At 45.9% G+C, this 288,358-nt stretch overlaps 3 protein-coding genes and 1 long non-coding RNA gene across 6 annotated transcripts; 2 read left to right on the top strand and 2 right to left on the bottom strand.

The window, feature by feature from the left end:
• Positions 1-23,977: 23,977 nt before the first annotated feature.
• Positions 23,978-42,898, top strand: GPR55 (G protein-coupled receptor 55). Of its 2 annotated transcripts, XM_069574692.1 has the most exons (3): positions 23,978-24,269; positions 33,245-33,340; positions 37,959-42,898. In XM_069574692.1, exon 3 carries the CDS (start codon positions 37,967-37,969, stop codon positions 39,011-39,013), a length of 1,047 nt encoding a protein of 348 aa, XP_069430793.1. In that variant the 5' UTR covers positions 23,978-24,269; positions 33,245-33,340; positions 37,959-37,966; the 3' UTR covers positions 39,014-42,898. The 2 variants fall into 2 exon arrangements, with proteins under 2 accessions (XP_069430793.1, XP_069430792.1); XM_069574691.1 differs by lacking the exon at positions 33,245-33,340.
• Positions 42,899-71,763: 28,865 nt separating this feature from the next.
• Positions 71,764-86,086, bottom strand: ITM2C (integral membrane protein 2C). The gene is made up of 6 exons (XM_069574693.1): positions 85,743-86,086; positions 77,484-77,624; positions 75,442-75,630; positions 74,356-74,466; positions 73,576-73,726; positions 71,764-73,060 (listed from the first exon to the last, which is right to left on the bottom strand). The coding sequence occupies exons 1-6, from the start codon at positions 85,863-85,865 to the stop codon at positions 72,969-72,971; spliced, it is 807 nt and encodes a 268-aa protein (XP_069430794.1). The 5' UTR covers positions 85,866-86,086; the 3' UTR covers positions 71,764-72,968.
• A 31,568-nt stretch (positions 86,087-117,654) lies between these two features.
• CAB39 (calcium binding protein 39) lies at positions 117,655-212,500 on the bottom strand. Of its 2 annotated transcripts, none has more exons than XM_069578612.1 (9): positions 212,058-212,500; positions 169,925-170,080; positions 146,851-147,015; positions 142,676-142,794; positions 136,362-136,530; positions 128,773-128,832; positions 124,708-124,773; positions 121,091-121,234; positions 117,655-120,244 (listed from the first exon to the last, which is right to left on the bottom strand). In XM_069578612.1, the coding sequence occupies exons 2-9, from the start codon at positions 170,036-170,038 to the stop codon at positions 120,056-120,058; spliced, it is 1,026 nt and encodes a 341-aa protein (XP_069434713.1). In that variant the 5' UTR covers positions 170,039-170,080; positions 212,058-212,500; the 3' UTR covers positions 117,655-120,055. The 2 variants fall into 2 exon arrangements, with proteins under 2 accessions (XP_069434713.1, XP_069434712.1); XM_069578611.1 differs by having other exon boundaries at positions 211,422-212,462.
• Positions 212,501-239,523: 27,023 nt separating this feature from the next.
• On the top strand, positions 239,524-244,219 carry LOC138434259 (uncharacterized). Its single transcript, XR_011254694.1, has 4 exons — positions 239,524-239,565; positions 240,542-240,806; positions 241,825-241,947; positions 242,358-244,219. It is a non-coding gene; the product is annotated as an uncharacterized lncRNA (long non-coding RNA).
• The last annotated feature ends 44,139 nt before the right edge of the window (positions 244,220-288,358 follow it).

Genomic DNA, 288,358 nt, shown 5'->3' with positions numbered 1-288,358 from the left:
AGGACTATTAAAAAACAAAAGTAACAAAATCATCTATAACCACATGATAGGTAACTAAAGGATGCACAAACCAAAAAGATGTAAAATATGATAAAAATATTAAATGTGGTGGGGGGGTGTAAAAATTTAAAGTTGTTAGAATCATTTGAACTTAAGAGATTATCAACTTAAAATAATCATATATATATATATATTTATATTGAAATTAAAAGATATTTGCTCCTTGGAAGAAAAGCAGTGACAAACCTAGACAGTATATTAAAAAGCAGAGACATCACTTTGCCTACAAAGGTCCATATAGTCAAAGCTACGGTTTTTCCAGTAGTCATGTACAGATGTGAGAGCTGGATCATAAAAAAGGCTGAGCACTGAAGAATTGACGTCTTCCAACTGTGGTGCTGGAGAAGACTCTTAAGAGTCCCTTGGGCAAGGAGATCAAATCAGTCAATCCTAAAGGAAATCATTCCTGAATATTCATTGGAAGGATTGATGCTGAAGCTGAAATTCCAATATTTTCACCACCTGATGTGAAGAGCTAGCTTATTGGAAAAGACTCTGATGCTGGGAAAGATTGAGGGTAGGAGGAAAAGGGGGCAACAGAGGATGAGATGGTTGGAAGGCATCACTGACTCAATCGACATGAGTTTGAGCAAACTCTGGGAGATGATGAAGGACAGGGAAGCTTGGAATACTGCAGTCCATGGGGGTTGCAAAGAGGCAGACATGACTGAGTGACTGAACAACACCACAATATATATTGCTATATATATATATATATATATATATATGTTGCTATATATATTCCTCAAGGTAACCACAAACCAAAAATATATACTAGATACACATGTGAAAAAGATAAATGAATCCAAACATAACACTAAAGATAGTCATCAAATCACAATGGAAAAGAGCAAAAGAAGAATGGAACAAAAAAGAACTACAAAAACTCAAAAACAACCAAATGGCAACACACCTATGAATAATTACCTTGTTTTCTTTTTTTTCCCCTTGTTTTCTTAATTTTAATTTTTGGCCATGCTGCATGGCCTGCAGGATCTTAGTTCCCCAACTACCAATTGAACCATACTCTTGGTAGTGAAAGCATGGACTTCTAACCACTGGTTGGCCAGGTAATTTCCTAATAATTACTTTAAATGTAAACTCCCATCAAAAGACACAGAGTGGCTGAGTAGATTTTAAAAGTAAGGTCTATATACTGCCTACAAAAGACACACTTTAGATCTAAAGACACACACAGACTGAAAGTGAGGGAATGGAAAATGGAAACAAAGAGAAAAGCCAGGTAGCAATACTTACATCAGAAACATATACTTTGAAACAAAGACTACAATAAGAGACAAAGAAGGACATTGCAAAATAATAAAGGGATAGATTCAACAAGAAGATACAACACTTGTAAATATACGTGCAATGAACATAGAAGCACTTAAATACATAAAGCAACTATTAACGAACATAAAAGGAGATATTGATAGTAGCACAATAATAGTAAGGAACTTTAACACCCCACTTACATCAAGGATAGATCATGCAGACAGAAAATCAGTAAGGAAGCATTGGTTTTCCCTTAGAAAGGATGGACTTAAAAGATACATATAAAACATTCTCTCCCAGAGCAGGAGAAAAAAACACTCTTTTCAAAGGCACATAAAACATTCTCCAGGATAGATCACATGGAAGTCTCAGTAAATTTAAGAAGATTGTAATCACATCAAGCATCTTTTCCAACCACAATGCTATGAGACTAGACATTAACTATAAGAAAAAGCTGCAGAAAACACAAATACGTGGAGGCTAAACCAATGGGTCACTGAATAAACCAAAGAGGAAATGAAATACATGGAGACAAAAGAAAATTGATACACAATGATTGAAAAACTACAGGACACATCAAAAGCAGTTTTAAGATAGAAGTTTATAGCAAAAAAAAAAAAAGCCGACCTCAGGAAACAAGAAAATTATCAAATAAGCAACCTAAACTTATACCTAAATCAACTAGAGGAAGAACAAAAAAACCCAAAGGAAAGAAATCATAAAGATCAGAATAGAAATAAAGGAAGTAGAGTCGGGAAACATAGAAAAGGAAATCGGGTTCAAATAAATAAATCAGAAATGAGAAAGAAGTTATTACTGACATGCCAGAAATATAAAGGATTATTAGAGAATCAAAGAACTATATGCCAATATAATTGACAGCCTAGAAGAAATGGGCAAATATCTAGTAATGTACAATCTCCTGAGAATGAATCAGAAAGAAATAGAAAATATGAAGAGATCAATTACCAGTAGTGAAATTGAATCAGTTAAAAAAAAAAAAGAAAAAGAAAACTACTAACAATCAAAAGTTCAGGACATGATGGCTTCACATGAATTCTACCAAATATTTACAGTAGATTTAACACCTATCATTCTCAAGCTATCCCCCAAATGAAGAGGCAGGAACATGTCCAAACTCATTCTATGAGGCCAGCATAGAATGACATCAGACAAAGGCCCCCCCAAAAGAAAATGACTGGCCAATATCACTGATGAACATAGTGGCAAAAAAAAAAAAAAATCTCCACAAATCATTAGCAAACCAATTCAACAATACATTAAAAAACCATACACCACAATGGAGGGGGAATTACCCCAGAGATGCAAGGATGGTTCAATATCTACAAATGAGTCAGCATAAAGAATAAAACCTATATGGTCATCTCAAGAGATGCAGAAATAGCTTTTGACAAATTTTGACATTCACTTATGATAAAAACTCTCAACACAGTGGGTATATAGGGACCATACTTCAATAAAATAAAGCCCATATAATATAAACCTACATCTAGCATTATAAACAATGGTGGAAAGCTTAAAGAATTTCCTCTAAGATCAGGAACAAGACAAGGATGCGCACTCTTACAACTTTCATTCAATGTAGTATTGCAAGTCCTAGAAAATAAGGAAATACACATAAAGGAAATACAAGAATTCAAATTGGAAAGGAAAAAGTTAAACTGTCAATGTTTGCAGATGACATTATATATTATCATATACAGAAAATCTTAAAGGTGCCACAAAAAAGCCATCAGAATTAATAAATGAATTGAGTGATGTTGTAAGTTACAGAATTAATATACAGAAATCTGTTGTGTCACTATACATGGACAGCAAACTATCAGAAAGAGAAATTAGGGAAACAGCCCCATTTGTACCTGCATCAAAAAGAATAAAATACCTAGGAATAAATCGACCAAGAAGATAAAAGACCTTTACTTGGAAAGCTGTAAGAACTTAATGAAAGATATTGAAGATGACACAAACAAACGGAAAGATATACCATGCTCACAGATCCAAAGAATTAATATTGTTAAAATGACTGTATCACACAAGGCAATCTAGAGATTCAGCATAATCTCAATTAAAATACCAGCGGCATTTTTTACTGAACTAGGACAAAATATGCTAAAATTTGTATGGAAACAAAAAGAGTCCTTGGGCTGGAGAGCTGGGACACAGAGCCTCCACCTGACAGGACCAGGGACAGGTCTGGTTTCAGGAAGCCCTCACTGGTAGCTGTGTGTAGGCTGTGAGAGACTTGGGGAGATGAGTTGAAGCTGAGCACAGTGGTGCTTAGAAGACAGCGCTGAGGATGTTAAGTCTAGCAACAGACTCAGGGCTAGCTGGAGAGGACAGGGAGTATGGAATGGGTCCTATTCCCCACCCACAGCTGAAAATTCAACCAAACCTCTAATTGCACCTTGCAGCCTCAATGCAATCTTCTATGGCCATGACTATGCCCATGCCCATGCCCATGCCCATGCTCTTTGACTGCTCTTTGACTGTATTCTTGCCCTTCATACTGCGGCATGTGTGGCAGGCTTACATCCAAATACAGCTGACCAAGGCCAACGTTGGTTGCTTCACCACATCTCATGATTTCCGTCTTCACCTCACCTGTATTAAGTTCATTTCCTAGCACTAGCATCAGCACTTTCATTTTTCCATTTTCCATTCACCGTCATAAACTATAAGGATTAACCTCAGTTAAAATCCCATGAACAGCAAAACTAGGGTGATACACAGACCAAGAGAGGCAGATGCACAAACAGCTGTGGGTTGCCAGACAGGTGCTCCAGGCCGTAGCTCTTGTGTTGGACAATTAATCATGAATTAATTTTTTTTCCTGATCAAAGGGAGAAAACAAAACAAAACAAATAGCCAATAGATCTCTTTGGGAGTCTTCCCAGGTGGTGTGGTAGTAAAGAGTCTGTCTGCCAGTTCAGGAGACACAGAGATACAGGTTCAATCCTTTGGGAAGATCCCCTGGAGTAGAAAATGGCAACCTACTCCAGTATTCTTGCCTGGAAAATTCCATGACCAGAGGAGCCTGGTGGGCTACAGTCCATGGGGTCACAAAGAGTCAGACATAACTGAGCACAAACCCATACACAGATCTCTTTGGGTTGAGTGTGTGAAGGGGGTAGAGAGTGTCGATCTGGACTGTGGCCAAGGGCGATGGGGCTCTTGGAAAGTTGAATACGCCAAAGTCAAACATGGGAATGTTGACAATGGCTTAGGTTGACCAAGGTCCAGCATGAACCTATGACAATTCTTATTTACTTTGAGGGGTTCTCTAGAATATGGATGTGCCTAAGATGTTCTGATCTCCAGTTTGGGGCAGTGTGTCAAAGAATCCTAGTAGAGTCCTAAAGAACCACACTGGGCACCCACCTTCCATGGCCCTGGTAGGCCTCAGAGGTCCTCAAGGATTCAGTGGGCAAGTCCTGCTTTCTTCTTTCACCACTGGAGCAGAAACTCAGCCTCGGCAGGAACGCACCTTGCCCTACTGGGACTCCCCACCCAGCAACCACAGCAACCAACTTCTGCCAAAATTCTTGCATGGATTCCCTCCCTCATTACTCCCACTGACCTCACAACATGTCAGCCTAACACATCAGGGCGTGTCACTTCTGTTGAGGACAATTTTTTAAATTCCATATAGTAATAGTTGATTTACAATGTTGTGCTATTTTTCTGCTGTATCGCAAAGTGAATTCAGTTATACACATGCTAATATATACATTTAAAAAATATTATTTTCCATTATGGTTTATCCTAGGAGATTGGATACAATTCTCTGTGCTGTAAAGTGTGTGTGTGTGTATGTGTGCACACGCTCACGTGTGCTCAGTCGTGTTTGACTCTTTGCAAGTCCATGGACTATAACCTGCCAGGCTCCTCTGTCCATTGAATTTTCCAGGCAAGAATACTGGAGTGGGTTGCCATTCCCTCTTCCTGGGTATCTTCCCAACCCAGGGATCGAACCTGCCATTGAACCTGAATCTCTTGTGTCTCCTGCATTGGCAGGCAGGTTCTTTACCACTGTGCCACCTGGGAAGCCCATGCTATATGGTAGGACTTTGTTGTTTATCCATTCTAAATGTAATCCTTTGCATCTATTAACCCCAAGCTCTCAGTTCATCCTTCTCCCTCTTCCCCTCCGTTAGCAACCAGAAGTCTTGAGGACACCTTTTAATGCAACCATCACCCATCTTAGCTTAAAAAAAAAATGAAAAGTTAGTCTTTAAAATCATTTACCACCCAATCTGTACTCAGATTTGCCCAGTTATCTCAAGAGTATCTTTTTACAGCTAGTTTATTAGAATCAGGTCAGGACCCAAATGTGGGCACCCATTGCATGCATTCTCTTTCCTCTTCCTAACTCTTTTTTTTTTTTTCCCACGTCATTGTTTTTCAGAGGAAACTGAGTCACATGTCTGGGAATACATTCTTAATGCTCAGCAAATAAGTGAAACCCTCTTCCCATTACTCACCCTCGAAATCTGCTTCTTACGGAAGGCAGCTGCCTCCTGGGACTCCCTCTCCTTCAGCCTTTTTCTCTCTTCAGTCTTAACCACCCAAGCCTACCTCTCCCTAGGCTGGTCTGCAGGGCTTTGCTCTCCCAGCCACACCATCCTTTCGCACAGATCATCTGAGCCTCCTGATTTCTTTATCCATGAGCAGGGATTGTTATCGCAAAAGACAACCAGAGTCATAGGCCTGCAGGTACACTCTGGTCCCCGTAGAGCTTGCATGGGGGTTGGGGGATGAGGAATGAAGTCCCAGCAGCATGGCGAGAACAACGCAGTGAGAACACCCACTCCTGTCTCACAAGGGGGGTGTGGGGCACCGTGATGTGCGTTCAGATAGCCTGGGATGGGGATGCGTCTGACTTCATCGTGGCATCTGCAGGGCTGAGCGCAGTGCCTGATGTGTGCAGGGTGTCCGGAAGGATCCCTTATCGTGAGCACAGGCAGTGGTCTTGCTTTGTCCTCTTTGGGGCCGGGGTCTGCCTCTGCGGAGCTGTGACAATGAGCTCCATGCCAGTTTGTGACAGGGTTTTCGGTTGTGCTCTTCTCAACTCCTGAAAGAGCGTCTTCAACTCTAGCTGTAGCAGAACATCCCGTGCGACACCAGAGCTGAGTCACTCTCGGGGCTCCCCCCACACGACATTCTCATTTTCACTCTGAGAATTCGCTCTCGTGCTGTTGTCAGTCATCTCACCACAGAACCTTCCCTCGGAACAGGCTCTCCCTCAGAACAGCCACGGTTCCTGGAATCCAAGTCCCCTCCACGAGCCTTCGTCCAAACCTGCGGGGTTTGCCCCAGGATCTGAGCCTCCATGCTGTTGGGGCCGTTCATGTCTCAGTTCATAAATTCACATGTGATGGGGCCAGAGTGTCTTCCTTTCTTTCAGGACTTGATTTCTGTTTTGAGAGCCCCTAGTCTTGGTTAACTCAGGATTCTCCTCCTCTTTCCCCAGGATCTCATGAGGATGGGGGTTCGGCTACAGGGGGTGGGGGCAGGTCAGCACCAGTCCCTAGGGGCTTCTCTGGGCCACGCTGACCGACATCACCCAGGAGCCTTGACCCGACAGGGCTGGGCCATCAGCTCTTGCAGGTGTGCTTACCTGCCCATGTCTCTCCCTAATGGGATTCTCACCTCCCAGGCTCAGGGAATCATTCCACGGCTCCTGGTATAGAACCCCCCAGAGCTGACAGGATGTGGTTTCCACTCTTAGGTGTGCAGAGATCAGACCAGTGATCCCACACCAGGCTGAGCCATGGGGATCTCTGGCAGGGGGTAGGGGGTGGTTAGGCACACTGCCTTGATCTCAGTCTCCAGCCGGGCAGCGGGGATGGCATCACCACCCTCACTTTCTGATCCCTACATCCGGTCTGGGACCCTGTCATGTTCTCCCCTTGCCTGCCTCACTGTGAGAAGGAGAAGTCCTTCTCAGCAACCCGCCAGCATCTTGGGGTGTTGGCAAGGAGCCATTGTAATGAGCACTGGTGAGGACCAGAGGGGAGTGGAAGATGGCAAAGAGCTGGTAGAATGAAGAACGGTGGCCTTGGCTCTGGAGAATCATTCGGAGGGAGCTCAGAGATGAAATGAAGATGAGGGAGGGGTATGACATGGGGAACGGCTTGATGGGGTTCAAGATTTCTTGCCCATTTGCTTGAAGACTGAAGCATCTAGAGGGAAAGGCATGAGGTCACCTGGACTTGCAAGGAGAGGCCACTCAGTCTCCAGAAACCCAGGTTCTTTGGTCCTTGTGAAACTCATGGAAGTTCTAGGCGAAATCAGTCAGTCACACATGGGAGGGGTCAGGTGTGCCCCGATCCAGTGTCCAGTCTTGGGTGATTTCTGTCACTGTCCTGGGAGGTCTCCTTGAAGTCCTTCCTGGGATTCAGAGAGCATAGGGATCCAACTGTGTGAATGATGGGTGAGGGGTGGAAGATGTCTCCACAGAGAGGTTTCTTACCTGACAGTTCTCACTGGTCCTGACTCCAGGGAGAACGGGGGCAGAGCCTGGCTCACGGTGCCCCAGCACACAGCCCCGGGGGGACTCCATGGGTTTTGACCAACCTCAATGGCTGCCTTTGCTGCTCGGGCCCCTCTGGGTCAGGGATGCTCAGAGACAAATATGGGGATCTCTGTTTGCTCTAAGAAATTCCTCAGCCCAAACATCTCCCAGGCACCCAAGCCCTTGAGCCTGCCATGGGAGAGGGGTGATGTGCCTAGCTGGGAGGGACCGCTCTGGAGTGTACCAGCCAGCCAGGCTCTCAGGCTTCTCTCCAAGGGGCGAGGGGGAGCCAGGAGTCTGTCTCATAAGCCCCCAAATGGGGCCTGACACAGGCTGGCTCAGGTTGGAGAGGGGCCTTGCCCCGGGAGAAACACACCCGGTTCCAGCCTAGGTGCTGTCTCTGATGGTCTCCATGTGGACCTCAGTCTCCTCATCTCTACAGTGGGCACAGTTGTGGTGCAGGCCGGGCTCTTTCTCTCTAGAATTCTCCACTTCTAAGTTCCCTCATAGCTCAGTAGGTAAAGAATCTGCCTGCAATGCAGGAGACCCAGGTTCAATTCCTAGGTTGGGAGGATCCTCTGGAGAAGGAAATGGCAACCCACTCCAGTATTCTCGCCTGGAGAATCACATGGACAGAGGAGCGTGGCAGGCTACAGTCCATGGGATCACAAGAGTCGGATACGACTTAGCAACTAAACCACCACCACTACCAAGATCACAAGAACACATCCTAAGGGAAGAGAGGCAGATTCCAGAACCCCAGGGTCGAGCACTTGCCTTGTTCACTGGCAACAGTGAACCCTACTGTTGCTCTGCTGCCCTCAGCCCGCCCCTCCCCCTCCTCCTTCCCTTGCCTCTTCCCCCTTACCAGCTTCCCCCTACCCCTGCCTTCCCCGGGCTCCCACTCTCAGCCCTGGTCTGGCCCTCCTCCTCCTCACCTACCCTGCCCAGCCAGGCTCCCACCCCTCATTAGCAGGCTCCCTCCCCACTTTGGAGCCTCCAAGGCCCAAGCTTCCACCAGCCCCTGGGAAGCTCCAGCCCCTCCACCCTTCTCCCTTGCCGCCTGGCCTCTTCGCCTGGCCTCCCTTTCTGCTCTCTTCTCCTCCTTTGCCATGGACACCCCTTCTGGCCTGTCTCTGGCCTCCAGCCACCCAAGCAGTCTGTTTTCCTGTCCCTACAATTTTCCTACCCAGTCACCGCCTCCCACCGTCTCCCTGCCTTTTGCAAACTGGCCCAGGGGCCTCATGCCCCTGCCGGTGGACTTCCCCGGACCTCTGTAAGCCAGGGGCCTGCCGGGCGCAGGGAGCAGCCCGTGGTGGGAGGCTCCAGGGCAGGCTGGCAGGCCCTCCAGCACTCCTGGAAGCCCCCTCTTCACAGTGAGTTCTCAGCCCCCTGGGGGAGAGAGCTCCAGCTGGAGCAGCATTGGGGTGGGGAGGATGGGGTCCCTTTCTGAGCCTGGAGGCTCCCGGGCTTCGGGCTTTGGAAGGGGGCCTCCCTACATGAGTGCTAAGTTGTGTGTGCTAAGTCACTTCAGTCATGTGCGACTCTTTGCAACTCAATGGACTGTAGCTCACCAGACTCCTCTGTCCATGGGGTTTTCCTGGCAAGAATACTGGAGAGGGTTGCCAAGCCCTTCTCCAGGAGGTTTTCCTGTCCCAGGGATCCAACCTGCGTCTCTTGAGTCTCCTGCATTGGCAGGTGGGTTCTTTACCACTACTGCCACCTGGGAAGCCCATGCACCCTTTCCTAAATTCCCTTCCCGTGGGCTCCTCCTGTTTCCCATTCAGGACAAAAGCAAGGAAAGGCTGGACCGGCCAGAAACGGGGGCACCCATGTTTAAACTGTTCTATCTGCCTAGCTGGGCCAGACAGCTCCAGCTGGGGCAGCCAGAAGGTGGCGGCGTGTCCCTGCCGGGAAGGTGAGTGCTGGACCGCTGACGGAGCAGGGCGGGGTGACCCCCGAGAGCCCAGACACAGAGCGCAGTCTCCCTGCCCCATTCCGAGGGCACAGTGTGGTGTGGTCAGCATCCAGAACTATGCTTTCTTTTGGCCCCTGTACACTTCTCAGTCTTGACAACCACCTTCCTGTGGGATGAGAGCTCTTGCTGTGAAGACAGACTCCCTGATCAGTGACTATTCTCCAGGATTCATGGGCTGGAGGGCTGAGATCTCTGCCTGCTGACGGCCTCAAGCTTGCTAATAGTTATGAAGTGAATGTAGTACCATGAAACTGTAACTCTGAGCTCTGAATTTTAATGCCAAGGCCAAGTGGGGAGATGGGAGTTTGAGGAACCCTCCACAAACCCCTTCCGGAGTAGTTACCCACTTCCTCTCTCGCTCCATCTGCTCCAGGGGTAGGTCCTACCCCCAAGTAGAGTTTCTGCTGAGCCCTGGTCCAGGCCAAACAGCCAGGAAAGAAACTGCTCCTCAGTGCTCTCGCTTCCCAGGCCATTTGTATCCTTGTAGGCATGGCATGGCAGGACACCAGGGATGCCACCCAGATTGAGGATGGAAGGACTGGCTCTTTTCGCGGAGCCCAGCAGGACACTCTGGGCCTGGGTCTGCTGGGGGTGGGGGTGGCAGCCCAGGGAGATGACTGGGGAGCGGGGAGTGGTGGCCTCTCCTTGAACTTCACCTACCCCACAACGTCTTTCCAGTGGATGGGCTGCCTCGTTGCTGCAGCCTGTTTGCCACCTGGTGCGGGAGGAATCATGGCACCGACCCCACAATCAGAACAAGATTCTGCCCTGTGCACTGTGCCCGGGGCCAGGCCATGTTCAGCTTCCACACACACTCCTTCACCTGACCCCTGACCCCCAAGTTCCTCCTGTCCTTTCTCTCTCACACCACACACACACACACACACACACACACACACACACACACACACACAGAGCAGTTCTCCAAATCAGACATGGGGACCTCTTTGTTGACTTCAGACCACTCACTCGTCTGTAATGGGTCCCTCCCTCTTGTGAATGAGTTCAGGGGACACATTTAGCCCCTGTCGTTGCCCAAGACCCACAGAAACCTTTACTTTGGGGATCTTGGGGCCACATGGCCACCTGCTTAGGTGTCCAAGAAGATACCCCTGTGTGTGTCTATGGAGCCAGAGGTCTGAGGCACAGACTGCTGCAACCCTGGGGGCAGGCAGCCAAGAGGATGCAGTCTTCTTGGGGCAGCAGAACCGGACTGCTTTTCTGAACACCACTTCGGACCACCCCCACTCTTTTGGACTGGAAATTTCTCTGGGAAACGTCTGATTCCCATCATTTCCAGGCTCTAAATCACCCCACTCCTGAGGACCCTCCTTTCTCTCCGTGACCTGTGACACCTCCCAGCTCCTCCCAGGTCCTAGCATTTCAGACAGGACCAACCAAGGACAGAGCTTGCAATGTCCAGCCAAGTGAGGAAACCAATGACTCAGTTCCTTGGAACCATGGGAAAGGAGCCCTGTTGCCTAGAAACCCCTAGCCCTCTTTTCGCCAGGGCAAGGGTAAGCAATGGGTTCTGGGAGACTCTGCCCAGCCCCAGGGTGTCGGGGTGTAGGGGGCCGCCCATGTTTGCCCACCCCCCCAACTCTCCTTGGAAGCTTGTTCTCTAGGGGAGTCCTCATTCATGATGCTTCCCACCCCAAGGTGGGAACCGTTTCAAAGCTGACTTTCCTCCTCTAGTGTTCGTTTGTATTCAGTCGCTCAGTCATGTCTGATTCTTTGCGACCCTGTGGGCTGTAGTCCACGAGCCTCCTCTGTCATGGGATTTTCCAGGCAAGACTACTGGAGCGGGTTGCCATTCCCTACTCTGGGGTTATCTTCCCAACCCAGGAATCGAACTCAGGTCTCCCACGTTGGCAGATGGATTGTTTATCACTGAGCCACCAGGGAAGCCACAGAGGGTAGCTGTGAGACTGGTCCAAGCCCTGCCCTTTGTCCTCTGCTTGGAGTTCCTGGAGAGTTTCTCATTGTCCAGAGATGGCAGAAGTCAGACAAAAGAGGATCTGGAAGCTTCATTCACTCTCCTGATTTCAGTGTCCCCAGCAACAGTCAAGCTGCCCTAATTTTTCTTTCAAGTGAGAGTCTATCTATAAAGAGCAAATATTTCTCAAAGCCATATAAAAAGTATTTGTTAAAACCTTTTTCTTTTTTTCTGGCCACAGAGAAACGGCAAAAGACCAGAGTATGCAAGGCTGGCTCAACCATTTTTCAGTCACCTGGTTACAGAAAGAGACCCTTGATTGTACTTCTTACAAATTTTAGGAACAAATGACATAACATTGTCTTTTGTAAAGAAAATCAATTCCATAGGAAGCCCTTGGAAGCCCAAGCTCTCCTCACTTCTCAGTAAATTTTCTCAATTCTTTTTTTTTTTTTGCCACATCACGGCATCTGAGATCTTAATTCTTTGACCAGGAATCAAACCCATGTTCCCTGCAATGGAAGCAGAGAGGCCTAACCACTGGACAGCCAGGGAATTCCCAATCTTCTCTATTCTGTTCAGTAATTTCAACAGCATCTGTGCCACATAGTTTACAGAGTTTGAGAAATTGGCAGTAACTTTCTCCTAGATGGACTTCCCTGGTGGCTCAGACGGTAGAGCATCTGCCTACAACGCGGGAGACCCAGATTCTATCCCTGTGTCAGGAAGATCCCCTGGAGAAGGAAATGGCAACCCACTCCAGTACTCTTACCTGGAAAATCCCATGGACGGAGGAGCCTGGTACGCTACCATCCATGGGGTCGCAAAGAGTCGTACACGACTGAGCTACTTCACTTTCACTTTTCTCCTAGATGAGACTTTGTTACAAGACGTTTTCTGAATGATACAGGCAAATTTATTTTCTTAAAGTTGTATTCTAGCTTATGTATTACTCCGCAGAATTAAAAAAATCTAATATAGTTCTTTCATGTGAGATATAGCATAATAAACTAAACGTTTCACTTTCATAAGCAGTATGTTTTTTCATTTCTCATTTATTGTTCTCCATAGAATTCATTTTTCAGTTGTTTTTATTCAGTTTGGGATTCTTCAAGAAACTTTTGGGTTAATGACTCTCCAAATGCAAACTGTAAGAATATTTTCTTTTTTTTCTTTCCAGTTTTATTGAGATGTAATTGCCACACAGCACTGTTTAAGTTTAAGGTGTAGAGAATACTGATTTTACTGATATCCATCGTGAAATGATTTTCACAATAAGTTCGGTGAACATCCATCATCTCATATGGATACAAAATTAAAGAAAGAGAAAAAATATTTTTCCTTACGATGAAAACTCTTAGGATTTATTGCAAGAATATTTTCAAATTCTTCTCCAGTTGCATCTTGAGGTGGTGGGGAGCTCTGGGGTTTCACCCTGGCCCATGGGCGACCATGAATATGTGTTATAGGAGGCTGATGCTGTGTGTCAGGGTCACTGGCTCAGGCCAAGTTTGCTGGGATCCTGACTCCATTCCCTCTCAAGTCTCGAATGACCTGCTGTCTTGTCTCTCGTTCAGGACTCTGGGTAAGGAAGGCTTGGGAAGCCAGGACTGTGGCCTTGGGGAGGCAGAGGCAGTTGTGAACCAGCTAGGAGGTAATGGAGCTGCGGCCAGTCTGTGCATGGTTCAGGGGTGTGCCTGTCTGAGAGTGTGTAGCTGTGTGAGTGTGTGTGTGCAGTTTTCTGACTTTAGGTCTCCTTACACGTTTGACTTGTCTGATTGCGATTTGTTGTAATTTGACACATACCTGTGTCTTTAGGTGTGAGTGAGTCTGTGTGTGTGTGTGTGTGTGGGAACAGAGGCATGTGTGGGTGTCCTTGGATACGTGTATGTGGGAGTGTTTGTGCCTCAGTGTGTGTATCTTTGGATGAGTTTGTGTGTGAGTGTGTGTGTCTCCAGGTGAGGCCATGTCTCTGGGTGTGTATTTGTGTGTGTGGACATGTCCATACACCTGTGTGCCTCTGGGTATGTGTACCTCTCAGGGTAGGTGTGTATAATTCCGGTTGTGAGCCTGTGAAGGTCTGAGGAAAAATGATTGCACACCGCACAAATAATTTGGACTCTGGGACAGACTAACTGGGCAAAGCCTCCTCTATAGCAAGGTGGTCTGTTACCTCTTTGAGGGTCAGTTAAGAAGGAAAGACTTCCTGATGGAGAAAATAATGAACAGACATGTGGAATCCTGCCGACTTTTGCTGCCTGGGCCTCTCATCCAGACAGGAGGCTGAGCTGGGCTGGGGGTGGCCGCTGGGTCCAGGACCACACACTCTAGTTTCTGAGACCCTGCTGCTTCGTGTAACCTGAAGCCCTTGTCTGATCCATTCCAGACGTTCCTGTGTGCTGGCAGCAAGCATGGCCCGAGGTAACACAGCTCCTTTGTCTGACTGCGGCTCTGGGAGCCTCTTCTTGGAAATGTGGTCACTGTGGTGTTGAAACTGGGGTGCCTGCCAGCCGGGTTTGCGGGAGAGAGGGAAATACCCACCCCACCCCCAGGTGTTTGCTCTGAGGCCCAGCGACTCTGCAGTGCAGAGGCCTGTGTGTGCTCGTGTGTCAGGCTGGATGGTTGCTGTTGCTCAGTCGTTCAGTCATGTACCTTGCGACCTCATGGACTGCAGCGTACCAGGCTTCCCTGTCCTTCACTGTCTCCGAGTTTGCTCAAATTCAGGTCCATTTAGTCGGTGATGCCATCCAACCATCTCGTCCCCTGTCTCCTCCTTCTCCTCCTGCCCTCAGTCTTTCCCAGTGTCAGGGTCTTCTTTTTCAGTGCATCTCAAGAGCCAAAGAGGATCAGAGTGTCCTGGGCACAGTCAGTGGAAACGAGGACCCTGGGCCAAACCCCAGCAGGACAGTGTCCTTCCCTGGGGAGTGGAGTTGGGGAGAGGGCCTATCAGACTGCTGAGAGGCCAGCCCCCAAAACTCCCTCTCTGTCCGGCTGTGGTGCCTCCTCCACTTGAAGCTTAGTGTCCATGAACCCCTGAAGCCCTGGGCCACCAGCACCTGAACAGGGGTTCAAGTGCTGAACAGAGGCTGAACAGTCAGCCACCTGAACCCCCAGGGTGCAAACTAGCGTCACCGGAGGGGAAGCTGCCTCTTACCCAAGAAATAACTCGGACCCCTGAGGATGGGTGTAGGGACAAGGGACCAGGGTGAATCTAAGCATCTTGTTCGCCCACTGGATTTTCCCACTGCTTCCAGCCGTATCTACCTTCCCTGAAATGAAAAGCTCAGAGTGGAGGCTTTCAGTGGAGATTTACGCTGTTTAGAGTCCTTGGTCAGCTCACATTTGATCTCCAGACTTAACCTGCCTGAGGTCCTGGGACAAAAAAAGCCAACAGAGCAAGGGGATTGGGAGTGTGCCTGGGGACCCATAAGAGTTTAATTCGAGTACATTCCATTGCCACTGCCAAGAGAGGGAGAGGGTCAGAGAGGTCCTGGCCCTCATGCAAACTGAAGTTTTGTGATTGTAGAACCAGAGCTGAGTTAGAAACCACCAAGTTCTGTCATGGGAGGGGGGATGAAATCAGTCTTTGGTGTTAAGGGTACAAAGGAGAAGCAGCAGGGCACAGAGGGGTCCCACAAACAGGGTGACTTTGGTGGCCAGTGCCCCAGGCAGGCAACTGAGGGCTCCCCTGGTGGCTCAGACAATAAAAAATCCACCTGCAATGCGGGAAACCTGGGTTCAATCCCTGGGTTGGGAAGACCCCTTGGAGGAGGGCATGGCAATCCACCCCAGTATTCTTGCTGGGAGAATCCCCATGGACAGAGGAGCCGGGGGGGTTACAATCCATGGGGTCGCAAAGAGTCAGACACAAGTGAGGGACTAAACACAGCACACAGCCCCATGGAGGCAATCAAGTTGTTAGCTCCAAAAGGGAGCCTTTACAAGGTGGGCCAGGAAAGCACATGACCCCTGGTGGCAATTTGGGCAGCCGAGGTGGTTGGGGGTGAGAAGGGCCGACCAGAGTCTGGCCCAGCATCTCTGGGGTGGCAGGATGCTGTATGGTGGGTGTAGCTGTGACCTCAGGAATCTAAGTCAGGTTCTTCTGAGGCCAAGCCGGGGTAGGGCAGGGCTGACCCCCCTCCCTGCCCCCTTCCTGCAGGCTTTTATGCCCCAGTACATTATAGCCTGGCATCACCCCTCCTCCTGCTGCCATAGCCGCCCCTACTTAGGCAGCCTTTGCTCTGCCAAAGGGATGCCCAGATGCTGTCCCCTGGAGGCTGGTTTGAGGCATGGGTTATGTACTAGGCACGGGGACAGTTGCTCCTTAATGAGGTGGTCAGTGCCTGGCGACCTGGAAAGGAAGGACCTTGTGGGAAAAGATGCTGAGTCCACTGAGTCCAGCCACCCCCTTCCACTGACGGCTTGGAGGGCCTGGAGGGGCCCTAGAGTAGACACAGAGGAACTTGTTTACCCTCTGTGGACTGATCCCAAGGAAGGGCAGCCACCAGGCGACACAGGCCAGTCCTCCCAGATGGCTGAAAACTGACTGTAGAGCTGGGGGCTTCCTGAAGCACTGGTGGGCCCACCAGACTCCCTGAGCCCAGGAGGTAGCCATCTCATGAAGCTCCAAGTGGCCCAGGTGCCCACTGGCAGGGGCATACAGCTCCTGGGATGGTTTGCAAGATGGCTCACAGGTGGGGAGATGGAAGGTGGAGGAGACTGGGTAGGAAAGTTTTGTGGACAGAGGAGCAGTCTGTTCAGGTGGCTGGAGGTCAGAGAAGGGCCAGAAGTGGGGTTCAGGGCAAAGGAGGAATGAAGGGCAGAGACAGAGGCCAGGAGGCCAGGGAAGAGGGCAGGGGCAGGGGGGCTGGCAGGGCAGGGGAAGCAGGGTGCTCCCAGGGGACCAGTGGAGGTGGCCTTGCAGGCTCCATACCAACGGGGGCGAGGGGGTGCTGCTGCTGGTGAGAGATGGGACCCTGGCTGGGAGGGGTGGGTAAGTAAGAGGAGGGTCAGGCTGATGGCCAAGAGTAGGGGCCTACAGAAGGTATGGATTAGGGGAGCAGGTAAGGGGAAAGAGGGAGGGGAAGGGAACAGACTGGGGGGCAGCAGAGTAACAGTAAATCTGCCTTTTCTTCCTTGCTGCCAGTGAACAAGCTGAGAGTTGGACCCTGGGGTTCTGTCTGCTTCTGTCTCCTTGGACATTAGTGAAAGTGAAAGTCGCTCAGTCTGACTCTTTGTGACCCCATGGACTGTATAGTCCACGGAATTCTCCAGGCCAGGATACCAGAATGGGTAGCTTTTCCCTTCTCCAGGGGATCTTCCCAACCCAGGGATAGAACCCAGGTCTCCCTCACTGCAGGCGGATTCTTTATCAGCTGAGCCATTAGGGAAGCCCAAGAAGACTGGAATGGGTAGCCTATCCCTTCTCCAGCGGATCTACTCGACCCAGGAATCAAACCGGGGTCTCCTGCGTTGCAGGCAGATTCTTTACCAACTGAGCTGACAATAGAATCAGATAATCCTAGAGAGAGAGCTTGTGTGAGCTGTGGCACAACTGTGCCCAGAGTAGAGATGAGGAAGCTGAGACCTTAAAGGAGGCTGTCAGAGGGAATGCTTGTGCTTTTTCTGCAGGAGGCTGGGAAATGACAGGAACAGGGACTCAACTGGGTGAGAAGTCCTGGCCCGGGATGGAGGGTAGAACTAAGCAAGAAATCCAGATGGCAGAAGCATCTGGGCTAGAAGATGAGTGCCTGGAGAGCAACCCCCTCACCTACCCCTACCCCCGTGGAGATGGTCCGTGTAATTAACACCTTCTTGAGTTCAGAACTTTGAGGACGTTGTTTAGTCCAAGGCCTCTGTGCTTTCAGGTGAGGTGAGGTGAAGTTGCTCAGTTGTGTCCGACTCTTTGCGACCCCGTGGACTGTAACCTACTAGGCTTCTCCACCCATGGGATTCTCCAGGCAAGAATACTGGAGTGGATTGCCATTTCCTTCTCCAGGGGATCTTCCCGACCCAGGGATCGAACCTGGGTCTCCCGCGTTGGAGGCTGACGCTTTAACCTCTGAGCCACCAGGGAATCTTATCAATATTCACACCCATGTTCTTTTCATTTAGAAGAGGTGTAGATCCATTATTTTAATGAACACTGAAAACTTTTCCTTCCATAATAGCTTTCCCTTCATATAACACTATAAGAGTTATGTAACAGAGGTTAATGTTCTTTCACAGAAATCTCTTTAAAAATCATATCACACCTACATTAAGGCTTCTGGTCACCTTAGATTATAGAACAAGTACCCATCCAATTTGCGAGTCATTTTCTTCCTTCAATACCAACGTGTAGGGAATGAAGTTTTGTTCTTGTGACATCCTCGAACATTTTTCTATGCTCTAGGGACACTCCTTATAAACAGTAGTGACAGCTTGATGGAGCAGTTTCCCTGAGGTGACAGGTGAGGTGGGCTGAGCTGGGAGGTGAATTTCTCTAAGCTGCAGAAACACCTTGTGGTAATTGGCTGGGTGCAGACTGTGCTGGTTTGAGGATAAGGAGCCTGAGGTTCACGCTTGAGAAGCCAGATTTTGTCTGTGACGTTGGAGGCAGAGGTGTCTGTGGGTGGTGGGGATCCTGGTGAGGGCTGAGGGAGATGTGGGAGAGGCTGGGGTGGGTCTAATCTCGCACCAGGAAGGGGTGCTGGTGCTCCAGGACCACTGCTTTGAGTGGCTCCCTTTGACCCTTGGCGTGTTTTCCGCTGTCCCAGTGGCTCAGGGGTGGGGACCGCTCCGGGCTGGGGAGGCACTGGGCAGTGGAGTAGAGGGCGGACTAGAGGGGGAGGGGAGCTTTCAGGGGCTGAGAGGCTGCCACGTGTGCCTGTGGGGAACGGGGGAGGGGCAGGAGGCGAGAAGAGGTCACACACTGAGAGCAGTACATGGAAATTAAAAGGTGGTTAGAGTCCCAGTGACCGTGGGGCCTCTGCAGTCAGGCAGGCGTGGTTTGCGTTGCACCTCAGCTTCTTAATAACTAGGTCATCTTGGGCAAGGTGTTTAACCTCTCATGTCTCCATTTCTACACCCCTGAAGTGGAGGTGCTCAAGGGCCCTCCCTTAGGGGTTTGTGAAGATATGTCCTGAAGTGGTGCAGGTGTGTGCTGAGTGCCCCGACTGGCAGCTGGGAATCTAGTCTTGACCTTGCTGTACCTCAGTTTCCTCATCTGTAAATGAGGCTAATGATAGTAGATGCCTCACAATTTGCTTGGGGGAATGAACTTATTTTATTTATAAGTGTGTAGGCCACAGTCTTGAGACATGCCCTGTGAATGGCGGAGGGTGCTGTCTTGGCCTTCCTGAGGTCTCCTTGAGGGGTGGGGTGTCCAGGGGTGGAGGCCGCGCCAAGACTGGGGAGTGGCTGAGAAGACATGTGAGGACAGTAAGGAGCAAATGTGCCCCCCACCCCCCACCCCCCGGGCAGCACAGCTAGGGACAAGAGGATCCAGGGGTCAAAGGGCTTTTGCATGAACATAGGGAGGTTGGCTTCACCCTTACAGGGATCTGTCAGGCCCTTGGTGTTGGAGAAGCTTTTTCATCCTCCAACCCAGGATAAAAAAATTTTTTTAATTAAAATTACTTCAAAGATTTCCAGGAAGGAAATGAACATTATTTACTGCAACGGCAGAGGGCTGAAGATGGGCTCATCATTAAGGTGCTGGGAGACAATTCATGGCAACAAAAGGACCTACCATTATATCTCCATTAACAATTTTCATTTTCATGCAGCAAAGATAAAAATGTGTGTCAGTGAGAGAGGGCTGGGAAGGAATGAAGTGAAGGGAAGACACTCACAAAGAGAAGTAGGACAGACATTAAATAACTAAAGCGGGAGATTGTTACACTCCCAATGGACACATGGGTTAAAGGAGGAGTGCACTTTATTCAGCAGGAAAACATGAAGGAAAAAGTATTCCAAAATGATCCACTATTCCCCCAAGTCCTCAAGAAACGTACAGTGTAACTGGGAGCAGGTGTCAGCGAGCCTGGGAGGCTGGAGGTGAGACGCTCCCAGGGACCAGGCAGGAGGAGGGTCTACGGCCCTGTTAGCCAAGACCCAGCAGAAAAGACCAGGAAGCTCCCTCCATGGTCCAGCCCAGGACACCGTCCCTCTAAAAGGCCAGACCGTCCAGGGGCCTTGAAGAATCTGGACAAGAAAGCTAGGGGTGGTAACTTGGAGCCATTTATGTCCAGACTCCCTGGAAGTGCTGGCCCCACTTGCATAACTTGCTGGCCAAAATCATGACAGGAGCTGAAAGGAGAGCCCAGACCCAGATATCTGAGTATCCAGAACTTTCTGCCTTCACCTCACGCTGTACTTCCGGTTACAGCCGGAAGGGGCGTGTGGGAGGGGAGGGGCGAAATCTAAAGGGTTGTTGCCCGCCCCCGCCATATTCTACCAGCTGTGAAGCGCTGTGACCTTGATGCTGTCAGCTACCCTGAGTGCTAGGTTTCAGGGTGGCTGGACACTGTCGGTCTCTACAGGTGCTATTAGGGTTCAGCTGTCTTTGCCAGACGACTAGGGTGCCTGTTGCAAGCAGTCCTCAGGGACTTGGTTCAGGCCTCTGAAAAGGGCCTTGTCTGCACCACAGTGGACTGAGTCAGGCAGGCTAAAGGCACAGATAGAGTTTGGGGACAGATGTGTGGCCGAGCCTGGAGGTGTGGTGTCGAGGGTGTCTCCCTGCCTGCCAACCCTCGGTTTCTCTTGCCCTCACCTCTCCGTTGAGGCTGCCTCTTATTTCTGGGAAACCTTCCATCAGGAAGGGTTCATTCTCCTTGTTGCTGCTTTTCCTTTTTTTCTAAGCAACCTTTGAGGCATACGTAAGGTCCATGGGGTCTGTTGGGGACTCAGTAAATATCAGACAATTGCTGGTGCTCTGACCTCTGCTGTCGTGTCAGCTCCTGAAAACAGTGTCCTGAAGCAAGTCCTACTGTCCGTCTTGACCACCACTGCCTGGTGAGGCGTTTGTTGATGGAATGAATGTCTGATCCCTAATTTACAAAAGTTAGGCAGCGAGCCGAGTTTGCCAAGTGGTTATCTTGCTCACTCACTAAATTGTGTCCAACTGTTTGCAAGCCTGTGAACTGCAGCATGCCAGGCTCCACTGTCCTCTACTAGTTCCCTGAGTTTGCTCAAACTCATGTCCATTGAGTTGGTGATGCAGCATGGTCCAGGCTCCTCTGTCCATGGGATTTCCCAGGCAAGGATACTGGAGTGGGTTGTCATTTCTTTTCCAAAGGGATCTTCCCAACCCAGGGATCAAACCTGTGTCTCCTGAAACTCCTGCATTGCAGGCGGATTCTTTACCATCTGAGCCACTGGGGAAGCAAAGCGGCTATACGGGGAGTGGCTACTGAGCCTGGCTGGCCTGAGGCTCTAGGAATTAGGCTGCCTCTGATGCCAGTGGCCCTTCTATCAGACCTGCAACCACCCCTTTCCCTTCCCGATTCCTTCCTGTTGCTTCTGTTGCCCTCACTGCACCCTGACCCTGTCAACTGAGAGGGTCTGTGCTGTGTCCGGTCCCTGAACTGCCCCAGCCTGCAGTAACTGGTCCTGAGTTGGCTGGGAATGAGAAGAAAAGCTCTGGACTATGTCAGACCGTTCTGTTTTATTGGACAACTTCCTGTATGATGTTTGATTCAGTGTTCCCTGGGGCCCCTAAACTCCCCTGCCCCTGCTGCTGTCTGGCCAGCCCTCCGATTATGCCAAGAAACCCCCGGATCCCCTAGAATGCCAAGCTCCTCCCCGCCTCGAATCTGCACTAAGACTGTTCTCTGTACCTCCAGTATCTTCCTCCCCAGCCTTGTCCTTGCCCCTGTTCCCAGAGCTCCCCTCTCTGGGCAGGGTTGAGAGGCATCCTCTGACCTAGCACTCACAGCCTGCAATGCCCCCACCCCCACCCGGTGGACCACTCTTCTCACCAGGAGGGGATGCTCCATGAGCACAGGAAAGGCTCTGATGCTAAAGGAAGAATAAAGCAGCGTTGGGAGAGGGTGTGGTGAGTCCCCAGTGCTGTGAGCTGCTCTATGGCAAATAGAATGGCTTGTTCCTTGATCTAGGAGTGACTTCCAAGCTCAGAGGCTCCCCAGGAACATGCTGAGGGTGAAGGTTCTAGCTCCATTGCCCTCCTGCTCTGGGCTCCCCAGCAGGCAGGCCAACAGGGACCCACCCAAACTCCCAAGGCCTCTGATTTGTTCCAGGTAGTGAAAGGTAGGGCAGGACTAGAGAGGCTGGCTCTGGGACTCTTAGCAAAACCTTCCAAGCAAAAGTCTTCAGACTTTTGACTTTGACTCCCCAGGGAAGTGGCTGCGGTGAGGGAAGGAGAGGAGCTGGGTAGAGAGGCTGGAGCCATGGGTCAACCCTGGGCAAGTCTCTGCCTGGTCCATCCCTAACAACCCAGCACACTCTGAATCTCTCTGGACCACATGTTCTCCTGCCAGGGCTCCACCATCACTCCCTTGATGAGGACCGTTAGCAAAACTCTTCAAGAAAGGAGGTGGAAGATGACTTGTGTTTGTGTTAAAGGGGAGAAAATAAGGACACATGGATGTTTACATGCTGATGCAGAGACTCTGAAAGAAGCTGCAATCAGGGGTTCCCCCAGGGGAAATGAGTACTGGACTGGGGGACAGGGGTAGGGCACAGACATTTTACTGTCTGTTTACAGATGTATTTGAATCACGTGTATGCATTCAGAATTTAAAATAAAAAGCCATAGCAATAAGACACAGATACTCATTAAAAAAAAAAAAAAGTAGACAGCTAGAACAGGAGATGGATGAGGCTCCCTTTGAGGAGGATCTGTGTGGTGAGTCACTCTCTGCAGGGTCCCCAAGGCTGACCCCTTCTCAGGGCTCCCACGCTCCATGTCCTGGACACCTGCTTGTCTCCGCCTTACCACTTTCCCCCAAGACTCCTGGCCTCCCTCTGCTGCACCCAGGGGCCCTCACCTCTGCTTAGATGGGGCCAGGGACCTGGGGTGGGTTCGCTTGGGGAGGGCCTGTCTTATGCCCTGCCCGGCCAGCTTGGGGTACCATGGCCTGATGCAGTGAATGAACTTGGTTCTACCCATCACACAAGCACCGGTATGATGGGATCGGGGACAGTGAGAGCTTAAGGGGCTGTCATGGTTCTGTCAAGCTCTTCCCTGAATGATGGGGGGGCCTGGGCTGGGGAGGGCCAGGTGATTCACCCACAGTCACACACAAGCTGTTTTGATTACTTGGAGACCACATATGTGGGGGTGAATCACCCAGGCCCATTTTGGAGAGTTTCTATTCCTGGAGGCGTCTGAAAGCCACGGCCTGCCAGGCCTGTAACATCGATCTGTGCCTTGGTCTTTAATGGGATTCCTAGCTCCTCCTGGGCAGGAGGGGAATCTGCCAGGCTGCTTTCAGCCCAGACTTCCCTGCATCTCTGGAATCTGCAGAGGTTCCCTGCTGGGAGCACCCTAGGGCCCAGTGGTGAATCTCAGCTCTTGCTGCCCTGGAGAGACCTCTGCTCCCAGGACTCTTGAGAGCCGTGTCACCCCAGGCTGACCCCAGTCCCCGTGGAAGCTGGGCCCAGAGAAGCCAGGGCTGGGGATAGCCTGGCAGCCGTGCCGTGGCCCTTGAAGGCACGCAGGTGGGGGCTAAGGTGTCCCCCTAGGCTGTCCTTCCCAGCCCCTAAGTCCTAAACATGAAGGCTTCCAACACCACCCTGCTTTCCGTGGGCAGCAGTTCTGAATCCTAAACCCCAGATGCACTGGAAGCCACGAGGGCCCTTTTTCAGAAGCTTGCTGCCCCTGGCGTGACGCCAGGCTCCAAACCTCTACTGTGGGTGACGTGGCCTCTTCCAAATGTTCCTCACACCCCAGCTCAGGCACTGGCTCTTGACTTGAGTTGGAAGCTGAGCAAGTATGCAGACCCTCTGGGAGGGCACAGGAGCCCAGAGCCTCTTCCTGACTGCATGCTCCTACCCCTGCCCAGGCCACATTCTAACCATACTTAGGAGGGAACCCCCCCACCCCCACCCCAGGGAGCCCCTCTCCAGACCGGAGAGGAGAAGCCCCTCTGCCAGATGAGACTGATGCAAAGCAGCTTGATATATATGGTCCCACGCCCTCATTTGACAGATGAGGAAGTTCAGCCCCAGAGGGGAAGTGCCTCTCCCCAGAGTAAGGTGGAGACCATGCTGGGAAATGACATCTCACACCTTGCTCAGCTGCACCGGACTTCCAGGAGGTAACAGCCCCCAGGAGGCTCAGAAAACCCGAGGCACCCAGAGTCCACCCACTGACGCTGGTCTCGGGGACCACGGGGTGACTCTCCTTCGGGGCTTGGGCTCCATCGGCACCTGCCCCGACTTGCCTGGCTGTCTTAGACGTCAGGGACAGAAGCAGACCCCCGGGCAGCCTTCGTGACAGCGGCAGCAGCAGGGGAAGACTGGTCTGTCCCTGATTGCAGGTGACATTTTCTATGAATCCTCAACTTCCTCCCGATTTGACTCAGAGTGGCAGCATGGGCTGGTTGGGGAAACCTCGCTGTAGGCAGCCCAGGAGCCGTCCCCAAGGGAGCTCGACTTGCGTGTCCCCACCTCCCTCCCTTGGGTCGGCTGCCTGCTGCCCCGGAATCAGGGCCGGGAAAGTACCAAGAGGCCAAGATGACAAGCTCTAGGAATCACCCTGCAGCCACTGAGCAAAGTGCTCACGGAAGGCTAGAGCTGCGCTCAGGAGCCCAGGCCAGTCCCTTGCCAGCTGGGTAATTTCCCTGGCCTCAGTGTACCTCTCAGGGGAATGGGAGCAATAAGAGTTTCTTCCTCACAGGGCTCTTGAGAGCAGTAAGTGATGGAAGCGCTTGTCCCATAGCCACCCACCCCGTAAGCATTCAGCAAGCTATGGCCACTGTTATATCTTATAACTAGATTATTCTCCAATCCTCATCAAGTGTCTCTTGGAGGAGCTAGAAGGGAAGTTACAGCATTTCTTATGAGTGGAAGTGAACAGGAGGTGAGGGAATGTCTGTAGGACTGGCCTGGAATAAGCTGTGTGCTCCCGGGGCGGTGAGGCAGGGGTGGAGGTGCGCACAGTGCAGCCCTGGGCTCCACAGAAGGCTTGGTGCTCTTGAATCTGGCCAGTCATCCCAGCTGCACAGGGGACACCTATCACCCTGGAGCTGCTGCAGACCAGGTCATTCACTCGGTCCCTCTTTGATTGAATAAGTCCTTGTTGAGGGTCTGTTTTGCATTATCTTCATGAGGTGGTATAAAGCGCAAAGAATATATGGTCCTTGTCCTGGGGTTGTTGGAGGAAAGCAGGGACTTGGCCCAGTGGCAGGTGGCCCCACCTGGCCATAGCAGGGAAATCACATCAGATGATGCTGGTGGTTTGTGGAAGTGGACTGAAGGAAGGGATGGGGTTTTTAAGACGGGAGGTGAGTCTGAGGGGATCAGACTCTGTTGGGTGGTGCCAGCTGCTGAAAGGAGTCAGAAAGGGGTTTACCAGATGGATAACCCCCTTGATTTACCAGGTCTTCTTGCTGATGATAGGTTTTCCAGGTGGCTCGGTGGTAAAGAATCTGCCTGCCAATGAAGGAGATGCAAGTTAGACCCCTGGGTTGGGACGATCCCCTGGAGAAGTAAACCCACTTCAGTATTCTTGCCTGGGAAATCTCATGGACAGAGGAGCCTGGTGGGCTACAATCTGTGGGGTCCCAAAAGAGTCGGATACAATTTAGAGACAAAACAACAACTTGCTGGTGATGCTTGTGGGGGTGGGGTAAAGGAAGGATGGAGAGGTCCAGAATGTGAGTCCAGCGGAGGCCCCTCACTACCTGTTTTGGCTTGGGGGAGTGCTTTGGTTTCTGTGAGCCTCATTGTCTTCGTCTATAAAATGGGCATAATTATAATAGCATCCCAGGAATGAACGTATTGAGTTCCCTCTGTAGAGCACTTAGCACAGAACTGGCCACATCTCAAATCCCCGAGCTCATGCCTGCACTCCCCCACCCACCCATACTCCACCCTCACCAAGCTTAGTGTGCAGCTATAGCAAAATTCTGGACTCCCGGAGATTCTGTCAGTGTGCTCCCTCCCCTGTGTCCTGTTCTTTCTCAATCATGATCCCCAGAAGCCCAGCTCAGGTGTTAACCGATGAGTTTGCTCATATTGTGGTGTTAGTAGCATATAACTGCATTCAAATAAATGTTTATTTTCTGCCTTCGGGGTTCACCACTGCTTGCCCAGAGAAAACTGGAATTACAGGCGAGGATGCTCCTCCTGCCATGATACCCCTCCAGCTGTGCTGATGCCGCTCTGCCACCAGCTGGCCCTCCCCACTCTCAGTTGGCTCACACCTCCACTCTCTGTGTGGATGAAGGATCTGGCAGCACAAGAGAAGCTTCTTAGCCTGCAAACCACCTAAAGTTGCATATTGCTGGTGTTTTCTGGGAAAGCCAGGACTTTCCAGGAAGGAAGGGTAGCTTGGTCTGAGCCACACAGCTGGGTTTAGATGCTCTTGCTGTGCAGACGTGGATCAGGGCTGCCCCAGGAGGGGTGCTGGGTCCTTGAAGGAGTGGGTAGCCCTGGGTCCTGACAGCTGCAAGAATCACAGCCCAGCGTGGGGTCGAGTTGGCAGTCCGAGAGCCACCACGGGCTCCTGTCCTCAGGGCTGGCTAGTGCTGTGTGGATGAGAAAAGCCAGACAGGCCAGAAAGAGGCCCCACAGCCAGAGAGAAGCAGAAGCAGCGCAGGGGCCTCAGGGCTCCCAGGCCCATCCTCTTTCATGTACAAGATGTTTCCTCTCTTCACCAAACATTAGAAGAACACATATTGCCAGAATATTCTATTTCAGCCTTTTTTTTTTTAAAGCCTTTCATATATGAGGATTTTCTTGATAACATTCCAAATAAACAGATATTCTGCCTTTGCCTGCATATCTCTGGGGACAGAGAGCTCATTGCACGGCCAGTTGGTCTGCTCTCTGACTCCAGTGGAAGATAGATCTGCTTCCTACAGCATCTGAAACTTCCTCTTATGGCCCCATGGAGTCATACAGTGGCGCCTGTCTCGAGCCTTGGAGATGCTGATATAACATCTCCAGAATGATGGAGGCATCTCCAGATGACATCTCTGGAATAGCTATAAGAATATCTATACTTCTACGGATTATGAGCAACGCTAGTCCTTCCTGTATGTCCTCCTGTGCTGGGGCATCCTAGGCTCTCCACATGACGCCCCTGCAGACCGACAGCCTCTGGGGCCTGGGTGCAGTGCAAGGGCCAATTGTCACATGTCCCCCATGTTCCTCTTCTAGAGTGTCTGTGTGTAACTGGGTTCACCTCATTTCTCGCTGTCTTTCCTGTCTGCAAGAATACTTAGAAATGATTTTCCTTTCAGCTGTGACTTCACTGGTGTTTTATCTGTAAATATTTGTTCCTTTCCAATATTTTGGCACTCTGCTTCTGACTCTATCTTTGACACACTACTTAAGAGACTCCTTAACAAGAATGCATGAAAATGCCTATTGTATACTATGATTAATACCATCAGTGCTGCAGCAAATACTTGTGTTTTCTTACTGTCTGTAGGAAAAGGATCTGAAAACTGAAGGGTGAAATTGCCATTGCCTTGGAGTCCTTGGCTGGGCCTAGGAATGGGATGAATTTGATGAAAGATACTTGCTATCTCCATAACAGAGCGTAATCCCTCGATCTATGACTTGGTCCTCACTAAACTGTTAGTTCTACATTATTAATTGAGCTGCTCAGAGCTCTAAACAGCTCTGTCTGCTTGATCAGTGATATTCTAAGAGGGGAGCATTAGGTCCTCTATCTACAATTGTATTTCTCTACTGTTTTGCATTTCTGCTTGTTCCCATCATGTACAGAAGTACATGGAACATAGATTTTATATTTTAATTGTTTATTATAACATTTACCTTGTAGGGTCTCCATATTAAAAAAAATTACACCGTCACATTTCCTTCTTTTCTAGTGGTCTGTGTATCTGATAATCCATAGATGATCTCATCATTTTACTCAGCTTATACCTTTTTTTATGGGTGTTTCTTATCAACACAAGATGATTGGGTTTTAATTATTTTTAATCAGATTCCCCCCTTGACAGGAAGTATTGTAGTTAATATAATTATTAGCCAGTATGGCATCACCTACTCGATGGACATGAGTTCGAGTGAACTCCAGGGGTTGGTGATGGACAGGGAGGCCTGGTGTGTTGCAATTCATGGGGTCGCAGAGTCAGAAAAGACTGAACCACTGAACTGAACTGACTGAACTGATTATGATTTGATTGTAATTGTTACATTTGTCTAAACCTCCATGGGGTTGCCCCTCTGCTCTCTATATTGAGGTGTTGCAGTTTTTTTCTCTTTGTTTCTATAGTGAATTTTCTCTTCCTTTTGTCCCTTTAAAATAGACAAGATAATTTAGCCTAAATAACCACTCTAGAAAATAGTCAAGTTTAAGGACTACATTTATTTCTATTAATAGCTCTCTCAACTTTGGGAGAATTGTGTTAAAAGATCTTCCCTCCTCTTCACCCACTCTCTGGCCCTTGAATGATCATCTGGCAGTTTGAGTCTCTTTCACACGGTTCCTTCCTCCTGAAAGTGAAGTTGCTCAGTCGTGTCCGATCTGCAAACCTGTGGTCTGTGTCCAGGGATTTTCCAGGCAAGAGTACTGGAGTGGGCTGCCATTTCCTTCTTCAGGGCATCTTCCCAACCCAGGGATCAAAACCGGGTCTCCTGCATTGCAGGCGGACGCTTTACCATCTGAGCCACCAGGGAAGTCCTTCCCCTTCTGTTACACACAATTTTGATGATGTGATGACTGACATGCAGACAGAGGAAACCTTGCTTTTATCATGGATTTGTTTCTTGTGGCTATTCTCTGGTCTCTTAAGTGGCACCAGCTTCTCGCCTGTCCAATTCGTTGTCATATTATGCTTTGTTCTCAAGTCTCTCTGATGCTACGTGTTAACATCTTTGACCTGGCAAGATGTGTGCCTCATCAGCTGAGCATCTTTCAGTTCAATGCATTCCTTTCAATTCTGTGTAAACCTCCCTTCCGTCCCCGCTGTGCCTCCAACACACACTCAGATGTTGCTTCTTTGAAGGGAAAGTCAAAAGCTGTTGCTAATTTTCTTTTACCCCAGCATTTAATATATTAAACCATTTAAAAGTTGTTTTCATTTTATTATTAATTAGAAAAATACACACACACACAAAAGAAAAAGAGAGATAAAGATAAAAGATTTAGAAATCACTCACCATTTAACTGTTTGAATGCAACCAGTGTTTGACATATGGAAATTTTTTTTCTAGGTTTTTTCCCTGTGCGTGGGTTTTTTTAATCATATTTGAAATCATTCTGAATGTATAATTCTGTAGTTTGTGGGTTCTTTATTTAACGTAGTCAGCATAAACATAATATAGTCAGGCAAAAATTTTCCATTGAGTAGATTTACCGTAGTGAAATTGAGCTCTTGTTGACATTCAAATGAATGCGTGTATTTTTTGCTATCAGAAAAAGATGCTAAAGTGAACATATTTCCGTACACATTTTTTCCTTTTTTTGCATAATTTACTTAAGGTAAATTTTTAGAATCACTGAATGAAACCCTAAAAAAGATTTCTAGGGCTTGTAATATAAGTTATCAATTTTCCAAATTTGGGTACATATCTGTATGCTCACTAGCATATTGATTATTATTTTATGGAATCCTTGTCAGCATCTCTAGATAATATAAGCAAAAAATTCATTTATTCATAAATTTTATGGGAACCACTTGTGTCTTTTTCTGTTAATCTATTGTGTGTCTTGATATTACTCATCTTTTAACACTCTTCATAGCAAAGGAACATCATTTATCTAACTTATTTGTTGTATTTTCTTTCCTTCAATATATTCTTAGATGTTAAGCTTTTTTAAACAAAAAGAAATTTTCTAATTTTTGTACAGTCAAACCTGTCCTATCTGTTTTCTGATTCTTTTGCTTTTCAATTATTCTAAGTTGCAAAGAGCTTTTCCTTCCTTCCACTGGCTTTTATGAATTGGCCACTAACTAAGTTTTCATGTAGTTTTTCTATGGTTTGATCTCTTGAAGTTTTTTTCACTTATGAATTTGGAATTTCTTTTTCTACTTGGTATGAGATGAGGATTCGAAAGTTAGTTTTTAGCCCTCAAATTCTTCACTGCTAGTCTTAACATCATTTATTGACTAAGCTTTCTATTTGAGTTATTTTTTATTTATTGTTCTTATACTTTTCCCTTTTTATTGATTGATTTTTAAAATTTTTATTGGCGTTTATTTGCTTTACAATGTTGTGTTAGTCTCTGCTGCACAGTGAAATGAAGCAGCTGTATATATATATGTGTGTGTGTGTGTGTGTCTATATGTATATATATATGTGTGTGTGTGTGTGTGTGTACATATATATATATATCCTCTCCCTCTTGGACCTTCCTCCCACCCCACCCTCCCATCCCTCTAGGTCATCACAGAGAACCAAGCTGAGCTCCTTCTGCTATACAGCAGGTTCCCACTAGCTATCTATTTTATACATGGTAGAAGGCAATGGCAACCCACTCCAGTACTCTTGCCTGGAGAGTCCCATGGATGGAGGAGACTGGTAGGCTGCAGTCCATGGGGTCGCGAAGAGTCAGGCATGACTGAGCGACTTCACTTTCACCTTTCACTTTCATGCATTGGAGAAGGAAGTGGCAGCCCACTGCAGTGTTCTTGTCTGAAGAATCCCAGGGACGGGGGAGCCTGGTGGGCTGCTGTCTACAGGGTCGCACAGGGTTGGACACGACTGAAGCGACTTAGCAGCAGCAGCAGCAGTGTATATATGTCAGTCCCAATCTCTCAATTCGTCCCACCTTCCCCCTTCCTCCTCTGTGTTCACATGTCCATTCTTTACATCTGTTTCTCTATTCCTGCCCTGGAAATGAGTTCATTTGTACCATTTTTTCTAGATTCCACATCGATGCGTTAATATACGCCATTCGTTTTTCTCCTGACTTCACTTTGTGTGACAGACTCTAGGTCCATCAGCGTGATGGAGAGGGTGTGGAGAAAAGGGAAACTTCATGCGCTGTTGGTAGGAATGTGAACTGATACAGCCACTGTGGAGAACAGCATGGGGGTGCCTTAAAAAACTAAAGAGTTACCATATGCCCCAGCAACCCCACTACTGGTCATATACCCTAAGACTTAGTCTTTCAGTTGTATCCTATTCTTTGCGACTCCATGGACTGTAACCTAGCAGGCTCTTCTGTCCTTGGGATTTCCCAGACAAGAATATGGGTTGCCATTTCCTTCTTCAGAAGATCTGCCTGACCCAGGGGTCGACCCTGCATACCCTGCATTGGCAGGCAGGTTCTTTACTGCTGAGCCACCAGGGAAGCCCATAGTCTGAGCAAACCAGGATTCAAAAGGACGCTTGCTTTGATTCAGGGGAATACCTCATTTCTTCTTACTGTTTCTGTTGGTTGTCTACTTGGAACTTCCGGTTGTCGGCAAGTGCCCAGTTTCAATAAGAATGCCTCTTTTTGTTTTGTTTTGTTTTTTTTTTTTAAACTATTAAATGCAACTGCTGCTGCTGCTAAGTCGCTTCAGTTGTGTCCGACTCTGTGCGACCCTGTAGACAGCAGCCCACCAGGCTCCCCCGTCCCTGGGATTCTCCAGGCAAGAACACTGGAGTGGGTTGCCACTTCCTTCTCCAATGCATGAAAGTGAAAGGTGAAAGTGAAGTCGCTCAGTCGTGTCTGATTCTTCGCGACCCCATGGACTGCAGCCTACCAGGCTCCTCCGTCCATGGGACTCTCCAGGCAAGAGTACTGGAGTGGGGTGCCATTGCCTTCTCCGATTAAATGCAAAGTTGGCTGTTAATGTGAACAGGTTACTCTTTTATCAGGTGTAAGAAGTATCCTTCTCTTCCTCCATTTAAATGACTTGTGGAAAAACTATCATACAATGCGATGGCTTTTCATTTTTGTCCTAATGATGTAACGCACAGTATTAGCAAATTTCCTAACATTGGAAAAAGGTCTTACATTTCTATGGTGAATATGACTTGGTAAAATGATGAGCTATAATTTTAGTATATTGAGTTCTATTTGGTAATATTTTAACTCAGATATTTGCATCTATATTCATACATGCGTTTGAGCAGTTTTCCTCTTTTGTGCTACATTTGTCAAGTTTTGGTGTTTGGATAAATTAGTTTCATAACAAATTCTTGATTGTCATTATCTTGTGTATCTGAAGAGTATGGGAATTATCTGGTCCTTGAAAGTTAAAATATGTTAGAGCCCCCCACCTTTAGATATATTAAAATCTATTTATTCTTTGATAACATTCTCAGTTTTACTCATGGCTTTTGATCTAATCAATACCACTTGTGTTAATTCTTGTATTAATTGTGGTAAGTTATGTTTTGCCCCTAAATTGTCAACTACCTCATGGTTTTTAAGTGGATTAGTAATACGGTAATTTCTTTTTATTTTTTTCTCTCTCCTCTATTAGTCTTAGAAGACCTTCTCATTTCTAGTTTTGCTTGAATCTTGTTTATCGATCACAATTATTAGAGGTGTTTGTGTTGTTTAATTTACTCTTCAACTCCCTCTCTCTGCCAAAAAATTAAATTGACAGATTTTGGTTATTTTCCTCTTTGCTAATTCTTTTATTTTCACTTTTATCTTTATACAAATTTCCCCTATTTCTCTATTACTTTAGTGTTCTTTTTTTCCCTAAATGCCCATGTTGACTGTTTCAATCATTTATTTAGTTTCCTTTAAAAAAAAAAATTTCAAGCTGTCTGGGCTATGTATTTATCTCTGAGAATAGTTCTGGCTGCATCTTGTGAAATTTTTTTTAAGCAATCAATCCAGAAAGCTCTTGTCATTCTTGATTATGCCCCATGCCTTTTGTTTTGTAATCCTGGCTTTACTTAGTTTTTTAAAAGCCAATTTTGTTTTTTATTTCCTAGGCTTCTGTGTATTGTGGTCAGAGTATATACCCCACAAAATTTCTGCCTTTCTTTTAATGGAAAGCTTTGTTCTTGCTAGACAGGTAATTTATCTTAACAACTCTTTCTCGGATATTTGAGAAAAAAACAGACTGCTTATTTATTTAAAATAAGATCTAAGAGCTATTAATTAAATTATATTCATTACATTATTTATATAATTCTGTATCCTAATTTACATTTTGCCAATTTGATCTGTTCAAATCTATTCCATATTAAAATCTGAAACTGCCATATTTTTGCCAATGGCTCTTGAATTTTAACAGTATTACTTTATGTACTTGTATACAACATCTAGTACATAAAATTACTATATTTGTCTTCACAATTTTTCTTTTATTAACATAAAATAAGCTCTTAATCCTGATTCGTAGTTTTATTCTTAATTCTACAGTGCCAGGTATGAATATTGCCACTTGGACTTTCCTTTTGCTCATATTTGTCTGATATCTCATCGTGGGACTTCTACTTTGAATATTTCTGTCATTAAGTAAGTGTGTCCTTTATAAGCAAGAAAGAATTGCACTTTATTTTGTAATTGAACTGAAAACATTGGTTAATTTTTTAAATTTGAAATCTTCAAAGTTTATTTGGAGAATGTAATTGATTTTATTGATGTAATTTCTATGCTTGGTTACTTTTCCCCATTCTATTTACTCCTTGACTGTTTTGTCTGATTTGTTTCTATCAATTTTAGTGATTTTGAGGATAAGCATGCTGTTTTTAATAGTCAGTTGTTAGGTCAAGGTTTAAAAAACCTTATGCTTTCTGTAACTATCAAAGTTAAAAAAGAAGACAGAACAATTACTTTTAATTTCCCTTTTATGTAATGTTTTCTTTTCCTGTGTCCCAGTACTCTCTGTCATGCTTACCCTCTGCAACCGAAGAACGTCTCCCTTCTTCGTTACTTTATCTGAGGTATTACAGCTTGTCTTTTTTTAAAGACATGGAAGATCTCTTGGGGCTTCCCGGGTGACACTAGTGGTAAAGAACCCGTCTGCCAATGCAGGAGACTCAAGAGATGCTGGTTCGATCCCTGGTTCGGGAAGATCCCCTGGAGGAGGGCATGGCACCGCACTCCAGTACTCTTGCCTGGAGAATCCCATGGACAGAGGAGCTTGGCAGGCTACGTCCACTGGGTGGCTCTGAGTTGGACCCAACTGAAACAACTTAGCATGCACGCAAGATCTCTTTTACTTTTTTTTCTTCTAAATCTGTAACTATATTCATCATAGCTTTGGTCTCGTTCCAGTTTCCTGTTCTGATTCTCTGAACTTGCCCATCTTGATGTTTGCATCTTTTATTGTTGGCATCTCTTGGAGAGCTAAAGTTCTGCCTCTTGGAGGCAGCTTCCCCACTCTGTCCCCCCGGAAGCCATACATACCTAGTTGGCTTTCTCTGATCTTCACACCTGAACAGCCACCCAATTGGGCATGAAGTTCTTGTGCTCAAATTTAACCCCTTGAAACTTTTCTGGTGTAATTTTTTTCAGAGAGGTTTCCAGGAAACTTGGCTTATTTATTCACAAATGTTTTAAGCTTTTATTTTAGTGACATTTAAAGATGTTAAGTCCTGGAGGAGGGCATGGCAACCCACTCCAGTATTCTTGCCTGGAGAATCCCCATGGACAGAGGAGCCTGGCGGGCTATAGTCCATGGGGTCGCAAAGTCAGACACAGCTGAGCGACTAAGCACAAAGATGTAAGTAGGACATCTGAGAGTGACTTTCTTTCCAAAAACTGCATAAAACATGGTTTCTCTAATCCAAGTTCTCATCTCTGTGGTGTAATTCAGCCTACCTCTCAGGCACCAGCTGCTTGTGGTTAACAAAGTTCCTCTCAGGCCCTTCAGGTCTGTTCACAGACCCAATTTGCTTGATCCATGACCTTTCGCCATTCATCTTATTTGCTTCCTAGTATGAAGCTGGGACCAGGGCCCTGGTGACTGACAATCCAACTGGGGTCATGCCCACCTTGGGCTGGTTCTACCCAATGATGGGGCTCTGAGAAGGCACTGGTCCTGGGAGATTCCTGCTGGACATGGAACTTGAACAGGTGACTTGTGCTTCTGGTCTCTTCGATGACCTGGCCCATCATTCTCAGAGCTGCGCTATGGTCTGAAGTTCTACCCAACTCTTCCTTCCCTCTCTCCTTACACAGGTGTCAGACTGCTTTGCAGTCTGAGGGCTCTTCCTGTCCACTCCTATTTTTGTTGTTGTTTAGTCACTAAGTCCTGTTTGACTCTTTTGTGACCCTATGGACTGTGGCCTGCCAGGCTCCTCTGTCCATGGGATTCTCTGGGCAAGAATACTGGAGTCGGTTATCGTTTTCTCCTCCAGGGTATCTTCCTGATCCAGGGATCAAACCCACAGCCTCCTGCATTGACAGATGTGTTCTTTACCAGTGAGCCACCAGGGAAGCCCGTACACTCTTGTCTCTCGCCTTTTATCCTTCACCGGCCTTTCCCTTAATATATCTGTCAAATGTCTAATACTGTCTCAGCATTTGCTTCTTGGCCTCCACCCCTGCACCATCTTACAGTTGATTCAATCAGCTGATTCAGTTGATTTCTGCGGATCCCAGAGCTGGCCAGAACAGGTGCCATCAACAGCCCCAGACAACAGGTCTAGAGTGGGTGGTTGCTAGCCGCCACTACAAGTGGATTGCTTTTTATTTGCAGCCCATCTTTGGGGGGAAAAAATGACTTTTATGTCTTGCTGCAGCCTGGAGGTTTTTTTAATCTTATTCCAATGAAGTTCCTGATCTTTTTAGAAAAAAGATTTTTAAAAAGATGGTTTCCTTGAACTTTCAGAGGGAATTCAGGGGATTAATTTTTCAGATTCTTTGCTCACTCTACCATTAGCTGGAAGTATTTTTTTTTTCAACCTAATTTCTTATTGCCAATCCATGGTGTGCTTTTCTAGCTTCAAAAATTAACATTTGAAAAGCTCACATTTGAAGTTGTTCAGCAATTGAAATGTGACCTTTAGGATTTCCCTGCTGGAGGACACTGATAGCTGACTTGTATCTTTTCCACACGAATAATTGGTACAGTCAATTCAGACAAGTCCTGGCATCTTAGAACCATTTTTTTTCCTCTGTTAGTTTTTCATCAATTTGTTCAATTCAGCCATGTTTTGGGCTTGAATTTGGGTTTATCTTTAAACATCACTAATTTTTTTTTTCTTGGCCACTTTAGTTCTAATCTTTGAATCAGAAGCAATGAGCTGGGTTCACCCATGGAGTCTGCTTGAGCATGACCCAGCCCCAAACGGATGCTCCAAGTTCCTTTCTCTTTAAGCACAAGCTTGTATTTGCTCTTATCTTTGTGGTTCTTGGTTTTTTGTTGTTTCTGATGTTGAAGGTGACTTCTCTTAGCCAAATGAGTCTTCCTCTTTGGTGTTGCAACACTTTCAGTTAGATCCAAATTGGGTTCTTGTCTGTTCTTTTTGTCATTTTTCAAACTTATCTTGTTGCTTCCAAACTATTCTAGCTGTTGTTGTTGTTTTTTTTTTTAGATAAGCTTGTTGGATAGTTTGGGATATTCAGTCAGGAGGGGGCAACCCGCCAGCTTGCAGTTAATTTATTCCAGGCTTCCTAGGGTTGGGGCAGTTAAGTTACACCTGGGACCTACACTGCACAACTCCAGGAGGTGCCATTCACACAGACCACAGGAGTCTGAAGCTTTTAATATGAGTCAGTACCTTTTCTTAGATCTTCCATGACATAAACCTATAAGAAAAGTTAGCACATAGGAAAGTGTTGAATTTCTGAAAAGGCACCAGATAATGTATATTATGTATTTACTATATAGTGCTCAATGGATTATATATATATTTCTGTTTTTGCCAGCAGTTAGAGAGGGTTTGGGAATGATATTCTATACAGGGTCTTAAAAATACTCAACTGCTGCCTTCCCAAGGGCTTGTGATCTCTATCCGTCTGCTGGTATCCAGCGACTATCTGCAGCCACACCTGCAACCTCGGACCTCTTGTTCCTGAAGCCAGCTTTAATTTTCTTTCTGTTCAAAGGCCTTTCTTTGCCTTAGGGAGACCTCAAGCCTTCACTTCACTTCCCGGTGACTCAGTGGTGAAGAATCCGCCTGCAGTGCAGGAGATGGAGGTTCGATCCCTGGGTGGGGAAGATCCCCTGGAGGAGGGCATGGCAACCCACTCCAGTATTCTTGCCTGGAAAATCCCATGGACAGAAGAGCCCAGTGGGCTACAGTCCATGGGGTCACAAAGAACTGGACATGACTTAGAGACTGAGCACACACACGTGCACAAGCCCTCAGTTCACTTCCTTTGGGAATGTTTTTTCTTCCATGTTTTTCCAGTCTCTGTGTGGTTTTCTTCTTGGAGAGCAAGAGGCTCTAGCAGCTTCAGACTTTATCCTCCGAATTTCAAATCCCCAAGAAGAAGCCCCAACACTCTTCCTGGAAACCCAAGCAAGAAGTTCATTACTTTTCACCTGCTCTGGGTCAAATATTCACCCCTGGGCTTATAAATGAACCAATGACAGTGTCCTGGGAATGTGATGGACTGATTGCCACCAGCCCTACAGTTAGGGGTGGGGTCAGCTCTGTCCAACCTTAGGGGTGAGGGTGAGGTGGAGCAGAGGGTCAACATACAAAGAGAAACTGGGTTCTGAAAACAGCATTTGAAGCTGTACAATCTGCAGCTCAAGTCAGCAGTGCCCTAGTTTTCTTGTTTCCAGAAATTCTCTCTTTGATGAAACCAGTTTGGGTCAGGACTTATGGTCTTTCTGATACTTTCAACAGAAAGACTTCTGATAGGAGAAAAGGGAACAGAGAAAGGGTCATGCATATTCTGTTTTTGTAAAAGATAAAGACACATACACACACGTGTGTGTGGTATATATAATATATATATCCATATATATATTCATATATATATATATCACAGTGATTACATCTGGGCAACAGAATTAGAAGGTGATTTTCCTTCCTGTGTTTTCTAATTGTTGTTCGGAGAGCATAGATTGCTGTGTGATAAAGGGGATGTTTTCATGAGTCTTGACAAAGTTGTTTGACTCCATTAGTTCTAGAGAGTAAGAGGAGCTTCATCTCATCTATTGTTGACATTGTAGGAAGGAATATGAGCCAGCAGAACCAGAGCGAGAACTGCTCCTTCGAAGATGTGGACGACCTGATGAAAACCGTGCAGTTGGCTGTCCAAATCCCTACCTTCCTTCTTGGTCTGCTCCTCAATGTGCTCGCCATCCGAGGCTTTAGCTCCTTCCTGAAGAAGAAGTGGCCTTGCTACACTGCCACCTCCATTTACATGATCAACCTGGCAGTCTTTGACCTCCTGCTGGTGCTCTCCCTCCCATTCAAGATGTTCCTGTCCCAAAGGAAGGGCTCATTCCTTCCCTTCTGTACTCTGGTGGAGTGCCTCTACTTCATCAGCATGTATGGGAGCATCTTCACCATCTGCTTCATCAGCATGGACAGATTCTTGGCCATCCGGTACCCAATCCTGGTCAGCCACATCCGGTCCCCCAGGAAGATCTTTGGGATCTGCTGTATCATCTGGGTGCTGGTGTGGGTTGGGAGCACTCCTGTCTATAGCTTCCATGGCAAAGTGGAAAACTACACATGCTTCCATAACATGTCTGATGGCACCTGGAGCGCCAAGGTCTTCTTCCCTTTTGAGGTCTTCGGCTTCCTTCTTCCCATGAGCATCATTGGTTTCTGCTCCTCCAGGAGTATTCACATTCTGGTTGCTCGTCAGGACTACACCCATGACTGGGTCCAGCAGAAGGCCTGCATCTGGACTATTGCGGTCAACCTGGCTGTCTTTGTGGTCTCCTTTCTCCCCGTCCACCTGAGTTTCTTCTTGCAGTTCCTGGTGAGGAATGGCTTCATCGTGGAGTGCAGAACCAAGCAGAATATTAGCTTGTTCCTGCAGTTGTCCATGTGTTTCTCCAATTTCAATTGCTGCCTGGATGTTTTCTGCTACTACTTTGTCATCAAAGAATTCCGCGTGGACATCATGACCCACCGGCCTTCCAGAACCCAGCTAGTCCACCAGGATACCATGAACACCATGGTTAAGGGAAAAAAGTCATGCCTGGAGGAAGGAAACCTTAACCCAAATTCCATAGGGAATATCCCTTCCCAGGGCTCTGATGTGGTGGGCTGACAAGTGGTGCATTTACTGGTGTGCCCTCCCTCTGATGCTTACTTGAATGCCATCTTTGCTCACTGTGGCCCCAAAACCTTTCCTCTGAACTCAGACAACTTGACATAAGCCACTCAGTGTCAGTATCTGGGGAACTCTGAAGAACCCAGGTGAATTCTCAATTTCTCAGTCTCCAAAGCAGGAGGCCTTTGACTATGTGGATCACAACAAACTGTGGTAAATTCTAAAAGAGATGGGAATACCAGACCACCTTATTTGCCTCCTGAGAAACCTGTATGCAGGTCAGGAAGCAACCATTAGAATTGGACATGAAACAACTGGTTCCAAATTGGGAAAGAAGTACATCAAGGCTGTATATTGTCACCCTGCTTGTTTAACTTGTATGCAGAGTACATCCTGTGAAATGCTGGACTGGATGAAGCTCAAACTGAAATCAAGATTTCTAGAAGAAATATCTACAACCTCAGATATACAGATGATACCACCCTAATGGCAGAAAGCAAAAAGGAACTAAAGAGCCTCTTGATGAGGGTGAAAGAGAAGAGTGAAAAACCTGGCCTAAAACTCAACATTTGAAAAACAAAGGTCATGGCATCTGATCCCATCACTTCATGGCAAATAGGTAGGGGAAAAGTGGAAACAGTGACAGATTTTATCTTTTTGGGGTCCAAAATCACTGTAGATGGTGACTACAGTCACAAAATTAAAAGATGCTTGCTTGCTCCTTGGAAGGAAAGCTATGACAAACCTAGACAGCATATTCAAAAGCAGAGACATCACTTTGCCGACAAAGGTTGGTAGAGTTGAAGCTGTGGTTTTTCCAGTAGTCATGCATGAATGTGAGAGTTGGACCATGAAGTAGGCTGAGTGCTGAAGAATTAATGCTTTTGAATTGTGCTACTGGAGAAGCTCTTGAGAGTCCCTTGGACTGCAGGGAGATCAAACCATTCAGTTCTAAAGGAAATCAACCCTGAATATTCATTGGAAGGACTGATGCTGAAGCTCCAATACTTTGGCCACCTGATGCGAAGAGCTGCCTCATTGGAAAAGACCGTGATGCTGGGAAAAATTGAGGGCAGGAGGAGAAGAGGGCGACAGAGGATGAGATGGTTGCATGGTATCACTGACTCAATGGACATGAGTTTGAGCAAACTCTGAGGGTTACTGAAGGACAGGGAAGCCTAGTGTGCTGCAGTCCACGAGGTCACAAACTGTCAGATACGACTCAGCAACTGAACAACAACAAACGCACGAGGCAGAAGAACTGGGACCGTCTGAATAAGGCTGTTTCCCATCTCTCCTCTGTCCTTCTGTTGGCCTAGAAGATTCTGGAAAGGAAGAGAGTTAAGAGAGAGAATCAGGAGAGTTGGGCATGGAGGAAAGATGGAGTGGGAGGGACTGATGAAGCTCCTTTTTAGTTTGGGAATCCCGGGGTGGAGTGGTTGGACTTTCTGGTCTCTTCTGGGGCTCTGTTGACCAATGACCACACAGAGATGCCAGCAGAGGGGGTGACTGGGGAGAGTAAGAATGCACAGAGAACCCCGTTTTCTATGGGCTTTGGAAAGGCCTGAGAGGTCACCCAAACCTTCCTGTCCCCAGGAGAAAGCTGCCGAGGAACTGAGGGGGACTGGCGTGGACCAGGCTGTGTGAAGCTGTGGGCACTGTGTGGAAGCAGCGGGGACAGAGTGAAAAGCTGTTGGTGGCACCTGAGAGCCATGAGGGGACAGCATATACCTGGGAAAGGCAGGCGACAGGCCGAGGGCTGGAAGTGGACAGCCCATTCCTCGTTGCTATCTGAGCACCCGCTGCGTGGAGTTTGAGCACTGGCCCGGGGGGAGGCGAGGCAGTAGCGACAAGCCTGGGAGAGGAAAATTCCCGGACATGACCAGCTTGCTCTCTTGAACAGGCTGGGATGTTGTTGGTTTAGTTTCAGTTTTAGATTTAGTTGGATTAATTTCCTTGAGAATGATGAGAAGGAAGCTGGCTTGATTTGGTACAGCCAGAGAACAGCAAGGTGTTTGACTTGCCCATCAGAGTCCTGGCTAGGCAGCTGGCCACAGTGGCACTGTTCACAGAGCTGTCCCTGTTCTGTGGCTGGGAGGGAGAAGATGGGAGAGCCAGGGACAGGGGTGAAGGACCCATCACAACGAAACAGGGCTCCTAGCAGTTCCTGGTTGGAAACTGTAAATGATTGACTCAGGGTTTGGACTGGGCTTCTCTGACACTCTAGACAAGGTACGGCAGTGACAGCTGAAAGCCTGCCGATGACTCAGCTGCTCTGGGGAGTGAAATGATTATCAGGATAAATTATAGGGTGGTTTGCAAGATGGAGTGAGTGGGATGAAATGTGATGAATGAGACGATGTGCACAGAGGGGAAGTCTTTAGGAGGAAAAGCAGCCACTTTCTACCTGCAGCATAAGAGGGGAGGGGATGGGGGGCATGCAGTGGGGAGAAGAGGGTGATTTAGATAAAACCCTGAGTGGGGAGGAGGCGAGCTTGGGTAATCGCCCAAGTCTTGAAGTGCTGGGGTTCTGCTGGGGTGGGGTGTGGGGTGGGGGTGGGAGCGGCAGGAAGGATGGAGGGCAAGGTGGCTTCCTGCCTGAGAACCCTCAATTTCACCGAGAGCTGTTGACAAGGAGGAGCCTCGCCTTCTCCTGCCTCCCCTGTGGTCAGTGGTCAGGTCCCACTCCGTGGGGCTGGAGGGAAGGGTGAAGAAGAAAGGGTAGAAATGGAGCAGTGATCACGCCCAGGACCAGAGACTTTGCCCCTCAGACAGGGCTTGCATGGGGCGCCAGACAGAGTCAGGGCTCTGTGGACCCCGAGATGAGTACTGCCCAGCTGCCCCAAGCCCCGGACACTGCTCCTCCTGCCTAGGGCTGCACAGTCCCACAGCCATCCTGGACGGAGGCACACCTGTGCCACTCTCAGAAAGACAGACATGCATCAGCAGGACACTCGGCTGGATTCGGTCAGAGGCCGTGGTGGGTGGAGTTATGAGTCGCCCCTCCCCCAGTTTCTCTCTTTGCGCCAGAAGCTGGGAGCCTGCCTGGTGGAGCTGAGTGGACAGTTGATGCCACCATTGCATTCAGGGCCAGACAGGCTTCTAGAGAGGAAAGGGATGAGGGGACCCTGACAACCCATCATCCCCAGTGATGAGGGGACCCTGACAACCCATCATCCCCAGTGATGGAGATGTCTGTAAGCATACAGTCTTGTCTTGTGGGCAGCATGACTCTGCCTGAGCCAGGAGACAGAGGGAGGGAGGGGAGTCTAGACTCAGAAATTGTGCAATTAGCTGTTAGGTGTAGGTCCTTGGGGGGCTGTGATGGTATGGAGTGGATGTGAAAACTGTGGGCCTGTGGGTGAGCCTTGGGGACCCTGCGACTGATCCCAGTACTCTCAGGGGAGGAGATGGACCTGCTCTCTCTCCCCAGGGGGACCCACCCTGGCCTGCGGGGCGGGGCTGGGCACAGGTCCAGTGCTGCAGGCCAGGCTGCTCTGTAGGAGGGTCCACCCTCAGGGCTCAGCCTGGCCCATAATCAGCAGTCAGGCCCAGCTGGCACAGAAGGGGCAAAGGGGCAGGATTAGGATCAGGGTGCTGATGAAGCCACCTGCAGCAAGTAGCATTCAGTGAGTTGGGGACAGCTGTGGAAAAGCCAAAAGTGCCACCACTAAAATCAGTGCAGCCTTAGGGATGTCGTCCGGGCATAGGTGTCACCTTATTTGTACTCCTAATCTGAAAAACTCTGAGATACACTCGGTGTACGGACATGTGTGAAACTGAGACAATTAATTGGAAACAAAAATTTGATTGATCTGATTTTCCAAGTAAATAGATTCCTGTGATGCTGAGTAATAAATAGATTCCTGTGATGCTGAGTAACCTTGTGTTAGGCTATACTTATTGGTTCCAGAAAAGAGCTGGCAGCTCATGGCCCTCGTCAAGTGACCCAGTAATCTTGGTCAAAGGAACTATGAAGGCGCCAGGTCAAAGAAGCCACCTAGACACTGAGCCTGGGACCACAGAGAACTACACTCTGGCCTCACGAGCATAGCTGGGACCTGTCCCAAGTGGCCAGGAGCCAGACCCTGCAGGGTCACAATGCAGCTCCTCACAGTCACGTGGGTATGTCTGGTTCTCTCTGGTGGCAACTGGGCCACACGGACCCCACAGGCTGTGGTGCTGAGTCCACTGCACACTGCTACCGCCATCTAGTCTCACCAACACTGTGACGCTGGAGCCACCTCCAAAGGCTCTGGCTCCTCTGCACACATTGTGCAGCCGAGCACAGGAGACCTGCTGACGTGAGCAGGCTGAAGACACAGGGCCAGTTCTCCAGGAGCCTTCCACCAATGACCCCTCCCTGCTCTGACTGCCCACTGAGTGAGTCCATCTCGCCCAGGTTAGATCTGATTTTTCCTTCATGCCTCATCCCACCTGAGTCCTTCTGACCCATCCAGCACTCCTGGAGAATGTGAACAGCCAGGTGCTGGCCGTTCTCCTGAGCCTCCCAGAATCTTAAGCCCAGCCCAGCTATGGCCTGGGAGCCAAGGGACGACTGGGGACACCCTTGCTCCGTGACAGCTGTTGTGGACTGAATTATGTTACCCACCCTCCCCACCAAATCAGGTTTATTACTTTCTTGGACTCCAAAATCACTGTGGATGGTGACCACAGCTGCAAAGTTAAAGATGCTTGTTCCTTGAAAGGAAAGTTATGACAAACCTAGACAGCATATTCAACAGAGACATCATATTCAGTGGAGACATCACTTTGCCTACAAAGGTCTGTAGCGTCTAAGCTATGCTTTTTCTGTAGTCATATGCAAATGTGAAAGTTGGACCATGAAGAAGGCTGAATTCAAGAATTGATACTTTTGAATTGTAGTGCTGGAGAAGACTCTTGAGTCCCTTGGAGTGCAAGGAGATCAAACCAGTCAATCCTAAAGGAAATCAACCCTGAATATTCATTGGATGGACTGATGCTGAAGCTCCAATACTTTGGCCCTGATGCAAAGAACCAACTCATTAGAAAAGACCCTGATGCTAGGAAGGATCGAAGGCAAAAGGAGAAGGTGGCAGCACAGAATGAGATGGTTAGATAACATCACTGACTCAATGGACATGAACTTGAGCAAACTCTGGGAGATAGTGAAGGACAGGGAGGTCTGGAGTGCTGCAGTCCATGGGGTTGCAAAGAATCTCAAAGAGTCAGATACAACTTAGTGACTCAACTACAGCAACCCTAATCTGTATGTTGAAGCCCTGACCCCCAGTATGATGGTATTTGGGGATGGGACCTTTGGGAGGTACTTAGGTGTAGATAAGGTCCTGAGGGTGGAGCCCTTGTGTTGGGATTAGGGCTCTTATGGGAAGAGACACGAGAATGCTTGCTTCCTCCCCCTCCTTTCACTGAGAAAAGGCTCTTTGAGGACACAGTGAGAAGATGGCCTTCTGCAACACAAGGAGAGAGCCTTCAGCAGACATCAACCCTGCTGCCACCTTGATCTTGGACTTCCAGCTGCCAGAACTGTTGTTAAAGCCACCAGGCCTGTGGTATTCTGCTCTGGCAGCACAAGAAGGCTAAGACAACAGCCATCTTCTTCTGACCCAGAAGCCACCCCACGTCTGGACCACGATGTCCCTTCAGGGGGTAAGGATGGACCCTCCCTTGGAATATCGGCTTGCAAGGAGCTTTTACATGGAGAATGCTAGTCCACAAACTACACTCGCCACTGTATTCCTGTTGAGTCTCTCTCTCTCCGGAGACCCTGTGAAGCCGAGAGTCGTTGTATGAATGCTATGTAGCTGCCGCAGGATACAAATGGCATTTGCAGTGAGATGACAGCCTCGTTACCACAAATAAACAGAGTGCACGGAGGCTTGAAATGGTTGAGACCTGGTGGGCGACTGTAGAGACTAACAGAGGTTAAAAAGCATTCTGTTGAAAGATAAGTGAAGAGAACAGTTGAGAGGCGCAACTGTGTGGGTGTGAGGAGAGTCTGGTGTGCAGAACAGTTAAGAGGTAGCGACAGAGGCGTTCCCACATAGGAACCGTGTGGAGATGGTGGTCATACCCACATCAGAACCCCCTCCATCAACCCAAGAGCGTAGGCTGTGCTCTGGGCTGTCACCTTCCAGGGCGACTATTAGACCCCACTTCTGAGGGGCATAGAGGACTCAAAGGTCTGCAGAAAAGTGCCACAGAAGATCTGGGAAAGGGGGGTTGGGAATAACCCCTGAAACCTCCATCACAGCCACCTCTCGCTTTTTTTCACCTAGAGGCAGCTTCTCCAGTGTTCACAGAATGCAGAGCCGTGAATGGATATTTGATGGAGAGCGTATGGCAGGCAGGTCAAGGTGGGCGCAGGAGCTTGGGGTGGAAGGACCAACAGACGTCTTTTTGCCCTAACACTGGCCTGAGCATCCCATCCCCGCTCCCCCCGCCCCCCACCATAAGCCTGCGAGATGTGTCCTCCACACAAAGGCACTAAGAGAGCCTATAGGGCGCTTGATCGGGAGCTAAACGTGCCCCTCAGGGCTTTGAGGTCTTTGAAACTCAGGGGAGGGGCCCTGAGTTCACCCTGAAGCCTCAGACAGACTTTGTTTTGTGGCCCTCGCAAGCAACCCTGCAGGGAGGCTGGGAATCCGAGGGGCAACTATAGTCACGCAAGAGGGACCTCAGGGTGCGTCTGTGTAATGGATGTCTCTGTGAAGTGTGTTCCCGGCCAGAGAGCCCTCTCTGCAGGCGGCACATTGTGGATGGTGGTGCACAAACACGTGTGTGCATGGCCTTTCATTCAAGGTGTGAGGGCCAGTGGAAGCCACAGAGAAGTCAGGGAAGATGTGCAGTTATCAGCCTTGACCTGGCTAAATGCAGAGGATCCAAGAAGCTGATTGTCGTGGCTGGTGGTGCCTGAATGACCCTGACTTGGGAAACATACAGACGTCCAGTGACCCAGGGACCATCATGTGAGGTCCAGGTCCAACCACAGTTCTAAGGGTGGATGGTGGGGTTTCGTCCTTCCCTGAAGGACAGAGAGGCCTCATGGCCAAGGGTCTGGGATGGTCAAGGAAGCTTCCAAAAGACCTGGCACCAGACAGGTGGGCAGACCACTCCCAAGATGTGCAGGATGTTGTTGGCCCTGGGTTCTGGGAGGGGCCACCTCCAACAGCAGATACAAGCCTCTTGGCTGTGCTTTCCTTCCCATTTTTCTGAGTCCTCAGCACAGACTTCAAGTGGTAGCTGGGTTCGGCTCTCACTGATTGGAATCACGCACATGCAGGTGTAAATGCAAAGCCAGGAGGCCTATGGGGACCTTGTCAGCACGTCCGGGGGCAGGAGACCCAGCAGTACTTGGGGAGGGAAAACTGGCAGGAAAATGCACTCCTGCAAACTAATAAAAGATGGGAGCAAGGTGATCATTCTTGGAGTATTAAGAAAATTTGACTTCAAAGGCTGGGACATTGAAGTCATGTGGATAAAATGGGGATGAAAATTGATGTCACGGAGCTGGAAACTCTTGATATTTCTCTTTTTTTTAAAGACTTTTTTGGATGTGAACCTAATTTTTTAAAGTCTTCATTAAATTGGTGACAATATTGCTTCTGTTTTATGTTTTGGCTTTCTGGCCACGAGGCATGTGGGATCTTAGCTCCTGGGCCAGGGATCGAACCACATCCCCTGCACTGGAAGGTGAAGTCTTAACCACTGGACCACCAAGGAAGATTTCCTCCCTGGGATCTCATGCTGCAAACCCATTTCTAGAAAGAGACTAGTGCCTAACCAGTAGGGCTGCCATAACAAAACACTGAGGGGCTTAAACAACAGAAATTTATTTCTCAGTTCTTGCAGTCTAAGTTCAAGGTCCCGCAGCATGTGGTTTCTGGTGAGGGCCTTCAGGCACCTTTTCACTGTGTTCTCACAAGGTGGCTCAGCTGGTAAAGAATCTGCCTGCAATGCAGGAGTCCCTGGTTCGATCCCTGGGTTGGGAAGATCCCCTGGAGAAGGGAACAGCTACTCTCTCCAGTATTCTGGCCTGGAGAATTCCATGGACTGTGTAGTCCATGGGGTCGCAAAGAGTCAGACACGACTATTAACTTTCACTTTCACAAGGCAGGGAGAGAGGGCAAGAGAGGCAAGCACGTGAGCTCTGGTATCTCTTCTTAAAAGAGACAAGCATGTGAGCTCTGGTATCTCTTCTTATAAAGACACCAATCCTGTCAGATCAGGGTCTCAACTTTACGACCTCATTTTACCTTAATCGCCTCCTAAAAGCCCTATTTCCAAATGCAATCACATTGGGGGTTAAGTCTTTAACACAGAAGTTTTCTTTGCAGAGGAGGGACAGTTCAGTCCCTTGCATACAGATTTACTCTGTGACCTGGAACAAAAGAATCACTGTGCTTCTTTTGTTTCTTCAATGCATACATAAGCTGCTCTGAGCTCAGCAAGCCTTTCTGTAGCTCCAGCTACAGTATTATAGTATATTCTGTGTTACAGTACTGTATATTACAGTATACAATATATTCCAGCTCCATCATCTGGGGCTCGCTCCCTCTCCCAGGACATGCCTAAGCCCTTAGAATGGGGTCCCTTGATGGCTGCCCTATTTACAGGGGCCTCTGAGTCTCAGGTTCTACTAGTCACAGCCACGGTGTCCATGTAACAGGCTCTTCAAACACTCGGGCAAGAAGCTCCTCCCTGCAGCCCCTGAGAACTTAGTGTTAAGTGGTCTTTCTCCTTCAAGCCCGAGGCTCTCTTTGGCCATCCTGACACTCCATGGGGTGGCAGAATCTTGTCCTGGCTGTTCCAAGGAACCAGCCCAGGCCTGCACTCTCCCAGATTTGGGGGCTGGTGCTCTAATCTTGAGCCCAGCCCACACTCCTCTGTACCCCCCAGCCCCTAATCCCGCAGGGCTTTTTTTTTAACTTGACCTTTGGACACAAAACCTGGCTTCCTTTTCAGGTAGAGGTAACAGAAGAGACTTCTCACCAGTGCGCCCTGGTCCTGTAGTCCTGATGGGCAAGTGCCCTTCGCTTCTGCAGTGGAAGCACTTTCAGCTCCGACTCAAGTCCACTATTTCCTGAACAGCCGCTGTGTGTCCACTCCTGTGTGAGACAAAAAGGACAGGACTGGGGGCTCAGAACCCTCTGAGAGCTGTTGAATACATGGGGATCAGAGAACAGGGCGAGTCCTGAACCCATACCACCTGTAGATCTTGTATGTGGCCTGTGGTTTCTAGACTTAAAAATGACAGGCCATGGTGGTCATGGCCTGATGATAAAAGAGGAGCGACATCGGGGCTGGGTCCCCCAAGTGTCTCTACAGAAGCACCCCAACGCAAGCTGACTTAGCTGTGGGCTCACAGAAGGTGTCCTGAAGCCTGTGGTCTGAGTGGCCAAGACCGTGGGGCTCTGGTGGTGCCCACAGATCCCCCCACTGCCACCCACACCTCCTCCCAGCCCCTCTCTCTCCTCTGGAAGACCTGGCTTCCTCCCCGGACTGGAGCCTAAGGGCGTCTTGCAGGTTGGGTTTCCTGAAAAGCTAGCTGCCTCTGAGATGGAGCTTAGCAAGTGGGTGGTTTTTCAAGGAGCCTCCTAAGCAGTGGGGGTGGGTGGGGAAGCCGAGCGGGGATGCAGGTCTGAAGATGCCTCAGCCAGTGCCCACAAGACCCCTTCAGCCCTGAGGTCTGTCCTGAGTTGTCCCAAGTTGGAATGGGACCCATGCCTGCAGACCCCAACTGACCCAGTCTCAGATGTCAGCCTTGGAATTCATGACCTAGCGTAAGAGGCTCCTTGCACCGAGGGCCTAAGAGCTGCTGGGCAGTAGGTCACTGCAGGAGGCCCGGGCTGCTCACCTCCACCCAGAAGTGAGCAGGCCTAATGCTCAAGCCACTCGGCTGGATGTCCAGCTGGGTCTGGGAGGCGTGATTGAAGGATCATGCGTGGCTGGCCCCAGGAAGCAAGTGGATGGGTCTGGGAGAGGTGGGAAATCACAGAGGGCACAGTGAATCACCTTGTTTCAGAAAGGAAAGCAAAATGGGCAGCTGGACAGAGAAAGCCCTCCGGAGCAGAGGTGGTGAGAGACGTTAGTGCTTCAGAGAGACCAGACCAAGGGGCCCTGCCTTGAAATGTCTTTGGGACTCTGTGAGGGCGTGGAGTATGTTCAGGGCAGCTCCCTCATCCTGAGTGGGCCAATGGGGCTGGGGCTGAGTGGTGGGCTTTCTCAGCACACAGCTAATGCCTCTCATTTCCTGATAGCTGGACAGCACAGAGGATGAGCTGAAAAAGCCCTGGTATCCGTCATGTGAGTGATGTCCAATCCCAAGGATCAAGTTCAAACATGTCACCTATTCAGGGCTCCCTCCTCCCTTGATTGGGATACTTGGGGGCTGTTAGGGACTGAATATTTGTGCTCCCCTCTCAATTCATATGCTGAAATCTGCCACCACCCCCGCTCCCCAGTGTGATGGTATTAGGATGTGGGCCTTCCGGAGGTGATTAGGGTCATGAGAGTGGTGCCCTCATGAACGGGATTAATGCCCTTATCAAAGAGACCCCAGAGAGCTCCCTCACTCCTTCAGCTGTGGGAGGACACAGAGAGAAGTCAGCAGTCCAGGACTGGGAACAGGACCTTCACTGAATCCCAGCCGTGCTGGCACCCTGATCCCAGACTTCCAGCCTCAAGAACTGAGAAATACCTTGGTTATTTAAGCTGCCCAATCCATGGCATTATGTTATAGCAGCCTGAAATAAGACAGGACCCAGTGTAGTGATTAGGGAGACAGAAAATGCTGGGATTCCCAGGTGGCACTGCTGCTGCTCAGTCACTTCAGCTTGTCCGACTCTGTGCGACCCCAGAGACGGCAGCCCACCAGGCTCCCCCGTCCCTGGGATTCTCCAGGCAAGAACACTGGAGTGGGTTGCCGTTGCCTTCTCCCTCAGGTGGCATTAGTGGTAAAGAATTCGCCCGCCAGTGCAGAAGATTTAAGAGACTTGGGTTCAATGCCTAGATTGGGAAGATCCCCTGGAGGAGGAAATGGCAACCCACTCCAGTATTCTTGCCTGGAAAATCCCACGGACAGAGGAGCCTTGTAGGCTACAGTCCATGAGGTCACAAAGAGTCAGACACCACCGAGCACACACAACTACTTGAGAAAATTGTTATTTACAAACATTCCCCTTCAGAAAACGAACCATTTGGGAAAATCCTTGTAGTTGAAAATGGTGGAACTGTTCCAAGAGACAAGGTGGCTGTGGCCTGTTGCCTCAGAAAGGGAGGAAGGAGGGAAGGAGACTGTTAGGAAGCAGGAAAGAACCAGAAGGATGGCAGAGGGTGTGTGTGACCTGGACCACCTGTAGTTCATGGTGGACATCTTGCAGCGCCTGGTGGGAGCAAACATCGTAAAACCGGGGAAGGAGGGTTTGGTGGCTGGCGGCCAGAAGCAGCACGGGAAAGAGAGATGCTGAAGGAGGTGAGCCCTGGAGTGTGTGTCTGTCCTGGGGAGAGTTCTGCCCCCTCAGCCCCCTAAGACATTGGGGTTCCAGTCTGGTTTATCCAGGCCTGCAAGGGACAGGGGAACCAGGGTGAACCTAGGGACTGAAGATTGCCTGGTGCCTGTGGGATCAGACCTGGCCACAGCCACCCCAGGTGAGTTGAACACTTGACCCCCTGAGACCACCTCCCTCCTGTGGACTGAGCTGGCTACGGCCCAGCCCTCAGCCCTCGAGGATGAGCTACACTCTATTTGAGCTTCCTGGGACCTTGCAGACAGTCTGTCTGAGAATGGCGAGAGCTCAAGTACTGGGTTTAAAAGGCCAAGGCTGACTCCTGGCTCCTACCGGGACTGCTGTGTGCTCATGGCCACGTTATCCCATTCAGTGCACCGTGCCTTGGCTTTAAATGGAAATAACAGCTCTCGCTACAATGCAGCAACACACAGAAAATGTCTGACATGTGGTAAGGGCTCCATAAATATTAACTCTTTGGATTGTGGTGAGGTTCTTCTTCTTCTTAAAACAAAAAAAGTGGCCAGTTGGTCTCTGAGTGGCCGTGGATCTTAATCAATTTTGTGGCACGGGTTCCTCCTGCAGTCAGGGGAAGCCCATGGACCTTCCCCAGGATCATAGTTTTAAATGCATGAAGCAAAATGCAGAGGATGTCAAAGGAAACCAAATATACTGAGATACCTTGATCAGAATTTAAGAGTAGTTATATAACAATACAAGTGCTTCTTTGCTGAGAACTTGGATAACATCTAGTGACAGGTTCAATAACTTATCGTGATCTTGAATTAGTGATGAGCTGAGCTGAAATGGTATTTTAAAATATCTGCAGTAACCGTAGTGTGATGTGAAAATAATAGCTGTGATTTCTATTGGTGACAAAGTCCCAGGCACCGTCTATACTACTGTGGTGTGATGCCTATAAGCACCAAGGAAGGAAATGCTACTTGCAGTGATTACTGAACATAAGTACATAATGCTTTTCCTGCACCAGTTCATACCTTGCCCTTGGATTCCACTCCTGAGCCCCAGGTTAAGAACTCCTGGTTTAGGCAGAGACAAGGAGTACCTGGAACATATTTTCTTCCTCTGGAGAAAGATCATTTGTGTGCCCTCTTTATTTTAACTTTAGATTTATTTTTTATTGCAATGACATTGGCTTATATGTAAGTGTCGTGTGTACATCATATTTCTACTTCTGTATACCGTGTAGTGTGCTCACCACAAAAAAATGTAGTCTTCATTCATCACCATACATCACCATCCCCTTTACACAATACATACCTCTTCCTCTCTGGAAACCTCTACCCAGTTCGGTGTAGCCTCTTGGTTCTACAAATGTGGGTCACCACAGGTGCCAGCCTCTTCTCTTGGACTGTGAGCTGTCGGGCTTAGCAGAAAAGGACTCACCCCTGCTGGTATCGGTGAGGCTCCCTGGGGCTCTCTGAGAACAAAGACACCCACATCTCAGTCCTCATCTCTGGGATGCAAAGTCAGGCACACCTGTCCTGGTGAGCTAGGGTGATCCAAGGAGCAGTAGCAAGGAAGAGTAGAGAAGCCCTCCAAGTAAATCGCCTTGAGTGGAGGGGGATTTTGGCTGATATGCTGTTCTCATTTCAAAGGCGGAAGGCTGAGGCTAACATGGAAGGAGGCTGATGCTAATTACCATGCCCACTCAGCCGCCCCGCCCCAAGGGCCATGATTTGGGAAGTGATGGCTGAGTGTGGGGAAATAAACTAAGAAGAGACGTAAACTTGCACCTACTCATGAAGGGCACCCATCCTCTGGGGCAGCAGATGGTCCGTGAGAGCAAGCTTCAACAGTGACACCTTGTGACAGCAAGAAGCAATGGTAGCAGTGGGCTCTTGGGACCCTAGTTCTCCTGGTGTAAGGAAACAAAGCTGACCTCCCCTTGGACGCTTAGATTTTTTAATAATTTTGGGGAAACTCTCTTCTTGCCCAGAAGACACACAGAGACCAAAGCCATGAATTGAGGCAATAAAAGAAATGTGAACATATTTGTAATCTGAGTTGATGAAGCAGGTCATACCAGCTCCATTATCATCATATCATAACATATGATAATTTACTATTATTACTCTTCCTCCCATGTGTGGCTGTCATAAGTTCTGCTCTCAGAGGATGAACTTACATAACCTTATCATCACCCCATAAAGCATCTCCAATCACACCAGCAGATCCAGCCTTTGGTGCAGTTGAGAATCCTGTTTCCCAATTCTTCCAGCACCCCCTCCCCAGTACTGCTCCCCACCCCACCACCATCTGCTTTCTTCCCGCTCTTCAGCCTCTGCTCTTGCGAGTTGTTGCTCCTGGTTTAGCTGCTTGGCTATGTGGTTCTTTTTCGGGGGGATATTTACAGTGAAACCAGACAAAGCTGTAACTCAAAGAAGGAATCAAGACAGCAAAAGCATTAGTCACTCAGTAGTGTCTGACTCTTTGCGCCCCTGTGGACTGTAGCCTTCCAGGCTTCTCTGTCCATGGAATTCTTCAGGCAAGAATACTGGAGTGGATTGCCATTCCCTCCTCCAAGGGATCTTCCAAATCCAGGGATGGAACCTTGGTCTCCTGCACTGCAGGCAGATTCTCTACCATCAGTCACCAGGGAAGCCCCAAGAGGGCAAAGGGGAAACACTTTTAGAAACACCCCATGCTTCTGAAATTACACAAACAGCCTGCGTGAGTAAGGTGCTGCAGACTTGCCAGGGCTGTGGAACATCCAGCATCAGCGCACCTGGGGAGGGGTCCTCAGAGGCGAATGGGGGTCCCTGAGCAGAGAATGGGGCTTGAGTGTGTGTTAAGTTGCAGTACATTATAATCCATCTCTACTAGCCCTGTGCTTCCATGGAGCATCCCACACTCAATAGCCCACGTCAGTCACCCATTATAGGAGAAGGGAATCAGAGAGGTGTTCCACGTGAGTCAGACACACAGACTTGTAGGACCCAGGGCTAAGATGGAGGATATTGCATTTTCCTGGAAGACTCCTAAAACTATTGTGGGGACACTGAAGGGAAGAGTCAATTCTGACCCCATGTTGGATCTGTTACTTTAACCTTTGCTTCCTGTTGCTTTTGTTCACTAAAAGCATACTGTTTATGCATAATGGCCTGCCTTGGGGAACCCTGCCCCTCTGCCTGAATATTAAACCAAAGTGCCTTTGTTCAGGATGCTGCTCACCGGTGGAAGGCTACAGGAAGGAAGGCTTGCCATTCTAGGACATATTTGCAAGACTGCTGAGCTTTATATTTGCTTCCTCACTTCCCCTCATCTCTCTTCTGTAAAAGAACCTGGCATCCAGACCCCAGTAAGATGGTTATCTTAAGACATTAGTCTGCCATCTTCTCAGTCATCCAGTTTTCTGAATAAAGCCATGTTCCTTGCCTCAACACCTCATCTCTCGGATTTATTGGCCTGTCATGTGGTGAGCAGAGTGAGCTTGGAGTTGGTGAAGGGGACGCAAGTGTTCCCACTGAATGTGGGATGAAATCTCCTTCTGTTTGGAGATTAAAGTAATGGTGACCCCGTAAAACGGAGGACTTGGGGCTAGAAATAGGTATGAACAGGACTTTGCTTTGGAACGGAACCATTTCACAGATGTGGAAACAGATGTGAACAGAAGTATGAAAGACAGCAGCTCTCTAATTCCCGGTGGGGGGGGGGTGCTCTTTCCATGACACCACTTTGGGTCTCTTCTTGGCCCCCTCCCTTCCCTGAGATCCTCTCGGGGCTCTTCAGACACCCTGAGCCATCACGGCGTGACCAGTCTGCCCCCAAGATGAATGCAGCCTGCCTGCCAGCCTCCCGAAGTCAGCACCTTACAGACAGCAGAGTTCTCTCCTCCTCTGTTCTGCCTCATTTGTTCCCCCATTACTCAGGGCACCAGCCATGGAGCTCTAAATAGAAACAGTCCTGCTTGATTGTCTCTCCCAGTGAGCGCTCTCATCCCCCTCTCTGCCTCGAGGGTTTGGCACAGGCTGGGTGCACAGTGGAGTCGTTAAATGCCTGCTGGCTGACAGCTTCAGCCAATACCATTGTCCCAGCCTGCACTTCAAGTCAGGAGAAAATGGGAGACTTGACTACATCTGGATCCTGGGCCCCATAGCACCTGCTGGAGGTAACAGAGAGTCAGGGTGCCCTCACCATGTCCCTCATCCCCAACCAGGTACAGGGAGCTTCAGCCCACGTGGTAGGAGTGACGACTATGTTGGGGAGACTGGGGTGTCCCACATCACCAACTGCAAAAAAGATCACATTTCTCATAGGTTCAAATAAAATCTCCAGTGTTATAGCAAGAGGCACTTGTGGCTTGAGATAAAATCTCCAGTGACAGTACCACCTAGGGATTCAAAAAGTGCAGAATCTGAGTTAACTGAGACATGAGGGGAGGCCAAGGGCTTTGAAAGCTCCTGGTGGCTCAACCTGGCCCAAGGGATGGTGAAGACACAGACACCCAGAAGGCTATTGAAACACTGAGATGAAAATGATCCACAAAATGTGAAAGTGGAAAGGAGTATTATTTTCAAATGAACGTACTAGTCACCTTTTATGAAATTAAAATATATCTTTAAAAACACACACATGAACTACTCTCTGAGATGTTTAAACAATGAAGCTTCAGCTAGACAGCACCGTCCTGCCCATTGGACAGGATGACCAAAAGTGTTAGCCTGTCAGCACTGTGGATTTCCCAGGACATGCGACAGTTAGTGGGAAAGCTGGCAAAGTCTTGGGCACACCCAGACACTTTGGTCACCTTATGTTCATCAGCCTGGCCTCTTTCTATCTGGGGCATCTGCTTGCTGTATTTTGGCTGATGAACCCACATGGGTTGCTGGTAAAGCTGCATGTCCAGCAGAGACAGGTACATGTTGCTGTCTAACAGCAACAGATTCAAACAACTGGTTGTAAGAGCAAGGCCTGAGGGTGGTAGCAAGAGGGGTGGAGAGGCAATGGTGCTGGAGATCTTGGATATTAGTGAGTGAAGCAACTGAGATCTCTTTGGGCCAGAATGATGAAGAGAGTCTTTGGGCCAGAATGATGAAGCAAGTCTCCTGGGGAGCTGGAGCCCAGCCAAGTCTTGATTGAATGAAGAGGAATCCATCACTATTGGAGAATAAGCAAGGCAGTGTCTTTATTGATGTATGAGGCCTCCAATGTCCATATGTCAATTTTAGGGGGAAACTCAGCTGGGTCCCCTGGCTGTTCCTGAGCCAGTTTCTGTAACCAGAATATGAGGTGTTGATCAGCTAGATGGTCTCATGACCATCTCAGAGGGTGCAGTGGGGTGCTGATTGTCCACCAAAAGCATCCCTCAGAGAGGAACAGGAGCTCTGAAAAGGAAATAAATGTGGCTTAGGTTTGAGTTCCTTGGAAAGCAGAGCAGGAAGCAAAGGCTCTGTTGTTGTTATTGTTGTTGTTCAGTTGCTCAGTCATGTCCAACTCTTTGCGACCCCATGGACTGCAGCATGCCAGACTTCCCTGTCCTTTACAATCTCCCAGAGATGGCTCAAACTCATGTCCATTGAACCAGTGATGCCATCCAACCACCTCATCCTCTGTGGTCCCCTTCTCCTGATGCCCTCAATCTTTCCCAGCATCAGGGTCTTTTCCAGTGAGCCAGCTCTTTGCATCAGGTGGCCAAAGTATTGCAGCTTCAGCTTCAGCATCAGTCCTTCCAATGAATATTCAGGGTTGATTTCCTTTAGGATCGACTGGTTGGATCTCCTGGCAGTCCAAGGGACTCTCAAGAATCTTCTCTAGCACCACAATCCAAAAGCATCTGTTCATGAACAGTATGAAAACATAAAAAGCCTCAGTGAGGCCTGTTTATTAGGGAGCAGGAGAGGGAGAGGGACTATGTCTGGGATGGAGGGGAACCCCTTCTGGAGCGAGTTATGGAGCTGACCACAGCTTAGTAACACAGGCCACTGGGTGCTCAGTCTCCCAGGACCATCCTCCAAAAAGCAGTCCAGTTCTCAGCTCTGTCCTGCAGAGGAGAAGGGAGACCATCTGTCCACAGGCTCCCATCTCTCGTTGGTTCACCTGCAGGGTGTTACTTCCCAGGCTTACCAGCTGCTCAGGGGTGGCTGTGGGGTCTCACACCCTCATGGTCAGGGAAGCCCCAGGCAGGAAGTGTACAGTGCGGACTCGAGACTGGAGGCCACTGGATGGAGCCTGGTCCAAGTCCACACAGAGGTGGTGGCCTCAGCAGCAGCTCAATGACCCAAAGATAAGTGAGAGGGTCCAAAGCGGCACCGAGAGGTGTGGGATCCAGAGGGGCCCAGATAGTGTTCAGTGAGATAAGAGTGACCACCTTCCTCCTCCACACCCTCTGGTCTCTTGCCTCCGCTGAGACCACTGCCGGCCGGCTTTTGTGCAGAGACAAGCAGGGCTGGAGCAGTCTCTGGGTCAAGGATAGGTCAGCTATCTCTAGTGAGAACCAAGGGACAGGCCTTCATGCCCCACCTCCTGAGGAAAAGGCAGGATGAGCTTCTTTCAGTGGAACCCAGAGAGATCTGAAAATGTTGCTCAGTGGTTATTTCTTAATAATTAAGCTTGAAGAGTGCTTCCCTGGGGGCTCATACGGTAAAGAATCTGCCTGTGATGCGGGAGACCTGGGTTCAAGTTGGGAAGATCTCCTGGAGGAGGGCATGGCAACCCACTCCTGTATCCTTGCCTGGAGAATCCCCACGGAACAGAGGTGCCTGGTGGGCTTCAGTCCATGGGATTGCAAAGAGTCAGACACGACTGAGCAACTAAGACACACACACCCAAGCTTGAAGAAGTCATAAACTCCAGGAGCCCAGTCTTGCATGCAGTGGGGTCTGGGTGGTGGGGGGGGTGGGGGGGCAGGGGGGCAGTGTGGGACTCCAGAGTTAAACAGCGAGGTTTGAAATGTTGCCGAAGGACCTGGAGGAGCTGCAAGCATGTGGGAAGCCGAACATCTCAGAAGAACCGGTGTCCGCCCAGCAACAGCTGTGGGCAAAGAAAGCAGAAGGATCTGGTCTCCAGCCCCCATGGGGCAGGACTCTGCTCATCTCACTGTGTCCGCGTCAAGCCCCTGCCCTCCCCTCTCTGCTGGTGCCAGAGGTCACGGAACTCCAGGAGCTGTGTCCTATCCCTTGGCCTTGAGGGAGGGTATGTGTGAGGGTGGTCTTTGGTGGCTGTTTGTGGGGTCTGAGCTCGTCTTCCTGTGCAGGAATGGTCAAGGCTTCTGTCTGATGGGGACCTGGCCAAGGTCAAAATGGCAAGTGAAACAAGTGACATCACGAAACTGAAAACACATGGTCTTGATAACAGAGTTTGTCATTTAATGTGAAGCCAACACATGGGTTCCCTGCTTTGCATGTTTGGCCCCCGTCTCCACGGTACCCTGGACTTCCCCATCACAACACTGAACATACCACCTGACCACTTCCAGTTCACTCTCTCCCACCAGACCTGGGGCCCTGGGAGGGCAAGGTCCGTTTCTTGTTCACCATCCCACGCCCAGGGCCAGCCATGCTGCAGGCTATCAGACGTGCTCTGAATGCCGGTGTTTTTTATCTTGATCTAGATGGCAGGTCTACCCAGGCTGGGGAGGCTGGCTATGCGGTCTGTGAGCTCCCAGAGGGCAAGGCCATGTCCTGCTCATCTCTGTCCCCATTCCCTGGATGGGACCTAGCAGGTCGGGGAGCTCAGAGCTCTTTGTTGAGCGAGTGACTGACATCAGCTCCTCACTCAGCGCCTTTCTGGCTCCATCTCAGCCTTTGGCCCGGGTGAGCCGAATGATGTTCAAAAGGCCTTCTCTTAACAGATTGGAAAACCGGGACAACACCCTCTCCGTGCAGAGGCAGGAGGGGACGTGGTGGGGTTTCCTCTCCCCCCCCTGAGGACAGCGGTGTGCGGTGTTCTAGTCTGTGGATGCCCGCTTGCCCCAAGGAGGGGCAGCCACGTGACTGCCTCACAAAACTGGTAGGAGACGGCCCTCCTGAATCAGCGCAGCGAATTCCCTGGGCTCAGGACTGCCCAAGGGGGCTGCTAAAGCCTGGGACTTGGTGTGCACCCCTGAAATACTGTTCTTCCCAGGGCTTGTCCCAGTTCTGGGAAATGTGAGTTGCGTTAGCAGCAGCAACAGGCAGGAGCACAACGCCAGCTGGAGGGGATCCAACTGGAATTGCTCCTGGTCCCAGGCACTGTCTCTGCTCAGCAAAGCCCAGCCCTGGAGCCCTGGTGACCACAGCCTCCTGGGGAACGATGGCCAGAATGGGGCCGGCAGGCCCTGCTGGGGGCATCTCTGGAGCCAGTGGGGCAGCCTGTGTGGGGCAGCTCCGCTCTGACGGGTTCCCTGAGAGAACAAATGACCTGGGTGGGTCACACTGCAGGCCAAGGAGATGGGTGCAGCCTGGGTCGGAGGCTGGGATGTCCTCCACGATACCCGGGAGGTGGGGACACTCCTGAGACAGAGGGCATCTCACCCCTCCAAGGCCACACTGTAAGGCCCCCAGTCAGCACAGCCCAGGCCTGCCCCCGCCCCCAACTCTGGCCCATGAATAGGGCCTCTCTGAACACCCAGAGAATCAGGTTTTCCCCTCTCTTTTGAAACGGGAAGAAAGGCCTTTGGCTTCTCAGATCGGTTAGAGCTGCCTCATTTCCCATATCACTCAGTGTTTCATCAGATTGCTGCCAACTGCTTCCAACCGCCCAGATCCAGAGAACCCAGCCAGCTGCACCCTTGCTTCCCTCCAGGAACGACACAGCCTGGGCCCCGCAGAATGGGGATCTCGGTTCACTAATGACCTGGCAGGGCTGCCCAGGCAGAGGCTGGGGCAGGGGTTGCAGGGGTGAGGGTTGGGGGGTCTGTCCTCTTCCAAGCCTGGACTCACCACTTCTTTCTCTTCTCCAGCTTCATTCTTTCCGTCCCCACTAACTTTACCGAGAGAAGACTTTGTGGAGGCCCCAGGAGTTCAGTTACAGTTTTACAACCATCAGTTATTCCCAAATAGTAGGAGCCCATGGGGGAGGGGCTTCATGTCGGGAGGGGCTTCATGTCGGAAGGGGTGGGCAAGGTTAGCATCCTTACACAGGAGGGGAGGGATGTGTCCCAATCTGGGGAAATTGATGGAAGAACAACAGCACCCCCCTCCCCAGTGGTGCCTGGAAAAGACCTTCCAGGAGTGAAACCCAGACCCTCAGGAATCTTGCTGCATGCCCAGGAGAAGGGGAGGAAGGCTGGGGGATCTCTGGTGAGGCGCCTAGAGGCCAGAGACCAGAGAGAGGAAACGTCAAAGGCAGACACCAAAAGGCCTAATGGTGGGGAAAGTTTTCCACTGTCTTCTGGATGTTGCGTGTGCTCAGAATTGTCTGATACTCATATTGAATTCTTTTGAGCTCCGGATTGCGCTTATACACTTTTCCAACTATTGTGAGCTCAGTCGAGAGCTTATTTAATCCTACCCATAACCATGTGAGATAAAAATTATTATCTCCCGTTTACAGAGGAGAAAACTGAGACTTGGGGAGATTAAATACCTTGCTCCAGCTCACTGTAGCCAAAGCCAGCCTCAAATAACTTCATCCTCTCCTGTACACGGGTGCTACTTTCTCCGCTTAAGAGATGGAACTTACGGGGACTTCCCTGGTGGTTCAGTGGCTAAGAATCCACCTCCCAGTGAGGGGGACTTGGGTTCAATCTCTGGTCGGGGAACTAAGATACATTCTGCGAGCCCACCGGCTCTGGAATCCATGTGTCACAGCTAGAGAGAAGCCCACGCTTCTCAACGGAAAGATCACGGATGACGCAGCAAAGACCCCATGTGCTGCAGCTAAGACCTGACACACCTAAATAAATAAATGAGTTTTTAAAAAGAGAGAGAGAGAGAGAGAGCTTATATCGCTTCTCGAATCTGGGTTGGGCCCAGAACTTCTTGACCAATAGAACGGAGAGGAGATGAAGTGTTGGGACTGCCAAACCCAGGCATTAAGAAGGCTTAGGGGCTGTGACTTCCTCCCTTTTGGAACCCAACCTCTAAGGTGTGGGGAACCCAGGCCTTCCGGAGGAGAGGCCCACTGGGAACAACATCAAGGCTCTTGGCTGGCGGGCCCAGCTGAACCCTGAAGTGATGTGAAGCTATCTTAGAAATGTATCTTCTTTCCTCCATTAAGACAACTCAGCTATGATATATAGGGTAAAGTCCAGCCATCCCCACTGAGCCCTGCCCAAACTGTAAAATCTTGAGTAAATACCTGCTACCCTAAGCCACAGGTTTTGCAGTGTTTATTATGCAGCAATAGATCACCAAAACAATTGCACAGCTGGTAAGTGGCAGCAATGGGATTCAAATCCAGATCGGGTAGTCCAAGGTAGTCCAAGGGAGACCACTGTCTCCCACGGCTGACCTGCCACCCTGACATGCAGGGCATCATTTGATCTGTCTCCCCAAGATGAGGCTGTGCAAACTTCCTTTTGTGTCCGGGATGCAGGCTGGACACCCTCCATCTCCAGGAACCCTGGAGTGTCCGAGCCTTCCTTCTCTCACAGCTGCTGGAACTCCCAGCCCTGCCTGGAGGATGCAAAGTGCTGGCCTAGGGGTCAGACTCACTGCTCCAGCCTCTTCTCAGCCACTGAATCAGCTGTCTGCCATGCCCACGGGGGCCACTTCTCCCCACATCCCCCTCTGGGTGTAGATGAAGAGTCCACCAGCTGAAAGAAAAAGAAGTCAGAGGCAAGTGAGGTCGCAGAGGGTGTCCTGTGTCTTCCTACACCTCCTCACTGAGGTCAGCTCCCAGGAGAAGACTTGCTACACCCTTTGGGGATCTGAGAAAAGAGGAAAATAGTGTCCCCTAGTCAGATTGCTGTTGTTCAGTCCCTCAGTCGTGTCTGGCTGTTTGTGACCCCATGGACTTCAGTACGCCAGGCTTTCCTGTCTTTCACTATTTTCTGGAGTTTGCTCAAACTCACATCCATTGAGTCAGTGATGCCATCCAACCATCTCATCCCCTGTTGCCCCCTTCTCCTGCCCTCAATCTTTCCCAGCTTCAGGCTCTTTCCCAATGAATCGGCTCTTCGCATCAGGGGGCTGAAGTATTGGAGTCAGATTCTCCAAAATAAAGGACTTGCTAAGGAGGTGGCCCCAAACCAATCCTGCAGCTCTCACCCCTCCCCCACTCCAGAATGCTTCTGGACAGAGCGACTCGAAGGAGAGAATGAATAGCATCCGACATCACTCAGCCTTTTGCTAAGTGAGAAGGGCTTCCCTGAGACTGCCAGGGGACTTGTTTCTGCTGCTGAGATGGGCGATCCTGAGGACCTGGTGAGTGACCAGCACCTGAAGAGTGACCGGCTGTGGCTGGAGCTGCCTGCGTGGAGCACAGAGCAAGCAGAGGAGGCTGTGCAGGAGAACCTGTGCATCGAAAATACACGAATGTCTCAGGAGCTGTTCTGGGTTAATTGAATCCAGCCAGGGGAAACTGGAACTGGTGGAGCATTCAACAGCGCTGAGATGAAGCAGGAGGTGGGAGTTGGGGGGAGGGTGGATCAGAGGTTCCCACAGGTGCCAGAAACTCCATTCAGTGGCCTCTCCTGTCCCTTGTCTCCTCCCAGGCCTGCACTAGCCCCTCTCTCCCATCAGCCGGTAGCCTGATAGAGTGGGGAGGGGGCAGAGAGGAGGGCTGGAAACACAAGGCAGACAGTGGGGAGTGGCTGGAGGGGCTTCCCTGCCTGGACCAGAGGGGCTTCCCCATGGTACAGGTCTCCACAGTGGAGGGGGCAGCTCCAACGTCCATGAACTTCGGAGTCTCCACTATTGTGTGTAACTCCAGGCTATAATTACTGAAATCGGATTTTTGTGGCTAAAATTGACCTGAGGAATTTTCATTATCTTGGATTGACCTGAAAAATGAAGAAACTGACCTTAGATTTCATCCAGGGTTGGGGGAGAAACAACCCCACGGAATGGGTTTGAAAAGGACAAGGGAAGAGAGGATGAAGTGGTTTTCTGACTACCCACCTTGCTCAGTAAGACTGTTCTACAAACAAGGAAGAATTCTGGTGAATTTAGCCAGCAAGGGATTTATTGATAGGCTACTGGGTGGCTTGGAAAATCAGTGGGCTGGAAAGGCAGCTCCAGTGACTGGGTGGTGTCAAAGGGGACCCTGGAGAGGATGCCACTACCTCCCTCTGCCCAGAGGGCACTGGGGGATGCAGTCTTCACTTGTTTCTAGAAATTACCATAGAGGGCAGCCACCGTCTCCCCTGTCAAGGCCTCGTTGGTTGGGAAGATGCCAAGTCCAGGCCCATGGTTCAGGTGCTGGGCCCTGGAGGGAGGGGAACTGAGAAAAAATGTACGAAAAGGGTGAGTCTATTGATTACTCTTCAAACGAAAGTAACAGCTGCATTTACCCCCCCCAAATTATCAAGATGACATTTTCTGCCACCAGGCTCAATGAGAACTTGAAAACTAGACTGCTCTACAAGATAGAGTAGTCGAGAAAAAAATAAAGATGCTTTCTTGCACTCCTGAGTTTGCAGCTATGAGATTCCTACTCACCCCAGAGACGATGCAAGAAATGAACAAAATGAATCTGTGAAAGCTCCTGGCTTATGCTTGAACACAATGGGTCACCCACTCAGTAAGCGTTGGATAAGGATGCTGGTTGAAGTCATGGTCTTCCTTCTCGCCCACTCCTCTCCCCGCTCAACTATCTTGCCACTGCCCAACTAGGGGCGGAGTCTTCACCCCTGAGGGGCCAAACGGGGCATGTGAGCGCTTGGTCTCACAGGTGGGAGGCTCAGGCAGTGTTCTGGGCTACTGGAGCCTGTGCAGCAGATAGCAATGCCAGGAGATCAGCATGGGGGGCGGCAGGATCAGGACCTCGCTGATGCTCTGGACCCACCCTCCTGGGCTGGCATCACTCATCTCTGGAGCCCCCCAAGCCCTGGACTCCAACCTCCCTTCCAGCCCCCAACCCTCTCTCAAAGGACTCAGCCCCAGAGAGCCATAGGTGCCACGTCCTCTGGCCCATGGAGGGCGGACCTCTTGCATTTCTGCCCTGTTGCATTTCTGTCCACCCCCAGCCCCAACCACTCCTCCTCACCATCCTTCCAAGCCCTGATGAATTCCTGGGACGCCTACTCTGGTCACTGTGAGGTCTCTCTTTCCTCTGAGTCCCATACTGCCAGGTCACATGCAAACCAGTGTTTGTAAAGCTAGGAAAGACTTAGTCTTTTCAGAATGACTTAGTCCAAACTCTCCACTTGATTTACTTTTTGGCTACGCTGCGTGGCACGCGGGACTGTTAACCCACCACAACTGTACAACCACACCGGTGATCACTGGCAGAGTCCAGCCCCCCGGACCCACACACCCCAACCCGCCTTCTCCCTGTGGGGGTGCTGCACACAGTGCCTCGGGTGTCTGCTCCACACATGGGTGCTGTGCCTCCCCACAAGGACACGTCCTGTGGGGATGGGCTCTTTCTGCTTCTCAGGTGGGCAGCAGGTGGTGCCCAGAGCCCACCAGGCATCTCCAGGGTGGGCAGAAGCCTGTCTAGCATTTCCTCCCTAAGCATTTATTGATGCTCTGAGGTCTCTTATAAGTAAGACTCTAGCACCAGTGGGTGGTAACTCCTTCAGGCAGAAGGCTGAGAATGGTTTCCATGGAGACCACCCAGGCTCTGGTTTCCATAGCAATGCTTGCAAGAGGTTAGAGCTTCCTACTTATGTCAGCTTAATGTTTCCAACAGCTCTACTGGCCAACCTGGGACTAACGCAGGGTTTCCTTTCTAGGATGGGGACAGATCTCAAGGGCCAGAGAGGAAACAGTTGAAACTGTGCGGTTAACTGACAGTAAGGCCTCCCCTCAGCTAGCAGGCCCTCCTCCTCCAACCCAGCTGCAGGGTATATACATGCCGAGTCATGCACACACTTAAAATATAAAAAGAGCACATCTTCGTGATGTGGAAGGATTAAAGTCTTACAGCTCCCAGCCACCTCTGTTCTCCAGAGGTAACTGGTTGTTACAAGGCTTTGAGAATCTGTTCAGGGGCTTCCCTGGTGGTCCAGCGGTTAAGAATTAACTCTTTCATCACAATGGGTCCACGTCTGATACCTGGTCAGGGAACTAAGATCCAACATGCCGCATAGTATGGCAAAAAAAAAAAAAAAGCGAATCTTTCCAGAAGTAATATGTGCACCTCCACAGAGCTAGTTTTTAGAAAGTTCACAAATGGCATACATATATATATGTATGTATATATATATATATATTTTTTTTTCCTTGCTCTGCCACCTGCTTTATCCTAATTATAGACCTTGGAGAACTTCACACATCAGCACAAATAGATCTACCTGATTCTTTGCAATGATGACAAAATACTGCACTTTTCTTTTCAAAGCTAATTCTTCAATTGGAGATCTTTGGTTTGGTTTTCAGTTTATTGCTATTACAACAATAAATATCCTTGTACATATATTTCTGTATACTTGTTTGAGTATACCCATAGGATAAATTCCCTCGGGTGGAATGGCTGCGTCAAACACATCATTTTAAAATTTGAAATTTTAAAATCTGATTCTTGTCAAGCCAATTTACTGCCACTATTGATGCAAGAAGGCCTATACACACTTGGGAAGAGTGAGTATTATTAAACTTAAAACAAAACCAGAAAACCAATCTCCTAACCACACTATTAGACCAGCAAAACTTTAACATAAAAGCCTGACAAGGACAGTATGAAAAAGGAAAGTTTCAAGTCAGTCTTAATAATAAACATACCTAAAACTTCTAAACAAAATATTTGCATATAGAATCTGATAGCATAGAAACAAGATAATACATCCTGACTAAATCAGTTATTGGGATTCCCAGGTAGTGCAGTGGTAAAGAATCCACCTGCCAATGCAGGAGATGCAAGAGATACAGGTTCGATCCATGGGTTGGAAAGACGCCCTAGAGGAGGAAATGGCAACGCACTCCAGTATTCTTGTCTGGGAGATCCCATGGAGAGAGGAGCCTGGCGGGCTACAGTCAGTCCATGGAGTCACAAAGAGTCAGACACAACTAGTGACCAACACTTTCACTTTTGTCCTTTCTAGTATAAACATTGAAAGAATACTTTTTTTGAGATTAATTAAAGAAGTTGCCTTCTAGTTCTAATTTTTATTTTTAATCAAGGATATATGCTGAATTCTTTTATCAAATTTTTTTCTGCATTTATTCATATGACTACATATTTTCTCTGCTTTAATTTAATAAGATGAGTAGCATTAATAACTGATTTACATGCATGTTCAAATCGTGTCTGACTGTTCGCCACCCTGTGGACTGTAACCTGACAGGCTCCTCTGTCCATGGAATTCTCCAGGCAACAGTACTGGGGTGGGTAGCCATTCCCTTTTCCAGGGGTGGACCTACACGCAAAGTGAATTCCCTTGAAAATCAAGAACAAAATAAGATTTGTAACTATCTCCATGGTAGCAGAGTTTCTAGTCAGTGAGGTAGGATAAGAAAAAGAAATAATAACAGTTTTAATTATTTGAATGGAAGAAACACAATCTACTTATAATCAATACAGTTGCTCATACAGAAAACACAAAAGAATACTTGGGCAACCTCTTAGAATAAGAAAGATGGCTTGGCAAATTTGCTGAATCAATAGTCAAAAATAAGTTACATTTCTGCACACTAGCAACAAATTGATATTGTAATTATTAATTATAGTATCAACTGCATAAGAGATTTAGGAATAACCTAATGAAAGCTGTGCAAGACCTCTACTGGGGAAAGTATGAAATTATATAGGAAAATATTAAAAATCCACATAAGTTTTAAAAATATCATGTTCAACATGATATCATGTTGATATATGTTCAATATCATGTTGAACAGTCAGTATCATGACAATTTCAAGTCTCCCCAAGAGGATCTATAGATTTACTACAAGTCCAATAAAAACCTCAACAGAATGTTTCATACTACTACTACTACTGGTTCACTCAGTCGTGTCCGACTCTTTGTGACCCCGTGGACTGTAGCCTACCAAGCTCCTCTGTCCATGGGATTCTCCAGGCAAGAATGCTGGAGTGGGTTGCCATTTAGAACTTGATAAATCATTGCTAAAATGCATATGAAAATAAAAGGCTAAGCATAGTCATGGCACTGCTGGAGAAAACCGAGGTGGGAGACTTGCACTTGTCAGGTGTGCACACCTTATTTTAAGTGTGTTTATAGTTCAAAGAATAAACCAACAGGACAGACTGGAGAGGCTAGAAACAGACGTTCTACATGTGGAAGCCAGGTCAATGCAGACACACACTGCGGCTCAAGGAGGAAAAGAAAAAGCCCCACCCCAAACAGAGCAAAAGAATATCCCTACCTCATAGCACACCGAGGAATAAATTCCAGGGGATTTTAAAATGTAATATACAAAACTTTAAGAGGAATAGAAGAAAATTTAGGAGAATCTCTCTCCATTCTTTGCATAGGAAGGCTTTCTAAAACAAGGTGTAATAAACCCTAATCATAAAGAAAAGGATGGATGGAATTCCCTGGTGGTCCAGGGGTTAGGACTCTGAGCTTCCCTCACTAGGGCCACAGGTTCAATCCCATGTCATATAACTAAGATCCTGCAAACAGCATGGTGCAGCCAAAAAGAAAGAAAGAGATGGATATATCTGAATACCTGACTACATTAAAATCAATAGGGACTTTTCCGGCAGTTCTGTGATTAAGACTCCGCTCTTCCAATGTAGAGGGCTTGGGTTCATCCCTGGTCAGAGAACTAAGATCCCACGTGCCTTGTAGTATGGCCAAAAAATTGATTTCTGCTCATTGAAGAGGCCACAAAGAAAGTGAGCAGACAAGTCACAAATTTGGGTATTTTCCATACATCAGTGATAAAGCCTCTAAAGATTGTATAAGGTATATAATGAACTTCAAGTCGATAAGAAGCAAATGAAGCATCCAATAGAAAAAGGCCAAAGAACAGAGACATTTTATAAGAAAGGTCTGATACACATGTGAAACTTAACCCAGTGATCAAGGAAACTTTCCTAGTAATCAGGGAAATTAAAATTAAAACCATAATTAATATCATTTTACTCTCAATCCATTAACAAAATATCTCAAGGGTTGTTAACATGAAGTGTTGGCAAGAACTTGGGAGCATCTCTGGTGGCTCAGACAGTAGGTAAAGAATCTGTTGACAACGCAGGATGCTGAGGTTCAATCCCTGGGTCGGGAAGATCCCCTGGAGGAGGGCATGGCAACCCACTCCAGTATGCTTGCCTGGAGAATCTCATGGGCAGAGAAGCCTGGCAGGCTGCTTTCAGTCCATGGGGTTGCAGAAGAGTTGGAAATGATTGAGCAACTAAAAACAACAAACAGCAAGAACCTGGAATGAGAAGGATGCCTGTGAGGTACAGGTGAGAAAGCACGTCAGTCCAACTCCTTATAGGAAACAACCTGGTAGAATTTTTGTGAGCTGAACATTTGCATACTGCATGACCCAAAGATTGCCTTTCTAGGTATATGTAATAGGGAAACCCCTGCAGAGGTGGACAGAAGCCTTATTAAAGAAATACTCATTAACATTTTGTTGTAATAGTTAAAAAAAAAAAAAAAAAAGGCAGAAAGAAGCCAAATAGTCATTGTTAGAACAGGCAATTACATTATACATTTACATAATGGATTGATACACAGCAGTACAAATGAATTAAATGCTATTATCAGTGTCAATATGAATGAATCTTAGATATACAAGGCTGAAGGGAGGAAAACAAATCAGAGAACAATACAAGCACTTTATTACTGCTTTTACAATAGTCAGATCTAAACAAAATTACATTAAGGGCTTTATAGATATGTGGTTATAAAGACTTATAAAGGAAAGCAGCGAAACTCAGGACAAGAGTTAACCTGGATTGGTTAATTAATATAAGCAGACTGGTTAAGTGATGGAAAATTGATATGCTTTTGTGATTGTCCTTGAATCTAAGAAAAGATGTATTAATATGTTTACTATCTCTCACAGGATATAGAGGTGGGGGCCAGAGAGTAGAGGCTGGGATGACAGGAAAGCCTCAGGATATGAGAGCCAACAATTTGTTGCATCCCTGAGCATGAGTGTCTTGCCCCATATCTGGAGGTGGTCAATTTCTCCTCCACTTAAGTCATGCTCTGGAACTTCGGATTCCAGGCTTAAAAGGACTGGCAGCTTATGCTTCCTTGCATTTGGTGCTCAGTTGCCAAGCTATAAGGAAGGCCAGAGTATTGATTGGCAGCTGTTCAGAGCCACACCCTGGAGAGCAGGGGTCATTTTTGATGGTCCAGCCCAGCTTAGCCTCCAGCTGAATGCAAAGAGAAAGGGACCAGCTAGCCCACAAAGACTTAGATCAGTCAGCATGGATCTCAGCCATCCTGCAGAATTCAGTCCTGGGGTGGTTTGTTACTCAGCAGCAAGGGGAGCAGTACACACAAAGAATCCAGTGATTACTGGCAGGCTTCTGCTTCTTGAGTTGACTGTGGGGTCATTGTGTGTCATAACTTGTGTGCTCAGCTGCTCAGTCATGTCCGACTCTGTGATCACATGCAGCCCACCAGGCTCCTCTGTCCTTGCAATTTTCCAAGCAAGAATACAGAACAGGTTGCTATTTCCTACTCCAGGAGATCTTCCCAACCCAGGGATCAAACCCACACCTCTTGAGTCTCCTGCATTCAATCCAAGGCAGGTGGATTCCTTATCACTGTGCCACCTGGGAAGCCTGCTTCAAAACTTACATGCTGGCAATTCACATATAGTAATGTGAACATATGAAACGCTTCAGAATAAAAATATTTTTATTAATAAAAAAACCCCAGACTTACTGCAGATTGTATCTCCCTAGTTTTGATGTGTATTTTCTATGTAACTGTGATTAAACATCTGTTCCTGTTTGAGCAATGATCCATTTGTATTTCTCTGTGAGTTGCCTGCTCATATTCTTTGCTACTTTATCTATTGGGTTGTTCATTTTTCATATCAATTTATAAGAACTTAGCATATTAAGGAAAATAGCCCTCTTATGTCCAATGTTTGTATTAATCAAGTATCTCCCTCAGTTTGCCACTTATAAAACTTGACTTTGTGGTATGTCTTGTTGCGTATAATTTTTAACTTGTCATTAGTCCAAACCTGTATGCAGGTCAGGAAGCAACAGTTAGAACTGTATATGGAACAACAGACTGGTTCCAAATAGGAAAAGGAGTTATGTCAAGGCTATATATTGTCACCCTGCTTATTTAACTCCTATGCAGAGTACATCATGAGAAACGTTGGGTTGGATGAAGCACAAGCTGTAATCAAGATTGCCAGGAGAAATATCAATAACCTCAGATATGCAGATGACACCACCCTTATGGTAGAAAGTGAAGAAGAACTAAAGAGCCTCTTGATGAAAGTGAAAGAGGAGAGTGAAAAAGTTGGCTTAAAACTCAACATTCAGAAAACGAAGATCATGACATCTGGTCCCATCACTTCATAACAAATAGATGGGGAAACAGTGGCTGACTTTATTTTGGGGGGGGCTCCAAAATCACTGCAGATGGAGATTGCAGCCATGAAATTGAAAGACGCTTACTGTTTGGAGGGAAACTTATGACCAACCTAGACAGCATATTAAAAAGCAGAGACATTACTTTGTCAGCAAAGGTCCATCTAGTCAAGGCTATGGTTTTTCCAGTCGGCCTGTATGGATGTGAGAGTTGAACTATAAAGATGGCTGAGCGCAGAATTGATGCTTTTGAACTGTGGTGTTGGAGAAGACTCTTGAGAGTCCCTTGGACAGCAAGGAGATCCAAGCAGTCCATTCTAAAGGAGATCAGTCCTGGGTGTTCATTGGAAGGACTGACGTTAAAGCTGAAACTCCCAATATTTTGGCCACCTGATGCGAAGAGCTGACTCATTTGATAAAACCCTGATGTTGGGAAAGATTGAAGGCAGGGGGAGAAGGGGACGACAGAGGATGAGATGGTTGGATGGCATCACGGACTCAATGGACGAGTTTGGGTAGACTTCGGGAGTTGGTGATGGACAGGGAGGCCTGGCATGCTGCGGTTCAAGGGTCGCAAAGAGTTGGATACGACTGAGCGACTGAACTGAATGGAAGTCCAACTTATAATTCGCAGGTATCATGCTTAAAAAGATGGCCCTCCTCTAAGATGATCTTTTAAATCATCTCAAGTACTTTTATGGCTTTATTTCATGCCTAAAAAGTTTGAATTAATTTTGTACAGGTTAATGTTTTGTCAAGATGACTAGTCAGTTCCAATAAAAAGAACCCAAACATCCTCCACTAACCTAAATTTAAGTCAACAACCTAACTCTTGTATCTTAAGTCAACTTCTGGACTCTCCATGGTGTCTCACTGATCTTTTGCTTCGCTACGCCAAACTCTTAAACTACGTTTCACATCTGTAAACTGTTCTCTTTTCAGGATTTACCTGTGCACTCACCACGTTTACTTTCCCCGAAAGAACTGAATCTGTCAGTTAAATGTCGGCGTTTTAATCATGATTGCATTGCATTTAGACTGGGGACTATAATAGGACATGACACCTATGCAAGATTGACTTTGGAGTTGAGAACAACACGTGTCTGCATTAATTTGAATCTTTTACGTCCTTCACAGGATGGCAGAGCCTGTGAGTGAAGGTTGTGGGCACTCATTCTGTCCACAGGGCAGGACCCGGGTCACACCCCTGGGCTCCACTTGCCACAGCTCCCATCCCCTCCTTTTCTGCAGAATGTGAGCCTGTGACTCACGCCAAACCTCAGTTCAGACCCAAGATGGTTACTAATTGCCCAGAAATTGTGGAGAACACGCCACTGCTCTTGCGCTTAAGGACAAGCAATAATGATGTCATCTTCCGTGTGGAACTGAACGGATGGTTTATAGGCACTTAAAAAGCAGCTTGACCTTGGGCAAGCTGCATAATCTCCAGGCTTTTTCCTCCTCCCTTGCCTGTAATAGGTGAGTCCACCTGCTTCGGGGGGACGTGAGGACTTGAGGGAGGGAAGAAGGGGACATCTACGTACCTTGGCTGAACCACGGAGCAGGGCCAGATGTCAAGGCCCAGGAGGTTCTCCTGTATGTCCACCTGCACCTCCCAAACCCCAGGGACACTCGCCCAGTCTACAGGGTGGAGGCGCACCCCTCACCCACCACCACCATCACCACCACCACCCACCTCTCCCAAGCCAAAATCAGAAGTCAAAGATGTTTATTGTTCTACAGACACTTCTGAAAAGAGATCTAATTGAGAAAATATACAAAGCACTTCAAGAGTTTTTATCTCCAGAGAGCACCAAAGTCTGACTGGAGGTGTCAGAGCCCTCCTCTTCAGGGCTCGGGCTGAGAACGGTTAGCATATCGAACGATCAGTAAAAACATGCAAAAGTGAGAAGGAAAAGGAAAGTAAACGCTGCATTCCCCCAAGCAGAGGGGGCCGGAATTCCAGAGAGGAGGCAGGGTTCCCAAGTACCAGCTGGCTCTCCCTCCCCTCCCCCCCACCCATGGTTTCCTACAAGAGCTCTACCCCAAGACAGCAGGGAGCCCCCCTCTCTTCCAAGGACTGAGCATCCCTGCTCAGTTCTCAGCTGGCAGGGTCACCCCTGGACAGGAGAAGACACCCCCACTCTGTTGCTCTGTGGCTGTGGCCAGTGGGGACCCCGTGTGTGCTTCTGGGGGCCAGTGCCCCCAGCCCTGGCTCTTTCCTTCTTTGGTTCCACCCGGAGATTGATTGTGCTTGACAGACTTATCTGAACCCCCCACCCCAAACTCCAGGCTCCCACAGGTGGGCTGAAGGCACTGACTGGAGTCCTGGGGACAGCCCCAGGACAGCCACCTTCCCTTGTGCTCTGGGCGGGGTGCGGTGGGGGTCCATCCTTGGGCATGTTCCCTCCATCCTCAGTTCAGGTCTGAGAGCCGCAAAGTAGGGGATGCGTGTGGAGCAAGCAAAAGGCCTTTTAGGCCCTTCCCAGCTGTGCAGACGGTCCTGAACCTCACTCCACACCCTCTCCCCTGACCCCAGCCCTTCGCCAGAACCCCCACATGCCTGGTTCCTTCCGTCCTGTCCTTCCCCTTGGGCCACCAGTGCCGCTGTGGGCCAGGGCCCCAGGGACCTGACCTCAAGATGCTGGTCACAGAAACCATCTTGGGGCATCCCCTCCCTCCCCCACACCCGAGAGGTCAGCAGAGGGGGAGGCCTTGAGAGGTCACAGCTCTGGTACAAGGAGGCAGGCAGGGCTGGAGAGAAACGGGGAGAGAGACATCACATCTACGGGGAAGGCGTCCAAAGTACAAGCTAAGCAGGGTAAGGAGGGCCAGAGAGTGGCCGGAAGAGAAGATGAAAGAGGGTGGGGGCGGGGCCTGAAGGGCAGGGCGGGGCCTGGAGGGCGGGGGCGGGGCTTCACACCACCCCGCAGATGACCGTCTCCACCACGAAGGTGTTCTCAAAGTGGCGGATGGCGTTGCAGTTCTTGGCCTCTCGTTTGTTGATCCCTGGGAGAGAACAGAGAAAGTCTAGTGAGGCCTGTGTCCTGGCCTAGAACTGGCTGGGCCACGAAGGCCACCAGCCTCGGAGTCTGAGCAGGGTCTCAGGACCAGGGGCGGGGAGGCCCAGGAAATGACACCCATTTCACCCAGAGGCAGCATAGTAAAAGGGCATGAGCGCAGTAGCCGGAGAAAGACCTCACAGCTCTGCCACCTTCCTGCTGTGTGGTCTCAGGGCTGTTTGTTGACCTCTCTGTGCCCCCTTTCCTCATCTCTAAAAGGGGCAGCAAGAATAAAAGATGACAAGGATGATGATGATGATGATGACTCACACTGCCTTAGGAGGACAGAGAGTGTAAAGCAGTGCCTGGCATGCAGTAAATGCCCAGTTAACATCAGCTGCTGTTACTGCTGCTGCAGTCCCAGCTCTCGGACAGCTGGTCTCCAGCTCCGGGGCCAGGCTCAGCTGGGCTGTGGTTTGGAGCTCAGGGCAGGGGCCAAGGTGGGTGGAGATGGCCACTCACGCCTCCGGGTGGCCCGGCGCCGCAGGCGGTAGGTGTCCTTCCCACTGCACAGGTGGTAGATGAAGGAGCCCAGGGCCTCCTTGTCGCTGACGTGCTCCGTGACCACCATCTCCTCCTGGATGATGTACGTCTGAGGGAGGTAGGTCCCCCTCTGCAGAGGGAGAGTGGCCCAGCACCAGGTCAGTACTCGGGCCCAACCTCAGGGTCCCCAACGGCCCACAGACCTCCCCCCACCGACATCCTTGTGCTCACTCGAGTCCCCTCAGCACCTGAAATGCCCGGCCAACATGCCCACCCCTCCATCCAGAGACCACATGGCTCACCCTTCTGACGTCCCCGGGCACTTCCTGCATCTGCACTGCCAGTGAGTCGTGTGTGTGTGGGCATGTGCGCATGTGAGTGTGGGCATGTGTGTGTGCTCACACACACGAGTCTGCCCCTCCCCACCCTAGGGGAAGTGCTCCTTCGAGGCAGGGCCCTGGCCTCCTCCCTGCACTGCTGTCAACAGGGCAACATGGGGCATGGCCGTGAATGCTAAGGAAGCTGGTCTCAGTTCTTAAGTGAGGGAGACAGAAGTGGGGGGCTGGAAAGGCAGAAAGGAGACACATTGACTCTGTGTGAGGGAGAAGGGAGCTGGAGCCAGAGGGACTGACTAAGGGTGCTGGGACCAGCTGACAGCAACGCCCAGGCCCCCCATCCCTGCTGGCCCCAGAAATCTCCCTTGTCTCATGGTGGCGGGGGGACAAGGGAGGGACAAGACGCTGCCGGGGTCCCGCTCACCTTCACATTCATGAGGAGCTCCCAGAAGTTGCGGGGGGGCAGTACGATGGTGGTGTTGAGCTCGATGACGTAGCACTTGTCCAGGGAGATGTCATGATAAGCGGTGAGACCCTGAGCAGAAAGAAAAGGCCACATCAGTGTCTGCAGGTGAGGGCTTGGCCCCGGTGGGCTGTGCGAGGTGCGAACCCACGTGCTCCCAGTGATGTACCCTGGATTCCTCAATATCTGGGCGGGGCTCCCTTCTCCCGCTCTCCTTTCCTGCTGCTGCTGCTAAGTCACTTCAGTCGTGTCCGACTCTGTGCGACCCCATAGATGGCAGCCCACTAGGCTCCTCCGTCCCTGGGATTCTCCAGGCAAGAACACTGGAGTGGGTTGCCATTTCCTTCTCCAATGCATGAAAGTGAAAAGGGAAAAGGAAGTCGCTCAGTCGTGTCTGACTCTTAGCGACCCCATGGACTGCAGCCCACCAGGCTCCTCCATCCATGGGATTTTCCAGGCAAGAGTACTGGAGTGGGGTGCCATTGCCTTCTCCATCTCCTTTCCTAGGCTGTGTCTATAGTAGATTCCACTTACTAGATGAAAACACTATCAAATGCTTCAGTTGTGACAAGGATTCTTCTCGGGAGGTTACACAGCTGAGCTCTGAGAATCAGGGTAATGCCCCGACGATGATTCTCATCAAACCCGGTAAGTCCGGCCACCCCTGCTGACCTCCGAGACCCTTAGCGAGATGCTCCGCCCCACCCCCGAGTGCTGCATCTTGAGAAGATGTCAACGTGGAAAGAGCTCATTAAAAGGAACACTGGCGTCGCCCATGAGAGCCAGCGTCTGCAGCTGTCTGGTGGCCCAGGAGAAAATCAACCATGACGAGTTCACAGTCAGTGATAACCGCAAGAACTACATGATAAAGGCGGGGTCTCTAAACCCCCGATGGACCTAAAGCATAGACATCTATCTGTGCCACGGTTTGTACTGCACGGGTATGTACTCCAAGTTTGTACAAACCGTGTGGGCGTTCTCCTTTCACGTCTGTTGGTCCTCTGGGTGCCCACCCGCCACCCCCGCCCCGGCCCTGGCCGGCCTCACCCGCTGAAAGTCGTGGATGATGTCTGCGGGGTCGCCGCCCCCGAACTGGGGCACGGGCACGTTGATGCGCTCGTAGTTCTCCTCGAGGTAGATCTTCACGTCCTCCTCCAGCTCCATGCGAGTGTGGGCCTGGGAGGACAGGGAGTCTTCGTAGAGGACGCCGCAGTGGAAGAAGTTGTCTCGGGCCAGCTGAGCAAGGTGGGGAGCGGGGCGAGAGAGAGAGAGACAACCTGGTCACACAAGGCCCTCCGCGAGGCCCCTGCTGCCTGCCCAACCACTCCCGGCTCGGAAGGCCTGAGGAAGCGGGGAGGGCGGGGCTGGGACGCCCATCTCACAGATGCAGAAACTGAGAAACACGGGAGTCAGGGAGGGTGAGCCGGGTGTGCCAGTTCCTAGGAGGATGATTTCGCTGAGGCTCAGCTTCCTCATCTGTAAAACAAAGTGACCCCTTCTGCTCCCCAAGTCCATGAGTCTATGGCGCTGAAAGGGGATGGGCCAGTGGGAGGACAGATACCGGAGAAAGAGCCTGGAGTGGGGTCGGGGTGCCACCCTCCACTGCCACCAGGGGGTGCCCGCCCACCTTCTTGCAGCCTCTGCAAGGGGCCCTGGAGACCTTGGAGGGCCAGGAAAGGGGAGGGACTGAGAGTCAGCCTTGTTATCAGATGCTGGTGGCAACCCCCCGCCTCCTGCCCCTCCCCAAGCTGTGCTCAACCTCACAAAAGCCCCACCACCTCCCCGGACCTGGGCCTCCTGAGAAACCTTGACAAACGCGGTGTCCCCCGTTTGAAGGGCCCGCTTATCATTCCATCACCAAGGGAAGGGAGGTGGCCGGGTGCGACCGAGGCCTCCTGACTGACTGGTGGCCGCAGGGGGGCCCCCTCTGGCTCCTCCAGGTCATGACAGGCAGACGTCCCTTTCTGTTTCAGCTGCGCTCTCCCAGGAGGGTGAATCATCACACATGAATCATACAGTCCCAGGGGTCCCAGGGCGCAGGCGCAAGGCTGCTCTGAGGTTCCCCATGCCCTGAGAACGAGGCATGAGTTGGGGCCGCAACCAGAGGGGAAGTCCAGGACAGCAGCACAGCTGCAACAGGAAAAGGCCCCAGAAAGCGAAAACCAGGAACCAGGGGGAAAGCAGGTTGTGGGGGAGGAGAGGATGCCGAACAAATGGGGAAGTGGGTGGGTGTGCCAGAGCTGAGGTTTCACGGGGAAAGTCACCCAGCCTGCAAGCTCTTTAGTGAATTCCACCCTAGAGAAACTGGGTGACGAGGAAGTCAAAGCCCAGGGCTTGAGGGTGGGAAGGGTCATAAATGACGGGCAATTCCCAGCCTTTTGGTCACTGAGATTCCCCATGTTGTTATGTTTATGGTCATTGAGCAAACTTTCATTGAACTGCCTTCCCTTCCGAGAACTTGGGGGCCCTGCCTCCCTCCCCAGGCCTGGGCAGATGACAAGGCTGCTGTGACCACAGCCAGGTCTCTGGCCCAGCTTTGTGCCCAGATAGCCTGGGCGAGCAGATGACCAGGTGTGATCGTGGGCGGGGGCCACCCTAACAGGGGGCGGAGGTGACTCTGTAAGCCACCCTCCACCTTTCATGGGTTGTAGCTCAGATGACCAGGCATGGAATGGGAATTCCTTGAAGCATGACCTGCAGGGCACAGGGGGCCAGGCTCTGAGGGCCTGCAGAGTTCTAGTTTCTGCTGCACCCTGAGTTTTTTGTGCTGATGCTCTGGGGTCACCATGGGAAGGGGCTGCCAGCCTCACAGCCCAGATGCTAATCCTGGCTGCCCCATCACGGACTGTAGTCCCAGGAGAGCTGTCAGCTTCACATGTGTCCAAAGAGACAGGTAAGGCCACTCCTCCAGACCCCACGTCAGTCAGAGGATGGCACCCCAGTCCTGTCTCCTGAACCAAGACCAGGGAGGAGGAGGAGGCTGCGAAATCTTCTAGGCTTGTGGGGCACTCCTCCCACCTGGGGGGTGGGGGGTTCACTTCCTCCTCTAAAGGCCACTGTTTCGGCCCACCTTCTTCTGCCCACCTTACCTGAGCCAGGAAGAAGTATCTGTAGATGTAGACGGAGGCAAACACCAGGCCCATGAGCAGCACGACCATGCCCATCGACAGGTAGCACACGCCGCCCACGGAGCCCCCCTTCTTGTAGCGGTGGTAGGGGGGCCGCTCCTCCTGTGGATGGCAGTGCAGGGTCAGCCTCGTGGTCCCACGTCCGCTGGGGATCCCTCCCGCACCCCCATTTCCCAAAGTGAGGCCTCACCCTGCTGGCTGGCAAGGAGCCTGGGGGGCAGAGGCAGAGGAGGGCGATGCTTGGGACACACAGAGCATCATCTGGAAGGAAAGGAAGCATCCCCAGGGCCCCAGCTCTTCCCTCTAAAGAGAAACCAAGCCCCACCTGGAAGCCACATAAAATGACCCACAGGGACTCAGCAAGAGTATTTTGAAGCCCCTATGCCATTAGTCCCCTTCATTATACCAGCTATGATCACAGTAGATTCTTTCAAACTGGGGATGGTGGTGGGGGGGAAGCACAGATGTGACCTTGATGACCATGCCTGGCCTCGGAACCTGTGGGAACCAGGGTGCACCGGGCAGGTTGGGAGCCGCTGCATCGGACCAAGGAGGTTTCCAGTAGCTCACTGGTGGGGACAGGGCTCCAGGAGGCCCCCAGGGTCTGGGCACGTGTGCTTGTCCCCTCTGGCCACCTTGGGCGGAGAGCAGCCTGCTGGGCAGCGATGGAATAACTGGGCACTGGTGTGGAGCAGGCTGTCAGGAGCAGAGCCCGCGGGGTGGAGTCTAGAGGCTTCTGGAAGCCAGGGCCCCTCTGCCGGGACGGAAACGTGGCTGTGGTGGCCAGGGCAGGAGATTCCTGGAAACACCCTCTTTGGGGAGCCAGGCCCTGGCTCGGGACAAGTAGTTACAGGGCTGCCAAGAAATAAACCATCCTGACCCAACTCTGGTCCACACCCGTCTGGGCCAGCGGTTGGAGGTGGGTGTGTAACTCAGAAACCCTGCTCTCCCCAGAGCACTGGACTGAGAGTTTAGTGACTCGGGGCTCTTACTCAGCTGTGTGGCCTGGGCCATCGTCATCTTTATCCACCCCTGCCCTAGCTCAGGCCTCATTCACCCTGGAGACCTCGCGAAGGCCCAGGCCTGGCTCTGCCTCCAGGGTCCACCATTCAACCTTGCCTCTATGGTGTTTGGATGCAGCTGGGTGAGGGTAGGGGCCCTGCCCTACCCTCAACCTCGGGGACCTAAGGCAGAGTTGGGGGTGCAGAGGGGAGGCCCAGAGCCCGGACCCTCTCATTAACTGTCTGCTTAGCACTCTGTGGGCTTCCACTCTTCACCCTGCAGCCAAGGCTGGGAGTGTACACACAGTTCAGGTCGAAGTTGCCCAGGACAGGCCCTTACTCTCAGTGCACACAGGGGGCTCAGCCTGGAAGGGGTGGGGTGCAGGCCTGCTATGCTTGAGGCACAGGGGAGGGTGGGACCGGGGCCTCAGGGAGCAGAAGGGCGTCTCCTGTGGGGCTGTGTGAAGCCTCCTGCCTGGGGCTCTCCCCTCTCCCCACTCCTTTCCTGCAGGAAAGCGAAAGTGAAGTCACTCAGTCATGTCCGACTCTTTGCGACCCCATGGATTGTAGCCTACCAGGCTCCTCAGTCCATGGAATTTTCCAGGCAGTACTGGAGTGGGTTGCCATTTCTTTCTCCAGGGGAATTTTCCCAACCCAGGGATGGAACCCGCATTGCAGGCATAGCAAATGCCTGAAAGACGCACCCCCATCTCTAGGCACACGTATCACCAGGCCAGTGACCCCCACCCCACCCCCCTGCCTCCAGCACCTTGGGATGGAGACAGAGGATGGAGAGGTACCCCGGTCCATCCTGCCCCCCACCACAGGCTGGGCTATCTGCAACCTGGGGCCTCTCCCCATCCTGGCCCTGCTGCGGGGTCCCTGTGATCTGAAGCACCTGGTGAGACCACCTGTCTGGCTGGCCTCTCCCCAGCGCCCGGGGCTCCCTGGCAGCACTGACCACGGTCACTAGTGCCTGTGGCCACTGCCCACAGGACAGCTGCCAGCAGTGGGCGGGAGGCTGCAAGGGCTTTCACTCTCCAATGGGCTCCCAGGATCAGTGCAGGACAGGGTAACCGATGGCCGAGCTCGGCCAGTGACTCACAGGCACAAGCCACCCAAGGGACCCACCATCTTAAGTGGGTCCTCAGGAAAGGTGGGTGACCCAAAAGATAGGCCAGGCACCACACCCCCTGCGAATCCTGCCCTGGCGACACAACATCTGTATTCAGTGAGATGGGTGGGGCTGCAGAAGCCAGAGGTGCCCCCAGCAGGGGCCGCGTGCCCGCATAGGGAGCCTCTGACCCTCCGACGGTCCTCCTGTGAAATGTGAACAGACTCGTTCTGACAGGGTTTTGTCGGGATTAAAGGAGACACAGGCCCTGAAAGCCCTTTGTAAAGGATCAAGTGTTAGATAAAAATAGCAGGTCTTTATCAGATAAACCATTCCTTTTTAGGGCCACCACCGCAGCCACCTGTCGAGGCTGCACTGTGGCCATGCTTTGCTCCAGAGAAGCAAAAGCGAGCCTGTGAGAATTGCTTTAAAAAAAAAAAAAACAAAACAGAAAACAACCCAACAACAACAAAAAAGTCAGTGGTTATAAAGCAAGAGCTGAGGGGGCCTGTCCATAACTGAAGTTCAGGAACAAGGTGAGGCCTACCAGTTTTACAGCCGCCTTTCAGCTCCTGGCTGGGGCAGGTGCCTGGGGGAGGGGCTGGGCAGGGCACGGAGGTGGGGAGAGGGGTCACTAAGGATGGCAACGGAGGAGGGGCCCCAGAGCAAAGTGAGGCCAGGCTAGTGTGGCCAAGAAGGACAGTCTCCAGCCGGGACCCCTTGATGCCCCACGCCCATGTCCTCATATGTCTCTGTGGGGGTCCCTGTGAAGGCTTGGGACGCCCCCCCCACCTTTCCCAGATGTGAAGTGGACAGTGGTTTCCGATCCTGCTTCCCACGTGGCACAGTGGTAAAGAACCTGCCTGCCAATGCAGGAGACACAAGAGATGCAGGTTTGATCCCTGGGTCGGAAGATCTCTTGGAGCAGGCGATGGCAACCCACTCCAGCATTCTTGCCTGGAGGATCCCACAGACAGAGGAGCCTGATGGGCTGCAGTCCATGGGGTCACAAAGAGTTAGACATGGCTGAGCACACACACACAGCCTGCCCCTACTAACAGTCCTGAGTGCACACCCATGGCTCACGCCCTGCTCCCCCCTACATGACACCCCTCTGCCCTGGCATTCCGGGGGCCAACTCCCCAGGAGCATCGTGGCTAAGCAGCGGCGATTGGGGAGAGCAGACCCACAGGCCACTAGTGTCCTAGCTTCCAGACAGAGGCACCAGGAGGTAAAGCCCCACAGAGGTGGGCCACCCTCCGAGGCCTGTGGGGAGCCTGGGCCGGAACCTAGGATCCTACCTGCTCAATGCACCCAGGATGTCGGCCGAGGGGGATCCTTCCTGAAGTCGCCACCACCCCCCGCCCCCCAAGCTGCTTCACCTGTCATGCTGGAGCCCCAGGAGAATGCCCGCCCTCATATGGAGCAGTTACCCCCCAGCCAGGCATTTGGGGGTCTTCCAGAAAGCAGGAAAAGACAGTTTCCACGGCAGCCGGGCGTCCCAGGCAACAGGCCTCACTGTGTGCTTGTGTGGAGCATGTGGGCCATGTGTCTGGGACCCAGGAGGGACCCAGGCCTCGGCCGGCCTGTCTCACGGAGCCTGCGGTAGTGTTCACTAAATGATTTGGCAAAGCCAGGCCCTCAAGAGTCTGGGGAACTCAGCCAACTGAAGCATTAACTCAGAAGACTCCTCCCCACCAACCCCCCGCCCCAGGGCTCATGGAGAGAGCTCCCAGTGACTTTCCCTCAGTAACAATGTTCAGAATAGCTGCAAGCAGATGAAACTCCAGTTGCAGGCTGCTCGGAGGAGGGTGGCAGGGGAGCCAGAATTGCACCCACTGCAGGCCCAGGCCTACGGCCGTGGCCAGAGTCCCCACCCTCACCTTCCCAGTACCATTCCTTCTTCCTGAGCATCTTTCTTTCCCAGGCTGCAGACCACAGAGACGAGGCCACCAGTGAGAGAGACACTGTGTGTGTGGGTGAGGTAAACAGAAGCCTCGCAGGGGTAAGGGGGCTGGGCCTCCTCGCAGAGCTGTGCTCAGCAGTGCAGACATCAGCGGGGTGAATGCTGAGGACTAGTCGTGAACCCTCCATCAGTGAAACCCAGGGTGGCCCAGGGACCCACTGCTGCCCCAGGAAGGATGTGGGCCGGAGAACACTCCCCACAGCCCTCTGCTCTGCTCAATTGCTCTCCTGTTCTGCTCCTGACAGGCAAGGGGAGACCCCAGAGAACAAAGGCCGAGGAAGACAGATGCAGAGCTGGCAGGGCATTCCTGGGGTCAACGGTTCACCAGGCGCTGGCTGTGCTCCACTGGTCTCACCAGAAACATTTTTTTTCTTTCTGGTGAGAGAAACTCATCCTCCGTGGCAATTTGCTGACAGCCTGGAAACATGCAAGGACCGACGGGCTGAGGGGAGCCCGAAGAAGAGAGGGAAAGGGAGAGAAAGCAGAAAAAAGCCACCGCGAAACACGCAAGGACCAATGGGCTGAGGGGAGCCCGAAGGAGAGAGGGAAAGGGAGAGAAAGCAGAAAAAAGCCACCGCGGCCCAAGCCCAGACACCAGAGCCCCTCAGCAAAGGCCCTGGGCCTGGGGGTGGGGGGCAGGACCCCCAACCACGGAGGTCCTCTTAGCCCAGCCCATGGGGCCGGTGGGTGGGGAGGGGGCCCTGGGACCCGAGGATGCGGAGCCTTGCTCCACCCTCTGGGCTGGTTAGGGGACCCTCCCCCCACCCCCCCACCACTGCCGGAGACCCAGCTCCCTCCTGCCAAGGACCTGAGGCAGGGAGGTGGAAAGTGAAATCTGATCCCCAGGTATGTGGGCTGGGGGAGGGGGTGACATTAATCAAAGGCCAAAGCCAAGGAGAAAATTACAGCACTGAGATGACTGTATTGACCTCACTTCTCTCCTCTTGGAGGCCCCCAGCCCAATCGTTTGAGTCTGTACATGCCCACACCTGGCTCTGTGCGTGTGCGTGTGTGTAACACATGGGTGAGCAAAGACAGAGGCAGTTGGTGGGGAGAGGAGAACTGGGCTGAGAGGCATAGGGCTGGCCAGAGGGTGCTAAGAGGGGTGCTTCCGGTCCAGCCCACTTTCTGAGCTGGCTTGTGGCCAGCTGCCCATCAGTGCAGGCAACTCATTATCTCAGAGGCAAGCACCACGTGGGGAGGGTGGGCAGCTATCTGGGCCCCCACCCCCATCCCTTCCCAGGGCCCCACGGAGGAGCTTCCTTCCAGCAGCAGGTCTGGGGACAAAATCCTCCTTGTTTCACTTTTCTGCAGAGAAGCAGAGGGAGGCCCACAGTGAGGATGCTGCTACCCCTAGCCTGGCCCCGGGGGCCTGCACTCAGGTTGACATTTTACTGTGACAGCTTAGAGGGTGGCTTCATGGGGGAGAGGCACTCAGGAATGCCTCTGTTCATCAGTTGGTCCTTCCAAGGCTTTAAGTCTTATTTTTGATTCAGTTCAATGACCAGGGATGGTTCCAGGGTCACCCCCAGCCGGAAGAGACCTTCTAATAAGCTTTCCTCTGACAGCCCATGTGGTTCAGACAGTAAAGGATCTGCCTGCAATGCGGGACACCTAGGTTAGATCCCTGGGTGAGGAAGATCCCCTGGAGAAGGGAATGGCAACCTACTCCAGTATTCTTGCCTGGGAAATCCCATGGACAGAGGAGCCTGGCGGGCTAGAGTCCATGGGGTTGCAAAGAATCAGACTGAACGAAGAACACTCACTCTAATAGACTGAGCAACTAACACTTCCACATTCTGACAACCCATCAGCACGGGACCAACCCAAATGCCCTGTTTTGGTGAAGCAGTCTCCGCTCATGCTGTCCTGGGCTACTGTAAATGCTGGGCGCCTCCTGAACTTACTGGTGAGGTGGGGGGTCATGCGGGGGGAGGGGGTGGCCACGGCAGGGGGGCTTGCTCTACATCAGGCACTGGATGTGGGGGCAATGTGCCCACTGGCCGGTTAAGACCACAGGAGGTTCACAGAAGTGAACTCTCTTCCCAAGGCTCCAATTCCATCAGGGGACTGGCAGGGCCAACGTGCAACACCCGAAAGCCTCCCCTGAGCCCTCAGGGCTGAGGAGCTGTGAAAGTTTATTCATAAGCAGATCTGATGTAAAGATGCTGGGATATTAATCCTCCTCCTGGGGCCCAATGGCTCCCCCTTGCCAGTTAAGAGTGAGGGGGACCCTGCCCAACTAACAAGGTTTGCCGGGGGTGGCAAGCACACTCAGCAGGCTTGAGGCCACTGCAAACAGCCCCCAGGGAAGAAGATGTTGATATTTCCATTTCATGCTGGGTGAGGGGGAAGAGAGGACGCTGGACTTGGGAGCCAGAAGCTGGATGTCAGATACTGCCGAGGCGATGCTGGCATCCGCCATCCCTCCCGACACCACGAGCAGGCTGCCACTGGACAATGTGCGGCTCCTGCGAAATCCGGCAGACCTTCTGATGGAGTTTGAATTGCATCCATCCACTGTCTGGCTGATCCTCCCTCCTGCCTGAGTCTTGTAGCTCTGGGCGTCAGGGTAGTTTTCCAGGCCTCAGCTGGGTACCTGGCTCTGGGAGAAGCAGCTGGGAGAAGAAAGGGGTGAGCGTCCTGCACTCTCTGGGGGCAGAGGGGGAGGAAGGAGGTTTAAAGAGCCTCTTGCAAACTTTAAAAGCTGCAGGCCAAGCCTTCAAATAGGAAATGTCCCCTTCCCATCCAAGCATCAGAAGAAGATGGAGCTGCTCTGATCCGGGCTGCAGAGCAAACCCCCCAACCCAGCCTGGGTGTTACTGATGCCGCAGTGACCACGCCAGGGCAGGGGAGCTCGCCAAGGCTCTTCCTGGAATTCAGCACTCAGGGAATCTTCACTTGGGTGTGTGACACCCACCTCTGACCACCCTCTCCTGTGTCCCCTTCTCCCAGGGCACAGGTCATTCTGCAGCACCCGGCTTTCCATACCCCAGCAAGATTTAGCTGGAGCCATCAATTTGGGGAGGGGCCTTGGCGCTGAGGAAGACATCCCAGTAGCCAGCAACTGGACGGGGACGGGCGGCGTAGACACCTTTGCCGGGGCCACTCCAGAGCCAGACTGAACCAAGCTCTCCCTCCCCTCCTCGCCCGCCACGCGTCCGGCCCCTCTGGGCCCTCCCCTGGTCGGACTCCTCGCAGCTCAGACAGTTTTCCACCGGCGGAAATGCCTCCTCTACCCCAGGCCGGAGGGAAAGGGGAGGAGGGGAGCTGGCGGGGGCGGGGTGCACCGAGGTCCGCCCCCACAAAGCGCAGCCTCCGGGATAGAGGGCACCGGGGCACCGCGGGCTGGACGGGGTAGCCCAGAGGTCCAGGGAGGCGGGAGAGGAAGGAAGAGGAGGGCAGGGAGGCCCAGGCGGCCTGGGGTAGGGTGGGATCAGGGCATCCAACCTCGCAACCCCGAATCTCGAATCCCGGACGTGCGGCCAGGAGAGTTCTGGTTTATTTTCATTTCATGTCTCATCACTTTCTGATCCACTAATTCAGGTGCGGACTAACAGCACATCCCTCGCCCCCCGTCACCCCACCCCCAGCAGTCTCCCGTTTGGGACGAAATCCACAGTCCCTCCCCCTTCGTTGGCACAAGACGCCTCATCTCCTTTATTCACCACCAATCACAACCCACCACCCTACTTTGGGGAAAACAATGTTCAACTCTCCTCCCATCCCCCACCTGGGACTCGACCCGCGGCCCCTCCTCCCTGATTGGAACCAGACGCCTATACCCCACCCCCCCACCATTCCTCGAACTTCTTCCGACCAGCCCCCTCCCCTCTTTGGGGACCAGGCGCCTAGGGCCCCCCTCCACTTTTGGAAGAGACCTGGAGCTCTTCCCCACCTGGGACAGCGACCGGATCCCCTCCGATTCTTCAGACTTAACGCTTTCGGCTGCAGCTGAAGGTCGGGACCCAAGCCCCCTCCCCACTTCCGGATGGGAAGATCCATCCCGGACTCCCAGCAACCCCCCACTCCGCTTTAGACCCCGGGGTCCCGATGCACCTCGGGCAGTCGCCGGAGGCGGCCGGGCGAGCTTCGGTTCCCCGCACCCCCGGCCGCCGGAGATCCCCGGCCCTTCTCACCCGAGCCGGCGTCAGCAGGATCTCAGCGGCCGGGGCGGGCGCTGGGGCCGAGGCCGAGGCCGAAGCCTTGGCCTTGTCGCCCTTGATGCCGGCCACCGCCGGCTGGAAGCTTATCTTCACCATGGCTGCGCCGGCCCGAGCGTCCGCCCTGTAGCCTCCGCCCGAGCAAAAGCCACTCGGTGCAGCCTCTCTCAGTGGCACAACCGCTCGGCTCTCCGCAGGCACCGGAAGTTTGGATCTCTTTCGGGTCCTTTTCTCTAACCCCACCCCCAGCCCTCTCCGCCCCCCGCCCGCCGCCACCCCGCCGAGGGAGGGCCTTGGCGCCAGCCGCGCCTGCGCCCCCTTCCCGCGGTCGGGGCTAGCAGTGACCCCTGCCGGGCGCGCTGATCCAACTTGGGAACGTCTGAGGTTCCCGCAACCACTCACTCACTTAGTCCGTCCATCCATCCATCCATCCATCCATGCATCCATCCACGCATTCATCCATTTGTCCAATCAGGCATGGACTCTGTCCCCCTCCGCCGCAGCCTTATCCCTTCCAGCTGCTTCTCCAAGACCAGCATCCTCAGAATACAGTCTTTGTTGAATCCGTGTTTGCCGGGCAAAGGCATCTTCTAGACAAGTTTCCCATCCCCTTTACCCCACTTCCTATCCTCTTCTTCGGAAATGCTGGAGCCCCCGGTGTACCTATTCCCACCGCTCCCTCCTCCCATTTCCTCTTCCAAGGTGTCCTGGGCCCTGCGAGGAGGTGCCAGGTGCCTAACTGTTTGCCTTCGTCCTGCCTCTTGCACCCATCTACATCTCCTTCATTCTCCATCATTCTTTTCCCTTCATCCTTAGTCCCGGCAGAATCTTCCTGACGGCCCCTGGAGTTGAATGCGAAGGACCAGGCGAGTAGAGAAATGAAGACAGCCGCTGTTCTGTAACTCTCTCGGTTACCTGCAGTAAGGGTCCTGTGGGCCATTTCTCAACCACCCAGGGGGATTCTGGCAAGTGTGACGGAAAGATCCGCAGGACAGGGTATCTAGAGGCTCATTCCTCATCTTGGGATGGCTTTGGGATGCTCACCACGCCCTCCTCCGTGACTCCTCCCACTCTCCGGTGGACCCTGCGGAGCAGCCAGAATTGGCCCCAGGGGAAGGTGTCCTGGAATCAACCCCTGCAACCGTTCATTTAGAAACTAAAATTCCAAATGTGAATTTTTACGTGTTTTACCTCTTTCTCCAAATTGAACCGTTGTGCGCTGTTCTTAAAATTGATCTGGTTTATTACAATGTAAAGCACTGGTCGTTTACAGCTTACCATCATAATTAAGCCCTAGAAGGTCAGTGGACCACTGCTGCAAATGCAGTAGTCTCAGAAAAGTGTCTACCACCACCCTCAGAGTTCTATCAGCTCCCCAGAGCTTATCCATTTTATAACTGAAAGTTTGTACCTTTTGACCAACCTCTCCCTATTTCTCCCATCCCCAGCCTGTGGTAACCACCATGCTGTCTTTGGTTCCATGAGCTAAACTGTTTTAGGTTCCACATATAAATAAGATCACAGGTAGTGTTTGTCTTTGTCTGGTTTATTTCACTCATGCATAACATCCTCCAGGGTCATCCATGTTGTCACAAGTGGCAGGATTTTCTTAATTTTTATGGCTGAATAATATTCCATTTTATAGATATACCACATTTCTTTTTATCCATTCATCCATCAGGGGACATTTAGGTTGTATCCATGTCTTGGCTAATGGGACTAATGCTGCAGTGAACATGAGAATGCAGATATCTTTTCAAGATACTGATTTCATTCCCTTTGGCTGCATAACCAGTAGTGGAATTGCCAGAGCACGTGGCAATTCTATTTTTAATTTTTTGAGGCACCTCCATACAGTTTTCCATGATGGCTATACCTGCGAAGTATATTAAGTATATTGAGGAGAGAGTTCTGCTAAAAAAAATCAATAGAAGGATACAAATCTCTAGGAAATCTAATTAATAAATAAGAGAGAAAATATCAAATACATTTCTATATCTTATAGAAAGAAGATGTAACTATAAGTAAGGTGGATATTACAAATTATAATGTCTTTTATATATAATTATATCTAATAAATATAAATATCCTGAAGTGATGATTTTATAGAAAAGTATTGTTTTGGCCAAAATGGAGCCAAGAAGTAGTAGAAAATCTTAATGCCCTAATCAAGGAAACCTGGAAAAAGTTCTCAAACAATTATCTCAAAAATTAGTTCTGAACAGCCAGACCAATTAACTGGATAATAATTCTTTCCAACTAAAGCAACAGTTAATTCCACTGATGCTCTGATGAATTTTAGGCATAGATGATATATTCTGATAGAAAAATCTGACAAATAAAAGAGAAAAACAATTTTAGTTATGAATAGAGATACAAAAATTCAACAGTGATTATAAGAAAAGCGAAGTGCCATCAAGTAGACTCCTAAGAATAAAGACACAGATTTTGTGTTTGAAAATCTATTTGGGGAGAAATGGCTTTGTAAAATAATGCTTAAGAGTAATAGTTATTCAAACTTGAAAAGCAGAGAAAAGCATAAAGAAAATAAAACAAGTATTATGACAAAACCCACAATAACCACTGTTAATGTGCTGTTATTTTCTCTCCAATATTTTTTACTCTGTGTGTGTGTGTGTGTGTTACAAAACTGGAACCACATGTTGTGTCTGTGTTTGTGTTCTCAGCTGACGGTAATTTTGACCCTCAGGGAACACTTAGTAATGTTTGGTGACATTTTCGGTTGTCACAATGAGGAAGAGGAGGGGGCCAGAGTAGGTGATACCGGCCTCTAGTAGGTATAGAGACCAGAGATGCAGCCGAACATGTTTTAATTCACAAGACAAAGAATCAGTCTGTGTAAAATATCGATAGTGCCAAGGTTGAGAAACCCTGATTAATATCCTGTCATTTTTCTTAAGATAATTTCCATATTTTCTCATGGGATAGGCAGAAATCTCCCCCTTCCCTGTCCCTGCAGCCCATGTCTTAGTTTCTGGACCCTGTGAATTTGTTACCTTGAATGGTGAAAGGAACTTTGCAGACGTAATTAAGGTTGCATGCTTGCTAAGTCACTTCAGTCCTGTCTTACTCTTTGTGACCCTGTGGACTGTAGCCTGCCAGTCTCCTCTGTCCATGGGATTCTCCAGGCAAGAATACTGGAGTGGATTGCCTTCTCCAGGGGGTCTTCCCGACCCAGGGATGGAACCTGCGTCTCTTATGTCTCCTGCATTTGCAGACAGGTTCTTTACCACGAGTGCCCCGCTCCCCCCCCCCCCAATTAAGGTTATGAGCCTTAAAATAGGGAGATGATCATGGATTATCTGTGTGAGCCCAAGCTAATCACAGAGGCTCTTAAAAGCAGAGAACTTTCTCTGGCTAGAGTGAGAAGGATGTAGCAGAAGGAGAATGGAGAGAGATTTGAACTCTAACTGGATGTAGTATTGCTGGTTTGAAGATGAGGTGGGAGGGAAGAGAGAAGTTGTTGTCAGGTAGGCAGGTGCTCTTAAATAAAGGAGGGGGCTTCCAGCTGAGAGCAAGAAGATGGAGACCCCCATCCTACATCCACACAGAGTGGGATTCTTCCCACAACCTGAGTGAGCCTGGAAGGACATCCCTGTCCAAAGCCTCAGATGAGGAGTCCAAGCTGGCTGGCGCCTTGCTTTTGACCTTGTGAGACCAGGTGCGGAGAAAACAGTGGAGCCCATCTCTACTGTTGACCTACAGAACTCTGAGCTGAGCAGGCTGCTTTGCACCAAAGCAGCCATATAAAACAAATACGTCTGACTTGATTAAAAACTGTCTCATATTCATGAATCTCTTGGTGTGTAAATCTTTTTTTTAAATGTGTCTTTTTCCTTAAATTTATTTATTTTTAATTGGAGATAATTGCTTTACAATATTGTGTGGGTTTCTGCCAGGTATCAACATGAATCAGCCATAGGTACATGTAGGTCTTAAACCTCCCTCCCACCTCATCCCACCCCTCTAGCTTGTCACGGAGCACTGGATTTGAGCTCCCTGCATCATACAACAAATTTCCACTGGCTGTCTAATTTCACATATGGTAATATATGTGTTTCAATGCTACTCTCTCAATTCATCCCACCCTCCCCGTGTCCGAAAGTCTGTTCTTTATGTCTGTGTCTCAATTGCTGCCCTGCAGATGCGTTCATCAGCATCTGATACTGAACCTATCAGATACGTCCATCAGATATGTTCAACATATAGCTCATCAGTTACTATATGATATTTGTTTTTCTCATTTGTAAGTCTTCAGGCTGTTTTACAAACATTGTCATGGTCCTCTCCAGAAATTTTTATTCCGTTTATCCTCAGTCATGCTTGCTTGTGAGAAACGGCTATACCACCTTTGGTGAAGTCATTTACAATGTGTCCTTTAATTTGATAGGAAAAAACATATACCTCGATATTATAATTTTAAAAATTGAATCATCGTTGTTTTTCAACTAATTTTAGGTGTATAGTAAAGTAATCAAAATAATAGTGATTCAGTTATTTTTTGTGACTATATTCCATTATAGGTTATTATAAGATAGTGAATATATTTTCCTGTGCTATACAGTAAATCTTTGTTGTTTATTTTATATCAAGTAGTTTGTTAATTCCATACTCCTAATTTGTCTGCCCCCCACAATCTTGGTAACCATAAGTGTGTTTTCTATGTCTATGAGTCTGTTTCAGCTTTGCTTATAGATTTGCATATAGTATTTTTTAGATTCAGCACCTGTAAGTGATATCATATAACATTTGTCTTTCTCTGCCTGACTTACTTCATGAAACATATTCTCTAGGTCCGCTCATGTTGCTGTAAGTGCAATATTTCATTCTTTTTAATGACTGAGTATTACAATACCCCATTGCATATATACCACATCTTCTTAAGCCAGTCTTCTGTTGATGGGCACTTGGATTGTTTCCATGTCTTGACTATTATAAATGAGGCTTCTGTGAACACTGGGATACATGTCTCTTTCTGAATTAGAGGTGGTTTTTTTTTTTTTCTTAGATATACATTCAGGAATGGGGCTGCTGGTTCATGTAGTAGCTCTATTCACTATTATAATATTTTTCAGCTTTTTATTCAAGAAATTTCAAGTGCCAGATATTTGCCAATTATGTATTTTTAAAAGAACTCCCTCTTAGATTTATCAATTCTGTTTTTTTCTGTTTTCTAGTTACATTATTTCTGCCTTTTAAAAAAGTAATATCCTTTTTCTCTTCAGATTTGTTCTGTTTTCCTTTTCCTTTTATTTTTAATTGTGAAGATCAAGCACTTATTCTCATGTTTACTCTGTTTCTGTCTACCAATTGGGGGAAATATTACCCATTTCATAGTTAATAATGATTAAGTAATAATATTAGACTTAATTGGAATGTGAAGTCAAGTGGGCCTTAGAAAGCATCACTATGAACAAAGCTAGTGGAGGTGATGGAATTCCAGTTGAGCTATTTCAAATCCTGGAAGATGATGCTGTGAAAGTGCTACACTCAATATGCCAGCAAATTTGGAAAACTCAACAGTGGCCACAAGACTGGAAAAGGTCAGTGTTCATTTCAATCCCAAAGAAAGGCAATGCCAAAGAATGTTCAAACTACTGCACAATTGCACTCATCTCACACGCTAGTAAAGTAATGCTCAAAATTCTCCAAGCCAGGCTTCAGCAATACGTGAACCGTGGACTTCCAGATGTTCAAGCTGGATTTAGAAAAGCCAGGGGAACCAGAGATCAAATTGCCAACATCTGCTGGATCATCTAAAAGGCAAGACAGTTGCAGAAAAACATCTATTTCTGCCTTATTGACTATGCCAAAGCCTTTGACTGGGTCAATCACGATAAACTGTGGAAAATTCTGAAAGAGGTGGGAATACCAGACCACCTGACCTGCCTCTTGAGAAATCTGTATGCAGGTCAGGAAGCAACACTTAGAACTGGACATGGAACAACAGACTAGTTTCAAATAGGAAAGGGAGTACATCAAGGCTGTAAATTGTCCCCCTGCTTATTTAACTTATATGCAGAGTACATCATGAGAAACGCTGGACTGGAAGAAGCACAAGCTGAAATCAAGATTGCCGGGAGAAATATCAATAACCTCAGATATGCAGATGACACCACCCTTATGGCAGAAAGTGAAGAACTGAAGAGCCTCTTGGTGAAAGTGAAAGAGCAGAATGAAAAAGTTGGCTTAAAGCTCAACATTCAGAAAACTAAGATTATGGCATCTGGTCCCATCACTTCATGGCAAATAGATAGGGAAACAGTGGAAACAGTGGCAGACTTTATTTTTGGGGGGCTCCAAAATCACTGCAGATGGTGATTGCAGCCATGAAATTAAAAGACACTTACTCCTTGGAAGGAAAGTTATGACCAATCTAGACAGCATATTCAAAAGCAGACACATTACTTTGCCAACAAATGTCCGTCTAGTCAAAGCTATGGTTTTTCCAGTAGTCATGTATGGATGTGAGAATTGGACTATAAAGAAAGATGAGCACAGAAGAATTGATGCTTTTGAACCATGTGTTGGAGAAGACTCTTGAGAGTCCCTTGGACAGCAAGGAGATCCAACCAGTCCATCCTAAAGGAGATCAGTCATGAGTGTTCATTGGAAGGTCTGACGTTGAAGCTGAAACTCCAATACTTTGGACACCTGATGTGAAGAACTGAATCACTGGAAAAGATGCTGGGAGGGATTGAGGGCAGGAGGAGAAGGGGACGACAGAGAATGAGATGGTTGGATAGCATCACCGACTCAGTGGATATAAGGTTGAGTGAACTCCGGGAGTTGGTGATGGACAGGGAGGCCTGGCGTGCTGCAGTTGCAAAGAGTCAGACACAACTGAGATAATAAACAACACAAATAACTCTGCTGCTGGTTGTTGGGACTGCTTTTCATTTCTTGTTATTATAAACAACGCTGCAGTGAACATCCTCACTGGTCTTCACAAAGGGCATCCAGTTCAAACCCCACCAGCTCTGCCACTTCTGCTGCTTCCTGTCTGTAGCCTCCCCAGTTGATCACAGGGGGACAGGAGGCAGGTTCTATTTAAATCATTTGGAAAAGAGTAGCACTATTTTATCTGAATTTTCAGCATATCACTCAGAAAGATTAAAATATCATCAACAGGTATATACATTTGAAATATATTTTGAATCACATTGTTTTTTACCCCATCAAATTATGCAAGACATAACTAGTAAAATCTTTTTTTATTTAAAGTGGAAATACTTTGTTTTTCTGAGAATGCAGCAAATATTTGCATACTGCGGAAATTTCAGACAGTAAAGTCAGCTGTTTTACTTAGCAAGGGAGGCCATAACAAAGTATCATGAACTGAGTGGTTCAAACAAGGGTAATTTTTTTGTCTCTCAGTTCTGGAGGCCAGAAGTGTGAGACCAACGTGTTACCACGGATGGTTTCTCCTGAGGTCTGGGAGGGGTAGTCTTATCCATGCCTCTCCTCGGGCTCTGCTGATTTACTGGCAATCTTGGGCATTCTTTTGTGTATAAAAGCATCACTCAGTTTCTGCCTTCATTGTTACATGGAGTTTTTTGTATATATGTCTGTGTCCAAATTTTCCCTTTAATAAGGACCCCCATCCTATTGGATTGGGGCTCATACTCATCACTTCATCTTAACTAATTACATCTACAACAGTTCTATTTCCAAATAAGGTCATGTTGTGAGGTGTTGAAGATTAGGACTTTCAACCTATGGATTTGGGGGCACAATCCAACCCACAGCAGCAGTTTTGTCCATAATTCCACTTCCCTAGAGTGACTTCTGTTATCAGTATCCATATGCAATTGGTATATATTCTTCTAGGTTTCCTTTGCATGCATATCTACATTCACAAAAGTTTATTTAGTAAAAAAAAAAAAAAGGGAGGGGATTATATACTTTTCTAATCTTCTTTCACTTAGCAAAATGATCTGAACACCTTTCCACATCATCCAATACAGAATATATTTTAATGAGTGCACAGAATTCTATCTTTTGATGTGCCACGTATGGTCGATTGAAGAATATTTCAAAATTCTGTTCTTCCAGTCAAAGCAGCCATGAAGATACTCATATGCTCTGTGTTTCCTTGCTTCCTGGCTTGCTGTATTCCTAAGATAAATTGCTACAAGTGGGTCTGCTGGTTTAAATGGCCTGTGCTGTCCTGTGCTTAGTCACTCAGTCGTGTCTGACTCTTTGTGACCCCAAGGACTGTAGCCCACCAGGCTCCTCTGTCCAATCCCCTTGCCTGGGGATTCCAGGCAGTATTACTGGAGTGGGTGGCCATGCCCTCCTCTAGGGGACCTTCCCTATCCAGGGATGGAACCTGCATCTCTTAGGTTTCCTGGATTGGCAGGCAGGTAGGCTCTTTGCCACTAGCGCCACCTGGAAAGCCCTTAAATGACCTATTCTTGCAAGATATTTGGACACATATTGATAACCTGCCCTTCAGAAGAGCTGTGACTCTTTACATTCCCTCCATCAAAGCAATTCCTCTATGATACCCCCTTACACTTGAGCAAGGACAACTCTGTTATAGCAGCTGAAGCAAGATCTTGATCATCCTTGGGTCTCTTTTTGTCTCACACCCTGCACTGAATCTACCAGCAAATTCCCTGAGCTGTGCCTCCAAAGTCTAAGCTTCTCTGACCACTTTTCCCACCTCGGTTCATGCCATCATGTCACCTGGTATCTCACCGGATGGTTGCAGGGTCCTCTCCAGCTTCCCCGCCCCCGCGAAGTCTGTTCTCCCTTCAGTTGTCAGAGTGCGCACTTTGAGAAAATGAAATAAACGAAGCCCTGCCTTTGCCCCGAACCCAGATCCTTCATTCCGAATAAGGCCCACAGCCTGCCTAGGGGGATCCAGACTCTAATCTATCAGGCTCTGCCTGTGTCCTTTCCCAGTTTTTTTATTCATGTGTTTGTCATCATAAAAAACAGAGATCTCTTTGTATATTCAGAATATTGGCTCTGTCCATCAGAAGTCACTGGTAGTTTTCCACTTCAACACCTGCCTTTTTTATTGCATTCACAGACTGTTTTGATATAAAAATCCCTCAAATTTTCCACTCTGATTTCTTCCTTGCCTGTATACTTAGACTCCCTTTCTCTTTAAACTTACGTATTCACCAACATTTTCTTCTAGCATTGTTATACATATATAGAACATTGAAATAGTTGGTCATTACTTTTTCTTTTAATGTTCTCAATGATTGGAAGATATTGGCTTTTCAAAACATGTTTTAGAATGAATTTTCTACTTGTCTGCAAAACCCTCTTGAGATTTTTTTTTTCATTGGCTTTGCTCTGATTTGGGGGAAAGTCTACATTCCTATCCAGGAATATGGTTTGTCTCTCCATTTAAGCTTTATGGTCCCTAGGAAAGTTTTGTACCTTTTTTTACATAGATCGTAAAACTGATCCCTAGAAATTCTGGTTTGTAGTTGTTTTTTTTTTAAGATTTTTTTTTTTAATGTGGACCATTTAAAAGTCTTTATTGAATTTGTTCCCTGGAGGAGGAAATGGCAACTCACTCCAGTATTGTCTCCTGGAGAATCCCAGGGACAGAGGAGCCAGGCGGGCTATACAGTCTGTGGGGTCGCAGAGAGTCAGACTTAACGGAAGTGACTGAGCATGCATTGAATTCATCACAATTGCTTCTGTTTTATGTTTCGTTTTTTCTGGCCTTGAGGCATGTGGGATCTTAGCTCCTCCACCAGGGATTGAACCCATATCTCCCGCTTTGGTAGGCGAAGTCTTAACCACTGGACCACCAGGGAAGTCCCTGTAGTTGCTTTTGGGGAGGAAATATATTTGCAGCCAGCCTTCTTCCTGGGGACATCATCCCAGGCCAGGCCCTTCTTCCTGCTGTTGGGGTATCTGAAGGGAAGGAGAGGCACATTTGGAGATGGAAAACTTAAAAGGCAGTGGCCATGCCCAGGGTCTGCCAGCCCACGTAGAGCTTGGCACCTACCCAGCCTGCTTGGGCAGATTCGGTGACGCCTCCTGGTGGCCGCCTGCGGGGCGATGCTTCTGCTAATTTGTAATATCACTTTCAAATCACCCCCCAGGATTTTCCTTCCCTGTTTGAATTTTGAGACACCTCTCATCAAAGAAGGCAAACATTTTCAACATTTTTGACTCAGAGAAGCACAGTGAAAGATGAGCATGAAAAAGTCACTGTAAAGCCAGATTGACTCATAAAGGTAGTAACTATTTTTTTCATTCACTCACCACCTGCTGATGAAAGGTGTCTTATGGGCTGGGCTGTAGAGATTTAGGCATGAACTAAGACAGGCAGGGGCCCTACCATTCACTTGCATCTTATGTTTTAATGAAAAAAGACCAAAAATAAACAAGGAAATAAATGTGGTTATTCCCAAGAGTGTTACATACTTTAAAGAAAATAAAAGTGATATATAAGAATGGAGAGGAAGTCAGGGCAGACTTCTCTGAGGAGGTGTCATGGAAGTGGAAGCTGGATGGGAAGGAATCAGCTGCGGAGGATGGACTTGAGATTAGCCCCTCTGGTCAAATCCAGAGACTGTTTTTTAAAAAAAAAAAAAAAAGAAAAGAAAAGAAATGGAAATTCAATCAGGAAGACAGCGGAATATATGTGTTTTTGTTGCCTTGTCCGTTTTTTCATATTCACATTTTATGATGTGCTTCACCCACAAGGTAAGAGTGAATTTCCTATTTGTCTGCAAACCCCGCCGTTTGTACTTGTTCAGGGAATGTGGATGTTGGCAGCTTTGGTGTGGGAGGTACCTTGCTTTAGACTTTGAGCTGTCTTTCAGACTGTGCTTAAGGATTTTTTCCCCTGAAATTATTGTTGACAATACAAAGAAGAAAGTCTAGGAATTAACAACACATAGTGTTGTGAGCTAAACTGTCACTTCCCCAGTTCCTATGCTTAAGTTCTAACCCGTGTTATCTCAGAATATGTCAGTGGGTGGAGACAAGGCTTTTAAAGAGGTGATTAAGTTAAAATGTGTGTGTGTGCGCACGCGTGCACGCGCTCTGTCCTGTCCTACTCTTAGACCCCTCGACTGTAGCCCCCCAGGCTTCTCTGTCCATGGGATTGTCCAGGCAAGAACACTGGAGTGGGTTGCCATGCCTTTCTCCAGGGGATCTTCCTGACCCAGTGATTAAACCCGTGTCTCATATGCCTCTTGCTTTGGCAGGCATGGATTCTTTACCACTGGTGCCACGTTGGAAGCCCCCTTTTTTAATCTGAGGCCATTAGAGTAGGTCCTAATCCCAAATAGCTGTTATCTTTAAAGAGGAAGCAGTTAGGACACAAGCATGTACAGAAAGAAGATCCAATGCAGACACAGGGAGAGAGCCAAGGAGAAATCAACCCTGCTGACTTGAGCTTGGACTTCTACTTCTAGAATTATGAGAAAATAAATGTCAGTTGTTTAAGCAAGATACTTAAGCTGATAGTTGTTATGGCAGCTGTTGCAAACTGATATACTTAGATGAATGCTATCTTTAGAATGAAACTTAAAAGAATCAAAGTATAATGGTAAATAAATTTTGATGTGTTAGGCTTTGATTTTCACTTGTATCAAAATATTTATTTCACTTGTTATTTCTTCTTTGACATGGGGAATATTGTGAAGGTTATCTTTTAGTTTCCCAATATCTGGAGATTTGAGAGAGCTCTTTATGTAATTGATTTCTAATTTCTCTCTATTGTGTTCCAAGAACATCACCTAACATACTTTTTATAATTTCAACCCTTTTCTTTCAAATCTGTTGAGAATCTCTTCATGGTCCACGACATAGTAGACACTGACAAACATTCCATGTGCACTTGAAAAAAATGTGTATTTTGCAGTTTGGAATTTAAAGTTCTATGTACTCAGTCACTCAGTTGTGTTGACTTTTTGCCACCCCGTGGACTATAACCCACCAGGGTCCTCTGTCCGTGGAATTTTCCAGGTAAGAATACTGGAGTGGGTTGCCCTTTCCTACCCCAGGGGATCTTCCTGACCTAGGGGTTGAACCTGAGTCACCTGTTGGTTTATAATGTTCAAATCTCCTATATCCTCTTTGTTTGTTTTAAAAATTAACTTTGTTTTTTAGAACGGTCTTACAGAAAAATTGCAAATATAGGAGAGAGAGTTCTCATGTGCTTCATACTGGATTTCCCTCCCGTATGGTACTTTTACAGTCGTATGATACTTTTATTACAATTAATGAATCAGCATTGATACATTATTATTCATGATTAAAAAAATAAAACATACTTTATTCAGATTGCTTTAGTCTTTACTTAATGCGCTTTTTTTCTTCCAGGATCTTAGTCAGGATCCAACAGGACATTTAGTCATCACATTTCCTTAGGCTCCTCTTGGCAGTGACAGTCCCTCAGATTTTCCGTGTTTTTGATGATATTTGACAGTCTTGAGATATTTTGTAGAATGTCCCTCTAAAAGAGGATTTGTCTGATGGTTTTCCTCATGATTAGAGAGGTTTCGGGTTTGGGGGAGGAAGATCACAGAGGCAAAGTGCCATTTTCATCACATTATAGCAAAGATATGTATTATCAGTATCACTTACCACTGTTGATGTTGACCTTGATCACCTGGCTGGGGTAATGTCCGTCAGTTACTAGCATCCACTGGGGTTTCCCCAGTGGCTCAGTGGTAAAGAATCCACCTGCAGTGCAGGAGCTGCAGGAGATGCAGGTTCGATCCCTGGGTTGGGAAGATGCCCTGGAGGAGGGCATGAGAACCCACCCCAGTATTCTTGCCTGGAGAATCCCACGGACAGAGGAGCCTGGAGGGCTACAGTCCATGGGGTTGCAAAGAGTCAGACATGACTGAAGCAGCTTAGCACGCATGCAGGCTCCAGGAGATGGTGAAGCACAGGGAAGCCTGGTGTGCTGCAGTTGATGGGGTCACAAAGGATCAGACACGACTGAGCGACTGAACAACAACAGGCATCCTGTAACTGCATCTGGCAACCCCCTCTCGTGGTCTTCTGGGACTCTGCCAAGTGTCCCTGATTTGGAACATCAGGGACACAGGATACTCTGAAAGATTAAAATTCCTCCTCAATATTTTTCTCTGGAAAAATGAAGTGCTCTTCTTATGTTCTCAAGGTTTCTTTCAGCCAAGAGAGCTCTCAGCTCCGTCATCATGAGCTTTTTTTCTCTAGTGGGAAGTAAGCTGGCTTCCGTAACAGTCCATGAGTCTTTTGAATTTTTCTGGAATTTTGGCTTGTGCTCTGTAGGTATCCAGCTCCGCTGATCTTACCATCTGCTTCGGAAAGATTCTCCTATAACATCAAAGGGCAAATTCTCTCTAGATCGGATATTTGGCAAACATTCGTTTTTTTTTTCTTGCTGTAACTCAGGAGGGATTTGAAATCTCTCCTGATGCTATTGCCTCTCCCTTTTTGTGATTTTCTAACTTCAGTGAAACTTTCTCAGTTTGAAGACTTTAAATATGAGGACACTGACTGTTTCATCTTCCTCAGAGAATTGAACGTACATTCTATTTCTTATATAGTGTTTTAAAAATAACCCTTTAGTTGAGTGACATCAAGCAGTTTCTTCAAAAGTCCTTTTGATCTACCTTCTAAGACCTTCTAAGAAGGTCTCCGTTTTCTAGTGCATTCCTTATAACCAATTCCAAACTCCCGCTGTCCATGTTGTCTTTTTCCAAGAATGACACACAATTACTCCTTTGTAATAGCTGGCCACTTTTGAGGCTTGATCTGATTTTCTTCAGAATTTTCTAACATTTCCAACTCTCCTTTTCCCTTCTTTGGCTTCTTGTGAAAGCAGCTTCAGGCATCCCTAAAGATCATTTTCATCTAAATCATCCTTTAGCATATTTGAAGCTGTCCTTTTTTTCCCCTCCTGATGTATTTTGAAGGCTGTTTCAGTTGCAGGTACTTGATATTGGATGTTTTGATGAATCTTCTAAAGAGTGAGTGTTTCTTGTAATGCTAGCCATCAGCTCAACTTGTCTGGATATTTAGTTTCTCTTTGGTATTTCCTTTTCTAAAAGCCTCTGTTTCAAGCCCAAGTAAAGAGCTGGCAGTTTCCAGCTTTTTATTCATGTCCTCCAGTTTCTTTTTTGAGTTAATTTTCTAGAGCAGACTAGATTTATAGCAAAATTGAGTGAAAGGTATGGAGGTTTCCAGGATGGCCCTCTGACTCCACACATGCATCTTGTTGCTGTATAGTCACTAAGTTGTGTCTGACTTTTTGTGATCCCCCCATGGACTGCAGCATGCTATGCTTCTCTGTCCTCCACCATTCACCATCTCCTGGAGTGCATAGCCTTCCCCATGATCCTCATTTCCCATCAGAGCGGTACATTTGTTCCATCTGATAAACCCACACTGACACAGCATTATCACCCCAAGTCCAGAGTTTATGTTGGGATGCCTCTTGGTGTTGTAAGTTCTTTGGGTCTAGAGAATGTATCATAACCTGCAGCCATCATTATAGTATCATACAGAGTACTGTTCCTGCCCTAAAAATCGTGGCCTTGAGAATAGGTGTGTGGTGGTATCATGTTGTTTTAATTTGTGCTTCTCTGATGATATAGGATGTGGGGCATCTTCACGTATGCTTATTTTGAATTTGGATGTCTTCTTTGATGATGTGTCTTTATAGTACTTTGACAGATATATATTTTGGAATTATTTTCTTGCAGTCTGTGGCTTGTCTTTTCATTCTCTTGATACTGTCTTTTACAGAGCAGAAGCTTTTAATAAAGTCCAGCTTATCAATAATTTCTTTCATGGGTTATGCCTTCGATGGAGTATCTAAAAGGTCATCACTATTCCATCATTATACTATATCTGAAAGGTCATCATCTAGGTTTTTCTCTCTATATCTTCTAGAAACTTGAAAATTTTGTATTTTACATTTAAGGCTGTGATCTATTTTGAGTTAATTTTTGCGAAGAGTGAAATATCTGTGTTTGATCTTTCTTTCTTTTTCCCTCTGTCCTTCCCTCCCCACTTCATCCCTCTCTCCTTTCCTTTTGCCTGTGATTGTCTAGTGTTTCAGCACCATTGGTCGAAAAAAACCATCTTTGCTCCAAAAGCATTGCCTGGGTCATCCAGGCCTTGTCTAGCTTGATGAGCAGCTTGATGTTGATAAAGAGTTTGCAGATTGGTTGGGGTTGACTAATTCGGGCTGAACTTGGCTGACAGCTTTGCTGACCTCAGTTGGGTTCCCTCCTGCATCTTAGGGTCAGCTAGAGGTTGACCGATCTGTAGGCCTCTGCCTCGTTCTCTCCTGGGTCTCAGTGTCTGCTGGAGGCTGGCTGATGCTGAGATGGGCTGAGTGGCCCTGCTGATCTTGGCTGCATTTGCTCACGTGTCTCAGGACTGGCTGCGTGTCTGCTGAGGTGTGGGGGGCTTAGCCAGGTGCTCGGTCCTTCAAGGCTGCCATGGCCCAAGAAGCAGCCAAACCTCCTGCCACTGATCTTCCCCCCAGTCCCTAGCCATTGCCTCTCAGGGCTCCTTCCTCATCAAACATCTCAGTGCAGGTAAAGTAGAAAATCATGTCTTCCTTGCTCAGGTTGGCCTGTACCTTCTTGAAGAGCCATGTGTCTTTCATCTGCCTCCGAGATGTCAACTACTCTTTTAACAGCCGTTTATGTCTCTTCCAGAAGTCATCATCCCCAGGAAGATGGTAGATTTCTGAAACCAGGATATGGGGTCGGAGCAGGTGTAGTTACCCATTTCTTCTACTCCTTCCCTTTTTCCTCCCCCTTCTTCACAGCCTTATTGAAGACTATTATCAAATATATACTTGTATATCAAATATATACAAACATATATTTGTACATCAAATACATACAAAAAGTTATGGGCATTTAACGGGGCTTCCCTGGTGGCTCAGTGGCCAAGAACCCACCTGTCAATGCAGGAGATGCACAGAAGACCTGGGTTCAATCCCTGGGTCAGGAAGATCCCCTGGAGGAGGAAATGGCAACCCACTCCAGTATCCTCGCCTGGAGAATCCCAAGGACAGATGAGTCTCCATGGGGTTGCAAAGAGTCGGACACGACTCAGCACATACAACACAAGGACACGGACATTTAATGTATATGATTTGATGAGTTTGGATCCATTTCTTGTTTTCTGTGGCTCATGGCACTTCACCACCCACTGAACAACAGAAAACACATGAAAAAAAAATCCCCAGTCCGGGGGACTCTAGCGAGTGTGGACACTTCCTCCTCAGCAGAACTGGGACCATTTTTTCTGATCAAGCTAGTTTTTGACCACCATGGAGTTCTCGCAGAGGAGTAAATCAGCAGCCCCATCAAAGCTGCATGTGTTGGTGCATCATCACCCCTCCCACACCTTGTCCAAAGCTCACACGTCTTTCATTCTCGCCCAGGAAGAATGGCTGCAGTAAGAGCTCCAGGATCTCAGCCAATGGGACATCTTGCTCTTTGTCATCTCTTGTTTCCATCTCTCAGATGTCACTGGTCCTCCCTGAGGACTTCCCATGATGCCTCCCTTGGGCGGGGCAGCTGCAGTGAAGGGTGGGGATGGGGAAGTGGGCACACAGGACACTGTCCTTGAGTGGCAAAACTGCCTTCTTCACTGGCTTTTGTCTGCTGGTTCCGCCAAATCCTGAGAAACGTGTGTTTCAATGATGGATTGCTGCATGACAAGCTACCCCAAAACATCATGGCTTAAAACAACTCATCGCTCCCCACTGTTCTGTGGGTCCACGGGGCGGCTCTTCCGAGGGGCCAGCCAGTGTTGCTGTGCCTTTGCCACCACCTGGAACACTCACATGCCTGGAGTCTTGGTGCTGGTGGTTGGCTAAGATGCCACAGCTCTCTGTCACGTGGCTTCCCTGCCTCTGTGTGCTCTCTCAGTAGTCCATAGTCTAGGCCAAGGGAGGGAAAGAGAATTCACACCCCTTAAGGACTCGGGCTGGAACTGGCACCGTGTGACTTTTGCTAAATTCAGTTGGCCAAAGCAAGTCACAAGGGCAGTCTGGACCGAAGGAGCCAGAAAACAGCTCTGTCCTGTGTAAGAATACATGGCATGTGATTGGAAGATGGAGGAAATGGTGGTGGCCGTCCTTGGAGGCAGTCTTACTACAGGGGAGTTGCCTATCCCATAATTGTGGATTTAACTATCTCCCACTTAGTTCTGTCAATTTTTGTCACATGTATTTTGAAACTCTGTGATTAGGTATGGACATATTTATGTATTACCAGACCACCTAACCTGCCTCTTGAGAAGCCTATATGCAGGTCAGGAAGCAACAGTTAGAACTGGACATGAAACAACAGACTGGTTCCAAATAGGAAAAGGAGTACATCAAGGCTGTATATTGTCACCCTATTTATTTAACTTATATGCAGAGTACATCATGAGAAACGCTGGACTGGAAGAAACACAGGCTGGAATGAAGATTGCCAGGAGAAATATCAATAACCTCAGATATGCAGATGACACCACCCTTATGGCAGAAAGTGAAGAAGAACTAAAAAGCCTCTTGGTGAAAGTGAAAGAGAAGAGTGAAAAAGTTGGCTTAAAGCTCAACATTCAGAAAACGAAGATCATGGCATCTGGTCCCATCACTTCATGGCATATAGATGGGGAAACAGTGGAAAACAGTGGCTGACTTTATTTTTCTGGGCTCCAAAATCACTGCAGTTGGTGACTGCAGCCATGAAATTAAAAGACGCTTACTCCTTGGAAGGAAAGTTATGACCAACCTGGACAGCATATTCAAAAGCAGAGACATTACTTTGTCAACAAAGGTCCGTCTAGTCAAGGCTATGGTTTTTCCAGTAGTCATGTATAGGTGTGAGAGTGGGACTATAAAGAAAGCTGAGCACAGAAGAATTGTTGCTTTTGAACTGTGGTGTTGGAGAAGACTCTTGAGAGTCCCTTGGACAGCAAGGAGATCCAACCAGTCCAAACTAAAGGAGATCAGTCCTGGGTGTTCATTGGAAGGACTGATGTTGAAGCTGAAACTCCAATACTTTGGCCACCTGCTGTGCAGAACTGACTCATTTGAAAAGACCCTGACGCTGGGAGGGATTGAGGGCAGGAGGAGAAGGGGACGACAGAGGATAAGATGGATGGATGGCATCACTGACTCAATGGATGTAGGTTTGGGTAAACTCCGGGAGTTGGTGATGGACAGGGAGGCCTGGCATGCTGTGCTTCATGGGGTCGCAAAGAGACGGACACGGCTGAGCTACTGAACTGAACTGAACTGAAATTTTATTTATTTATTTATTTTTGGCTGCTCTGAGTCTTATCTAGTTGGGGCAAGTGGGGGCTCCTTTCTAGCTGTGGTGTGTTGACTTGGTGGCTTCTCTTATGTAGCATGGCTTCTAGGCGTGCGGGCTTTGGTCCCGGGGGCTCTCGGGCTTAGTCGCTTTGCGACAAGTGGAATCTTCCTGAATTGGGACTCAAATCCGTGTGCTCCGCATTGGCAGGTGGATTCTCAACCATTGGACTGCCAGGGAAGTCCAAGGTACAGACACATTGTAGGATTGTTAGTCATCTTGATGAATGGACCCATTTATTATTAAGAAATTTCCTTCTTTATCTCTGGTGATACGTCTTGTCTCAAAGTCTGCTTTATTGATGTTCATATAGTTACATCAGCTTTCTTGTAATTAGTGCTTGCATCATTTTTTTTATCCTTTCACTTTCAGCTCATCTGCATCTTTGTATTGAGTGCACCTATTATAAACACCATTTATAAATGACGTTAAGTCTTGCTTTTCCCTGCAGCCTGGAAATTAATTATTAATTTTATGCAGTGTATTAATACATTTAATGTAAGTATTGATATGGTTGAGTTTCAGTCCATTAACTTGCTTTTTGTTTTCTATTTATCCTCTCTGATCTTTGTTCCTGGTTTCTCTTTTTCTGTCTTCTTTTGAATGAATCGGGTGTGTTGTAGTATTCTATTTTATCTCTTTTATTTATTTTATTGCTGTACTTTCTTAATTTTCATATTTTTGAATTATTAGTGGTTGCTTCATAGATTAAGTAAAGCATGTACTCTATACAGTCCATGAAATTCTCCAGGCCAGAATACTGGAGTGGGTAGCCTTTCCCTTCTCCGGGGGGATCTTCCCAACTCAGGGATCAAACCCAGGTCTCCTGCATTGCAGGTGGATTCTTTACCAGCTGAGTCACAAGGCAAGCCCGTGTATTCTTACAGTGTGTGTTTAATTAAGACACACCTATATAACACAAGAAACTCGTAACAGTATAATTAGTCCTCTTTTGTCTTTCACCTGGGTCATACCATGCTTCTATATGTGTTATAAACTGCCGGGGGCCAGCCTGAGGAACTCCGCCCATGGCAAAGGTCATGAGGAAGGAGGCTTGGCATACGCAAAGGCGTGATCAAGCCTCAGGAAACCCCCTGTTCCCGAGCATCTACCCCAAAACCAGAGTCTGTTTTATGCTCTCACCTACACCTCTGACTTTACGGGGGGCTCTCCCCCATAACCGTTTCTCTGAGAAGGAGTAAACGTGCAGCTCCAAGTCAATAAAAGTTCCTGGGCGTGACAAGAGTGTTTCAGCTTACGGACTCCTCTGAAGGTTATCTAGCCCGCCTGTGTAGGTTCGTCCTGCCACATGTGGTTGTTCACAGCCTCCCAACCTGAGAGGCACGAGATGTTTTAGACTTACTAAAGGCAAATTCTTTTGGGGAGTTGGAAATTATTAGTATAGTGGGTTGGTTAGGAATTATATTGATGAAGGGTTTTTCATTTGTTGTGCCAATAATTGCTGCTAATTCCCTGCCCTGGGTGTGAGGTCTTAGGTCAAACCTCTCTGCTGACAGACTAGCTTGTGTGACAGGATTATCCATACTCCTGCCACTACGCACATGATTGTTTACTACCTCTCAACCATAAACAGCACAGAGAGTTTTGGAGTATTTTCAAAGTCTTAATTAGCATAGGGTTTTTCTCATTGTTGAGTCAATGATTGCCGCCAGGCCTCCATATCCTTAGGCACCTGGGAATATATTAATCAATGTATTTGGAATATAGAAAAGGAAATATAGTAGTTTTAAGGTTAGTAATACTAGACTTTTTGAGTTAATGAATTTTCTCTTTTGTAATAGATCACTGTACTTTGTTATAAATCACTGTGTCCTTGCTATGTAAAAATGTAACTTTATCACTATCTTAAGACTAAATAGATCGGTGAAAGGATTTTCATTTGTTGGGCTGATGTTTGCTGCTAAATCTCCATGTTCCCTGCCCTTATAATGAATATAACTAGCATACAGGAGAAATAAGTATTAACCTTTAAGCATACAGGAGAAATAAGTATCAACCTTTAAGATTAATCATGTTAACCTTGGGTTAAATAAATTCCTTTCTTGATTGTAACTCACTACACCCTCACCCTATAGGAATGCAACTTTATTTGGAGGGTGGTGCCTGGTTTAAGAAAAAACACCCTTGGAAAAAATAAGTTTTTTGGTTATCAGAAAGAAAGGAGATCATAAAATGTCAGCAGGTCTCACGGCCAGAAGATGATGTAAAATCCCTAAGACCTTTTTATGTGAAGCACCTGATTTTGATAAAGGTCAGGACTGCTGACCCCCGCGTGACTCTGTATTCATCCCTATGTGTAACAAAAGGTATATAAGCAAACCCAAAAATAAAGAAATCGGATCAGTTTCCGGAAAGGCTGATTCCCCCATGTTGTTTCTTTCTTGCTCCCCATTTTTCTGGCTGAATTCCCATCTGGAGCATGGATGCTATTCCACGTAAACCAAGTTATTCAGCCTCTTTTTCTCCACTATTTTTCCTACTACACTATCCGTTTCTAATCTCTCTATATATCTGTAATTAAATATGTATTTTTCCAAGGACGCCGACTCCGTCCCCACCTTCGAATCATCCACCCGGGGCTGGACCCTGGCAGTAAACCACACAGTATATTATCACTTTTGCTTTAAAACAGTCAACTGCCTTTGAAAGAAATTAGGAAAGGAGCAAATAGTCTTCTATGTTTACCCATGTATTTGCATTTCTGGCATTCTTCATTCCTTCCTATTAGCTCTGTCTTTCCATCTGGTATCATTTCTCTGCAGCCTAATGAACTCTGTTTAGCACAGCGAGTTTGCAGGCTATGAATTCTCTCAGCTGTAATTTTTCTGGAAATATCTTTATTTCACCTTCATTAATTTTTTGTATAATACAAATTATTCATCTTTATTTCAATATTACAGCAATATTTTATCACTTTGTACTAGAAAAAGTACACTATCAATTATTTCTTTATTTCTCAATGGATTTTAGGCAACAGAAAAAAATACAACTTTTATTTGTATTTTAAAGTGTTTCCAAACATTAAAGCAGATGAATAGAACCAAAATATCCTGTCATATGGCTTTTTTGGGTTGTTAAATGTACACTTTTTAAAAATTCAATTATTTTTAGTAGATTTGTAGAACTGAGCAACCATCTTCACAATCTAATGTTAGAACATTTCGATCACTTTAAAATGTGCCTTCATGCCCATTTGCAATTCATTCTTGCTCCCATCCTCACCGTTAAACACTTTCTGATCTTCTTTCTGTCTCATAAATTTGGGGCATGGCATGTAAGTGGAATCATATAAAAGTAGCCTTTTGTCTGGATTCTTTCCATTCACATAATGTTTTTCAGGTCCATCCATGTTGTAGCTTATATCACACTTCTTAACTGCTGAATAGTATTTCCTTGTGAGTCTATTACATTTTGTTTATATATCCTTTGGTCTTCGGACTTTTGGGTTGTTTCTAGGTTTTTATTATTATGAATGATACTTCTATGAACATTCAGGTCTATGGTTTTTTAATTGGGCATATGTTTTTACTTTTCTTGGGAAGATTCTTTGGGGTGAAATTTCTTGGTGATGTGGTAAATTTGTGTGAACTGTTTGCACGGTTTATCTTTCTCCATCCTTTTACTTCCAATCTGTTCATGTCTTTGAACCTAAGGTATGTCTTCTGTAAGTGGAATCTAGCTGGATATTGCTTTTACACCCAGTCAGACAATATCTGCCTTTTGATTGGGATGTTCAGACCATTTACATTTAGTGTAATTACTAATATGTCTGGATTTATATTTGCCATTTGGCTATTTGGTTTCTGTAGGCCTTTCCCCCCTCTGTTCGTCATTATTGCCTTCTTTTGTGCTAAACACATATTTCTAGTATATCCTTTCAATTCTTTTGTTGATTTTTAAATGATCTTTAAAGTTCTTTTCCTCCCACAGCCTTTGCATTAGGCATTACAATATGCATTTTACCACAATTTACTTCAGATTGATACTAATTCAATTCTGGTAAAATACAGAAAATTTGTTCCAATCTAATCTGATTCCATCTCCCTCTCCTCTGTCCTATTATTATCATAGATAACAAACCATTCTATCTATCCACTATTTATCCATATGTATCTATGTTATAAGCACGTTATAGTGTCATACTTATTACTTTATGCAAACTTATGCCTTTTGGAAGTTAAGAGAAGAATTAAGAGAAAAATATGTTTATCTGTTACATAAACCTACATATCTACCCTTTCTGTTTCTCTTTACTTCTTCCATGGATTTAAGGTAACATCTAGACTCATTTCTTTTCCTTCTAGAAGACTTTCTCTGTATGTCTTGTAAGGCAGGACTATTAGCAATAAAGTCTCAGTCTTTATCTGAAAATGTCTTTATATTACTTCATTTTTGAGGAGATATTTTACTGGATACAGAATTCCTGGTTGACAGTTTTTTCTTCAACACTCTGAGTGTATTATTCCACTGACCCTACTTCCATCCTTTCAGATGAGAGAAGTCAGCCACATTATACTATTCCTTGCTTTTACTGATGAGTTGTTTTCCTCTTGTTGTTTTTAAGATTTTCTCTTGGTGGTTTCAACATAATTGAGGCCCTACTATGTGAATCTCTTTGTGTTTATCTTACCTGCTGTTCACTGAGATTCTTGAATGTGTAGAATAATATTGTCATATACACACTCATGTTGACTGTAAGCCCTTTCTCCCACCTGGTGCGGGGGTGTTCAGATTTCTCCTAGAACAGGATGAACTTTGACTAGGCTGCAGTTTTAATTCAACTGTATTCTCTGTGGTTAGCCCAACACGCAGTCTCCTGGCCCACCAAATTTGATTTTATCTTTTGAACTGGTAGGCATTTGGCTTCAACTTCAGATATTTTTGGTGCATCATTGGGTTCAGCTCTGGCAGAGCCCCAGAATTCAATCACCATAAGAAGGTTTGAGATTGTGCTGTTTCCTTCTACTTACCAGCCTCCTCCCTATTGCTGTTTTCTTGGCAAAATTCAGAGGAGGAAGTTTCTGGGCCAAGGGATCTGTCCTTGTGTTTGGTGCTTTCCTAGACTCCAATCTGTACCACAAACTCACTCTATTTTCCAGGGTCTGGTTGATTTTCTCTCACCTTGGCAAAGTCTCTCCATCAATGGCAGGATTGCTCTTACCTGGATCAGGTTATGGAAGCTGCCTCAGTTTCCCATTCATCTACAAAAGCCTCAGTCCTCTCAGGAGTTTAGTTCATCAAGGTTTCCTGTGTCCACCACTTTTTGCTAGCTTCATAGAAACATATTACTTCATTTTGCCTGTTTTCCTTCTTCTTACCACAGGAATAAAGTCTTCTGTGTCCTTCTAAACCTAGGCTGGAAGCCGAGGCCAAGTTTGCAGTTTCCACTGGGTATACTGAACTGTAGAGTGAAAGCTCTCAACCACTTAATTTTAATGTTATTTCAGTCTTGACCTCACAGGGCTGTTGTGAGGATTAAATGAGCTGATGCACCTACAGCCTCCACCCCAAAACTGGCAGCCCAGCAGTGCTCAACAGTCAACAGCTATAGTGTTGATTACAAATCATGGTGGCCTTGGGCAGGGCAGGTGCTGGGAAATTCCTGGCACAGCAAGTGACATTGAAGTGAACTTGTTTTTATCCATCACCCAGTGTGATGAATCAAGGTAAGGCAGTACAATTCTGAAGGACATTGCCAAAAATGTGACACTTGATGGTTTTTACCAGCAAGCACTTACTGAGGGCCTACGATATACTGGGCATGCTCCTAGGTCCATAAATATGGACTTGTTTCCTTACCATAGAAAGTCGGAAAGAAGGGTCTTACTCCCCCTCACCTCCACACACAGATAAGAAGATGAAAGAAACAGGAAATGCAATTTCACTGAAACTCCTGTATGAACTTGACTTTTTTTCTTTCACGTGTTCAAAATACAGGAATATTTAAATGGACAGATCCTTTGACTGAGAGTTATTAAACTTCTGACTTTCACAAGGGCAGGATGGTATGTCTGTGTCCCTGCAGAATTCATATGTCAAAGTCCCAACCCCTGTGTGATGGTATTAGGAGGTGGGAGGTTTGGGAGGTGATTAGTCACAACGGTGGAGTGTTCACCAATGGGATTCCTGCTCTAATACTGATAAGAGAGACCCCCAGAGAACTCGCTCCCCCTCTTTCTGCCATGTGGGGCCACAAGGAGAGGGCGGCCATCTGAAACCTGTATGAGGGCCCTCACCAGAACTGACCTGGCTGGCACCCTGACTTCAGATTTCTAGCCTTCTGCACTTAAGAAATACATGTCTGTTGTTTGTAAGCCCCTTGTTCTGTAGTATTTTGTTATAGCAGCCTTCCAACTTCCTACAGCAGGAAGAACGGATTTCGAGTCACACTGGTCTCTGTGGCACTCTTCTCAATGTCAGGGAGCAGCCTCTTGGGCGTCCTTCCCCTTGCCCACCCTCCCCTCCCACTGCCCACACTGTTCAGTGGCTTGCTGAACCCCTCCTACAGGGGCCTTTCCTTAGGGTGGTGTTTGGATGCACACGGCAGGAACTCCTACGGTATGGCTGGATCAAACAAGGGTGACTTCTCGTCACTCACAAGCCATCTGAGTGGGGTGTCCAAGCCTGCGTCAAGTCAGGAAGGCCCCGAAGCTCCAGGACCTTCTCCTCCTGCCCACCATCCTTAGAGCCAGGTGCTGGGCTCCTGGGCAGAGTGGTGTAGACAGTAGTGGTGTAGTGGTGTAGAGTAGGTGTACCTACTGGGGTGTAGACAGAACAAACTCAAGCGAGAGACGGCCCCGGTGATGTTTCGCTGCGCTTAAAAAGAAAGGCGCTCCTTCCCCCGAGGCGCTTTACTGCCGCCTGCTGGAATTAAACAGACCACCCCACCCGGCAGATCTTCCCTGGTGGCTCAGAGGTTAAAGCATCTGCCTCCAATGTAGGAGACGTGGGTTCGATCCCTGGGTTGGGAAGATTCCCCTGGAGAAGGAAATGGCAACCCAGAGAATCCCCTGGACGGAGGAGCCTGGTAGGCTACAGTCCATGGGGTCGCAAAGAGTCGGACACGACTGAGCGACTTCACTTCACCCCACCCGGCGGCCATCGGAAGCTGAGCGGCGTCCCCCTGGAAGTGCGCCATCTTGGTGGGCTGGAGCTCTCTGCCATGGGAGGGACGCATAGGGCCCTGCGGCGCCCTGCATGAGTCTACAGCCCAGCCCAGAACTGTGCCCTCTCTGGGTGGCCGTGCAAACCTTCCCACCCACACCCTCCCCGGGTGCTGGGTTCAGGCCAGACTCAGTCCTTTGGCCCCACAGACCTCTCTGCTGACCACGGCTCAGTGAGCTCCCTGAGACGCACATCCCTGGCACTTCCTGTCCCCTGCCTGCCCTTACCCTGGAGAGGACCATCTATCTCAAACCCCAGTGCTTGCCAGAAGTGTTCCTTACTCGCTTGCCCGGGCAGTCCTCCTCTCTGCTCTTACCCTGGCCAACCCCAGAAGCTGGGTCACGTACGCCTTGGTTCTTGGCAACTGGGGCTGTCACCAGCCCTTTCCTGTTCCTTCTGGTGTGGTCCTGGGGCTGTAGCACCCTGGGAGCTTGTGTTAGAAAAGCAGGAATTCGGGGCTGTCCCAGACAGACTGGATGAGTTAGCATCCCCCAGTGGCATGGTCATAGCAGTTTGAGAAGCGCCTCTGAGGCTTGCCTCCTGGTTCCAGGAACCTGTGAGGAGAATGCCAGACAAAGTGTCCCTCCTCCTGGGTGTTTAATGTCAACAGTGGGTGTGGGTGAGATCCTGAGACCCACTTTGCCACCGCTCACTGGGACTCAGTCATCTGCTCTTGACAACTTTGGAGGAAGGCAGGCACTTGGTAGAGGATGTGAAGTGATAGGGCTGAAGAAAAGAGGTGCTGCCTGCTGAGGCCACTTCTGGCTCTGCTACCAACTGCTGTGTGGCCTTGGCTCAGTGGCTTAACCTCTCTGTGCCTCTGTTTCCTCTTCTGTAAAATCAGGATACTAGAGGGTTTATCCATCTGAGTGTTGTGAGGATTGAGTTAGCCCTTGTAAAACCCTTGGTAGTTACTGTCAATATTAATGAAGATTGTTGGCAGTTAACAAAGAACCTTGAAAGAATCTGTTAACATGGGTGCTTTAGGAAGACTTAGATGGAGATGGTTAGCAAATGTTTACCTAGTTACCACAAAAATAAATCTATACTTATTCTGTGTTGCATCTTTATACAATTGAATTTCTATTTCCTAAGAAGGGAAAAAAAGCTTTCTTAGAATTTTAGAAGGCTTGTTATCATCGTTCCAAGGACAATTGACTCGAGACCTTGAAAGCAAAGCATTTTGAGGCAGAACAAACAGGATTTGCTGTTGACTGGATGAGAGGAGGTGGGAGACAAGGCAAGGAATCAAGGCTGATTGTTGATTTAAGCAGCCAGAGCCTTAAGCCTGGAGGGTGGGGAGCCTGCTTGAGTTCTGGTTTGGACCTGGGACATCTGGGGTTGCTGTTGGACACCTACACGCAGCAGCAAAAATACTGGATACGCCGCTCTGTCCTCTCACATCCTGAAAACCTGAACTCCTTTCCCCTTGCATTTGGCCACACATGCTGAGTGTACACCTCACCCAACCCTACTTTCAGCCTTTTTCAGTTCAGTTCAGTCGCTCAGTCATGTCCGACTCTTTGCAACCCTGTGAACCGCAGCACACCAGGCCTCCCTGTCCATCACCAACTCCCAGAGTCCACCCAAACCCATGTCCGCTGAGTCGGTGATGCCATTCAACCATCTCATCCTCTGTCGTCTCCTTCTCCTCCTGCCTTCAATCTTTCCCAGCATCAGGGTCTTTTCAAATCGGTCAGCTTTTCACATCAGGTGTCCAAAGTATTGGAGTTTCAGCTTCAACATCAGTCCTTCCAATGAACACCCAGGATTGATCTTCTTTAGGATGGACTGGTTGGATCTCCTTGCAGTCCAAGGGACTCTCAAGAGTCTCCAACACCACAGTTCAAAAGCATCAATTCTTCAGCACTCAGCTTTCTTTATAGTCCAACTCCCACATGCATACATGACCACTGGAAAAACTATAGCCTTGACCACATGGACCTTTGTTGACAAAGTAATGTCTCTGCTTTTTAATATGCTATCTAGGTTGGTCATAACTTTCCTTCTGGTGAGTTATTTTGTTTCCACCATTTGATGATGAAAAGTTTCAAGCAGAAAACTGAAAAGATTTTACAGGGGAAAATGATATAATGTGGGAGGAGAGTCAAAGCTCCCATGCATAAAAATTCCAAGATATATATGTAGACGTTTGTTCTTAAGGAGATGTAGCCTAATGCCCACCCCTTGAATGTAGGGTGCTCATAGCGATTCCTTCCAAAGAGGATAGAACTGACAGAGGGAAGAAGAAAGAGCAGCTTTACGGAGGGGCAACCTGACAACACCTCCTCAGCTAGGAGATCAACATCAACAGGAACGTTGTCGCTGTTCAGTTGCTCAGTCCTGTCCAACTCTTTGCGACCCCATGGACTACAGCACACCAGGCTTTCCTGTCCTTCACCATCTCCCGGAGCTTGTTCAAAGTCACATCCATTGAGTTGGTGATGCCATCCAACCATCTCGTCCTCTGTTGTCCCTTTCTCCTCCTGCCTTCTATCTTTCCCATCATCACGGTCTTTTCCAATGAATCGGCTCTTTGCATCAGGTGGCCAAAGTAGTGGAGCTTCAGCTTTAGCATCAGTCCTTCCAATCAATATTCAGGACTGATTTCCTTTAGGATTGACTGGTTTGATCTCCTTGCAGTCCAAGGGACTCTCAAGAGTCTTCTCCAACACCACAGTTTGAAAGCATCCATTCTTTGGTGCTCAGCTTTCTTTAGGATCCAACTCTCACATCCATGCCTGACTACTGGAAAAACCACAGTTTTGACTATACAGACCTTTGTCAGCAAAGTCATGTCTCTGCTTTTTAATACACTATGTTTGCCATAGCTTTTTGTCCAAGGAGCAAGTGTCTCTTAATTGCACAGCTGTAGTAACCGTCTGTAGTGATTCTGGAACCCAAGAAAGTCTTTCACTGTTTCTGTTGTTTCCCAATCTATTTGCCATACAGTGATGGGACCAAATGCCATGATCTTAGTTTTTTGAATGTTGAGTTTTAAGTCAGCTTTTTCACTCTCCTTTTTCACCTTTATCAGCAGGTATAGGTCCTGGTGATAGTGTGTGTTCTTGATAGATGGCAAGAGGATGGCATTTTACTTGTGTGGTCTTCCTCCCCTGAACACACAATCTCATTCAAATCATGAGGAAATCATCAGACAAATGCCACCTGTGGGACAGTACTCCTCAAAACTGTCAAAAACAAAGTCTGAGACCCCTCACAGCCAAGAGGAGCCTCTGGAGACTTGATGATTAAATGTTACGTTGGATCCTGGATGGGATCCTGGCATAGAAAAAAGGACATTGGGGGGAAACGAAGGATATCTGCTCGGTGTGTGTGCCCAGTCACTTCAGTCGTGTCCAACTCTTTGCAACGCTATGGACTGTAGCCAGCCAGGTTCCTCTGTCCATGGGATTTCCCAGGCAAGAATACTGGAGTGGGTTGCCACACCCTCCTTCAGGGTCTCTTCCCAACCCAGGGATCTAACTTGTGTCTCTTGCATTGGCAGGTGGATTCTTTGCCCACTGAGCAACCTATGGACTTTAGTTAATAACAACACATTAGTATCTGTTCATTAATTGTGACAAATGTCTCATACTAATTTGTTAATAATAGGAGAAACCAGATGTGGGAATTAATGAACTCTCTGTCCTATTTTTTCTTTTTTTTTTTCTGTAAAAATGTTTCTAAAAAGTAAAGTTTCTTAAAAAACAGAACCATACACCCACCATGTAAATTCTTTCACAGTTTGCTATCTTTGCTATCACACTTTGCATTTTTATCACAATCTGTTCCACCCTCTTTAATACCCTCTCTTGGCTACTTCATCCTTTTTGCTCAAAATAGCACTCAGGAAGCCCGGGACCACCTGGCTCCCAACTGCCACAGGGTCTCTGGGTCCCTGCACATTTGTGAGGCTGGATTTGCTCCCTGGATGCCCCATTCCCTAGGCTTGTGTGTGCTGTCACTTCAGTCGTGTCCAACTCTTTGCGACCCTATGGATTGTAGCTGACCAGGCTCCTGTGTCTACGGGGATTCTCTGGACAAGTATACTCGAGTGGGTTGCCACATCTTCCTCCAGGGAAACTTCCCAACAGGAGTTGAACCTGTGTCCCTTATGTCTCCTGCATTGGCAGGTGGCTTCTTTACCACTACCACCGCCTGAGAACGGCTGCTGAAAACAAAGAGCTCTACTGCCCCCTGGTGGACCTGTAAAGTGCCAAGTGCAGGAAAAGCTGGAGGCCGGATAGGCAAGAGCACCCTTCAGGCTGCCAGCAACTGTGAGCCCAGAGTTGACTCTACCCTTGCCCCTTACCCCCTCAGCCCCATCTCAATTCTAATTGAGACCTGGACACTTCCTAACTCAGCCCCAATTCCCACTTATGCAGTCATTTTGTAAGGTTATATTAATAAACTTTCCAAGTTTATTATTAAACTTTTCAAGAAAAAATTTTTTGGAAGAAAGCAGAAGAGAGAATGAGGGAGAATTGGGAGTTTTCCAGTTTTGCTACGAGCTGTGACAGCCGTGAAGAACAATTTGGAGCTGTGGGCGCGCCCTGTCCAGCTGTCTCCTCAGGCGGCAGCAGCAGCTCTGGTCCTGATCGGCCTCACTGTGCTGGCCACGGTCTCTCTGTGCAGGAGAAAATCACGAAGGGAGCTCGAGAGCAGGCAGTGCCGCTCTGCTGTGCCAGGCCTCCTTTGAGGGAAGACCTGCACCCAGCTGTCTGCAGGCCTGGCAGCTCCTGCCCCCGCATGAACACAGCGAGCATGTCTTACAGCCCAACTTGGGACCAGGGTTCAAATGCCAGTCTTTTTGTTGTTGTTGTTGTTTTTCCGTTGCTAAGTTGTGTCAAACTCTGCGACCCCATGGACTGCAGCATGCCAGGCTCCTCTGTCCTTTGCTATCTCCTGGAGTTCGCTCAATTTATGTCCATTGAGTTGGTGATGCTATCAAACCATCTCATCCTGTCATCCACTTCTGCCTTCAATCTTTCCAAACATCAGGGTCTTTTCGAGTGAGTCAGCTCTTCACATCAGGTGGCCAAAGTACTGGCGCTTCAGCATCAGTCCTTTCAATGAACATTCAGGACTGATTTCCTTTAGAATTGACTGGTTTGATATGCTTGCAGTCCACGGGACTCTCAAGAGTCTTCTCCAGCACCACAGTTCGAAGGCATCAATTCTTCAGTGCTCAGCCTTCTTTATGGTCTCTCACATGTGTACATGACTACTGTGAAAACCATAGCTTTTACTGGGACTCAAGCCCAGGACACCTCGCGAAAGAGTGATGTTGCTGCTCATCAGGAGGCAAGGAGGCACACACAGGTGGCTCCACGGTAGCCTACCTGAGGCTTGGTTCCAGGACCAGCAAGGAGAACGTGGAGGCAGTGGTGGGGAGTCTCACCTAGCCCTTCATGGCTTCAGCTCTCCGCTGGGAGGAGGGTCACGGGAAGTGTGGGGAGGACACAGGAGTGGCCGGTGCCGGCCTTGGGGCCTCTGAGAGGTGTGCACGGTGGTGACTCACGCCTCCGACGGCTCCAGCTTCAAGAACCAGCGAGCGTTGTGAGCCTTTGCATCCAGTTTGCTCGATCTTCACACGAGGAAGGTGGCCTGGTGACTACAGCTGCAGACGTAGGGGTGGGGGCTGCGGGAGGAGACCTGAGTTGAGGCCTCGGTGTGGACGCGCCTGCTGCAGCTCCCTGCTCGCCCTCCAGAGGACGGGCAGCGTCACCTGGTCCCAACATCATCTTTGGAGAAGCAAGATAGACTGGTGGGGCTCAACTACCTCCTACAAGAGATTTTAATGAGCAGAACATCATTATTCAGATTTCAGAGGCATTTTTGGGAAGTGTGTGTGTGGGAGACTGGAGACACCATCTGCTGATGAGGGTTACGGGGAACCTCGAGGAAGGGGCTGGGCGCCACATGGCAGCAAGTGGCCCGGAGGACCAACCTCCTGAGGAGCCCGCTGAACCCTGTGTTTCCAGAGTGCTTGCAGCTTCTTTGTGATTTCACTCTGGTTACTTCTAAGGAGTCCTGCCGAGTGCTCAGTTTTATCTTAGTGTATTGATAATGAAGGGTCACAGAACCAGAGAGAGGATCTTTGGTCTGAGAAGTGAGGCGAGTAAAAGGCTTAAGTGTTAATACTTAAGGAAAGGAAGGGCCAGGGAGCTATATATGACCCAAGTGAAAACCACATTTTGGACACCAAAAATAGAACCTCAAATGGGGAAAAAAAGACTTAGAGGCTTGTGTATTAAATGTTCCCAGCTAGAGTTTGTGACAGTTTGTGCCAGTGTATCTCCTGACTGGGTTGTTAACAGTGATACAAATGCAATTATCTAAAGACATCATGTAGACAACCGACAATGTTGTTTCTCCAAAATTTTATTTTAATTTAAATTACAGGGCCAGCCAGATATTCTGATAAGAAATTTACTTTTCCTCAAGAGAAAGGAAATGCTTTCAAGGCATTGATAACAATTGTATACATCTCCACCTTTTTTTTTTAAGGGTTAAAAATCACATTGAGTAACTGACTTATGTAAAATTAAACCTTTATAACACAAAAAGAAACCACTTCCAGTATAATAGTTTTGGTAACATGAATATATTAAATGATCAGAATTTCAAATGCATTTTTTTGAGTGTTTTCACATTTTGTTTAAAAACAACAAAAAACCCAAAGTCTTAACTATCCCCAGATTCTAATGCGAGAATAACACATCCGTGTTTTCTTTGACACGCGGCACCCCTCACTGTCTTCCACACAAAGGCTCTAGTGCTACAACAGTGTCACCGAAGTGGAAGCTGCTGTTTCGAGTTCTAAGAACCAGCTTGGCAAGGAAACCTCTCTTCCATGTGGTGTAATGAATGCTTGCACCCGGAATCCAGACACCCAGCACTGGACCACGTGAATCAGAACGATGCATCACAGCCAACTCTGCCTTCCTAAACGTCTTGGATAGTTTCATTTCAAGGGGTTTGGATTGCTTTCTTTAGTTCCAACAGAAAAATCATGGATTATTTTACATAGAGTTTGGTAAAGACAGGCTCAGGAAAACCAATTATAAATGTAGACCACCGTTTCAATTAAACAGAATAAAATACATCTGTATTTTCTGGGGCTCTTTTCCTAAATGGTGCTCCTGGAAGGAGACTTTAAAGCCTGCTGAAACATCAACTGGGAGTCTCATTTTACTGGCTGATAAGTACTTCAATTAGTAAGAGAGGCTAGCAAAGAATAATTATATAAATTTCTTAATCAGCTACAGCCATGCTGAATTCGAACCGGCAAACTCTGACTTGTGAGTTGTTAGTTGTGGTCTCCATGTCACTAAGATGGACAGACACCACTCTAATAGCTTTACACAGATGTATTCTAGGAGACGTTGTTCTGCTGTGGTCACAGTAACAAAGAAGTGGTGCAAAATCAGTTACTTTATAAATACTGATAATTTGCAGCATTAAGGAACAGGACATTAAAAAAAATACATTTCCCCGTAGGACACCTATGACTAGGAACTCTTCTTTTCCTAAAAGAAGCCAAAGTTTTAATTATTCAGTTTCACAACTATTGTACTGGATTACTTACTCTAAGAAAGAAAAGGTGCTCTAAAGAGGTCTCCCCACACACAAAGAATCAGCATTAATTTAGCATAATTGGTATCATTCGTAGATCTGGAGAACTCTTGACTCATTTTAAATGAATAAGGCCAATATTACGCAGGAAAAAGTGTAGCTGAGTTCCAGGTCTGTATTGTAGTCTATTGATGGCACCCCATTAGATAACTGAATACAAAGGACTGGTTTACTTCGTTTTCTTTTAATGCTGTGATACTTAAATGTTAAATCAGCATTTTCAGGTGATCTGAAGTATTTCAATTACATATGAGCATTCATTTTTTGCAAAAACTCAATATTAGGTAATAGTTACATACTAATACAATAACATTCCTCTGCTGTACAAATTAAATCATTTAAAAGAAATGAGCATTCTAAGAATTATATACAAAAGAAACCTGTAAGCACTGTTGAAATGAAATGCGAGGTGTCGTTGCTAGCTCTACTGTTTTAAAATACCTTCAGAAAGTAAAATTAACAAATACCCTTCAACATATCCAGGTTTACAAGTCTCAAGAAAATCAAATGTCAAAAAATTCCAGAAAGCTGTGAAAAGCATATATACATTTTCCTTATGACCTTATGAAGCTTCACACTTTTCAGAAGTTGCTAAGTTTCAGTATCAATTTATTCATGTGTCAACTTTATCCACTCAAGGAGCTCCCATCTTGGATACAGTTCCCCTAGGATTTCAAATAAAGCTCTGCACGATCTTCCATGAGTGAAGGCATACAATCTTACTCAGAATCCACACTCAGATCTTTAACAAAGATAAACACAAACAGGCAGGTTTACTCTGATCAGATCAATGCGCTCTTCCCCTAACACACACTATCATCTATGCATTTGCCTTCAAGGAACCTAGCCATGTTCAGAACTTCTACAGCAAACGGAGTCTTTAAATTCTGAAATGACACAAAGATCAAGAAAAAGTCCACGTGTGCTCTAGTGTGCAAGAAAGCAGCAGCTACGTTCTCCAACTTGGACTAAAAAAACAAACAAAAAAAATCAAAAAAGGTAAAATGAAAACCGTTCATTTAACAGCAGATTAGCAGTAATGTTCCTCATGAACTGGTAACAGTGCCTGATGCTGAAGAGCGAACAGCAGACGCTGAACTTGGATTTAATATTTTCGGTGTTTATTGGAAATCAGGCTTCTTGCTGAGCTGGTCTCTTCAAATCCCTGATCTGTTTGACTAAATACGTCTTCTCATCATTGAACTGCTCGTCCTCGGTCCTGTCATTCTGGAACTTGCTGAGGAACTCTATGAGCTTGGCTTGGTTCTTGAGGAGGATGTCGAGGATGGGCTGCGTCTTGTTGGGGTTGGCTACGAACACCTGCACAAGGAGAGATCAACGTCAGCTACAGGACAGTGCGCGGTGCGGAGACGCTGCAGACAGCAGAGCACGTGTGGCCACGCCCACTGCTCCCCGGGGCACGGGCTGCAGTCCAGATTGCTCATTCGGGTGTCTGCTTTGGAAGACCTTACTTTTACAATTAAAAAAGGAGGGAAGAAGTGCATGTTTAAGCACAAAAAGGACCGACATGTTCACTCATGCTCTGAAACTCTGTAGTTTGTATTAAATACAGACTTTGATTTTAGAATAAAATGGGCAGAAGTTAGTTCTGGGCACAGGAGGTCAGAATGGATTTTAAGAACAAAAATCTCCATGGAAAGCATTAAGAAATGCATTACCCTTTACTTTGGGATTAGTAATCTTCCACGCCAAAGACCACCTGATGTGAAGAGCTGACTCATTGGAAAAGACCCTGATGCTGGCAAAGACTGAAGGCGGGAGGAGAAGGGGACAACAGAAGATGAGATGGCTGGATGGCATCACTGACTCGATGGACATGAGTTTGAGCAAGCTCCGGGAGTTGGTGACGGACAGGGAAGCCTGGTGTGCTGCAGTCCATGGGGTGGCAAAGAATCAGACACAACTGAGTGACTGAACTGAACTGATGCCAAAGACGGGTGACACTCCTCTACAAATCAACTTTTCTTATTCCCAAATGCAAATGCCCTGTTTCCGGGTCCATTTTTGTTTAAATGTTGTACCACACAACTGTGAAAATGGACTGAATGACTGTGTCACTCAGATTACCAAAATGAAGCTAATAAAACAAGTAACTTGCAAATACAATGGGATGAACAACTAGTGTTTATGGTCTTAGCACTCTACCTTAAAAACGTGGAAGGCCTCAAACTGGATGTTACGGCTTTTGTCTCGTAGAAGGTTCATCATTAATTTGAGGTTCTCAGGTTTACTGATGTATTTTGTCATAATCGTGAAGTTGTGTCTGTCTAGTAGCAGTTCCCCCAGAAGCTGAGAAGACAAACAATTTATCCGTTTATTCCACCATTATCATTTAAGATTTGAAGTAAAACTAAAGTTTTAAAAACAGTTCATTAAATAATATTAAGCACAGAATATTAATAGGCACTGAAAAGATGGATGAACTGAATTATGACCTGAAAGCTAATGAGCACTTCCTGTTTGCTACTTGGACACCTCCTTTTTCTTCTGGGGTTTACACCTATGGTGGGTCTGGCACTGCTCCCTGAAGAAGACCACATTCAAGCCACATCTGGCTCAGAATCTGAGACTTATCAGAACCTGTTCTTTAAATATGCGTTTGTGTTATCTCAGTAAAAAGAAACCACCAAAGAAAGTGGTCAGAAGATAAGTTACTGGATAACTATAAACCTTAGCTATATTTAAAAATAATTTTACGTATCTGAACTTTACGGGACAAAGGGTTTCATGCACACAGCTTTCTATACACGTCAAACATCGTTTTATCTTATCAGATTAAAAAAGCTTCATAAAAACAAGTACTTTTCTGGTCCTTCTTAAGCAAGGTATCCTGAAGATACTCTAAGCTTCTCTTAGTGACACCACAATATCACTAATGACGTTAATTAAGCTAAAAAAAAAAAAATCTGTCGCTTCAGTTAAGTCTGTGCTTACTGAGTTCTATGAGTTGATTATGCCACATCAGCTCTTAATTTTAAAATCAAACCTGCTTGTTCTAGATTTCTTCTTCTGAAACTCGCGGTCACCTCTTCATGTTGTCATGGTGCCAACTTCCTGTCAAGGACTAGTGTGCAGGTGGCATGGCCTGCATGGGGGCAGGGGCCAGAGGCACAACAGAGTGGCGTCCAGCCTGGCTCCCGGCACCAGCCTGCCTGGGCTCAAATCCTGACACTCTGCTCCTTGTGAGCTCTATATCCTTGAGCATATTATTTAACTTCTCTGTGCTTCAGTTTCATCACCTGCACAAGGGAGTGGATGACGGTGCCTATATCTTATGACAGTGCAGTGCGAAATAAAGCATGAATACATGCAAAGCACAGTGGACCTGAGTCCAATAAGAGACATGGAATGAGGTCCAAGGGAAGGAAAACGCATGGATGGAGCTACGTTGCCATGGTTTACTTGCTTTTGTTAATTCCTTTCTGGGTTCCTGGCTATGTTCTAGATATCTGAAGTTTCCAGATAACTGATCTCTAGATAAATAACATATCAATAAATCGAAAATAACCTGATGTGCAGGAAAACAAATCTGTTTAGGATTTATAAAGAACTTAGAGGAAGAATTCCAAAGCTCAGACAGGTTTCACACCAATCCGAATCACAAAATCTACAGCTTTCAAAGTAAGCAGCCCAGTATTTACCTTTCAGAGGCTCAGCAGTTAGCATGACATGTGTACAGATTTACTCAGTGTTCATTTTCTGCCACACAAACCAGAGATACTGAAAATGGCTCATTTCAGCTTGATTATCTAGAGGAGGGTAACCAGTAATTTTAAAAATTTCTTTGGATGTAGAAATTAAAAAATGTCAGGCCAGTTTTATTAAAAATAAAACCCTGGCAGTCCAGTGGTTAGGACTCCACACTCTCACTGCCGAGGGCCAGGGTTCAATTGTTGGTTGGAGTACTAAGATTCCATAAGCCCCACAAGCATGGCCAAAAACCCCCCTGAAATCTGGTACAGGGAATTCAAATTTAAATAAATAAAATTAATTATTGTTAAAATTAAATAAATTTAAATAAATAAATTCAAATTTAAACACAAATTTAAGTAAATGCCAATGCTGCGAAAAAAGGGAGTACAAATTAAAATACATGTTTAGAGTACCACTGGTCCTCAAAATTTCTCCATGTGTTCAGGAGAAACTGCAGGCATGAAAGACTGGCTTCATATCCGTTACTAAGGTCTCACAAGTGGCAGTCATAATCTTCCTTTCATGTTGCTTAATTCTGAAGTGTTAGAAGGTCTTGAAAGCCTTTCTCCTATCTAAGCAGTCCAAGAATTCAGCATTTGGTCCAAGTCTTCTGATTTGCCAATCTCTCCCCCCAGGAGGTATCAGTCCTGGAAGCTGGTATCCAAGGCAAACCTCTCTCGCCTCCTTGGCCTCAGAAAATACTGAGTGCATCCAACGCGGGGAGAGGCCCCTGGATATAAAGAGGTTCCTGGCAGAGGGCTGCTTCTCCGTGAGGCTCTCAGGAGCCCGCATGAGGTTACACTGACACACAGGGAGGACCAACGCCCTAAACAGCCACCAGGTGTACCACATCCACCCCGAAAATGAACAGACTGTCCCCATCAGCTATCACAACCACCAGCGACTGCCCAGCCAGCAACCTGCAAACGGAGAACAGGTTAAGGATCCCTGACACTGGACCGAAGGATGCCTGGGAGGCCAGGCTCCACCTGACAGAGCTTGTAGCGGTGACATATTTCTTACGGCCTTAAGGAAAACGAAGGAACCAGCCAGTCGGGGAAGGGACTCTTTTGGTAATGTTCCTAATGTCCTTTAGTCACTTTCCACAGAAAGACAAGGTGTAAAAGAATGATATCCCCACGGGAGCAGCAGCAGGCGGGATGGAGTGTCTTGATTAAAATGAACTCATATCTCTGAGGGAAAGCGCTCTGGGCAGAGCAGAATTTAAAGTGGACCTGGCAAAAAACACAAATGGAATTGCAAATTTCTGCCCACAAATCCTGTGAGTCCATGTGTAACTCCTGTCAGGACCACTTCCCGACAGAAGGAAGGGTGTACATGTGTATACATTTATTAACTACAGTAAGAATTTTCTAGAGTAGGGGCTAACAATCGATCTGTAAAGAGCAAGAGAGGACATGCTAAAGTCTTCGTTACCCGTAAAGTGTCTGAGGCAACCACTCAAATCTGCTGTTGCAGCCAAGACAGCCACAGACCATACATAAGTGAACAAGTGCATCTCATTCCAACACAGTTTTATTTACAAAAGCAGGCAGTGGGCTGGGCACGGCTCATGGGCTATCGCTTGCCAACCCGTTCTAGAGTTTTAAGTCTTTAATTAAGTTTCAAATGGAACTGTCCACATCCTTTTTTGACACATAGCGGCCAAAGCCGTCTGGTTCCCCATGTCACCGCTGGCAGCCGCCCCTCCCCTCGCACAGCAAGCCTGGGACCCTCTGGGCAGAATCCTGGGAGCACACCACCTGTGGTGCCTTCAACTCGGTGACGACGATTCTAACTTTTAAAAATAAGGCTCCAAAACTTAAAGAACGTCATCACTTGGAGATTAGATCCTCTTCAAAATTCTGCATATTTTGGTATCTCTAACACACAAAGAGGTGAGCAGCGGGGGGGGGGGGGGGGGCCTGAGTGAACCACTGCTGAGCCCTGCTCCTTTCCACAAAAATCTCGACCAGGGACACATGCATGCTTCCTGCAAAGCTCTGGGCCCCATACACGTTTCAAACAAGGGGTGGAGAGAAATGAGCGACTCAGGTGATCTGTCATACCTTGAGTGACTGTCTTTTTGTCACATAATTTTCTGAATGAAGTAACTTCTCATATTCACTGAAGAACTAAAAGACAAGAAAACACACATCAGAGGATTTTCTTAAGCGCAGTAGATAACATTGAAAAGCTTGAGCACACACTCCTAATGGCACAGAGGCCAATCTCTGCCCAAGCTCTGCTCCTCCCGTCCGTTTCAAACTCATCCTCGAGTAATATCTGCTGGTTACTGCCATGTAAAAGGCTCCTGGGCTGGCCCCCTCACTGCTCCAGAGAAGTGTGCACTGAGCTTATATCTTTTCTGTCACCCAAACTTCATATGCACACAACTTAAATCCTTTCCCCACCTCCCCACCCCACTGTTTTCTCACTGTTCTCATTTCCTGGTATTGAATTAGAAAATTCACAGACATATATATTTTTTACACAACTCAACTAGTCCAAAGCACAACCACAAAGAGAAAAGTTATCTGTTCTTTCAAAGCAAGAAAATAATTAAGAGTAGAAGAGAGAGAAATTCAGCACTGTTGGGTAGGTAGGTGTCCCAGAAATGGTAGGACTTGAGCTCAACTTTAATAATGAGAGAGATTTTGTTTAGAAATGGGGAGAAGAGCTACCCTTCGGGGTAAAAACAGAAGAACACAAGACTGAAGACGTGGAGGATGCAAAATGTACAGAGTGCGGAGCTGACGAGGATCCACCAGAGTCACAGACGGGCTCACTGACCAGAACCGCGTCCAGGAAGGGAAAGGAGCAGAAGCAGAGGGCAGGAGGGAGGCGGGGCACAGACAGGAGGGACACACTGGGGCCGGGCCCCCCTCCCAAAATTCAGAGGAGCGGGCCAGTTAGCTTTCTGTTTGTTTGGACTATGGACAGGCTTCTGAAGTTGCAAAACGTCGCAGTGCTAGCGTGGCGCTGCTGGGTGTCAGTGCGTCACTGGGACTCGCCCCTGGCTGCGGTGGGTGGCTGAGGACGCCCGCTGGGTGTTCTGCCCACACTCAGCCTGCTTCTGCCTTTGCTTTGTGATGGGTCCCCATCCACCATTCACCTGTGGTTTAGCGCAGGGACTGGCAAACTCCAGCTCATGGGCTACAGCCAACGCACTGTCTGTTTTTATACAAGTTTTACTGGAATACAGCCATGCTCATTCGTGTACTGTAAATAAATTCGTTTATGAACTGTTTATGGCTGCCTTTGCGGTAGAACTGACAGGAAAGCTGACCAAGAATGCACAGCCATGAAGCCTCAAATATCTGCTCTCTGGCTGGCCCCTTACAGAAGAGGTTTTAGCGCTAACCCAGAACAGCCCTTGCATCCATTCTTTTATCTCTAGGCAGAGGTGGGATCGCCCTCTATGGAGTGTGCAAGGGAGTGAGACTTCTGTCTTCAGAGGTGCCTGTTACCCCTTCCTTCTCCTCAAATGATCATCAGGCCATGATCGAAAGCAGTCGGATCCGCCTCTGATCAGTAACACAGGAACACCTCAAGTTCTTGACGGAACATGCAAGTTAAGATTTTCTGCTGTGTAATTTTTAGGGGAAGCTTGGTTGCAGGAGATTCTTCTCAAGGAGAACTGCCTGGTTAGATCTCAGCCCCAGGTCAGCAGTGAAGGACTAGGACAGACGAGGGACTGGCATTGTCTGGGCTCCTCAGAGATCTGATCTCCGTGAGCTGCACCTCAGTTCAGTATTTTCTTCACTGCAGTCACCCTCGGGGATGACGTCAACTCCATGACGCTGCGACTCAACTCCTGTCCAAGAGCGCCAATGGGAGAAATGTGCTTCAGGCCCCAGTGGTAGAAAAGGCTGTTTCTTTTGAATAAGCTTCAGAGACACTGTGATCTGTTAATGGTTTTGTTTTCCTCTATGTTTTCATTATTAGAAAGCTCTGAACCAAAGTGTACAGACTTTAGAGTATGTGTTTTTGTGTAATAACTCCATGTTCAGCTTAATTTAAATTGCTCATATCTCCCCTTTTCTTCTCCTCTCCCAGATCTGCCTGCACTGTATACATAAAAACATACATACATATATATATATATATATCAGTTAGCTGCTGCACATATGTTTTCTAAAATCCTGATAACTAATGTCACCCATTAATAACACATAGGAAAACATTTTATTGCCAAAATTAAAGTGACATCATTGCCTATAGTAAGTTTCTTGGAAATACCGTTGGTAGGTTTTAAATTAAGACACTTGTATGCTTAATTTGAGATCATGTTTTAATAAAAACAATTTGTTAATGCTTATTAAATGCTTACTGTGTTCCAGGCACTGTGCCTTGGACTCGACACACACATTCTTACCTAATCCTCACAGCAACCTAGTAGTAATAAGAAGGTGCTGTTATGAGCCTTCTCTTAGAGCTGAGGATCCTAAAGGTACAGAGGGTCAGGGAAGCACATGGTGACGCTGAGACTTGAAGCCAAACTCCACACAGTGTGGTGCTGAAGCCCACGCTTCTAACTCTGCAAAAGGCACTGACAAAATGTGCTTCTGACTAAAACCAGCAAACACATGGGAAAAACACCCCTACATCCCAGTGCACACGGGCAAAAATAAAAATAAATGACCACTGATGCTTAAACCATCGATAAGGCTATTTCTGAGGCAATTACTATGGACTCTGCACTGTGTTATGATGTTACTGCTGCTGCTGCTAAGTCACTTCAGTCGTGTCTGACTCCGTGTGACCCCACAGATGGCAGCCCACCAGGCTCCCCCGTTCCTGGGATTCTCCAGCCAAGAACACTGGAGTGGGTTGCCATTTCCTTCTCCAATGCATGAAAGTGAAAAGTGAAAGTGAAGTCGCTCAGTCGTGTCCAACTCTTAGCGACCCCAACAAGGACTGCAGCCTATGAGGCTCCTCCGCCCATGGGATTCTCCAGGCAAGAGTACTGGAGTGGGGTGCCACTGCTTTCTCCTAGTGGGAGGGAAAGATGGGAAAAGGAACATGGAAGAACTAGAAAGCATAAGCTCTGCCTCCAAGAATCTTCTAATTTAGCTGAACAGCACAGCAAATTTCCTGGTGGTCCAGTGGCTGGGACTCCACACTTTCACTGTCGAGGGCACAGATTCAATCCCTGGTCAGGGAACTAGGATCCCATAAGCTGTGACATAGCCAAACCACCAACCCCCCCGCCCCGGCCCCGAAAAGAAAAGCTAGTTGAACAGTGAATAATGAAGTATTAACAAAACTTAGGATTTTAAAAATTCAAGTAACTAGTGGGAGAATGAAAAACTAAGCCAAATTTTAGAGGAGAGATAGAAATTTTAAATGGATTGTAATCACGGTAACTTCTCCAGGAGCACCCATACGGTTTTGGACAGCACCGAAATTAACTAGTGCGGCACAGGGAGGCGCTCGTGGGCATCGTGGGCAGCAGAGGGGACACACGTGGGAGAGAAGGAGTGGCCCTGCTGTCATAATGATCAAGGGCACTCAGGTCATCAGAGCGCCCAGACCTGCTCACAAACCTTTGTGGGTTCTATCACCAGGAAGTCTAACATCAACTCCAGCTGGAGGGGGCCTTACGGCTGAACTAACCAATGTACTACTTTACAAATGAGTACTGACTCCTGAGTCTCCAGAATGAAGGGCCTCGGCCTTGGTCACGGGAGCCAGCAGCAGAAGGGACACTGCTCACCCACCTGCTGTGCCCTCTAGGCTACGGTTCTGCTCACCCACTGCTGCGGAGTCTCTGTCTCTCTATTTGTAAGCAGCTGGGACGTGCGCAATGGACGGGAAGTATGGGGAAGAAAAGAAGCCACATAGTAATTTTCTCTTTATCTTAACTGTATATTATCATTCAGCAGCAAAGTGCTTTATTTTCCTCTTCTAAAGCAAGAAAAGATGCAAAAGGGAGTGTGTCATCAGAAAGAAAATCCTACTTCTGACCACGTAACCCTCTCTATCTCGGTTTTTGTAGAGAAATGATTACAGCACCAATTAAAAACATATTTCCAAAATAAATCTTCTGGTACAAAATCTAATTAAAAGCTTTCACTTCTGGTAACAAAACTTACAGTGTGCTATTTTAAAACAGAATTTCATATACTTACTCTATCATAATGTTGTTCCAAAAATTCCGCACTGAGCAATTTATGTCTTGTAAGTAAATCCTAGAAAAAGAAAACAAACTTTTTACAGTTGTTGGCATTCAAGTTCTTTTAGAAAAGAGAATCTTAAAATTCCACACCATTTTATTTGATAAAAACAGTTGTCAAAAATTACTACACTTAAAAATATTTGAGCGTGAACTGTATTGAAAATGTAGATTCTACGTAAGAGCAAATAAAATCATCAATAATTTGAAATTGTGACAGTAATGGTTATGATTGTCGCAGGTCTAATAGCTCTTAGATGGAAAAATTAAAAAGCAAATTTATAAGGTAATGGACATAAAAACTCAAAGAAAGGGAATCAAGAACCAAAATGAAATAAAAGTAAACAGTTGTGATAAAATGCCAAACAGTATACTGCTCCTGGTAGAGAAAGAAGAAATATCTTTTATTAGAAAAAGTACAGGAGGTTTCATTTTTTTCCTCCTTAACTCAGTTACATTCAGTTTCATCTTGAATGCTATCTTTTTGCAGAGGTAGGGTCTCTTTTAAAAGCCCCATCATAAACATTAGCTCCAAAATAAACAGACTCATGCTGCAAACATATAGAACCAAAAGTTATGAATAGTAGAGTCCAATTCCGTGTCCCTGTGAAACAGAGCTAATGCCTGACCCCAGGGATGTCCCTGGAAATTACTCGAGGGTCTTTCATTCAGAAAACATCTCCTATGTGCCAGATAAAGGTCTAGGTCCTGGGGCTACAAAGACAAAAAGAGGTGGTCCCTACCTTCAAGGACCTAGAGTCAGCAATGGACTAGCCATAGACTCACCAGGTGGGAAGAGAATGGACACAGGTGACAGCAATCTTCAGGGAACTCAGGAGCACAATTCCTCTAGAGCTGCTGACCTGAGAGGTCAGTGTCAATAGTCCCTTCCCTGAACCAACTTTCCTTCACTTGTTTTCTCTGCTGTTTAAGTTACAATGACTAGTGTTTCCTGAAGTATGTCCTGAGAAATGCCCTATGGAATGTTCCATGGTCAACAAAGGAGCAAAGGGCTGCAGCTTTGGTTCCCTCATGGAAACGAGCCCCTCGGGTCTCAGGGGGTTTTGGAGGGAGTTCTGATGCCTGCTCGTTAGCATCCTGCCCTGGAAGTGCTGCTCTGCACGGGCTTGCCCCTGGCCCAGTTACTTCCTACTTTCAGACCCTGACACACACATCACCTCCCTGGGGAACCCTTCCTGACTGGTCACCAGCACCAAAGCATGGTCACAGTTACAACCTGACATCTGTGGGATTATGCTCTTAACATCTCTCTCAGGGTAGGCTATAAATTCTATAAACACAAGGTCATGTCTATTTTTACTGATCTCTGAATTCCCAGCACCTATGCAGTAACCAGCACATAGTAAGAGCTTAATATTTAACAAATGAATGAACCAACAGAATCCAGGAACATGTTTGGGAACACACCACATTAAGCAATCTTTGAAGAACGTTTCTAGGCTTCTAACCCCACCCCAAAGATTTACAGGTGTTCAAATTGCTGGATAGGGTACGCATCCTATGCCCATGGAAGATTTCCCCCAAGTGTCCTTTGGGGATTAAGTAGGCAAAATGAGAAAACCTGGAGTCTGAGTAACTTCAAGAATCTGGGAAGAAATATGGGGAAGGAGGAGATGGCAGGGCTAGAAGAATTTATATTATCTTAATATATTTATATTGTCCCATAGGGTCTTATGTGAAGGAGAGAGGAACATGAGAACTTTAACGGAATATATCAAGAATACTTGTTAAGTAGTGCCCTGCCTCTAACATGCTACTCTCAATGTAAAGTGCTATGTCTATAACATGTGGTCTATGACAGCTCTCCCCTGAGTTAGGACCTCAAGGGCAGGGGTTTGTCTGGGCAGATCACTGCTAAACCAGAGTTTCCTGGTGGTCAAGTGGTTAGGACTTCATGTTTCCACTGCAGGGGGCCCTGGTTTGATCCCTGGTCAAGGAGCTAAGATCCTGCAAGCCTCGCAGCATGGCCCACCGCCCCCAAAAAATCTCCTGAAAACAAACAAACGAAAAAGATCACTGCTGATCCCCAGAACCTAAAGAACAGCGCTCAACATGAGCAAGCAGTCAAGAGACTTGTGGAATGAACAATGAATAAGCAAATTTAAAGACCGCTGTGTCTGGATCCATGCAAGACTGACTGTCTCATCTACTCTGTGGCTAAGTCTTTCTGGAGGCCACTCTGAGCAAGTACAGGGCTGGGAACCAAGTGCTCACTGCTCCGTCATGATCTGACCAAAGAGAAAGGAGGCATCTCAGAGGCAACAGCTCTCAACTGGGGTTGGATTCTTGGGTACAGGGAGGTAGAAAGTATTTCTCTGAAAAACAAAGATCCTAAACATGCTGTACAAGTGTTTTTCTTTTTGGTCTGAATAAGGTGACTGTTTCTCCTGAGAGCTGTATTTCCAGTAGGAGCAAGAGGCTCACAGTTGGGCCACACACAGCAAGCGGGAATGTCCAGAACGCCCTCATCAGAGATTCTACCTGTTTCCATTCAGTTTAGACAGACCAGGAGGCTCAGGAAACCACTGCCAACCTAGGGATCACATCTCTGGAGCCTTGCGGGAGGAGAGAGACTGGAAAGGGGTTGCTGAGACTGCTCAAGCAGGAGCCTGACCCCAATGCATTGGGGGAGGGAAGTCCTTCCTAATAAATGGCAGATCAGGGCCTGGAGCAGACAGTAAAAATCCAGCAGGGAAGGAGTAATTCTTGAGAGCCGGCACAAAGGAAAAAGGCTGATACTAAGCTGGGAAAAGAGGTGGGGACTTTGGCAATGCGTCTCTCTCCTGAGAGACGGGAAAAAACCCTACCCTCGGGCCTAGAGCCAAGAGCTTGGCGAGCTCAAACCAGGCTGTGGGCTGTGTGTGGGGATGAGGGGGGGGGGGAGAGCACAGGAACCGACAGACTGGAAAACAAAGGGAAGCGGTCATGTAGTCGAAATCTGGTGAGCGACTGGCAAAGCTGACAGGGCGCATGTGGTCCCACATCAGCAGAGTGGCCGGGTCAGCCAGCAGGGGACACAAAGAGCATGAGGTCTGACTTCCCAACCTATCTAAATTCCCATATGGCCAAGCCCTGGGATGACCCAGAGACAGGTCAGGGGTCATCTCCCAAGTCCAGCAGATGGAGCAGCCAACTTTCAGGGTGGACTGAATTAAAAAGATTCCTACAAGTTACGTGAGTTTTGGGTCCCAAACATCATGTGACAAAGATGGCCCTGGAATCCCTGAAGAAATGCTGCTGACCCAGGGGACTCGTTTTCAGAGAGCCTCAGCAAGCCGTCTGGCCCAGTGTTGTACTTGATGACTGTATATGTCCGAAGACAAGAGACTCAGTTCTTCCAACTGTGTGGTTCACCTCTGGAGCTCCAAAAGTTAGAAAGTTCCTCCTGTGGTAGAGTTAAAACTTAACCCCAGGCTACTTCTAGAAAACTGTAAAGAGTCACAGAACTAGGTGGAATCCATTTCCTTGAGGACCCACTTTAAATACAAGCAGTGCTCTCTTGGCAAGTCCCTGTCGAGTCTTCTCTTCTCCAGGCTAAATGTCCAGTTCCTTTAAGCACACCTCAGATGACAGGTTCTGAGTTCCCCTCGCCATCTGCTGTCTTCTGAAAGTCATCTGTGAGTCCGTGTGCCTCTGAAAAGCACAGCACCTGGAACACGTGTGCACTGTTGGTACTTTATAAGCTTCCAGTGGGACGAGACCATCAGCAGACTCCTTAAGTCACACGTTATGTAGTCACAGGTAGCTCTGGGGCAGCATCATCATACTGTTTAATTTTACTGGACTTTTACAGAATTTTGTTTACTCAGGGTCAGCTCTCCAGTCAGACTGCCTGGGTTCAAATTCTGGCTTCCCCATTTATTGTCTGACTTCATCCAACATTTTTCTAGGTTTCCATTTCCTCGTGTGTAAAGAAGATAATAATAATACTTCCTTCATAGGGTAGTTTGAATATGATATGAAGTTACCTACATTTTAGTAATTATTACACTGTGTAACGACTACATTTAGTATTACTTCCTGTTATTATGCCTTATTCTCACATCTCTTATTTACAAAGATGGGTCCTCAGGTGAAGACCTCAGTTTTTGAGGGTTTTTTAATACTTAAAAATTTTTTCTAATTGGGGGATAATTGCTTTAGTGTTGTGTTGTAGACCTCAGTTTATCTGTATTTAACTTCAGCCTGTTATATATCCTGGCCTCTCTGGATCTTTATGAAGCCTATTTCAGGACCTCTGCGATCTGCTTTCTATTCCTTTGTGGCATATACTTGTTGTCACCTTTTATCTGAGTCTTTAATAACAATCTTCAGCTGTGCTAAGCGAAGACAAATCCACTAAAGATTTCTCTCCAGGACGGTGGCAATCCATTTTCTGGCACCTTATGGATATGGTGTTCAATTAATTATGAATTGCTACCCTGAAACTCCATCCAGCTCCTAGTTTTTCACTGTTTTACAGGTCTGTTACAGACCTGTACAATCATTCAACATCTAATATATAAAGGAATAATTCTAATAGCTACTGTTCTCTGCGCATAGACTATGTGAGGACCTAATAACCTGAACATACTCGTATTGTCACCTACATTCTGACAGATGCAAAGACAGGTTAAACCAGTCTCAGAGCAGAGAACTGAATCCAGGCAGCCACGCCCTTCGCCCCCTGATCTACACGTGTCTATGAAATTAGCATGACTGAACTTACTCTTAGTGAATCCATGCTGGCTGTGGGTACACGGTTTCCTTTCCAAAATGCTCAGAAATCATCTCTTTAGCAGTAATATTTTCTAGAACCTTACACAGGTATAATATCAAGCTCCAAGCTCCACCAGCCTCTGGGGAGTCTACCTTCTTTTACTCTGGAAAATGGGAAATATATTTGTTGGCCTTCTGATACCCCTCCCTGTCTCCTTCATTCCTCTTAAAAAAAAAAATCACCAACAAATATTTGGCCACTGATTTACTATCTCAGTATCCCATTCATTCAAGCTCTGAACGGTAAACGTATTTCAAGCAGGTAGTTTTAATTTCCCTTTAAGACTCAGCACCTGTTCCTCCTCGTCCAGGGTTACGGATGAGCTGCATTTGTTTGAAAGTTTTTGTGTGTGCAGTGCATTTTCTGGGAAGGTAGCTCTGGTCATTCTCAAAGGAGAGCATGAACCAAGGATCTATTTTTTCCATTATAAAAAGTGTCCTCTGCCAAGAGGCCACAAGTAAACCAGAAGAGGAGCAACCTCTGGCGTGGAGGTCAGACCAGCCCTGCCCATCTTCCTCCCTGCCCTGACCAGACTTCTTAAGGAAGGGTGAGGAGGGAGCTTCAGTCTGTTTGACAGGCCTGTGCCTCTCCTGAAACACTCTTAATTCTAGGCCCTACTTCCTTCTGCCTCTTGGCGGGCTCTCTCCCTTCTATCAGGAGTAGCTGAGACACAGGAGCCAAGCCCATTCCTCACTGCTCTAGAGCTCTCTCCTCCAGAGCTCACCCTTAGAATCCTACCAGGTTTTAAAAGTTTCCCTTCTTCAGGTAGAGAACACCTACCTGACTCTGCTCAGTCTCTCCATCTCTGGCGACCAGGACCCAGCAAGGTACTGAGACAGAATCATCAGCAAGGCCAATCAGACCTTCAGAGACTGGGACTCACGCTTCCGGCAGAGTTAGCGCGCCTCTCACCTCAGCTGCGCAGCCTCTCACCTCAGCTGCGCCGTCTGTGCTAGGGGCATGTCCCTCACGTCCTCTCAGTCAGGCGGACCAGCTGAACTCTCCCAGCCCGCTGCTGCTCCTCTCCTCTGCCCTCGCCCTCCTCCTCCCAGGGTCCTGCGCTCAGGCTTCCGGCTTGCTTCCCACACAGGAGCATCCCTTCCTGACACCTGGTGCTGCTACACCTCCCTCATAACAGGTCTGCTGCTTCTGAATGGGGTGTCCCCTTCCACCGGTACGTCCCAATCAGGAGTCCCAATCCACCAAGTGCAGTGATACCTACGATATCATGTTTATCACTCCACGCTATAAGCTCAAACTCATGTCACTTTGCTTTGTACATGTGTGTGCTCAGTTGCTCAGTTGTGTCCGACTTTTTGCAACCCCGTGGACTGTAGCCCGCCAGGCTCCTCTGTCCATGGGATTTTACAGGCAAGAATACTGGAGTGCCCTTTCTTTCTCCAGGGGATCTTCCCGACCCAGGGATCGAACAGGCGTCTCCTGCATTGGCAGGTGGATTGTTTACCAGTAAACCAACTGGGAAGCCCTTGCTTTGTACATTAACATATAAATAACTGAGGTCATACCTAAAAGTTTCTGACATCCTGAATATACCCTAGGTACCTTTCACATTATTACCTTACTCTCATTCAGTGTGAAGCCCCAGGCTTCCAGGCTTTTGTCCTATTTTAAGGGTGTTCCTTCTACTGGAGGAACACATTTTATTCAAAGACCAAGGCATGTGCTCATAGTCTAGATGGGTCTTTACACAAGAAACCGAATGTTTACAGTAATAGTGGCTGTTTCTCACGGCGACAGTGTTTATGGTTTGCAAGCACAGCAGTCTATGTTGGATTATTAAATTCTGAAAATACTGAAATTGCAGTTCTAAATACTCAGGAGGTCAGACGTTTTATATAAGGGAATGTTAACATATAACACAGAGGATGAGATAGTGACATCACTGACTCAATGGACATAGTCTGCGCCAACTCGGGAGATAGAGAAGGGTGGGAAGCCTGGTGTGCTGCAGTTCATCGGGTGACAAAAGAGTTGGACACGACTTAGTGACTGAACAACAACAGCAGCATATAAAGGCTTGCTCTCACTGTGAAAAGCACTAATAAGCATCACTGCTTTATTCACATACCTTAAACAGCCCAGAACCTTGCAATTCAAAACAAAATGTGCATGCCGTACACTGATACCATATCATGTGTCTTTAATTTATACAAACACACAACAGAGGGGTAAGGCGGGGGGGGGGGGCACACTGCTGGCGATTCTGCACCCCTGCACTCTGTGTTTAATAAACAGCTCTGTTCCGAGCATGAGACAGGCGAGAGCAGCTCGCTGTGCCCTTGGGCCTGTTCACAACAGGGTCATCTGTCCTGAAGGTGGATCTACTATTTGAAGATATGTGTAATCCAAACTGCTACAGCCCTGGATGGAAGCCAACTACTCTGTCCGATGCTTAACCAAAGAAACTGCTGCACTATGTTCCAACACGGAGACAAATCTGATTTTCACATACACTGTATATCTATGTACTGTATTTGATGGGGAATTTAACATAAAGTGTACCTTTGACCATACAGGACTTATGCCTTTTAGACAGACTTGAGAGTCTTAACTTTTCCAACCTATCAGAGCTGTGACTCTACTGCACATACCTGAGTCACAAACACACATATAAAGTACGTCTGCTGTCTTCCCACTAGAGGGCAGCCGTGTGTAGCTCTGGAGGGTACAGAACGTTTAGGAAAGAACACCACACCTGTTAATCTCACTTGTATATCTATTTAGAATTCTACAGTTTTTGTTACCTTGAATGTGGCAAATGCATCTGAAGCTATGTCAAATGTTGACATTTCAACATATCTGAAGAAATCATAAAACTGTTCCGACCACAAAATGATTTTTGCAAGTGGTTCATGTCTGATGCATTCTCTTAACATTATTCCACAATTTAGGGCTATTTCTGGAGATTCATACCTGCAAAAAGAAAAGACAAATATGACTGCCTTCCCCCCATCACTGTTCTTTTCAAACTCCCAACAGTTCCAGTTTCTAGAACAGGAAGTTTCAGACATGTTCTAACTAAGTGACAGAGAAGGTTACAAGGTGCACCTCTCTCAGCGGAGAGTATGTGCTCAGAGGGGTGAGTCTGGAGGGCACGCATGCGCCAGTGCGTGGTGACCGCTTCAACGCCAAGAAAAGCGACAGCCTTGACAGTGAGTATGTGGGTAAAAGCTCATTCCTTCAGTTAAAAGACTTGAAGGGAGGTATTCAGGGTCACACCTCCAAAGAGGGTTTAGTTCACCTGAGGTGCTCTCAACATTTCAGAAAAACCAAACACTGAATCGAAAAACAATAGAAACGTAAGTTTCCTAAAGTCACAGTATCTAAATGGGTCTATCAAATTATACAGCATTTACACTTCATTGTTTCAATTTAATACTCAAAATAGTACTTCCAAGACTGCTGGCAACACATAAAGGCCAGAGCTTCTAAGACTGTTGGCAACACATAAACGCTAGAACCGAAAGCCTGGTCTTGAGGATGTCACTAAGCGCCTTGTCATGGGGCCTGAGGGCTCTCAAGTGGACACGGGCTCCATGTACCCCTCCTCAGCTCTCCACACAGACTTCCTCTACTCCATCTCAAGGTTGTTCGCCTCTTTCTTCCCCCGATCAGAAAGAGAATCTCGTTCTCCTCTCAACACAGCAGCCTTCTCCATTCTGATGCGCACCAAACCTCTCGGACTGGACTCTGTCTGCCATCTGCTCACACACGTCACCCCGTCACTCCACTTCCTCTCACACTTGCACACTCAGGCTGAATCTCCTTCCCCACTCACAGCCACCTTCAGTTTCCTGCCACTGAATCCAAAGACCTCGTGGCTAAAACAAATGATCTTCTAATACAAATTCTGCTTTTTAATTTCTGGACAGTGCAGACCTCTGCATCTCTTTCTTTAAAAAATGAAAGCAAGACCCCCAGTTCTCCTTTCTACCTCCTCTGTTCTTATTTCTTGCCTGGCTGAAGTCTTTCTTCCATTGCTCTGACCCCTAAGATCTCACAGTTCCCACCATGGCTCCCAAACTGCCCCAGCCCAGATCCACCCTGAACTGTAGTGAAGTTATTTTCTGTTGCTTTTGGACAATTCCATAAACTGGATGTGTCTAATATAGCATCACTATTTTGCTTCAGATATCCGGGTCTAAAACAGGTCTTACAGAACTTTCTTTGATAATGGAAATGTTCTCTATCTTTGCCCGCTACTGAGCACTTGACATCTGGCTACTATGACTGAGGGACTGAATTTTAAATGTCATTTAAATTTAAAATAAATAATTACATGCTGTTAGTAAGAACAGTGTTGAACCGCACAGATCTGAACACTGCCCTCTTTGTCCACTCCCAGTCTTCCCATCTTCAGCGTCAGCACTCCTTTCTAATGCTCCTCTGCAATATTTCAGTTTCATTTTCTTGTATCCAGTGCTGCATGAAGTCATCCCTGGTCACCTGAGTGCCCCTAATCAGTATCTTTGTTCAAACTCTGCCTTAACAAATCTATCCGACTAGTCTATCAGTGAAAGTGAAGTGGCCCTGTCGTGTCAGGCTCTCAGCGACCTCACAGACTGCAGCCCACCAGACTCCTCCATCCAAGCGCATCAGCAGCCTTTCCCAACTCAGGAGCTTAAAATGATTCTTCCTGCTAATTACACGGACTCACGTCTGGGCTTCCCGTCACAGCAACGTCTCTGGTGCGCCACCATCCCCACTACGCCACAAGACCTTCTGATCCCCCCACCGCTGCCAGTCACTGTGCTCATTCTGCCCCTAACTCTCTTGTTGATGCCTGTGCACATCTGAAACCACCTGGAGCCTCAAGCCTACATCCACCTCTGCTGGCAAGCCTTGCCTTTCTGACTGACCCGCATTTCACCCCCGAAACCCTCTGCGAGTGTTCTCCGGTAGGACTGTCCTCCTGCTGTACACGTGTTCATCACACGCCCTCACCACCACCAAAACCACATTCCTCTGTGCCACTGGCGGCATGGCAGCTAGAATGGTGACAGGCTCCGAGGTGACTAAAACGTCTGCTCACAAAATGGCCGCGCACACAGCTTCCTCCCTGCCACTCTCAAACAGGCAGGAGACTAGACAGAGGAGGGCGAGACAGTTTGGTACAACAAGTCGGGCAGGTTTTGATGGCCGTTTGTCAAGCTGGCCTTAAATGATTAAACCATAAACCACCGAGCACAAGGCAAACAGTTATGCTGTACAACCTGTTAGCACTAGGCAGGAGAGCACATTAACATTTAAATCGCCAGTGAAAAAATGACTGCCTCCAGATGCAGGCTAACACAAGTAACACGGTTTTTTCCAAAGGCACACTAATACCAGCAGCGTCACTCCTCAAAATGTCTAACATCAGAATACTTGTAGCCTGAGTGGATAATCACATTGTGTTAAAAACAGTCTGAACTAATTAATAAACAAGTGAAGGAAAATTTCTTTCTTCTTTTTTTCCTTTTTGGCTGTGTTGCATGGTTTTCATTAGTTCCCTGACCAGGGACTGAACACAGGCCTCAGCAGTGCTGAGTCCTAACCACTGGACCTCCAGGGAATTTCTGGAAAAAAAAAAAAAAATCACAGGGCGTTGCTGTGACGTGGGGAAGTCCAGACGTGAGTCTGTGTAATTAGCAAGAAGAATCATTTTAAGCTCCTGAATTGGAAAAAAAGAATTACTGGAAAAAATGCCTGTTTCTAGGTCTGAGGAAGAAACCCATACAAAATGAGCACTGGGTGTCTTGTGCCAGACAGCAGGGAGGCTATCAGAGGCTACGGGGGCCTTGCCAAGAGGACACGGGGGCCAGTTTGAAGGCGAGCCCAAGATGGGGCAATCTGGACATAAAAACACGGTCACAATGACTGAAAGGGTTTGAGGCACATCAAACATATTTCAAAATCTGATTAAAACTTCAGGTTTGATGCTTAAATGCATAATGATGCTTAAAACAATAACATACTCATTGCTGACTTAAGAAAGTGGCTAGGGCATCAACTGATTATACTAAAAATTGATAATGTAGAAAAAAGGCAAGCATGTATTCTGTCTTTCCTACAGAAGTCATGAAACACTGATATATAGAGAAGGAATAAGAGAATTAGGAAATCATCATTTTGAACCTAGACAACAGAGTACATCATGAGAAACACTGGGCTGGATGAAGCACAAGCTGGAATCAAGATTGCCGGGAGAAATATCAATAACTTCAGTAATTCAGATGATACCACCCTTATGGCAGAAACTGAAAAAGAACTAAAGAGCCTCTTGGTGAAAGTGAAAGAGGAGAGTGAAAAAGTTGGCTTAAAGCTCAACAGTCAGAAAATGAAGATCATGGCATCTGGGCCCATCATTTCATGGCAAATAGATGGGGAAACAGTGGAAAACAGTGGCTGACTTTATTTTTTGGGGCTCCAAAATCATTGCAGATGGTGACTGCAGCCATGAAATTAAAAGACACTTATTCCTTGGAAGGAAGGTTATGACCAACCTAGATAGCATATTCAAAAGCAGAGACATTACTTTGTCAGCAAAGGTCCGACTAGTCAAGGCTATGGTTTTTCCAGTGGTCATGTATGGATGTGAGAGTTGGACTGTGAAGAAGGCTGAGCACCGAAGACTTGATGCTTTTGAACTGTGGTGTTGGAGAAGACTCTTGAGAGCCCCTTGGACTGCAAGGAGATCCAACCAGTCCATCCTAAAGGAGATCAGTCCTTGGTGTTCACTGGAAGGACTGATGTTGAAGCTGAAACTCCAATACTTTGGCCACCTGATGCAAAGAGCTGACTCACTTGCAAAGACCCTGACGCTGGGAGGGATTGAAGGCAGGAGGAGAAGGGGACAACAGAGGATGAGATGGTTGGATGGCATCACTGACTCAATGAACATGAGTTTGGGTGAACTCCGGGAGTTGGTGATGGACAGGAAGGCCTGGCGTGCTGCGGTTCACTGGGTCGCAAAGAGTCGGACACAACTGAGTGACTGAACTGAACTGAATGATCCTAAATGGACAGTAAAACCATTAGGTACAGGGTTGATGGAGAACTTTATAATGGACAGGCTGACATCATCTGCATCCACTGATCTAACATCAGCAGAAGAAAGACAACCAGGACTGCCCAACAGAAGCACACAGCCCCATCCATGAAGAATTCCTGTTCCCACCCCCTCAACTGAGGCTGAATCTAACCAAATGCAAAAGAACAGAGGATAGAGGAACATGGTTATGTGTGAAACCACAGCATGAAACACCAAATATGAGATTTTTCTACAAAACAAATGGCCCAGTTGCTTCAACAAATAATAGTATTAAAAGAAGAGGGCAAGAACTATTATAGATTAAAAGTGATTAACAGTCATTTAAAAAAAAAAAAAAAGAGTCATATCAACCAAATTCAGTTTGTGGACTATGCTTGAAGACTGATTCAAACAACCTGAAAAACAACATTTTTGGTGGAAATCAAGGAAATCTGAACACTTACAGGGTATTATTTTATGCTTAGGTTTTTAAGTGATATTATGATTATGATATGGAAATGATGTTGTACATGAGGAGGAGAAACAGGAGGCAAGAAATAAATGAAACAGGAATGTTAATAATTTGTTAAATATCAACAAGATGTTAATAACTGCTGAAACCTGGTCATGGCTAGGAAAGGGCTTGCTCTATTATTCCCCAGTTTTATGTATATTTTCCACAATAAAAACTAAAAGGGGTGGTGGAGTGGGGTCCCAACACCAGTGGCTTCTCCATGCTGCTTCTCCTCACCTCCCTAAGCTGAGGTTTCTGCTCTGGCCAGCTCAGTTGAGAGCTTTAAACCTTTCTTTAAATAGTGCCTCAAAAGTCTTACATGACATTCAGCAATGTTCCTCTCATAACCCTGGCCACTTGACAGTAAACACAGGCAGAGCTAACTAATTCACAGATTTTAATAATCACTGCTTTCTATGAAAAAAGGAATATTGGCTTTAAAAATACACAAAGGCATCCGGAAGCTGCCCCAAGAACACCAAAATTTCAGACTACTCACTGCATGTTCATACAGGCAGCTCTGGATTGATACAACAAAATACTGGATGCCAAAAATTCTGTACAGCAACATCTGAAGAAGCATCATGGACAGTTAGAACTAGAAAGAAGGAAATGGAATGCTGGCATCCAACACAGGCACTGACGCATGCTCTGTCTAAACAAGCCTGAACTTGGAGGAAGTGTTAAACCACAGAGATATGACTCAGAGTGAGGCAAGCTATAAGGCTGAGGTAGGACAGCAAGCTGATTCATGCCAACAGTCATGCCAATAAAACGCTTGCCCACCAATTTAACAGAACCCCGCCAATGCACACGTACCCAGAGCTGGCAAACAACCCTGGCATGAAACTACAGGAGGCTACCTTGCCAATCAGTGATGAGGGAGAAGAGGATTTTTTAAAAATGTTGCAATTTTAAGGCTTTTTTGGTTTTTTAATTTTTGGAAACTGACATCTATCCAAAGATAAATGACTGCTTAGTTCAGCAGTAATGCCAGGAAGATGCACTGTGGATTACCAGACTAAGTGGGTTAGTGGATGGACACACACAGGTGAAAAGCCAAGGGAAGTACAGCATAAACATGTACTCTGTTGCTGCGGACTGAACAAGGCTAAGTGCTACAGCACCCACGCTCATTTACTGGGCAGCCTTTACTGCCAGACAGTGCGCGTGTATGTCCAAAGAAGAGGTCTTTAGGTATATGACTTATTTAGCTGGTATTTTATACAATTAAGGTTTTTACATCTTAGAGAACAGAAACAAGACCACAGAGGACTTATTTTTTTCTTGAGGTTTGAGATTTTAAGGCTCATAATTCACTAACTTTAAAATCCCCTGGGCATCTTCAAATTCTGTTTAGTTTACAGGCTGAATTTTAAGGGGGGAAACGTAATCCAGAACTACCTGAAAAGGAGTTGATGGAAGTACAGAGAAAATGCTTTCCCACATTCACCATCCTGCTTTTGCCCACAATCATCTTTCCCTTTTTATTTTTAAAGTCAAAAATATCAATTTTATTACATTATACATACCCTTTCAACAACATGAACAAAATATTCTGCTGGGTGCAGATGTATTCAACAGTAGGAGTTCTTGTACCAATTTGTCTTCTGAGAATATTGTTGAAAATTTGAGCCACGTCTTTCTTGCCCTATTAGGGAAACAAAAATAGCAAAATGCCTGACTAAATACCCAATGCCTGTCCACACTCCCAGATAAATGCAAACCAAGGTACTGACTAAACACCCAATGCCTGTCCACACTCCCAGATAAACTCAAATCAAGGTACTGACTAAATACCCAATGCCCATCCATGCTCCCAGATAAACTCAAATCAAGGTACTGACTAAATACCCAATGCCCATCCATGCTCCCAGATAAACTCAAATCAAGGTACTGACTAAACACCCAATGCCCATCCACACTCCCAGATAAATTCAAATCAAGGTACTGACTAAATACCCAATGCCCCCCATGCTCCCAAACAGAACTCAAATCAAGGTATTGACTAAATACCCAATGACCATTCATGCTCCCAAATAAACTCTAATCAAGTTACTGACTAAATACCCAATGGCAGGTGAGGTGAAGTCACTCAGTCGTGTCTGACTCTTTGCGACCCCATGGACTGTAGCCTACCAGGCTCCTCCGTCCAGGGGATTCTCCAGGTAAGAATAGGAGTGGGTTGCCATTCCCTTCTCCAGGGGATCTTCCCGACCCAGGGATCGAACCCAGGTCTCCCGCAGTGGAGGCAGACGCTTTAACCTCTGAGCCACCAGGGAAGCCCATCCACATTCCCAGATAAACTCAATCAACATACTGATTAAATACCCAATGCCCATCCACCCTCCCAGATAAACTCAAATCATGGGTCTGCGTATTTATAATTATGACTGAGTATCTGACTTTAAAACATTCATAGACATTGCATTTTATTTTTTCCTTTATAATTCCAAGTTCCAGCAGTGAAATATTTTTGACATGAATAATGTGCTGACAAAGTGAAACCTAAACTGCACATAATCTCAGTGATTTCTAATTCTCAGAACGATGCTGACTCAGGTATGAAAACAAAGCCTTGCTATATGCTTACATTGTTCAGGGATCTGATTCCCATCCAAAGGGAGCAAGCAGCTTCAAATAGGATGCTCGTATTGTAAACAATACATGCAGCTTCCTTTTAACAGTGATGGAAGGAGGAGAAATTGTATTCTGCTATTATAATAAAAATGAAAGAATTCTGTAAGAAGTTGAGCTTTAATGGCATGTAGACATATCCTTCTATTTTTTTTTTGGGTGGGGGAGGGCAGCACAGCTTGTGCCTTGCAGGATCTTACCTCCCTAATCAGGGATTGAACCTGGGCCCTTTGTACCTGTAGAGTCCTAACTACTGGACCACCAGGGAATTCCCCATCTCCTCCTATTATACAAGGTCTACTTGGGAAAAATTTTATATAGATTAACAGTCAAGGTACTAAGTATCACACAACTCAATAGTTCAGAGATCAGAGTTCCACCACTGTACTTTGCTCAACAAAATAGGTGGTTGTTAACTTCATATAGTGAAACTGTCTTGATCAGAAAGCTGCACAAGGAAGCAACAAATGAAGAAGTGAGTTTCAGAATGGCCACTTGTTACAAGGCTGACAAGTCTGCAGGGGAGTGAGGGAAGCATTAAAGCTTTCCAGCACCGAGATCACCCTGGGGCCTGCGCTAGGTTAGGGGTAGTAATGGCAATCTTGAAAATCAGTCTCAAGGGCACACATTTCTTTTAAATTTATGTCTCCAAAGTCCCAAATGAACATTAAGATCAGGGTCCAGGCTGGGGAATAGGATGGGCAGACAAAGGAGGAGGAACTGGATGGTCCCAATGCATCCCCACCTTTGCAGTGGAAATAAAAATTGTTGCTGGAATTTGACACTCTATGAAAAATATATGAAATCAGCTACACAAATGAAAATATCATAGTTCTGTTCTTTTTTTTTTTAGTAAAGAGCTTTTGATGTGGTCCATTTAAGAAACTTTGGGTTTGTTACATAATTGCTTCTGTTTTATGTTTTGGTTTTTTGGCTCTCAGGCATGTGAGAGATCTTAGCTCCCTAACCAGGGATTGAACCCACAGTCCCTGCACTGGAAGGCAAAGCCTTAACCACTGAACCACCAGGGAAGTTCCTCTGTTCTAAAAGATAGAAATAAATTTTGTTCTCTTTTAATTATCTACTGATAGTACATTCAAGTAACCTATGAACCACACTTTCTTCAGCCTTCTCCAAAACTGAACGTGGCTGTATGTGCATGCTAAGTCACTTCAGTCGCGTCTGACTCTTTGCAACTCTATGGACTGTAGCCCACCAGGCTCGTCTGTCCTTGGGATTCTCCAGGCAAGAATACTGAAGTAGGTTGCCATGCCCTCCTCCAGGGGATCTTTCTGACGCAGGGATCAAACCCATGCCTCTTATGTCTCTTGCACTGGCAGACAGGTTTTTTACCACTAGTGCCACGTGAGAAGCCTAAACCTGCCTATAGATGTCTGTCATTTTCTCCCCTGTTTTTTAGGTACCTAAACAGACAAAGGTCCGTCTAGTCAAAGCTATGGTTTTTCCAGTAGTCATGTATGGATGTGAGAGTTGGACTATAAAGAAAGCTGAGCATTGAAGAACTGATGCTTTTAAACTGTGGTGTTGCAGAAGACTCTTGAGAGTCCCTTGAGCTGCAAGGAGATCCAACCAGTCCATCCTAAAGGAAATCAATTCTGAATATTCACTGGAAGGACTGACACTGAGGCTGAAACCTCAATACTTTGGCCACCTGATTTGAAGAACTGACTCATTTGAAAAGACCCTGATGCTAGGAAAGATTGAAGGTGGGAGGAGAAGGGGACGACAGAGGATGAGATGGTTGAATGGCATCACCAACTCAATGGACCTGAGTTTGAGTAAATTCCGGGAGTTGGTGATGGACAGGGAGGCCTGGTGTCCTGCAGTCCACAGGGTCACAAAGAGTTGGACATGACTGAGCAACTGAACTGAGCTGGCACAGACATCCAGCCCCTCAGGATGATAAATGTTGGGGTTTAAACAAAGCACATCCATAACAGAGCATCAAAGAGGGGGACTGCTCATGACCATGCCAGAGCCCTTCATTATATGCTTCTCAGACTAGTTTACTCAAGACTGTTACCAAGGTCCATTCTTCTCACTAATAAATACACTAAATATCTATCTAGCAAGGCCTGATTTGGCTGTATAAACTTGGGCAACAATAACAAGTGCTGACCAGGGATGAGCAGGAAATATAAACGAGTGCAGCAGGCCTGCAGTAGAAAAGCAAGCTGTGTTGTCTGAGGCATACCCGAGTATGGATGCCCCATACTGATGTCCGGGCTGAGGGGCCATGCAGGGCTACAGGCCCCATGCTGCCAGATTTTTCAAGGGAAGCCAGAAATTCCAAATTGTGTATAAAATCTCCTGTTGTTTTAATGGTATCCTAATTTAAATATTTCAAAGCAGTGCCATGCAGACAAAACATATAATGTCTACTGCAATGAGTTTTCAGCAGGTTAAAGAAACAAACAAAAAAACTAGATGTTCTCCAAGATCTTATCCGGGGATTCCTGGGTGGCGCTAGTGATGAAGAACCCACCTGCCAATGCAGGAGATGTTTAAGAGACCCGGATTCAATCCCTGGGAAGGGAAGATCCCTGGAGGAGGGCATGGCAACCGATTCCAGTACTCTTACCTAGAGAACCCCATGGACAGAGGAGCCTGGCATGGCACGGTCCACAGGGTAGTAGAGTCAGACACAATTGAAGCGACTTAGCACGCACACAAGATCTTATCTACCTCAAAAATTCTAACATTCTATGGTCTTCTTTAGATTACTTATTCTTTGAGAGCCAAGGACCAGTGAATTATGTAAAACAGCATCTATTTAATAAACATACCTGAATGAAAGGGTCTAACAAATACCTCAAAGACTTCATATAAAATGTCGTCAAAGAAGGGGGAAAGCCACGGCCTAAGCCTGTGGCACGCTCGAGTCCCCAGCCTGGCGCCGCTGATGAGGCATGCAGCCCGGGCGTGCTTGCTGGTCAGCACCCCCGAGCCAAGAGCCCAGCCAGAGTCTTAAAACAGTTCAGAAGGCAGGGCGTAGGAAAAGGACTATGGATAGTTAGGGTTTTTGAAAAATAGAAAACCTATTTCTTACCTCAAAGTCAATGAGCTGCAGATCAGCTACCAGGGTGCTGAGGAGCCCACTGTTGTACAGTTCTTGAGCGAGCTGTGCCACTGCCTCTGTCTGCGGCTCCTTCTCGTTTGTGCCATACAGAATTTCCTTCATGGCAACCAGATTCTTGGAAACTTCTTCTGTAGCCTGATTTTGGGGGAAGAAGAGAAGAACAACTCATTTTAATAAACATAAATAAAACACCTACATTTGCTCAATACCTTCTCTATATATTACATACCCACAGAAGGGACACAAAGATGGGCAGGCCCCGTCCCTGCCCTCGGCAGTAAAACACTGCACATGTGGGGACTGACGTGTGTGCTCAACAGGGAAGGCCAGCAGCTTCACAACCTGTACACCCCAACACTGAAAACAGGCTGTTAGAGTAGAAAGAGAACAGGAAGAATGGGTTCAGTTCTGCTCAAATAGGAGGGAAACCACATGGAAGAGGCAGCTGAGCTGCCCCTGAGAATGGAGACACTCTGACAAGCAAGGACTGGCTGGGGAGAAGCAGACTGAGGGGGAGGAATGGCATGAACTGGGGGTGAGGGACAGGCAGAGAACAGTTGTGGAGGGAGCGGTTGAAGAGACGAAGCCAAAAGAGGCTCTGAATGCAAAGCTAAAATGTCAGCAATATATTACAAGTCGCTAAAAAGCTTCTACTTTGGCCAAGATCAAAACAAGGGTCAGATTTACTTATCCCCATGAAAAAGATTAAAAAATGGGAGAAAATCTATCACATACTTAATTTTAAACACTGAACTTCGGGCAGCACAGGAGAGCAATCCCCGAGAGAAGGGAAACAAATGAAGTGACCCTCATGCCTGCCCAGCTCATTGCTAGACCACAACACAGGGAGGACAAGCTCCACGTGAGGAGACAGAGCTGCGAATCTGTGGGGAGCCTTGGTCCTTTTTCAGGGCAAAGACCAGAGAGGAGAGCTCCACTGCAGAGTATTAGAGACCTGCAGAAGGCTTGCCTGCTTCTCCAGCTGAGCACTGGTAAACACACGCATGTGAGAAAGTACCCAAGGCCAGGGAACAGAGCCATGGAGCTCACGCAAGGCTCCCATCAACGTGATGGAAAAACCTCGTTCACAGGCACCAAGCAGAGCTCTCCAAGAGTTTTGTCTCTGCAGTTATAAAAAGTTAGCCCGGGACTAAACTCTGCTCTCCAACTAAACTTAAAAGCCAGCCTGCAAAGAATCAAAACTGGAAAATACAACCAATAATGGGGAGAAAAAACAGTCAATAGTAACAGCTCTGCAAAGTGACCCAGATGGCAGAAATTAAACAAGGACATTAAAAGTTACTACAACTCCAGACAGTATGTTCAGGAAAAAAAATGAGCATGTTAAGTAAAGATACAGAAGGCATTAGGAAAAAAAAAGACCAAAATCAAACACTTAAAAGCTACAATTTCTGAAATAAGAATTACACTAGATGGGATTAACAGCAGATTAGACACTGAGGAAGAAATGGTTAGTAAATACGAAGACAGAGCAATAAAAGCTATCCCAAATGAAACACAGAGGGAGGAAAAACGCACATCAGTGAGCTACAGGATGACTACAGGCAATCTAATACTGGGTTGGCCAAAAGTCTGTTCAGAATTTTTCTGTAAGAAGTTACAGGATCATCCAAATGAACTTTTTGGCCTACCCAACACATGTGTAGCTATAGTCCCCAGGGGAGGGGGGAGGACAGACAAAACATGTGAACACACAATGGCTGAAAAAGTTTCCCAATTTGATGAAAACTATAATCCCATGGAGCCAAGAAGTTAAAAAAAAAAAAATTCTAAGCACAAGAAACAGAGAAAACAGTCAAACTGCTTACATTCAGTGAAGAAAAAAAAATCTTAAAAGCAACTAGAGGGGGAAAAACATTATGGACAAAGAATCAAAAACTGGCAGTAGACTTGACAAAAATGATGCAAGTCAAAAGACAGCGGAGGAGCGTCATCAAAGGTACCAAACTGTCATGCAGAATTCTATACCTAGTAAAAATATTACTCAAAAATGATGGTGAAATGAGGTTTTGAGACATAGAAAAGCTGACAGGTTTTGTCACCAGCAGTCCTGCATTATAGGAAGTGTTGGAGACTCAAGATGAGAATCTGTGTATACAGAAAAGAATGAAGAGCACCGGAAATAGAGACGTGGATAGATTTAAAGATCTTTCCATTGTTAAAAAAAAGTCTTTAAAAGATAACTTAAAAAATTATGCTTAAAGTATCATTTGTTTAAAGTATAAACAATTGTATTCTGGGTTTATGACATATGTAAGGGCCTTCCCTGGTGGCCCAGGCAGCAAAGAATCTCCCTGCAATGCAGAGGACCTGGGTCCGATGCCTGGGTCAGGAAGTTCCCCTAAGAAAGGGAATAGCTACCCCAATATTCTTGCCTGGAGAATGCCATGGACAGAGGAGTCTGGTGGGCTATAGTCCACGGGGTCACAAACAGTTGGACATGACTGAGTGACTAACACAACACAATTGTATTCTGGGGTTATGATATACATACAGAACAAGATATGTGTTAACAGCAGCTCAAAGAGGTACATGAAGCAGTATAGTATTTCCTGAAGACAAACCACAAGTTAAAAAAGCACACACTTAAGTCCTAAAAAAGACACCCAAAAAAACACACACAGTGAAGAAAACCAAAACTGTCATAGCTAATAAGCCAACAAAGTAGAATATTCAAGTTATGTGGAAAAACATAAAGGCTATAAAAAAGCTAAATAAACAAATATTTATGACCAGAAATATATTTTAGGGAGATTACTTAGTACAGATTCAGAGGGCACCAGCACTTCATGGTACCTAAAGAATCATCTGTGTCCATGATACTCCCTTTTACAACTTTCTAATCTTACCCAATGATCACACTGCTTCACCTTAAGTATTTCCAGTGTCTAGAAATGCAGTAATAGTAGACTTTAGAAACAGAAAACTGTTAGAAAATTTTATAGTTGAGACAAACACTGCCTCACTATAGTGTCTGCTGGTCTTGGGTCTGCAAGGCAGATATAGTAGTACCTGAATGTCTCTTCCACATGAAGACTACTCACTGAGAACAGCTTGCCTGTCTCTCCTAAATAGAGAATCTCCAGAAAAACCTCTTCTCAACTTAACTATCCTTCTCAGAAAGGTAGGACTAATGCTCCAACTCTATCCTGATGGAATGATGGAGAAGACACCAGACCACCACTTCCCTGCAAATGTAAAGTAGCTCAGGGCTCCTTTAAGGAGTTTTGCAATTATTCATTCAAAGCTGGTTCTTTGAATAATACTGCAATGATAGCTTTAACTCTTCTCACTATTTAATTTCATTAACAGCCCATCAGTCAAACAATACTGTGTTCCAGACTGTGAAGGACATCCAAAATGTCAGCTATTGTTCTCATATTTGTACCACCTGAAAATCTGATAGGTAGGCGTGCCTCCCAAGGCCTTATCATTAACCAAAATGCTGAAATGGAAGTAACTGAATGGAGACTCACAGTAGGCCTTTGAATTATCACGCTCCTTTCAGTAATGATCTACTAGTCATCTCTGGGCTTCCCTTGTGGCTCAGCTGGTAAAAGAATCTGCCTGCAATGCAGGAGACCTGGGTTCGATCCCTGGGTTGGGAAGATCCTCTGGAGAAGGAAATGGCAACCCACTCCAGTATTCTGGCCTGGAGAATCCCATGGACTGTGTAGTCCAAGGGGTCACAAAGAGTGGGACACGACTGAGCGACTTTGACTTCACTTCAGTCATCTCTGGGCATGGCTGCTCAGCCACTAAACATATATATTTATTTCCAAATCATATTCAAAAGGCTTTTTATTAAATACTTTGATAAAATAAGAATATACTTTTCCTCCACATTTCCTGAATATAAGGAAATAAAGTTAATTTGGCACTATCTCTTTACTTAACTCTGTGCTGATTTTTACTGACTACTCTACTGCTTTCTTTTCTAAATGCTGTATCTTCCTAATAATCCCATTATGAATCCTTATTCAGTATCAACATTAACCAGATCTTTACATTTTCCAGTCTGCTGTTACTACCCTATCCTGCTAATAATGTCTTAGATTTCTGACACCAGTTTGTCGTTATCCTATACATAAATTTTAAGTAACTAGAACATACTTTTCCTGGGCCAGGAGATAAAAATCATTTCTCAACAGTAAATGTTCTCTTATAATTTAATTACATGTGTTGCCTTTTCAATTCCACTTCCTTAATCTTTATTCTTAAGATGATTCTCTTTGACAGGGAATAATCTGACATTTAGTAGATTTTTCGAGTATATTATCTGCTGAATTTATTGACTGACTCTAAGGAGGACTTCCCTGGTGGCTCAGACAATAAAGCGTCTGCCTGCAATGCGGGAGACCCAGGTTTGATCCCTGGGTAGGGAAGATCCTCTGGAGAAGGAAATGGCAGCCCACTCCAGCACTCTTGCCTGGAAAATCCCACGGACAGAGGAGCCTGGTAGGCTACAGTCCATGGGGTCGCAAAGAGTCGGACATGACTGAGCAAAGAAACAAGGAGTACAGCTTAGCCTTCTCTGCTTCTCTGACTAGATCAAAGCTTTGAGGCTCTTAATAACCTTCGTATGTCTCAGTTTATATTTTGCTTTGAAACCATGATATGATTTTAAATCTGAATTCAGACTGTACTCTCTGCTTTCTGATAGCAAAAATGAAGTATTCACTAAGGTGGGGGAAGGGGGAGTGAACAGTTAAAGGTATGGGGTTTCTTTTTGAGGTGATGAAATTTCTAAAATTGACTGTGGTTGTTTGCAGTTACATATTACCTGTGATAAACTAAGAACTACTGAACTGTATACTTTAGATGGGTGAACTGTGTGATATGCAAGTTCTATCTGAACAAAGCTGTTTTTAAAAAACACAAGAGAAAGGCAAGGTAACAGATGCTTCTATGATGAAACTCCCTTGGATTCACACATAAAGTCTGCTTCTTCCCTTTCAGCAGACGACACCATCACCTAATCACGAGAGGGAGGAAAACACCATCCAATTCTCTCCTCTGCTAACCATTATACTCATCTACCTATACTAACCTTCCTGGCTTCTGAATTCCACTCACCTCCTCCCTTCTCGGGATCTCATCCATCCTGTCTGTTATCGGCTCATATAGTCAACTCCCCTCTTACTTGATTCTCCCAAACTCAACTTTAAATATGATCTAGATTCCCATTAACAAAATTAAAGACGCTCTCCTTTGACCCCATAAGCCCCACCCACCAGCTACTGCCCACCCATAATTAAATCTCTCAAAACGTCTCCTTTTGTCTGTTATAGTCCGCATCTCTTCCTCTCTGTCCTATTCACTCTTCAGTCCAAGCCCGCATGGCTTCTGCAGCTAGTACTTCACAGCTTTAGACAGCCACCAAGGACCTGCCTGCCATTAAACACAATTTTTAGTCTTCATTACATGTGAGCTCTTGGCAGCGTTGGAAGCTGTTGATTACACCCTTCTTTTAAAACTGCTTCTCCCTGTACTCTGTGACTTACCAACACCCTCTTTTTTTGTCTTCCTGTCTCCCAGATTGCTCTATCTCCTTTCTGGCTCATCCTTCTTGAGTGGGTCATTTAAATACTGGGACTATCTCCAAGCAAAGTACAAGGCCCCCTTCTTCTCATTCTATCATCTCTGCGAAAGTGACCTCATCCACACCCACAACTTTAATTACACCTAAATGCAATGCCTCAGATTCCTATCTCTAATTTTGTTCTCTGCCTAGCATATTAAGCAGTTTACTCAGTGTCTACTACTCAAAGTGTCTCTACCTGGATGTCTCAAAAGTGCCTCAGATCTAACTCATCTAGAGCAGAACTCGCAGTCTTGCCCCAAAGCCTGGTGTTCTTCCCTTGTTCCCTATTTCAGGGAAGGAGATCCCACTAATGATGTTCTTATAGCATGTGAGAAATTTAAGACTCATCCTCGACTTTTCCCTCTTCAGCACCCTGCCTCAACATCGCATTTATCACAGAATCTCTAAAATCCATCCATTTAGACCCCACATCACCACCCAAGTTGGAGTCCCCATAACTCCTGTCTGGACTACTAAGCAGCCTACCAACTTGAATTCCCTACAGTCTGTTCACATCACAACCAGGATGATCTTTTCACAACACAAACTGATGACAATTTCTCACTAAATCTTACAATACTTCGTCTTAAAATGCTTAAATCTCTGTGCTTAAAACACTTCAATTACCTATCGCTCTTAGGGTGCAGAAAATCCCCTTTTGACGTGGCCCATAAAACCCTGCATGGTGGGCGTGTCCTCTCTGACCTGACCCTGCGCTGCAATTCCTCCCCACTATCCACACACCAAAGCACTGGTCACACTGGGCCCCTTTTGGGCCCCTGTGCACATGGCTTCCTGAGCCCACAATGTTCTCTGTGCCCACATGGCGGCCCCCCCACAGGCCAACTCCCACTCCCTTCACGGCTTGGCTCTGGTCAGCGCCTCAGAGAAGTCTTTCTGAGGCAACTCTGTCCTCCTGCCTCTTCTTCAGAGTCTCTCACAGCTGCAAGCAACCCTGCTCTCCCCTGTGATTTCCAGCTCAGGTCCGCTTCCTCCTGCCCCATCAGAAGCCCCATGCTTGCAAAGGCTCCATACACACCTGACTGAACATGAGCGCACGTGACTGCTGGATGTAACATGCAGACAGACACTGGATGTAGGGAAAGGTGCTGTTCTTACACCACAAAGATCAAGGAAGAGAAGTGCAGACACAGGGACCTGAAGGAAGGACGCTCTGCAGCATCTCACCAAGAAAAGTGAAGGGAACCTAGCCGGCAGTGACAGTGGTGAGCGAGGAACCCAGCTCCCTGTTTCCTCCAAGTAGTCTGGGAGAATACACACTAGGCTGAGTGCCGCCTGCCTAGGGGGAAGGTAAGAATACTCTCACTTTGCACCTGCTGTATTTCAGATATGTTTGAATGCTTTACAATTCATATTTTAATTTTTAAAGAGCAAAATAACAAAGAGAATGAGAGAAACAGATCGAAGTATTCACTATATTTGTAACAACTGCCTTATCTTATTTCTGCTTCTGTTTCTCTTTTTCATTCCTCCCCACAGGACAACCCTCCCTAAATTTTTTTTTTTTAATTTTTATTTTTACTTTATTTTACTTTACAATACTGTATTGGTTTTGCCATACATTGACATGAATCCACCACGGGTGTACATACCCCTCCCTAAATTTTTACGATTTCTAACAAATAACTAAGTATACAGCTTGACATATGTAAACAGGTCTACCAATCACACCTTGAAAAACTGCCAAATAAAAAGCTGAAGACTAGAACAGGGCCTGACACATAAAAGGCTGACTCACACTACTCCGAGTACAGACTGGCACTGGGGACAAGAGACTTCCGCAGCTGAGCACTTCCGTGGCTAGTCACCGTCCACATGGGGTGATCAGCAGCATGGCAGAAAACAAAGGCTAAGAACCATCAACTTCTAATGTTTTAGTTTTTTGGCCTCACTCCCAACCAGCAATCAAACCTGTGCCCTCAGCAGGGAAAGCATTGAGTCCTGACCACTGGACCACCAGGGAATTCCCTAAAATTCATCAACTTTACTGTTTATTAACAGGCCTGATATATGAGAATAATCAAGTTCATATCTCAATTAATGACTTCTAATTTTATGCATATTTCAACCATTTGTGTAATTTCTGTTCCCCACTACATAGATAAATTACAAGTTGATTTTTTGAAAAAAGCTTAAAAAAGAAATAAAAATGACCATATATTAAACTAAACATGATCTGAAAAGCTTATGAAGTGTTTCACCAGAAAAGGCGATGCAGCAAGAATTTACTGAATGAAGATGCCACGTACAGAATAAATAAACTTAGCTGTTCTCGTTTAGATTTCACTTGGTTCCCTTCATCAGCGCTCACATTAGGGACCCTGCCCAGTGCCCGCTATCTGGCCAGCCTGCATTCTGCCACATGTTCTCTGCCTCTGACCACATCCGCCTTATCTGCCACCTCCCAGCTTGTCCCCTCACACCTACTAAGTAAGCTATTCACACTTACAGCTCCTCACAACTGTACCCTTGTCAAGCTGCTGAGGTCACCACGACACCTCATCTCCTGGGCTCCTTCATGGTCATGTTATACCTGTCCTGCTGCGCGTGCAAGTTTCGGGGCTGCTCGCGCTCACAGTTCCAGTTCTCTTGCTTCCCTACACAACATCGGATGTTCTTTACTGAAAACTTTCTCTGCTTTAGCCGCAGGGTAGAGAAGGTGATGGAATCTGTATACACCTGGTTCATGAAAATTCATGCTGTTCAACTACCTTCATTCAGCCAGAAACATTCCTTCAAACTGGATGGATTTCTCAACTGGCCACTCCCAGCAACAAATATTCCAAAACTGTTCCACTTTCCTCCAGAGACCTTAGCTCTCTTTCTCTGGTCCATATCTGAACAGCTAGCTTCACTTCCCCCATACTGAGACAAGATTTGAAAACATCTTTGACTCCCTCAATCCACCCTGATTTGTTTCTGCCATTCTCTGTCTCAACCCTGGAGATACACCAGAATCATTTGGGGGACTTTTAAACAAAGATGCTCACTCCCCTAAGAGACTTCCTAGTAACAGAAACAGTCTTTTTACATGGAGATGCCCTTTAACCATGTGATCACCTGTGAACAGCACTGAGACTACTGACCTCGTGTGCCTCCTCAAAGGACACACTGGAAAGCGCACGACATCACTTCTGGTTTTTTCTTGCCAAAAAAGGCATCACCTACATTGACTCATGAGGAATATCAGCCAAACCCAAATTAAGTGACAGTCTACAAAATAACTGGCCAGTATTTTTCAAAAGTGCCAAGGTCATAAAAGTCAAAGGCTGAGAAACTCTTCCTGATTAAAGGAGACTAAGGAGATGTTACAGCTAAATGAAATGTGGATCCTGAATGGGATCCTGGCCCAGAAAAAAACACATCAGCAGGACAACAGTGGAAATGTGAAAAAGGTCTGTGGATTAGTTAGTAGTAGTAGTACAGCATATCAGTGTTAGCTTCCTGATTTGACCATTGTACTGCGGCTACATAAAATGTTAACATTTGGGGAAGGGTACTCTTTTGCAGTACTCGTTTTATCAGTTTTAAAATTTAAACAATCTGGTTATTTTGCTTTTACTTCACAGGTTAGAGGCAGCCCTCCTACCCAGTTCTTAGTATGGATGCCAGAGAAAAGGCCCCTACACAGCAAGGCTGGCTTTGCCTCAAGGGCCCCCGTCCCGCCCCGCCACAACTCTGTCAGTCCTCTGGCCTCATGCAAGGCTGCAGGGCCAGATGGCTGCTGGGACCACTCCTTTTCTTAAGGCGTCAAATCCCCAGCAAAGGTCCTCCCAGTTCTCCTCTACTCTTGCCCTCTTGCCCTGGAGGCTCTGTCTCTGCTCGAGCGGCCTGGATGCCACACTACTCCTCTGCCCTCCAGAGCCTGTCCCAACTCCTGCCATTCTCTCCTGCTGCAGCAGTTGCCACCTTGTCTCCCCGCCACCTTGTACTGCTCTAGCCTCTCCTCCACACCTCTCATTTCCCTAACACTCAAGGGCTTCAGAAAGGGCCTGCTTACCCTCCTCCCTCCACCATGTATGAGACAGTGACTGACACACAGTCTGCCTTCCATGGTTTTGTTAACACTGAACTAACCGGCTGGGACATTTTGTCAGTAAAATGTGGTGGTCTGAGACACAGATGCCATACTTATGTGGCCAGTGAGCCTCAGAGTATTATCAATATGCTTCATGGGTATAGACTACTAACAGTGGCCAACTGCTTTATAAATAACCTGGTCATGAAGAAAAACATGTGAGAGAACTGCCCTCCACCCCTACTCCCATGATAAGCCCACTCACTTGACTGGAAAATGTGGACTGTGCCTCACTCACTCGCTGCTGACTTGTCTAGGTGAGAGAGACAGAACTTTAAGTTCCTGGTTGTTTCCCTGCAGCTTCAGAGAAGTGGTTTACTCTGTGTGATTCTACTAAGCAGCCATATAGCGGGAGTTTGGGGACACCTCTGTTGAGCAGAGTCACAGAGGAAAAGGTCTAAGGCTTGGCGGAGCTTCTCAGAGGCAAGGCCTGGGTAGGGTGGGTTGGGGGCAGGCAGATTAAGCCCATGCCACGAAGCTTCATTGACTCCCACAAATAACCAGTTGGAGACAACTTTATTTCTAATCAGTATCTTAAAAAATATTTTTACATCAAACAACGTAAGGTACAGGATCTACTTAAATAGCAACCAATACTCTAAAGTTCATACCAACTATTCACCTCACTAGTGACAGTATCAGAACCATACTTCTTTACCTACCAGGGTGAAGAGACAAGTAAATACTTCAAATTTTTAAGGGTTGTGCCCATAATAACTCCCCCAATTAGAACTAAGGCTGTGAGACTTCCCTGCTGTCTGCTTTCTCGTTAAAAAATACAAAGAGGTGGGAAAAAAGCAACTAGCAAGCCTAACATTAGTGGCCAAGTTCAAGACTTCCAAAACTTCAGGGGTCATATTAAATCTCTTCCCCTGAACCCCATGTTCCCACACTACCCATCCCTGTACCATTTTACCATCATCAGTGGCAACCACTCAGATGCAAAGCTGTGATGCAAGAAACATTTTCACATCAGAGGTATTCCTCACTCTCCCACTAGGGCTTGCAGACCACGTCCCTGCAGTGCTCACAGTCCTTACCACGCACACCTCTTCTGGTCCCAACAAAGCCCAACTACTCAGAAGGCTCCAAAGTGGCCTCATGGTAGGAGGTGAAAGGTGACAAGGTGTCTACTCACAGATGGAGGTACAGGGTTTACCTGGTGGAGCACAAGACTGGGTATGCTCTCCCCTTTGCCCCAAGTTTTAACAGATAAAAGTTACTTGTTAAGCCTAACTTACTAATTCATACCACACTTAAGCACAGCAAGAGTAAAATGTTGAAGTACAGATATAGCTAATTCAGAAATTAAAAGACAAGAAGATATTCTTGACAAATAGATATCTTAGAGAAGATATACTACTTTATAATATAAGCGAATATAATAATATTAGCTTAAAATGATAAACTGCAAAGAACTGACTCATTTGAAAAGACCGTGATACTGGGAAAGACTGAAGGCAGGAGGAGAAGGGGACGACAGAGGATGAGATGGCTGGATGGCATCACTGACTCAATGAACATGGGTTCGAGTAAATTCTGGGAGTTGGTGATGGCAGTGCCTGGCGTGCTGCAGTCCATGGGGTCACAAAGAGTCAGACACGACTGAGCGACTGGACTGAATTGAAAATGGTAAAATATTTCCCTCTCCTATCAGAAACAAAGACTTCTGGAAGATACATTGGTAGTAGAAAAATAAATTGGTACAACTTTATTGGAGGGCAATTTAGTAAAATATAACAAAAAACCAAAAAGCTCTAAAAGGTGCAATCCCTCTGAGTCACCCATTATACATCTAAGGAATTTACCCTGGGGAAACAGATAATTACACAGAAATGTAAGTACAAGCAGGGTCATTTACCACAGTGAAAAGATCAGAAGTAAAAGTTATCTCTGGGAATTCCCTGGAGGCCCAGGGGTAGGATTCTGTACTTCCCTGCAGGGCACATGAGTTCTATCAGGGAACTTAGATCCCATGTAAGCTGCAAGACACAGTTAAAAAAAAAAAAAAAAACCAACCTGAATGGAACTAAATAATGATGTACCCATAAAATGGAAGATTATGGCAAGCTTTGAAAACAATTAAGTAGATCTATATTGAAATGCAAAGATTTAAAATTAACAAACCAGGACCTAAAATAACATGACCTCGGGTTGAGTAACTTACCTGCCCCAGAAAGAGAGAGACTGCGAATATGAATGAGAATCCTAGAGGCTGTCCCACTACATTAACAGTGGTCACTGCATGCAGGAGTGGACTGGGGATGAGCTTTAGTTTCCCTTTTATGCTCTGCTGAACTTCCCTAATTTTTGGAATGAACACATACTGCTGTTGCTACTGCTAAGTCGATTTAGTCGTGTCCGACTCTGTGCGATCCCATAGACGGCAGCCCACCAGGCTCCCCCGTCCCTGGGATTCTCCAGCCATAGAACACTGGAGTGGGTTGCCGCTTCCTTCTCCAAATGCATGAAAGTGAAAAGTGAGAGTGAAGTCGCTCAGTCGTCTCAGACTCTTCTCGACCCCGTGGACTGCAGCCTACCACGCTCCTCCATCCATGGGATTTTCCAGGCAAGAGTCCTGGAGTGGGCTGCCAGTGCCTTCTCCAAGTATCTTTATACTGAACTGTATTATTCGACATGTCTATTTCCTCTGTGTGTGTGTTAGTCACTCAGTCGTGTCCGACTCTTTCTGACCCTGTGGACTATAGCCCGCCAGGCTCCTGTCCTTGGAATTCTCCAGGCAAGAATACTACAGTGGGTGCCATTCCCTTCTCCAGGGCATCTTCCTGACCCAGGGATCAAACCCAGGTCTCCTGCATTGCAGGTAGACTCTTTACCATCTGGGCTACCAGGGAAGCCCTTCTACTACATTATAAATTCCTTAAGAACAAAGACAAAATTTTATACATGTGCCCATCTGTCTGCCCTATATGGAAGGGCACTAAAATGTCTATGGATTCAATCCAGTTGGGAATCCTTTGCAAAAGGTGACAATGACGCGATGACAGTAATTACTTCTATTATCATCTTTTGAAAGCAAACAACAAAAGAAAAACCTGTCCTGACAATTACTGTGCGTATGAAACTCCACAGAAGGTAACAAATCAGATGAGAACTGTTATTTATAAAATCGTCTTTTTAGAAAAAATTTTGAAGTGATTAAGCAGAATTTTTCATTCTTCTGTTCACTACTGGTTTATATAATCAAGTTTATTCTAATTTACATGCAACTAATTTTTATTATTGAGAAATTCCTAAAAAAACACAGATTTTTTTTGAGGTGGAGGGGGCTCATATCATTTATTATTTTGTATTATACATTTTTGAGTTTCTTTATACCCACTCTTATGCAAAAGAACAATTTTAAACAAAAATCCTCTAAATATCTCCAGCCTATATTTATTGCCTCAAATATCAATTCATTCTCAAAAAGTGATTTATTAGATGACCTCATTTAAAAAAGGAAGTTCTTAAAGTAAATTAAGATAAAAGATGTAAGATGGAATCTAGAAGTAAACTGAGGAACATTGCTGGCACTAAATACTCAAAAATAAAACCCATTTTATTATCATATTAATTTCTAAATTAAAAAATCCTCTCTCTATATATGTGTCTGTCTATTAAAGAAAATATCTGAGTATACTAAACTAAAAAATCATGGGCTAAGAAAAGCCTATTAATAACCTTCTGGTGTCAAAGATTACTCTAAACAAGTTTAGTAACCATGAGTCACTGTTAAATGGCTATGCTATGAAAAGACTGCTCCCTTCCCCCCTCTTAAATATGCCAGCAAACTTAGTCCTCTCATGAAATGAGTGAATATAGCTATTCAATCCTGTGAACACATGCATTCACAGTGATGAAGAGAACCAAGTATGAGCTGAGCAAGGCAGCTATACCTTCTTTATATAGCATGCAGTGGCAAAGAGTGTGTAAACAGTCATTATGTATACCAGATCTCTGTGGCTGTGAGCAATGAGAGAACAAATTCCATTCCAAACGACTCCCATGCTCCAGTTACCTAAAAATAAAGATGGTAAGATAAACCACTTTTTTCTAAAGGTATAAGGAAAGTAGTTTTCAAATTCTCTTTAAAAGGTATGACACAGTTCCTAAGGGAGTAATCTATTTCTATTACAGACAATTCTTAATATGGCCAACTGTGTACCATACAGAATAAGGAAAAATATCAACATGCAATTAAAAAAGAAACACTCAAATGTTGTATTTATCATTTTGTTTATAAGATCACAAGAAATGAATGAGAAAATGCCCACGGATATCAAGAACAAAGGAGATAAAGTTAAAATTTTACCACAGGTTTAGCAGAGCTAGGAGTGAATACCACCTCTGATTTTACTATAATGAATGTCCTTGGAAACAAGCTTTCTTCACGTGGATCATGAGAATAATAACTATTTTACCTTGAAATAAGATGGATACTATTTTACCTCGAAATAAGATGCGGGCCTATTTTCTATAAAGGCATTTTGCAAAGTAACGGTGTTATATCACCACACCAACACAAACCCTGAGACAGGAAACCTGCTATGTCCCGTGGAAGCTAACTTCCACTTATTTTCCCGAATATCAAGATGAAACTGGACTCCCTGTTTCATCTCCACTCACAGGTCTTAAGTCTATCTTCTGTCAGTCTGGAAGCTTCTCTAACATAAAATGAGCCCCTAAGAACATTTTACTAAGAGCACTAGGGCTCAAATTTGATTCTCTCTCTACATCTCCAATTCCTTCAACTGTTTCTCATGGCAGGACTCTGAATTTCGGTGCTAACCTGGTCACTCCCCTCTCAACACTTGAGCTTCTCTACAAACTCAGTATGGACTTGTCTACACAGAGCAGAAGATGGTCACTCTGAGGCTGCTGTTTCTCTACCATTGCGACCTAGGCTTTCAACAGTCTCTCTGGATGCTTTATTACATGGTCTATTCCTTCTTAGGAATAGAGCCATCTATGGTTCTAAGTCACCTATACCTCAGCTGCTACATGGAGAGTCCTTTTCCCTTCTAATTGAGTTACATTTAACATACAACAAAACATACATATTTAAAGTGTCCATATTTATACAGTCCATGGAATTCTCTAGGCCAGAATACGGAGTGGGTAGCCTTTCCCTTCTCCAGGGGATCTTCCCAACCTAAGGATTGAACCCAGTCTCCCTCACTGCAGGCAGTGTCTTTGCCAGCTGAGCCACAAGGGAAGCCCTATTTAAAGTGTACAAGCTGATAACTCTGGACTTAGGCACACAGCTCTAAGACAAGTGAACATATCCATGACTACCATGATCTTGCTATAATCCCCTCATTCCACCACCCCCACTCTAACCGGCCCACCACTCATCTACCTTCTGTCACTGCGGCTATTCACAGTTCTGTAATATACACAAAACCACACATTATGTATTCTTTATAACCTGGCTTCCTTCACTTAACACGTTATTTTCAGATTCATTCATGCTGCTATATACAGCAAGAGTTTGTTCCTTTTTATTGCTGACTAGTATTCCATTCTATGGATGTGTCACAACCGGTTTATTCACACACTTGGGCTACTTCCTGGTTTGGACTCTTCCAAATAAAGTTGCTATGAACATTTATGTTGAGTCTTTGTATGGACATATGTTTCTTGCTCTCTTGGGTAAATATGTGGGAGTGAAATGGCTAGATTTAAGTTCAGCTTTTCCAGAAACTGACAAACTGTTTCCAAAGTAGCTATATTATCTTATATTCCTACCAGCAGTTTTAATTGCTCACCATAACCACTAACATTTGATAGAGCTGGTATTTTCAATACCTGCCATCGTGATAGGTGTGTAATGGTTATCTCATCATAGCTTTACTTTGCAATTTCCTATGATGAACATCTTTGCAAGTGTTTATCTGAAATCTGTGTATCATCTTTGGTGAAGTGTATACGGAATTCTTTTTGTTTTGTTTTCTTATAAAGTTTTGAGAGTTCCTTAAGTATTCTTGATGTAATCTTTCATCAAATATATGCTTTGCAAAGATTTTCTCAGTCTGTGGTTTGTCTTTTCATTCTTTTAACAGTGTCTTTAGAAGACTTGATGGTTCTAGTGCTGATGAATTACGATTTATTATTTTCTTCTTTTATAGAGTATGCTTCTGGTATCACATCTAAGAATTCTTTGCCTATCCCAAGGTTATAAACATTTTTCTCCTGTTTCCCAGGTGCTTTAAAATTTCACGTTTTACATTCAGTTGTGTGATCCGTTTTGAATTAATTTTTGTATATGACATGAGGCATGGGTCCAACATATCTTTTGCACATGTGGCTATCAGGTTGTTTCAGCACCAATTATTAAAACTACTATCCTTGCTCCACTGAACTGCATTTTCATCTTTGGCAAAAAATTTCCATTCACATGTAGGTTTTATTTCTGGATTCTCTCTTCTGTCCCACTGATCTATTGGTGTGCCTAACAGACTTCTTTTATCAATCACTGAGACTGGAGTATCAAAATTTCCAATTTTAATTGTGGATTTAACTGTTTCACTTCATAGTTTTATGAGTTTTTGCTTTGTTTTAAAGCTGTTATTAGGTGCATAAACATTTAAGGTTGTAATATCCCTTGGATTAACTGACCCCTATTTTATCATGAAATAACTATCCCTGATACTATTTTCTCGGAAATCTATTTTTGTCTGATATTAATAAAGCTATTTCAGTCTTCTTTTGACAAGTGCTAACATGATCTATCTTTCTCCTTCCTTTCACTTGTCTTCAAAGCGCATTTCTTGTAGGCACATACAGTCAGGACTTTTCCTCTTTCTAACCGCTTTTGAAACCTGAAGTATAGCTAGTTCATAACAGTGTGCTAGTTTCAGGTGCACAGCAAAGCGATTTCAGTTGCATATGTAACATTCTTTTCCAGATTCTCTTCCATTTTAGGCTATTATGAGATACTGAATATGGTTTCCTGCGCTGTACAGGTCTTTGTTGTTTATCTATTTTATATATAGTAATGTGTATGTTAATCCCAAACTCCCAATTTATCCCTGCTATACTTTCTGGAGACCACCAGTTTGTTTTCTACGTCTGTGAGTCTATTCCTATTTTGTAAATTAGTTCACTTATATCATTTTTTAAAAATTCCACATGGAAGTGGTATCATATGGTATTTGTCTTTCTCTTTCTGACATACTTCCCTTAATATGATAATCTCTAAATTTATTCGTTAGGACTTTCATATCCAACCTGACAAGCACTGCCTTTTAACTGGAGTATTCAGACATTTATACTAAATGTGATTATTAATACAGCACATTTGAGTCTAGTATCTTGGTATTTGTTTTCCATTTGTTCTACCTACTCTATACTGCTGTTCTTTCCTCTTTTTCTGCCTTCTTTTGGTTTAATCAAATACTTTCAGTGATTATATTTTATTTTCTCCTTTGGTATCCCATCTGCTTTTTCAGACCCTGATACAGAGTGATACTTGTATCTGTGCTGCACTTTATCAGTTACAATCATATCCTTCCTCCTGCCCCCCTTCTCCAGCTAATTAACCCTTCTTTGGTGCCTGATTTAGTTACCTACAGAGTCTTCTATTCTTCTCCAATTTCTGTCATTCACAAGCTCTGTTAATTAAGCCCTTCTTCAGTGATAATAAATGTTATCAAAAGTTTCGAGTTGGGGACAGTATTCTGCAACAGGTCACCAAAAACCTGCCTAGGTGCTTGGTTATCCATTAATTAGATCCACTGGGTATAATTATTCATCCAATCATGAAAAGTGTCCATTGAGCATACTGAACTACACAGGAAGATAATTAATAAACACAAAACAATATGGACGATACTAGGACTAACAGGGTAGACCTCTTGAGAAGGGTCATTTATCTCACTGTTTGTGTGGGTGGTAGTACTGTAAGGAATGTGATACTTGGCCACCATCATAAAATTCAGAAGATACCAGCTTGGGATACTCTTATTGGTCATAAACTCAATATACAAATTATTACAGCATCCTCAGTAATACATGTTTTATCCTATTCAGTAGACACTAAAGAGTTTAGAAGAGATACAAGCTGACAGTGTTTCATGTTAACTCTGAATTCCATTTTCAATAAATAAAAAAGTAATTATGGAGCTGTCTTTGGAAGGCTTATGTTCTAACAGAGGGAAGAACTAATTATAAAAAATCATTAAGTATATTAAAGATGTTAAGTGATACACAGAAAACAGCAAGATCGGGTAAACAGGAATGCTGGGGTCTAGTCAAGGCTATGGTTTTTCCAGTGGTCAAGTGTGGATGTGAGAGTTGGACTGTGAAGAAAGCTGTGCGCCGAAGAATTGATGCTTTTGAACTGTGGCGTTGGAGAAGACTCTTGAAGAGTCCCTTGGACTGCAAGAAGATCCAACCAGTCCATCCTAAAGGAGATCAGCCCTGGATGTTCTTTGTAAGGAATGATGTTATAGCTGAAACTCCAGGACTTTGGCCACCTCAAGTGAAGAGTTGACTCATTGGAAAAGCCTCTGATGCTGGGAGGGATTGGACGACAGAGGATGAGATGGCTGGATGGCATCACCGACTTGATGGACTTGAGTTTGAGTGAACTCCAGGAGTTGGTGATGGACAGGGAGGCCTGGCATGCTGCGATTCATGGGGTCGCGAAGAGTAGGACATGACTGAGTGACTCAACTGAACTGAGGCTGCACTTTATAAATAGAGGGTTGGGCGAAAGCAATATTTGAGCAAAGCCTTGAAGGCAACAAGGGGGCAAAACAAGCAGAGAGTTGGGGGAAGAACATTCCAGGCAAAGGGAACAGCCCAATGCAAAAGCCTCAAGGCAGGGGTGGACAGGAATGCAGGAGGAAAGGCAAGCCGACGCTGGGGGGAATACTAGGAGAAGAGACGGGCCTGACTGACCTGGACAAGGATGGGCATTTATTTTTAGTTAAAAACACCAAACAGGAAATATTTTAAGATTTACAGGCCACACAGTCTCTGTTGCAGAGTTTTCTTTGCTTTTAAAACCAATCCTTTAGAAATGTAAGAACCATTCTTATCTCATGAGCGTTACAAAAACAGGCCTAGGCAGGATTTGACCTGTAGAACTTAGTTCAGCTCCTGTAAGGATTTTGACTTTTACTGTAAGGGAAATATTATTTGATGCATGTTTTGAAAAGAATCATTATAGTTGTGGGGGACCAGTTAGAAGAACACTGCAGCAATGCAGAGCAAAGATAACAGCTTAGGCCAGAGTGGGAACCAGGAAAATGGGGTGAAGGAGTCATTAGATTCTGGCTTTTTAACACTCCCCGCCCCAATTAAGTGGATGAACTTGCTCATGAATTGGATTTGGGAAGTATGAAAGGAGTCATGGATGACTCAAGTCTTTTGGCCTGAACAACTAGAAGGATGGTGTCTCACTACTCATGATCGGGATGTATGAAATGTGTGCTTTGCTTCAAAACAAAGTAGAATTCATATTCCTTAAATTCCAGCACAACTTTACAGCTCTTTATTCTTCCAGAACTTCGTAATCATTTTTTGTCAAGGTACAAAAAGATCCTGCTGTGATGTGAATGGAATTGCTTTAAGCTTATTCTGTCCAATGACATGGACAGGTTCTGCATACCTCCTGATAAAAGTATTCCCAGATCCCTATTTATTTGTTGTTACTACAAATAAAATACTTTTTAAAAAATTATAATTTCTAGATCATTTTGATTGATATTTAGGGAAGCTATGGATTTTGTATTTAGCTGCCCTAGTGAACTCTCATATTCACATTGATTCCTCTGTGCTTTGTAAAGATATACAAATATGTCAACACTGTAATTTCCCTTCTTTATTTGAAATAGATGTATTTTTCATTTCTAAACCATTTCTTTATGCATTGCCTAGAATTTTCAGAACAATGCTAGATAACAAATCATACAAAGCATCCTAACCTTCAAGTTTTCAGTTTTAAATATGATATCAAAGTAGTTTTTCAGGGTGTTCAATTTAGTGATAATATTTTATCTTTCCATTGTTTTCAGGTCTCACTTCCCTTTTCACCACTTGTATTAGCAATGTCTCCTGAATCTTGACAAGAAAGTGAAACCACAAAGTTCAGGGTCTTCCTCTCTATTCCTAATCTATTCCAGAATAAGTAATTTGTATCAACCAGTCTTCAAAGTTGTCCCCTTTCTTTGAAGCAAAACTTATTTTTCAAAAGTTCAACTAATTCTCTTTGCTTTGTTTATCCTAATAGCAGGAGGTCTATTCTTCCTTAGGTTTAGATCAGGATTTCTCAACCTCTATGTTACCAAAAACGGTTCCCTGAGACCCTTTCAAGGGGTCAATAAGGTCAAAACTGTTTTCTTATCAATGTAAATACATAATTTGCCCTTTTCGACCACAACCATTTGCAATGATGGTGCTGACCTCTTGCCAGAGTTACAACAGCTATCACTGTAGTTTTTCCATCCTCACGCACTCAGTTTAAAAAACTGTTTCACTTAAGAGTAGTATGAGGAAGCAGAAAAATAATTCATTAAATTTTGACCTGCAAGCGGGAACATTTGATGTGATTGGCTTAAAGCTCAACATTCAGAAAACTAAGATCATGGCACCTGGTCCCATCACTTCATGGGAAATAGATGGGGAACCAGTGGCTGACTTTATTTTTTGGGGCTCCAAAAATCACTGCAGATGGTGACTGCAGCCATGAAATTAAAAGACTTACTCCTTGGAAGGAAAGTTATGACCAACCTAGACAGCATATTCAAAAGGAGAGACATTCCTTTCCCAACAAAGGTCCTTCTAGTCAAAGCTATGGTTTTTCCAATAGTCACGTATGGATGTAAGAGTTAGACTATAAAGAAAGCTGAGCACTGAAGAATTGATGCTTTTGAACTGTGGTGTTGGAGAAGACTCTTGAGAGTCCCTTGGACTGCAAGGAGATCCAACCAGTCCATCCTAAAAGAAATCAGTCATGGGTGTTCATTGGAAGGACTGATGTTGAAGCTGAAACTCCAATACTTTGGCCACCTGATGCAAAGAGCTGACTCATTTGAAAAGACCCTGATGCTGGGAAAGACTGAGGGCAGGAGGAGAAGGGGACGACAGAGGATGAGATGGTTGGATGGCATCACCAACTCAATGGACATGAGTTTGGGTGGACTCTGGGAGTTGGTGAGGGACAGGGAGGCCTGGTGTGCTGCAGTTCATGCAGTTGCAAGGAGTTGGACACAACTGAGAGACTGGACTGAACTGAACTGAATGGGAAGTACACACAAAGCACCTTCTGCCCCTTCCAGAAGTATGGCTGCTTGTCTTGAAGAAAAGTATTTGTATAATAATGCTTGGGCTATGTGCTGAACAAGCAGTTTTCTTCATGCAATATCACTTTTCCTTGAAAGAAAATCTGACAAATTATTCAGGCTTGTATCCTTGGCAGGTATTTTTTCAAAAATAAACAAAGTGAACCTGTCACCTTAAGAAAAACAACCAACAAATAGTATTTGTTGCCAAACTTGAATTTCGAAATTTGAATACAACACGAGGAAGTTTGACCACTTTCTAAAAGTTTTACTTTTCTGAGATCATAGTAGTATAATTTTAGAGTGTGAATTTTTGATACTGAATAATGTGTCAACATTTGGAAGATATAAGTCAATGATCCAACACTTTCTAAATGACCAATGCCTATAACAAAGTTATGTATGGAAAAAGAACCTCTTCAAAGTAGAGAGTATGAGAAGTCCATTTATACACTTTTGAGTCTATTACAACCAAGAAACTATCAACTGGTGAATGCTCATGTGGTATCAGAAACTTCAAAAATCCGAAAGGCTATTAAAATACTCCTCTTTCCCAATTATGCATCTGTATGAGGCCAGATTTTCTTTATATACTTCAACCAAAATAATATAACAGCCATTTTTAAAAGAAATTCACTTCATCATATTATTAACAGTTACCTATATATCTTACTAAGGTATACAAGAAATTGTCTACAGACTTTCTATGGAAGAAAAGCTGCATTATACCAAACTTCACTAATTGTACACTGCTTCCAATGACAGGAAGTTATATAACTAAATAGCCTATAATTACAAATCTTAATCCCATGACTGTGATATTCTTTTCTTTATAAGGATACAGGTAAACCACAGAATCTCAAACTTAAAAAGATGGTAGAAATGATGCAATTTAACTGTCAACTCAAAACAGAAAACAACTTCCTAAAATAGAAGAAAGGATGGAAAATGCTCCACTCAAGCACTCATCCAATGACTCATCAGGCGTTCAGCCCATGGGGAGACAGGTACCACGGAGGGCAAAGGCGGGCCAGAAACGACACATGGGTCAAAGAGCTCAAAGTCTAGAAAGGAAGACAAAAATATGATGCAAATAAAACCATGTTGAAGACAGCAGCAGTCTGGCTATTTCCAAAGGAGGTGGCCAAATGGTGGATATTTGTTTTAGGGGGTAAGGATAAGGTCAGGAGAGGGAGTATTCTGGAAAGCCATTTGGGAAAACCAGATGAAGAGGCTGGTTCTGAAAAACGAATGAGGGCTAAGGGAAACTGGTGTGGGGCAGTGGAACAAGACAAAGACAGTACAGCTAGCTGACTGCTCTTAACTGCTTCCATGAACAGAGAGGGGCCAAGACTGGCAGAGCACACAGAGCAAGGAAGAAGGGTTAAAGTCCACCGAGAGCCGCGCAGGCCAGGCCACAAAGGGTCTCATGCACTACGCGAGAAGGCTGAACTGAAGGGTTAAAGGAGGGGAGACATTTCAGAAAGAGCCCTTAGGAGGCTACTACTAGGGTCCATAAGGTCATGAGAATTTTTGTCAAGTAGGAATGGAAGTTGGGATCAATTCCTAAACCTCTCAGGAAGCAGTAGAGGTTCATGCTATTTCGTGAAAGTTGATGCTTCTCGGGGCGGGGGACAAACTGGGATGAAAGTCACATTTTAGACTGTGATGACTGGGTAGAAGATACTTGTCAGGGATACAGGAAACACAAAATCAGGAGAGGTATCTCCCATGGCAGACTACCAGTGGAAACACTGATTTTAGGAATCAGATAAACCACATCAACAACAAAAACCCCAAAAGTTAAAATAAAATTGGAAACCTCAAGTGAAAAACTTTTGAGAAAAAAGTTAGATATGTGTTAGATGGCAGAACAGGAGAAAACACGTGGAATTTAAATAGCACCAGCAAGCGTTACTTGAGTTGGACTATATTTTAAAAACCTTAAATAAACACAAACTGAATTTACTGCTTTTTAGAAATCAGCTCATAATTTGTCTTACATGTGCTCCTAATCCAAAGATTAAAAATATAAAGCCAAATACATACCTTTTCTGCTTTTTTGTCGGAAATGTCTTGCTTCTCCAGCACAGCCATGCTCTCCTTCAGGTTCTTCACGATGTCTGCAGGGGACTTGTGAGACTTCCCAAATGGGAACGGCATGGCGGCAGCGACAGGTGCCTCACTGCGCTCCGCCTGCTCTACCTGCGGACACAGCACAAGGAACCAGTGAGGAAAAGGAGGCAGACAGAAGACCTACTTTCTAAATCCTAATCTGAGAAGAAAACCAGGCTTGAGCAAATTATTTCACATCAGTTTCAAAACCAGTCCTAGGAAATCCATAAATATATAAGAAATGACTGTAGAATTACAGAACACTTTGTACTTTTCAAAACACCTTTTTAATCCCCTGCGCTTGTAACCCCCATCTGGAGAGGAACGTGACGGTGCTGATGCTGGTGGCCTGCTAGTGCTGCCAGGGCCCCTCCTAAGCAACGGAATCTGTAATCTATGGGATCTTTTCAAACAATTCTCCAAGGACATTATATGACTTCCATTTACAGATAAAGCTGAATGACTTAAAGAAACTGGCTCAAGGTACTAAAGGGTAAAACCAGCTCAGGCTCAGGTTGATCCAAAGTGTCCATAATCACCAGACTATACCTCCAGTTAATAGACACCTCTATCAGTTGAGGAAACTGAGGTAAAAAGTTAGTACTGGGGGCTTAGCCAAAAAACACTGGCAATAGGCCCACTCTCTAGGTCTCACCAGATGCGCTTTTTCAAGGTTTATGCTGCTTGCTGCTAAGCGTCCCTCAGGCACACCCATCCTCCTCCTCAGTCAGGCCCGAGGGCTCAGGGCTGGAGGGAACCTTGGAGAGAGCCCTGGGCACATCTTCCCAGTCAGATCTGCAAATTCTTTAAGTGATGGTTTCATGGTGTACTTTTTCTGCCTGGATATGGCTATTCTCTATGAAGGAACTCACTCGATAAATTCTGGGGACAATGAACTTCTGAAAGTTTTTAATTTTTTGTGGGAAGCAGAAGACAACGTTTCAATTACATGAGGCAAAAGGGGGGTATCAACTATTCAAAGAAGTCACCATGCATAAACACAGTTAAGAAGATAAACGATGGAAGGAATGGGAACACGTCAGAAGCTACAATTTCTCTCACTAAATAAACTAAAAGAAGTAACACCCACCCTCGCTAAACAACCTCATATAAGATACCAAAAGATTAACACTTTTGAGAAGAACCTTAAAGATCACTTAGTTCAGTGACTTTCAACCTGGGAGTTCCAAACTCCTATAGTTAACTGCCCCTGGCACCCACTGCCCGGGTAGAGGTAGGTCTCAGACACCCCAACCCTACTCTGTATTTTTTCCATCAACATAAAATCTCTCTGCCGCACAGCATCATAACACTTCCTTTGACCTTCACCTAAGATTTCACTGGAAGAAAGTGTTGGAATGTTTCTTCTCTAAAGTTTGAGATACACAGAGCTGCATGTCTGTTTACAAATAAACATTTAGGGGGAAAGAACATGCAAATGAATTCTAACAGATCATGAACAGGTATGTTATTTCTTGACGTGGTTTGATCAATCTCTATGCCCGAATCAGTCACCTACACACAGTTCGCCTCTGTCAGCTTGTAAATCTTCTTTTGATCATAGTAAAACCATATCTTCATTAATCAAAGGGAAATGCCTTCAAACACAGGTTCTCAAAATTCAAAGATGCATAGATTTACTTCTAAATATCTTTTCTACAACAAGAAGTTTGGATCAACTACAGGTGAGTTACTCCCAGATGGCTGTTACATTTCCTCTTTGATTACCTGGCAAGATGGGACCCAAATTCTGGATCACTCTTTTCCATTACTGTTTTCTTTTATTTATTTTGAAGAAGGGTAGAGGGCAATGCAGACTGCTCCTCTGTAATCAGTAAATTCACACTCACAATATATCCTATGAATATATAATCTTCCTATTTGTATTCCACAAATAATAGCAGCGATAAAACAAGTCTATGCTGGGTAAAGGCTGGGAATGTTTAATGGCTATTTTGCAGGAAATATTAGGGTGCTATGCAACAGAGATTATTTTCAGCTCCTGCTCAGTGGTGAAAGAAGTGACTTTCCAGCTACTACACATGAAATACTGGTCACAGAAGAAAACACACAGCTGCCGAAGAGAATACATATACAAACTGCTTTTGTGAGGGAAAGGGGAAGCATGCCACAATCATTTCTCTTAATTAATACACCAGGCAGACAAGATTCTGCTGAACGTATGAACTAATAAACCATACTTAGAGGAATACAGTCAGTAACAAGCGGCGGACACTCCTCAGCAGGCTTTAACCCAGTCCCAGCTCTTCAGGACATGCTTGTGTTTTCTCTCTGCCCTCCCTCCCCATCTCTCATACACACACTTTAAATATTCTTTTGATGTATTGTTTTAAAAATACAGTTAAGTATAACTATTAAGTAAAAGAATAAATAAGAACTATTTAAATAACATTACAAAATGTATAAATAAAAACTTTATCACATAGTTCTTATTTTAAAGCCTAAGTGCAATAATAAAAATCCTTTTATTTCTTTCATTTACACCTTCAAATTCACCAATTCTCATTTAATGTAACCAAGATTTGGGGGATCAAAGACAAGGAAATAGTATCCCTTAAAACTTCTGCATTAGAATTTATTTCTTATGGCTAAATTTGCTTTGTACTAAGCTTAATTATCCGTATACTACTGTATGTCACTTGTGATCCAACTTTTTAAATAATTAACTGAAAATGTAGAGAAGTTTAAAATTCGTGAATGGCTTCTAAGTCATGACTGAGCAGGCAGACAATACATGTGCCTAGAACATTGCTAAAAGGCTAAGAGAAATACATATTTATTGTGTTACTGACTTTACGATTAGTAAAAAAAAATAAAAGCAGCTACTGAGGCAGTGTTATAAGTAACATGGTGAAATGGATGTGTCATGTAAGTATTAGCATGTTCATTACAATTGTGGAGAAAGATTCCAAAACAATTGATCAAAAGAGGCTGTACCTCTAGAGAGCAGGAAAAGTGTGGAGGATTGTTATTTTTCTTACAAACCCTTTCTATAACTTTTTGTCTCCTTCAATTTGACACACATAATTCTGGTAAACACGAAACTAAATTTAAAGAAATCAATGGATATATAAAATTATCCTTAATACATAAAAAGCACTATTAATAAAACATTTCCATGGAAGGCTGAATGACAGAAAAGTAAGGCTGCCAATTTACTAACCTTACTAATCCACCAAGTCAGACAGAACCAACAGAACCAGCAGACTTTGACCATGATCTGGAGGTAAGAAAACTAACGTTTCTAAAATATGTAATAGTACACACACACAGCTAAAAGAAATACAGACGACTAAACCAGATTTCATGAATCACTTTAATTCATTTTAGCAATAAAGAACTCTCTGAAATCCACCTGAAGATTTGGAACCAAATAGAAACTGAGTTTGAGTTGGTCATGAGGCTTCAGTTTGCTTGTGCCTCTGTGGTGTATGTGTATGTGCTGTTCACTCAGTCGTGTCTGACTCTGCAACGCCGTGGACTTTAGCCCTCCAGGCTCCTCTGTCCATGGGATTCTCAAAGCAGAAATACTGAAATGGGTTGCCAGTTCCTTCTCCAGGGGATCTTTCCAACCCAGGGATCGAACCCAAGCCCCCCAAACTGCAGGCAGATTCTTTACCATCTAAGCCACCAGGGAAGCCCAGTCCTTACAAGCAACAAAGGCTAATCCCTTCACAGAACAACTCATGACCTTCCAACAATGCCCAAATGATAGCAAATGCAGCACTGAGAATCAACTCTCCAGCCCACTCTGCTTCCTTCCAGGAATGGAGATGGTGCTTTCAAAGGGGCCTGGTCCACCATCACGCCCAACTATTCACAGGCTTCTGTGTCCGTGAAGGATGTGAAACACCCAGGCACATGTCTCCAAGAGCACAGAGATGCCCAAGCTGGAACTAGTGCAGTAACAATGGTTAAAGGGCTTTCCTTGTGGCTCAGCTGGTAAAGAATCTGCCTGCAATGCAGTAGACCCGGATTCGATCCCTGGGTTGGGAAGATCCCCTGGAGAAGGGGAGAGCTACCCACTCCAGTATTCTGGCCTGGAGAATTCCTGGAGTGTATAGTCCACAGGGTCACAGAGTCAGACATGACTGAGCGACTTTTACTTCACTTCACTTCTAGATGGTTGTAAGACATCCCTCACCTGCCTTGCTCTCACTTCCCCTTTTCTTCCTTTACCATAAGGATTTGAGAGAATTCTAGGGAACAATAACAGCAAGAGTTCCCCGAGTAAGGCCCTTCAATAACTTTTCATTGCCTTTTTGGTAAAACTCAAACTGTCTACCATGGCTTTACCCATCTCCAGTTCACACAGTCCTCCAGCCTCTAATTACAAGGGTCCAGCCACATTGAGGTCCTTCCTTTTGGTTCCCTAAATATGCCGACTACCTCTAAGCCAGAGTACCACACTTGAAAATATGGTAAGAAACTTTAAAATCTAGATGGGTTTATGTGTTTTCACTGTTTCTCAACTATTGCATATGTTCAAAGTTTTTCTTAAACTACATTTCTGCCTAAGCTATGTTTTAGACATAACCAGAGTTCATGAAGGAAATGGACAAAAATATATACTGTAGTTGAAAAAATTCATTTAGTTTTTAAATACTCTCTTCCCTGTCTCTTCAAAAAAAAAAAAAAACTGGTTCATAATAAATCTCAATAGGATTCCTTGGGCTGAGTCAAAATTACTAATGACACTGGGAGAAAGCCAGCCACTGTCAGCATTACAGAGGGCTGTGGAGACCCATCCCTGGGTCTCTCAAACTGAGGGTAAGCTTGTTCCTGATGGTTAATTAGTGGGACATGCCCAAATCCCAAAGACGACTCAGAAGGGAAATTTAACATGAAAACTGGGAGGACAGGGGTGGGGAATAATTTAGCATGCCTTTATACTAAAATTAATATTTATAAAACAACATGCTAAATCTGCAAGAAAGGAATTTGCACAAACATTTAGCACTTCACACCTCTTAACTTTCACACATTTGTTTTCCTGTCTTTCCAAATGTCCTTTCTTTCCGCTTTTAATTCAATGACTCATATTTATTCCAATGTTGACGTCCTTCAAGGTTCTATCTTGGCTGTCTTCTTATCCTATATTCTCTGAGTGATCTCATCTACCCACCGACTTCAACAACCTGAAATCTATCTCCAGCTCCAACCAATCAGCCTACATTTCTAACTTCTGCTTGCTACAGACACCCTCCAGGCAACTCAAATCTCACCCCCAAGTTCCTCTTATTCTTCTATATTCCCCTTCACAGTGAATGGATCCACTGTTCACTCAATCACAAAACTTTGGTTGTCAGAGCAGATTCTTTCCATTTGTTAACTCTTTCATATAATCAGGAAGTTATTGAAGTTCACAACTTTAGTAAATTCAATTTTCTAAATCTCTCTACCCCTACAGACACCAAGTGGAGACTCTCACTATTCTCCATGAAGGGCTGTAGTTGTCAAAGGGGCTAATATCACTCCTAGGACATGTCCTGGAAAATTTGGTTGTCAGGATGACTGGGACACTTACTGACCCACTGAAATCAATTTAAAAAGGAGGAGGAGATTGCTTTTTGTGCCGCTGTTCACAAAAGCATAGCCCTCAGCCAGCTTCTATATCCGTGAGGTAGGGAGAAGAGGGCTAGACTGGGAGTCAGAATAAATTAAGTCTGCACCTATGTCTACCACTGAGAGTTAAAATGTCTAGCTTTAAAATAACTATGCTGTTAAAAGCACTGCACTCAATATGCCAGCAAATTTGGTAAATTCAGCAGCAGCCACAGGACTGGAAAAGGTCAGTTTTCATTCCAATCCCAAAGAAAGGCAATGCCAAAGAATGTTCAAACTACTGCACAATTGCACTCATTTTACATGCTAGCAAAGCAATGCTCCAAATTCTCCAAGCTAGGCTTCAACAGCATGTGAACCAAGAACTCCCAGATGTTTAAGGTGGATTTAGAAAAGGCACAGGGATCAAACTGCCAACATCCATTGGATCATAGAAAAGACAAGAAAATTCTAGAAAAACACGTACTTCTGCTTCATTGACTACGCTAAAGCCTCTGACTATATGGATCACAACAAACTGTGGAAAATTCTCAAAGACATGGGAATACCAGACCACCTTACCTGCCTCCTGAGAAACCTCTATGCAGGTCAAGAATCAACAGTTAGAACCAGATGTGGAACAATGGACTGGTTGAAAACTGAGACAGGAGTATGCCAAGGCTGTATACTGACACCCTGCTTATTTAACATATGCAGAGTACATCATGAGAAATGCTGGGCTGGATGAATCACAAGCTGGAATCAAGACTGCCAGGAGAAATATCAATGACCTCAGATACGCAGATGACACCAACCTAATGGCAGAAAGCAAAGAGGAACTAAAGAGCCTCTTGATGAAGGTGAAAGAGGAGAGTGAAAAGGCTGGCTTAAAACTCAATATTCAAAAAACTAAGATCATGGCATCCAGTCCCACCACTTTATGGCAAATAGATGGGGAAACAATGGCAACGGTGACAGACTTTATTTTCTTGGGCTCCAAAATCACTGTGGGTTGTGTGACTCCTGCCACGAGATTCAAAAGATGCTTGCTCCTTGGAAGAGAAACTATGACAAACCTAGACAGCATACTAGAAAGCAAAGTCATCACTTTGCTGACAAAGGTCTGTATAGTCAAAGCTATGGTTTTTTCAGTAGTCATGTATGTGTGTGAGAGGTGGACCATAAAGAAGGGTGAGTGCTGAAGAATTGATGCTTTCGCACAGTGGTGCCAGAGAAGACTCTTGGAAGTCCCGTGGACTGCAAGATCAAACCAGTCAATCCTAAAGGAAACCAACCCTGAATATTCATTAGAAGGACTGATACTGAAGCTGAAGCTCTAATACTTTGGCCATCTGATGTGAAGAACTGACTCACTGGAAAAGACCCTGATGCTGGGAACTATTGAAGGCAGGAGGAGAAGGGGGTGACAGAGGACTAGATGGTTGGATAGCGTCACTGACTTAATGGACATGAGTTTGAGCAAACTGGAAGATGGTGAAGGACAGGGAAGCCTGGCATGCTTTAGTCCATAGGTTGCAAAGAGCAGGACATGACTGAGCAACTAAGCAACAAGTTCTTAGAAGAGCATCCGCATGCAGTAAAATCTGAATAAATAGTAGAAAAAGATAGTTCTGTGGGGTTTTTTCCTTCTAACATCTGATTCACGGCTACAATTTCCAGAGCCAAAATGGGTTAAAAAAAAAGGTATCCACACAGACTATACAGCAATGCAAAATGAGTGATTTTCTCCTTTTAAAAACTGCATCTAAAAGTTCTGATTTTGTTTTTGGAAGGATAGGCTATATGCTGTTCTCGGCTGCAAATAAGATGCAATGATTCAGCAGCTTCATTAAAATAAGCCGTGAGTAGTTTAAAGAAGCAGTAGCTTAAAGAAGGTTAAATTAACCTCTGGTTAATTAAAAAAGCTGCCATACACATAGCTCATCATCAGATATGTAAAACCAAAATTAATCGTTCTAGAGCACACAAGACGACTAGTGAAGTGGTTTTTGCAATTAATATATTGCATTGGCCAATACGGTTGTTAGGGTTTTTTAATAACAGCGGCAGGGAAACCCAAATGAACTTTTTAGCCAAACTACTTTCTTGATCAGACTTTCAGGGGCCAATGATGTGCAATACTGGATACTATGCAGGAATCAAACTGACATTTTTTACAGCTCAGCGAGTAAACCAGGTGGTTATCATGGTGATAACAGTAGCAGTATTTAAAATAATGCAGGATCTCTCCTATAGTACAACACTTCACAATTCACAAAGCCCTGTCACTTCTCTTGTTTAATCCTTCCCATTTCCCTGAGGATAAAATCCACACTCCTGACTGCCGCCTGAAAGGCTCCTTGTGATTTACTCTTCTCTGTCCTCATCTCTTACACTCTAGGCTTCAGCCACAATGTCTGGATTGACACTCCTGGCAATATGGAAGAACATTTTCCATATTGTTCATGGAGAGCTCTTAGTGCAGATCACCATGGTTCTCTTCCTCATTTTACACACAGGGCCTTCCTGACCAAGGCTTCCAGCAGAGGTCCTCTCCCCTAATCTCATCTCCTTACCCTGCTTCATTGCCCTTCCAGTACTTGTCACCAGTATCTGAGATATATTAATAGAGACGGGAGCAGCAGGAGCAGATAGAATAAGTCCACAAAAAGCGCTCTGCTGATTCCACTCATTCACCATTTTACACCTGAACCCTGGAACATACCTGTAGAAAACACGCAGAAGGACCAAACTATTTCTTTTGATTCTCAAGAAAAGAACAGAAACACTTTTTGATTCTTCACTCCTAAGAGAAGTTCTTTTTCTTCTGTTCTAAATAAGATGAGTAAACTAAGGCACAAAAATATTGAATAATCTGTTCAAACACCATGAAGCTATTAATACTTAGTAAAGTGCAAGAGGTAAGACTTCTAAGGACTCCAGCTTTGAATGCACCATGTACTAGTTTATCTAGTGTCTTTCGTATGATAATGAGTATGTCCACTGTGTAGCAGTAGACTTAAAAATGCTTCTCCGGTAAATCTGTTTCTCTAAGATTTATGTCCCAAGATGGCAGATGAATCATTACTTAAGATAGCTGAAAAAGAGAAAAACTCCCAGGAAACTGAACACTGTCAAGTCATTTAAAAACCAATGCTCTGGGGCTTGTGGGCTCAGTGGTAAAGAATCCAACTGCCGATATAGGAGACACAGGTTAGATCGTTGATCCGGGAGGATCCCACATGCTGCAGAGCAACTGAGCCTATGCACCACGACTACTGAGCCTGTGCTCAGAGCCCCAAAGCTGCGCAGCTGCGCCCACGTGCCACAGCTACTGAAGCCCGTGCTCTGCAGGAGGAGAAACCACCATAATGAGAAGTCCACGCACCACAACTAGAGAGGGGCCCCGCTGCTTGCCACAACTAGAGAAAAGCAATAAAGGCCCAGCACAGCCAGAAATAAATACAGTTTTTAAAAAAATCAATATTCTGAAGATTTCTACTGCCCTGAAAAAAAATGCCCACAATCCCTTTTAACTGAAAACACTTTAGATAGAATGTTGCATACACATATTTATATGCCCTATATGTACATATATATGTTTATGTATATAAAAGAAACCCGTGTGTCCTATATATGCAAACACGTATGTTGAAGAGAAAAAAATCAAAGGTTAACAATGGGCACTGAGAATGTGTATTGTATATTAAGTTTTTCTTAAGGACAAATATTTATAATGTACATGTGATACTTTTTCCTGATTAAAGAAGCGCTATTTAAAAAATCAATATGAGATCATTCCCAGGTAAAGGAACCAGGGCCCCGTGAAGGAGCTGGAAAATATATAAGACGAGAATGGGACATGTTACCTCAGAAAGCAAAGATGGATGATGTCGTGCCAAAAAAGACACAGGAGCCAAAGTGAAAGGCTCTCACAGGCACGTGTGTGCATGTGTGTGTGTGTGCGCGTGTGTGTACACTCAGTTGTGTCTGACTCTAACTGCATGAACTGTAGCTGCTAGGTTCCTCTGTCCATGGGATTTTCCAAACAAGAACAGTGGAGTGGGTTGCCATTTCCTGTTCCAGGGGATCTTCCAAACCTAGAGACTGGACCTGCATCTCCTGCATCGCCTGCACTGGTGGGCAGATTCTTTACCACTGCGCCAGCTGAGAAGCCCTCCTACAAGCCTAAGGTAATACAATTCGGGCATAAAAAAGAAAAACCACTGCAAGGAACTGACAAGAAAATTAAAATTTGCATATATAAATATAAATTATGTATTGGACAGTAGTATAAGTAAACTATACTATAGTTAATATAAAAGATTAAAACTCATGAAGATTATAATATCAAAAAAGAAAATCCATTGGTCACATTAAAGTGTGAGAACAACAACTCAATACCTGCAAAAGTGGTAAATAAAAGAAAGAGAATGACACTTTTATTCTGTCTTTTCTGTATAGCCTGCATTTGAGGGTAACCAAATAGTCGAAAGGGAAAGAATCTTCTTAACAGAAGATTCACATAGTTAATAAATGTAGAAAGAAAAACAGAAAATTAACATTGTGCAATTTTGATGAAATATGGGATATAGGCAACAATTATCAATGCCCATTATAATTATAGGTAAAAGGATGATGGAGAACTTCATAGCAGATATACTGGAGCTGATAACTTGGAACACTATCAGTGTTTTTAAAATAAGAAAATCAGACATCAATGTGACTAGGAAAATCAAACATCAATGTGACTCATGGTAGGATATACAGGAAGTACAAAGCTCTATCTATAAAAATATTTACCTCCTTTCCCTCATTTAAAAAATCAACTGAATCAAATGAAGTTCCTAGAACTATCAGTCTACAGGAAACACAGGGGATGAAGGAACAAGTTAAACAACATAATAAGGAAGCACTAATTCAAACCCAGAACACGGGCCAAACTTGGGTTTCTGCAACAGATCAAAAAGCATTAGCAGATGGGGGACAGGAAAGGCAGTGGCAAATGTTTAATCAAAGAAACTCACTAGATACAGTCAAACGCACGGATCTTTTCTGGTGCCTGATTCAAATAAACCAACTATACAAAAGATATATGGGCAAATCAGAAAAATTATATTCTAGGTAGGATAATTAACAAATTACTAATGTTGTTATGTATATATGTAAAAATATCCTTAGCATTATACATATGTACTGAAATATGGGTGATTTGGGATTTGATTTAAAATACTATAGTACACTTAAGAGTAAGGTAGAGGGAATAGATGAAACAAGGCTAAAATATTAATAACTGCTGTTGTGGGTACAACTTCACTATACTACAGTATCTGTATATACTTGAACATTTTCATAATTTTTAAAAATTAGAAATTGGGAAGATTTTTTACTCTGAAGAATTGTTATGTTTCCTATAATTGATATGTCTATTGTGCTTTGCTTTTTACCATTTGCCTAAATGGTAAAAGTTAAATTTAAATTTAACTTAAAGTTAACAAAGTTAACAAAGTTACTTGAACATTTTTGTAATTTTTAAAAATTAGAAATTGGGAAAATTTTTTATTCTGAAGAATTGCTATGTTTCCTGTAATTGATATGTCTATTGTGCTTTGCTTTTTTCCCATTTGCCTAAATTGTCAAAGTTAAATTTATGTGCAAATGCAAAATGATCACCTTAAACCTTGTTTCTGCCATAAAAACAACCCCTTCTCCTCTCTGGACTCACAGCTCTTACTTAACAGTTCCAACGTATGCATGTTGTCATTCTGTCCACTACAATTCAATAAATAAACATACCTGCTGACGGCACAGAAAAAGAAAAAAAATGTCTACCGAAGAAATAGGTGCTCAGGCAACGCCTTCAACAGTTGACTTACAGTGCCCCTCCCTGAAATTCATAGACAACTGCAGCAGTGCCACCGTGAACAGCTCTTTGCGAATGCCCCATCTTCTCCATTTGTCCCAAATCCTGCCCATCTCTAACTCTACTTTTAAGTAACAGCTCCTCCACGAAGACCCCCACAGTAAAAGTAATCTTCCGCCTCACACTCCGGAGGTTTCAAAATGTTGATTATAGAGTGCTCTTAAAATTAACATTATGTATAACCCTCAACAAGTCAGGAAGTCCCAAAACCCGATGTGGCGGAACTGAATACTAGCCAGCTTGCTGCACGCTCATGACATCTGGCATGCTGCTTCGTATAAGACACCAGATACATGTTTTGACTGGAACCAAAAAACAGTTCTGAAAGTAAAAGAAGGCCATAGAAAGGACTGATATATAAGCAAGCAGGAGTTACCTAGGAAGTTTTAATCTGAAACCCAGGCAGAACAGCGCCTGGGTTTTGTGGAGGTTCTTGGAGGGTGAGCACGGAATCCAGGAAAGGACCTATAATCTAGATGTTGCTATGGACCCACACCTGCTCGCTTAACTTTTCTAATAAGTATGTGCTGCCCCCTGTATGTTGTTTGTTCCATGAAGAGCAACATGCACAATTCTGACCAAAGTGTAATGTACACATGTCATTAACCAAGATGGAATACTGAAAAGGTGGATCTGGGTTCCCAAGACTGAGGCATGATTTGTAGAACCGTCCTGTTTGGGATCTTCACAACACTTCTGCATTGATTTTAAAAAAATTAATGTTAGATTAGAATGAACGTAACCAACTGACCACTTGACATTATAATGTGATGTGTATTCTCTAAATTCAAGGTCTATGAAAAACTATCCGTGAAACTACCCCTTCCCACTTTTCCTAATTCCTATGGTAAGGTAAACACATCCTGTACATCGTTGTGGCTGTTTAGTCACCAAAGTGCCGAACTCTTTGCGACCCCGTGGACTGCAGCATGTCAAGATTTCCCTGCCCTTCAGGATCTCCCGGAGTTTGCTCAAATTGATGTCCATTGAATCAGTGATGCTTGCGACCCAACCATCTCATTGTCTGCTGTGTTTTTCTCCCTTTGCCTTCAATCTTTCCCAGGATGAGGGTCTTTTTCAACGAGTATATCTTTCAGTTCAGTTCAGTCGCTCAGTCATGTCCGATGCTTTGTGACCCCATGAACTGTAGCACGCCAGGCCTCCCTGTCCATCACCAACTCCTGGAGTTCACCCAAACTCATGTGCATCGGGTCGGTGATGCCATCCAGCCATCTCATCTACTGTCGTCCCCTTCTCCTCCTGCCCCCAATCCCTCCCAGCGTCAGGGTCTTTTCCAATGAATCAACTCTTTGCATGAGGTGGCCAAAGTATTGGAGTTTCAGCCTCAGCATCAGTCCTTCCATTGAACACCCGAGATTGGTCTCCTTTAGGATGGACTGGTTGGATCTCCTTGCAGTTCAAGGGACTCTCAAGAGTTTTCTCCAGCACCACAGTTCAAAAGCATCAATTCTTCGGCGCTCAGCTTTCTTCACAGTCTAACTCTCACATCCATACATGACTACTGGAAAAACCATAGCCTTGACTAGACGGACCTTTGTTGGCAAAGTAATATCTCGGCTTTTTAATATGCTATCTAGGTTGGTCATAACTTTCCTTCCAAGGAGTAAGTGTCTTTTAATTTCATGGCTGCAGTCACCAACTGCAGTCATTTTGGAGCCCAGAAAAATAAAGTCTGACACTGTTTCCACATCTATTTCCCATGAAGTGATGGGACCAACTTAGTTTTGCAAATGTTGAGCTTTAGGCCAACTTTTTCACTCTCCTCTTTCACTTTCATCAAGAGGCTTTTGAGTTACTCTTTACTTTCTGCCATAAGGGTGGTGTCATCTGCATATCTGAGGTTACTGATATTTCTCCCGGCAATCCTGGTTCCAGCTTGTGTTTCTTCCAGCTCAGCATTTCTCAGGATGTACTCTACATATAAGTTAAATAAGCAGGGTGACAATATACAGCCATGACGTACTCCTTTTCCTATTTGGAACCAGTCTGTTGTTCCATGTCCAGTTCTAACTGTTGCTTCCTGACCTGCATACAGGTTTCTCAAGAGGCAGGTCAGGTGGTCTGGTATTCCCATCTCTTGAAGAATTTTCCACAGTTTATTGTGATCCACACAGTCAAAGGCTTTGGCATAGTGAATAAAGCAGAAATAGATGTTTTTCTGGAACTCTCTTGCTTTTTCCATGATCCAGCGGATGTTGGCAATTTGATCTCTGGTTCCTCTGCCTTTTCTAAAACCAGCTTGAACGTCAGGGAGTTCATGGTGCACGTATTGCTGAAGCCTGGCTTGGAGAATTTTGAGCATTACTTTACTAGCGTGTGAGATGAGTGCAATTGTGCGGTGGTTTGAGCATTCTTTGGCATTGCCTTTCTTTGGAATTGGAATGAACACTGACCTTTTCCAGTCCTGTGGCCACTGCTGAGTGTTCCAAATTTGCTGGCTTATTGAGTGCGGCACTTTCATAGCATCATCTTCCAGGATTTGAAACAGCTCAATTGAATTCCATCACTTCCACTAGCTTTGTTCATAGTGATACTTTCTAAGGCCCACTTGACTTCACATTCCAGGATGTCTGGCTCTAGGTGAGTGATCACACCATCATGATTATCTGGCTCGTGAAGATCTTTTTTGTACAGCTCTTCTGTGTATTCTTGCCACCTCTTCTTAGTATCTTCTGCTTCTATTAGGTCCATACCATTTCTGTCCTTTATCTAGCCCATCTTTGCATGAAATGTTCCCTTGGTATCTCTAATTTTCTTGAAGAGATCTCTAGTCTTTCCCTTTCTGTTGTTTTCCTCTATTTCTTTGCATTGATCGCTGAGGAAGGCTTTCTTATCTCTCCGTGCTATTCTTTGGAACTCTGCATTCAGATGCTTATATCTTTCCTTTTCTCCTTTGCTTTTCGCTTCTCTTTTCTCAGCTATTTGTAAGGCCTCCTCAGACAGCCATTTTGCTTTTTTGCATTTCTTTTCCATGGGGTGGTCTTGATCCCTTCTCCTGTACAATGTCATAAACCTCTGTCCATAGTTCATCGGGCACTCTATCAGATCTAGTCCCTTAAATCTATTTCTCACTTCCACTGTATAATCATAAGGGATTTGATTTAGGGCATACCTGAATGGTTTAGCAGTTTTCCCTACCTTCTTCAATTTAAGTCTGAATTTGGCAATAAGGAGTTCATGATCTGAGCCACAGTCCACTCCTGGTCTTGTTTTTGTTGACTGTATAGTTTCTCCATCTTTGGCTGCAGAGAATATAATCAATCTGATTTCGGTGTTGACCATCTGGTGATGTCCATGTGTAGTCTTCTCCTGTGTTGTTGGAAGAGGGTGTTTGCTATGACCAGTGCATTCTCATGGCAAAACTCTATTAGCCTTTGCCCTGCTTCATTCCGTATTCCAAGGCCAAATTTGCCTGTTACTCCAGGTGTTTCTTGACTTCCTACTTTTGCATTCCAGTCCTCTATAATGAAAAGGACATCTTTTTTGGGTGTTAGTTCTAGAAAGTCTTGGAGGTCTTCACAGAACCATTCAACTTCAGCTTCTTCAGTGTTGCTGGTTGGGGCATAGGCTTGGATCACTGTGATACTGAATGGTTTGCCTTGGAAACGAACAGAGATCATTCTGTCGTTTTTGCGATTGCATCCAAGTACTGCATTTTGGACTCTTTCGTTGACCATGAGGGCTACTCCATTTCTTCTAAGGGATTCCTGCCCACAGTAGTAGATATAATGGTCATCTGAGTTAAATTCACACATTCCAGTCCATTTTAGTTTGCTGATTCCTACAATGTTGACGTTTACTCTTGCCATCTTCCGTTTGACTACTTCCAATTTGCTTTGATTCATGGACCTCACATTCCAGGTTCCTATGCAATATTGCTCTTTATAGCCTCGGACCTTGCTTCTATCACCAGTCACATCCACAGCTGGGTATTGTTTTTGCTTTGGCTCCATCCCTTCATTCTTTCTGGAGTTATTTCTCCACTGATCTCCTGTAGCATATTGGGCACCTACTGACCTGGGGAGTTCCTCTTTCAGTATCCTATCATTTTGTCTTTTCATACTGTTCATGGGGTTCTCAAGGCAAGAATACTGAAGTGGCTTGCCATTCCCTTCTGCAGTGGACCACATTCTGTCAGACCTCTCCACCATGATCCTCCCGTCTTGGGTGGCCCCACATGGCATGGCTTGGTTTCACTGAGTTAGACAAGGCTGTGCTTAGGCTCATATAAAAGACCAGCCCTGAGATCCCATGGTGAGTATGTCCATCAGAATTCAAAGTCTCTTATCTTCAAATTCTCTTGTATTTATTTGTCCTGTCATCTTATACACAGATCAACTATTACAAAAATGTACAACATAAAAGTATGACTTAATTATGAAAAAGTAACCAGAAATACTGATTTTTAAATTCTGATTAAATAAATAAAAAGCAATTTCTAAAACTATTATGAGTTAAATATGGAAAAGATACCTTTGACTGTCCCTTCCCTCCCTCAAAAAAATCTACCAAAATATAAAAAAACAAAAATTGGCCCATACCTCTGTTCCATATGGTTAAGAAAGGATTTGTATTGCTCATCATTGACAATCCAACCTTCTTTTCTATTAAATATCAGGAATGCATTGCATAGGGAACTACTTTTTAGTTCTAATCAAGTCTAGTTCCAAATATGGGTATAGGTCTGAGTGACCATGAGCTTCTCCAGCTTGTGGAAGTACAGGAAGTATTTACCACAGGAACTGGGGACAGCAGGAAGGGGTAGTTTCACGGATATAAAGTGTTCACAGACCTTGGATTTAGAGAATACACATCATGACATAATGCTGAAGTGATGAGTCAATTAAGTTCAGAGTAACTAAAACAAAACTCTGTTAGGCACACACTTAAATAATTTTTAAAAGAGAGATTGTTGGGGACTTTCAATCTCTTTCACATCTTCAGAATTTAGAGTTATAGGTTAGGGTAGACTATTCTTGGTGGAACATTCTCCATGACCCCAATTGCATACGTCATATGAACCATTAATTCAATTTTTGTGTGTGTGTGTGTGGGGGGGGTAATCAAAAGTAGCAAATAATCATTAGAGGTAAATCAATCTTTTATTCCCACAAGTTTAAATTTCTAGAAAAAATTCCTATTTCAAATTCACACTTTTTGTTATAAATGAATTACAGATCAAGAACTTAATGAAATAGACTTAGTAAATGTGCTGTTCAGAAATAATTTCACTTTTGTGTTCTAAGATAGGCTTTTTGTTAATCCTTGAAAGTTTCTTTTACTCACACTAAATGTGAGTGTCAAATTATGAATGTTTATGAAATATGCTCTAATGATAATGTTCATTATTTGAACAAGAAATCAAGAGACATCTTCTTATAGGAGAGATCTTTGCTTCAAACAAAGCAATTTTCAGAGAAAAGTAATTTTACAAGGATTTTTTAAAGCACCACCAAAAAAAAAAAATCCATGTATTAATTTTACAAACAGGAACCTCATATTTAAACCTCAAACACTTTCAGAGAGAACCATATGACTAGTGTCAAGTTTTACTGTGGTAATCTCAGTGTACCATGCAGTCATTATGGATTTTCAAGACTAAAATTATGATAATTAAGTACAATAGACTACTTCAAGCTGCCTTAAATCCTCTCTGGAATAAGGTGGGGCATGGATGAACAGAATGATCTCAGTTCGTCTCCAAGGCAAACCATTCAATATCACAGTTACCCAAGTCTATGCCCCAACCAGTAATGCTGAAGAAGCTGAAGTTGAACAGTTTTATGAAGGCGTACAAGACCTTTTAGAACTAACACCCAAAAAAGATGTCCTTTTCATTATAGGGGACTGGAATGCCAAAGTAGGAAGTCAAAAAACAACTGGAGTAACCGGCAAATTTGGCCTTGGAATGTGGAATGAAGCAGGGCAGAGACTAATAGAGTTTTGCCAAGAAAATGAACTGGTCATAGCAAACACCCTCTTCCAACAACAGAAGAGAAGACTCTACACATGGGCATCACCAGATGGTCAACACCGAAATCAGATTGATTATATTCTTTGCAGCCAAAGATGGAGAAGCTCTATACAGCCAACAAAAACAAGACCAGAAGCTGACTGTGGCTCAGATCATGAACTCCTTATTATCAAATTCAGACTTAAATTGAAGAAAGTAGGGAAAACCGCTAGACCATTCAGGTATGCCCTAAATCAAATCCCTTATGATTATACAGTGGAAGTGAGAAATAGATTTAAGGGCCTAGATCTGATAGATAGAGTGCCTGATGAACTATGGAATGAGTTTCGTGACATTGTGCAGGAGACAGGGATCAAGACCATCCCCATGGAAAAGAAATGCAAAAGAGCAAAATGGCTGTCTGAGGAGGCCTTACAAATAGCTGTGAAGAGAAGAGAGGCGAAAAACAAAGGAGAAAAGGAAAGATATAGGCATCTAAATGCAGAGTTCCAAAGAATAGCAAGAAGAGATAAGAAAGCCTTCTTCAGCGATCAATGCAAAGAAATAGAGGAAAACAACAGAATGGGAAAGACTAGAGATCTCTTCAAGAAAATCAGAGATACCAAGGGAACATTTCATGCAAAGATGGGCTCAATGAAGGGCAGAAATGGTATGGACCTAACAGAAGCAGAAGATATTAAGAAGAGGTGGCAAGAATACACGGAAGAACTGTACAGAAAAGATCTTCACGACCCAGATAGTCATGATGATGTGATCACTAATCTTGAACCAGACATCCTGGAATGTGAAGTCAAGTGGGCCTTAGAAAGTATCACTATGAACAAAGCTAGTGGAAGTGATGGAATTCCAACTGAGCTGTTTCAAATCCTGAAAGATGATGCTGTGAAAGTGCTGCACTCAATATGCCAGCAAATTTGGAACACTCAGCAGTGGCCACAGGACTGGAAAAGGTCAGTGTTCATTCCAATTCCAAAGAAAGGCAATGCCAAAGAATGCTCAAACCACCGCACAATTGCACTCATCTCACACGCTAGTAAAGTAATGCTCAAAATTCTCCAAGCCAGGCTTCAGCAATACGTGCACCATGAACTCCCTGACGTTCAAGCTGGTTTTAGAAAAGGCAGAGGAACCAGAGAGCAAATTGCCAACATCCGCTGGATCATGGAAAAAGCAAGAGAGTTCCAGAAAAACATCTATTTCTGCTTTATTCACTATGCCAAAGCCTTTGACTGTGTGGATCACAATAAACTGTGGAAAATTCTTCAAGAGATGGGAATACCAGACCACCTGACCTGCCTCTTGAGAAACCTGTATGCAGGTCAGGAAGCAACAGTTAGAACTGGACATGGAACAACAGACTGGTTCCAAACAGGAAAAGGAGTACATCAAGGCTGTATATTGTCACCCTGCTTATTTAACTTATATGCAGAGTACATCATGAGAAACGCTGGACTGGAAGAAACACAAGCTGGAATCAAGATTGCCGGGAGAAATATCAATAACCTCAGATATGCAGATGACACCACCCTTATGGCAGAAAGTGAAGAGGAGCTAAAAAGCCTCTTGATGAAAGTGAAACAGGAGAGCAAAAAAGTTGGCCTAAAGCTCAACATTCAGAAAACGAAGATCATGTCATCTGGTCCCATCACTTCATGGGAAACAGATGGGGAAACAGATGGGGAAACAGCGGAAACGGTGTCAAGACTTTATTTTTGGGGGCTCCAGAATCACTGCAGATGGTGACTACAGCCATGAAATTAAAAGACGCTTACTCCTTGGAAGAAAAGTTATGATCAACGTAGATAACATATTGAAAAGCAGAGACATTACTTTGTCGACTAAGGTCCGTCTAGTCAAGGCTATGGTTTTTCCAGTAGTCATGTATGGATGTGAGAGCTGGACTGTGAAGAAGGCTGAGCACCAAAGAATTGATGCTTTTGAACTGTGGTGTTGTAGAAGACTCTTGAGAGTCCCTTGGACTGCAAGGAGATCCAACCAGTCCATTCTGAAGGAGATCAACCCTGGGATTTCTTTGGAAGGAATGATGCTAAAGCTGAAACTCCAGTACTTTGGCCACCTCATGTGAAGAGTTGACTCATTGGAAAAGACTCTGATGCTGGGAGGGATTGAGGGCAGCAGGAGAAGGGGACGACAGAGGATAAGATGGGTGTATGGCATCATGGACTCGATGGATGTGAGTCTGAGTGAACTCCGGGAGATGGTGATGGACAGGGAGGCCTGGCCTGCTGCAATTCATGGGGTCGCAAAGAGTCGGACATGACTGAGCGACTGAACTGATGGATGAACAATCACTGAAACACTTCTAGAATTCACTTAAACATATGGTTGGAAGTATTTTAGTCAAACTGTAATTAGCTAAATAATTCTTAAGTGCTAAGATAGTATCACATTTCAGAGCTCTCTGACTTCTTCCTGTAACTTTCAATTATATTAAAAATACACATACATGCATGCATACCTAACTTAAATCTTACTTGTGCAGAAAAGTTTGCTCTTTACATATCTGCTTTTTGCTTCAGTTGAATACTAGCCCGATAACAATTTTCCAACATCTTTTGTTGTTAAATGAAAGGTAGTTTGCTCACTAAAATAAGTACCGTGAATGAGACTGCATTTACACGTTTGATCTGGGTCCTTATATTTTCAAATTTCTGTATGAGCACAGCTTTGCAAAACGTATAATATTTTATATCAATAATTCCACACAAAATATAACTTTAACAATGTCTTTTAAATTCATTATAAAAGTAAACATATACTTTCTTCATAGCTGAAACTGTTGGACCAACACAGCTCTCTTCTGAGTCAGCAGGGGTCATTGCAGCATTTCTCCAAAGGACAGGCTGTTTTGTAACTATTTCAGCAAAAATACTAGGTCACAGGCTTTGGGTCTTATTTCTAATGTGCTACTGTATTTCTCTGTGCCCGACCAGCGTGCCCAGCTTTACTCTTTCCTGCAAGTCATATAAAATGAGTGAGAGTAAAGAAACTCCTTGTCTCCCTCTCTGCTAGCCAGATCTATCTCACTCAGGAGAGTCACTGTGTATGTGTCAGTTCAGCTTTATAAAAACCAAAGAAATGATTCCTGACCTTCCCACCTTAGGAAGCAATTTTCTATAAAGAATGACTAAGTAAAGGGCTGTTCTGGCCACAGAAAGACCACACAATGTTCTGTATATGAGATGCCAGAATAAAAGAAGGCAAGGAGATTCTGAGTGTCTGGGGGGTCAAAACACAAAGATTACAACCTGTACCAAAAACTTATGCCAGTTTACACTGTCATCAACAGTACATGAAGGCAGTGATTTCCTCACCAGCCAACCAACACTAGCCCTACTAATCCTTGTGATTTTTGCTAATCTGTCAGAATAAAAACACTATTTTCTTGACCTCCTTCTCTACCCACCCAACCATCAATTTGACTTTGATTTGAATTCCTGATCACTAATGACAATAAACACATTTTCCTATCTATTATCCATCTGGACTTCTTTAGCAAAACTGTACATCTCTAATGCTTATTATTACACCAGGTTTGGGTGTTTTTCTTCCTGAATTAAAGGATACTTGTGTAGGTGTAGGTGAAGCCACTCAGTCATGTCCGACTCTTTGTGATCCCATGGACTGCCAGGCTCCTCCATCCATAGGATTTTCCAGGCAAGAATACTGGAGTGGGTTGCCATTTCTTTCTCCAGGGGATATTCCCCTACCCAGGGATTGAACCCCGGTCTCCCGCATTGCAGGCAGACTCTTTACCATCTGAGCCACCAGGGAATCCCATTATCCCTTTGGCTGTATCTTTTTTCCAAATATGTTCTCCTAATTTGCTGTTTGCATTTCGACTATTTGTCAATGTACAAAGTTTTCATTTTCTTATAGCTTTATCTGTAATCTTTTTCTTTAAAAATTCTGGATAGCCTATCAGGCTTGTAACTGCATATTGAATATGATGCAGACATTATTTACAATTAAACAGCACATCCTTCTTTGAAATTAGTTCTAGTAGAATCTAACTTAACAAACCTCACTATTTTAATCAGTTTGACAGTGAGGCAACTTTCACACTAGCACTGCTGAATTGAGGGGGAAAATTAATCAAGAAATCCACTATAACATGAATTCATGACCTTTCTCCAATAGCCACCTAATTACATTATGGGGTGTGTGTGTGCGCAGAATGTGTTCTTTATAAATGGTGATTATACTAAAATGTATGTAAAATAAAGAAGTGAAAGTTGCTCAGTCGTGTCTGACTCTTTGCGACCCCATGGACTACACAGTCCATGGAATTCTCCAGGCCAAAATACTGGTGTGGCTAGTCGGTCCCTTCTCCAGGGGATCTTCCCAAACCAGGTCTCCTGCTTGGCAGGCAGTTTCTTTACCACAGAGCCAACTGGGAAGCCCATGTTAAATAAGGATGATGTTAAATAAATATTTAAATATATTTTCAAAAGTATAGTTCCGTGACTTGAGAATATTTTCAGATGTCACGTAGAAAGAAGAACTCAAAGTACTTTAAAAAGTCTAATCAGACATATTATTAACAATATATAAATTATCATCACCATGCTAGCCTGTGAACTGTTCCCTGGCCCACACTGGGAAAGTAAGAGGTCAGACTTCCAAAGTGGCCAAACAAGAGAAAAAAAAAAGACTGGGCCAAGAGGCGTATGCTGTACAACCAGCGCTTAGTCAATGTCAAACCCACCTCTGGTAGAAGAGAGACCCCAATGCCAACTCTTAAATCCTCTGTAATCTTGGCTCTCTCTAATAAAGCCACTTAGCCCAATCAAAAAAAAAAAAAGGCCATAATATTCACATTCAGTCTGCATTACCTTTAGCATTGCTAGTAACCAAATTTAATAATTGGCCTCCAATTGAAATAAATAAATTTAAATTAAAAAAAAAGTATCCAGTTGTGCTTTTGTTATAAAGAAGGTAAAACTGGGGAGAGTTGACTCAATCAGAAGATTCCCCTCAGTTAATTCTCCATGAGTCCAGCTTGTCTCATCCTTTTTTAAAAAAAGTGTGGTATTTCAAACCAGACCCTATACTCCACATATGATCTAAACAGGCAAGACCATCTATCCACAGATTTCATAATGCAGTCTTAAATTCCATTCATAGTTTTGATACGTTAGCTGGCAGTTGTCTACTGAGTGACTTAACTGACCTGTCTGTTCTCCAGTGAACCACATCTTCCTCTATTGTTTACTACTGCCTTTTCGGACATTCCTGCTGGGCTGAATAATTATTCCTATCAAACTGCTTCTGATTTAGATTCAATATACTTCTGACATTTCAAAATTTTTCCTGAGTTTGTTATCCAGAGCAGTACTAGCTTTCCTTACCAGACGCCCGGCAACTACAAACCTGACCATCACACTTCTTCCTTTATTCCGCTAAAAGTACCAATGCTGGGACTTCCCAGTTAAAGCTGGCCATCAGTCTGTACTGTGTGTATACTCATTTAAACAACCACAAGGAACCACCTAACTGCATTACCCCTAGTAGTGATAGCTTACAAATTTCTCTGATACCAAGACACTAAGATCATGGCATCCAGGCCCATCACTTCACAGCAAACAGAAGGAGAAAAAAATGGAAGCAGTGACAGATTTTATATTCCTGGGCTCCAAAATCACTGTGGATGGTGACCACAACTGTGAAATTAAAAGATGCTTGCTCCTTGGAAGGAAAGCTATGACAAATCTAGACAGTATATTAAAAACCAGAGACGTCCCTTTGCTGACAAACGTCCATCTAGTCAAAGCCATGGTTTTTCCAGTAGTCCTGTATGGACGTGAGCGTTAGACCATAAAAAAGGCTGAAAGTGAAAGTGTTAAGTCGCTCAGTTGTGTCCAACTCTTTGCAACACCATGACTGTGGCCCTCCAGGCTCCTCTGTCCATGGATTTCTCCAGCATGGAAGCCCACAGCAGAAGGCTGAGCACCAAAGAATTGATGCTTTTGAAATGTGGTGCTGGAGAAGTCCCTCGGACAGCAAGGAGATCCAACCAGTCAATCCTAAAGGAAATCAACCCTGAATATTCATTGAAGGACTGATGCTAAAGCTGAAGCTCCAATACTTTGGCCATCTGATACGGAGAGCTGACTCATTGGAAAAGACCGTGATGCTGGGAAAGATTGAAGGGGAAAGGAGGAGATGGCAGAGGATGAAATGGTTAGACAGCATCACCAAAACTCAAAGGACATGAATCTGGGCAAACTCCAGGAGACAGTGAAGGACAGGCGAGCCTGGTATGCTGTAGTCTGTGTGGTCACAAAGAGCTGGACACAACTTAGCGACTGCACAACAACATGTGCTTATACACAAAACATAAGCATCACATACATGGGGCTTCCTTGATAGCTCAGTTGGTAAAGAATCCACCTGCGATGCAGGGGACCCGGTTCAATTTCTGGGCCGGGAAGATTTCTCCTGGGTGGAGAAGGGATAGGCTACCTACTCCAGTATTCTTGGGCTTCCCTTGTGGCTCAGCTGGTAAAGAATCCACCTGCAATGTGGGAGACCTGGGTTCGATCCCTGGGTTGGGAAGATCCCCTGGAGAAGGGAAAGGCTACCCACTCCAGTATTCTGTCCTGGAGAATTCCATGGACTGTGTAGTCCATGGGGTCATAAAGAGTTGGACACAATTGAGCGACTTTCACTTCACCTCTCTCTCTCTCTCTCTCTCACACACACACACACACACACACACACACACACAGCATCACTTAAGAGCACTTCCCTCACTATGTACACTGCAGTGAACGTCTCCATCCTATTTTATTCTCTCCTAGCCCCTGGCTCCCTTTCTTCTCTTTGAAAATGCTAGTCATAGCCCACTAAGTTGATTTCATAATCAACTGACAGAATAGGACCTGCAGTCTGTAAAACAGATTTATAATCAACCTGAGTAGTTCACTTCCTAATGGAAGCTATTGCATTCACAATGCTAAATTCATCATGGGGTCTCAAAGAGTGGGGCACAACTTAGAGACTGAACAGTAAAACAACGCCGATTCATTCGCCGATATTCTACGGAATTAAGTTACGAATTAGTTTCAGAAAACATGAACTTCAACTCTTTCTGGACAAACCAGCACTGAACTTAGTAATATGGAAGGTTAATCAGAGTCCACACTTAAAAATATGAAGCCATCAATCTTCAAGGATAAAATTATAAATCCATTTTTCCTCTGGTTAAATTTACTACTCACTTTGCCACAAGGTTGTGGCAGCGTCGTCCATATGACCATGAACAAAATCACAGTCTGGCCCATGCTTGGTAAATAAGAAAAGCAAACAGCCAATCCTGTTCTTTTTAAAAGATGGTAATTCTTTAAAAAGAATGTGTATTTCAAAACTCGAACAGTAAGTAAGTGAGGAAAACTTGAAACAAGATTCAAATATGAAAAATAAAATCCTTTTAGAAAATTATTTTTTTGGGGTCAAGAATTTAGATAGAAAAAGTAAGCAAATACTGTGGTTCTAAAATGTTACACCTGAGAGTGTTGAGATGATTTTTTTTCCCCTTTTACTTATTCCAATGAAGGACTGTATTTTGGGGGAAAAAATCCTTTTTAAAATTTATAACCTTAAAAATTATTTCTAGAAGATCAGATGTAAACCTGGAAAATCACTCTCCTTCAAGGTCCAGCATTGCTATTTCTGTTCTGGCTAAATGCCCAAAAAAGCACAAACATGCCACAAAACCAGCCTGAGCTAAAGCACCATAGTTGGAGATTCAGTTTGTTTCCTTTTTAAACGGCTCAAAGGCCACCGTATGGTGGTATTCAGTGTAAATAAGACTTTTTCCAGCAGAAATATTTAGAGTCACAGAATTGCACAGCCCTTTAGAGGATCATTTAAAACATATTACCTAACGGTGATTTCTCTGAGAATTCTTTTACCCTTCCAAATCAGCACAGGAGGTTTGATCTCAGATTGAAAGAAAATTCTAGATGAAATAATGAGGCTGAAAACATTTTATTTCTGAGGAAGTGACTGAATTCATCTCTCAACTGACTGGCATGATCATATATAAAAATTCTTGCTTGTGTTTTTGGAGGGAAAGTTTCCAATCCTACAGCTACAGCTCATGGACCAAAAGACGCAGTCATGCCACATCTGGTGGTACATACTCACTAGGAGTTCTTTCAGGACTTAGAATACAGCTAGGGAGAGGAGGCACACACAGGAAGAGTGCAATCTGTGGAAGACTAATTCATGCCACCAGACCCTGCATGGCAAAACCCAAGTAACAGAGGAGATGAGAGGCAAGCTCAGAGGACGGACAGGGCATTCATTGTGTGCTGAAGATCTCACATCTCAACAGAGAAGATGCTTCTTGAGCTGCATTTTGTAGACACAATAAATTTGTATAAAAGAAGATGTATTAAAATTGATCAGAGAGCTTTATGAAACAATCTGAGCTCCAATAAGGAAACAAAAATTACTTTTTGTAATTTCATCAAGTTCTAGGCGGGTAATAAACTGTGGAATGAAAAGGAAGGCAGAAGGCAGTGTGTTTACAAAACTCACTGTAAACTTAAGTGCTATTTACAGAATAACCACATGGTTCCTTTTATTGCTCAAGGAACATTCCACACTTTACGGAGTGGTTCTTTTCAGGTGAGTGTTGACATCATAATATAGTCACAATGGAAGACTTGCTTTTTAATCTGAAAGTTGTACTGAAAATGTACAACAGAGACATTTTATATATCCAAGAGAGTATGAAAGTTGAGTTTTAGGTAGAGGCCTCAAACATTCAGGAAAAGCTACAATGGACATATGTACTTCCTTACATTAAAAACTTACTTCCCTCTACAACAATTTTGAACATAGGATTCTCAGCAGAACAATGCTACCAACTAAAGTTAATATGATTGCTAGGCCTCAAAAATCTACCTTCGTGGTTTTTAACTTGTTTTCCCAATGTCTGGGTTATTGCTAACCATACTGTCAACCTATTAGAATCATAGTGGTTTGAACAGGAAGTGAATGAGTTAATGTTAAAATCAGGCTTTTTACAGGTATTCTAGGGGTAGGTGGCACACTAGATGAGTTTGCTCCATAACAGTGGGAGTCTGGCGATCCAGGCTTTGAAGTTTTTCCAAACTAAAATGCCATTCACCATAAATCTGACAGTGGCTTTTAAACCTTGCCCTAAGGTCTAGAGCAGGTGAGGGTCACCTCACTCTTACGTTGTGGTTTTTTTTTTTTTTTAACATTGGGCTTCTGTGTCAGAAATCTGACAAATTTTTTAAAAACTGCTAATTCATGACACAAAATATTGTTCATTAAACATATCTGTATGGTGGACATAGAGCTATTTTCTGAGGAAACCAATCGCCTGGCTTCCAAGCCAACTTAAGCAAGTAGATGTGAAATCAAGTCCCGGTTAAGGTCTTCAGTTTACCAAGGCAGATGATCAGTGCTGCCCTGGTCAAGGCAGCTGGTCCCCTCAGTTCATGGTTAAAGCAGAAAACTGTAACCTTGGACTCTCTGGCACTCGATTTTCGTAAAAAGTTCAATGGCATGAGTGACTGTAGAGGGTCATTTCCATAGCTAAAGAGCATCAGAAAAGTGGTGGTTTAATTAAACTGCACTCCAGTCTAACACTATTCCTATGCCTTGTACTAAGATGCCTTAAACTTGAACAGGATACTTTTATAGACAGTGCAGAGAGCAGAGAGAAGTGTACCAAGGACCCAGCGCCTGCATTAATAAAGCATCCACAGGGTCTCAATTCCTGGAAAAATTATGCCTCTCCTAAGTGGCTAGTTTATCTTTTATCTCATGAACACAGCCTTGCAACTGATCTTCTTTTCTTCTGTGTTCTGGCTTCTAAACTCAAAGCCAAATGTGTGGTCCCCAACAAGCTAGTATAAAAGACGTGCATTTATTTGTGTCCTAAGGTTGCCCCAAGAATAATTCTGTCTTTCCTTATTTTTCCTTTGCTTATCTACTTCTTTGGAATGAGGAAGAGAATGGGACAGAAAGGAGAAAAAAGGACACATGCTTTTTTTCCATTTCCCTAAAATGGAAGGCAAGGAACAAGAAAAAAAAAACACAACTAGCTAGTTTTAACATAAGGGCGTGGCTTTTACCTTACCACTGTGATAAATTTGTTAAAAACCACGATATCTAGTGTGTCAGTTTTCTTGCTCAGGTAGAAACAGGTAACACTGCTGAGGGAACATCCCATCTGGGGAGAGATGACTAGATTAAGTCAAAGAGGGAAAGTGTATCAAAGCAATCAACACGCACAGTGTATAGTGCAATAAAGGGCTTCCATCATTTTTCATTGATTTTCTGAATATCAGTCCTGAGTATTCACTAGAAGGACTAACGGTGAAGCTGAAATTCCAAGAGTTTGGCCACCTGACACAAAGAACTGACTCACTGGAAAAGACCCGATGCTGGGAAAGATTGAAGGCAGGAGAAGAAGGAGATGACAGAGGATGAGATGGTTGGATGGCATCACCAACTCGATGGACGTGAGTCTGAGCAAGCTCCAGGAGTTGGTGATGGACAGGGAGGCCTGGCGTGCTGCAGTCCATGGGGTCCCAAAGAGTCAGACGGGACTGAGTGACTGAACGGAACTAATCACTTTTCTTTAGAGTCAAATAATTTCTGTGAATAACCCACGGCCCAGGCCCCTCTCTAAAGTGAGAGATGGTTGTCACAGCTCCTCCATCTCTCAAAAAGCCCTGACTCCAGGATGCAACTCCTGTTCAGTCCCAGCCATTCAGTAAGAATAAATTTAAAAATACTTTCAAGTTTATTCAACATATTTTTCAAGCCCCTATTATCTATGAGGCTTTACAGATATTATTAAACTAAGTGAAAAGTCAGAAAGAGAAGGATAAATATCATGACATCACTTCCACGTGGAATCTAAAATTTGACACAAATGAACTTATTTACGAAACAGAAACAGACTCACAGACATAGAAAACAAACTTAAGGGTGCTAAAGAGGAAAGCTGGAGGGGGATAAGTTAGGAGCTTGGGATTAATATACACATACGTCTATATATAAAATAAATAATCAGAACAGACCCACTGTTTAGCACAAGAAACTCTACTCAACATTCTGTAATAACCTATATGGGAAAAGAATCTGAAAAAGGAATCATTTACTGTACATCAGAAACTAACACAACACTGTAAATCAACTGTAACTCAAAAACAAATTTTTAAAAAATCTCTTTCAGAGTTGCATGGCATCAAACAACGACCATTTAAAAACTGGAACACCACAACTTCTTTCTCCAATAGTTCCTGAGAAGCTGCATATGTGAGTGGACAAGGAGTGAAAGAGGGAACGTGGGCAAAAATAAGATGTTTACATTTAGAACCTCTCCTTTCAAGTGTCTGACCTAAGGAAAAGAAGAACATTTTAGAGTTAGAACATCACCGTCCCCAGACAAAAAAGTCTTTTCGTTCCAATGTACAGAAAACCCTTTCAGTTCCAAAGAAGGATCAGACAGCTGCCATGACTCCACAATTAATGCCTTAAAAATCAAGCTACTTTAGGAGGAGACACCTTGGGAGCCGAGAGACAACCTTGCTCCTTAAGCATCAAAAACAGGATGGCAGTGGTCAAAGAAGAGCTAGTTTTGTAGGTGCTGAATGTCAGACGACATAATTTGCCACTGAGTGTTCTGTCTATGTTTCCCTCTAAGAGTTTTATAGTTTCTGGTCTTACATTTAGGTCTTTAATCCATTTTGAGTTTATCATTGTGTATGGTGCTAGGAAGTGTTCTAACTTCATTCTCTTTCTTATAGCTGTCCAGTTTTCCCAGCACCATTTACTGAAGAGGCTGTCTTTGCCCCATTGTATATTCTTGCCTCCTTTGTCAAAAATAAGGTATCCATAGGTGCATGGGTTTACTTCTTGGCTTTCTATCTTGTTCCATTGGTCTGTTTTTGTTTTATTTCTGTTTTTGTCCCAGTACCATACCGTCTTGATGACTGTAGCTTTGTAGGATAATCTGAAGTCAGGAAGGTTGATTCCTCCAGCTCCACTCTTCTTTCTCAAGGCTGCTTCGGCTATTCGAGGTCTTTTGTGTTTCCATATGAATTGTGAAATTTTTTTCTAGTTTTGTGAAAAATGCCACTGGTAGTTTTGAGGACTATGAACTGAGATAACATATTAGAACAAAGGCATACAGTAAACACCAAGCATTACATGTCCTTTGTCTTCTTTAATTAAGAGAATGTCCTACTTAATTAAATTTGCTGCTGTTTTATTGAGAATTTTCATGGCTATTTTGATAAGTGAAATTGAAACAGTTTTCTTCTTTTTGATGACTTAGCACGTTGTCATTCTTCTATTTTAATATGTTTTTAAGAGTTCATGCTGACTTTTAAAAATGAATTTTACATCTTCTGGTATTTTTCTAGATCTAGAATAATCAAGATAGATTATTGATAAGTATTTCAAGATTTTTAAAAGAACTTATCATTTCCATATTGTAGAGGTCTGAAGCTCCCCTCCCTTTTTTGGTTCGGAGGCCATGGCCTTTAACATACATTTACTGTACTTCATAACTAACACACTATTCAAGTGCTCCAGCTCAAAACAATCCCCAAGAGCAACCAGTTCCGCTTTCATCATCAGCTCTTTCGAAGTTGCACATGACATACAAATTTAGAGCCACTGACTCTCTCTCTGGTCACTTCCTTCTGGATGTACTGCAATGTCTCGTTCCTCTTCCCTATTCCTTCCTCTTCTTAAGAAGCATCTGCAGAAGATAGCTGTGCCCTTTCCAACACCTATGATGTTCTAGGATATGGACACTCATTCCTCACCGTATTCCATTTCAGAAGTGTGGGAGCTTTCATAAGATACAAGAGAAGAAAGCTAGCGTTTGTCACCTTCACCCCCTCCTCAGCAGGCTTTTAGCTCTCGTGAGGGTCAAGTGCATTCTCCTATTGCCCAGTCCTCTTCCCATCAACCTACTTCCAGTCACTCACTAGACCGTCTTCAGAAGCAAGACAACTAACTCTTGAGTAAACAAATGGTTACAACCAATCTCAGGGAACAGGGATGAATGATTTTAACAACATGAAACTAGGAAGTATCAATATTTACTTTGCTGTGTGCACATACAGGAAGATGGGACAAGTTCTAGTTCCTTCTCGCCTACTTGAGAAGGCAAGGCACAGGGCTACTGTTTCGGAGACTGACTTGCCAGATGCAGCTCAGGAAAAGCGTATTATTATAAAGCTATATTCTAATACGATGAACCTGAGTTAAAATGATCTTGTAAAGACATCAACATGATTTCTAAGTCCTAAAAGATATTTCAACTTGAATCGTATGATTTAACATTTTTTCAGTCAGTCTCAAATATGAATTAAACTGTAAAGCATTGCAGATCCGTACTTTGGCTACCTGCTTATTATCCAAGAACGTAACAGAACTCTAGGAGGAAAAGAAAGAGGTAATAAATGGACAGTGCCCTCTGGAAATCAGCACTTTGCTAAGACTGCACCTCTTTCTGGAGTCTGTCCAGCAATCAACACCAAGTTTGGTGCCTATGAGTGGTGGATTCCACCTTTCCCTTTTTTGGAAGAACAGTACGTGAGCTTCCCTCCTCTTCCTACACAGCTCCCTCTCTTCACAGCTCCTCAAAGTCCACCAACAGCTACTCGGCAATGTGAAAGTCCTCTCAGCATCCTAGGATATCACACGTGCTGACTGAAAAACCTTGATGCTGTTTGTTTCTGTAACAGAAATTCCCTATGTTCCGGGATGAGTCGACACTTCAACATCTTGTGGTGAAAACAACAGAGTACGGTGGGACACGAGAGTGCCCACTGCGACCAGGGTTTCACATCTAGGGCCCCTTTCTAGGTGTATGACTTTAGGCCAATTACTCAGCTTCTCTTTCTCAAGTGAAAACAAGGGAATGAAATAGACTATAGGTTTAAATGAGGTAGACATATAAAGAGGCCTTAAACCTTATACCACCAGGTAGCATACATGAGCCATGTTAGTATATCTATTCTTTTTACCTCACTCCTTTTGCTTATGTAAGCATAGAATGCCTCTTAATACTGAATTGGTCTGCCTCAATGATGTTCATTAGAATCTCTCATTTCAGCAATTTCAGGTCGAACTGAGGACAAACGGACAATTAAAGAAACAAAAAGAGAAGATATAATCAGGGACAGACAATGAAAATGCCTCAGTAAGTGACAAAAATGTCTGCAGTAGCCAGCTAAGTTCAGGATGATGGAGAGTAGTCTACAAACTGATTTGGCCTCTGCCATTGTTAACATCCTCTAAATATTCCTTTTCTTAGGTTAGGACACAAAAATTAAACCCCTAAGAGCATTATAAAATATTGAGAGGGGGATTTTAAAAACTGCAGAAAAAGAGATATAACAGGAAACAGTAAACTTTACCTTGTCCTTCTTTCAGTGAACTACAACTATAAGAATACTAAATTAATCACTGATATAGGTATGTACTTATTTGTATTTAATTACATGCTATAAAGAAAGATTATTCTAAACTTAAGATATTGTTACAAATAGCTTAAAAAATACAAGAATATGGCATGAAGCAATTATGAGGCAAATCAACTTTAAGTGGGTCCTAATAGCTTCCCTGGTGGCTCAGATGGTAAAGAATCCACCTGCAATGCAGGAGATCCTGGTTCAATCCTTGGGTCAGGAAGACCCCTAGAGAAGGGAATGGCTACCCACTCCAGTATTATTGCCTGGAGAATCCCATGGACAGAGGAGCCTGGTGGGCTACAGTCCATGGGGCTGCCAAGAGTTGAGGCACAACGAAGCAACTTTCACTTTATGGCTATTTTAAAGCTTAGTATTCCAAAGGGCTAACATCAGAACAAACGATATATCCAGCTACACATCAAAAAAGAGTTCAGGTTTACTTGAAGGCCACTTTAACACTTTCAAAGACCTAAAGTATTTTCAAAAGTGTATACAGTGCAGTGGGAAGAGTTTTAGAACTTCAGTTATCATAAAAGCTACAAGGTTTGGGGCACTTACAGTCTATCAGACACATTATGCAAAGCATTTCTTACCAAATCCTCAGGACTACTCCATGCATAGGTTCTCCAAACTTAGCTGCTGCTGCTGCTGAGTCACTTCAGTCGTGTCCAACTCTGTGCGACCCCAGAGACGGCAGCCCACCAGGCTCCCCCGTCCCTGGGATTCTCCAGGCAAGAGTACTGGAGTGGGTTGCCATTTCCTTCTCCAATGCATGAAAGTGAAAAGTGAAAGGGAAGTGGCTCAGTCGTGTCCAACTCCTAGCAACCCCATGGACTGCAGCCTACCAGGCTCCTCCGTCCATGGGATTTTCCAGGCAAGAGTACTGGAGTGGGGTGCCATCGCCTTCTCCAATGCATAGGTTCTACTCTTGCTATTTTACTGATGAGAGAGCTGGGGCAGAATGGGCACTGAACACTCTGCCCAAGAAAACAACCAGAATCTAAATCCAGGAATTCTAAGGCCAGAGCCCTTCCTCTTGCAGGCTAAGCTCTAGCTTTCCCACTCACAAAACAATCTTGACAGTATCTTCTCACCCTAACATCTTAAGAGTTTATAAATTCATGTCATCTCACAGTGTTTCTCAAACTGAATAGCGAATTATTTTAGGACCTAATAACATACATTTAAAAACAGAACAGAATAAAAAGTATCAGAACGCACTCACTGTACATAGGAAGGCCTAAGTATTATTTCATGAAACTTCTTTTTCGGTCTTGACAGTGTGTTTATATATGTGCATTGATCAAAAATGTAATTTCTCACTATGCGCTGAAGTTAAAAAAAAAAAGAAAAAAAAAAAGCTTGAAAAGTCACTCATCTAAGGTGTTCATTCTTCCAAACAAAACTGAAAATAAATTATTCCAATCTTAGTTAAATGCCAACTTGTTGTACGTAATGATTCAAATTAAAAAACAAATGCTTTGAATTCCATACTAGTAAGTATGAAAATAAGAGAGTTTTCCAAATCATGCTCTAACAGACCCCTCCTTCAAGGTGTCTGTGGTCATTTCCTGGGGAAAGCAGATGCTCCTGTGAGCAAATGCACTTGACAAGTGGTGAAATGCTGCACACTGCAGCCCCTCCTGGACAGTCACAATGCACATTATAAAACTCTGAAAAGCTCTGCAGAGACACAGTAACACAACCATCATCAAAAAATAAAAACTGATTAACTGTTTTAATCCAGTGCTTTCCTAAACCTAAAATTTCTCTGGAACCTCTCCCACCAACTACTAATCTCTTTTAAGACTGCTGCTGCTAAGTCACTTCAGTTGTGTCCGACTGTGCGACCCCATAGACGGCAGCCTACCAGGCTCCCCTGTCCCTGGGATTCTCCAGGCAAGAACACTGGAGGGGGTTGCCATTTCCTTCTCCAACGCATGAAAATGAAAAGTGAAAGTGAAGTCGCTCAGTCGTGTCCCACTCTTAGCGACCCCATGGACTGCAGCCCACCAGGCTCCTCCGTCCATGGGATTTTCCAGGCAAGAGTATTGGAGTGGGGTGCCATTGCCTTCTCAGCTTCTAAAGACTAGTGTTCTGCAAAACACAATTTAGGAAATACTGCTTTATGTGAACTTATCAGGACAAAAGAGATCCTAATAAGCTTCAGCTTTACAGCAAGAAACCTCATTCAAATAAGCATAAAGATGGCAGAGGGAAATAAAATACACAGAAAACTGTGCTTTGGTTAAGTATTTCATCTCTGCTGAGTAGCTTATCAGAATACTACATAACTCAATCATTTAATACTTACAGAAACAATGTATCATACTCTGAAAACAGGATATGGGGGAAGAGGGGAAAAGAGGTTATGCAAAAGGTTAAAAGAAAACCAGCAACTCAACTATATTACAATCTATTGTACAAAATTTATCATAGGAAATCTACTGATACAAAAACCTACATACTCCGGAGAAATGTGTCTGTCTCACACACACAGGCAGAATAGAGAATAAAACCATACTGCAAAGAATGGGCTTCCGAGGTGGCACTAGTGGTAAAGAACCTGCCTGCCAGTGCAGGGGATGTAAGAGATACAGGTTTTGCTCCCTGGGTTGGGAAGATCCTCTGGAGGAGGACACAGCAACTCACTCCAGTATTCTTATCTGGAGAATCCCATGGTCAAAGGAGCTTGGTGGGCTACGATCCATAGGGTTGCAAAGAGTTCAGTACAACTGAGGCAATCAGTTGTGTTGAACAAACAACGATCTGCAAGGATCATTTCTGTGACCTGAGTTTCTGTCTCCCTGTTGCAGAATCCAGAGTCATAAACTAGCTATTAACATGCCATCCAAGAGGGGAAGAGCTATTTACCTGGAAACTCTTGAGACTGGCCTACAGAACAGGACCAGCATAACGAGCGGTAAAGACTGCCTGCAGAACAAGCGCATTCATCACAGATGCCTGAGGAGCTACCAATGTTCAGGGGTGGTGAATACTGCTCTCTTATCAGTGGCAGAACTCTGGGCTGGAGACAATCCTATCTAAGGCAGCCTACCACCCTTTCACAGGTGGAGCACTAGTACCAATACAACCAAAGAACACTATTAATATCTTAGACATGTTCTTCACATCTTCCAGTTGGTTTCTACATTACTGGCCCTTTCCTTGCCACTCACACTGCCTTCAGTTAATATTTTCCCTTTCTCCAAAACAACAGCTCACAGAACTTTACAACATATAGTGCTTAAAAGCTGACAAATGAAACCAGTTATGAGGCTTGAAGATTTGTTTATCATTAACTTACTAAGCTGAGTAACAAATATTAGTTCCCAACCATTTATTCCTAAGTACAAAAAAAAGAAAATTTGGGGAAAAAAATAGATTTTGATATACTATTACCTGAAGCAGAGAACTACTGTATTGTGAAATAATACGAAGCATCAGAACACAACCAGCAGAAAAAAAAGTTAGAGCATGGCCTCAAAGTTCATGTAAAGAAACCTGACTTCAAGACCACAGGCAAAAGGAGAGGTGCCCAGGAGAGGCGGAAAAAAGCCTACAGAAAGCCCACACATAGGATCACTGAAAATAAGAGCAGGAGACTGAGAGGGCTTTGCAGTCTGGTCCCCTGAGTATAGTAATGGGATGACTGGAGCCTAGAGAGGCGGAAAGACTCACCCAGAGCAACAGGATCAGTGAACGAGTCAGGACCCGCCCAGAAACCTTTCAATTGGCCAGGTTTCTGCTGCCCACTATAACACAAGATCTCCCATCTTCTCTCTCAAGACTAACATGGAAAACAAATGTTACTTACCAGCCAAATAAACCTATAAACCACTCATCAAATTATGACTCTATATAACTAAAGCATTTAGAATACAACATCTCATTCTGTGTTACAATATGTGGTTGCTGCCTAGAAGCCTATTAATGCCCCCATTAAGGGTCTTATTTACAAACTTTCATTCTAAAGTTACTGAATCAAGAAAGTCAGCAAGAAACTAAGACCCTATGGAGGGAAATGAAACTATTTCATATGAGAGAGTCATAGTGAGTCTCATGGACAGAGCAGCCTGGCAGGCTACAGTCCACAACAGGGGTGCAAAAGAGTCAGACACGACTTGGCGACCCAACAACAACAAATGCTGTGTTTAGGGGAGCACACACTTCGAAGTGAGGCAGATCTGGGTTCAAATCCCAGCTCAACTGTGCAATGTCTGCGTGACCTTGGACATGCCCTCACTTTGGCTTCCTTCTATAATGAAGCTTGGGGATAATATATAATAATACTTGATTCTATTTCAACTTTGTATTCTTACAACTAGCTCCCTGTAACAAAAAAAAAAAAAACTTGCTAGCTACATCACAATAATAAACATTAGTATATTAAACACCTTTTAAAAAAAGGACTATGTGCCATAAAGCATTTAACATATGAATACAATCTTTGCAGATGTTGGTGGAAAAGTTCAAAGAAGACACTATATGTATAAAGTATAAAACTAACTTTCAAGCAAACTGGATAAAGAGCAGAGAATCAGGTTCTACATCAGCCTTGCAACTAATAAGCAACACAACCCTGAGCAAGTGACTCTACTTTGAGAAAGCTCTGCCAGTTACAGCTCAAAGTCAGCCACCTGCTGCTCTAGCCATGGTGTGGAAAGTACCATTCCGACTACAGGGTTCCTAAAGCTCTCAAGTTTCTTCTACTAGAAACAGTCTAGCGTCAGCACCATCACAGTAGGGTACACATACAAACCTTCATTCTAAAGTACTAAATCAAAAACAGTCAGCAAGAATGCAAGACCCTAAGGAGGGAAACAAAACTATTTCATATGAGAGTCATACTCTTGTTTCTGGGTGCCCACATTTTGAAGTGAGGTGGATCTGGGTTCAAATACTAGCTCAAAACTTGGTGTGTGCCAGGCCGTATTCTAAGCACTCTAGACACAGTAACTCATTTAACCCCCTACAGTCTTCTCAGATGGTCTATAGCAGCGGTCTCAACCTTTTGGGCCGAGGGACCGGTTTCGGCGAAGACAATTTTTCCAGGGCCTGGGAAGCAGGGGGCTGGTTTCGACATGACTCAAACACATTATATTTATTGTGTACTTTATTTCTAATCTAATGCTGCTCCTGATCTGACAGGAAGTACTGGTCCATGACCTGGAGGTTGAGGACCGCAGGTCTATACCTATCCAAGGACTCGAAGCTACAGAGAAGTGAAGGAATTCACCTAGTTACAGAGCCCATAGGAGGGGGCGAGGGTTCAACAAGGCAAGAGTCTGGCTGCATCGTTGCTTTTAACTACTAGCAACACTGGCTCTCAGAATCCTATAAATCCCAAAGTGGGTCTTAAACTATAGACACGTAAATGGCATCTGCTCATGCTATTTCTTCCTTGTCCCTACAAACAGCTGAGAAATAACCTACTGTCGAGGGAGAGAACAGTGACTCACGTGTTAACAGTACCCTGTAAAAGAACAAGCTGCAGATCATTAAACAAAGTAATAAAGCAGCAGCTTAATTAAGATCAAGCTACAAAATGTGTATTTTGTTTCTCAGACAAACATTTTATCAAAATAATCAAAGTGCTGAGATGCCGCTTTAACATTATCATACTTCCTTGGTCATCAAAAATTTATCTGCTGGATAATGCTCCTAAGGAATAATTATCATATAAAACCAGCCTGCCACTGAATCCTGGTTAAGCAGATTTTTCTGCCTTTGTGACTGCACACAGGAAAATGCACATACACATATAAAGAAGCACATACAAACCTACACCCTAAACGCTGTGTTCAGAGCATCGAAAGCTCAAATTAGACACAACGTAGGAAGGGTTATGAAAACAGGTACGTGCCGGCCACTGCCCAACATAAATGACCAGGGCAGGCTTGACCTCTCTCCTTTGCAGCTACTTCACACCTGACTGATTTCCTGCAATTCTCTGAATGCCACTCTTCCTTCCTCTGCCAACCTGACATCACAGTTGCTAAAAACCACAATTCTGCCATCCCCTCACCCCTATCTCAAGAGAAAAGTTAAAAGCACAGTAGGGCCAAGAAGCTCAAGAGTAGAAACGGCACATCAAAGAACACACACGCATGCACGCACACAGCCCTCCTCCCAGAAGTGTTGGCCGCAACAAGCCGTTTTCATCACCACAATCTATCATCTGCTGCCCAGTCTTACAATAACTTTTCAGAATCTCTGGAAGGCCTGAGAAACAGAACATTCAGCGTTTACTTCCAGACGGATCTACTCTATAAATACTGGTGGTAGAAACGTTTGCCTCACTTTGTTCTGCCCTCATACTATGGACTGATAAAGGTAGTCATTAGGGTCCAGTCGGATAGTCACTTGAGTGGTAAGACACACAAAATAAGAACTCACACAGCTCAATTCCTTTTTAAATTAAGGATGGCTCCAAAACTTCTTTTCAATAAAAAATATAGACTGATGATTAAATTGTTATGTAATATTTAGGCTACTTGGTTTGATATGCATTCATACAAATACAAGATCTTTATAACCTCAATAATAACAAAAGAAATCACAAGCAATCTAATCCAGGGGTTCAAAGATTTGATCATCTTTCCCACAATTTCATCACATAAAGTTTTACCAACATTTTGCCATTATCTGTACTAATCCACCTATAAGATTCCTATTTCTGCTAACACCAGACAATATCCATATAATCAAATTTCTAAGTGAAAGGAGCCATGGAAAGGAGGGAAACTGATTTTTAAAAGAGATACCACTGGAAAGGTAACCAGATTTTAATTTTCCTTGCCAAAGTGGGGGGATTTGGGTTTGTGTCTGTATTTTTATGGCAGATGGTACAACTGTGAATAATCAACTTCTCCTGGAAAAAAGGCTTCTGGTATAGTATGGCAGTTACTGTGGAAATCTATAACCTAAAGATGCAGAAGGCAATGGCAACCCATTCCAGTATTCTTACCGGGAGAATCCCATGGACAGAGGAGCCTGGTGGGCTGCAGTCTATGGGGTCACAAAGAGTCGGGGACGACTAAGTGACTAGCACACACACACACACATAACCTAAAGAAGTTTATCCGAAGAAAAATACTTTAACAAATATTTAAAAGTAGTAAAGGATGCCGTGTGGTATACATTTACAACATACAAATAAAGATTCAAATAAAACCACATTCACACTTCCCTGAGGTCCAGCGATTAAGACTCTGCCAGGGACACAGGTTCAATCCCTGGCCTGGGAACTAAGATCCCACATGCCATAGAGTGTGGCCAAAAAATAAATACATACATAAAAAAGTGAAACCATATTATAAAACCAAGCCCCATAATTAAACTGGGCTTTCTCAGCTATTCTTTTATATTAACCTTATGAAAACTTACACAATCTAACTCAGTATCCCACTTTAAACACCATGAGAAACATAAACGAAGACCTCACTAATACAGATTGTAAAGCACAAGGGAAAAATGGGTTTAAATAAGAACCTGCTAATGAACTACGGTGATCTGCCATGAAATTTTAAAAAGTCCCTTTTGTTACAGCAGCAAATTGTTTCACAACAAATTCTGTATTTCACAAAGAAATACCAACAGAAAGATGAAATACGTCTAGCCTAAATCTTTGTGATGTCATGATCAAAAGGTAGTTAACCTATATATGGATGGCCTTAGCATAAAGACTTTCTCAGGGGAGGGGGAGGTGGTTGTGGTGGGTGGGGGAGGTGCATCACAGTGTATGGGAAATGTTATACCAGTTATGAAAGTACTCTTTTTATAGCGGCTTTTAAAACTACATCCACTCATAAAACAGAAGTCTGCGATCTCTTCTGTACCTGATGACAGCACACATTCCAAATGATAAAGCCTTTCTTTATTCAATAAGCAATAGGATCCAAATCTTACAGAAAAATTAACAAAGTCTTCAAACAAGAAGGCTTAACAAAAAGTTCTGTCTCAGCAATAATTACTAAGCATGACTACTGCATTTTATCTGAGGTAAATAATGCAATCCTGACAGAAAAAAATAATATACTTTAGAAGATTTCCCTTACATCGGGGTAAAAATATTTTTATATGAAGATATTCAATGACAAAAAGGAAAAGCCTAATAAAAACTATACATATATATGTGTATATATAGTTTATTTCATTATGTAAAGAAAATATTAAAAAGAATAAAAAGGAAACATGCAAAAATGTTAACAAGAACAAAATCTAAGCGATAAGATTACAGAAGATAATTGTTAAAAATTTTACAATACTTCCTGCATTTTACAAGTCTGTCTTTTTAACTGAAAAAAACTGACATTCACTTGTCATATAAGCAAACAACAAATAAGTGCTCACAAAACCAACACTGGTTCTAAGCTGCTTCCATAGACTTTTAAGACTTCAAATACAGGGACTTTATTAGTTAGTTATCTGGGAAAATGGAACAAAATAAAGCCAAAGACTTTCACTTCTAGTTCTTCTACATTTCCATAACTAAAAATCTAATAAAGAAATGTTTACCTTCCTACAAAAAGTTTCTATGTCCAACTTTTTATTAGTAACAATCTGATTTTTTAAAACATCCATTTATACTGCCTTACACAAACACCATCTCAAAGAACTGAGTTATGTTCAGCTCAGCAGTCCCAAAATGTAGCCATCTAATACACAGTGTGAGAAGTTCTGATGCATTTTAGTGAACCGCACCAACATCTCATTTTATACACAACTTTCCATTACTTCTTAAAAGTCTGAAATCTAATGAAGTTTTCTGCAAAAGGTACTTTGGCCTAGCCTGGACATGGATTTATCTGAACGTCCAGAAAGCTGTCAAAACCTATCTCAAAGTGCGTTATATTCAAGGCACAGAATGTCAACTCTCTACTGGGCCTCCTTCTCTCCTTTCTTTCACAGGAACGCCTTTAATATTCCCCAGCTTCCATTTCTAGGCCCATGAGTCACTGAGAAATGAGCTCTAAGTTCTCCTTAGAATGCCACTCAAACAGCTCCTCTACAGTATTCCAGGATGTGGACCCCAAACGACTGTGGCGACCGCCCCCCGTCCCCACGCCACTCCTCACCGTGGCCTTACGCAACCAACTGCATTACCTACTATTCCTAGACTGTACCTTTTTACCTTTGTCCTTCTCCGGATTTGCTGCCCCTCCACACACTGTTCTCTTCTGCAAACCTTCCTCTCTCCCAAATCCCCACAAGGGACTTCAAGATCGGCTGTGTACCGCCTCGCCCAGGAAGTCTTCCAGATTTCTACTAGGCCGAAGGGTGTGATCGATCGGTCCCGGTTTCTCCCGGGTACCTTTCTTAGCATTTTGTAGGTCTTTCACAGGCCCGGTATCGTGCCTTATCTCCCGCACCGAGAGCGTCTAATGTACCCCCCGGGGTTGGGGGGAGGGTGGGACGGGGGCCCCCGGGGCCCGGCCTCACCTTTTGAATCCCTCCGGCGCCGACCGACCGGAGGGCGGGGGTGGCGCCTGCAAGCAGGGTCAGCGCGCAGGTTGGTCCAACCGAACCCGGGGGAACGCTCCGGCCGCACCATTCCCTAACCATAAATCGGTTAGGCGGTGTTCCCGAGAGGAAGATCGCAGAGATGCTCGCCCGCCTCCGGGTCACAGGGAAGTTTACTAGGGGGCGAGGAGCGCGGCGGCCCAGAGCCCTGGTGCGGTGGGAGTGACAGTTGGCTCGGCCGGGCCCCGGACGCCCTCCCCCCACAAACCCGGGCGCCGACAGCCCCGCCAGAGAACCGCGAAGGGCGGGCAGGGGCGCATGAGGTCCCCGGAGCCCCGGGCCTCAGGCCCGTGGGCGCCGCGCCGGCTAGAACGAGGTTGCGGGAGGGACGGGGGACGGGGAAGGCTCCCGCGAGGGGCCCGGGCCGGGCGGAGAGCGGGCAGGAGGGGCCGCTCCCGCCGACTCCTGGGCCTGGGTGGGGGTGTGGAAACCGCCACCGCCAACCGGAGAAAATGGAGGCAGCCTCGGGGTCGGGGCCGGGCCGGGGCCGCAGGGAGGCGGAAGCCAGGCTTGGCGTCCGCGTCGCGAGCGGGGTCGGGCCGGCGGGGCACTCACGGGGCTGGGCCGGGCGGCTCCCTCTCCGCCTCTGCGTCGTCGCCGTCCCCGTCTTCGGCGGCCGCCGCCGCCTCGGGCTGCTCGCTCGGTCCCCGCGGCGCGGCTTGGGCGCTCGGCCCCTCCGTTGTCTTCCGCCCGCTCCTGCTCCCGGCGACAGGATCCTGCGGCGGCGGCGGCGGCTGCGCGGGAGGACGGTGGCCCAGAGGCTCCCGCGGCGGCCGCCGCACTGCTGCTGCTCTCGCTCACTCGTTCGGGCTGCGGCTTTGCGGCGGGGCCGGCTGCTGCCTTCGCGTTCTCCCGGCTCCCGGAGCTTCAGACGGTCCCCAGGCCGCGCCGCTCCCCGAAACCCCCGTTCCCGGCCCGAGCCCGGCTTTGACGTGCGAACTGCGCAGCCGCGGAGGGCACGACGTCGGGCGGCGCCGCAACACCCCGCCCCACGCCCCACGCCTTTGGCCTCGGGCGCCCCCAGGCGGACGGGCGGACTCAGGGCGGGGGCGGGTAGGAATCCTCGCAGAGCCGAAGCGGGAAGGGGCGCAGACAAAAGCGGAAGCCGAGGACCAGGGTTCCTCCCCTTTCACCTGCCACTTAAACGTTGGCGCTCAGCCCCATCTCTTCTGTGCAACCACTTCTTCCTGCAGGAATTCTACGTCCACTTTCTCCGACCACTTCCCGAACTCTTAACAGAGCTTTATTTCTGCTAAAAGATCTGGCGCCGACTTGTGTAGACTCCTTTATACTTCCGAGGGAGAGAGAACCCTCATTTTTAGCATCCTCTGAGAAAGCGCATAGAAACAGCCTGGATTTCAGTCTCCACTTCACCGTTTAGTCCTTATGGACTATTTCCTGTCCCTATTCCTACGTTCCTTCACACATAGTCACACAAAAGTATAATATATAATAGGCTAATGAGGATAAACGAAATAATGCATTGCAATCTCTGACAACAGACTCTGTATCTGTTACCATACATGTGTATCTTCATTTCTTTCAATTGCTTTGCTTTAATTTGTAATCGAGCAGGTATTTGGGGACTTGTACTGTGTGGCAGGCACTATTCTAGGTGGTGGGGCACTGAACAGAACATTCCCTGCTTCGAAAGATTGAAGGCAGGAGGAGAAGGGGACGACAGGATGAGATGGTTGGATAGCATCACTGACTCAGTGGGCATGAGTTTGAGTAAACGGGAGTTGGTGATGGACAGGGAAGCCTGGCATGCTGCAGTCCATGGGGGTCGAAAAGAGTCGGATGCGAGTGAGCGACTGAACTGAAGACAATAAATAAACCAACGTGTATATGACTTTGGATCTCCCTGGTAGCTCAATCCGTAAAGAATCTGCCTGCAGTGCGGGAGACCCGGGTTGGATCCCTGGGTCAGGAAGCTCCCCTGGAGAAGGAAATGGCAACCCACTCCAGTATTCTTGCCTGGAAAATCCCATGGACAGAGGAGGCTGGCCGGCTATAGTCCATGGGGTGGCAAAGAGTCTGACAGGACTTAGTGACTAAACCACCCACCACCCATAGAGAATACAGGGCGTCCTGTAAAGTTTGCGTGTGATTGATTGATTTACTGAATATATTACTTCAGATGGCTTTCAGTGCTGTGGAGAAAAACCTCACAGGCTAAGGAGGGGAGAGAGCCAGGTTATTGTTATTTACAGTGCTCCCACGAAGGGTGCATGTGTGCCTGCTCAGTCGTGTCTGACTCCTTGCAACCCCCATGGACTGTAGCCCGTGAAATTTCATCTGTGCATGGAATTTTCCAGGCAAGAATACTTAAGTGGGTTGCCATTTCCTACTCCAAGGGCTCTTCCCAACCGAGGGATCAGAACCCAGGTCTCTTGCATCTCCTGCATTGGCAGGCAGAGTCTTTACCATGATGCCCCCTGGAAAGCCCAGGGTAGCTATTTGAAGAAAGAGCCTGCTATGAGCTATGTGTATGGAATGGCAGAAGGAACAGCAAAAACCAACGCCCTGAGAGGGAGATGCCCTGGAGCCACCGAAGCAAGAGCCCTGAGCTTAGAGGGGAGCGTTGAGAAGAGAAGAAGCCATACAGGCCAAAGTGAGAGCTTTGGTATTTATACTGAATGAGAGCGGGACCTATTTGGAGTGTTTTGAGCAGAGAGAGGACGTGATCTGACATTTCAAAAGAATTACTCTGGTTGTGGTGTGAAGACTAGCTTGAAGGGACTGAGAGTTTCACCCAAGAGACCAGTTGGAAGGCTTTTGCAATCAATCAAGTGACAAGAAGACAGACTCAGCCCGGTGGAAGATGAATGAAGTGACCGTCTAGACACATTTAAGAGGTGGAGCTGATGTGATTTTGCTGATTTCTAAGTTTTGTTTGTTTTTTGCTTTCTCAAGCAACTGGAAGATACAATTTGGTGAAATGGGCAAGACTTTAACTGAAACAGATGTGAAGGTAACTTAGAAATACATTTAGACCATAAAGAAGGCTAAGTGCCGAAAATGGATGCTTTTGAACTGTGTGCTGAAGAAGTGTATTGAGAGTCCCTTGGTCAGCAAGGAGATCAAACCAGTCAATCCTAAAGGTAATCAACCCTGAATATTCGTTGGAAAGACTGATGCTGAAGCTCCAATACTTTGGCCACCTGATGCAAAGAGCCAACTCATTGGGAAAGACCCTGATGCTGGGAAAGACTGAGGGCAGGAGGAGAAAGGGACGACTGACGGTGAGATGGTTGGATGACATCATTGACTCAGTGGACATGAGTTTGAGCAAACTCTGGGAGATAGTGAAGGGCAGGGGAGCCTGGTGTGCTGCAGTCCATGGGGTTGCAAAAAGTCGGACACGACTGAGCAACTGAACAACAACATATTAAGTTTGAGCTGTCAATTAGATACCCAAGTAGGAAGCTCGATGTAGCAGTCTGGGGTTTGGGGGAGAGGTCTGGACTGGATATAGAATTTGGGGAGTCCTCAGAGTAAGTATGGAGAAGGAAATGGCAACCCACTATTCTTGCCTGGAGAAGTCCATGGAGAGAGGAGCCTGGTGGGCTACAGTCCATGGGGTCACAAAGAGTCGGACACGACTGAGTGACTGACAGAGTAAGTAAAATCTCAACATTCAATGAGATCATTTAAGCAGCGAGTGTTAATAAAAGACTTGGCCAAGGGTGAGCCGAGGCCCCGACACTGGGAGGTCAAGAACCAGCAAAGGATGCTGAGAGGAGCCAGCATGGCAGGAGGAGAAGGCCCAGGAGAGCGTTGCATGCTGGGATAGAGGAGGAATGCCTCCAAATGTAGCTAGCCGTTCAAGTACAGTTAGTCCTGCTGATTGGCCATTGGTGTCGGTGCCATAAGGGCAACTACTGGCCTTGGGAAGAGCTGCTTCAGCAGAGGTTGGTGGGAAAGCCTCATCCTCTAGAAAGGATGAGACCTAGAAAGATCTCTAGAAAGAATTGGGCTCTAGGACAGGAGCCCATGGGTGCAGACAATTTTTTCCAGAAGCTTTGCTCTAAAGGAGGGGAGAAAAATGAGGGGGTAACCAGAAGGGAATGTGCAGTCGAGACAGACTTTTTTGTTCGTTCATTTTATTTCGTTTTGTTTTGTTTTGAGGATAGGAACTGTTAGAGACAGCGTATGTGCTGATAGGAATGATTCAGTAACAAGGGAAAATTTGATGATGACTGGGGTGGGGTGGCATTTCCTGGAGAGTTGTCCTGGAGTGAGCAAGAAGAGAAGGTTACAGCATACAGTTTGGGCTGTGGGGAGCGGGCGGACCTTGGAGACCAGCACGGCAGTTCACTCACAGTAACAGAGGGCAAGGCAGCCTGGGAGAAGAGGAGCCAGAATGCATGGACATTCCCTTGAGGGTTTCTGTTTTCTCAGGGCAATAGGAAGCAAGGTCATCGGCTCAGAGCGTGCAGGGGGAGGAGGAGTTGGACATTTGAGGAGAGAAGGGACTGTATACAGAAGGGCCAGTCAGTAGGTCATTCTGTCTCTCAGGGGCCACAATCTCCTAGAAAGGTGCAAGTACAGGATGGTGGGGACCTGAATTCAACTAGGGTTATTTTGGGCTTCCCTTGTGGCTCAGCGGGTAAAGAATCCCCCTGCAATGCAGAAGACCTGGGTTCGATCCCTGGGAAGGATGGAAAGGTCACCTGGAAAAGAGAAAGGCTACCCACTCCAGTATTCTGGCCTGGAGAATTCCATGGACTGTCCACGGGGACACAAAGAGTCAGACACGACTGACTGACTTTCACTTTCTGTTTTTTTGTTTTTTGTTTTTTTTTTAATTTTTGCTGCATGACTCCATGAGGAGAAGAAGGGGCAAGAAAGGGAACGGTGTATGCAAGGAAGTAATAATAATGCCTAACTGCTGCCTCCAAGCTGGATAGGAGGGAGGGAGGAAATGGGGGAGGAGGTGGGAGCAATGTGAGGACAGAGACCCTGCGAAGGTGGTGGCAGGAACTAAGGAGTGCTAAGCGAGAGGATGGTGTGGTCAGCACAGCAGGCCAGGTGAGCTGGAAAAGTGGAGAGCCAGGCTGCTTGCACTGAGTGTACAGAAGAAGCTGTGCTGTGCTCAGTTGCTCAGTCGTGTCCGACTCTTTGCGACCCTTTGGACGGTAGCCCGCCATGCTTCTCTGTCTATGGGATTCTCCAGGCAAGACTACTAGAGTGGGTTGCCATTTCCTCCTGCAGGGGATCTTCCCGACCCAGGGATCGAACCCATGTCTCTTGGGTCTCTTGCATTGGCAGGCAGATTCCTGACCACTTTGCCACCTGGGAAGTTCCCATGGAAAAAGCAGTTTCTGGTAAATGACAAGGCCTGGGGCAGCTTCTCACACTCATGTCCACATATGTTACCAGAGGGTCTTGTTGAAATGCAGATATTGATTCCATTGGTCTAGAGTGGGGCCTGGGATTCTGCATTTCTAACAATTGTGCCTGGAGTGGGGGAGGATTCTTCTTGTTCTGGTTATGGTCTTGCTACCCAAACCTTGGTAAACGCAACACACACACAGAGAAAACCAGACTAATCTTGCTAATGTGTGTATATACATATGTGGCTTCTCAGATGGTGCTAGTCGTAAAGAACCTGCCTGCCAATGCAGGAAGCATTAGAGACTAGGGTTTGATTCCCGGGTTGGGAAGATTCCCTGGAGGAGGAAATGGCAACCCACTTCAATATTCCTGCCTGGAGAGTCCCATGGACAGGGGAGCCTGGCGGGCTACACAGTCCAGAGAGTTGCAGAGAGTCAGACACAACTGAAGTGATTTAGCATGCACCCACGTATATATGGAAAAACCTAAATAAAAAGTATGGAATACAAGTACAATAATAGAACACTAAAAGTAAAGTTATTCCAACCAAGGGCGATTGATCTCAAACATATCAGAAACTATTAGAAAAACTATAGCTGTCTAGGCTCAGGGAGAAATCAGCTGATTAAAAGCCCTGAGCAAGCAGAGGCCCGGAGCTGTCTCTGCTTCTCTCCGGTTGCCATGGATGGGAGGCACCTGGCCCTATGCAGTGAGCAGAATGCAAGTTTTATCTAACTTAAAAACTTGGTTCAATGAGGTTTTTACCCCTACAACTCTTTTTTTTTTTTAAAGAAGAGAATTCTTTTTAACTGTAGTCCCCCAAAGGGTGGCCTTTATTGTGCTGACATACCACAAAAACAAATTGGGACCCAATTTCCCACAGAATAAAAGAATGCATGGGGGCGGATAATCCCACATGCAAGGTTTTGATTCCTTTGATTTAAGGGTCAGAGCAGGATTCCAGATTAATCTCTCAAAGTGGGATAAGTCCACTACAGCTAAGAATTGTAGCAGCAAGATGGCAGAAATTTCTGGAGAAGGGGTTTGTAACAAATTCTGAAGCCAAAGTGGAAGGAGCAGTAGCATCTGACCAGTTGACCATCTGACCCCTTAAATTTGCACTTGGGGAGATTCCTTCTCAATCTTTCTACCAGACTCCAAGCCCTTTCTTTTAGTATATTACATATGCATTTTATGATATATTCTATAATTTATACTATATGAAGCACGATCTCTTTCTGGGAAATTCCTCGACCTCTTCATGTCGAGCCCATCTCAACAGAGGCCCCTCACTCTCTCAGACCATGTCCACAGTCCTCAGGGTCATGCGGCAAGGTCACATTCTGCTGGAGTCTGTGTTGGTCCTGTGTAATTCCTCCATCGTTTTCATTTCCCTTCCTCTCCTCTGCTGAAGCCAGGCCATCGGATAAAGGCACCTCCTTTATCCGTGAAGGACTTTGAAGCCTGACTCACAGCTTCCCTGCCCGCCCCACCCTGTGCCTGACTTCTCCAGGGCAACGTAAGTGCCACTCATCCGACCTATTAGGTCATGATTCCCTCGTGTTCTCTGCCCCAGTGACCTTCACTTCCACCCCACTCAGCAACCACTTGGTTAGCCCCACCCTGGTCTCTGCAGTTACCAAGCTTCTACCTTTGAAGCTTGAACTCTGTAACTCTCCTGTTGAACTGCTCCTCCCACCCATCCACCCTTCCCACACCCTCATACCCACCAAACCTGCTCTGAATCTCATTGAAACTTTGTTTATTCAACAAATACATACTGAGAACACATAATTACTGGGCGCAAACAGTGGGAAGGAGACACTGGGCCAAGGCATGGTCCCTGCTTTCAGCCAGCCTGCAGTCCAGGAAAGGCACACAAAAAAACAGCAATTACAGAGAGTGAGACAAGACACGTGAATAAGATTTAGCCAGCTGAAAATGGTGGTAAATGCTCAAGGAAGATCTTGTGAATAGCGCCCAACACAGGAAAGAACAATGAGTTTGGGGAAGTGCATACCAGTAGTTCACTATATAGAGCTTAGTGCTTGGGGAGGGGACTTTTATTTTTTTTAATTTGTTATTTCTTTTTCCCCAAGCTTTATTGAAATATTATTGACTTGCAACGTATGTAAGTTTTAGGTGTGCAGTATGATGGTTCGGCCCATGTATGCATTACAGAAGGATCACGACAATAAGTTTAGTTCAAATCTTCATCCCCTCACATAATCCTCACGTAATTTTGTGTGGATTCATCGGCAAAGACCCTGATGCTGGGAAAGATTGAAGGCAGGAGGAGAAGGGGATGACAAAGGATGAGATGGTTGGATGGCACCACCAACTTGATGGACATGAGTTTGAGCAAACTCCGGGAGTTGGTGATGGACAGGGAAGCCTGGCATGCTGCAGCCTGTGAGGTTGCAAAGACTTGGACAGGACTTGGCGACTGAACTGAACTGTGCAGTGATAACATTTAAGATCTACTCTCCTAATAACTTCCATTAAAATAGAGTACTGCTAGTTAAAGTCAACATGCTGTACATTAGATATGTACATCCCTGTGTGCATTATACATGTGACATGTGATAGTGTATGCACATTATATGTATTACATTTACATTAGACATAGTATGGACATCTCTTCGTTTTCCCCAGCTGCAGCCCCTAGCAGCCATCGTTCTGCTATCTATTTCTGTGAGTTCATCTTTTCTAGATTCTGTGTATATAAATGAGAACATACAGCATTTGTCTTTCTCTGTCTGACTTATTTCACTTAGTAGAATACCTGAATATCCTCGAGGTCCCTCATGTTGTCCAGGACTTGTGGAGGGAAATTGGCACCAGATAACGTTGGAGGATAAGCGAAGTCCCAGTAATGAAGACCCACATCATCCATGTTAAGGAGATGGGGTTTCAACCTGAAGGCAAAGGGGGTAGGTTGGGTAGAGGGAGTATTGAAACTTTAAGCTGTGGAGTGACCAATTCACATCATTCTTTAGGTTTCAGACATCACTCTGAGCCTACTGGTACTGTGGGTGGGGAAAAGGCCAGATTAGAGGCAGTGAGACTAGTAGGAGGTCATTCTCATTCTGGCAAGAGATAATGGGGCCTGATCTAGGTGGCATGGAGAAAAGTGAATCAGAACAAAAAGTATCTCAGTTCAGTTCAGCAGCTCAGTTGTGTCTGACTCTTTGTGACCCCATGAATCACAGCACGCCAGGCCTCCCTGTCCATCACCAACTCCCAGAGTTCACTCAAACTCACATCCATCGAGTCAGTGATGCCATCCAGCCATCTCATCCTCTGTCGTCCCCTTCTCCTCCTGCACTCAATCCCTCCCAGCATGAGGGTCTTTTCCAGTCAGCTCTTCACATGAGGTGGCCAAAGTACTAGAGTTTCAGCTTCAACATCAGTCCTTCCAAAGAACACCCAGGACTGATCTCCTTTAGGATGGACTGGTTTGATCTCTTGCAGTCCAAGGGACTCTCAAGAGTCTTCTCCAACACCACAGTTCAAAAGCATCAATTCTTCGGTGCTCAGCTTTCTTCACAGTCCAACTCTCACATCCATACATGACCACTGGAAAAACCATAGCCTTGACTAGACGGACTTTGTTGGCAAAGTAATATCTCTGCTTTTCAATATGCTGTCTAGGTTGGTCATAACTTTCCTTCCAAGGAGTAAGTGGCTTTTAATTTCATGGCTGCAGTCACCATCTGCAGTGATTTTGGAGCCCAGAAAAATAGTCTGACACTGTTTCCACTGCTGCTACTGCTAAGTTGCTTCAGTCGTGTCTGACTCTGTGCGACCCCATAGACAGTAGCCCACCAGGCTCCCCCATCCCTGAGATTCTCCAGGCAAGAACACTGGAGTGGGTTGCCATTGCCTTCTCCAATGCATGCAAGTGAGAAGTGAAAGTGAAATCGCTCAGTCGTGTCTGACTCTTAGCCACCCCATGGACTGCAGCCCACCAGGTTTCTCCGTCCATGGGATTTTCCAGGCAAGAGTACTGGAGTGGGTTGCCATTGCCTTCTCCTGTTTCCACTCTTTCCCCATCTATTTCCCATGAAATGATGGGACCAGATGCCATGATCTTAGTTTTCTGAATGTTGAGCTTTAAGCCAGCTTTTTCACTCTTTTCTTTCACTTTCATCAAGAGGCTTTTTAGTTCTTCTTCACTTTCTGCCGTAAGGGTGGTGTCATCTGCGTATCTGAGGTTACTGATATTTCTCCTGGCAATCTTGATTCCAGCTTGTGCTTCTTCTAGCCCAGTGTTTCTCATGATGTACTCTGCATTTAAGTTAAATAAACAGGGTGGCAATATATAGCCTTGACGTACTCCTTTTCCTATTTGGAACCAGTCAGTTGTTCCATGTCCAGTTCTAACTGTTGCTTCCTGACCTGCATATAGGTTTCTCAAGAGGCAGTAATTGGTGATCTGAAGAATATAGATGGTAGGAGAGACTCAAGAATACAGGATGAAAAGCAGGCAACTGGTTGGATAATAGAGCTATCTAGTTAGACAGACACCATCTGGGAACCATCACATGACAGGAAACCATATATCCCACAGACATACTTCCAGAGAAAGAGTATGTGGAGTTTCATACCAAGGTCACAGTTGCAAGGCTTTGTACTAAGGCCACAGATGTGGAACCCAGAACCAAGGTCACCTCCAGAGCTGACCATTGCCAAAAGTCTTCCTGATCCTTACTGGTGAGCTTCCTGACTCCAAATTAAGCAAAAACGCCCACCCGAATACCTACCCCATAGCATGCTAACCAATCACCTTATGCTGTGCTTCCTGCAGGAATTTTCTTTATCTCGAGGCTATAAAAATCGGCTCCTAAAGTGTGAGCTCTCCCTTGAGCTGGCCCACTGTCCTAACAGCTTCAGGAGATGAGCCCACTGTGCCCATTGCTCCCACGGCATCTCTGCTGTTTGTTCTTAATAAACTCACTCCTTTCTGAAATACTCTGTCTCTGGAAATTCTTTTCCAACCGGCTCTGGGACTGCCACAAAAGAATAATCAACAGTCTAGAGCTATAGTCGGACCAAGGGATATAAGATTGGAAGTTGTGGTTGGCTGGGGCAACAGGAGGATTTGGGTGACCTTGGAGAGAGCCATACCAGTGAAGTAATGGGTGAGGAGGTGCTAGCATGGCAGTGTGTTGAAGTTGTGAATGGCAGCTCTGGAAAGGGAAAATATAAGCAGAGTTTGTACTTTCAAGACAGGGAATTGGAGAGGAAGGCCTGGTCAAGATGAGCTCTGGAAGACAGCAGAGACTTGGATGTGTTTAAATGCTTGTGGGAAGAAATGGTAAACAAGTTGAAAAGGAAGAGAAGGGCATCACAGATGTCTGGCGGTCCCTAAGGATGGAGGAAGCTTCATGGGAGCAGTAGAGAAAGAAGAAGTTTCCCTCTTTGTAAGAGCAAAGAAAGAAGAGGATGGAGATCCACAAAGATCCTGGCTCTGTGAAATCAGGAGAATGTTTCCAGGAGCTGAGATATGCAGGATGTCTTTTGTTAAGAAAAAAAAAAAAAAAAGAATCATTTTGTCCTAAAGTAAAAGGACTGGTTGTTCCAGAATGAGAAAGAGGAAAGAGTAGGTCACAACCTGATGAATATAGAAAGTAATAGAAGGTTCTAGAAAATGAAATTTTACTTGTCCAAGCTTGCCAAGAGGTTTGACGGATTTACTTATAAAATTTTCAAAAAAAAGTTTTAGTATCAGATACACTGACATAAAATTAAAATTTGGTTTTCTCCCTTAGTGAGAGGCTTGGCAAACTGACTAATGACACCTTAAACGTGGCTATGGCCCAATCTCTGGAACCTGTGAATATCTGAGTTCAGGACTTGTGATGGAGAGATTATTCTGGACGTAATCCAGAATATGGATTATGGGCTCAATGTAATCAGAAGTGTCCTTATAGGAGGGAGGAAGGAGGTCAGAATAAGAAAAAGGTGAAACGACAACAGAAGCTGAAAGAGATAGAAAGCTAGTTCACTGCTGGCTTTGACGATGGAGGAAGGGGCCCTGAGTCAGGAATGAAAAGAGACTGTAGCTTTTGGAAAAGGAAATGGATGCTCTCCCAGTGCCTCCAGAAGGAAGCAGCTTTGGCTGACACCTTAACTTCAACCCGGTGAGACTGGGTTTTGGACTTCCGATCTCTAGAACTATAAGATAATATATCTATGTTGTTTCAAGCTCCTAAATTTGTTACAGCAGTTATCGGACATGAATATGAGGTTATAAAAGGTTATTCTTTACCTTCTGTGTATTTGCCAAGGTAACAGGTTCTGTGTTTTGCCAGAATAACCTTCTATGGCTTCCGCTGACTTTTATTATGTCCTTGGTTATTTAAGAGAACAAAGCTTTCTTACTTTGGAAAGAGCTAAGATTCTTTACAATCACATTACCGCCTATGTTTATTTTTTAAATCCTTTCTTGTCACTTGAAGTGAGTAGCCAAGCATTCTTTCTCAGGAACTCATGATCCTACCTTATTTGGGAGTTCACATTTCCTGACAACTTTTGATATTTTGCCTTTCCCCAAATTGACCCTAAATGATTCCTTTTGCATCTTAGACTGTCTTTAACATTTCCCAAAGGAAAAAACACAAATGATTTGATCTTTCATTGTAAAAAGAGAAATGGCAGAAATAATGAGTTTATATTGATGAATTGCAGGGGAAGAGTTGTTAAATCAGGAGAGATGCTCCTTAGCATGTCCCTGGGTAAATCATATGGTAGAATGTAATTAAATTTGGATTTCAGGAACTGTATGCTCTAGGGAAATTCCTAGAGCACTGTTAACGCTCTCACTGGCCCTGTTGCTTCTTGGTGCTGTAGCAGTCATCCCAGGGAAGACTGTATTCACAGGGACTTGGTTTTAGGATCTCTTACAGATAACACATCTGTGGATGCGCAAGTCTTTCACAGAAAATGGCAACGTATTTGCATATAAACTGTGTGTCTCCTACTGTATTCCTTAGATTACTTTGTCTAATACATTGTAAATGTTATGCAAACACAAAGTAAATGCTAGTTGAACAGTTGCTAATGAGCTGTGGGTTCAAGTTCTGCTTTATGGAACTTTCTGGAATTTTCTTTCCAGAATATTTTCTATTTTCAGTTGTTGGAATCCACAGATGTAGAGTCCATGGACACAGCGCAGACTGTTGACGCCCAAGTAGGTGCTGTCAGTCATAATTCCAGCTATTTCTTAAAATGGCAACTTGGTCATGGCTTTCATTTGAATCTAGCATCTACTTGACTAGTAGTTTTCAGCTGGAAACTCCTATCACTTAACTATGGAGTTATATTAATATGCAGATGTTTAGGACCAATTCCAGATTTACCGAGTCTATTTGATAGTCTTTATATATTCCTAGTGTACTATAGCTATGTGTTCAGTAAATTCACAGAATATTGTTACATGAGGATTACTATATGTTATATCTGAAGATCTTTTCCTTTAAAGATTATGTTACTCCATTTTTATAAGTTAGATATGATATTCACTCTTCTTTGAAAATAGAGTTGTTCATAACATTAACAGATATTTTGTCTACAGTGTTTTCTGGGTTGACTTTGTCGTTTTGGTTTGTATGCCGTAGAAATCACTAAATTTCCTTGTCAGCTGTACTATTCCTATTAGGAACTTCCAGCAGATCTTTCACTTTTGAAGTGTGGCAGTAATGGGTTAACCACAGCCATCTTGTTTTGTCATCTAAAGATAGTTTTGGGATTTCTCTTATGCTTCCCCTGAAAGAACTTGCAATCAGCTACAGACAACAGCGCTTGTCTTTGACAAAGAAGGGCTGTCTTAGAGACCTGTAGAAAAGGACTGGGCTAGACATTTTGGGGTACAGTCTTCCGATGGCCTTATTTAGACAACTATGAGACCATACTAGTGGGATGGTTCAGGATTTCTAGAGTTTTAGCTGAGACACAGATGAATTCAGAGGATGAGATGGTTGAATGGCATCACTGATTCCATTGCCTTCTCAGGAAACTCTGGTGAGTATTCTTAATTTCATGGCTGCTGCTGCTGCTGCTAAGTCACTTCAGTCGTGTCCGACTCTGTGTGACCCCGTAGACAGCAGCCCACCAGGCTCCCCCGTCTCTGGGATTCTCCAGGCAAGAACACTGGAGTGGGTTGCCATTTCCTTCTCCAGTGCATGAAAGTGAAAAGTGAAAGGGAAGTCGCTCAGTCGTGTCCGACTCTTCGCAACCCCATGGACCGCAGCATACCAGGCTCCTCTGTCCATGTGATTTTCCAGGCAAGAGTACTGGAGTGGGGTGCCATTGTAGTATAATTATTTTCATATTCAATAAGAATCTGTCTTCCTTATTAACAAGGCATAATTAGAAACACTGGTTATGAACCCAAGGCTTTGCCTGGAATACCATAGTTGAGAAAGATGTTCATTTAATCAGAAATGACTTGACACGTTTAAGGAACTAAGGTTGACTCTGTGGAGCCACTGGTTAATTCTCAAGGTTCAACTCCTGGCTCTTTAACACAACTTTAAAAGAATTATTTCTCTGTTTTAGGCATCCCTCTTTTAAGATATCTGATCTCCAGGACGATAAAACAACTGACCTCTGCCCCGCACCACTCAACAGATGAGCCACCAGTTATATAAAGAACAACACCAGCCTGAATCCTGGAGAGACGCCTTCTTAGGCCCTGCCTCATGCCACTCAGGAGGTTTATGCTTGCCTCTGAGTTGTTCAGTGATAAGTGATAGTCATCTTGAAAGGGAAGGCGGGACTGACAATATTGATCTTTATCTGTGCCCTGTGCCACTTCAGCAGTGATGGTTAAGAAACTCCTCCTACGCTTTGTGCCTCAGAAATGACAAACCAGCTAACCACGAAGGACCACGCTGCTCTCAGAGTTTCCGAGGGAAGTCTCAACTCCATCCTTCACCCCTGCAGGACTCCAAGCTGACTCCCCTGTTTACCTGCCTCTATAAAACCCCAGGTTCTCTTCCTTTTTTTTTTTTTTTGAGATTTTTCTCATTAATGAATGTTCTCCTTAATACAGTAGCTTGAACAAATCATGTCCTTAATTCTCAGGTGAATTTTTTCATAGCTCCAGAGAAGACCTCTCTTTGATGGCAGCCCCTGAATGTCCCCCTGGGATGTCAACCATCTGTGCCCCTGAGACTCTGTCTACCCTTTCTGTGACTTTGCCCTGTGGACAACCACCCCTAGACAATTCAGGCCGTGTGTAAACAGAGAGCAACAGCATGGCCCTGGATACCTCAGGTGGTGGTGGAGTTGTGGAAGGGAATGCCCATGTCCTGTGCTGAGCGGGATAGTAAGGAACCATTCTGAGCTGCTTCTGAGCTGAACTGGGGGGAAACACACCCAGGATTGTCTTTGAAGGAAAAAAGGAGATGGGTGTCAAGGCAGCTGGGGTCTGAGGTGGGTAGGTGTGGGGTGGAGCACAGGCTGAGGCCGCGCTGGACCACAGGAAGCGCTGGTCACTGGAGAGCTGTCGGAATGACCAGTGTGAGGGGAAGAGTGAGTCCGAAAGTCAGAAATGCCAGCGGCAACATTCCCTGAAAACTGGGGGCAAGGAGGCCCCAAAGAGAGAAAGTCCAAGAAAAGACTGGTCAGAAAGTCAAAGGTATACAGGCCTCTGACCAACCTTGTGAGGCTTCCCAGGTGGCTCAGTGGTAAAGAATCTGCCTGCCAGAATAAACAATGGGGCAAAGACAGCCTCTTCAATAAGTGGTGCTGGGAAAACTGGAGAGCCACGTGCAAAAGAGTGAAATTAGATCACTACCTAAAGCCATACACAAAGATAAACTCAAAATGGATTAAAGACCTGAATATAAGACCAGAAACTATTAAACTCTTAGAGAAGAACATAGGCAGAACACTCGATGGCATAAATCAAAGCAAGATCTTCTATGACCCATGTCCTAGAGAGATGGAAATAAAAACAAAAATAAACAAGTGGAACCCTGATTCAACTTAAAAGCTTTTGTACAGCAAAGGAAACTACAAACAGGGTGAAAAGCCAATCCTCGGAATGGGAGAAAATAATAGCAAAGGAAACAACTGATGAAGAATTAATTTCCAAAACATACAAGCAGCTCATACAACTCAATACCAGAAAAGCAAACAATGCAATCAAAAAGTGGGAAAGGGACCTGAAGAGACATTTCTCCAAAGAAGACATACAGATGGCTAATAAGCACATGAAAAGATGCTCAACATCACTCATTATCAGAGAAATGGAAATCAAAACTACAGTGAGATACCACCTCACACCAGTCAGAATGGCCATCATCGAAAAGTCTACAAACAATAAATGATGGAGAGGGTGTGAAGGAAAGGAAACCCTCTTGCATTGCTGGTGGGAGTGTAAACTGAAACATTTGGAAGACGGTATGCAGACTCCTTAAAAAGCTGGGAATAAACCACCATATGACCTAGAAATCCCACTCCTAGGCATATACCCTGAGGATATCAAAACTGAAAGACACACGTACCCCAGTGTTCACTGAAGCACAATTTGCAATAGCTAGAACATAAAAGCAACCTAGATATCCATCAATAGATGAATGGGTAAAGAAGCTGTGGTACATATATACAATGGAATACTACTCAGCCATGAAAAAGAACGCATTTTGAATCTGTTCTAATGAGGTGAATGAAGCTAGAGCCTATTATACAGAGTGAAGTAACTCATAAAGAGAAATATAAATGTTGTATACTGATACATATGTATGGAATCTGAAGAGATGTCACTGACGAATTTATTTTCAGGGCAGCAATGGAGAAACAGACATAGAGAACAGACCTATGGACACAGTGGGAGGAGAGGAGGGGGAAGGGGAGATGTATGGAGAGAATACTTAGAAATTTACAATTCCATACGTAAAATAGATCACCAATGGGAACTTGGTGTATGACTCAGGGAACTCAAACAGGGGCTCTGCGACAGGCCAAGGGTAGGATGGGGAACAAGATAGGAAGGAGGTCTGGGAGGGAGGGGACATAGGTGTGCCTATGGCTGATTCTTGTTGATGTATGACAGAAAACCACAAAATTCTGTAAAGCAATTATCCTTCAATTTAAACATTAAAAAAAAAGAGAAAGAATCTGCCTGCTAATGCAGGAGACATAAAAAAAAAAAAAGAGAAAGAATCTGCCTGCTAATGCAGGAGACATATGATCCCTGGGTTTGGAAGATCCCGTGGAGTAGGAAATGGCAACTCCCTCCAGTGTTCTTGCCTGAAAAATCCCACAAACAGAGGAGCCTGGTGGGCTACAGTCCACAAGGTAGCAAAGAGTCACACACAACTGAATGACTGAGCCCACACGTATTCACGACCGCATCTCATCCCTCTTCTGGGTGGGGAGCGGGGGCAGGCAGGGAAGGCTCCACTGGGAAGAGTGTGCATTCTCAGGGGTCTTTGATGGCAGCAGGTGACAGAATTCACTACCTCTGCAACTGTACAGGAATCAGAAAGTGGCCTTCAAGATTTCAAAGGGCATGACTGAGAAGGCTAAAGAGCCTGAACTTCATCCTGAAGTTGTCTCTCTTGCAGCCTGAGGGATCTAGATATCAGTGGTAGGTTTTCTGTTTGTTTTTAATATATCAGATATGATTTCCCCCATTTGAAGCACGCGTGTCTGAGGCCAGGTCCAGGGGCCAATGATAGCCAGGGAGCCCCTGAGAATTCTCAAGGCCCTTGGGTGTCTCTGTGCTGTCCCCAGGCCTAGCACAGTCCCTGGGACTGAGGAGACAGTTTATGAAGTTTGAGAATCTATCCTTACCGTACAAAGTGTGTCCTGGGTCATAAAGTTTGACGGGGCTTCCCTGGTGGTCCAGTGGTAAAGAATCTACCTGGCAGTGTAGGAGACATGGGTTCGATCTCTGGTTTGGGAGGATCCCATGTGCCATGAAGCAGCTGGGCCCAGGCACCACAACTAGTGAGCCTGTGCTCTAGAGCCTGGGAACCGCAGCTACTGAAGCCCGCACGCCCTGGAGCCCGTGCTCTGTGAGAAGCCATAGCAATGAGAAGCCTGTTCCCAGCAACCAGAGAGAAGCCCCTGCTCACCCCACCTAGTCAAAGCCTGTGCAGCAGTGAAGGCCCAGCATAGCCAAAAATAAATAGACAAAGCTATAAAGCTCATTAGAGGCAGGATGAGGGAATGTGTCATGCTGATTCTATGACAGGTAGCCAAAAGTCATATTAGGCATGTTTAATAACTAGAACTACTTAGGTATCTACAAAGCAGAATGGATTCTGGCTGAAAGATCGTCTCTGTGCATAGCAATGGTAGGACCTCTCTGGGGTCTGGCTCACCTAATGTTTTAACAAAATCAGGGGACAGAGGAGTGGATGGGCACTCAATAGGTCTTTGAACTGTGCTTCTAGAATTGGTGTGCAAACTGAGGCCACTTGCTTAGTCAGTGGCTTAGAATCCAACCTTGACCACTAAGGCTGTGATGGCTGGATCTGGGGCTCTGGTCTAGAAGGTCCTGTGAGTTGTCTTGGTGACCTCATATAGAACACCAGCAATCAAGAGGCCAAAACTGTTACAGAGTCCAGTTTTCAGGGGCCTCTGGCATCCGAAATAAGGGAGCCTGCAGGGTCTTTTTGGGCCTTGCCTTGCCCTGAGCATGTTCTGCCAGAACCCTGACATCTGGCTGGCGTCCTGGCAGCAGTACACGCCTGTCTTCTGGCTCTTCCCCAGGGAACATGCTGGAGGAGTCGTAATGGCAGAGCAAGCCTCTCCTGTCCTCTGCGCTCTGCAAGTGCCCACAGAATGGTAAGGCCCTTGTCCAGGGACTGCTGAATGCAACACTGTCCTGTTGCTGGTGTCAGATCATGCTGGGGTCTAGGAGTACGTGTGTGTGTGTGTGTGTGTGCATGTGCTCAGTTGTGTCCAACTCTGCAACTCCCTGGATTGTAGCCCACCAGGCTCCTTTATCCATGGGATTTTCCAGGCAAGAAGACTGGAATGGATTGCCATTTCCTTCTCCAGGGAGGGATCTTACTGATCCAGAGATTGAACCTGCATCTCCTGCATTGGCAGGCAGTTTCTTTACCCGTGAGCTACCTGGGCAGCCCTCTAGGAGTGCTCAGCTATGACGTGTTTAGAATGGAGGATCTTCCTTGAATTAGGTGACCTCAGCAGGCTCCTGATATTCAGTCTCATTTGATAAGGATTTGGCTGTGTGGTTGCCTAGGCTAGCTGTTTGAAAACACCAATCATTGAAAGTCAAGTGGCCAGGACTGAGTTTTCTTGTCTCTTTGAGCTATTTCAAGCCACAGTGGTTAGCCTTTGGGGCCCACTATGTAAGTTTCTGTTGAGTTCATCTTGTCAAGCGCTAAAGCCTTGTTTAATGCTATCTGTGACCTGGGAGTTGACTTCTCACAGAATTAGATTCTTTGAAAAATAGAAACCAAAGCCAAAGTTTCCTAGCAACATGGCGGCCCTGTGTACATGTTTGAGAGGCTCCCAAGCCAGGCAGACATAGGTGGGCTGAGTTAGGGTGGGCTTGGATGAGGGCAGGAAAAATCAGGTCTATGATTTGGGGAGGAGCCTTTGCCAACTTTGGGGTCCAGAGAACATTTCTTTTATTCTGTTGACAAGATGCAATGGTAAATGAGTTTTTTTAATAGCTGCAGTAACTAGAGAAGTATTATTTCTGGTGTATAAGAGTTTGGCTACTTGAAGGTAGAAACCTGGTCAACTCAACCTTAAATGTTTTGAATCAGATTGAGGGAGGGGACACTGGCCCACATGTGGTGTTAAAGACCAGGTCCAGGGAATAGCAGTACATCAGAACACCTGGCAGGTAGGGCTTCGCTCCTGACTGGGAGGCCTTGGAGGACCACACGTGTGAGTCCTCAGAATCCACATGGTGCGGCTCAGGCCTCAGAGTATCACCAAATACCGGGTCTGGTCAAAGCATATGCAGAAGGCCTTCTCTGCTCGCTCGCAGGGGCACCTCTGAACTGTTCATCCTCAGAATGTCCAGCTATTTGGCTCCTCCAAACTGACTTCATGAATTGAAAATGATTGGAAGTGAGTCTTTTATTGTGACCTCCCTGATTAGGGCCATCATAACATGTGAGGGCCTGGTGAGAGAAAAAGAGAGGTAGGGATTTGATGACTAAAAGTACTTCTGTGGGATTTGTGTGTATATGCAACCTAGTTAGATCCTAATTTCCCTTCCAGACTGATAGCCCCTGTCTTGGTGGCCCCAGCCCTGACGCTGGGATGTCCTGTTTTAGCTACAGTTCCCAGTTTTTAATTTTTACAAAGACATCAAGTCCTTGCTGGGAGTGGTCAAGGATTTATTAACTACTCGTGGTAAGTTTCTTCCAGACTGTCCTAGTTGGAAGACCTGACCTTCAAAAGATGAATATACCCTTGAAACCAGGGGTCCCCAACCTCCAGGACCTACTGCCTGATGATCTGAGGTGGAACTGATGCGATAATAAAAGAAATAGAGTGCACAGTAAATGTGATGCACTTGAATCATCCCCAAACCATCCCCCACCCCGGTCTATAGAAAAGCTACCTTCCACAGAACTGGTCCCTGGTGCCAAAACGGTTGGGGACTGCTGTTTAAACTGTTCATGGTATAGTCTGGTTGGAGGACACCCACCTAGGAGAGTGCTGGATGCAAGAACTGGATGGAGCTCCATGTCCACGTACCCAGGTGAATATGAGACCAACGGTGTCCTTTAACTAACCTGTTGTATTCTGCTCCGGTTGCTCCTGGTTGGGGCCGGGAGCTGTGCGGCTTCTAGCACGGCTTCCAGATGGCAGCTGAGGGGCTCGCGGGTATGGTCTCAGTGGCCGTGGGCGCCCTAGTAGAGGGCCTCACCTGTGCTGCGTGTCCATACTGTGCCGTGTGGTCCACGGTGCCCTGTGGACCAGGGTTCAGGAGGCTTTCTGACACCCTGTAATTTGTCATGACGAAGGTCATAGTTCCCTGTGAAAGGGAGCCTCATCCTGGCTGTCCTCGGTTTCAAGGTGGAGAGTTGGGTCTTGATTCCTGGTGAAGGACATCATTCTTGGGGGCTGAGGGGGGATAGCTGGAAAAGAGCATCTATTAAGCTGAAGAGAGTGCCATGGTTCCCTTGGGTGGTTTGTCCATTTGGCTGGTGTGTGTAGTACATACAGGTGAGTGAGTATAACTGAGCGTGAACGTGACTGTGTGTAAATGTCAGGGAGGTACAGCAGGAGGTGGCTTCTAACACTTACACAGGAAGCCCACTGACCTACCCCAGGCAGTGCACGCTGGGCTCGTCAGAAAGGCAAAAAGATGTAGTTCTATCAACCTGTTGTATTCTATCCAGGTAATTCCCTACCCACCCACTGCCCCCCCCAAAAAAAAATGGGTTGAGTATGGCAGGTAGGACAAGTCTCAGTACAGGCATGGGCTCAAGTCACTCAGTCATGTCTGACTCTGTGGCCCCATGGGCTGTAGCGTGCCAGGCTCCTCTGTTCATGGAATTTTCTAGGCAAGTACTGTGGAGTGAGTTGCCATCTTCTTCTCTGACCTCATAGTGAAAGGTGACCGATGAACTCTGCCAGAAGAATCCAGGGGTCGGAGCCTTCCAGGGACTGGAAGGGAGGCACCAAGCCCTCACTGAAGCAGTAACCTGGGCTGGAATCCAACCTCCCCAAGACTCTGCTACAGTGGAAGAGAGCCCAGGGAAATTACCAGTTACTGTGGTTTAGTCCTACTGCTTCCAGAAAGGATTGTTCAGACCTAGAAGGGTGAAGAAGACTCCCTCCAGTCCAGGCACAGTCTGGGTGACAGCATCCCAGGGCTCAGGCCCAGCTCGGGCAGCTAGGATGCAGCTGATGGTCTTGGCACCTGGCCTCCACTTGCCAGCAGGGCCCCCAAGAAGGAGCTGCAGTATCTCTAGCTATTTTAGGGTGGATACAGAAGATGTTATTTGTATTGCCACAGTGTCTGAGGAATAGTACATAAAGTACTTAAAGTGTGCTGGAGAGGGTCCAGGGCAAATTCATCAAACTGAAACTTGGTTTCTTCCAGGCTGAGGATCTGTGTGTCTCTGGTGTGGCTTCTGCAAACCCCAGTCCATCCAGCCATACCAATTCCACAGAACACCCTACTAGCCACTCCCAGAATCAAGCAAGTAAATTTCTGGAAATTACACCAGGGCTAGGGACCCACTATACAGTACACAAGTTTCAAATGAAAAGAGATAAAAATTATTTTCAAAATATATAAGGTATCAACAATGTAACATTGTCATTGAAAGTGTTTGTAATCTCTTTGTAGATCTGAATTGATCCCAAGTGTTAATGGTCCTGGCCTGTTTTATGATGATTATACCACAAACCACCTCAGAGCGCAGGCCAGGTTATGTGTTGGAGATACCACTAAAAAAATATAAATCCTTTCAAGTTCACCAATAATCATTGCAGCTTATATTAAAATTACCAAGCAAATAAACACTATGGAATGTGTCTAATGAAAATTACGTGAAAACAGCCAAATTTCTATCTCACCATTTCAAATGTAAGTTCCATCACTGACTGTTTTAACAAAAATTATCTCAAAAGTCATGTTGATTATGTTAAAGGATAAATTACATCATAGAAAGTATTTATAAGCATCATTCATATTTCAGTTGCCATAATGTTTTTGCTCAGCTATCTTATGATCAAAAACTCAATTCTGCATTTTTGTGTAATCTATATTTTCTAAACATAAATCTGTTCTACAACTTTATACTTTCTTTGAGCAGAACTGGGCACACTCACACAATTACATGCTAAGTTATAAGCGAAACAGAATTTTCACATTTGCTCTATTCAGCCATAAAGGTAACATAGCAATTAGCAATTCTACCATTAAAGTAATTCATTAATAATTCTCTTCTCCTAAAATAATGAATGTCCTGAGTCACTCCTTACACAAATTTCTTTGTACCATTATTTATCTTGATGTTTTAATGTCTTTCCCTGATTCTTACAGTTGGGACCTGCAAAACCATAAACATTTGACATCCTATGGAACTTCTCCAGATCGATACAGATCAAACCCTGATTTTACTTTAAACATTACTCTGCTCCATTAAGTAATGAGATCCTTTCATAAAAAGCATTTCCAAAAGTACACTATACAATCAAGTATTAAATTCAAGTAGAAATACTCAGATGTTCACACACTAACAAAAATGTAACAAAAGGATACAATTCAAATTGAACAAACCACTTGGGCATGGGGTGTGAGGGCGGGAGGGAAGGAGCTGGGTTCTAAGCCAGGGGTAGACATACTTCCCAGTTCTACTCCCAAGCGTGTAAGCGTTCCTTCACGTCTTTAAAAATTAATAGAGAGCTTTGCTCCAAACAACAGTCTCTATCTTCTGATTGAAAAGAATAAAGGAGCGAAAAGGTCACATTTTCAGCTTCCAACTTTACAATAATCAGACTTCTCAGCTCCTCCAGGTCTGGCAGAAATTAGCCTCTGGTTCTCTGAGGCTAAGGGAGATTTGTCCTGGATGTTCTTTGCTCCTTGCTGAGTCATCCGTGAGGCTTGATCACTTCATTTGGGCTCATTTGTCTTTCCCAGGCTTGGAACCAGCATGGCTCACATTTCCATTGCCATTGTAAAGTTCCAACAAGATGATCGCCGATTACTTCACCTTTAATTTTTCCCTGTTAATCCCTCTCTGTTTTGTACCCTTGCCCACTCCCACTCATCTTCTAGTCTGTATTCTAGGTGTTGCTGTTGTTGTTCAGTTGCTAAGTTGTGTCCAATTCTTTGTGACCCCATGGGCTACAGCATGCATCTCCTCTGTCCTCCACTATCTCCCGGAGTTTGCTCAAATTCATGTCCACTGAGTCAGTGGTACTATCTAACCATCTCATCCTCTGCTGCCCCCTTCTCTATGTGCCTTCAGTCTATCCCAGCATCAGGGTCTTTTCCAATCAGTGGGCTCTTTCCCACTCCCTTCTCCATGGGAGATTCCTGACCCAGGGATCGAACTGATGTCTCTTGCATTGGCAAGGGGATTCTTTACTGCTGAGCCACGAGGGAAGCCCCTGTATTCCAGTCCCACCTATAAATCAGAGCACTTCCCACAAGAAGCTTTGCAACAGTACCTCATAAGGCCCTCAATGACAATTGTACATGTGGGATCTTAGTTCCAAGAACAGGGATTGAACCTAAGTCCCGTGCATTGGACAGCAGATTCTTAACCACTAGGACCACCAGAGAAGTCCCAAGACTGTCTTTAATATCTTGAAGCAATATTATTAAAATAGCCACAGTTCTTGAAACTACAACATACAGGTCCTGTGCCAGATTGCTGATCCTAACACAAAAAGGGACAGGCAGTATTTCATCAGATCTAATGCAACTGAGCGACTGAACTGAACTGAACTGAACTGAATGCTACTCAGTATAGGTGAAGCTGCTCAGTCGTGTCCAACTCTTTGCGACCCCATGGACTGTAGCTCGCCAGGCCCCTCTGTCCATGGGATTCCCCAGGCAAGAATACTGGAGTGGGTTGCCATTTCCTTCTCCAGGGGATCTTCCCACCCAGGGATCGAACCCAGAACTCCCGTATTGCAGGCAGACTCTTTACCACCTGAGCCACCAGGGAATCCTCCTACTTGATGTAACATGAAGGAGGAAACAAGAGAAAAACCCTATCAACTGTATTATAACCTGACATTGATTGCAAAGTGTAGCCTAATTTAAGAGATGTTAAAATGGGAAGAAAAAAAAATGCATCTTAGACTCCATGGTGAATTTTGCAGGGGAAGCTGAAGCTCAGAGAGGCTGTGTGATGTGGCCAGAACCACACAGCTCATTTGTGCCAGAGTCCCACCTCTCCAGAGGTTTGAAGGCTTTTTCTCCCCGTGGTTTCCTTTTCCTTGCCTGCCTGTTTTCAAGAACCATCTGTCCGGGGGAAAAAAAGAGCTTCCCCTTTCGGTTACTACTTAACTACTTACTAACAGAGAAAAAGCAAGTACTCTTCCGAGATAGCAACCCCTCTTGGCCCTGCCTAATTATAGAGACTGCCCATTGTGCTACATTATTTTTGGCAGGGGGATGGAGGGAGGGGAAGGAGTGGGTGTTGGTGATGGTTATGCTTACCCTCCCCCTTCTCTACTTGCCCTGAAGCCGCAGAGGAGGGGGGACCCAAAGCCTTTGCAAGTGGATGAATAAAAGCTGATTTAGGAAGCTAGAAGCTGCAGGGCAAATCCACCCACGCCTCTCCTGATCAGATCTTCTCACTCTTCCCCAGCAAAATGCGCTACCGCCCTGCTGATCCTGAACTCAGCATCACCCCTTAGACTTCAGTTTTTTTTTTTTCCTTCTGAATTGATGTCCTGTGTCTCCGGAGATGAACTCCCCAACTGCTGAGCCCACTGCCGGTTTGTTGGGTGATCTAATAAATACTTAGTGAGCATTAACTTCATAGTACTCTGAAGATGAGTGATAAGCCAGTGCACACACAGTTCCTGCTTGCTTGGGGTCCGCAGTCTAATGAGAGAGACACTTGTCATCAAAGAAGCTTATACATTACTGTAAAATGACAACTGTGATAAAAGGTTCTCAGGAAGGCCGGTAGCTGAGATGGTGCTCCCGGGGTATTCTGTGTGCTCCTCTGCATCTCCCAACAACTCCCTCCCCCCCGGGCCCCCAATCTACCTTGCAGTTTCAGTTGGGGCCAAGAGATGAATTCTGGCCAAGGATCATGAGTGGATATGATGTGTGTCCCCTCCAGGGAAAGACTTTAAGAACTGATGCCTCTCTTTCAACTCTCTTTGTTCTGTTTTCTTGACTGTGTAGATGCTGGAGTTACAGGATGAAGGAAGGCTACCCAAACCACACTGAATTTTACATATAGGGGAACTAAACTCCTATTATGCTTTCTCACTGAGACCTCAGTTTGACTCAGTAGCTGATGTGCTGTGCTAAGTCATTTTAGTCGTGTCTGACTTTTTGCGACCCCATGCACTATAGCCTGCTAGGCTCCTTTGTCCGTGGGATTCTCCAGGCAGGAGTATTGGAGTGGGCTGCCATGCCCTCCTCCAGGAGATCTTCTTGACTCAGGGATCAAACCTGCATCTCTTATGTCTCCTGCATTGGCTGGCAGGTTCTTTACCACTAGTGCCACCTGGGAAAGCCCCAGTAGCTGGTGGTAATTGCCTTAACTAAGACAGAATCACCGTTCTTATAAGGGAGAGCAGGGAGACAACTGAGCAGGCAAAGGGCCAGGAAAGGCATCCTTAGGAAAGTGACATTTAGGTCAGGGTCCAAAGGAAGAGTGGGAGTTGACTTGGAGAAGGATGCGGGGAAAGGAGCATTCAGACACACCGACAGCCTGTGCAAGGGCCCTGTGATTAGAGGGTACAGGACTCATTTGACGAAATGGACCAAGGGTGGGGGGACAGAGGGGTGTTGTTGAGGTGCTCATCTACCTACTATCTGGCTGATCTGAGACATGCACAATGGGATACCACTGCTTCTCGAGTCCCCTGAACTGCCAGGGGCTGCAGGATGGGTCACTCAGGCTTGAAATGAGGAGTCAGCTTTACCTTCCTTTACCCTTGGCCCCTCACAGTTAGTGAACATCTGGACAGTGTCTAGGCCATGGTCTGCCCCTCTGTGTTGCCCTGTCTGTGCTACTCTTGGGGACAGAGGACCCTGGGGAGGAAGGTGGGAGATGGGGTCCTGGGAAGCTCTTATCCAGCATCCCTGGATGGGAGGAGCCTGGATGGGTTGCTGAGCAAGGGGACTAGCATCAAATGAGAGGCCATGGTGAGGACCACAGTCAGGGGGGAGGAGGCGTGGGAGTGGGGAGCACTGAGGCCCGTGGAGGCCCATCCCATCTGAGCCACACTCTCGTTGTGTGCTCTGGGGCTGCTCCTTCCTCTTGTGAATAGAGTGTTGTGTAACATATCAGCCTGGGTTGTCCACTTCGTTTTTCTAGGGTACCCAGCAGCCTAAAGGGGGTGTGAGCTAAAGGGGCTGCGAGAGTCTGGGCAGCCACTGGTCCCACCCGATGGGTGCTGTCCTCTCTTGCCCCACTGTGTCTCCGTCTCCCTGCGTGTACACCTGTTATTCCCTGTTACACACCTGCTCAAAACTCTGCAAAGAGCTCCCTTTTGAGCACAAAGTAAACTGAGGCCTGGAGTCCAAGGACCCTGGATTTCTGGCCTCTGACCACCATTCCATTACTCCCCTCTCAATCCTGTCCTCATCTGAACCTGACCATGGTCCCAGCCCTCTGGGCAGGACAAGATTGCATCCACCACTCAGGGGGCCCACTGAGGCAGATCTCATCTTTATCTAACCAATATCCAGTCCCTACTTCTTCCTGGAATTTAATTGCATGCAGCAGTGTAGTGTGCCCAGGCTCAGCATTTAAATCTGTCATGGGTCTCATTCCCAGTTCTCTCAATTCTTTTGCAGTTAGGGAAGGCTGTGTGATTCAGCTCTCTCAAAGAGACCTATCTGGGAATCTGCTGGGAGTGAGGGAATAGTTTCTTGAAAAAGGTTTTGCTTTCCTGATAACAGGGGACACAAATAGCTGATACCTCCTTTTCTTCTTCCTTGTTTGACTGCAGATGTGGTGGTTGGAGCAGGAGCAGCCATCTTTGAACCACGAGGTAATGAATGATAGCAGACACCCTGTCATCTAAAGGCTATTAAACCATCACCAACAGCTGTCTTCTTGTGGACTTATTATGCACACCCTTTACTCATTTAGGCCGCTGTAGGCGTGTTTCTCTTGCTTTCGCTGAATGTCGTTCCTGCCTGCTACATCTATCCAAGAGCTTAGCCTCACATTTCTTTCACATCCTCAGCCTCAGTGACTCTTAGCTCTCTGCTCGATTTCAGTACCATACCACATCCAAATCCTGGAACCTCTGACCCCTAGAACTATTCACACTCTGTGTCTCAAATATCTAGTACAAACTGCTCCTTTTCTGAACCAAACTCTGATCCTTTCTTGTTCCTGGGGTGACTGTGAAAGAGTGCTGTTCCTTTGGAGTTGGAAAGTTATTCTGGACTCTGTTTGGAAAGGGTCAGGATCCACATGTAAGCTCTCATTCAGATTTCTTTCCAGTGTTCACCTGGGCTGAGCACTGCTACAACTTCTGGCATCCTGCTTTTCCTCGTGTTTCATGTAGACACCCCCTTCTACCATCTCCTCCTGTAATGCAGGAGGCGCACCTAGACACAGGTTCGATCCTAGACACAGGTTCCTTGGGTTGGGAAGACCCCCTGAGGGAGGGCATGGCAATCCACTCCAGTATTCTTGCCTGGAGGATCTCATGGACAGAGGAGCCTGGAGAGCTACCGTCCATGGGGTCACGAAGAGTCGGACACAAATGAAGCGACTGAGCATTCACTCACTCTCTGTCTCCAAGGATGAAGCAGTCCTCTTCAGGGTCAAGTCCAGCCACTCCCTCCCCCCCCCCCCCCCCCCAACACACACCCGGTTCCGTTCCCTCTGGCACCTCTAGCACTTGCTGCATCTACTCCTATCTCCCTCTGCTGTCTTAACGACTCCCGCCTTGCCTTTCACCTGGAAATATGCTGAAGCTTCCCTGCACACTCACGCCCCGCCCACATGCACACACCTCCCTCTGACCTAGTACTGTCCCCCTGCACTTCCTCTTTCCTTCCCTTTGGCCCTGAGCTTGGTAAAAGAGCCATCATCACTGGGTGAGTCTATCCTTCGCCACTCAATCGCTTCCCGTTCCTGACCCTGGTCCTGTCCCGACCAGTCTACTGAGACTATTTACAGAAGTCTCCAGGGACTTCCAGATTATCCAGCCCACTGGAGGCAATTCAGTCCTTATCTTCCCGGGCTGCTTCAGTGTAACATGGTGACCATACTCTCATTTTTCAGACTTCTCACTTCTTTGGCTTCCAAGACAGTCTCTCACCTGGCGTTATTTCTGCTCAGCCAATCACTTCCTCCAAGACTCTTTGATTGAGGGTGTTAAGACCCTAGTCTTGCCCCTTGGAGTTCTATGTTCAGTGTGGGGCTCTTTCCTCTCCTCCTCTGTGCCATTTCTCATTCATCTTAGAATTCCCATCATTTCTATGCTGCTGATTCTCTGATACACATCGTCAGTCCTGATACTGCCTCTAAGGCTGAAACATTTTTTTCAGCCGTCTATGGATTTCTCCTCCATGAAGACGGCGGACCACCCAGTCCAAGCTCCTGGGGGTGTGTACCCTGAGGTCTCGGCTCCTGCTCCTTCTTCAAGTCTGACTTCCTGTCTAGTCATGGCAGACTCCCTGGAATGCTGGTACACATCATGATGGCTCACATCTTTTGAGTTTTTACACACGCAGCTTGAAAATCCCTTCCGTTCCTTTCTTCTCCACCTCATTCTTAACTCACCCTCAGTGCTCACCTTAGGCATCACCTCTCTGCCAGGAAGCTTTGCCTGTCTGGCATCTTCAGGCAGAGACACGTGCTGGTCTTGTGGGCATGCCCTCCACCACTGCATGCAACGCAGCCCGTCAGACCCAGCCTCTCTCTACCTCTCCATCTCTCTGTCTCTTTGTCTCTGTCTCTCTCTCCTGCAGCCCCCACCCCTCTGCACACTTGTGCGACTCTCCCCTAGCCAGCTGGGAGGCTTCGTCTTTGCATGGGGCACTGACTCCAATCTACTATGTCACCTCCCAGCTACAGCATCCCCAGGCCAGCCTCTAAGCTGGGCACTCCTGGGACTTGGGATTCACTTCCACATCCCGTCAGGGAGCCAGTGAATGAACGATGACGACTTCAACCCGACTCCTCGCCTTGGCTGGGCTGCCCTGCTCCTGCCACATGGAGATGCTGCTGGGGATGTGTTCCCTGCAGAAGAAGGCCTCCTTGTTCTCACTTGGGACGGTGCCCTCGCTCCGCTTTTAGCCCAGACGGCAGAGGTACCCCACCCTCAGCTTCAGAGGTACAGATTTTTACTTTATAGCCTCGCGCTCAGCCTCCATCTCTGGAGGTTAATCCCATTCCACAGGCTGAGCCCCACAGGCTAAGCCTTCCAGTTGAAACTGGGTCCTGAATTGGTCAACCCCTCTCTTGATGGTGAGTTCCCCCTCTCAGGCCCTTGCTGTCACCAGTCTCTCATTGGGGACAACCTCAGGGCATCGTGGACAGAGAAGATCCCGGCGGGCTATAGTCTAAAGGGTTGCAAAGAGTCAGACACGACTGAACACACACACAGTTCATTAGAGACGCCCTATACAACGCTGAAGGTCAACAGACCCTGTGGCCAGGGTCAGGATTACTCTGGTTCAGGGAGGCTCCTTGGCCCTGTGCAAATGTGCCCGCTGTCCCCTGGCCAGCTCTGCAGAACAGGGGCACAGGGTAGTGACGCTGAACGCTGTCTCTGTTACATTCTCAGAAACCATTCTGTGGCCTGCAGCCCTCCCAGGCGTGTCACACCACACAGTTGGCCCACCCAGCTCCGACTGGGGCAAGAGGCCTCTTTGAGGTCAGCCTGCCGCCTGCACTCAGTTCTGAGTTAGCAGTTCGCTTACACCGTAACTCCCCTGCCGTGATGGCCCCTCTAGAAAGTGCCCCATCTAGACCCACAGCTCCTTTAAAGTCCAGCCCATGACCTCAGGATTCAAGGGTGGCTCTTGTTCAGTCGCTAAATCGTGTCCAACTCTTTGGGACTCCCATGGACTGCAGCACACCAGGCTTCCCTGTCCTACACCATCTTTCTGGAGCTTGTTGAAACTCATGCCCATTGAGTTGCTGATGCCATCCATCCATCTCATCCTCTGTCGTCCCCTTCTCCTCCTGCCTTCAGTCTTTCCCAGCATTAGGGTCTTTTCCAATGAGTTGACTCTTTACATCAGCTGGCCTAAGTGTTGGAGCTTCAGCCTCAGCATCAGTCCTTCCAATGAATATTCAAGGTTGATTTTCCTTTGGCACTGACTGGTTTGATCTCCTTGCTCTCCAAGGGACTCTCAAGAGGCTTCTCCAACACCACATTTGGAAAGTGGCTCTGGCCAAGCTCAAATGTGGAGAGGGCCTGGGCTAATCGAGATGCCCCCTCAGGTTACACGGAGACAGCTGCATCCCAGGTAGGTATCAGCAGCCTCTTCCCAGAGACTGAACAGGGAGTAGGAGTGGGGGATGGTGGCAGGAGAGGAAGGATCCCCTCACCCTCGAACTGGCTCTATTTTATATCCTATCTGCCTCCCACAGACTGGGGTACACACTGGATTGCTTTGCTCCCCTGCCCTCTGCCCTCTGCTAAGCTCTTCTCTGTTTCCTGAGCTGGCTCCTCCCTTGCTTCCACATGAAACATTTTGCTAAAAAGCTCACTGAGGCTCGGAGGGTGGACTGTGGGGCTGGATTAACTAATTTAGAATTCTTTATCAAGGCAATAGTCTAACTTGCTAGGCTATTGTCTTTTCTCTGTGGAAGTTGAATAGCACCTAGATTTTTTTTTTTAGTTTAACTTTGGTAACAAATTTTAATATTTCCCCAGGCAGACAGAGCACAGATGAAGGTGGAGGTTCAAAGTCTCACCAATATTTTTCAAACTCATTGCACTTTTCTACTTATCCATTCATCACATACAAAGTTCTTGCTCCCCGCCAAATAAATTAATTGAAAAGTTTTGTTTGGCTGCTTGAGGAAAAGAACTGAGATCCGCCCTTTGTTTTCTGTTTCATATTTTCTGGATAATGAATGAGTCAAACGATGAATAAAAGGCTGGGGGCAGTGCTTTACTCTCATGTCTCCAGTCCCACCATCCCGGCTCCATATCTGGCCTCCCTTGTCACCCGCACAGCTGCCCTACATATTTCAGAAGAATGTGGGGTCTCTCCCTGTCTCTGGTTGTGGAGAAACCGTTCCCCAGGAGACGATGGCAGGATGTCAGGACACAACGGGACCGGCGGAGGGGGTGACCTGCAGTTGTCAAGGGGACACCAATGGAGGTCACGGCCCCCCTTGCACTCTGCCATCTGGACATTTGCTCAGGAAGCGGTGGAGGGGGGAGGGTGGTGATAAAGGAGAAATAAGTCACATTTCTTCATACCTGCCTGGGATTACAGAGTATTTAGGGAGCACCTGTTGTGCGACAACCCAGGGTTAGACAGGAAGAGACAATTGTGTCCCTGGCTCCATGGGCCTCTTTCTGTAGAAGGATGCAAAGCTCGCCCTGGAAATAGAACCACAGTAGTGCCAGCTCAGCGGCACCATCCCTGCAGCCTCCATCTTCCTCTCCCTCCCCTCTCCACCCCACTCTGCATGGGGACCCTAATGGCCCCTTTGCCTGCACCCCATCTCTGGTACCCAGCGGTAAAAAACCCGAGTCTTGGTTTCTGAGCAACCAGTTCAGGTCCTGTCCCTGCTACTTACTAGTCATGTAACTTCTGATCTCTCTGAGCCTCAATTCCCCATCTGTAAATTAGGGATCAAACTAGGACTGCCATCTTAGGGTTTTGTGAAGATTAAATGAGATTGCATTGGGAATTGGCGTGCTAGGAGTCAGGGATATTGTGATTCATCACCTGCCTGGAGCCTGTAGCAAATTCTGCCTGGGAGCTCCGAGCTGCTGCAGAAAGAGGAGGGGCTGTGCCTCTAGTTGGGGAAATAAGACCAGTCCATGAGAGAAAATAGAGGGCAAATTAAGAGCTAAATTGTGATGCAGGCCACAAATAGTTTAGGATGACTCGGATGGTTAAGGAGGTCTCAGAGCATGCAGAGCTGCTGACTGATGGGACCAGAGGAATCTTTTTTTTTTTTAAAAAAAGCTTTTAATTTTGTATTGGGATATAGCTGATTAATGGGGCTTCCCATGTGGCACTAGCGGTGAAGAACCTGCCTGCCAGTGCAGGAGACATAAGAGACACGGGTTTGATCCCTGGGTTGGGAAGATCCTCTAGAGAAGGGCATGGCAACCCACTCCAGTATTCCTGCCTGAAGAATCTCATGGACAGAGGAGCCTGGCGGGTTACAGTCCACAGTGTCACAAAGAGTTGGACATGAAGCAACTTAGCACACATAGCTGATTAATAATGTTGTGATAGTTTCAGGTGGATAGAAAAGGGACTCAGCCATACACATACATGTATCCATTCTCCTCCAAATTCCCTTCCCATTCAGGCTGCCATACAACATTGAGAAGAGTTCCCTGTGCTATACAGTAGGTCCTTGTTGGTACTCCATTTTAAATATAGTGATGTGTACTTGTCCATCTCAGACTCCCTAACTATCCCTTCCCCCATCCTTCCTCCTGGCAACCATAAATTCATGCTCAAACTTTGTGAGTCTATTTCTGTTTTGCAAATAATTTCATTTGTATCATTTTTTTGTAGATTTCACATATAAGGAATGTCATATGATGTTTCTCCTCTGTCTGACTTATTTCACTCAGTATGACAATCTTGAGGTCCATCCATATTGTTGCAAATGGTACTGTTTCATTCTTTTTAATGTCTGAGTAATATTCCATTAGAGATATGAAGCACCTTGGGGACCACAAGAAATCTTTGGTTAAGTGAAGATCATTCTTGCAAGGTGAAGTGAGGGCAGATTCAGGCTGATCCCGCTCTGTGCAGCCCACCTGGTAGGCTCTGAAGAACTTCTACTGCCCCAGGGCAGTTTGCCTTGGGTTTATTAAGCACCTAGTATGTGATAAGCTTCCTTGGTGGCTCAGTGGTATAGAATCTGCCTGCCAGTGTAGGAGATGTGGGTTCAGTCCCTGGGTTGGGAAGATCCCCTGGAGAAGGAAATGACAACTCATTCAATATTCTTGCCTGGGAATCCCATGGCAGGCTACAGCCCATGGGGTTGCAAAAGAGGCAGACACAACTTAGCTACTAAACAACAGCAACAACAAAAATGTGATAAGCATACATTTACGGAACAGCTTTAGTTTCACAAAACATTATTTTGGGAAATATATGATTTGGAGACTTGTTGTGACGTTTGGCAGAACTGAAAAGCTCACTTGTTTTTTTGTGATGAGAACCCAATTTAGAAGTCTTTCAGAACAAATTTAGGCTTGGTTCAGTATGATTTTACTCTAATTCCTGGCCTTCCTTTATTTTTCTAGTCATGCAAAGCTTCCTTATTTAGAAAAAAATATTAGTTACAGGTTGCTTTTTCATTTTTAATCCAAATACCCAGTGCACTTGGTTTTGTGGTTGTGTAGGAGAACGGACCAGTCTTAGGAGATGCAGCTAAAACATCTAGGGCTGATGTATCACTATGTGTAAACTCACTCCCAAATGTTTCAAAGACAGATAGATTGATAGAAAACAGGGGGAAATAGTAGCAATTGTCGAACCTAGATGGGAGGGTTCGTGAGTGTTCTTTGTCCTATTTTTCCATTTTTCTCTGTGTTTGAAAATTGTCAAATGAAAAGGTAGAGAAAACTCATTGAATTATGGGGGGAAAATGAAATGAGAGGAATGGCTCTGCGTTCTTGGCTGGTAGTTTTAGGATCTAGCCTAGGGCACTTCCCTTTTCATGCCTGGAGTTGGGCAGTGTTTCCCTCAAACTTCAGGGTTCTTCAAAGCTTGGGCCGTTCCCACAAGGCCTCTGATTTCTGCTCTCTGCCTCTCACTGGCTCCATCCTCAGCCTGCTGGTCTTTCTGAGGATTTGCCAGACCCTGCCCTGGCTGCCATGGCAACAGAGCAGACCCTGGAGGAGGCTGAGAGAGGACGGATAGCCTCTTACTTTGAAGACTTCTAGAGGCGGCTTCTTTGAGGGACGGGTTGTATGAACCTCAGGAATCCCTGAGCAAGCACCTGTCAGCTTCAAGTGTTGGGCAAAGGGCTGGGGTTGGGGCAGGAGGAGTGGATCGAGAACCTCTCCTTTGGTTGGGGTTGGGGCAGGTCTTATGGAGGAAATACATTGCACTGAGCTTGAGAGATTTATGTCTTCCTGATGGCGCTTCAAGGGTGATTTAGAATCTGAGCTCTTTTGACCTTATTTGCTAACTTTAGATCTAACCTCTACATAGCACGTGATACCCTGGGGAATAGTGTTCATTCATTCCTTCCACCCATACTGACCGAGTGCTTATTTTGGCCCCCCCGCCCCCCTCCACCCTCCACCCCCGCACTGCGCCAGCGCTGGGGACACAGGGCCTCAACTGTGCCTTCACACTGCAGTTGCCCCAGGGGATGGGAGAGGAGGTAGCGGGTCAGGGCAGATTTGTTCGGAAGGGTGGGGACCAGAGGAGGTAAACCAGGGCTTGAAGTGAGACAAAGGGAGGTGCGTTTTTGGCGGCTCGGGGGCCCCCCCCCCGTGAGTGAAGGCACCATCTGATCAGTGCGCATTCTCTGGGTGAATGGAGACGAGGGGGGCCTTGGTCAAGCTGGGAAAAACCTAAAATTAGCCTGACCAGCTGGGTCCGGATGGTGTGGGACTCCCCCCTTACTGCCCTGGCAGCCTCCTCAGGTTTCAGAGAGCAGGAGCGTGTGCCCGGAGCACTCGTGCTTTGCCCAGGTCACAGCAAGCAGAACAGGGTAGCCGGGGCCAGGCTGGGCAGTGGCGGGGTGTGGGCGTGGGGGGTGGGCAGCTCCCGGCAGAGATGTGGTCGCCCCCACGGGAGAACTCCAAGCCCTGCAGAGCCTGATGAAAGAGAAGGGGGAGCCCCTGCCCCCCACCTTCCCTTCTCCGTCTTGACACTTCCTCTTTGGCGTCCTCGTGCTCCATCCGTCCTGATCTGCGGGCCTGAGTGGGGCCAGCGACGGGTCAGCACAGCCCGCCTGCAAACCAGAGCCAGGGGCCGGGTCGGCCCCAGCGGGGGCGGGGCTGGGCCGACCCCAACCAGGGGTGGGGCCAGCCCACCAGGGGGCGGAGGCAGAGGTCTGGGGCAGGCAACTTCCGGGGGGCGCTGGGGGAGGAAGGGCCAGAAGCCTCCCCCTGCCCCCCCCGCCCCACCCCCCCAAACACAGATCCCCTGTGCCAGTCTCCTCTCCGACCTTGTCTGAAATTCCCTCCATTACTCACCGTCGGGCAAAGAGCGGGGTGCTGTAATCAAGCCTTAGAAGCTGTCTGAGAAGCTAATCTTGCCTTAGAAGGCCCTGGAGCCGGTGTGAGCGAGTGAGGAGTAGCAAGGATGGGGGGTAGGGAGGTGAGAAGGAGACGGCCCAGACTGGGGATGCGGGCAGAGTCGGGGCTGGGGAGCTGGGCAGCCTCTTTGGTGTCCTCTACCCCTTGCCCCGTGCAGGGCCACCCCCCACATCAGACATCACCATGTGCTTCCTCTTATATTACATCTCCACCCCGACCCCAGTTCATCTGTGGAAGCCCTGACCACACCCCCCCCACGCCCCCGCCCAGTACCTCTGAATGTGATGTTGGGAAGTAAGATCTTTAGAGAGGTAATTCAGTTAAAATGAGAGTGCGCCCGAATCCAGTGTGTGTGCTGTTTGCTTTGTCGCTCAGTTATGTCCAGGGCTTTGGGACCCCATGGACTGTAGCCCGTCAGGCTCCTCTGTCCATGGAATTCTCCAGGTACGAGTTCTGGAGCGGGTTGCCATTTGCTACTCCAGGGGATCTTCCTGACCCAGGGATCGAAGTCACAGCTCTTGCATTGGCAGGTGTGTTCCTTACCACCGAGCCACCAGGGAAGCCCAATCCAATGTCACCAGTGTCCTTATAAGAAGAGGCAGTCAGGACACAGACACACACATACAGAGACGACCACGTGAGGACATGTGGAGAAGATACCACCTCCAAGCCCAGGAGAGAGGCCTTGGAAGGAACCAGCCCTGCCAACTCCATCTTGAACGTCTACCTTCAGGACTATGAGAAGATAAATGTTGGTTGCGGAAGCCCCCTCGTCTGTGGTGCTTATCATGGCGGCCTAGGTGGACCAGCAGTCTCTCTCCCCAGAATGCTCTGCCTGGTGCCTTCTGTCCATTCATCTTCTTCCCATCTTTTCTCCTGAGTCACCCACCCCAGCTTTCACATGGCTCTAATTTGCAAATGCCATCTGTGGACGTGAGGTCTTGTCTGCAGCTGTGCTGGAAACTTCTAGAGAACTGAGCACAGGCTGGAGGGCCCGGGAAGGCTTCCAGAGAAGGTGTGATGATCTCAAGGCCCTTCACAAACTGCTCACTCTAAGCTAATGATAACAAGAGCCATTCTGTGCAGAGTCGTCAGAGCTCTGCCATGTCCCCTGGACCTGCTAAGCATCCCACATGCCTGGCAGCAGAATTTACTGAAATATTACCTTGAGGTTCCTCCCTCCACCTGTCTGCCTGCACCCCCTTCCCAGCACAACACCATGTTTGTATATCCTGGCCTCGGGAAATGGTGGCACTTAGAATGGCCTGTCCACCAAAGACTTCAGCAGATGGTAAATCAGCTGTGATTCCCTAAAAATAATATTATAACTGGTACACAAACCCCACTCCCCAGCTTCACATCCCTGCTTTGGCAGACTGGAAGGGGAAAAACCCTCTAAGAAGCAGCGATATGAAGCGGTGACCACTCCTTGCCCTCACCTCCAACTGCCCCCTGCCTGGCTGCCATGGGTATCATGCTCACAGTGTGGGGGAGACCTCAGGGTGAGGGGTAAAAATGGAAGTTGCAGGATGCTGGTGCACAGGGGTCCCACGTGTGTGAATGAGACAGGAGGCTACATCGTTGGAGAAGCAAAATTCACCCCCTCTACATCCATAGCCTTAGGCCCCACCTCTACCAGTTCTGGACTCTCCTGCCAGCCCTGGTGGTGCTGCTGGTGGGCGTGGTCTTGGGCCAGGCTCTTGGCGACACCTGACATCACCAGGGGTCTCATGCGTCACCCACCCTCCCTGTACTGAGCTCTGCTGAGAGTGGTGCTCTAGGCACCTACCCAATGTCTAGTTTCCCTTCTTTCTACCCAGTTAAAATACTCCCTAGGATTCTCTAGCTAGTGGTGACCATGTTGACCTACTTCTGTCCAATAGAATAAGAGGAGAAGTCAGCAAGTAGATACTGAAAAAGGATCTGACTCAAGAGCTGACACAGTTGTCAGCTCTTTACCTCTGATTCACTCTTTCCCCTTTCAACCTTCCTGGAAGACAATTTGGATGCCTGGAGGTGCAGCAACCACCTTTCACCCATGAGGACAAAAACTGGGTGCTGAGTGTGGGAGAGGAGAAATATAGAAGGAATCTGGCTGATGTTTCTAAGGGTCAACACTGACCCTTTTACTGCCAACTCTGAACTTATTTTTCTGCAAGAGGTTAAAAAGAAAACCTCTTTGTTTAAACTCCTGTTACTCTAGTTTTCGGGTACTTGCAGGAACGCATAGTGCTAACTGACACACAGCCCTTCCTATACAAACTCTGGTGGCTTCTTTGGAAATCTCACCATGTTCCCCAGCCAACCCTAGAGCAGCCCCACCCAAGGATAGCTGTGCCTGTGCCCTGAGCCCAGCCCCCTGAGGCAATGGCCCGGAATAGGGCAGAGTGTAGGAGCACAAGCTCAGAGAGGTTAAGTGACTTGTCTTGTATCACACAGCTAATAAGAGCAGAGTAAGTGTCAAAATAAGATCTTCAGTCTCAGCACCATTTCTTCTCCAGTACTAGGGTGGGTGAGGGTGGGCAGAGACGTGGTTGTTCACAGGTCAGTGAATCTGATGTGATTCCTTAGGAAAATAATAATAAAAATAGAAGATCAAAAATCTCTCTGAAGGCTTTGTAAATGTTTCCTCAAAGAGGCCTACCCTGACCACTCTTAAAAATTTCAAATTCCTATTTCTTGATGTTATTACCCTACTCTATTTTTTTTTTCAATAAAGTGTATCACTTTCTAGCAGAGTATATAATTTACTTTTATTGTGTTGGCTGTACCATGTTGTTCACCTCTCTCTCCACCCCACAGAAATAAGGGTCTTGGTCTGCTTTGCTCATGAATACATTCTAAGAGCCTAGGATAATGCTGGCATGAAGAAAATATTCATTGAACTGAATTAAATTGGGATGTTTCCTGAGCACCAACCTGTAGGCGCTGAATTGTATTCCCTCTAAAATTCATATGCTGAAGTCCTCACACCTAGTATGTCAGAATGTGACTGTATGTGTAGGCAGGGTCTTTGAAGAGGAAATGAAGTTAAAATGAGGCCCTTAGGGTGAGCCCTAATCCAGTCTGACCGGCATCCATATAAGAAGAGACTAGGACACAGACACTCAGAGGAGGAAGCCGACGTGAAGACAACGGAGAGATGAAGTCCGCCTACAAGCTGCGGAGAGAGACCTCAGAAAAAACTAACATTGCTGACCCTCTGACTGCAGTTTTCTGGCCTCCAGAATTGTGAGAAAATAAATTTTTCTAGTTTAAACCACCCAGTCTGTGCTCCTTTGTTATGTGCCCAAGTAGCACCTAGCTGTGTGTGAAAGGCTTGTACAGGTTGTCTCATCTGATCTTAACCACAACCCTGAGAGATAAGTACTTACTTTTCAGATGCAGAAACTGAAGCCCAGGAAGTGATGATGGGGGTGCCTGCTGGGGGTACAGCTTGGGGTGCTAGGCCCCCTGGAGCTGCGGGGAGGGAGCCCCAGCTGCTGACCCACTGGGGCCTCCTTCTTATCTGGAGTTCTGTGGACAGTCAGGCCTGACCTCCATCTGCCCCACTCCCAACCCCACCCCTGAACCGGTCTATGCTAGACCCCTCACCCGCCAAACTGGTCTCCCAGCAGCTTTGTACAGACCTGTAATCTGAGATGCCACTGGAGCCACCCAAAGAAACAAGTGTCTATGGTACAAGAAACAAGTGTCTATAGTTCTGACACTGAGGCCAGTGAGGGGAGAAGAAGGAAGACAGCTTTGGGGAGAAGCATTTTTCTGCAGACTAACTGGAAGCAGTTAGTCCTGATGTACTGACCACAGGCCTGTCCTGAGAGGCAGAACCTCCCAAGACAAGCGTGTGAGAAGTTCTTCAGACAGCACCTCTAGTCAGGACAACGGCAGCGGTTGGCATTCACTGAGGTCCCACCAGGTGCCCAGCTTTGTCCTCAAGACATGACGGAGAGTTTCTCTTTTCATCCTCTGAGCAGCCCTGTGAGAGGGTCACTGATATTATCGCCACTTGACGGTGAGGAAGCGGAGGTTCAGCAAGCTCCAGTGACTCACATGAGGTCGGGCTGCGATCCCTTCTGATTTCAGCCCTGGGTCCCTGCACCGTGAACTGACGCCGACTTCGCATGAGGTCGGGCTGCGATCCCGCTGACTTCAGCCCTGGGTCCTTGCACCGTGAACCGACGCCGACGGTACTCCTTGCCATGTGCTGCCTTGGGTTGTAGATGGTCCGGCCTTTTCCCCAAACTCCTTGCTCTAGAGAGTTAGGAAAGAAATTCACGGAAAAAAGGACAGAAACTCTGACGACTGGTGTGACAAAGGTCTGAACTGGTAGTTGGCAATCTCCCATGCCTAACCCCCGCCCCCGCACCGAGGATCACCTCCACCTGGGAGCTGAGGCTGTCTCCCCCGTCTGGCCTGCCTTCCTGCAAGGCCACCCTGTGCTCATCTTGGCCAGGGTCACTGGGAGGTGGAGGTACCCCTACGGCCAGCTCTCCGTGGTTGGCAGCTGGCTTTGGAACAGCCTAGTCAGTCACCAGTTGATGGGGGATTGTCTGGGCCTTCCCAGGGTGACCAGGGCGACCTGGAGAGGGTCTGAAGCCAGGCCTGTGGGTCCTGGGTGGAGACCCTCCTGTGCTCTTCCCTAGGACTCCTCCCTCCCATCCTCTCCTCCTCAGCGACAGTGTGAGGGGCTCCCTTTGTGCTGAGAGTGCTAAGTAGGGGTGACTCCTGAGATCTTCCGACTATCTGCTGTGTGAGCTTGGTTTCTGCAGTCTTGCTGGGAACTAGTCCTCTCTGCTGGCCTCCCAGCCCTGGACACTCTGCGGGTCAGAATCTGGGTCAAGGTGGACCAAGGAGGCTCTCCTTTACCCCCTCCCCGAGGACAGCTGCCTGTGAGCCAGGCGTGAGTGTGGCAGACTGATGGGGCTGGCATGCCTCCCACCCCCCGTGAGGACTGGGCTGTCTGAGTATGTTGAGGGGTCCTCAGGGATGGAGCTCAGGAGCATGGCCCTTGCCTGTTGACCAGCCTGCCCTGCACAGTCCCTGCCCCCCACCCCCAGGAAGGTGCCTGGCACAGGAAGAGGGCAGAGGTGTCACCCGGCTGGATGCAGAGGGCAGGTGGACTGGATGGCCTTGGGGAGAAGCCAGAGGACATGACGAGGCTGCCCTGGGCCCCGCCCACCCGCCTGAGCCTGAGGAAGTGGCAGGGCCCCAGCTTCAGGTGCCCACAGGGCTGCCTCCGCTGGGCAAGTGCCATCGGCCACACCTCTGAGGGGGCGGGGCCCGGCACCGGCTGGTGGAGGGTCACCACAAGGAGAGGGGGGTCCCCGTGGGTCCTGGCGTGGCCCTCCTAACCACATGTATCCCACTTTACAGGCTGGCTTTGGGCTCTTCTTTAGAAAAAGTAGCATAACTTGCCTTTTCCTTTGGAAACTGTCAACCACTAAAGCCCTATCTTCACTTAGCAGACACCCAACACCCTGTTTCTCATTTTCGGGATGATTCTGCAAGTTCCAGAAATTAAAACCCACTGCATTCTAAAAAGGTGCTTTCTCTCTCCCCCACCCACACCCAGGGAAATGGGCAACACAGACCTCATGATTCCACAGGACACCTCTGGCAACTTGCGGCTCAAAGGGCAGAAAGAGAGGAGCAGGACTAGGCTCACTAGGCAGGTCAGGGTTCCTGAGATCACTGGGGTCCTTGGGGAGAGCTGGGCAGGCAGGCAACGCCAGAGGGTGTGGGAGGGATCTGGGAAGCCCCGGAGGGCAGCAGAGGCCTGGCTGAAGAGGCTGAGGGCACACCAGTCTGGGCAGTACCATTCTCAGTGGCAGTGTGGGCGTGGAGCAGGGACTGTCCCAGGGGCTCTGGTCACCCAGACCCATGGCTGAGAGTCCCAGAGACATCGCTGTATGGCCTGCTCAGGGCAGCTGCTGTTGGCTCCCCATCAAGATTGTGGAGGAGTCACTGGAGGCCTGGGAGGAAGCAGGTAGCCTGAGCCTCCATCTGGCGGATGAGGAATTTTCTCGGAAGAGTCTGCACACGACGTGATGGGTGCAGGGCCCTTGACTCCATGAAGGGTGCTACCCCCAGAGTGGGGCTGGTGGCAGGGCAGGGATGGTCCTCACGTCCAGGAAAGAATCACTGTGGGGCATCCGCTGTGTGGTCGGTCAGCGCAGGACTGGGGCCGAGAACTGTGGCTAGGACACAGCCACTGAGGGGTCAGCGGCCCCAGCCCAGGGGCACTGGCTACCACTCACTCATCACTCCCTTTTGGGGGACATTTCCCTTCATGAAGTAGTTCCTTCTAGATGCCACAAAGACTCTGATGTGTGCAGGACACCGGGGAAGAAGGTGACAAGTCCAACAAGAGGCAGAAAGGCCCAGGCATCCAAAGAAGCAGACTCAGAATGCGAGTTCCCCTGTGAGGTCATGGGGTGGTCCGGGGCCATGGAGCAGGTGGCCTTGGACTAGGCCTTGAGGGTAGTGTGGGCCTCAGATTGAGATACCAGGGGGCGAGGATCACAAGGGAAGGGGTGGTGTGAGAACTGGCCTGAGCAATCACAATTAAAATGACAACAGCTAGGTAATGAGGGTAGGACTTGTCAAGTCAATAAGGGTGTGAAAGAGGCTCTGGAGCACTGGCCCCAGGCTTGGCAGAGAGTGAGCAGTTGGCAAATGGCAGTTGTTACTATGACCAGGAGCCAGACTCCCTGCCCCCTGCACTACCCCCTGCAAACTGTGAAATGCGCCGGTGCCCTGAGTTTCGAGTGTCAGCCTATTTTGTATTAAAAAGCAGAGACATCACTTGCCAGCCAAGGTCTGCAAACTCAAAGCTATGGTTTTTCCAGTAGTCATGTATGGATGTGAGAACTGGACCATAAAGGAGGCTGAGCACTGAAGAATTGGTGCTTTCGAACTGCGGTGTTGGAGAAGACTCTTGAAACTCCCTTGGACAGCAAGGATATCCAACCAGTCCATCCTAAAGGAAATCAGTCCTGAATATTCACTGGAAGGATTGATGCTGAAGCTCAAGCTCCAATACTTTGGCCACCTGATGCATAGGGCTGACTCACTGGAAAAGCCCCTGATGGTGGGAAAGATTGAAGGCGGGAAGAGAAGGGGATGACAGAGAATGAGATGGTTGGATGGCATCCATTGGCACCAACTCAATGGACATGAGTTTGAGCAAGCTCCAGGAGTTGGTGATGGACAGGGAAGCCTGGCATGCTGCAGTCCTTGGGGTCGCAAAGAGTCGGACGTGACTTAGCAACTGAACAACAACTATTTTGGATGCCCCTTTGCACCCTTTCTGCCCTTTAACCTATTTCCTGCCCCCAGGGTCAGGGCTGGACCCCAGGTGGACCCAGCCCTCCATAGCTCAGCTCCTCTGAGCTGAGACCCAGAGTGGTGGCATGGCAGCCCTACTGCCCTGCCCCCTGGCCCAGACATGACCACGTGAACCCCACTCCACAGTGGATGAAGGTGTCCTTTCACCTTGCCTGGGCCTGTCCTCTGGGGGTGATACGGGACAGGGCTGGGGGCCAGCTCCTGGGAAACTTGGGGCTGCTTCAGCCTCTGGAGCTATGCCTTCACTGCCTAGAGTGAAGTGGGGTCCGGGTATCCTTCTGGTTACCCCAGGGTTGCCCCCAGGCACCTTGGAGAGTGTTTCAGAACTAAGATGAGGAAACTCCACCCTAACCTCAGCTCAGAGAAGCCAGAGCCTCATTCCAAGGACCCTGCCCCAAAACCTGCTCCCTATGCAGAGACCTGTCACCTACGCAGATATTAATCTCCCAGCCTGCCTGGGGACTCCATTCCCACACATATCCAAGGGACTAGGGCTCATCTCACCCTCCCCTCCTCTCCAGGCCCTCGTCTTCTCCTGCCTGCTATCTGTTATTACACTAGCCTTTCAGTGTCTGGCCCCCCTCCAGACGTTCTCCTTCAGGGACCCTGCTGCAAACAGCTAAGCGAGAATCCTTTTAGAAGCACTAACCCCATTGCCAGAGTTCCCCTTACTGGCTTTCACTTACCTTCCAGCTAAAACTCCAATTCCTTAGCAACAAGCCTCCTCCCTATGTTCAGCTTATCCCTCTCCTTCTTGCCCACCCATTTCTTGGACCTGGGGGCCCAGGTCCACTGAAATCTCCCCCCTAAAACCCCTGGACCTTTGTTTTCTTGGAACCCATACACATTTGTAGCTGATCCCTCTGCCTGGAATACCTAATTCACCCCAGACCTTTTTCTCCCTCCTAACTTCTACTCATCTTGAATTTTATTTTCCATGTTTTTGTCACTATATTTACTTGCAGATTTTTTTTTTTTCTTTAAGTGGAAATGTCTACGGCGTTTGCTGGCTATTGGTGTAATGCATGGTAACTGCTCAGGGTCCCTGCATTGCAGTGCCTTCCTCTCTTCCCATCTGGGTGCTTTTAGTCTGGATTCCCTGGTGACTTTGAACTGCACACAGGTAGTTACACCTATAATGGTTCATGCCTGTCAGTTTCTCAATGTGTTATCCTCAGTACCCAGCAGTTGCTGAATTATTTTGGTTGTTTGATAATAATATTCATTAAAATATTTTTACATATCTTCTGTTTCAGAACTACAGGTCTAAGTGTAAGCTATAGGTCTAAGTGTCTGAATGTTTAAAATTAAAATATTAGAGAGTTCTACAACTCATTTTCTAGCTGGAGCCCCTTTTCTGCCTCAAGGTGGATACTTAAGCCAATTCCAGAAAATCCACCTTCTAGGACCCCCACTCCCCGTCCAATTTATGCTTTTTATTCCATTTTCTCTTCCTCGCTTCTGTTGCTATTGTTTTACTGTCCAGTGGCTAAGTCATTTCGACTTTGCGACCCCAAGGACCACTCCTCTGCCCTTCACTATTTTCCAGAGTCTGCTCAAATTCATAACAGGATCCAAGTTAGGGCGGCTCTTGGAAGGGTGTGGACACTGGAGAGGAAGAGTTGGGTCCTGGGAGACCACGGTGAAGCCTGGCTGGCATCTGCTCTGTCCCTTGTTTCATAGTAGGCAGATGTCCCCCAGCCTTTGCTGAGATAGCCTCTCAACGTGTCACAGAGGACAGAAAGGGGGGCAACCGCTGAGTGTGAGTCGGTAGCTTCATAGAACCTGTTCCCTTTCAAATCCCAAACCTCAAGATCCTACCTTTCAAGGGGCCTCAGAGCAGAAGGGATGGATTCGAGTAAAGGTCCAGCCACCTCCCAGCTCCTTCCTCAACGTGAGAAGGGGCTGGAAGTGAGCCTGCGCCTTGGAGACGTCTCTGCACTATCTGAAAGAGCACCGTAATAAGTCTCTGAATATGCAAAGAGCCCCGAGGGGGCCCAAGTGGGTGGGAGCCGGTCATGGAGTGCAATGGCTCTGCTTAACGAGGGGAGGAATATTTCTGGAGCTGGATTTGGGGATAGGGGTTCAGGGATTGGTCAAGGAGGTGAGAGGGGAGGGTAGAGCCCCTGTGTGGAGAATGGCTAGGGGACTGTGTAAGAATAAGGATGCCGACTTTGTCACTGCGGTGGGGTGGGCCCTGTTTGTCTCCCCAAACTTTCAGTAAAGTAGATCGCACCCAAATTGGAGGGCTCCCCTTGGAAACTGAAGGGAGACTCTTTCCGTCTCAAGCTCAAACTCCTGCCCTCTTGCCCTCAGGGAGACTCTGGGAGAGATAGCCTGGGCTCCTGATGTGACCCCAGTAAAACAATCAGTGGTCCTCTGAGGACAGACAGTTCTGGGAAGGGGTCCCCTTTGAGAATGGGGGTCATTTGAATGAACCTGGGGTGTGGTGGAGTCAGCTCCCCATCTTCCCTAGTGAACACATTCAGCTCTTTCATCAGCACCTGGGGTGATTTTAATACAGATTATATGCCAATAATCTGTAAAAGAAGGGTACCCAAATCGATTATGAGCAAAACTTTTTTGAGTGATATAATTAGCAATTTTCTTCTGGTAAGAAACTGACATTCCTGATAAAAGGCAGGAGCAAATTTTGGGTAAACTTTAATGGAATTAAACCTGGTGGGAAACCAGTGCCCAGCCCACCTAGCTGCCTCCCCAGAAAGAAGGGACAGTGGCTATGCCTGTGTGTATCTAAGGAAACATGCAAACTCTGCTTTCTAAGTTGTTCCCACAAAGAGGGGATTACACAAAAACAAAGTCCGTCAAGTCAAAGCTATGGTTTTTCCAGTAGTCATGTACAGATGTGAGAGTTAGACAATAAAAAAGGCTGAGCACCGAATAATTGATGCCTTTGAACTGTGGTGTTGGAGAAGACTCTTGAGAGTCTCTTGGACTGCCAGGAGATCAAACCAGTCCATCCTAAAGGAAATCAACCCTGAATATTCATTGGAAAGACTGATGCTGAAGCTGAAGCTCCAGTACTTTGGCCACCTGATTCGAAGAGCTGACTAATTGGAAAAGACCCAAATGCTGGAAAAGATGGATGGCAAGAGGAGAAGGGGATGACAGAGGATGAGATGGTTGGATGGCCTTGATGACTCAATGGACATGCGTTCGAGCAAACTCTGGGAGACAGTGAATGACAGGGAAACCTGGCGTGCTGCCAGCCCATGAGTGTGCAAAGAGTTGGACACGACTGAGCGACTGGACAACAACAACAGAAGGTCTACTTGAGTCTCAGCGGGGTCTCAGCAACAGGCTTACAGTGACCTGCATAGTCGGATAGATTCTGGGAGGGAATGTCACACCTTAAGGGATGAGGGGACTGTACACCATGAAGGGGAGCCTTGATTTCTTTGCCTGCACAAATGAGGGTTGCATTGACTTTCTCTCTCCAATGTTGTGATGATCGACAGAGATAAGAATGAGATGGCAACATAATTGGAAAAATAGAAGGTGGTTTGTGAATCAGGGATTTATTATTACTATTGTCTGATTCAGAGATGACCTGCTCCACATCAGAAAAGCTCAGGTATGATGCAGGTTCTACACAAGTGTCCCTCTCCTAGGCCTTTTCAATGGCATGCCATGTTCTCACCATCCAAACATGCAGCTCCCCACTTTGAATTTGCTATGATTGCTCTGCCTCTGAAGTGCATAGCTGCCTTCTTCCCTGCAGCAGTTCCTGACCTCCTCCTGCGGCCTCCCCAACCATCAAGACCAGAGCAGGAGCTCCCCAGCTCTGTTTCAGCAAAGCCAAGGCCCCCAGAGCCGGTATTGGGAGAAAAGGGTTAGTTGCCTTCCCAGCCCATGGCGGCCCCCACCGGGCCTCTCCCCACCCCCAGCACAGGCACAGCAACGTCTGTTTCTCTGCTGATTATGAGATAGCTCATGGTTGTTAAGTCTGCTTGAATAAGCTCTTTTGTCACAGAGAATTTTCCCATGTCAAACATTTAGTCTGCTGTGTTATGGGTCAGTGAGCAAGGAGATAAGTCTGAATTCTTAAACAAACTGGTGAACGCAAGACATCTGTCTCAAAGGCAATCAAACATCTGTCACACTCTCCCCAACTTCCAAGACCCTTTCTTAAAAAACAGATCATTGTTTTACATTTACCTCTCTTTGAAAACTCGGATATTATAAAAATATAGACATTGGCAGATGAAAGTCCCTCAGAAATGTGCACCTCCCCCCGTGCCCCCTCCCCAGTGTCAGAAAATTATTGTTAAATAGTTTTGGCAATAGTTAAAATATTTTTGGCATATATTGCTCAGATTTTTCTTCTCTGCCCCTACTGACATACATATTGGTATCACCGCCTTCTTTTTTTTTTTTTTTATCATTGTACCATAGATATGATTTTGCTATTTGCTTTTTTACTTAATGCAGAACTTCTTTCTGTATTAGGGTCTCATTTTTAAAACAATTGTACAGTGTTTCATTGTGTCCATGAGTAATCATTCTTAATGAGCTTCCTGTTGATAGATATTTGGGATTCAGCCCTTTCCAATCCAATTTTTACTTTATATAAACAATACTGCGATGGATATCCTTGCACATATGTTTTTTGTGAGAGTGTTTCTATGAGTACAGGATATATTTCTAGAAGCAGAAATGCTGCATCAAAGGTATAAACATTTAAATTTTAGTAGGCATTGCCGAACTGACTAAGCACCATGACTAGGGTTCAGTTTGTGGATTTCTTGATGGTAGGAATGCCACAGGATACCTTCCGAGTGCTCGCAAAGGGAAGGAGTGGTGGTCCGACTTGGGTATACTTGGGAGTGCTTCCTCAGCTGCCTGCAAGAGTTGAGGCAACTTTGTGTGTGAGGACTAACCCAGGAGAGGACAAGGCATAAACTGTCGATCTGTAAAGGACAGTCATCACTTGAGTGAATCCCAGGTAAGTTGAAGCCTGAAAGACAGGGACATTTATGCAATTGTGTGTCTAACATAGTCCCTTTGAGAGAGACCCCTTCCTCCTCCCCCAGTTCCAAACACTGGGTTCTTGTAGGAGCCGCCCATGCTGTTGTTTGCTGGCTGAGCCAAGGGTCAGCAAATATAATCCCTGGCTAACTGGAAGCTTTCCCTAACATTAAAAATATACATATTTATATATTTGCCTGTGCCAGGTCTTACTTGTGGCATGTGGAATATTTAGCTAGGGCATATGAATTCTTAGTTGCAACATATGGGATCTAATTCCCTGACCAGGGGTTGAACTCATGCCCCTTGCATTGGGAGCATGGAGTCTTAGCCAATGGACCATCGGGGAAGTCCCCTAACATTTTTTGAATGGGAAGTAAGGGAAGACAGGGTTTTCCTGTTGGTAAAGAAACTGCCTGCAATCCGAGAGACCTGGGTTAGATCCCTGGGTTGGGAAGATCCCCTGGAGAAGGGAAAGGCTACCCACTCCAGTATTCTGGCCTGGAGAATTCCACGGACTACAGTCCATGGGTCGAAAAGAGTGGGACATGACTGAGTGACTCTCACTTCATTTCAAGGGAAGACAAGTCTTGTTTTAGGTGAGGGGTTTGGAAATATGTTTGTCTAGAGTCAACCAGGGGTCATGGTTTCTGCACTGTGGAGAAAGAGATTTGGAGAGACTGAAGTGTTAGTTGCTCAGTTGTGTCTGACTCTTTATGACCCCATGGACTGTAGCCCGCCAGGCTCCTCTGTCTATGGGATTCCCCAGGCAAGAATACTGGAGTGGGTAACCATTCCCTTCTCCAGGGAATCTTCCTGACCCAGGGATGGAACCCACATCTCCTGCGTCTCCTACTTGGCAGGCAGATTCGTTACCAGTGAGCCACAGCCGGGTTTGAAATTCCAAAGAGACTGAAGCTGACTCTCAAATAGAAGCTGAGACAAGAGGCAAAGAAAGCTCTAGAGCCCAAGATGGAGGCTCTGATTCTTGCCATCCCCAAGGCCCCAGGGCTAGTACTTTTGGTATGGGCCAAAAAATTAGTTTTGCCTGTCTTTGACCTTTGTATGAATGGAATTACACAATTTGTACCCATTTGTCCTTGTCTCTTTGATGCAATGGTTGGTGAGATTCATCCATGTTGTTGTACGTAGCAGTGGCTTTTTCACTTTAATTGCCTCCAGTGACCTTGAGTATGTACCTCTGAATAGGATTTTTGGGCCACGTGATAGCTCTATGATAACATTTGAGGAACTACTAAACTGTTTCCCAAGACAATTACACCATTTTAAGTTCCCGCTAAGACGAAAAGTCATGACCAACCTAGATAGCATATTGAAAAGCAGAGACATTACTTTGCCAACAAGGGTCTGTCTAGTCAAGGCTATGGTTTTTCCAGTGGTCATGTATGGATGTGAGAGTTGGACTGTGAAGAAAGCTGAGCACTGAAGAATTGATGCTTTTGAACTGTGGTGTTGGAGAAGACTCTTGAGAGTCCCTTGAACTGCAAGAGATCCAACCAGTCCATTCTGAAGAAGATCAGCCCTGGAATTTCTTTGGAAGGAATGATCCTGAAGCTGAAACTCCAGTACTTTGGCCACCTCATGTGAAGAGTTGACTCAATGGAAAAGACTCTGATGCTGGGAGGGATCGGGGGCAGGAGGAGAAGGGGATGACCAAGGATGAGATGGCTGGATGGCATCACTGACTCAATGGACGTGAGTCTGAGTGAACTCCAGGAGATGGTGATGGACAGGGAGGTCTGGCGTGCTGCGATTCATGGGGTCGGACACAAAGAGTCAGACACAACTGAGTGACTGAACTGGACTGAACATAGTGTGAGAGTTCCAATTTCTCTCCATCTACACCAATACTGGTTATTTGGTGTCTTTTTGATTACTGTCTTCCTAATGGGTATGAACTGGTGTTTCACTGTGGTCTTGCTTTGCATTTCCCTGATGGATAGGGATGTTGAGCAAGATTTGCAATTATTGGCTATTTGCTTGTCTTTTTTGGGGAGAAAATTCTGTTCAAAACCTTGCCCATTAAAAGAAAACTTTTTTTAAAAATTGACGTGTTGCAACTATCTTTTAAATATGCTGAATTTTAGGTCTTTCCTGGTGGCTCACCAGTAAAGAATCTGCCTGCAATGCAGGAGATGCAGGTTCTAATCCTAGTCAGGAAGATCCCCTGCAGAAGGAAATGGCAACCCATGCCAGTATTATTGCCTGAATAATCCCATTAACAGAGGGGCCTAGTGGGCTACAGTCCAGGGGGTTGCAAAGAGTCAGATATGACTTAGCAACTACAACAACAAATACCATTATCACATATGGGACTTGGAGATATTTTTATCCCATTATGGAGCTGACTTGTGTTTTCAAAAGATCGCTGTGGTTACTATTTTGACAGTATATTGTGGGGAGAGGGCAGAACTGGAAGCTGGGGAAACAGATAGGAGGCTAGTGTACTCATCCAGATAAGAGACGATGGTTGTCAAAATAAGTTCTGACTTTCTAAGTTGTAAGGCAGAGCCTTGGGTCTGCTCTAAAGTCTTAGTCTGGTTCTGGCCTTTGACTCTCCCTGGCTCTGACCTGTTTTTTTGCTTACCGTTTTGCTCACCCTTCCTGATTTCAGTTTATGTCCATTTCCCCATTTTCCCTTCAGTTTCCTTGTATGTTAGTTTCATCTGGCCACATTGTAGGCAGTTTTTGTGAACCACCCCTGTTTCCCCTTTGTAATGAGGAGGCCTTGCAAATAGCTGTGAAAAGAAGGGAAGTGAAAAGCAAAGGAGAAAAGGAAAGATATACTCATTTGAATGCAGAGTTCCAAAGAATAGCAAGGAGAGATAAGAAAGCCTTCCTCAGCGATCAATGCAAAGAAATAGAAGGAAACAATAGAATGGGAAAGACTAGAGATCTCTTCAAGAAAATCAGAGATACCAAGGGAACATTTCATGCAAAGATGGGCTCGATAAAGGACAGAAATGGTCTGGACCTAACAGAAGCAGAAGATATTAAGAAGAGGTGGCAAGAATACACAGAAGAACTGTACAAAAAAGATATTCATGACCCAGATAATCACAATGGGGTGATCACTCACCTAAAGTCAGACATCCTGGAATGTGAAGTCAAGTGGGACTTAGAAAGCATCACTACGAACAAAGCTAGTGGAGGTGATGGAATACCAGTTGAGCTATTTCAAATCCTGGAAGATGATGCTGTGAAAGTGCTGCACTCAATATGCCAGCAAATTTGGAAAACTCAGCAGTGGCCGCAGGACTGGAAAAGGTCAGTGTTCATTCCAATCCCAAAGAAAGGCAATGCCAAAGAATGCTCAAACCACCGCACAATTGCACTCATCTCACACGCTAGTAAAGTAATGCTCAAAATTCTCCAAGCCAGGCTTCAGCAATACGTGAATCGTGAACTTTCAGATGTTCAAGCTGGTTTTAGAAAAGACAGAGGAACCAGAGATCAAATTGTCAACATCCGCTGGATCACCAAAAAAGCAGGAGAGTTCCAGAAAAACATCTATTTTTGCTTTATTGACTATGCCAAAGCCTTTGACTGTGTGGATCACAATAAACTGTGGAAAATTCTTCAAGAGATGGGAATACCAGACCACCTGACCTGCCTCTTCAGAAACCTGTATGCAGGTCAGGAAGCAACAGTTAGAACTGGACATGGAACTACAAATTGGTTCCAAATGGGAAAAGGAGTACATCAAGGCTGTATATTGTCACCCTGCTTATTTAACTTATATGCAGAGTACATCATGAGAAACGCTGGGCTGGAGGAAGCACAAGCTGGAATCAAGATTGCAGGGAGAAATATCAATAACCTCAGATATGCAGATGACACCACCCTTATGGCAGAAAGTGAAGAAGAACTAAAGAGCCTCTTGATGAAAGTGAAAGAGGAGAGTGAAAAAGTTGGCTTAAAGCTCAACATTCAGAAAACTAAGATCATGGCATCTGGTCCTATCATTTTGTGGCAAATAGATGGGGAAACAGTGGAAACAGTGGCTGACTTTATTTTTCTGGGCTCCAAAATCACTGCAGATGGTGACTGCAGACATGAAATTAAAAGACGCTTGCTCCTTGGAAGGAAAGTTATGACCGACCTAGACAGCATATGAAAAAGCAGAGACGTTACTTTACCAACAAAGGTCCGTCTAGTCAAGGCTATGGTTTTTCCAGTAGTCACATATGGATGTGAGAGTTGGACTATAAAGAAAACTGAGCAACAAAGAATTGATGCTTTTGAACTGTGGTGTTGGAGAAGACTCTTGAGAGTCCCTTGGACTGCGAGGAGATCCACAGTCCATCCTAAAGGAGATCAGTCCTGGGTGTTCATTGGAAGGACTGATGTTGAAGCTGAAACTCCAATACTTTGGACACCTGATGCAAAGAGCTGACTCATTTGAAAAGACCCTGATGCTGGAAAAGATTGAGGGCAGGAGGAGAAGGGGACGACAGAGGATAAGATGGTTGGATGGTATCACCGACTCAATGGACATGAGTTTGGGTGGACTCCGGGAGTTGGTGATCGACAGGGAGGCCTGGCGTGCTGCGGTTCATGGGGTTGCAAGGAGTTGGACACGACTGAGCGACTGAACTGAACTGAACTGAATGGGAAAAGAAAGAGGTGGTAGGCAGGAAGTCAGGTGGGCAGATTCCTGGCTTTCGTGGACTCGACGAAGCTGACTCCTTCCGCTGCTCGTGGCTCCCACCCCGCCCACACCCCGATATCTACCTGCTCTGAGTTCTGTTTCTCCCTCCTGCATTCCCAGCTGCCCGTGGCATACTGAGAGCCTGGTAAGAGACTCAGAAGTCAAGGGAGGCAATGGAGAGCTTTGGAAGACAGCCCATAGGTCCCTAAAAATGCAGAAACTCCATTCTTTTCCAGCCGGTGGGGCAGCCCCTTCTGAATCTGCATATCAGGGAGCTTTTACAGGTCCACGTCAAGCCTTGGATGCCACACTCTGCTTTCTGGGAGGTATGAGTGGAGGCTGCAAAGCTTGCTGAACACAAAGTCTGTATCCAAGAGTCAGCTGAATTTTTAACATGTTGGAAACCACTTAGTAGAAATAAAAATTTTAAATAAGCATCATGTAGAACAGCCATAGCCTAGCCTTGACTAGACGGACCTTTGGCATGGTTTTTCCAGTAGTCATGTATGGATGTGAAAGTTGGACTATAAAGAAAGCTGAGCACTGAAGAATTGATGCTGTTAAACTGTGGTGTTGGAGAAGACTCTTAAGAGTTATTTGGACTGTAAGGAGATCCAACCAGTCCATCCTAAAGGAGATCAGTCCTGGGTGTTCATTGGAAGGACTGATGTTGAAGCTGAAAGTCCAATACTTTGGCCACCTGATGTGAAAAACTGACTCCTTGGAAAAGACCCTGATGCTAGGAAAGATTGAGGGCAGGAGGAGAAGGGGACGACAGAAGATGAGATGGTTGGATGGCATCACCAACTCAATGGACATGAGTTTGGGTAAACTCCGGGAGTTGGTGATGGACAGGGGGGCCTGGCGTGCTGTGGTTCATGGGGTCGCAAAGAGTCAGACACGGCTGAGCGACTGAAGTGAACTGACCTGAGAACATCCAAGGCTAGGACTTTAGGTAAAGTTAGAGCAGCACCTAGGGTGCAAAATTTAAGAGAGGGGATATGTTAGGAGTTCGGGATGAACACAGACATCCTATTATATATAAAACAAACAACAGGGTTCTGTTGTACAGCACAGGGAACTGCCTTCAGTATCTGTAATAGCTTATAATGGAAAAGAATCTAAAAAAGGAAAGGTGCATATATTACCGAATCACTTCGCTGTATACCTGCAACACTGTGTACAATACTTCCATAGAATAAACAGATAAAAACATAAGGAAGAATTCACTCTCCTTCTCATCTCTCCCCTTATTCTAGTCTTCACCTTAAAGAAATATCAAATAGCCAGGAAAAAAATCTAATGAAAGTTATTTAAGATTTACATAGTAAATATACGGAACATTACTGAGAGAATTTAAAGAAGGCCGAAAGTGAAGATCTCTACCCTAGTGATGGATTAGAAGACTAAATATTTTAAAAAGTTAAATATGACAGTTCTTTCGAAATCTGCCTATAGATTCAGGGCAATCCCAGTAACAATCCTAACTGGTTACTTTGTGGTAATTGAGATGATGATTCTGAAATTTGTGTGGAAATTAAAATAATTTAGAATAGCCAAGGAAATGCTGGGCTTCCCAGGTGGCGCTAGTGGTAAAAACCTGCCTGCCAGTGCAGGAGACATAAGAGACGTGGGTTTGATTCCAGGGTTGGGAAGATCCCCTGGAGAAGGAAATGACAACCCATTCCAATATTCTTGCCTGGAGAATTCCACGGACAGAGGAGCCTGGCAGGCTAAAGTCCATAGGGTTGCACAGCGTCGGGTACGACTGAAGTGACTTAGCACACAAGCAAGGCAATTCTGAATAAAAACAAAGATGAAAGACACGTTACCTGATTTCAAGACTTACTATGAAGCTACAACAATTAAGACCACCTGGTGGTGGTGCAAGAATAGGCAAACAGATAGACAGAATAGAAAAGAGAATCAAGAAACTGTCCTGGACTTCCCTGGTGGTCTAGTGGCTAAGACTTCGTGCAGTCTTCCCAATGCAGGGGTCTGGTGTTTGATCCCTGGTCAGGGAACTAAGATCTCTCATGCCGCAACTAAAAACTGGTGCAACCAAATAAATAAATAATCCAAATATATATTTTAAAAAATTGGACTTAAAAAATACTGTCCTCACATATATGGTTCTTGATTTATGGCAAAAGCTCCATGGTAAGTCAGTAAAGAAAGACTTTTGTCAATAAATGATGTGGATCAATTGAATGGGGAAAAAATAATCCTGACCCTTACCTCTCACAATATATTAATTAGTTTAAGATGGATCACAGTCCTAAATGGCAAAGCTGAAAACAAGTGTGGTGGCATTGCTTGACCTTGGTGGTGGTGTATGATCGTATAATTTGTTATATGTTTGTCCACTTCATGACAATTCATCCACCCACATATGTGTTTTATGCTCTCCTAATCATTGAATTATAGTCCACAATAAAGTTTATTTGGAAAGCAAGGTAAAAGTAAAAGAACTCGAAAATGATTACATTTTACTGTGAGTAAATTACACTTTAACAGGAAAATAAAAAGGCAAGGTAAGTCAGGGCTGATCAGAGCTAGTGTCCCTGACACTGGTCAGTCACCAAGTCCAACCTGATGAACGGTGCATCATGTGAGCCCCACCCCATGTACAGTCCATCCCATTCCGAGGACAGCGGGAGAGGAAGTGGAGGGTTCGGTAGGCAGGAAGAAGTCATGAGTGGTGTGATGAGTATCTGACTCTATTCAGATTCAGTTTCAAGATCTGATGAGCATGCAGAAGGGAGTGGAAAAACCCCAAGGCCTCCCGTCCCCGGGTGTTAGACAGGAAGCCCAGCGATGAGGACATCCAGAACACCAGTGTGACTGATATGTTGACTGGATAAGCTGCAAGGCGCCATTTGTCCCCTCATGACAACTCAAACCTGCTCTTTGAGATCATCTTATCTTTTTTCTGGTCTCTTGGTTTGCCTCTCCCCAGAAACAGACTCTGAGGCAGAATTTGAGTGCAAGCTGTTCATATGGAGACCAGCCCAGAACACACAGGTAGGAGGAGTGAGGAGGTGAGACAGGAAAGGGAGTGAGCCAGTGAAGAGTGACTTTTCTGGCTGGGGATTGAGAGCCACGCCAGCTGTGGGGCTTGGTACTTAAGCAGCAGCCTCCTGCTCCTCCCTGGTTGAGGACTGCTTCCAGATACGTGAGTTCTGTGGCACGCCCGGTTTGCCTTGCTCAAGGCTTGGATAAAAGCCCTCAGCCAGAGTTGCAGGTATTGGCAACACGGTCTTCCTGCACAGGGTGAAATCCAAGGGGTATGGTCGTGAGTGTTCACTAGAATGGGTTAAGATCTAGGGAAGGGCCACAGGTTTTCCAGGCCTTTTTAATCACAAGAGAAGACTCACTCCTCTCAATGGTCAAAAATAGTCTCATCATGGTTGATACTTTATTGTCCTTAAATCCTTCCCGTGCCACTAGCTGAGGCCTTCCGTGGTCTGGACACCAGCAGGAAGACAACCTGGTTTGTCTCTCTGTCTCCGTTTTTCCCTCTCTACTACCTGCTCTGGTTGGCCTCTGCAGGGCTGCAGTAGAGGAGACAAAAGTGGCAGGAAAGGCGTGACCTGACTGGCTCCCTTGTAATTTGGCTCTGGCCGTCTCTGCATGGTAGAGATGTCAGTTGCTGTGACTAGTTTTCTCAGGGAGCAATTTTTTGAGGGGGTTGCTTTTCAGGGATTCTAACCTTGCCAGGTGTCTTGCCCCTGCAGTTCCCTTGAAGTGGGCAATGGCTCCCCCTGCTGGCCAACTGATTATCAGTAGGTGCCCCCCACTGCCACCCCCTGACCTCTGCTTTCTGTTTCAATCTCCTGCTGTACCTCGCTGTGGTTCTCTGGGCAGACTCTCTCTCAAGAAGACCTGGTCCAGCTCCCTTCCTCAAGTCTAGCTCTGGCCTCTGGGAGATGCACACCCATTTTTGTCCTGTCAGGCTCTCCAACTTATAGCCATTCCGTTCCCACTCAGGTTATGCCTCTTCTTGCAAGCTGCCAGCTTCTTACGACTCACAGCGGGAGTTCAGCGACAACCTCCAATCTTTAGATTCTGTGGATGTTTGATGCAAGCCCTTTTCATATCTAGCTTTCCAAAGGTCTGTCTTAAAGCCCCCCTCGGTGGCTTGAAGTGGTTCCTACTGCCTTGCGATGCCAGCTTGTCAGCTAGAAGCTTTGGGTTGAGAGGAATGCAAAATCCAAGTCACAGTGGCTTAAATGATGACGCTGCTAAATTGCAAGATAAGAGTGTTTCAGGGCAGACTGATCTTGTAGTTTAAAGATCTTTCCAAAGACCCAGGGGCTTTGCGTTTCTGTGCTTTGCTGCTAACCCTCTCAGCTGCGTCTGAAGATGGCTGTTGGAGATGCAATTTAGGTTTCCTGTCTTCTGCTTCACATCGAGCAGTTTCCCTCCTTCTCCAGAGATCTCTCTGTCCCACCATTCTAAGGAGGATCTTGGGAGTCATTCTGATTGGCCCAGTTTAAGATACCTGTTCATGGACCAGGGACTTGCGGGTGAGGGGAGGGAAGATGCTGATTGGCTAAGCCTCTCAGGGTCTGACTTGATACGACTGGAGGCGTATCAGTTCCTCTGCAGTACATGGTTGGTGTGAAAAAGGGGTGAATACACAAGTGAAAACTAGGTGTTAGAAAGAGGGTGACGGGCGCTAAGTAGTCAACTGTATTCGTTTCCTAGGGCTGCTGTTCCAAAGCACTCTAAACTGGATGGCTTAAGACAACAGAAATTCACTGTCTCACAGTTTTAGGAGTCTGAATCAAGAGGTTGGCAGGGGGAACTGCCTGGGGGTCCGGTGGTTAAGACTCCACGTTCTCACCGCTGAGGGTGTGGGTTCAGTCCTTGATTGGGGAACTAAGATCGCACAAGCTGCGTGGTGTGACCAAAAACGTGCTGGCCGGGCCTTGCTGTCCCCGACGACTGTAGGAGAGGGCCCTTCTGGCTCTGGTGTCTGCCGGCAGCCCGTGACAGCCCTTGGCTTGCAGGTAGGCCACCGCAGTCACATTGCCGCCCTCTGCCTGTGCATCTTCACGTTGTTTTCTGAGTGTTTTTGTGTTCACAAGATGCTCTCTTCTCTTACAAAGACACCAGTAAGACTGGGTTAAAAACCCACTCTACAAGTGTATGACCTCACTTTAACTTGCAATGACTCTATTTCCAAGTAGAGTCACCGTCTGAGGTATTGAGGATTAAGGCTTCAACATACCTTTTTTGGGGACACCATTCAACTCATAATAACAACAGACATTCTGTGTAAAACTATTCTCACAGCTTATTTTCCCACAGAAGTATTTAATCTGATGATATAATTTACTCATCACACTTGAATCAAAATGACATTTGTTTATTTCTCATAAGCAATTTCACTTAAAAGAAGAAGAACTATTAACCCTCTCAGAAGTTATTCAAAAGTTCATGCTATCTGTTCTGAAGATAAACTCCAAAGAGGAGTATCAAAAATATTTTTACATTGACAATATCATTAGTGTATAGGCAGAGCCTTCAAAGAATGGTATTGTGGCCACTCACTCATTTGGATAAGTACCTTCTGGTGAATTTGGGGGACAGAAACTGTCTCTATTTCTCTCTGAAAGGAACCTGGAAAAAGGTCAGAAGAAAATCTCTGTGGAGTGATCTCATCAGCTGCTCACTAAGAGCTTCTTGGGCTTGCCTGGTGGTTCAGACAGTAAAGAATCTGCCTGCAATACAGGAGACCTGGGTTCAATCCCTAGGTAGGGAAGATCCCCTGGAGAAGGGAACAACTCACTCCAGTATTCCTGTCTGCAGAACTCCATGGACAGAGGAGCCAGAGGGGCTACAGGACATGACTGAGTGACTAATACCCTCCCAAGAGCTTCTTGACTTATATCTGCCTCCCTGTGGTTACCCTGCATGTCTTGTATATATCCATCTCTTCCTCTCTCATATTATCCATTTGTCTATCATCTATGTTTCTGTCCAATCTATACATATTTAACCACTTAATTACATAAATAATTAATTACATAAACAAATCATGTTTACTGTAGAACAGTGGGGGTGTGGGTCGGTGGGGATATAATTTTTCTCCCCAAGGGACATTGAGCAATGTCTGGAGAACTTTTGGTTGTCACAGCTGGGGGGGTGCTATTGGCATCTAGTGGGTGGAGGCCAGTAATGTTGCTAAACGTCCTATAAGACACAAGACAGCCCCCACAATAAAGAATTGTCTTGCCCCAAATGTCAATAGTGCTAAGTTTGAAACATCCTTTGTAGAACAATAGAAACTTTGAAGAAACAAATGGGAAAATAGTATCTCCTGGGGATTTGTACAATCAACATTTTGGCCAAATTCTTCCAGATTTTTAAAATTGCACAGAGATACATTTGGAAATAATTACAGATGCGTGAAGAAATACGATGGCCATATACGTCCTGTTGCGTAACCTTTTCCACATAATATCACTCCATTTTAATAGCTGTCACGTCATTTTTCTCATTAAAAAATAAACTTTAAAGAACAAGAGTTTTACATTCATGCAGTTAAAAATGAGAATCGCAGAACTGTGTAAAGCAAAAAAAGTTCTTCCGCAGTGGTTGTGTAGAACTCAATACACGTGGATTCTTTAAACACCCCAAACTGGGTTCTGCAGCAGCACTGCTGTGCACTCTGCCTTCGTTGCTTAATGATATATCTTAGCACAATTCCCATATCCACACATATGGATCCATCTCATTCTAAGGAACAGGTAATACGGCTGCATTTTGTTGTTGTTCAGTCACCAAGTTGTGTCCGACTCTGTGGGACCCCAGGGGCTGCAGCACATCAGGCCTCCCTGTCCCTCGTCATCTCCTGGAGTTTGCTCAAGTTCATGCCCATCTTTGGATGAAATGCTCCTTTGATATCTCCAATTTTCTTGAAGAGACCTCTAGTCTTTTCCCTTCAGTTGTTTTCCTCTATTTTTTTTAGCATTGTTCATTGAAGAAGGCCTTCTTTTCTCTCCTTGCTATTCTCTGGAACCCTGCATTTAGTTGGGTGTAACTTTCCCTTTCTCCTTTGCTTTTTATTCTCTTCTTTCCTCAGCTATTTGTCCAACACTGCTGCACAGTGTGGCCTATAGTGTGAATGGGCCTCATCCAATCAGTTGAAGGCCTGAATAACACAAAAGACTGACCTCTCTCAAGCAGGAAGAAGTTCTGCCAGAAGATGACCTCTGAACTTGAACCACAGCTTTGGCTTTCCCCTGGGTCCCCAGCCTCCTGCTCACCCTGCAGATTTTGGACTTGCCAGTTCCATAATTGCATCAGTAATTCCTTGAAATAAATTCTTTCTCTCTGTACACACACACACGCACACACACACACACACACACACACACACACAGAGCCTATTCTATTTCTCTAGAGAACCCTGATTAAGACATCATGTCTCTGGTCTCAACAACATCTAGAACTGATGGGAAGTTTAAATTATATTATCCTCACACATGTTACTTTAAGGAAGGGAGAAGTAGAATATCTTGGTCAAGTCTCCAAGAGTAAATGGTGGGAGAGGATTTTCCTGTTGAGCTTGGGGGCAGTGTTGACCCAATCTACAGTTGGCAAAGAAAGACCTCTCCAGAAGGAACACAGCTGCAGAGGTCAGGCAGATAGCTCCAGCGTACAGTGGTCTAATCAGAGGGGACGTGTTAGTCTCCTAGCGCTGCTGTAACAGACCACCACACATCGAGTGGCTTAAAACAATGCATGTTTTTTATCTCAAAGTTCTGTTGGTCAGAAATCTCAGCCAGGCTCAACAGGGACCTCTGCTGAGGGTCTCTTAAGACTGAAATGAGGATACAGGCCAGCTATGTTCCTACTGGGAGGCTCTGGGAAGAATCTGCTTCCAGGTTCATTCAGGTTGTGAGCAGAATGTACTTCCTTGTGATTCCAAGCCTGAGGTCCCCATGTCCTCATTGGTCGTCAGCTGGAGGAGCTGCTCAGCTTCCAGAAGCTGCCTGCATCCCTTGACTTGTGGCCCTTCTTCTGTCCTCAAAGCCAACAGTGATGTTGACTGATGTTGATGGGTTGAGTCCTTCTCAAATTCCAAATATCTCTGACTTCTTCTTTTGTTATCAAGGGCTCATGTGGTCACACTGGGTCCACCTGGACAATCCAGCTTATCTCACTATTTTAAGGGCAGTTGATTAATAACCTTGAGTACATCTTACAAATTCCCTTTTGTCATGTAAGGCAAAATAATTGAGGTTGTGACACCAGAGGGTGAAGGTCATAAGGGCCAAAATTCTGCCTACCTCAGTGACCTTGGAGGTAGGTTTTCCCAGACCAGAGGACAGGCGTGGTCCAAAAGTATGTTCAGATCTTACTTCCAGGCTTCCCAGGTGGCTCAGTGGGTAAAGAATCTGCCTGTAATGCAGGAGACACAGGAGACATGTGTTCAATCTCTGGGTCTGGAAGATCCCCTGGAGAAGGGGATGGCAACCCACTCCAGTATTCTTGCCTGGAGAATCCCATGGACAGAGGAGGCTGGTGGGCTACAGTCCATGACGTTGCAAAGAGTCAGACACGACTGAAGTAACTGAGCACGACCTTACTTCCTGGGAGATGGAAAAATGCTTCTTAATTTCAGTGCACAATTTTCCCAACTTGGAGGGATCAAGGACTGTAGTCTCTGGTCCTTCCTCTGCCTAGAGCAATTTCTGCAAGAAGCAGGCTTCTTCTTGGCTCAGGGCCTGGGACAGGCTGGGTGTGATGTCATCAGAGAACTCATGGCCCCCTGGACTTCTCACAGATGCTGATGCCTTTCCCCTGTGTTGTGATCCCAGGGTCACACCAACAACGTGACTCGAACTTGCAAACTGCATAAGATGCTGAATGCATTTGACATCAGGAGTTTATATCTGGATTTTTTTTTTTCTGGTAGGATACCTTTGATCCAAAATGTCATAGACGGAGTCATAATTCAGAAGGCTCACTGTTGCATAAGCTGGCAAGCAGCATGGCTCAAAGCCTCTGAATGGTAAATACTAGCAGAGAAGAGCAGTGATGACTGGGAGGGATCCAGACCAAGGGAGAAGCCAGAGAACTGAGGAGGATGATGGGAGAGGGCTTACAGGGCACTTAGCAGAAAAGAGTGCAATGAGCAGAGAGGCTGAGGTTAAAGGGAGGCAGAGAGGAGCTGGGATGGAGTGAACCACCCTGGGAAAGGAGAGACAGAAGGAAAGAACTTGAGAGAAAGAAGAAATGAGAAATGTAAGAGGGAGAGATAGAAGAGATTCTGAAGGTGAAAGGAAAATTTACTTCCCGTGAATATGATACAGAACATGAAATTTTCAACTTAAAACCATCCAACAGAGTCCATCAATTTCACGTTCAAGCAAAGTCCTAAAACAGCCTCCCAGGCCCTCTGCCATCTGTCTATCTGCCTGCTCTCTGAGGCCACCTCACCAGCTCCCTCTTCGGTTACATTGGTCTCTACCGCGGGGCCTTTGTGCCGAAGCAAGTGGCAGACCCAGGGACGAAGGCCAAAATAAAAGACCCAGAGGACAGAGACAGAAAGAGAAGAAAATATGGAGCAAGAGGAATATTTGAAAGGAAATGGCCAGGAATAGCATTTGAGTCAAGTTTTCAGATGTGTGATGTCCTTGGCCTTCAACAATCAGAGGCTGGTGGGGGCTCACAGCCGACCTGTGAGTCCCTCTTCCTCCCTGATGGAGCCTGAGGAAGACGGTCGGTCCAGCATCTCACAGCTTCCTCCCAAGTGCCTGGCCTCTCCCTTGTCTCCTTGAGGGATTTCTGCGACACTGGGAGCTGGCTGGGCTGCAGGCAGCAAACCTTGGAAATTCCAAGCTGTTCTTGTCCCTGGGAGCAATCAATGAGTGGAGAACACGAGTCAGCCCATGGAGCTGCCACCTCCTCCCTTCATGAGCTGGTTCAGAGGGCGTGGGCCATAGTTTCTCAGGGAGTCCTGTCGGGGGCAGAGCCACTGATGTCCCTACTTCAGAAACAGGCCGTTTGTTCTGTCTTTCCCTCCCTTCTGCAGTCCCTCCATCATGTGTGTGTCCTAGTCCACTTCTCAAAGAAATGACCTGCTCCCGGCCCTCAGAGGGGACACAAAACCTTAGCTCTACTCATCTTAAGCTTCCAATGGGGGGATCTAATAAAAAGACAGATTAACAAGAGAAAAAAGGTTTATTAACTTGAGTAGGATATTGTGGGAGAAACCGCCAGAAAAAGTAACTCAAAGTGCAGGCTTACAACCCTGGCTTATTAGCATCTTCAACAAAAATCAAAAAACCTGCAGAGAAATGAGAGGACGGGGGAAAGCAGGTTTAGGTTTCCTAGGGTGACAAGCTGTGATAAGGTAAATAAATGCATGGGAGGAAGCTGATGGCGTAAAGCTTGCTTGCAGATTCCCCTGGGGCTGCTAACAGTCTGTGGCCAGCCCAAGGATAATTTATATTCTATCTTTAGGCAGAAAGGGACTTCCCAGATGGCACTAGCGGTAAAGAATCTGCCTGCCAATGCAAGAGACCCAAAAGACACGGGTTCAATCCCTGGAGCAGGAAGATCCGTCTGGAGGAGGAAATGACAACCCACTCCAGTATCCTTGCCTGGAGAAGTCCATGGACAGAGGAGCCTGGTAGGTTACAGTCCATAAGGTCGCACAGAGTTGGACGTGACTGAAGCAACTTAGCACACATGCATTTAGGCAGAAAAACAGAGGGTAGAGAGAGCTTTTCCTGTGTTTGCTGCTTCTTAATTGCCTTCAGCTCAAAATAATTTTAATGGCAAAGAGGCATTTTTGTGGGGACTTCCTTCACCTGCTGTCTGGGATCTTGAACTAGTATCTGACCATTGGGTTCCAACTCTGCCAAATTTCTTACAGCACGAGCAGATCTTAGAATGAATTCAGGACTGTCGTGGAAGTCCAGGGAGAGGACGCTATAGACTGGTTTGATGACTTGGCTTTTACGCTGAGCAAGCTTGCAAGGACTGGAGAATTTTAAGCAAGGGAGTGACAACATCCACCTCACCCTTTGAAGGATCATTCTAGCTCCAGGCATGCTCACCCACTCAGTTGTGTCTGACTCTTTGAGATGCCATGGACTGTACCCTGCCAGGCTCCTCTGTCCATGGGATTTCCCAGGCCAGAATACTGGAGTGGGTTGCCATTTCCTCCTGCAGGGGATCTTCCCACCCCAGGGACTGAACTCACATCTCCTGCATGACAGCCAGATTCTTTACCACTTGAGCCACCGGGGAAGCCTCTGCCTGTTTAACATCTCCTCCTGGAGCTCAGACAGAGGAGCCTGGCGGGCTACAGTCCATGGGATCTCAAAGAGTCAGACATGACTGAGTGACTACATGCACGCGTACACACATACCCACATATGTTCAAATAAGCTCAGGTGAGACATTTGGCTAGGTGATGTGTTTGAGAATCATCCACTCAGAGATGGTATCGAAAGCTGTGAGGCTGGGTGAGATCTCTGAGGAATAGTTAGGAAAGGGATGAAATCCAAGAATTGAACCCTGGGCCATGTCTTCATGTAGAGGCTGGGGAGACGTGGAGAAACCAGCAAGAGACTGCAAGAAAGCAGTCCTGGAGGAAGTCCAGGAGAGAGTCAAGTCTCTGAAGCCAAGAGCAAGTGCAATAAGGAGGGAGTGGCGGGTTGCGTCAAACGCTGCCAGAAGTTTCAGTTAGATTAAGGATGAAGGTTGAGCATTGGATTCAGCAACGTAAAGTTGCCTCATGACCCTGGCAATGAGCCGTGTTGGCGAGTGGTGGGACTGAGAGCCCTGCTACACTGGTTCAAGAGAGAAGCGAGAAGAGGAAGCAGAGAGAGTGAGCAAAGACCTCTCTGGAGCATTCTGCTGTAAAGGCAAAGACAGAAATGTGGCAGTGGGTGGAGGGGCTAACGGGACAGGAAACGGTGATTTCAGGAAGAGAGATAATAGTGAGTCCCTTGGACTGCAAGGAGATCCAACCAGTCCCTCCTAAAGGAAATCAGTCCTGAATGTTCATTGGAAGGACTGATGCTGAAGCTGAAACTCCAAAACTTTGGCCTCGTGATGTGAAAAAACGACTCCTTGGAAAAGACCTTGATGCTGGGAAACATTGAAGGCAGGAGGAGAAGCGGACGACAGAGGATGAGATGGCTGGATGGCATCACCGACTCGATGGACATGAGTTTGAGCAAGCTCTGGGAGTTGGTGATGGACGGGGAGGCCTGGTGTGCTGCTGTCCATGGGGTCACAAAGAGTGAGTGACTGAACCAAACTGAACTGAATTGATAATAGTGTGTGCCTATGCTGCTGGGAAAGAGCCAGAAATAGTGGAAAACCTGATGATGAGTAGGTGGAGGGTAGGATTGCAGAAGAGATGCCCTTGAGGAGGTAAGCAGGGTCCAGTGTGCCAGTGAGGGATGTAGCCTTAGTTGAGGCACATGTGACTCATCCACGGTAACTTTGTAGGCAAGATAAAGAAGTATTACATATGACAGCTCCATGGTAGACATTATAACAGAGTGCCTATAAGGGACTGAAGGGGTTATCAGAACCGTTCCCTCCATGGATGACTCCACTGTGTCTGGATGATTTTGCACATGAAAATTTAGGTCACAGGACAAGTGTTCCCTCCTTACAGTGCTGGGCTGTGTGTATTCAGTTGTATCCGACTCTTTGTGATCCCATGGACTTTAGCCTGCCAGGTTCTTTCGTCCATGGGATTTTTCCAGGCAAGAATTCTGGAGTGGGTTGCCATTTCTTACGCCAGGGGATCTTCCTGACCCAGGGATGGAACCCGTGTCTCCTGGGTCTCCTGCACTGGCAGGCAGATTCTTTTCCACTGCACCACCCAAGCTCCCAGACTATAAAATCACTCTGTTCTATTTTCCTCATAGTCTTACTCCTTGTTCTCTGTAACAACTCTTATTTCATTGATTAGCAACCACTGAGATTGCTTCTTTAAAAATTATTTACATGGAGAATTATTTACAAGAGTTAGCCAGCATCGTAGAAGGTATTTATAATCATTTTTATAATTGATAAAATTATACATATAATAATTTACAATATTGTGCATTAGGTGTACAGCTAAATGATTCAGTTATATACACATATAACTGTTATGTACATACATACTGGCTTCCCGGATGGCGAAGTGGTAAAAAGTCTGCCTGCCAATACAGGAGATGTAAGAGATTGGGTTCGATCCCTGGATCCAGAAGATCCCCTGCAGAAGGAAATGGCAACCAGATCCAGTATTCTTGCTTGGAAAATTCCCTGGACAGAGGAGCCTGGTTGGATACAGTCTATGGGGTTTCGAAGTATCGGATATGACTAAGCTCGGGCACACACACACACACACACACACACACACACACACACAGACATACATACATTGGTGTTCAGTCACTCAGTAATGTCTGATTCTTTGCAACCCCATGGACTGCAGCACTCCAGGATTTCCTGTCCTTCACTGTCTCCCGGAGCTTGCTCAGACTCATGACCATTGGATCAGTGATGCCATCCAAGCATCTCATTCTCTGTTGCCCTCTTCTCCTCCTGCCTTCCATCTTTCCCAGCGTCAGGGTGTTTTCCAGTGAGTCGGCTCTTCGCATCAGGTGTTCAAAGTATTGGAGCTTCAGCATCAATCCTTCCAATGAATATTCAAGACTGATTTCCTTTACGATTGACTGGTTTGATCTCCTTACTGCTCAAGGGACTCTCAAGAGTCTCCTCCAGCACCACAATTCAAAAGCATCACTTCTTCGGTGTTCAGCCTTCTTTATGGTCCAACTCTCACATCCATACATGACTACTGGAAAAATCATAGCTTTGAATATACAGACCTTTGTCAGCAAAGTAATGTCTCTGCTTTATAATATGCTGTCTAGGTTTGTCATAGCTTTTCTACCAAGAAGCAAATGTCTTCTAATTTCATGGCTACAGTCACCATCTGCAGTGATTTTGGAGCCCAAGAAAAAGTCTGTCACTGCTTCCATTATTCCCCCCATGTATTTGTCATGAAGTGATGGGACTGGATGCCACGATTTTAGTTTTTTCAAAGTTGAGTTTTAAGCCATCCTTTTCACTCTCCTCTTTCACTTTCATCAAGAGGCTCTTTAGTTTCTCTTCACTTCCTACTTTAAGGGTGGTGTCATCTGCATATCTGAGGTTATTGATATTTCTCCTGGCAATCTGATTCCAGCTTGTGATTCATCCTGCCTGGCATTTCTCATGATGTACTCTACATATAAGTTAAATAAGCAGGGTAACTATACAGTGTTGACTCACTCCTTTCTGAATTTAACCCATCCTTTGTTCCAAGTAAGGTTCTAATTGTTGCTTCTTGTCCTGCATACAGGTTTCTCAGAGGCAGGTAAGGTGGCCAGGTATTCCCATCTCTTTAAGAATTTTCCACAGTGTGTTGTGACCCACACAGTCAAATGCTTTAGCATAGTCAATGAAGCAGAAGTAGATGTTTTTTTGGAATTGCCTTGCTTTTTCTATGATCCATCGGATGTTGGCAGTTTGATCTCCAGTTCCTCTGCCTTTTCTAAATCCAGCTTGCACATCTGGAAGTTCTCAGTTCACATCCTGTTGAACAGACTTTATTTTTATTTTATTTCTCCTTTCAGGACTTGTGATGTGAAGCTCTTTTGCTTATGGGAACTGTTTTCCTTGTCACGAGACTGGGAAACACTCATCTCCGGGCATGTTGCTCCTGCTTCAGTGTCTGCTGCCCCTGCCTGATGCTTTTTGTGGATACAATTTCCTGGGGCTGGAGCCATGATGCCGTCTTAGTTATGACTGTCAGTTTGAGAAAACTCACCCTGTTCTCTGTGTGGGACTCCTCATGAATGCACGAAGAGTTTGGTTCCGTCTGCCAACCACACACATCACAGAAGGAGCTCCCACTGGAACATGACCTCTGGTGTGAAGCCACTTCTCTACACACATCACCTCCAGAGGTCACATCCTGCGCATGAACTCGTGCTGGGCAACAGTTATGACGGTGCACAGATGGAGCCCTCCCCAAGACGATGTCCATCCACAGCAACCCACTTCTCGTCGCCCCTTAAAAGACAGCTGTCAGCTGCGGTGATGCTCACCTTAATACCCCGATCTTTCTTCTCTGTGCAAGGCACCGTGAGACTCCTCTTATAAGAAGCATTCTCAGATTCAAAATCTGTAAGGCAAGCCAGTGGAGGTCAACAGGCTGCGTGCTGAGGTGGAGGCTGTCCAGATGAATGCGCAGCACTGTGTCGCTGCCCTGTAGCTTCAGATAGCCCTTGGTCCCTGCGGGAGTCCCCTGAGGGAAGCTCACCTGGTAGGACTGCCAGCCTAAGGGGGAGGTCCGGAGGGCAGGGATGTCTGGCCCTTGAAGACATCTAGGCCCAAGGACATTCTCAGGGACAGCTCAGCAGTGGCAGTGAAAAAGAGTCAAAGACATAGGATCCTCACAATTTGAACTAAGACCTCTCTGTCTAGGTCATGAATTCAATTATGGGCATATGAACTGCCAAACAGGAAAACTATCTCAGGCACCAATTTCTTATATTATTTCACTCCCTTTTACTTAGAAGGAAATAATGTCACTTCTGGGCTCTCCTGACAGCTCAGGTGGTAAAGAATACACCTGCAATTCAGGAGACCCCTGACTGGGGAAGAGAGACCCCTGGGTGGGGAAGATCTGCTGAAGCAGGGATAGGCTGCCCACTCCAGTATTCTTGGGCTTCCCCTGTAGCTCAGCTGGTAAAGAATCCACCTGCAGTGTGGGAGACCTGGGTTCAATCCCTGGGTTGGAAAGATTCCCTGGAGAAGGGAAAGGCTACCCTCTCCAGTATTCTGGCCTGGAGAATTCCGTGGACTGTATAGTCCATGGGGTTGCAAAGAGTCTGACACGATTGAGCGACTTTCACAATGTCACTTCTAGGGCTTCCCAGGTAGCTCACTGGTAAAGAATCCACCGCCAAGTAGGAGACACGGGAGACGTGGGTTCCATCCCTGGGTGGGGAAGATCCCCTGGAGAAAGAAATGGCAACCCACTCCAGTACTCTTGCCTGGGAAACCCCATGGACAGAGGAGCCTGGTGGGCTACAGCCTATGGGGTGGTAAAAGATTCAGACAGGCTTTGCAACCAAACAAACAATATCACTTCTAATCTTGATTTTGAGATCTTTGTTTAGAGGATTAAAAAATGAGTTCTACTTTTTCAGGACTGACAACAGGATGAATTAGGAGAGGAAAAGTTTTAAGACATTTCTAAAGGGGACTGATCAATAACAACATTCAGCCATCAGAGGGCGGTGTAGACGTTCTGAAGGTTCTGGAGCCGGGAACGGGGTAGAGGAAGAACCCTAAAAAATGAAAAAAAACCCACATCTTTTAAAAAATTTATTTATTTTTAATTGAAGGATAATTGCTTTACAGTATTGTGTCGGTTTCTACCACATCAACATGAATCAGCCACAGGTCTACCTATGTCCCCTTGCCACTTGAATATCCCTCCTACGTCCCCGCATCCTACCCTGAAAAATGCAGATTTAAAGCGAAGTTTCATTTGCTAAACTTAGAATTATAAGAAAGTGACCCCGGTGGCATGCCTCTCCTTTCATCTTGCTCTGTGTGCTCCGGATGAAAACTGACACCGGCCGTAGTTTGCAGCAGGTTCTCGGAGGATCCGGGACTGATTGGCTGCTGATTGGAGAGGTCTTGGGGTGGGGTGGCGCGGGTGGTGGTGTTTAGGTATAAGATGAATGGCAAGGGCAGCAGGGAGTGGAGGGAGGCCCTTGAAGGGGCTCAGGGCAGCGGCTATTTACCCACTGCGTCAAAACCACGTTTGATAATGTGCATCGCTTTAGAGCATCGTCTTGGCTGACTTCTGCCCCACAAGGGGAGGGTGCTTTGGGAAAGTGCGTGGCTGGCTCCCAGAGGGCTGAGCTTGCGTCAGCAGCTGACTTCCAGTAAGCGACCTTGTGCCCGCGGGGAAGTCCCGACCCCTCCCCCGACATCCGGTGTTTGCTGGGCGAAAACCGCTCCTGCCTGATCGACTGTTACCCAAGCGCGGCCTCAGTCTCTCGTCCCTTGTCGATCCGATCATGATTCCTTCCTTTGGGGACAGGAGTTCTTCCTCATCCTGAAGGTCTTCACCTTTGCCATTAAGTCCACCTTGGCCAAACCTAGTTCACCCCAGGATGAAATTAAGGGAAAAGAGGAGGAGAGCCCCTGGAAGGCTCCCTTCAAGCGGAGACCCAGTGCTTTCTGCCCGCGCTTGTCTGGAGTTTGTTGAGACTAGCAGAGTAGGAAGCTCAGGCGTAGCTCTGAGCTACAGAGCTGAGTGATCTGTTAGGACCTCACTCTTCTCTCTCTGAGACCTTGCTGGGTGCCTCCCACCCTTTGGCCAGTTTCTGCTAGTACAGCTGTTGTCTAAGTGGAGAGACAGAGTTTGGGGCTTGACATTTTGCCATCTTTCCTGACTCCCCCTCCCATAATTAAGCCCCATAGTAAAACTGTTGTTCAGTCGCTCAGTCCTGCCCAACTCTTTGCATGGACTGTGGCATGCCAGGCTTCCCTGTCCTTCACTATCTCCTGGAGTTTGCTCAAACTCATGTCCATTGAGTCAATGATGCCATCCAACCATCTCATCCTCAGTCGTCCCCTTCTCTTCCTGCCCTCAGTCTTTCTCAGCATCACGGTCTTTTCCAATAAGTCAGCTTTTCACATCAGATGGTCAAAGTATTGAAGCTTCAGCTTCAGCCTCAGTCCTCCCAATGAATATTCAGGGTTGATTTCCTTTAAGATTGACTGGTTTGATCTCCTTGCACTCTAAGGGACTCTCAAGAGTCTTTTCCAGCACGACAGTTCAAAAGCACCAATTCTTTGGTGCTTAGCCTTCTTTATGGTCCAACTCTCACCTCTGTACACAACTACTGGAAAACTCATAGCTCTGACTATACGGACCTTGTCAGCAAAGTGATGTCTCTGCTTTCTAATACACTGTCCAGGTTTGTCAAAGCTTTTCTTCCAAGGAGCAAGCATCTTTTAATTTCATATCTGCAGTCACCAGGGACCCAAATAAAATCTCTCCTGTTTTGTAAGATGACACCACCCTTATGGCAGAAAGTGAGGAAGAACTAAAGAGCCTCTTGTGGAAAGTGAAAGAGGAGAGTGAAAAAGTTGGCTTAAAGCTCAACATTCAGAAAACTAAGATCATGGCATCTGGTCCCATCACTTCATGCAAATAGATGGAGAAACAATGGAAACAGTGGCTGACTTTATTTTTCTGGGCTCCAAAATCATTGCAGATGGTGATTACAGCCATGAAATTAAAAGACACTTACTCCTTGGAAGGAAAGTTATGACCAACCTAGACAGCATATTAAAAAGCAGAGACATTACTTTGCCAATAAAGGTCCGTCTAGTCAAGGCTATGGTTTTTCCAGTAGTCATGTATGGATGTGAGAGTTGGACTATAAAGAAAGCTGAACGCTGAAGAATTGATGCTTTTGAACTGTGCTGTTGGAGAAGACTCTTGAGAGTCCCCTGGACTGCAAGGAGATCCAACTAGTCCATCCTAAAGAAGATCAGTCCTGGGTGTTCACTGGAAGGACTGATGTTGAAGCTGAAACTCCAATATTTTGGCCACCTGATGTGAAGAACTGACACATTTGAAAAGACCCTGATGCCGGGAAAGATTGAGGGCAGGAGGAGAAGGGGACGATAGAGGATGAGATGGTTGGATGGCATCACTGACTCAATGGACATGGGTTTGGGTGGACTCTGGGAGTTGGTGATGGACAGGGAGGCCTGGTGTGCTGTGGTTCATGGGGTCGCAAAGAGCTGGACACGACTGAGACTGAACTGAACTGAACTGTTTTGTCAGTTAAGCTCCCAAAGGGGTTATCGCCCAAAGTGCCCCGAGCTGATGTCCTTGCCCTGCTCAGACCTAGCTGCAGAGGACCAGGTATAGACTAGATTCTCAGTGTCCTGGCTGCAGCAACTATGCCTCTTGGAAGATGTGGTTCTTTTAACTCTGCCAACCCAGTGTCTATGCCTTGGTCTCTTATGTGTCCTGTGCTTCTTGAGTCCCTGGAGTAAGAGGGTAACCAGAACTAACAAGAATGTCACCAGTCTGGTTCCACCCCACAGAATTAAACAAAGAAATCAAAACAAACAAACAAAACAACCCAAGAAAATTTGAAGCCAACCTAGAAATGTATAATCTGATCCCAGGACAACAATGGCTATACACGAGTAAAAACTTCCTCTTATCTGGGGTGTGAGCAACAAACAGATCAAACCACAGAGGGAAGAAAAATTGCTGGTCACTGTCTAGAGTCCATTGTGGAACTTAATTTTAACCTGGGTTACTTTCCATCTGAAGGTCAAATGTGGCACTATGTGCTAGGGAAAATCTGCTTATCTGAGTGCCCTAGCGAGTGGCATCTGTCTTGTAAACTTCGTAAATTTTCAGGGAGAGCATCATCGGTTCCAAGGCTTCCAGTGGTTCCCTTCTCCTCCGTGGTGTCCACCTTGGATATTTAAAACCTGTTGATTTTCACTGGCCCTTTGAGCCCTGTGCTCTGGCCACACCACTGATAAATCAGTGTTGGACCTGTCTAGGAAGGTAGCTTCATTTATGACAGGCACCTCTCCAAGCAAAGGCTACAGCTGTGTGTCTCTCTTGGTTTCAGAGGGGATTTGAGGAGGCTTCACAATAACACACATTTTACTTGCTTGAGTTCAGATCCACTTAAGGGAGAGATATAGAGTCAACCATTTGGAGATTGTAACCTCAGCTTTAGTACTAATCAAAACTGGATTGGCAGAATTCCCAGATGGTCCAGTGGTTAAGACTGAGCTTCCGAGGCAGGGGGCATGGGGTTCCATCCCTGGTCCAGGATCTAAGATCCCACATTCCATGTGGTGTGGCCAAAAAAAAAAAAAAAAAAAGAAAGAAAGAAAAAAACCAACCCTCAAGAAACTGGACTGGGGGACGTGGCTTAGATATAAGACGCCTAGAGTGTCCCTCATAATGGGAGCCGTGATCAAGGCACTGCTGGAGCCAGGTGGGCTTCCCAGGGGACTCAACGGGAAAGGATCTGCCTGCCGTCAGGAGAGGTGGGTTCAATCCCTGAGTCAGGAAGACCCCCTGGAGAAGAAAAGGGCAACCTCCTCCAGTATTTTGACCTGGAAAATCCCACAGACAGAGGAGCTTGGCAGGCTCCCGGGGTCACAAAAGAGTTGGAGACGATTTATTGACTAAATAACAACAACTTTGACTCAAATTGGCCAGACTTCCCTGTAGCTCAAGTGGTTAAGGATATGCCTGTGAAGAAGGAGACCAGGGTTCGATCCCTGGGTTGGGAAGTTTCTCTGGAGGAGGGAATGGCAATTCACTCCAGTATTCTTGCCTGGAGAATTCCATGGACAGAGAAGCCTGGAAGGCTATGGTCGGTGCGGTCACAAAGAGTCGGACATGACTGAGTGACTAACACACATATCTGATATATAAAATGTTTTATTGAGGTATGGTTGACTTACAGTACTATATTAGTTTTAAGTGTGCAATATAATGATTTAATATTTTTATGGATTATATTCAACTTTAAGTTATTGTAAAATATTGGCTGTATTCCCTGTGCTATATAATATATACTTGTAGCTTATTTATTTTATACATAGTAGTTTGTATCCCTTAATCCCCTACTCCTATCTTGTGCTTCCCCCCTTCCTCTCCCTGCCAGTGAACACTAGTTTGTTCTCTTTCTCTGTGAGTCTGTTTCTGTTTTGTTATACTCATCCATCTGTTTTATTTTTTATATTGAAACATATAAGTCATAACATACACTCAAACGTTTTTCTCTGTCTGACTTATTTCACTAACCTTAATACCCTTCAGATCCATCCCTGTTGTTGCAAATGGCAGAATCAAATTCTTTTTTATGGCTGAGTACAATATTCCATTATCTACACACCGCATCTTCTTTATTCATCCATCTGTTGATGGACGCTTAGACTGCTTCAATATTGTGGCTATTTTAAACAATGCTGCTTTCAATATGGGGGTGCATGTATCTTTTTGAATTAGTGTTTTCATTTTCTTTGGATATATACTCTGGAGTGAAGTTGCTGGGTCACATGCTAGTTCTAGTTTTTTGAGGGATCTAATAAAAATTAATCAAAAAGAATAAAATGCCTAAGAATAAACTTAACCAAAGAGGTGAAATATCTGTACCCTTTGTCATTTGATTGGAGCCTTTGGCACATCCATTGACATAAATTAATTATTAATAGATATGTACTTATTATCATTTTCTTACTTGTTTTTCTGGTTGTTTTTGTAGTTTGTCTCTGTTCTTTTCTCTTTTAGTTTCTGTTTTTGTGATTTTATAATTTCCTTTAGTGGTGTATTTGTGTTTCTCTTTTTTGTGTATCTATTGTTGGCTGTTTATTTGTGGTTACTGTGATGTTCATCTGTGTTGACCTGTAATCACATCTACTTGCTTTAAATTGGTAGTAATTTAAGTTCAAACACATTCTAAAAGCAAGATAATGCTCAAAGTCTTTCAAACTAGGCTTCAACAGTACATGAACTGAGAACTTCCAGATGTAGAAGCTGGATTTAGAAAAGGAAGATGAAGGGATGATCCAGAGAGATGTTATGGGGAGGGAGGGGGGAGGGGGGTTCGTGTTTGGGAACGCATGTAAGAATTAAAGATTTTAAAATTAAAAAAATAATAAAATAAAATGTATACAAAAAAAAAGAAAAAGATCAAATTGATAACATTTGTTGGATCACAGAAAAAGCAAGGGAATTCCAAAAAAATCTACTTCTGCTTCATTGACTATGCTAAATCCTTTGACTGTGTGGATCACAAGACACTGTGGAAAATTCTTGAAGAGACAGAAATACCAGACCGCCTTACCTGCCTCCTTAGAAACCTGTATGCAGAACAAGAATCAACAGTTAGAACCCAACATGGAACAAAGGACTGGTTCCACATTTGGAAAGGAGTACATCAAGGCTGTATATCATCACCCTACTTATTTAACTGATATGCAGGCTACATCATGAGAAATGCAGGGCTGGATGGATCACAAGCTGGAATCAAGATTGCCAGGAGAAATATCAATAGCCTCAGATATGCTGATGGTACCACCCTAAAGGCAGAAAGCGAAGAGGAACTAAAGAGCCTTGAGATGAGGGTGAAAGAGGGGAGTGAAAAAGCTGGCTTAAAACTCAACATTCAAAAAACTAAGATCATGGCATATCAGGTCCCACCATTTCATGGCAAATAGATCGGGAAACAATGGAAACAGTGACAGATTTTATTTTCTTGGGCTCCAAAAATCACTGCAGACTGTTACAGTAGCCATGAAATTAGAAGACATTTGCTCCTTGGAAGAAAAGCTATGACAAACCTAGACATTGGAAAAGCAGAGACATCCCTTTGCTGACAGAGGTCCGTCTAGTCAAAGCTATGGTTTTTCCAGTAGTCATGTACAGATGTGAGAGTTGGACTGTAAAGAGGGCTGATGCTTTCAAATTATGGTGCTGGAGAAGACTCTTGAGGGTCCCTTGAACAGCAAGGAGATCAAACCAGTCAATCCTAAAGGAAATCAACCCTGAATATTCATTGGAAGCACTGATGCTGAAGCTGAAGCTCCAATACTTTGACACCTGATGCAAAGAACTGACTCATTGGAAAAGCCCCTGATTCTGGGAGAGATTGAGGGCAGGAGGAGACAATGGTAGCAGAGAATGAGATGGTTGGATAGCATCACTGACTCAATGGACATGGAACTGAGCAAACTCTAGGAGATAGTGAAGGACAGTGAAGCCTGGCGTGCTGCAGTCCATGGGGTTGTAAAGAGTCAGGCATAATTTAGCAACTGAACAACAGCAGTACATTCTAAAAGGTCTATATTTTTTTTACTATCCCCATTTATGTTTTACATGTTGTATTTTGCACTTTCATGTTTATCCCTTAACTGTTTATTATAGCTATAGTTCATTTGACAGTTTTTGGATTTTTCATCTTTATTTAGCTCATTTGAGTGGTTGATCCACAGTTTTTGCTAATAGGATTTTTTCTTTCCTTTAGATTTTTACTTAAGGTTGTAGTATTTTCTTTATATACTTAGAGAAGACCTTTTAAAATTTCTTTTAGGGTAGGTTTAGTATTGATTAACTCTTCTAGTTTTTGCTTGGGTTAAATGGATTAAAAATTTACTGAGCATGGCTCTGCCCATCAGAACAATGTCCAGATTCCCCCATATCAGTCTCTCCCATCAGGAAGCTTCCACAAGCTTCTTATTCTTAACCATCAGAGGGCAGACAGAATGAAAATCACAGTCACAGAAAACTAATGAGACTGATGGCATGGATCACAGCCTTGTCTAACTCAATGAAACTATGAGCCGTGCCGTGTAGGGCCACCCAAGGTAGACAGGTCATGGTGGAGAGTTCTGACAAAATGTGGTCCACTGAGAAGGGAATGACAGACCACTTCAGTATTCTTGCCTTGAGAACCCCATGAACAGTATGAAAAGGCAAAAAGATATGACACTGAAAGATGAACTCCCCAGGCCAGTAGGTGCCCAATATACTACTGGGGAAGAGTGGAGAAATAACTCCAGAAAGAATGAAGAGACAGAGTCAAAGCGAAAACAACACCCAGTTGTGGATGTGACTGGTGATGGAAGTAAAGCCTGATGCTGTAAAGAAGAGTATTGCATAGGAACCTGGAATGTTAGGTCTATGAATCAAGGTAAACTGGAAGTGGTCAAACAGGAGATGGCAAGAGTGAACGTCAACATTTAGGAATCAGTGAACTAAAATGGACTGGAATGGGCAAATTTAATTCAGATGACCACTATAGCTACTACTGTGGGCAAGAATCCTTTGAAAGAAATGGAGTAGCCTTCATAGTCAACAAAAGAGTCTGCAATGCAGTACTTAGGTGCAATCTCAAAAATGAAAGAATGATTTCTGTTCATTTCCAAGGCAAACCATTCAATGTCACAGTAATCCAAGTTCATGCCCCAACCAATAATGAAGAAAAAGCTAAAGCTGAACGTTCTGTGGTGACCTACAAGACCTTCTAGAACTAACACCAAAATAAAGGTGTCCTTTTCATTGTAGGGGACTGGAATGCAAAAGCAGGAAGTCAAGAGATACCTGGAGTAAAAGGTACGTTTGGCCTTGGAGTACGAAATGAAGCAGGGCAAAGGCTACAGAGTTTTGCCAAGAAAATGCACTGGTCATAGCAAACACCCTCTTCCAACAACACAAGAGATGACTCTTCGCATGGACGTCACCAGATGGTCAACACCGAAATCAGATTGATTACATTCTCTGCAGCCAAAGGTGGAGAAGCTCTATACAGTCAGCAAAAACAAGATCAGGAGCTGACTGTGGTTC

Source organism: Ovis canadensis, chromosome 2 (genome assembly GCF_042477335.2).
Source record: "Ovis canadensis isolate MfBH-ARS-UI-01 breed Bighorn chromosome 2, ARS-UI_OviCan_v2, whole genome shotgun sequence".
Taxonomy (NCBI): domain Eukaryota; kingdom Metazoa; phylum Chordata; class Mammalia; order Artiodactyla; family Bovidae; genus Ovis; species Ovis canadensis.
This window is presented reverse-complemented; position numbering and strand designations above follow the sequence as displayed.

Coding starts and splice junctions, on each gene's coding strand:
- GPR55 (XM_069574691.1), top strand. CDS start 37,967: ATGAGCCAGCAGAACCAGAGCGAGAACTGCTCCTTCGAAGATGTGGAC.
- ITM2C (XM_069574693.1), bottom strand. CDS start 85,865: ATGGTGAAGATAAGCTTCCAGCCGGCGGTGGCCGGCATCAAGGGCGAC. Junction 77,625..85,742: donor TCCTGCTGACGCCGGCTCGG/GTGAGAAGGGCC, acceptor TGCCATCCACAG/GAGGAGCGGCCCCCCTACCA. Junction 73,727..74,355: donor AGCTCCTCATGAATGTGAAG/GTGAGCGGGACC, acceptor CTCCCTCTGCAG/AGGGGGACCTACCTCCCTCA.
- CAB39 (XM_069578611.1), bottom strand. CDS start 211,544: ATGGTTAGGGAATGGTGCGGCCGGAGCGTTCCCCCGGGTTCGGTTGGA. Junction 147,016..169,924: donor CCGACAAAAAAGCAGAAAAG/GTATGTATTTGG, acceptor CCCCAAAATCAG/GCTACAGAAGAAGTTTCCAA. Junction 124,774..128,772: donor TGGAACAACATTATGATAGA/GTAAGTATATGA, acceptor CTTGTCTTTTAG/TTCTTCAGTGAATATGAGAA.